This window comes from Micromys minutus (genome assembly GCF_963924665.1).
Source record: "Micromys minutus genome assembly, chromosome: 21".
Lineage (NCBI taxonomy): Eukaryota > Metazoa > Chordata > Mammalia > Rodentia > Muridae > Micromys > Micromys minutus.
The window spans coordinates 51,362,284-51,649,356 of NC_137956.1; the positions used below are offsets into that span (position 1 = coordinate 51,362,284).

General features: G+C 43.8%; 10 protein-coding genes across 16 annotated transcripts in view; 7 read left to right on the forward strand and 3 right to left on the reverse strand.

Moving 5' to 3' along the window:
• Window positions 1-9,245: 9,245 nt before the first annotated feature.
• ZNF445 (zinc finger protein 445) lies at window positions 9,246-26,764 on the reverse strand. 3 transcript variants are annotated; one of them, XM_080934201.1, is made up of 7 exons: window positions 26,315-26,764; window positions 21,647-22,234; window positions 19,045-19,192; window positions 18,674-18,732; window positions 18,290-18,416; window positions 17,223-17,333; window positions 9,246-16,483 (listed from the first exon to the last, which is right to left on the reverse strand). In XM_080934201.1, the coding sequence occupies exons 2-7, from the start codon at window positions 22,043-22,045 to the stop codon at window positions 14,400-14,402; spliced, it is 2,928 nt and encodes a 975-aa protein (XP_080790327.1). In that variant the 5' UTR covers window positions 22,046-22,234; window positions 26,315-26,764; the 3' UTR covers window positions 9,246-14,399. The 3 variants fall into 3 exon arrangements, with proteins under 3 accessions (XP_080790327.1, XP_080790325.1, XP_080790326.1); XM_080934199.1 differs by having other exon boundaries at window positions 18,638-18,732; XM_080934200.1 differs by lacking the exon at window positions 26,315-26,764 and adding an exon at window positions 22,612-22,650 and having other exon boundaries at window positions 18,638-18,732.
• A 14,644-nt stretch (window positions 26,765-41,408) lies between these two features.
• On the forward strand, window positions 41,409-49,165 carry LOC308434001 (zinc finger protein with KRAB and SCAN domains 7-like). The gene is made up of 5 exons (XM_080934168.1): window positions 41,409-41,569; window positions 42,778-43,289; window positions 45,338-45,476; window positions 46,977-47,050; window positions 47,332-49,165. Exons 2-5 carry the CDS (start codon window positions 42,882-42,884, stop codon window positions 47,569-47,571), a joined length of 861 nt encoding a protein of 286 aa, XP_080790294.1. The 5' UTR covers window positions 41,409-41,569; window positions 42,778-42,881; the 3' UTR covers window positions 47,572-49,165.
• A 27,796-nt stretch (window positions 49,166-76,961) lies between these two features.
• On the forward strand, window positions 76,962-84,108 carry ZNF35 (zinc finger protein 35). The gene is made up of 4 exons (XM_080934119.1): window positions 76,962-77,068; window positions 79,172-79,418; window positions 80,373-80,517; window positions 82,713-84,108. The coding sequence occupies exons 2-4, from the start codon at window positions 79,224-79,226 to the stop codon at window positions 83,957-83,959; spliced, it is 1,587 nt and encodes a 528-aa protein (XP_080790245.1). The 5' UTR covers window positions 76,962-77,068; window positions 79,172-79,223; the 3' UTR covers window positions 83,960-84,108.
• Window positions 84,109-93,056: 8,948 nt separating this feature from the next.
• On the reverse strand, window positions 93,057-96,213 carry KIAA1143. The gene is made up of 3 exons (XM_080934755.1): window positions 96,079-96,213; window positions 94,221-94,365; window positions 93,057-93,561 (listed from the first exon to the last, which is right to left on the reverse strand). The coding sequence occupies exons 1-3, from the start codon at window positions 96,184-96,186 to the stop codon at window positions 93,350-93,352; spliced, it is 465 nt and encodes a 154-aa protein (XP_080790881.1). The 5' UTR covers window positions 96,187-96,213; the 3' UTR covers window positions 93,057-93,349.
• Window positions 96,214-96,396: 183 nt separating this feature from the next.
• KIF15 (kinesin family member 15) lies at window positions 96,397-156,995 on the forward strand (the record flags this gene model as incomplete). The annotated part of the gene is made up of 35 exons (XM_080934068.1): window positions 96,397-96,415; window positions 102,041-102,083; window positions 102,854-103,037; window positions 105,782-105,858; window positions 108,641-108,678; window positions 112,604-112,701; window positions 115,913-116,092; window positions 119,152-119,361; window positions 120,537-120,662; window positions 120,774-120,896; window positions 125,685-125,808; window positions 126,865-126,941; window positions 127,158-127,367; window positions 129,227-129,404; window positions 132,519-132,660; window positions 133,265-133,406; window positions 135,113-135,310; window positions 136,564-136,671; window positions 137,148-137,253; window positions 138,579-138,744; window positions 139,933-140,083; window positions 140,301-140,386; window positions 141,577-141,646; window positions 142,006-142,092; window positions 143,296-143,400; window positions 144,238-144,360; window positions 146,670-146,816; window positions 148,630-148,731; window positions 149,051-149,215; window positions 150,521-150,630; window positions 152,979-153,054; window positions 153,481-153,518; window positions 156,134-156,299; window positions 156,468-156,599; window positions 156,933-156,995. 35 exons carry the CDS (start codon window positions 96,397-96,399, stop codon window positions 156,993-156,995), a joined length of 4,170 nt encoding a protein of 1,389 aa, XP_080790194.1.
• Window positions 156,996-181,508: 24,513 nt separating this feature from the next.
• On the forward strand, window positions 181,509-184,258 carry LOC308434436 (odorant-binding protein-like; the record flags this gene model as incomplete). Its single annotated transcript, XM_080934703.1, has 3 exons — window positions 181,509-181,579; window positions 182,481-182,551; window positions 184,119-184,258. The coding sequence occupies 3 exons, from the start codon at window positions 181,509-181,511 to the stop codon at window positions 184,256-184,258; spliced, it is 282 nt and encodes a 93-aa protein (XP_080790829.1).
• A 4,487-nt stretch (window positions 184,259-188,745) lies between these two features.
• On the forward strand, window positions 188,746-190,674 carry TMEM42 (transmembrane protein 42). Its single transcript, XM_080934245.1, has 3 exons — window positions 188,746-188,933; window positions 189,433-189,579; window positions 190,098-190,674. Exons 1-3 carry the CDS (start codon window positions 188,763-188,765, stop codon window positions 190,230-190,232), a joined length of 453 nt encoding a protein of 150 aa, XP_080790371.1. The 5' UTR covers window positions 188,746-188,762; the 3' UTR covers window positions 190,233-190,674.
• Window positions 190,675-200,465: 9,791 nt separating this feature from the next.
• TGM4 (transglutaminase 4) lies at window positions 200,466-233,594 on the forward strand (the record flags this gene model as incomplete). Its single annotated transcript, XM_080934704.1, has 14 exons — window positions 200,466-200,481; window positions 210,277-210,450; window positions 211,050-211,159; window positions 214,178-214,289; window positions 215,647-215,765; window positions 217,891-217,995; window positions 221,337-221,511; window positions 221,583-221,721; window positions 222,608-222,711; window positions 226,218-226,469; window positions 229,509-229,784; window positions 230,285-230,454; window positions 232,205-232,341; window positions 233,453-233,594. The coding sequence occupies 14 exons, from the start codon at window positions 200,466-200,468 to the stop codon at window positions 233,592-233,594; spliced, it is 2,031 nt and encodes a 676-aa protein (XP_080790830.1).
• A 2,054-nt stretch (window positions 233,595-235,648) lies between these two features.
• ZDHHC3 (zDHHC palmitoyltransferase 3) lies at window positions 235,649-280,926 on the reverse strand. 4 transcript variants are annotated; one of them, XM_080934466.1, is made up of 7 exons: window positions 263,955-264,167; window positions 262,744-262,795; window positions 254,993-255,117; window positions 250,776-250,872; window positions 250,144-250,225; window positions 246,334-246,464; window positions 235,649-237,019 (listed from the first exon to the last, which is right to left on the reverse strand). In XM_080934466.1, the coding sequence occupies exons 1-7, from the start codon at window positions 264,023-264,025 to the stop codon at window positions 236,762-236,764; spliced, it is 816 nt and encodes a 271-aa protein (XP_080790592.1). In that variant the 5' UTR covers window positions 264,026-264,167; the 3' UTR covers window positions 235,649-236,761. The 4 variants fall into 4 exon arrangements, with proteins under 4 accessions (XP_080790592.1, XP_080790590.1, XP_080790591.1 ...); XM_080934464.1 differs by lacking the exon at window positions 262,744-262,795 and adding an exon at window positions 280,734-280,926 and having other exon boundaries at window positions 235,650-237,019; window positions 263,955-264,284; XM_080934465.1 differs by lacking the exons at window positions 235,649-237,019; window positions 262,744-262,795 and adding exons at window positions 243,977-244,346; window positions 280,734-280,926 and having other exon boundaries at window positions 263,955-264,284.
• A 57-nt stretch (window positions 280,927-280,983) lies between these two features.
• The window catches only part of EXOSC7 (exosome component 7), a 19,571-nt gene continuing 13,481 nt past the window's right edge, over window positions 280,984-287,073 (forward strand). Inside the window, exons 1-3 of one of the 2 annotated variants that reach the window (XM_080934914.1) lie at window positions 280,990-281,060; window positions 285,987-286,088; window positions 286,338-286,432. In XM_080934914.1, the coding sequence (XP_080791040.1) occupies window positions 281,004-281,060; window positions 285,987-286,088; window positions 286,338-286,432 (254 nt within the window). In that variant the 5' untranslated portion in view covers window positions 280,990-281,003. Of the gene's footprint in view, window positions 281,061-285,986; window positions 286,089-286,337; window positions 286,433-287,073 lie in introns of both variants that reach the window. The other variant, XM_080934915.1, reaches the window with a different exon arrangement.

Consider the following 287,073-nt stretch of genomic DNA (forward strand, 5'->3'; position numbering starts at 1 on the left):
CACCTAACTCCCCCACCCCCACCCCCACCCCCCCACCCCCCGTGGTAAGTGAAAGGAAATTAAATTCAAGGTCTAAAAAACTCACGTAAGTTGGGGGGGGAGGGTAGTTTGTAAACTTAAAGGCCTAGGACTGAGAACTTTGTAAAACAAGTCCAGGCATGTCCAGCTAAGCCCATTGTTAAAACATCCCTGAGGCTCCCTTAACTGACCTTTAAAAGGATAGGAATGCAGAAGCTGGCCCAGGCTGTCTTTTACAACTGAGTCCTCACTCAAACGAGCCCCTCCTGAGTCTATTCAAAAGTAAATTAGATGTTAACCACAAGTATCCAGACTTAAGATTCCACACCGCTATTCTCCAGACCTCCTAACTCCACCTAAGGTATGGGTGTTGGGTAAACTTTGTACTAATTCTTCCCAGCCCCTGACCCTCTCTCCCAACCCCCTCCCTATAAAAACCTCCAGCTTTCAAGTCTCCTGCGTGAGATACATATCTGCCCGGAGCTCCGCCATTAAACTACCTCGTGCTTTTGCAGCTGAAGAGTAAAAAGTTGTCAAAGGACACTGATTCCTTGCCCTAGGGCCCTCTCCTCTGCAGGTAATCGCACGGGACTTTCTGGAGAAGAACAGTTCCCAGAATAACCACAGAAGGTCCCCATGACCTCTGTGGAATGTTTCAACGCCCTACGTGTGCCCCAGGCGTATGATTCATGTGACACATGGTTTAACTGATAATGTATGACTCTTCCCGTTTGAATTTCCTCATTCTCCCCATGTCCTCCCCCTCTTTTGTGGTTTTTGCCTTTATAAGCCCATCACAAGTTCAGGCCGAGGTCGAACTCCTCTACCCCTGTGTGGTGTATGAGTCTCGACCCCAGCATGCTGGCCTGAGATCTCGCTCCGTTTCACTTTCAATAAAACTCCTCGTGCGATTGCAGCAAGTCTGGTCTCAGTGCTTCGCTGGGTGTGTGCCTCTCCTGAGATTTGAGTGAGGGTCTCCCTTCGGGGGTCTTTCACAGCAAGGTCTCCCCGAAAGAGGGTACTACATTGAGCAAGTTGGCTGCGATAGAACACAGCCTTGCAACATTGCTGTCTCTGGGATTCCAACACAACAGAAACAGTTACCAATAAAAGGAAAGGGAGATCCAGACACGGTGACACGGTTTTGTCTCAGCACTTCCGAAGGGAGGCAGGAGGATCGGGAGTTCAAGGCCTATAATAACAATAAATCAGTCAGCAGTTGTGCTAGCAGCAACGGGAAGCTCAGGGAGTATGTGAATGCTACCCTGGGGCAGGTGCCAACAGGGCTGTAAGTCTGGGAGATGCTTTCCAGAGATCATGGCAATGACTTGGCTTTCTTTTGAATGGACACAGCAGCTACTGCCTTAAGTAACTTCAAGGTGCTCTACGTAATGTACCACCCAGGCCAACCAGCAGGATCGTGATTCTGCATTCTCTGTAAGCCTCTTCGTGCACAGGCAAAGGAGCCTCCCTTCCTTCCATACACTCCACTCCACTCTCTCAGGTCCACGGGGCTGACCTGCAGGAATATTGGAAGGTTACTGGGTGGTGAGTCTGTGCAGACAGCTACACAGAGCAGGGATAGTATTAGATGCTGGGTGTTCCTAGCAACCTGGTCTTTGTTATGTAAAGCATTCCATCCTGGCCAGGTCCAGTTCCTTCTGGGGAGCACACACCACTTCTCTGGGCCTGGCGGTGAGCCAAGCATTGTCTTTGCTTCCCATAGTTTCTGCTTTATGGCAGTCTATGACATGGCTTCTCTTCTAGAACATGAATGTGTAACCAAGCAGGAATATTGCAGGTTAATATACATTCAACACAGATCCACTCACCACACCTCTTCATGTCCTTGTTTTCATCAGAACAAGACCCTGTCTGCAAGAACAAGATGTCTTGTTCCCATCTGTCTAGACTCTACCTGAGCCTAGATGCGCTGTTATGCCTAGTTGGAGGGAACCCCAGGAGACAGCCAGGAACTGTGACTCTGTTGCAAGAACTAAGGGAGTCTAACCTGGGTCACAAGCCTTTCTGGCTCTGCAGGTTAAGAATGTGATGGAGTCCAGGGGCTTGAGATACATGAGTATGCAAAAGCTGGGATTCTCGAACTTTGGCAGCTTTGGTGGTACATGATTGGGAGGAAGTAAGGGAGTGCTGTCCTTCAAACCTGATAACATTTGTTCAGACAGGGGGGCAGACTCGCACAGCTAAAAAGGGGAGTAGTAACTACTCCTGACCTAGGGAGTAGTAAATCTTTACATAATCAGAAGCTAGTGTATTTTACAAACTGGTCCAAAGCTGTCTGGGAACATTTAATTGCCTCTTTCCCATAGTCCAAGAGTGGACTTTTATCACTTCAAGTGTATTGGCTCCTGCTTCCTTCAAAGGCAAGACATCTGCACCAGGGAAATGCTGCTTGTTAACCAGGGGATCCATTTGTACTGGTTTCATTTGTACTGAGTAGACTGTCTTAAGTCTGTTCCCAAGGCCAGCTTCTGCCCCAGTGGGGTGTCCAGAGAAGAGAAAGGGAGTGCTGTCCCTAAAGAGGGAGCCAGACTGGGCTCCCTTTTGTCTGCCCTCTTCAAAGGCCTGAGGCATCTATGCTGGAGGAAAGGGGAGGAAGGGACAAGTTTAACCAAGAGCGAGAATTCTCTGCTTCTCCCTGTGTGTTCCATCTCTCTCCTGTCTGTAATCTGTTGTAAAGTCTGCTTGAATGCTGTCTTGTGAATCTGTCTGTCCTTCATGTATGTTTGTAAGGGCTTTGCTCTTTTTTATTGGTCAGCTCACACAATATCACGTAGAGAAAAAGTGAGATAGTTTACAATTTTGCACAGGGTTAAACATCACTGACTTCAGGTGACCCAGAACACTAAGAAAAGCAAGCATTCACTGTATGCTGTTCCTAGTATTATGGCAGGCATTTATTGTACAAGGTTGCTTTCAACCTATTAGTATTTAGTACCAGAACACACAAACAAATATACATATGCATATATCTCCGGGTCAGAGGGAAAACACATAATTTAAAATTAAACCTACTGTGAGGCCCTAAGAGACAAAAGATATACAATGAATCAGAATTTCCAGAGGGACAGAAGACCTGAAATAACCATAAGAAATGAGAAAGCAGAGCCAGATTCTGATGTGTCTGAGGACTCCCAAAATGCCAGAAATTTCCTGCCATAAAGTATAGCCAAAGCCCCCAAAGTGGGTGTTAACCAGGTAACAGCTGCGGATTGCTAGTGGTATCACTCCATCAGGGGCCTCCAATGATGTAAAAGGTCAACACTAACCACCAATGGAAAGTAACCAACTCATGTTATTACCTAAGTCTGCTTCACAAAAAAATGTATAAAAAGTGTGTGTTTTGGGGATTCAGAGTCACCTCTGTCGCATTTACAAGATGGCCCCAGTGAACTGGAATTACTAAACCTCTTACTTATTGCATCGGTCTCAGTCTCTGTGTCTCTGTGGGAGTGGACGTCCCGAACATTGGGCATAACACTATATATTAGCTTAGGTTGTAAAAGATGATTACTAAGGCAAATAAAGTTGTTAGATTGTTATCTAACTTAAAGGTTGGTTAAACGTAGCTGGGTTGTGTTAGCCCATGCCTTTAATCACAGCACCGAGGAGGCAGGTTATACAGATTTAGCACACAGTAGGAAATTAGTCTAAGTGACCTCAGAGTATTTTATTTGTTTGGCCATGAGATCCAACAGAAGTTCCAGTTTCTTAGAATGTAAGGGACATTCTCATAGTATGTTACCTCAGCCTTTAATTGGACCGAATGCAACAGCACCATGAAGCAGTACAAGGGATTATCTCACAGCTGAATAGTATTGATTATATAGCAAGGGAATGTGTGAGCAGACTGCAAATGAAGGACTGTACATGTACTAATTACATCACAGCCCTTGTTAAGCTACAGGACATTCTCCCACAGCTTCAAGGTCATCTAAATTTCAAGTCTGAGATGCAACCTTTATCTAGAGAGGCTGGGCTGAGGGCAAGACCTCCTAAGATCTGTGGCTTTCCAGATATTTATGGTCCTTGCAGCTAGAATGTTCTTAGGAGTTGTTGAGCACAGTCAACCTGGTTGACAAGAAATGCTTGGCTGCCTGACAACTCTCAGCTCTAGGCTGCCAGACTTGATGAAATCTATTCACGGCTATTGAAAAGCCTGAACTGCTGCTTTCTGGCAATTTCATTCATATGGGGGGTGGGGTGTCTAGGATAACCCATAATAAAGATTTAAAAGCTTAACACAAACTAATATTCACATCAGCATTGAACAGTTTTCAATGTGCAACACTGCCTAAATCCTTCCCAGTGCTGACAAAAGTTGAGTCCCTCTAGTCTTACTTCAGCCATATCCTTACAGTACACTCCTAAAATGTTCCCTGGATTTGTCAGTAAAAATTAACAAGATGATGCCAATAGGTGAGTATATTGTACCTGTTCGGCCACACTTTGGTGTCTTAGTCAGGATTTCTGTTCATGCACAAAACATCATGACCAAAAAGCAAGTTGGGGAGGAAACCACAAGCAGAGAAACCAAATGCAAACTCTTTACAATCATGAGGATGCAAAGGAATAATACAAAAACAAATACGAAAAAACAATCTTTTAAATCTATTTAAGTTTTTTTTTTTTTTGGAATGGCAGCTGAAGGGAAAAGCCAGGCTGTAATGCTCTCCTACGTTCTACAGCCTCATCAACTTTTTGAAAAGCTGCAACAATCTCCACCTGCTTGATTTTTTTTTTAATTTTTTTAATTACAAATACGTGAGTTAAAATCTTGAGCCTGTGATCAAACTACAAACTGCAGTCAATAAAACACCAATTTTATTATAATTTTAAAAAAATTTTAATATTAAAGCATAACCACACTTTTAGAAAAGCAAAAGCAATTTTTCAACAGTGCAAATGATTTTTTAAAAAAAAAAATCAATACCAAGTTTATTATATTTATGCCACAAAGTTTGGCTGCAAGTTTTTATATATAGGAATGCATGATGACGCAGCTTAATATCTTTATTATTTTAAGTTATATCTTTTAAGTCTGTTTTCTAGAAGAATTACAAAGTATTATTCCAAATTTGGGGTATCCATAGAAAACTATTTCCCACATATGGAAAACACGTGGCATGAGCCACGTGTTGTTGTCTAGGATGACTCCGACCAAGTTACTAGTTTTAAACAAACTTTGGTTACCAATGTTACAAATTTGTAATCATACCCAGTTGCTTATAAGCCAATAATCTAAGACCAGGACATACAGAGCATATTTATACCTTTTAAAACCAGTCAAAAGCAAACATGAAGTGACCACATGTAGGGAGCCGTTTGTGCTGCACCCAAACATGGCGCCGGATTCCCGCCGAGAACTCAGCAAACAGAGCTGTTGCCCAGCCAAGAGACTTAATGCGCATGTGCCACATACGTCATAGCCCGCTCTCGGGGGCATACTATTGAGTTACTGGAGGGCGCACCAATCAGGTAGCGACACGAGTCTCCTAGGCATATATAGCAGTGCATTTCTCCCCCACGTGAGAAGAAGAGGAAGACAGTGGAGAGATTGCGGGAGACCCCACGTGGAGGGATGGCAGAGAGATACCACGTGGAGAGAGACCCGATAGGAGAGATTGCGAGAGGTCCCACATGGAGAGAGAGTGGACAGAGAGATCGCACGTGGGAGACTGCACGTGAGAGGTCGCCTATACAGTAGAACCTGGTAGGGAGTCCCCGGCTCAGAGAGAAGTTTCCTGCTCAAGAAGTCCCCTGCTCAAAGTGCTGTACAATAAAGGTTATCCGCAGAAGAATCTGTTTGTTTGTTGCACGCCTGTTCCTATCGGTGGGAAGTGTGGGCGCATGACAACCACACATCTTATAAACTACATAAAAATTTTACCTTTTTTAGCTGTAATTTGAAGAAATGAGCACCCTATCGCCAGCTGAGCTCAGTAAACGGTCAGAGATTTTTCTAGGAGAAACAGCCATCAACTCTAAGAGCAGCCGGGCACCTGTACAAGCAGCCTGGCCAGACACTCGGCTCCCAGCAGGCCTCTAGCTGAGCTAACTTCCGGTGTAGGGCTCCAAAGGCCTGCTCTTATTTTATCTTTTATTATTACCCTTTTAGGCATGAGTTAAAAGTAAATCAAGAGGTAAGCAAACAAAGAACTCAACATTATATCTATTTTGAAACAATATAAGTAATTAAGATAATTATAAATCCTCACTAGCGGGCATCTGACTAGCTATGTGGTCTTAGCCGGATAACCGCTGCCCGCCCATGCCCCAGCTGTTGACCACACGGCCAATATCGCAACAGCTGAGCAGGGTGGGGGGGAAGCAATGTCCCTACTCGCGGCCAGCCACCTTCCCTGTGCGCATCCACACAGCCTGCAGGGAAGCACAGTGCCTTCCTCCCCACTTCCCTGCAGCCCTGGGCTGCCCACCAGGGGCTTGCTCCCGCAAAGGCCTGGACAGGTGGAAAAGATTTTTACTTCCTGTAAAAATATAACTGTAGACAAAGACACACGAGATAAAAATGGATGAAATAGAAACCAATAGATCCAGACACTCGCAGTCCACGTCCTCCACAAGCAGGTAAAAGAATCAGACGGTCGCAAAGAGCTTCTCACCTCAACAACAGTTTGGTCCTCCGACTGACAGCAGGAGACCATCAGGCATCCCTGGGTCTCCTCACCCCCTGGAGCGTCCTCCAAGGCAACAGCTTGTGATTGTTCCAGCAAGTCTGCCTATCAGTCCTTCAGCCATCACAGACTGAGAGAACAGCTGAAAACTGAAAGTGCACATCTCAGAAATCAGACAGCTTCCCCAACAAACACTCAGAACAACTCGCCAGACTGGCACACACACACACACTCCAGAGGGAATTCCCATACCTCCAAGTCAGTTCTCGGGCGTGAGGGGTGGTCACGTTTTCCGGGTCAGGGAACCAATTTGAAAGGGCAGACTCCCAGGTCAGGGATCCTCCGACCTCAAAGAGCCGGTTCTCTGCACTTCCCAGGAAAGGCGACACCCCAAATCACTCACGAGAAAGGGTCTTGATGCAAACTGCAAGAGGAGTTTTATTCCAGGTGCACTTGGGGCCCACAACCTGTACGCCATGTTGGAGTAGAGAGCTGCGGACCACGAGGGCAGAATTGGGACAGGTTTTATGTGGCTCACAACAAAGCCCGCCAATCATGGCAAAGCCCTCGAATCACAAACCAATTATTTCATAGCAAAAGCCTGTGAATTACAACCAATCATTGCAAAACCTGTGAATCACAAACCAATCATTTCCCTATAGTCTCAGAGGTCTGTATTTGCATGGTCTCCTGGTTGGGGGTGGCAATGGTGGTCAGAAGTCACTAGGGCAGGGGGTTAAGGCTCCTTTAGCTTGGGGTCCTTGGAGGGGTTAGGCTGTATTTTTTATTCTTTCACCAGCATCACATGAAACCTTCTGGGAAGTGTTTTCTGAGAGCACAAAGAGTCTGTGTTCCAGAGATAGCCAATGTAGCCTGCTGTGGTTTGACTTGGTAATGAAAGACCCCCAGAGGGTATCTTCCGTCTGAAGAGACCCCTCCCAAGGAGCAGCGAGGCCACTCACTTCGGATGCAAGTAGCAAGAGGTTTATTTACACAGGTACCTGTGGGCACACAGTCTCTCAGAGGACTTGTGCGCCGGACAAAGGGGCAGTCCCCTTTTTATAGGGCTTGGGGGGCAGAAGCAAGGTACAGAAGCAGAAGCATAGCAACAGGGTTTTAATTGGTTAGTTTAAATGAAACCAGGGTGAACTGGGGACAAGCCTCAAGTTCTTCGGAAAGGGTGGCCTTGGCCCCTCCTCTGGGACAGGGTGCTGTTTTTCGTCCTTGCCTCAGCATGTATGGCAAAATATTGTGTCTTTACCCAGGTCCAGGTGGTCAACTACAGACATCTTGTTTGGCAGGGACTGTGGCAGAAATATGGCTCCAAGGACACAACTCTTGGTACTAGTCGGGGGCTGCAGCTTATCTGAAAGCTGGGCTTGTCTGAGTGTCTCCCTTTCTTTGTCTATTGCAAGCTGGCCGCCTACCGGTATCTTGCTTGGCCACCTGGGACCCTGAGCTAGCCTGTCCCGTGTGTGCACAGCCTTACAGACATGGCATTTACTGTTACTAAGCGGGGGTCTTTCAGTAATGTGTGAGAGTCACCCAGGTGGCACTGGTTTTGAAGGCATGAAGGGGTCATGAAGAAAAGCTGGGGCTTGGCAACGTGAGAAGCCATGAATAGCCATCTTCGAAGGTGCAGCCTCAGTTGCAATTGATGGCCCAGGACTGAAAGAGTCGTGCAAAGGAGTTGAGGCTTGGCACCATGAAGAGAGCCTATGAAAGGCTACTGGTGAAGCCTTGTTGCAGCCTTAGACAGCAGTGATTTAGCAATACCAGTAAAGACCATGAGAAGACCACCAAGAACAGCAGCGGCAGTAGAAAACAGACAACTGGAGCCTAGAAGACAAGGTGTGCGCTACAAAGGGCAGAGCTGGAGAAGTGACCCAAGCCCTTGGAGGAGCCCAGTTCTTGAGTGGATCCAGACATTGGATGGTTAGAGTTTGATTTTCATTGTAACTGTGCCCTGATATTTCTCCTTCTTGAAGGAAGACATGGAGACCACAGTTTAGAGACTTTGAATTGAAAGACCCTCATCTAGAGGACCTTTATCTGAGGAGACCCCAAGACCCAAGAACCAGCCGAGACCACTGGCTGCAATCAGCATGAGGGTTTATTTGATCAAAGTACACAGGTACCTGCGGGAACACAGTCTCTCAGAGGACTTGTGCGCCGGACAAAGGGGCAGTCCCCTTTTTATAGGGCTTGGGGGGCAGAATCCAGGTACAGAAGCAGAAGCATAGTTACAGGGTTCTAAATGGTTAGTTTAAATGTGGCCAGGGAGTGAGCCCAAGGACATGGCTCCAAGGACACGGCTCCGGGGCTGCGGGGGTTTTTTTTTGTTTTTGTTTTTGAGAATAGCTGCTTTGGGTTCTTCTGAGAGCAGCTGCCTTATAGGGCTTATCTGAGAGCAGCTGCCTTGGTCTTATTTGGGTGCTTTCTGTTCTCTGTCTGTTGCAAGCTGGCCGCCCACCGACTTGTTTGGCCACCTGGGTCCCTGACCTGGCCCGCCCTGTGTGTGCACAGCCTTGCAGAAATGGCGTTATTGCTGCTAAGCGGGGGTCTTTCAGAATTAAAAGAAAAAAAAGAAAACCCTCTGATTTTTCAAAAGAGATTAAATATTGTCTTAGTCAGGGTTTCTATTCCTACACAAACACCATGACCAAGAAGCAAGTTGGGGAAGAAAGGGTTTATTCAGCTTACACTTCCACATTGCTGTTCATCACCAGAGGAAGTCAGGACTGGAACTCAAGCAGGACAGGAAGCAGGAGCTGATGCAGAGGCAATGGAGGGATGTCACTTACTGGCTTACTCCCCCTGGCTTACTCAGCCTGCTTTCTTATAGAATTCAGGTTTACTGCAGGAGGCGACATGGGGCCTCCATTTGTGCTGCCTGCACCACTAACCGCTACTCGCAACCGGGTTAAGGCCTAAGGTTTGAAAGAAAGACAGAAAGAAAGACAGAAGTCCATTATTCGTATTACCAGAATGTTTACTCCAACTTGAACTGCAGCCTCTCAGGACTGCCTGCAGTCACACACACACAAACTTAGGTCCCAGTATTATACACTCAGGTAATTACAAGGGAGATATGCAAATTCCCTAGCTGCAGGGCAGAGAAACCACCTCCTAGGGTAAAATCTATAAACTGAAGCAGCTGGAAATAAGAAGGCTAGGTATGAAAGTAGGCTTGTGACTAGGCCAATTAGCATAGCAAAAGGGGGGCTTGTATCTCAGAACTGGGGCACAGCAAGCAGGCAATGTAGCTAACCCTAACCTGATGGAGAGGTTGGTGTGGATATTCCAACAGTCTACCAGCCCAGGGATGGCTCCACCCACAATGGGCTGGGCCCTCCCCCCTTGATTACTAGTTGAGAAAATGCCTTACAGCTGGATCTCATTGAGGCATTTCCTCAACCGAGGCTCCTTTCTCTGTGATAACTCCAGCTTGTTGTCCAGTTGACACACAAAACCAGCCAGGACAGATATTTTAAAGGGATTGTAATGTTAATATGTGAAAATTGTAAAGACTATGGGACATTTAAGGTTATTTATATCTTGGGGATGAATAAAAACGTGAGGGTTGAGGCTTAATGGTATTGTTTGTGTGCCAAGTTGGCAAGGGGTCAACTGTACTAGTTGGTTTTATGTCAACTAGTGGTGGGGGAAGTGACATAAATATCAGGGCACAGTCACAATAAAAATCAAACTCTAACCATCCAATGTCTGGGATCCACTCAAGAACTTCTGGGCTCCTCCAAGGGCTTGGGTTGTAGATTTTCCTGAAGCTGTTTGTATTTTAATGTTAATTCCACTTCTCCAAGAAGGGCTGCCTAGTCACATGACTGCAACTGAACCTTACCATTTTAATTAGTAAAATAAAGGAAAGCCAGTGACTGGGCAGGGTGAAGGTGGTGGAGATGGCTGAAAGGTCTGAGGTCAGAGGATGGAGGGTAAAGGTCCTGGCAACATGAAGGTTCCCAAGGACCAGCTAGACCCAGGTGATATTAATTGGTGTTAAATAGCTATGAACATTAAGGATTTTTATAGACCTAGTATCTCATTTAGAAGGGCAGTTTGTATCTTTGTTTATTTGATGTAATCTTGTTGTGTAAAGATTTGTGGATTGAGATTTGAATATATAAACCTGAATGAAAACTATTGGGCTGTAGAGTTGTATTTATGTGGGATTTTGGGGTAGAGAAACACCCCAAGACAGAGAACAGGCAGTAGAAAACCGCCAGGGAAGGGAGTTTTGTGGACAAGTTGGGCTGCAGTTTCTACTCAGAGGTACGCAAGTCTCCATATCAGTGTCAGGCCTGAGGAGTGAGACCTCAGGGCCGGTGAAGAGATAAACCAGATTTAATATTTTTTAATATTTACTGTGACACTGGGTCAGTACTCCAGCTCTGCCCTTTGTAGCACACTCCTTGTTTTCTAGGTTCCAGCTGCCTGTTCTCCACTGCTGCTGCTGCTGCTGTTCTTGGTGGTCATCTCCTGGTACTAGTATCTCCAAATCACTGCTGTCTAATGCTACAATGAGGCTTCACCAGTAGAAAAAATGATTACATTTTCTAGTGATCGGGGGTGGGGGTGTGGGGGGAGTCCCTTTTGGGTGGTGCCATCCCTGGGCTGGTAGACCTGGGTTCTATAAGAAAGCAGGCTGAGCAAGCCAGATGAAGCCAGCCAGTAAGTGACATTCCTCCATGACCTTTGCATCATATTCTGCCCCCTGACCTGCCTGAGTTCCAGTCCCGACCTCCTCTGGTGATGAACAGCCATATGGAAGTGTAAGCTGAATAAACCCTTTCCTCCCCAGCTTGGTTCTTGGTCATGATGTTTTGAGCAGGAACAGAATTGGCTGCTCATTTAAGATTGTTTTACTGTATGTATATGAACACGTACACACCATTGAGCACAGATACCCACAGAGGCCATAATAGGGCAGTGATATTCCGAAGCTAGTAGCAAGTTCTGTGAATCGCATGACTTGGGTACCAGGATCCTAAGTCGGGTTCTCTGCAAGCAATCTCTGGTTCTCTGGATGCTGGTTTAAAGCCGAAAGACAATATTGGGGGTAGACTGAGAATACATACCTTTATGTAATTATGTGTTTTTCAGGCACAGTGAGACCAATAACTGAAGTTCAGTCTCACTGTGAATTATCTCCTTCCACAAGATCATAGGTCTGAAGACCCCACAGGGCCTCTCTGGCAGTCTATGGTGGTTACAGAGGGAATGAAGGTCCAGGTGCAGTAACAAAAACCAGGGTTTACATGGGTTGAGCTTCCCTCCTCTAGCATCTTGCCCAGATGAGAGAAAAGGTCTTGGTCAGCTCCCTCACCTTAAATATGGGGATACTACCACAGCTCTCCTGTCCTAGAATGGTCTCTGCCTTAGTACACCCTGGCATTTCTTCTGTCTTTACTTCAACATACAGTCAATAGTTCCAAGCTGTTTAAGTAACTGGTATGGTTTTTGGCTTTTCAATAGATGCCGGCTGACACAACTTTGCCATTTATAGCACCATCAATATTAACTTAAAAGATGTGGCACTTGGCACATTAAGTACTCATTTTTTTCTCATTTGCCAGGAAAGTGGGATGGCTAACAAGGATCACTGTCCCAAATTCTACGCCATCACTGGAATCATCGATCTTTTCTAGTTTCACTTTTCTTTGGAGGGGGTAAGAGGCATTAAAAATAGCTCACAATTTCATCACTTGGAGATAAGGCTAGGGAGACACAGAAACCGCTTTTCTTCAAACTGATACATCTGTCACACTGCAGCTAATTAACAGTCTCTTCACCAACAGCCGTTTTGTGTTACTTCAGATTTGGCCGGATAATGCTGAGAATTTAAGAGATAGAGTCCAGGTGTGGTGGAGCACACCTTTAATCCATCACTCTGTAGGAAGACAGAGGATCTCTGAGTTTGAAGCCAGCCTGTACTACAGAGCGAATTCCAAGACAGAGAGAGGCAGAGGGAGAAGAGGCAGCAGCGTTGGTGAGTAGCAGAGGTGGGTCTTCTGTATAATTACATAGATATCAGAGGCCATGACTCAGTTTTGTTTATTGAAAGAAGTCCCCATATAATCCTGTTCAATCATAACTTTAGGCTGTCCCTGCATCAATAATTAGAAATTCTGATTTCACTTGCATCTCATGCCCAGAGAGTATGGAGCAGCACAGCATAGATCATCCCATTTCAGAAGTTTACACTCCAATGCTATGTCTTTTGAACCCACAGAAAATTGTACAAAACATCAACTCTACTATACACCAGGAATGCTTATATGATAGACACTAGTCTCAACGTCACGCATGCATTTCATTACTGTCCCTACCACCACCCTATGAGGTTAGAATTCTATTCCTCATACAGAATTTAAAAAACCCAAACCAGTGAAAGTGATATAAACTGAATTATATACAGGTACTGCAACTCTTAGTGCAGTTTTCTGAGCTGGAGAGCGAGTCTTCCACACTCACTGCAATTGTCTTTTCTTGTGGCAGTAGCTTGAGCAGGATCTAATTATTCTTTATCTCCAGTAGCTTTGAACTTTTGGTCCCCTTGCTTCATCATCCCACATTAGGATCACCGTGTGTGCCACCACACTAAGCTTTATATTCTTTCTCAAGTACCAAACATCTGCACTGTCTGTTCTGCAATGACAAACAGGACTCTGCTGGACCCACTATCTAAACACTGTGGTATTAAGCTGACTCGTTCATCATTCTTCATTGGTCCAGGAAGGAACCCACTGGATGGAACACACAATTTTATGACTTTCCAAGCTGCCTGGTGGATCGATCTTTATTTCCACTTACAAGGGGGTCTGAATCCCACTTGTTCCATACATTTCATACTTAAGCTTTCAAAAAGTAACTTCTCTAAGAGATTACTAAAAAAGGCCACGTTTCTTCTCTGCACACTGTGGTTTGACATCCTTCAGTAACTGACCACACTAACAAGTGGTCTGTAAGAGGCCATCTGATATCCATTACTCCATAATGGTCTGAGCCTATCTGTCTATCCCCATCCAACTTCAGTTCCCCAGGCAGTGGAGAGAAAGGCCATGCTCAAAGAAGTGCTTTCCAGGCCAAGTTCAAGTATAAAATTAGACATGGTTGCCAAGACAACCCGCACTCTACTATTCAAAACCATCAATAATTGGGCTCATACCTAGCAGCTGAGTACAACTTTCATTTAATGCTTGACTCGAGGCCTGTTTTATAAAGTACCCCCCCAACCTGTCTGATCAAGATCCACTTAAAATAAAGATCTACTCCTGTCCTGGTGGAGCTAGATTCTTTCAGAGGCAATTTTAAATACAGATGTATACATACATACAAACAGAAGCCGACCCTAAAGAACTAGGGATCTAAATGGCCCCTTCCCAACAGACACAGCTTACTAGGCTACAAACATGCTTTCCAATCACAAACAGCAAGAATTATCTAACAAGACTTGGCTATCAGAGTCCTGGGCTAAACCTAGAGGCCAGGACCTCCATAAGACCCCAGAGAACATTCTGGTATTTTTCTAACATCACTTTCCAGCAGGAGTCCCTGACTTCTGAAATCATCAAGGTTCTACACCAAGAACATCCAGGCCAGAAAGGACTGGGCCTTACAAAGGTTTTCCGCATGCCTACCACTAAAGTTCTTTAGAGATGTAACCAGGAACTATTCCCCACCCCCACTGTCATCACAGATCCCAGGCTAATCTCTAAAATGGCCTTTCATGTGCCTAGTCATATTAGAAGACCACCTGAAGGCCTTCTCACAAACTATGCATTTAAAGGGCCTCTCTTGTGTGTGACATCGTTTGTGGCTAACGAGGTGTGAATGCTTCTTAAATGTTTTCCCACAAGTATTGCACCTGTGGCAGGCTTTCTTCTTGGTGGGCACATTCTGGAGGGCAATGGACTTGGAGCTCTCATCAGGAGGGTGACCATCCTGTTCACGGAGCTTTCCACTTAGTCCTACCCCCTGAATGCGTAACCTTACATCCTGACGGTAACGTAAGTGAGGCTTATCAGACTGTAGGCCATATTCAGACTGCAGTGTTCTGCTGTGTTTTTTCTGGTCAACAGAATGTGCATTTATCCCAACAAAATCTTTATCACACAACTGAGCTTGAGAAGGTTGCTCTTTAGCGTGGATCTTCTGGTGATTAACAAGACGATAGTTTCTATCAAAAGATTTCTCACAAAAGTTGCACTTGAAGCGTTTCTCTCCACTGTGTATTCCCTTATGATCTAAAAGGCTTCTTTTACGTGTAAAGGTTTTCCCACATTCTTGACACCGAAAGGGCTTCGCATCAATGAGAATTTTTGTCTGTCGTTTTGGAGTCTCTTTACTTTCGTGATACTCAAACCGCTTGTGCAAGAAGTGGTTTCTCTCATGTCGATAGAGATTGGAACGCCATCGAAAGGCTTTTTTACACTCCCTGCACTTATAGGGCTTCTCTCTAGTGTGAATTCTCTCATGCATGAGAAGGAATGAGCGTTTATGGAAGTCTCTGCCACAGTATTTACACTTATTAGGCTCCTTTGTACTATGAGTTCTCTGAAGAATAGGAAACACTGTACCCTTACTAAAAGCTAGGTGGCCACTTTCAGGTTCTATTTTAATAGCATGTCGTTTTCGCTTCATATGAATAATGTAAGATGACTTATAGGTAAATGTTTTCCCACACCCGCTACACTGGTAAGGTTTCTCCCCTGTGTGAGTCCTCTGGTGCTCAATGAATGACTTCTTTTGAGTAAAAGTTTTCCCATAATTCTGACACAGAAAAGGTTTCTCTTCAGTAGAGAAAACCTGACTAGAATTCTGTTTGAAGTCTTTTCGACATCCCTCTTGTTTACAGATCTCTTTGTGATGTAATTTCATATGATGAGTAAAGTTTGACTTCTGCCAATACGTTTTCCTACATCTGGTACATTTATAAGGCTTCTGCTGTGTGTGAGTCCTTTGGTGTTCAAAAGCATAGGACTTACAAGAGAAGTTTTTCCCAAACTGGCTACGCTGTAAGTATTTCTCCTTGTTCTGGTCTGTCAAATGATGACTGACATCCAAGCTGCAGGGGAGAGCACTTCTGTACCCCCTGGATTCATGTTTCTGTGTAGCATGGGTTTTCTGGTGCAGACGGTAGGCTGACAAGCGTTGGAAAGCTTTCTCACACAAACTGCATTTGTAAGGTTTCACATCCGTGTGAATTTTCTCATGTCGTATACAGTTTGAACGCCAATTAAAGGCTTTCTCACACACTCTGCATTTAAACATGTTCCCTTGACTATAATATCTCTGATGGTATTCAAGGTGGGAACGGGAGCTCTTCCTTAAGGTCTCCTCACACCTGTCCTTTCCACAATCTTTCATCCCAGTGTTCTGATACACACCAAACCCCTCAACTGTGTCTCTGAGCCCTTCTCCATATTTATTATTATAATGGTGTGAACTTTTTCTCAACTTTCTATCACAGCCATGTTTAAAGAATACTTTTTTCCTAGAAACTCTCACACACTTAACACGTTTTAACTCAAGAATGCCATCGTTTCTCAATACTTCAGATGCTCTTCTTGTCCTTTGACTAATGTCTGTTCCTTCCTTCATCTCTTTCATTTGCATTGAGTCTCCACAGGACTTACGCAGCCTGCTATTCTGTTCAAAAGATTCTTTGAGTCTTGTTCCCTCAGAAACACTTGTCGCAGGACACCCTGATGGCTTTACACAGGTTTCTGTGTATTCTGAAGGTTCCTGTTTCAAGATGAACTTGCTTGACTCAACTTGAAGCCTACCACCTGGGGGGAGAGGGAGAAAAGAAACAAAAACACATATATACACTCGAACCCACACAACAAAAGACAGTGTATTTTTCTTCCATATTTGGAACTAGAAAAGGCAACAAGGAACTATAAATAAGATTCTTGGTAGCAAGCATTTTGCCTGTCATTACCTTTACACAAAACAGTCAAGGATAAGGCAAAAAGATTATCTCCAATGACAGGAAAGGACGGAGGAAGGGCCAGATACAGCAGATAGAAGGAGGGACACAAATCAAATCTAGCAGTGCAATAAAACAGGCCTAAGAAGAATATTAATAGCAAGACAATAGAGAAAAATCATGGCACGGGAACACCACATAGAAAGCCAAGACCTGGGACTCCAAGTAGGACCTTTGCTGAAAAACCTCCATCTCAAGCTCATCATAGAAGGAAGAATCACTCAAGGAAGAAGAGCCAGAATGGGATGGATGAACACAGGTAATTCAGAGTTACTGCAGGCACAGAAATGAGCAACATTAGAACCCAGTGAAAAGAGAACAGGGAAGCCCCTGTGATGAACAAGAACTGATACTGAGAGTCTAGGGAAGGGTAAAGGCTGGAAAGAAATGGCCTATTATAAGCCAAGCAGGAAGAGGCCCAGGGTCATAGCACCCCTAGCAAATAATGGAATAAGTCCCTAGTATTCTATTTAACCATATGAAAGAAAAGAGCAAATGTACGAGGTGCACCATGTGGTCGGTTTGACAGAGCTCACCTTCAGAAGCAGCATCAGGATCTCTCCTAAACTGAACTGTGCAGATACTCATGCCCCATGGCTTCCTTGCTTCCAGCCAGGAGATCAGAGCAGGTTTGGGAGAGGAGCCCACTGCAGAAAAGAAATGGAATATGAGATAAGACAGACCACACAGAACTACTAAGACTTACAGTCCTGGCAGAGAGGAAAGAAGGCCAGAAAGATAAATGCAAGAACCTAGGACAGAATGCCTGGCTAGCCATTTGTGGTAGCCCTAAGACAGTAGTTCTCAACCTTCCTAACACTGAAACTCTTTAAAACAGTTCCTCATGTTGTGCTGACCCCAACTATAAAATTACCTTCACTACTACTTCATAACTGTAATTTTGTTACTGTTAGGAATCATAATGTAAATGTTTTTGAAGATACACATTTGCCAAAAGGGTTTTGACCCACACATTGAGAACTGCTGCCCTAAGCAGAGATGAGAGGCTGAGAAAAGTCACAGGCAAAGGGGCTTCAAGAATTCTCCAGAGTAGAACTGGAGATGTCTCATCAGGTACAGAGCACTGGCTGCTCTTCCAAAGGATCTGGTTAAACTCCCAGCATCCACAAGGTGGCTCACAACCATCTGTAACTCAAGTTCCAAGGGATCTGATGCCCTCTTCTGACCTCATGAGCATTATATACAGGTGGTGCAGAGACACATGCAGACAAAATATCCACACATATAAAATAAGGTATCTAACAACGATGAGAATATTCTCCAGAGGCGAGAGGCATACAACTAACTACTCAACTGGCTACATCAGCAATGTCTGACTGTCTAAATGGAAGAGGAACTTGGGACAGAAACAGTCTTCTCAGTAATCTCACATGACAGATATTAGCTAGAACTTGACTCATAGGGTCCACATGGGAGAAAGGACAGAAACTATGCTCACTAGCTATTTTCCGACTGTGTGAGCCACGGCAGGCAAGCATCTACATTCATACAAGTCCATGCACATAAATGAATATTGTTTTTTAAGATTAAAAACGGAAAAGCAAAACAAAAGTGAAGGTAACTAGGGATACTAAAGACTTACCCACAGAAACTACATTCCCATAATTCTCCAGGATAACATCCCGATAAAGATTTCGCTGAGCTGAGTTCAAACATCTCCACTCTTCTTGAGAAAAGGTTACCTCCACATCCTGGAAAGTCAAAGCTTTCTGAAATAATAAAGATATGATTTAGAGCTGATTCACAGCTCTGCTGTCAAGAGGGTCATGGGCCTGACAGAGAGTTAACATTGGATAAATTTGGCAAAGGTGAAAGGCTGAACGCTCTAGACTCTATGAAGTTAAATGACAACCCAGGATGAAGAACGCTGCACTACCCACAGGGCGGCCAGGCACATGACACCAGGAAGTCCCAAAGCCCTGGGGCTCACCTGCAGCTTGATCACCAAAGGCTTGCTGGCCGTTACCTGGTACTCTATGCTCTCTTCTATCTGGAAATAGTCAGGCACCGAGACAGCAGGAGACTCTGAAGGAGAAAAGAGTCATGAGACAGTTGTCCAGCTCTGGACACCCAAGAAGCCCACTCCCCTCACTGCTCGGGGGCTCCTGGACCTGCAAGCAAGCAAACTGCTATACAGATGCGCAGACATATCCTCGGTGTCTGTTGGGGACCAGGAAAGGGAGAGTGGGATGGAAGAAGCCAACCAAACATGAATATCAGAAGCATTCAAGAGAACCCAGAGACAAAAGATTCTTGAGAGAGTATGGATGATAACAAGACAACAGTATAGAAAACACAAGAGGTAGGATATTAAGTTAGGGTCTAGGCAGTGAGTACCAGCTTGTCCTATTCCATGTGGAGTCTCTAAGTAGTCCTCTAGAGGAGAACTGTTCCCGAGATGTGACGCAGGGGACCATATCTGTGCAGGCTGCAGAGCTCCAGTGCCTATCCAACACACATCTGGGTTCTGAGTAAGGCATGGGTCCTGCCAAGAAGAAAATGTTATGAGAACATTACTACAGGAACCAGAAGCAAATTCAGAGAAAACTCCCATGGGCCAAACTGTAAAGGTTTAGGCAGCTAGGCCCTTTAATCACTTCCTGGCAGAAGGGACCCCTTGGACCCCCTGCATCAGGGAGAGTCCAACAGGTTCCCACATAACATAAGGATGCACTGGGCAAGTCAGTAACAGCGATCCTCACATGCCGCAATGAGACCCCTCCATCAGCCCTGACTTGACTCTGGGCCTAAAGATGAGAAACGGAGAAAAGCAAGCACTGGTTCCCAGCAGAAACCCAGGCAGATCTGAAATGTCCAGTGCCTCAGAGAACCTCACAAAATAAGTGTCCCCACTAGAGAGACAATATCAGGTTAAAGGTCAACCAGGAATCAAACCACAAAGAAAACCTCTCCATGCTTATTCACGTAGAGAACAGAAAGGAAGGTTTTGCCAACTGGACTTCAAACAGCTCTGTCTCTGAGACTTTAAAGTAGAAACGAGTGCAGAAGCTCCAGTTAATGAACTGAGGTGTCTTCCTGGTACAGTGGCTGACACTTTTTCTAAATTGATGTGAACAAGCCTTAAACTGAGGCCACTAAACATATGACAGAGACCAAAAAACCTATATCTAGACCTAAATGAACTAGTCATAACTAAGCCACACTCTATGTTCTATCTTACATCATTTCATAAATAACTACCACATCCCTGGCACATCTGTTTTGGCAAGAATGATAAATGTACTTTTAGATTTTTAAAAAGGCATATTTTATTTAAAATAAGCATTACTTATATTGACGTATTACCATTTAACAATGACCAAATGTTATTTAATGTAATTTTTGTAATAAAATTGAGAAACAATTACTAATTATTAGTAATTTTCAATGCATGAATCATGCATATAGGCTCATGTTTTTATATACATTAAATTTTAAAACCTAATAAACCCAACAAATGCTTTTTAAAAGAATTCAAAAGGTGCCAGATACATAAACCTCTAATCCCAACACTCAGGAGACATATGGATCTTTTTTGGTTCAAGGCCAGGGCATATAGAGAACCCTGTTTCAAAACAAAAACCTCAAAAGGTAAAGGACCAGAATGCAGGAAGTAGCTGGCACCACTATACTGACAGGCTGGTGCACACGTCTGCTTCTCTACACTAGGAGTTAGAACCAGGCACACGATAAGTCATTCAAATGGTTACTTAACATATCCTCATAAGTATATCATGTCTGCATTTCTTTCTCAATAAACTGAAGTCCTGAAAGGCAACTCTATTTTGTGACCTCAGATAAAATTTCTCAGATAAAATTTTTGTGAGCAAAGTGCCAGTAACTAAAAAAACAATTCCAGGGAGACTCACAGGGAGTGGCACTGTTTGACTAGGTAAATGGATTGATTAGGTGAGGCCTTGTTGGAAGAAGGTGTTTATATAGGGGTGGGCTTTGAGGTTTCAAAAGCCCACATCAGGCCCAGCTTCTCTCTGCCTGTGGGGCAGGATATAACTCTCACCTATTGCTCCAGCACCTGCCTGCAGGCTACCATGTTCCCCACTGTGATGGATTATATTTGCTAGGCCCAGGGAGTGGCACTGCTAGAAGGTGTGGCCTTGTTGGACTAGGTGTGTCATTGTGGGTGTGGGCTTTAAGATCCTCACCCAAGCTGCCTGGAAGTCAGTATTCTGCTGGCAGCCTTGAAATGAAAATGTAGAACTCTCAGCTCCTCCAGCACCAAGCCTGCCAGGATGTTGCCGCGTTCCAGCCTTGATGACCCTAAGGGCTTTTTCAGTCCCACACCCTCCTTATAGCTTCCCCTTCCTAGTAAGGGTCTTACAGCTCCCCTCTCCCACTAAGGTTTTTGTAGTCCCTGCACCCTTCAGGAAGGAGTGCTTCAATCTTATTTATCCACAGTTCCGGGAATGTCTCCAGGGTGCCAAGTAGTCCTTCCTCCCAGGGAGAAATGTTTCGTCTTTATCTGGTGGTAGCCCCTGGAATGTAGGGCAAGGGCCCTGAAATGCAACCCACTTTGGCAGCAGCCAATCAGCCAATCGACTTAAAAGTCAACTAACCCCAATCATGCCCAATCACCATCTCTGTAGCCCACCTGTTACAAAGTGTATAAAAACTATACTAATGGATAGCTTGGGCTTGCCTCTCCTCTGGATGTAGGCCAACCTCAGTGCATTAGACTAATAAACCTCTTGCTTTTGCATTGATCCAGATCTCTCATCTCATCCAAGGGATTCTCCAAGTAGCTAAGGCTCATCTGGAGTCTTACAGAAGGAGCACCTTGCTAAAGAGTCCACGATCCAGTCCAGTTTTCATAGCTCAGGTATCAAGAGAATTAACAAGGGGAGGATCCTTCTCAAGCTCACAGTTCAGAGGACCATCTCATTTACAAAAAAGCAGGCAGTACTTACTGTGTACCACCTACCTTCAGTGGTGTTCCATCAAGATCTCTCTGCAGCTCTTCTAGCAGGGCCACAACCTCTGCACCGTTCTCAGGGCAATGGAGTTGTACCCACGTCCGGAGCTCTCCAGGAAGGATGCTCAGGAATTGCTCCAACACCAACAACTCTAACATCTGTGCTTTGGAAAGAACATCAGGCCTCATCCACCAGCGGCAGAGCTCCTGAAGCCGGTTCAGAGTTTCTAGGGGCCCAGAAGATTCATGGTAGCGAAGCTGTCTAAAGAGCTGACGGAATAGCTCCTGGCCAGGGCGGTTAAGTGTCTGTGGCCTGGCAGTCTTGGAAATATAGTCATCCTCCTCCTCTTCCTTCTTTACCCTTGAAACCTGTGCTGAGCGGGCAGCATGGCACCTGCCTGGAGGCATCACTCCTATCCAGAGTCTGGCAGATGAACACAAAACAAATCTGTTGCTTTCACTGAATCACTGCTGTATCCTTGCGGCGAGTATCTTCACAGCACTGCCGTGTGTGGTGTTATTTGCTAGGTCTTCAGAAGTCACTGGTAAGAGACTGAAATAACCAACACTGATGTTCACATGTGATGGAGCTTGGTCCTAGAACAGAGAAGAAAATGATGTCCACACACGTGATGGAGCTAGGTTCTCAAAGTGGGGATCACTTATGTGTGAGAAGACACATGTGCATGAGCAACTGTGGACTGAGGCCGACGGCAGTACACTAATGATGAAGTCTGAGGCCGACGGCAGTACACTAATGACGTCTGAGGCCGACGGCAGTGCACTAATGACGTCTGAGGCCGACGGCAGTGCACTAATGACGTCTGAGGCCGACGGTAGTGCACTAATGACGTGTCCATGAACAGAGTGAAGACACTCATATGTAGAAAACACAGTGGCTGACAAAAAGGTCCAAGAGCATCTAAACAAGCAGACAAGCACACCACACTACAATCACATACTAGAAAGCTTACCAGGTAATGTTTCAGGAAGATGGGAGGGAGGCTGGGAAAGCAGTTTAGTGGTGGAACATTTGCCCAGCACACACAAGTCCTTTGAATGAATCCCCAGGACCACAGAGGAAAGGAGAAAAGATGCTTGGCAGAAGGAGAGCTATGTAAAGATGATTCTATAGTTCATAATAAAAGGCAAAGAGGATTAACTAATTACTTTGAAAACTAAAGTGGAATAGATATGCCTGAATTCATTAAATTTTTATGTTGTGTGTCTGAGTCACAGCATGCATGCTGAGGTGTTCAGAGGTCAACATACAGGAGACATTCTCTGGGTTTCAAGGACCAAGCTCAGGTGCCTTTACACACTTAACCACCTTATGACTTATGGCCACACAGATGGCTTCAGAAATCAAGCCAATGTGGTGTTGGTGGAGAACAAACACATAGGTTAAGGAAAAGAATATCTGGAAGGCAGACTCTGGAGGAGGCAGAGCCTCTGTTTTAGTTACATGACGAAATGTAGCAATTAAGCAGGAAGACTACTGGACTGCAGAAATGCCCCAGTGGCTAAAAGCACTTGCTGTGCAATTACGAGAACTGAAGTCCTGATTCCAGCACCTACATAAAAGGCCAAGTGTCTAAGGGATCTCCAGCTCTAAGGGATCACTGTTCTTCTGAACTCTGTGTATATATAAGCATATAACCACACATACATGTTTGCATACACTCACTCAGATACACATAAATAACTCTAGAACAAGATGATGATGGATGATGATGAGGATACCTAGAATGCCCAGAACTTGGTTTCTAAATACCATTCTCCAATAAAAGAATCAGGGCTCTGTGAAGAAGTGGTTGATGCCATGCCGGACAGAGAAAATACAAGTGTGTTGCAATATCAGAAAACCAGTGAAAGGCAAAAATTATATGCTTAAACAGGAGTAGGTATCTCATCAGGTAAAAGCACTTACTTCACCAGCAGCCTGAGTCTCATCCCCAGCCCAGAACCACATAAAAGTGGAAAGGACTCCATGTACACACATAGTAATAGTAAATAAAATTTAAAAACAAACAAAAAAAAATTCAAGCAAATCAAGCATGGCATCTATTATATCCCAGCACTTGGAAAGTGGAGGCAGAAAGATAAGGAATTCAAGGCCAGCCAGGGCTGGCTACATAAGGCTCTGCCTCAAAACAAAGCAGTGGGGTCAGAAGTTCACACTGATGTCAACTGATTAGATTTTAAGAAGCTCTGACAGCCAAGTCAGCTATATTGTGACTTTCATTCCATTCCTTAGAAGACAGAGGAGTGCAGACTTTTGTGACTTGGAGGTAAACCAAGTTCCAGCCAGGGCTATGTGAGACTGTCTCAAACATAAACAACTAAGTAAGGAGAGGAAATCTTTCTCAAAACACCTCCTAGTAAAAAATGCCAAACACCAAGTTCATTGCTACAGACAAGATGCTAATCAGGAAGAGAAAGTTAAGGAGAAACTGAATACTTGAAAACAAGAGTTCAAAACTCTTTCCCCTTAAACAGTACAAATTACAAAATTAAACAGAGATTTTAAAGTGGTAAAATGTCACAAGTGCCAATAACAAGAACCCATCAACCTAGTCTGAGCACAATAAAACATCAAATATAAGAACACTCTAAAATTCAAATAGCAAAATATTTCAAAAAAGATCTTAGGGAATGGAGATGTGGGTTGTTGATTTAAGAGCACTGGTCACTGCTTCCAGAGGAACCTAGCTTATCCTAGTTCAATTCCCTGCCCACCTGCAAGCTTCCAACAGTTCTATAACCCCAGTCTTAGAGATCTGACAATCTTTTCTGGCTTCCATAGGCACCAGGTACACACATGATGTACACACACACAGATGAGACATTTACACACTAAAATAACTTCTTAAAAAATTCTGTCAAGGTCTTAAGTATGGCTATGCTTGGTAGTGACCAGTACAACACAAAAAAATTAGTGAAGTTATCTAGTGTCAACACTGCAGCTCAGTTGACCACGAGTCCAGTCACAAGAGCCAACACAGCAGCAAGAGAGAGCCCACAAGCTGTCTTCTGATCCTCACATGTAGTACACTGCCATACGAATTACACACACACTCACACAAAAATAAGTTGTAGGGCCAAGCATGGTGGCACACACCTTTAATGCCAGGACTCAGGAAGTAAAAATAGGTCCATTTCTGAGTTCTATGCCAGTCTGGTCCACATGTTTGATGTGCGAGTGACAGGTTAGGGCTTATAAAGCTAAAACTCACATTTGCATTGTACCAGGGGCAGAACCAGTGACAGAAATTTCAATGTTTCCATAACACGGGTTTCCAATGCTTAGATTAGAACAATGGACGTTCTGGAGCTGTTTATGTATGGTCAAGAATGAAGCTCTAACTTCCGACCACGGCAACCAAACCATCTTCCAGTTAATTCACCAAAATGACAAACACAAAGGAAAAGAGGAGATGCACTCGGTATATGATCTTTAGGCCCTTTAGGAAACATGGAGTTGCTCCTTCGGCCACATACATGCTAACCTACAAGGAGGTGATATTGTAGACATCAGGGGAATAGGCACAGCTCAGAAAGGAATGCGGCGTAAGTGTTACCACGGGAAAACCGGAAGTCTACAGTGTCACCCAGCATGCCGTGGGCATCATTGTAAACAAGCAAGTTAAGGGCAGATTCTGGCCAAGAGGATCAGTGCGCAGACTGAGCACAGCAAGCACTGGAAGGGCAGAGACAGCTTCCTGAAGCGGTGAAGAAAGACCAGAAGAAAAAGGAAGCCAAGGAGAAGGCACATGGGTTCGGCTGAAGCGCCAGCCCGCGCCACCTCTGTGAGGACTAACAAAGTGAGAAGCTTACTTTGTGAGGACTAAAGGTTAAGAGCCTGAGCTGCTGGAGCCCATGCCATATGAATTCATGACCTAATGTACAAAAAGGAATAAAGGACCCGGACTGCAGAGTGTTTTCTTTAGGCTGAAGTGTGGTGACTTCTCTCCTGGGCTAGGGAGCCGGAAAGTGAGGCTCACAAAATGGAGTCACCTAAAGCTAAATGGGGTCCCCATCAGTTCCTTTTTATCATTTTACTCTCAAGCAACTCGGACGTCCCAAAATACTTCCTGGACACCAAAAGCCACCAAAAAAAAAAAAAAAAAGAAAGAAAAGAAAGAAAGAAAGAAAGAAAGAAACTAAAAGGAAGAGGTTCGAACTGTGAGTACTTTTCAGCTTTCAAGTGCGTTATCAAAGCTTAATCTCAAACGCTCCCTTTCAGCTTATAAAACATTTCTACCTTTATTACTTTAAAATTTGGGAGAAGGGCTCACTAAACTGCCCACGTTCCTGGTCTTTTTGCTTCAGCTTCCTTAGTAGCGGGGATTACAGGCCGACGCCATCACACCAAGCTGTTCCATGCTTTTTTTTTTTTTTTTATCTCAAACATTTTATACCACAACCGTAGGGATTTTTTCTTTCTTTAAAGGCAATAACATAACTGACCCACACAGTTAAACGTGGACCGACGTATGGAGTTTCTGTCAAGTTTAGAATGCCGCGAGTCATAATGGCGGACACCGGACTGCAAGGCAGCACCGCCCCAACCGCCCCCGCTCCCCAGAGAACCCCCCGATTGTGAAACCGCCGGGCGCTGATCACCATAACTGTACCCCGCCATCCGCTCCTGCATCAGTCCTCCCAGCCGCTCACCAGCTCACGCCGGAGCACTCAGCGTTCCTCCGGATGATTGTTAGCTTGCTGGGCCCACTTCCTCCGCGGGCCTCTCTAGGAGAGCGGAAGTACACTTCTGAGGACGCTCTAGGAAACCCGGAGGAATGCCATCTCAGCTGCTCTCCGCCCCAATGCCTCCCAGGCGCCCATTGAAAGACCCCCTGAGGGTATCTTCCGCCTGAGGAGACCCCTACCAAGGAACAGCGAGACCACTCAGTTCGGATGCAAGCAGCCAGAGGTTTATTTTAGATACACAGGTACCTGGGGCGACAAAGTCTTTCGGAGGACTTGCACACCGAAGTTAAGAAGTTGGCTCTTTTTATAGGGGTGGCAGAGCAGAAGCGCAGGTACAGAAGCGAGAAGCATGGTTACAGGGATGTGATTGGTTGATTTAAATGAAGCCAGGGTGAACTGGGGGACAAGCCCCAAGTTCCCGGGAAAAGGGTGGCCTTGGCCCCTCCTCTGGGACAGGGTGTTGTTTTTCATCCTTGCTTCAGCATGTTTGGCAGGATATTGTGTCTCCACCTTGGTCCAGATGGTCAAGCGCAGATATCCTGTTTGGCAAGGACTGTGCTATCTCTTGGCTGACTCTCATCTCAGTATTTTTCCATCCCTGTCTAGTTTAAGCCTTGCACAAAATGGCGTTACTGCAGCTAAGGCAGACGAGGGGTCTTTCACCATGATGTCTTAGCTCTGGAGAAAGACCCTTGTCTAGAGGACCTTTATCTGAGGAGACCCCAGGACCCAAGAACCAGCCGAGACCACTGGATGCAAGTTACAAGAGGGTTTATTGCTCACACATGGGCGTCCATGGGCGACAGCAAACTGGGAGGACTGGCGTGCCAGACAAAGGGGCAGTCCCCTTTTTATAGGGCTGGGGGGGGCAGAAGAGAGGTACAGCAGCAGAAACATAGTTACAGGGTTCTAATTGGTTGGTTTAAATGTGGCCAGGGGGTGAATCCAAGGACATGGCTCCTGGCATCAGCCGGGGCTGCGTTTTTTCCGGTTTTAAAACCGAGAGCAGTTGCCTTGGGCTTATCTGGGTGTGGGTGCTTTCTGTTCTCTGTCTATTGCAAGATGGCTGCCTACCAGTATCTTGTTTGGCCACCTGGGTCCCTGACCTGGCCCGCCCTGTGTGTGCATGAAAGACCCCCGAAGGGAGACCCTCACTCAAATCTCAGGAGAGGCGCGCACCGAGACCAGACTTGCTGCAATTGCACGAGGAAGTTTATTGAAAGTGAAACAGAGTGAGATCTCAGGCCAGCATGCTGGGGTCGAGACTCATACACCACATAGGGGTAGAGGAGTTCGACCCCGGCCTGAACTTGTAATGGGCTTATAAAGGCAAAAACCACAAAAGAGGGGGAGGACAGGGGGAATGAGGAAATTCAAAAGGGGACAATGAAGAAATTCAAAGGGGAAGAATCATACATTTTTTATCAGTTAAACCATGTGTCACATGAATCATACACCTGGGGCACATCTAGGGCATTGAAACATTCCACAGAGGTCATTGGGACCTTCTGTGGTTATTCTGGGAACTCAAATCTCAAGAAAGTTCCGGGAGCGATTACCTGCAGAGGAGAGGGCCCTAGGGCAAGGAATCAGTGTCCTTTGACAACTTTTTACTCTTCATGCACAGTCTTGCAGAAATGGCGTTACTGCTGCTAAGTGGGGATCTTTCATTCCCCCATTTTCTTTTCTGCATTAAGGGAAATCTTTCACTTATTTTGCATCAGGGTACCTCTGTATCCTGCTGTTGTAATCTTTGGTAATGCTGTTCAACCAGGGCCAGTGCCTGGACAACAGGAATTCTTTCCCTGACAAATTGCAGGAGTATGTTGATGATGCAGGGCCCAAACGTCAGAATCATGAGTAAGATCTCTATGAGTCCCATCAGGGAGGAGAGCAGGGTGGTCAACCAGGGGGACTTAGAAAACCAACTTTCAAACCACCCTTGATTGCTCTCAAACAGTTTCTGCCTCTGGGCTAGTCGTTCCCTGAGTTTGGCCATGCTATCTCGGACCAATCCTGTCTTGTCTGCATAGAAACAATATTCTTCCTTTAGAGCGGCACACAAACCTCCCTCTTTGAGGAACAAAATATCTAGTCTTCTTCTATTCTACAAGACTACTTCTGACAAGGAAGTAAGACTCTGCTCTAGTGCTGTCACTGATTCTTCTAGAGCTTTAATATCATTGTGCATGGCTGCCTGTAGTTGCCCTATGTGATTTAGATTGATTAGGGCAGTGGTTCCTGTGCCTACCCTGGCAGCAATGCCTCCCATGGTTATCCCTCCAAGAAGTAGGGCTAGAGTTAAAGAAACTGGTTCCCTCTTGAACCTTCCTATAGTATATCTATTTTCATAAAAAAGAGTACACATATTCAGGATGATGATAAGTTACCTTGGGCCACAGTTCAACAAGGATGCAAAATTCAGATGTGTGATTGAAGGCAGTGGAGGATATACAAAGGGTGAGACCAGTATTACACGCCCAATAAGTGTTTGGGGGGGGCGACTAAATATTTCCCCGACTGGTTGGTAACGTTATGGGTCTGATTACAGAGAGCCTGATGAGACGCTGGAACTAGCCCTAAACATAGTCCTCGGCCTGACACCTCCGAGAGGGTCAGGCGGTGCCGGGGAGTGTTGGTGCAATTGGCCGGAACACTACTCAGAGTGGAATGGTTGCCTGGTACTGCCACTCCCTCGTCGTAGGGTGGGGAGGAATCTAGGCATAACCAGCACTCGGCAGCCTTGTCAGGGGCAGAGGAATTGAGGACTGAATAATCTCCGTGGATTAAGTAAGCCAAGGAGCCTGTCACCTGTTCCCAGTGGAGCGTGGGATGTGGTCTCTTGCTGGAGTGTGGTAGGGGTCTGAGTGGCCTCAGTCCTATTGCCTACCGCACCTTGGGTAGGCTTCGGAGCCGCAGGTACCACTGGTGGCCGAACAGGTGCTGGGAGAGAGGGAAGTTTTTGGGCAGGCAATACAGGGTTGGGGCCCACCGGTTGGGTGACCGGAGCTACAGTTCGTCTAGCAATGGAGAAAAGAGTCACTGGGTCTGACCCACCACTTCTGTACAGTCGTAGTCCCCAAGATAGGGAGGCGTCCCAGGGGGCTCCTTTTCCTTGTTCTGTAAATTTGATGACCAGGGGGTTGCACCGCCCTCTGACTATGGCACCCGGAACATTTTTGGTACTTTGTAAGTCATAGCAAGGACCACAAACCATGGGAGTATTGGCTGTGCATCCTGACCGGAGACTCACAGGGGCCTTACTAAGAGTTATATAGTCCCAAGAGGAGGAGGGTTTCCAATAGGCATCCCTAGTGGTCTCACAACCCCAGATACTGCAATATCCGTCAGCAGGTCCCCCGCACCGGCTGGTCGGCTTATGCCCGGGACACACGTAAATATCATGGTCTCTATTTTTTCATTTTGCTGAGGGAGATTTACACCCATAACTGGGGTTTATGGGATTAGCACTAGAGGGATCCCAATCGGTTCCCACCAGGTCACAAAGGTCTATGTACAGGGTGGGAAAAGCGTCTCCCAGGGCCCCCGGACAGTGGTGGAGTTAGCTACTCGGCCAGTCATTAGGTTGGAGACTGTCCAAGTGACATCAAAGACTCAATGGGGGCTATCTTTAGGATCTACAGCAGTCATCTGCCTCAAGCACAGGATAAGGATCAGTCCCGGGAGAGTTTGAGTTTCAGGGGATTGGAAGTCCGGTGTAGTCGCCATGGCCGATCAGGAGTGTCTTTTTTACCAGGAGTCACCTTTTTCACGTGGGAAGCATGAATCCAAGCGGCGATTCCGTCGACCTTGAGGGCTGTGGGCGTGGTGAGCAGTACGGTGTAGGGTCCCTTCCAGCGGGGTTCGAGGTTCTTGGTCTGATGCCGTCATACCCACATGGAGTCTCCAATCTCGAAAAGGTGTGGAGCTCCTACTTTATGCTGGGTTTGGTAGGCAGCAGCCAGGGGCTTCCAGATTTCCTTCTGCACAATCTGGAGGGCCTGTAAGTGAGCTTCCAGAGAAGGGGGGTTAGCACCCGAGGGCAGTTTACACCCCAGCAAGTCAGTCAAGGGAGTAGGTGCCCCAAAGACAATCTCAAAAGGGGTCAGCCCATGGGGCCTCGGGGTGTTTCGGGCTCTGTATAGAGCCAAGGGTAGGAGGAGAACCCAGTTCTTAGAGCCAGTTGCAAGCGATAATTTGGTTATGGTCTCCTTGATAGTTCTATTCATCCGTTCTACCTGTCCTGAACTCTGGGGTCTATAAGCACAATGAAGTTTTCAATTAATCCCCAGTATCCTAGCCACCGCCTGACTTACCTGGGAGATGAAAGCAGGCCCGTTATCAGAACCCAATACCTGTGGTTCCCCAAACTGGGACAGGATTTCTTCTAGCAGTTTTTTGGCCACTGTCTTGGCAGTTTCAGTCTTTGTCGGGAAGGCCTCTACCCATCCTGAAATGGTGTCTACAGAAACTAACAGATACCTGTATCCATACGTTCCAGGTTTAACTTCTGTAAAGTCCAGTTCCCAGTGAGCACCAGGTCGGTGCCCCCGGGGCCTTATTCCAGGTCCTATTTTTGCTTTTCCAGGGTTGACTTGAGCACATGCCTGACATTCTTCAGCCACTCGTTGGAGGGCTCCTCTCTTGTTTAAGAGGTAGGGACCCCCTTCTTCCCGGTCTAACAGTTCTCACATCTTTTTGGGACTTAGATGGGTCAGTTTGTGTAAATGAGAAATGAGTTCAAAAGTTAAGCTTTCAGGCATTACAGGCTTCCCCCTATAGACCCAACGTTGTAGTGACGGGTCATAAGAGGCCCCCATTTTTTTTAGCATGTGGTTATCCTCTTGGCAATATTTCCGTGGGTAGGCCTGGGGTCGTCAGGGCCCGCTCTTCCTTGGAGGGCCAGGACGACTGTTTCCATGGCTGCCTCCCGAGCTGTGGCGTCTGCCAGGTGATTTCCCTTTGCTACTGGATCATTGCCTTTTTGATGGCCGGGGCAGTGCATAATGCTCAGTCTTTTTGGCAGAAAGAGGGCCTCTAGGAGGTCTAGGATCTCAGTCTTATTTTTAATCTCTCTGCCTTCTGACGTGAGCAGCCCCCTTCTCCGGTATATTTCTCCATGTATATGGGCCGTAACAAAGGCATAGCGGCTGTTGGTGTAGACATTGAGTTTCTTACCTTCTGCCATCCGGAGTGTCTGGGTCAAGGCTATCAGTTCGGCGCGTTGTGCAGAAGTCCCCGCGGGAAGCAGGGAGGGCGCTTGACCATACTACCTGGTCTGAGGTGGTGATGGCGGCTCCAGCCTTCCGTTCTCCGTTGACAAGGTAACTGCTGCCGTCCGTGTACCAGGTGAAGTCGGCACTCATCATTGGTTGGTCCGTGAGGTCTGGTCTGGTTCCATGCACTTCTGCCAGGATCTGTTGGCAGTCATGGGGCTCTGCTCCTCCCAGGAGACCCGCCATGAGCAACTGGCGATAAAGACATAGGCTTTCCCTACCTGCAGCATGCAGTAGTCCCAGTCTGGTCGGGTCAGGGAAAAAGCCGCATCGATCTCATTAGGTAGCTGCCATCTTCTCCTGGAACATTTTTGCGGGCCTCTGAGAAGACCCTTTGCCTCTCATCAGAGGTGAGGAGTGCCTGCAGCAGCTGTTGGCAATCGTCCCAGGTGGGCTGGTGGGTGACTAGAATAGACTCAATCAAGTTAGTAAGGGCTACAGGACTGCTGGAGAAAGCGGGGTTGGGCTGCTTCCAGTTGTAGAGGTCCGAGGCAGAAAAGGGCCAGTACTGGGTCTGACCATTTGGTTTTTCCCTCAAGGGCAACAGGTGGGAGGGGGGTTCTGCCGGGGGCTCACGCCTCCCTCTGAGTCTCCCAGCCACCAGGGAGGGGGCCAGAGACTCCTTAGGCTGGTCCCCCTGCCCACCGGTCCCTGCCCCTTATGGGGCTGGGGAGGTGTAGGGAGGGGGTTCTTCAAAAAGGAGGTTGATAAGGCGGGTATTGGGGTCTGGGGGGATCACCTCTATGGAGGGGGTGAGAGGTTTAGGGAGTTTAGTGAGGGCAGGGTAGAGGGAAGAGGAAGAGGGAGAGGTCAGGATAGGGGCGGTCGGCATAGTTGGCGTTACTGGTGAGGGTCTACTGGGGTGTACAAAGGGAGCCACCCAAGGTGGGGGTTCCAGGGCTAGGTTTTCCCAGGTAGCGATGTATGGCACCTGGTCGGGGTGGCCATGCGGTTCCTTGTCAAAGACTCACTCCTTGACCTGGGAGGATACCTGCCAAGTTAAAGGTATCCTCCTTAGGCCACCCAACACCCATTAAATTCCATTCCCCCATGCACAGCGTTTGCCACTTTCGCTTCTTCACATCTACCGACATGTTGTGTGCACGGTCACACACTTCAGACCAGTAAGACTCAAGGGGGTGGTTACTGTCTGACCCATAGTTTCTTCGAAGAAAACCAACAGAGACAATACAAACACAAACAGTAACAACGAAACCAAGACAAAACTGTGCCGCGCGGCTTCGGCGTAAAACCGAAAGCAGAATTTCAGACAGAGACCTCGAGGGACTGGCTCCCTCGTCTCCTACCAGGACCACGTATCCTTCCAATACGGGTTGGGCTCCGAAAAATCGGCCCCAGGTGCCACCCTTGGAACGTCTTCCAGGGCTGCAGGGGAGAAGTCCGAGCTTGTCAGCTCCTTCTCTGGCCCGCCAAATACAGAGCAACTCAGATCTGAGAAGTACACTGATTTCAAGAAACACTGAACAGAAAGACAGAAGACAGGAGCGCTCCACAAAACGGAAATGCCAGCCGGCTTACCTCCCAGTGGTGGTTCGGGGGTTCCGGGTCAGGGGCCTCGATCTCGGTGGAACCTCCAAATGAAAGACCCACCTCGGGTCAAGGCTAGGCCAAATTCCATTCTCTACCCACAATTCTCAGAACGAGCAGGAACATTCTTGAAAAACAGAAGAATGTATTGACTGATAGTCACCTGACCCTCCAGAAAGTCCCAGACAGAGTTCAATCGTGTGCCGTGATCCGCCCATGATTGCTAGCCAATAGATTTAAAGGTCAATATGCTTAGCCATACGTTTAAACTGTAACCTTGCTGATGTAACCTGCACCCCTAAAAAGTATAAAAACCCCTTGTAATAGGCATTTGGGTCGCCTTCTAGGCCCTTGCCCTCAGGGACTGATTGAAGGTCTATCCCAATGCCGGAAAATTAACCTCTTGCTTTTGCCTCGATCTACGTCTCAGTGTCTCACTCAGGGGTATCTCGAAGTATTAAATACCACTGGCCAAGGGTCGGGGTCTTACTGTTGAGGAGGAGCCTCTTTATCTCTGTGTATTGAATAAAGGGTAAACTATCTGAGATTGATGCAGGAACCGCGGGGCACCAACAGGCCCAAGCATAACAACCGCGGCACTAGCATGTCTTGCCCTCCTCCTTCCCTCTCCCTACCTAAGCCATTGGATTTCCTTCTTTAGGCACGTTCATCTTTCTAAAGTTAGCCCCCTAAATTTATTATTTAAATGGCCACTTCTTAATGTTGTCACTTTCTTATTCCTAAGGTGGATTGCCGACATTCAGCAAGCGTTAAAAAAAATAATAATAATCCCGATTCAGTTCACTCTGGTTAACATGTACAGTCAGAACTTAGAACTCAGCTTAGTGATGTGGGCTCCCGAGAAAATCAAACACCCAAGACTTACTGTTATGGTTTGTATTGTAAAGACAGAAAATTTTGTTGGTCCTTCTCTACTTGGGGCCTGAGAACCTGAATTTACGAACTCTGAGGGAGTGCCCTCAGGACGAAAACTTCCAAGTCATTCCTGAGAAGTGCAGCTGTGTGTGTCAGATAAAGGACATAAATCCAGTTACTTACGGACCATATCCTGACCATCTGGAAACAAACAGCCCATGAGAAGTGCTCCCGCCCAGAAAGTCCCTACTCCCCCTGCCCTCCCAGGTTCTGTGGTTTTTACCTTTGTAAGCTTGTGTGACGTTAGGCTCTTCTCCTCTCCTGCTTGAGGTGCGAGTTGAGCCCCAGCTAGCAGGTTCCAGAATAAAGCCTCTTGCAGTGTTGGATCAAGCTCCGACTTCAGTAGTTTGTGGGGTGGATGTCAATTCTTAGGACTCGAGTGAGGGTCTCCCTCTTCAGGGGACTTACAGTATATGCTTGTTGGAGTCAGCATGTCATGGTAGGCTTTAATACCCTTGTTCCTTCCATCAGCAGCCTTCAGATGAAGATGAAAAACTCTCAGCTCCTCCTGCACCGTGCCTGCCTGGATGCTGCCATGTTCCTGCCTTGATTGATAATGGACTGAACCTCTAAAACTGTAAGCCAGCCCCTATTAAATGTCCTTATAAGAGTTGCCTTGGGGTAGCTGGAAAGATGGCTCAGTGGTTAAGAGCACTGACTGCTCTTACAGAGGTCCTGAAAGGTTAACCCCTCCAAGGACCCCAAGCTACCTCACTCTAAAGGAAGCTAGCTCACTCTACAGGAGCCTTTCCCCCCACCCCCTTAGAGGCACTAAATACCTCAAATTCCAGACCCAGTCTCTGCTAGTAAGTATGTATAAAGTCACACTCCTTGCTGTTCCAGAGCCTGCTTTCTGTATGAAACTGGGTGAAAGGGTGTAGGGCAGGCCCCTGGATACCAGAGCCGGGCCTAGTAAGCTAATAACTGACTGCTTATCTGGCCTCTGCAAACTGCTCGCACAATAGAAATCCCCCACCCTAGTGACATATCTTGACCACCATTGCCACCATTGCCACCCCCACCCAGGAGATTGCACAAATACTCTGAGACAATAGGGAAATGATTGGTTTGTGATTCGCGGGCTTTACAATGATTGGTTGTAATTCACCAGCTTTTGCTATGAAATGATTGGTTTGTGATTCATATTTAGCAGGCTTTGTTGTGAACCAAATAAAATCTGTTCCGATTCTGCCTTCGTGGTCCGCAGCCCTCTGTGGGTCCCAGTGCACTTGGAATAAAAATCCTCTTGCAGTTTGCATCAAGACTGTTTCTCGTGGGTGATTTGGGGTGTCGCCTTTCCCGGGAGGTGCAGAGAACCCACACTTTGAGGGTCGGAGGATCCCCGACCGGAGAGTCTGTCCTTTCAGTCCTGAGTTCAAATCTCAGCAACCACATGGTGGCTTACAACCATCTGTAATGAGATCTAATTCCTCTTCTGGTGTGTCTGAAGACAGTGACTGTGTCCTCACTTACAATAAATAAATAAATAAATCTTAAAAAAACAACAAAACAAACAAACAAACAAACAAGAGTTGCCTTGGTCATGCCTTCATCACCAGTAAAGAAGTTGGTACCAGGGAGTATTGCTGTGACAGGCCTGACCATGCTTTTGTTTAGAAGAATGTGGATTTGAGGACTTTGAATCTGGAAAGCCATGGAATGTTTTAAGTGGGTCTTAATGAGCTATCTTTGGAGGAATATGGAAGACTGTTGCTGTGAGTGATTTGAACTGTGCAGACCTAGCCCAAGAGGTTTCAGTGGAGAAGAATTTCAGTGTGTGGCCTAGAGGCTGTTTTTGTGGTATGATGGTGAAGAATGTGGCTGCTTTTTGCCCTTGTCCGAAGAGTCTTCCTGAGACTAAGGTGAAGAGACTGAGATTAATGGTATTGACAGAGCAAGTCTCAGAAACGCCCACAATAGTTTTTGTTCTCTGGTTAAGTCTCATGAAGAATGTTTTGAATAAGCATATCAAACTTAGAAAGGAATATATATATTATAGGAAAATATAAAATATATGGTTCAAGTATTAAAGGGGCACCAAGAAGTGAAATGGAGCTAAATCCTGAGTTCAGGGATATTAAATTGAACAGAGGAGGGGTGCAGGGGGCGGGGATGATGAGATGGCTCAGCAGCTAAGAGCACTGACTGTTCTTCCAGAGGTCCTGAGTTCATTTCCCAGCAACCATATGGTGACTCAATAACCATCTGTAATGAGATCAGATGCCCTCTTCTGGTGTGTCTGAAGACAGCTACAGTACACAGCCGCATGCACACATTTTTTTCCTAAAAAAAGAATTAAGGGAGTGGTGACCTTGGTGCAGGATCCCACCCAGCTGAACTGTAGGTAGGTTCAGGCTTGGTAGTGCATGACTTTAATCCCGGGAAGCAAAGGCAGCAGACCTTTTGAGTTCAAGGCCAGCCCCGGACAGAGCAAGTTCAAGGTGAAGAAAAGCTTAAATTCACAAATGGTGGTACATTCCTTTAATCCCAGGAGGCAGTGCCATGCAGATCTCTGAGTTCCAGGCCAGACTACAGAGCAAGTTCCAGGACAGCTGAGCTAGTCAGTGAAGGAGTTTGAAAACAGGAAGCTAGTGATAATGTAAAAGAATAACGGGGACCAAGTTCTAGCCCCAGCAAGCAGCAAAACTTTGACAGCTTTTGTCCTGTGTCTCTGGCTTCACAGTCAAGAGGAGGAGACTACTGATCAGAGGGTCCCCCGCTGCTTAACTACCCTGAAATTCTCTTTGACTAGCTCATTCATTATCCTGCTCCCTTAGTAGACTAGTTGGCTTTGTCAAAGACCGAATTAATGCTCTACAACTCTTGGTCCTTAAGTCTCAATATTACCCATTAGAACCTGAGACCACAGATACTGAGGTCTTGTAAGACTCAAAGTGAGTCTTAACTACCTGAAGAAGACTCAAGTGAGACATGAGAGCTCCGATGTGAACGCAAGCATGTCAGTGTCAAGTCTCTTGTGGCTAGTGACTGGAAGGTGACCCTTAGCTATTGTTTGTACAGTTTTTTTTTTCATTCTAGTCAAGATAAGAAAATTGCCTTTATTACAAATTTCTGCAAACTAGAAAATCGAAAAATCTATTCCAACTACCTTTTACACCAAACGACTTCAAATTCTATTTACATTATTCTCAGCCCTGGGTTTGAGGCTTCTAAAGTCCACAGGACGCTTTGACTCAGTTTCCATTTTGGGGGTAAATTTAAGTCATTTACATGAATCCAAACATCACACATCCTAAAATTTAAAAGCTAATTAGCAAGTTAGAAGATTCCCCAACACCAGGAAAAGTTTAATCTTAAACAAAAAGCAGTTTCACATCTGCTGTGTGGCATCACTAACAGGAATGACAGTTTTAATTCTTACCGAGTTTAGCATTCTCTGAAGGATCCCATCTCTGACAATGGTAGGAAGTGCAGAGACATCTGAATGGTTCACTGTTCCCTTCCAACTCATTTCCTCCAAGCCTTTTTTTGTCTCTGCTCAATCCGAACAAGTCTTCTCATCCTAGCTCTGGAATCCTTCAGCACCGACAGCAATGTTCAGACCTTTCTCTTGGGAAAGGTGCTTTGAACGTCCCTCAAGATTGTTTCACTTCTGTTCTCCACAGGTCTGCTTTCAATCCAGCGATGGAGGCTGTGGCGATGTGCTGGCCGCTTGGCGCTGGGGTTTAGGGTTAGCTTTTTCATAACCTTTACTAGCGCCTCTGGTTGTAGGGTTTCTGAATCATCGGATGAATCCTCTTCGTTTTTTGGCTGAGGAGTTTCTGGGTCCACAACTAGGTTAACTTTCTTTGAGGGCTCCTCCATGGTGATGGGCAGAAGCCTCAAAGACTAGCTCCAGAACAGAATTGCTTAGTGATTGAAGAGACTGAGAACCAAAACCTAACAAGCAGAGACGAAGTGAGCACACACCCGTTAGTACAGTTTTTATACATTTCGTAAAGGGTGGCCTATAGCGATGGTGATTGGGAATGCAAGCATTGATGGGTTCAGTTGACATTTAAGGTAATTGGCTGCCTGTCACGCCCCCTACGTCTCGACAGCAAGAACGACGCGTGACAACAGGATTCTTCTTCGAACAACCTTTATTGTACAGTACTCTTGAGCAGGGGACCCCGAGGAAGGAAAGTGCACTGCTTATAAATGCCCAGGAGACTTGTGTTGCTACCTGATTGTTGCGCCCTCCAGTATCTCATTAGCATGTCCTGAGAGCGGGCTGTGACAAGTGTGGTGCATGCGCACTGCATCCCTCGGACTGGACAACAGCTCTGTTTGCTGAATCATCGGTGGGAAGCCGGCGCCATCTTTGGGTGCAGCACAAACAGCTTCCAACACTTCCCCAACATTGTGTCCATTCAGCAATGTTTTAGTCCCTCCCAGAAGGAAAATAAGGATGAAGCCCAAACTCTTTATTCCCATCGATGACTATAACAAGGAAAGCCCCGAAGACTGCCCTATGTCAGGCCTCGCTGTCCTTGAATGAGCCATTGAATACATTAGACAGAAAATAGCCCCTGACCCCCACATATACACACTCCTCTTTATCCCCCACTGCTGCCTTATGGCCGGCCCCTCTGCCTCATCCAGCAAGGATAGTCAAAAACTCTTAAAGGCTCCATCCCTTCTACCCCTCTACAAACTACCACAATTATGTGAGATTAGAGACTCTTTCAAACTTGGCTAACATGGAAATAACACCTTGACTTTCCCTGTTAATGTTCAACACACTCACTCTCAGCCCCAAGACTGCTATCCCTACAAGGCCAATGAATTAAAAGATCTTAGACAACCAGTATGAGAAGATGGTATTCTTGCCCCTTGGACCAAATCTATTCTCGTGAGCCTTCATGCTGCCCTTAATAGACCACGATATCTTTTCGTCCTCCTTGTGTCTCCTGTTACTTCAAAGGTAGGCTTTCTATAGGAATATATGCCTGCAGCAGATCAGGAAACAAATCAAAATCAAAACCAACAAAATATCCCTTGGGGCTTCCATGGGCTTTTGGGCTAAGGTCATTTGTCCACAGTAGCACGGCAGGCTATTCAGCCTCCAGGCTACGTTGATCAAGCATGCCTTTGTGCCCTTCAAGCCTGGGATTACATAACCCCAACTCCCTTCTGAATCCCAAGACAGGGATTTCTTGATTCTCTTCATCTATCAGAAACCTGAGGAGGGGTTCTCTCTGATGTTGTTCTTATGTTTTGCTAGAGCAGATGCTTGAGAGAATCCATGATGTTTGGAAAAGATATACATATAAATTAACAGACAGTGGACTGAACTGTATGGTATTTGTTTGCCTTGCCACTCTTTTCTGGTCTTTGTTTGTCATGGCTTCATAGAGAGAAATGTGCCACAGAACTTCTGGCAGTGTTCCAGTGGCTTCCTGCCTCTTCCAAAGACTTGGGACAATTGGCAGAGCCTTGCAGTTTCTGGATTGAACTTCCACTGCTGATTTGTGACTGGTGTTTGGGAGTGGATTAAGCCACCAATGTTGATTCACGTGAACGTGAACTGATCCACTGATACCCTGACAATACAGATTGGATTCATCCCAAAGAACTATTTCTAAACAGGTCCACATCCTCCTTTGCCAATATTAACCTTTCCTTTCCATAACCTCTGGTGGCTGTTGGGCTAGAAGAGAGGTTAAAACATTAAAATACACTTACTAAAGTAGGTTTTGAAAAATATAAGCCTATTCTCCTTGAGTGGTCAAGAAGCCTCAATGGGAGTTTTTATACTCACCATTGAACAAGTGCAGAATTTTTACTCACACAGAATTACAATCCTGATTTTCCCATATTCCATCCAGTCAACTAAACTAGAACATAAAATCTTGCAATTCATGTGACTCACAAATTACCACCACTGCAATATAACGAATGGGAGTCAACCTCTGGGGCCTCAAGGCCAATGCCCTCTGGTAGATTGATATCACCTATGTACCCCAATTTGAATGGGGAGAGATATTCTTGAACAGGAAACAGAACTGAGAAGAAATGACCAATCCTGGCTACAACATGTCCAATGCACTCCATGTCAATGCCAAAGTCAACGACAACCAAGTTCTGGGACAATATTGAGCTATTCCCATAGACTACGCTGACACGTAGTCCACCTGAAAAATGCAAACTTAGAACTTACACATCTGTGAGCAATACCCATTAACACAGACACTACCAAGCTAAAGGCCTGGTGCGTTATATCATTTGTCTTTACCAGCCCGTGAGAAGCAGTGATCATCACACCCTACACACAAAGAAGCAGACCTACACGTTGTGCTATTTGTGCTCATAAATGTAGACCTGATAAATCCAAGAATAAAAGTATTTACCAAACTATAATAGTTAAAGAGGTTTCAATAAAGAATATCTGCAGTGGGACAGACAGAATCTTAACAATTTGAATTCTCATAGAACTGTCCTCTGAGAGGAACGAACCCTTTTATAGTAGATGAAGTCTGCTATCTTGTTAATCAGCAAACCTTATAAAACAATTTGTTCTCCCTGAGACTGTCACTTTAAGGTGAGATGACAGATACATTTAGGGTGAAAGGGCCCAGGAAAGAACACCCCGACCCACACTTGACTCCCAGACCAGCGCCAAGAAACAGTTCCACCAGTCCCTAGCTTGCCCCACTCTCCCACAGACCCCAGACCACCCTGGAAGCTCCATCGCTCAACGAACCCTATATAAGGCCTGCCTGCTCCTCAGGTCCCTGTTCCTTGCCCGAGCAGAGGCAGCCACTCTTCTGGGTTTTTCCTTCCAATACATCCATGTGAGGTTTGTTGCGTGGTGTGACTTTTGTGGTATTCCTTGGCTACCTGAGGAGAGCTGTAAGCACTTGCATAGGGGAAACCTTCCCCTGCAGGAGCAAAGCTATACAGTTGGGGGAACCTTCCCTTTATTAGAGCAGAGCTGTAACGCAGTTAGAAACTGGGTTCTAATTGTATAGCGCATCGTCAGGACAGGCTGATAGCTGTCAGTCTGGTTGTTGGAAAGTATGGATTTTGCTTTTTGGTCGTTCTGTGTCAATGGTGAGGTTGCTGGAATCTGAATGGCTCAAAGCTCAGCATGACACCAGCTTGTGCCTCATGAGCACCCTGGGCAAAATCCTAGCGTCCAAGAGCCTATCGCTCACCTTGGCAACCAAGACTTCCGGATTCCAAGATATACCGGAAGTGACGTTATCTTGCTTCCCGTCCCGCCATTGTTGCCATTTCTTACTGTTCTGGATGTGTGTGGGGCGGGTGAGCCATCACGCATGCCGGTGGTGACGCGGTGGGACGTGCGGCCTGCACTCGGGACGCTACACCGGCCTTGCCAGGGTGCTTGCCCCAGGCGGAGCTGCCACATCCTTGTGCTCGGGTCGCTTGGCTTGGGGTCTGCTCGGGTTGTTAGCGCCTGTGCGTCAGCGCTGCACGGGTCAGACACGGCCAGGTGAGCGGCCACCGAGGCAGGACGGTGACTGGAGTGAGCCCCACAGGAGCTCGCACTACAGACGTGCGGCGAGATCTGCCGCTTGGCACTCGGGACAGTAAGGACAGCAGGAAAATGTCCTGTGCTCTTGTGTGCCGTGGCTAGTTGCCCCAAGGGAGCTGGTTTTCAAATGGCATGCATACGCGGAAAAGTTTTTCCCAAATTTTGTCCGCTATACTAACCACATTCGTTTAACATATCTCTGTCCCTGTGTGACACATGCACGCATGCACGACTGGGAAGCCAGTCCTGCCTTTTGAGTCTTCCCAGGAAACGGAGCCCACATCTTTATAAACCGCAAACAATTGCATTAAGAGAAGTGACTCAGCGGAGGTACGGGTGGAGAGTAGTCCGTGGGATTATTGAAGCTATAAGTACTGGTATGCCCGAAGAGACCAGAAAGGCTCCAAGTTAAGCAAAAAAGGCTTCCAAAAGTTTTTATACTAGTTCCTCCCTTTGAGTGGCCCTCCTGAAGTTTAGAGGCCATGACTGGTGAATTCTGCATAGAATAGTTGAAGTACACTGTTACATAGTATGAGGTACAGCAAGGGAAATGAGTCCTTGTTTTATATCTGGGGCAAGCAGGAAAATATTCTTCAAGAGAAGTTGCTCGGTCTTAACACTTGAGTAAGAGTTTGACAGGAATGAAGAAAAGGAACAGGGAAGGTACAGACAGTTAAAAATGTCCCTCTCCCCATTTGTAGAGTGTTAGTCCCAAACTTCTGTACATCTTTACTAGTTGAAGAGTTTTGAGCCTCCGCTTCCAGCACACGTTTATTAAAAAATTAAAGATGAATCCTATTTGAACTTCAGTGCTTAATACAAGACATATTAAATAGGAGTTAAATCATTTAATATTTTCTTTAACACCCCTTCTTCCAAACATGCCCTACTTTGGAGGCCACTGCTGTCCTTTTAATTTGGGTACCTGGGGAGAAATAGGTGGAGATGTCTGTGAAAGCTAAGACTAGACATTAAGTTAGCTTTTATCCTACAGGTGACCAGAGCCACTAAAAGTTTGAGAAGGGAAGTAAGTCACTTGGAGTGTTTGTACTTCCCCTCCCCAGCCCCCCTTCCCCCCTCAAAGTTTTGCTTTTAGCTGCAGAATCTGTCACAAACTAAGAGTTAGTTGCTCCAGGACTCTGATTGTTCTCTTTGTGTTTCTGTAGGTGACAGTCTCCTCACTTCATTTCTTGACTCTCTGCAGTTTGCAGCAGAGACCTGTTTTCAGTGTGCCTACTGTATCAGGGACCGGCTTCCCTTGGGGATCACAATGACCATGGAAGGCAGGGGGACATTAGATGCCATCCCCAGGACTGCCGAGTATCAGAAGCATGAGGGGAGCTTGACTGTGAAGCAGGAACCAGGAAGCCAGACCAGGGGACGGAAGAACTACCCTCCTGTCTGTGAAATATTCCGGCTGCACTTTAGACAACTGTGCTACCATGAGATGTCTGGCCCTCAGCAGGCCCTGAGCCGCCTCAGGGAGCTCTGCCACTGGTGGTTGATGCCAGAGGTCCACACCAAGGAGCAGATCCTGGAGCTGCTGGTGCTAGAGCAGTTCCTGAGCATCCTGCCCAGGGAGCTTCAGACCTGGGTACAGCTCCATCACCCCGAGACTGGCGAGGAGGCTGTGGCCGTGGCGGAGGATTTCCAGAGACGCCTTAGTGAATCAGGAGAGGTAAGCAAGTCAGTCTATAGGAACATCTAGAACTACTCTCTAGACTTGGGCTAGCCTGAGAATAAGTATTCTCCACCCCCCACACTTTAGGCAGGTTTGCCTTTAAGATTCATGAACTTAGTCCAATGATAGATGGAAACTAGTTTTCTGCTGAAAGCCGTAAGCAAAAATACAAATCCCAGCTTTCTTAGTCATTGTTTTTATTGCTGCAAAGAGACACTGTGACCAAAGCAACTCATAAAAAAACATTTAATTGTGGACTTTCTTCCAGTTTTAGACATTAGTCCCTCATCAAGGTAGAGAACTCGATGGCACACAGGTTACATGGTGCTGGAGAAGTAACTGTGAGCTTCATCTTCTTGTAGAGACAGAGACTGAAACTTCAAAGCGCATCTCAGAGGCACTTTATCCAACAAGGCCGCACCATCTAATCCTTTTAAATAGTGCCTCTGCCTGGTGACTAAACATTCAGATCTGTGAGTCTGTGGGGGCCATTCTTACTCAAACCACCACATAAGCCAAGCTCTAATCAGGTATATTTATGTGGAGGGAAGGTGCATGTACAGGTCGTGTGCGTGTGCGTGTGCGTGCGTGTGTGTGTGTGTGTGTGTGTGTGTGTGTGCTTGAGCTAGAGAACAACCTCAGCTGTTGTTCCTCTGGTGCAGAAAAGATCTCCCTGACCCGAATCAATGGTTAGCAGGTTCTTGGCCTCTGAGCCCTGGGAGTCTGACTGCTATGCCTCTTCAGGGCTGGAATTACAAACGTGCTATCACACCTGACTTTTTTACACTAGGTTATCATGACTGCATGTAAAGCACTGTATTGACTGAACCAACTCTCCAGTCCTGGTTGGTTCTTAGAAATAAGTTCAGATAAAAGCTCTTTAGGGCAGTAGCGGCAGATATAGGCAAAAGATAGAATTTAGTACATTATAGTAACCTAATCTATGATCCACTGGCGGTTAAATCCTGCTAAAGTTGTAGTATTTTACCCAGGGCTCGGGCATGTGGGCTTCCTTCCCTTAAACCACCACATGAACCACTCACAGGCAGTAAGCTCATTAGGCACACACATCTCTGACTGTTTCTGCTCTCCTGCTTGCACACGAATATGCATAGCTATGTTGTGAATCAGTGGTTAGGCTAGTTTTCTGGCCTAAGAGCCCCATGTGATCTGACATAGGCCTAAGTAAGGCTAAGTAGGCCACTTAGCCCTGTGGTTCTTAGAAGGCAGCCTTTTCAGAGTGTCATGATTCTTACACATGGGCACAGATACAAAGTGGCTGGTGCCTAAGCAAGAGCGACAGCTGAAGTTGTCCTCCAGCTCCTACACATGTGTGCATGTGCACCTGCATGTGCATACCCACATTTATACACACAAGGAACCATTCGGTAAGTAACTTGGGAACTAAGTTCCTTGTGATTAGCAGTATTTACCATCTGTTATGGTTTGAATATGCTTGGCTCAGTGAGTGACACTATTAGGAGGTGTGGCCTTGTTGGAGTAGGTGTGTCACTGTGTGTGTGGGCTATAAAACCCTCACAGTATCTGCCTAGAAGTCAGTCTTCCACTAGCAGCTTTCATGTGAAGATGTAGAACTCTCAGCTCTTCCTGCACCATACCTGCCTGGATGCTGCCATATTCTTGCCTTGATTATAATGGACTGAACCTCTGAACTTGTAAGCCAGCCCCAATTAAATGTTGTGCTTGTAAGAGTTGCCACTGTCATGGTGTCTGTTCACAGCAGTTAAACCCTAACTAACATACCATCTGAGCTATCTTAATAGCTTCTTATGGTTTTTAAGCTAATGTGCCCCCAAAGACCTGACACCTTGGAGCTGGCTCTCAAATCTTTTCTTCTGGCTCCTACAGGGAGAGTTAAGGGATGGATAGCAGGGAAGATTGCAAGCTTTGAGGTTAGTGGAAAGATATCCTGGTTCTTCATTTCCCTGGCCTTTTTTCTGTGTAGGATGTCTTTGAGGTCTGGATTCTCTGCCTTCAGAAATGCACTTTGAACCCAGTTTTGTTTCCTCGTTTCTAATCTCTAGGTCTCGTCTCCAGTACAAGAACAAGATGTGAATTTAAAGATGGTAGCTCAGAGTGCAACAGAGCAGTCACCTACCTCAGCCTCCAGTCAGGGCTCAGCCTGTCACCCAGGAGCACACCACTTCCCCACCGGACACTTGGGTACTCATCTCCTCAGTTCCGCCCCCTAGAGTCCCTTTCTTTCATCAGCCCAGTTTGCACATCACTGAAATCCCACGTGGTCCTTACAGGCAGCCTCCATTTCTCAGTGACCCTTTTGTCTATTCTCTAGTTGGGCGTGTACTTACCAAGTTTTCCTTAAGCCAGAGAAGTCTCCTACCTCAAGTATGTGCCACTGGGGACCCGAGACATGCTGTATACTGTGTTTGTCTTTAAGAGTTCTTATGTAGATGGCAGGGCGTCAGTCATATACATAAAAAGAAGAACCTCTTAGGATACATTTGGGTGAAGCTGGGCATGGTGAATCATACCTGTTATTCCAGTACTTCTAAAGCTAAGGCAAGAGGGTTCTGAGAGCTGAAGGCAAGCCTGGACCACTTTGTAAGTTTTAGGTTAGTCTGTGCTTCAGATTATTATCCTGTATCAAACAAAACACACACACAAAAGCAGCTACCACAAAAGATACATCTGGATGGTATCTGTCCCTAGACATGCTGGCATTGTAAAAGGGGATAATTAGATAGAGCACATCATGAGGCAGAGTAGATATGATGTACTTGAGGAACGAGCAAGAGATTTAACTGCTAGAAAGTGGAGTATGGAGGCCAAATACAGTGCACTGTGCTTTTAATCCTAGCACTCAGGAGGCAGGAGCAGACAGATCTCTGTGAATCTGAGGCCAGCCTGATTGATATAACAAGCTCCAGGTCAGTCAGAGATACATAGTGAGAACCAGCTTTTAAAAGCAACAGAGAGATGTTGTGGTGCCGGTGCTAGCAGGAGATGGTCGTTTCTTACATTTATTAATATTTGCTACAACAGAGAGAGAGGGAGAGAGAATGAATTTGCTGTGTTCGGGATGCAGGTCTGTGGCAGGTCTGAGAGCGGTGAGGACTGGGATGTCTGACTAAAGCCATGAAGATCAGAAGGGTCACTGATGGAGGGAGACAGAGCAGTCACCAACAGCGTAATGGATGGCAGCAGGCTGGGTGAAGAGATGGCTGAGGAGTTAAGGGCACTGGCTGCTCTTCCAGGCTCAGTTTCCACACCTACCATCTAGAAGTCCAGGTCCATGGAATCCAACACCACCTTCTGGTCTCTGTACCAGACACACAGATGATACACAGACAGTACAGACCAAATACTCACACCTGTTACAATAAATAAGATTTGTTTAAAGGAAGGAGTGTTAATCAGTCTTGGAAGTGGTAAGAAAATTAAGGTAGAGAGAATATAGCCAGAAGTAGAGCTTCAGACAGGTTGGAGAGGGTCCTGGAAGGAACCCCCAGTTCTTAGTTTGAAAATATTACCTGTTGTGCCCTCTGAAGAGCATTCTCAACACACTTAGGATGAGGTCTCTAGGAAGAAGCTAAGAGTCAGTGTTTGTAGTTTCCTGGACGCCTGTGGATCTCACCCTAGGCACATGGATCTTAGGGAGCTGAGAGCAGGGCTTGACCCACTGAGTTCACCTTTCACCCCCAGATCCTGCTTTTCCCAAAGTGGGGAACTCCAGAGCCCAGGCAGTGTCTAGTGTGCTTAGGATGGTCAGGCCTCAGGTGAGTGTGGCTCTGTTTTTCTTGAGTCCGTGTCTGGGTGTGTGGCTGGGGTGTGAGGGGGATGGCTGGGACTCACCTGCAGACACTGTCTACCTGCGGTAGCTCCTTTGGCTCTCCTGCCTAGTTCTTCCCTTGGAGCTAGGCCCCTGCCCTGAGTCTTAACGGGTTTCACTTAGCCTAGTTGTGTCCACTATCATTTCGTTCTGTGCGACTTCTGTATGTCGAGAACTCTGCTCCTCTGGCTGGGGTTGTTTCTGAACAATAGAAGCTTGTCATTTCAGGAGACTGCAGTTGACAAGGACTGTACACAGAAAAGGTGGAGTGTCCTGTGTGAGACGGAGGTGGTGAGAGATGAGCGTGGCCTTGCCTATCTGGGTAATGACTCCTGGTCACTAAGTCTGCTCTCTACATCACATCCCCTACTTTCCTGTTTTCATTTGTTTGAACTTTTTGTTATACATATTTGCAAGCATGAAGTAGATGTGCATAACGAACCTCCCTGTGCCCATCCCCCGGTTTAAACATTCTCCTAGTGTTCCTTACTGAGTGACTGATCTAACTTGGGTTTCCTCAGCCATAGGAAAGAGGCCCTTGGGTTCTGGAAGTAAAGATCTTTGTGTTTGAGGGATTACACAAATGGGGACCCAAACCGTCACCTTGGGCACTGGGACACAGCAGTCCAAGCATGTGAATTTTACACCAGGACAAATATGGCTGGACTGACCACATGACTAATGCAGCTGCACTCAGTGTTTGTTCCTGCCTTTCCTTCCACCGACATTCTTTTGAATTCTAAAACTTTGTCCCTGTCACAGCTTCTTCTCAGTTCTGTTTGTCTCTTGGTTTTACTGCTCACCGTGGTTTTGCCTGTCTCCATCTTACTTGCAATCATGCCCAGTTTGGGGGCCAAGATCTCTTAGGAAGAACTCTGACCAAGACAGTGATCAGTCTCTTCTGTGGTCACTGGTCCAGGCCACAAGAGATGCTGATGACAAGCTGCAGTTAAGTTAGACTTGAGTCTTTCTGGTACCTGGCTCAGGTCGAATCTCCAGCCACCCCTTGAGGTCCGTACAGGTGTGTGAGATTCCCCTTATGAGGCCTGAGACCCATCCTGTGATTGGTAAACTCAGGACAGTAGACAACTTAGCAGAGGGTGAATAAGAAAGTTACTAACCTAAGTATAGTTTTATTTGTTAAAGATGAGCTGGCCTCATCCTCACTGCAACACAGCTTAAAGGAACCAACATTTTGGTATTTGTTGATAACCATGAATAATTACTGCATAATTTCCCAGATTTTGCATTTGAATCTCCAAAACTACAGATCCAGTGTTTAACTATTTCATTTCTTTATTAAATTACTATTTAAGAGACAAGCTCACAAGGGCCTGCTTTAACTTGTATTTCAAATCACTGATGCTTCCTTTAATTTTTATGGGTGTATAGAACCACCTTTGCCTCGTTCAGCATTCTAACTCTGCTGTCCCTTCAACACTTCTGAACCAGCGTACACGTACCCATTGCCACAGAACACAGGTCGCTCTGTGCTCACCTCACACGTGTCACACAGATCTCTGTGCTCACCTCACACGTGTCACACAGATCTCTGTGCTCACCTCACACGTGTCACACAGATCTCTGTGCTCACCTCACACGTGTCACACAGATCAGTCTGTGCTCCCCTCGCACCATCACAGTGGAAAGTCTCACCAGCTCACTTCCATTTTGCTTCCTTTCCTTCTTACCATCCTTTCCTCCTCTCCACTGACTTCCTCTACTCTCTTCATAGTTCTTACTGTGTAGCTCTGTCTGGCCTGGAACTCTGTGTAGACAAGGCTGGCCTTGAACTCACAGAGATCTACCTGCCTCTCCTCTCACTGTGGCTCTGGACAATGATATGAAACTGTGACCCAGTTTAGCTCTGACTTTCCAGTCTGTCTCCTCCGTAGGCTGCATTAGCTCAGGTTTCCTCTGTCCTCACCTTTCCTCCCCACACCCCTCTATGGACCATTGTCCCTCTGTGTTTAAGATCCCTGAAGATAAAGGGGAACTATTTTTTCTCTGTTTCTCAAATGTTGTCTTATTCCTTAGCTATATAATATGAATTTTTTATCTACAAAGCAATAAATAAATAGTAAAAAAAAAAATTTTCCTTATTTCTTTGGCAACAGATAAGAACAGGATGGGAAGTTCTGAGTACAGTCCAAAGCAGGACATTTCTAAAGGATCACAGCCACTTGACACATCCTCAGGGGAACTCTTTGGAGTGGCCCTGGTAGACCCAGAGTCTGGAGATACTTGTGAAGATCCTTTAGCACAGGAAGAAGGGCATCCCTCAGGTGAAAAAGGTAGTGAACTAGAAAGTGATTTCTTGGAAAAGAATGATGAGAAAAATTCTACAGAAGACAGAAATAAGGAATATAAAGATGTAGGGAAACGTCCAGATATGCCCTCCAGTCCTGTTGAGTATCAGGGAGAAGCAAAGAAGCAGAAGTCCTATCAATGTGATGAATGTGGCAAAGTTTTTAACTGGAGCTCACACCTCCTTGGACATCAGAGAATCCATACTGGACAGAGCCCCTTTGAATGTAATGAGTGTGGGAAGGCCTTCCAACAGACATCCCAGCTCATTGTTCACCTCAGAACACACACTCAGGAAATACCTTTTGAAAGCCGTGAGTCTGGGAAGACTTGTCACAGTTCCCATCTTATTCTACACCAGAGACTCCAAAACAAGGAGAAACCTTATGAAGGTAATGGATGTTTAAAACCTATTCAGAGTTCCCAGCTCATGGACCACAAGAGCGCTCACACTGGAGAGAAACCTAATGAGTTCGGGGAGCCATTTATTTGGAGTAGAAGTCTCCAACAACAGGTCCTTCACACTAGTAAGAAGCACTATGAGTGTCACGAGTGTGGGAAAGCCTTCTGTTCCAACAGAAATCTTACTGACCACCATAGAATCCACACTGGGGAGAAGCCTTATGAATGTATTGAGTGTGGCAAGGCCTTTAGTCGGAGTAAGTGTCTTACTAGACATCAGAGTCTCCACACTGGGGAAAGACCATACAGATGTAGTGAATGTGGGAAAGCCTTCAATCAGAACTCCCAGCTCATCGACCATGAAAGAATTCATACTGGTGAAAAGCCTTTTGAATGTAGTGAGTGTGGTAAGAAATTCAGTTTAAGTAAATGTCTTATTCGGCACCAGAGACTTCACACTGGAGAAAAGCCCTATAAATGCAGTGAGTGTGGAAAATCCTTCAATCAAAACTCTCACCTAATTATACACCAGAGAGTTCACACTGGTGAAAAACCGTATGGATGTAATGAGTGTGGGAAGGTCTTCAGTTATAGTTCTAGCCTTATGGTTCATCAGAGAACCCATACTGGGGAAAAGCCCTATAAATGTAAAGATTGCATGAAAGCCTTTGGTGACAGTTCACAGCTCATTGTTCACCAAAGAGTTCACACCGGCAAAAAGCCTTATGAATGCATTGAATGTGGGAAAGCCTTTAGTCAGCGTTCCACCTTTAACCACCATCAGCGAATTCACAATGTGGAGAAGCCCTCAAGTCTGCTTCAGACAGTATCCTAAGGTTTCCTGAGTCAGAGAATAAAGAATTCTGAGTTGGTTTGTTTAGAAGAAGGAAGCCAGACAGTGGAGGTGTATGTCTTTCATCCCAGCACTTGAGAAGCAGAGGCAGGTGGATCTTTTGAGTTTGAGGCCAGCTTGGTCTACAGAGCGAGTTCTGTGGCAGCCAACGGTACACAGAGAAACCTTGTCTTGGAAAGCTCCCCACCCCCCAAAAAATTGTTTATCTTATTCTTTTCCAAAATAGTGCTTTCTGTTCGGTCACTAAGGCAGGAGAATAATAATAACCTAGTAAAGTCTTTCCTTCCTTACTATTGGAAAAATAATCACATTAAAAAATTATTTATTTTATGTATGTGAGTACACTGTCACTGTCTTCAGACACACCTGAAGAGGGCATCGGATCCCATTACAGATGGTTGAGTCACCATGTGGTTGCTGGGAATTGAACTCATGACCTCTGGAAGAACAGTGTTCTTAACCACTGAGCTATCTCTCCAGCCTGAACCATGTATTTTTATTTACTTCTAACTTTTCCTTTTTAAAAACTAGCTTAAAACATACCTAATTTTAAAATTTTGCTTTCCACAGTTTGTGATTTTCTTTTTTGTATATTTCTCTTTTTTCCTTTTTTAAAAAATTGGATATTCTCTGCATTTACATTTCAGATGTTATCCCTTTCCCCCAATATCATCTCCCCTCCCCCTCCCATTGCCTCCATGAAGATGCTCCCTCTTTCAACCACCCTCTCTTCCCTCAGCACCTTGGCATTCCCCTACACTGGGAAAGCAAGCCTTCGCTGGACTAAAGACCTCTCCTCTCACTGATGTCAGAAAATGCTCTCCTCTGCTGTATATGCACCTGGGGCCATGTGTTTCTCCATGTGAACTCATTGTTTGGTGTTTTAGTCCCTGGGAGCTGTGGTGGGTTTGGTTGGTTGATAATTTTGTTCTTCTCATGGGGTTGCACACCCTTTTAGCTCCTTAAGTCCTTTCTCTAACTCCTTCATTGGGGTCCTTGTGTTCAGTCTGATGGTTAGCTGCAAGCATCTGCCTCTGTATCAGTATGGCTCTGGCAGATCCTCTGAGGAGGAACCATATTAGGTTCTTGCCAGTAAGTACTACTTGGCATCAGCAATAGTGCTTGGGTTTAGTGGCTGCATATGGGGTGGATCCTCAGGAGAGGCAGACTCTGGATTATCTTTTCTCCAATCCCTGCTCCTCTATTTTCAGAATTGAGAGTTCATCTTGATAGATTTTTTTTCTTTGATAAGTAAAAAGTGTCTTATCTTTTTTGATGACTTTTGGGTTGAAAATCTATTTTATTTGATAGTAGGATGGCTACTCCAGCTTGTTTCTTGGAACTATGCTTGGAATGTTTTTTCCCAACCTTTTACTGTCAGGTAGTACCTGACTTTGTTGCTGAGATGAGTTTCCTGTATACAGCAAAATGCTGGATCCTGTTTACATATCCAGTCTGATAGTCTATGTCTTTTTATTGGGGAATTGAGTCCATTGATGTTAAGAGATATTAAGGAATAGTGATTGTTGTTTCCTGCTATTTTTGTTGTTAGAGGTAGAATTATGTTTGTGTGCTTTTCTTCTTTGGGGTTTGTTGCAAGATTAATCTCTTACTAGGGTGAAGTTTCCCTCCTTGTGGTGGAGTTTTCCACCTATTATCCTTTGTAGTGCTGGATTTGTAGACAGATAGTGTGTAAATTTGCTTTTGTTATGGAATATCTTGGTTTCTCCATCTATGATAATTGAGGGTTTTGCTGGCTATAGTAACCTTGGCTGGCATTTGTGTTCTCTTAGGGTCTGTATGATGTCTGTCCAGGATCTTCTAGCTTTCATAGTCTCTACTGAAAAGTTTAGTGTAATTCTGATCAGTCTGCCTTTATATGTTTGTTACCTGTCCATTTCCCCTTATTTGCCTTTCTTTCTTTGTTTTGAACATTTGTTGTTTTGACTATTACATGTCTGGAAGAATTTCTTTTCTGGTCCAGTCTATTTGGGGTTCTGTAGGCTTCTTGAATGTTCGTGGTCATCTCTTTCTTTAGGTTAGGGAAGTTTTCTTCTATAATTTTGTTGAAGATATTTACTGTGCCTTTTAGTTGGGAGTCTTCGCCCTCTTCTACACCTATTATCCTTAGGTTTGGTCTTCTCATTGTGTCCCGGATCTCCTGTATGTTTTGGGCTAAGATCTTTTTTATTTTTGCATTTTCTCTTACTGTTGTGTCAATGATTTCTATTGTATCTTCTGCTCCTGAGATTCTCTCATCTCTTGTATTCTGTTGGTGATACTTGCATCTATGACTTCTGATGTCTTTCCTAGGTTTTCCAACTTCAGGGTTGTCTCCTTTTGTGATTTCTTCATTGTTTATATTTCTGTTTTCAATTTCTTCATCCTTTTGTTTGTGTTTTCCTGTAGCTCTTTAAGTGATTTTTGTATCTTTTGTGTTTCTTCTTTAATGGCATCAACTTGTTTGTGTGTGTTCTCCTGGCTTTCCTGTACTTTTTAAAATTTGTTATGTATGCACTTCTCAAGGATCTCCATCATCATGAAGTATGATTTTAAGTCTAAATCTTGTTTTTCTTGTGAGTTGGGATATCCACTATTTGCTGTGGTGGGAGAACTGAGTTCTGATGTTGCCAGGTTGTCTTGGTTTTTGTTTTTCAGATTCTTGCACTTGCCTCTTACCATCTTGTTATCGGTTATGCTAGGTGATCTTGTCTCTGACTAGAGCTTGTCTCTCCTGTGGGTCTGTAGGCCCGTGGTCTCCGAAGGGAGATTGCTCCTGGGTGTTTGGCTTTCTGTGTAGGCTGTGAGTTCCAATGGCAGTGCCCAGTCCTGATGCAACTAGGCCAGCTCTGACCTTTCCCAGGCAGCACCAATACCTGCACCCTGGGAGTTCCGGGCAGCCTCTCCAGGGATAGTCAGTGGAGAGGGAGTGTGACTCACCCCTGCACTCAGGAGCGAGAGTCCCCCTTTGGCTTTTCCAGGCACCCAGCAACCTGCGGGCAGGCTGCCAGTCCTGATGAAACTGGGTCAGGTCTCAAGTTTGTGATTTTCAAGCGCAGAGATGATGCCTTCTCTGCTTCATTCTAACCTCTACATCTCATCACTTACTACTGTGAGACTCGTCACTCTTGCTTCTTGCCTGCAGCTCTCTGCATTTACTTGGCCCCCTCATACTTTCTGTGTGGATGGGTGTTCTGCCTCATGTATGGATGAATACCACCTAAGTGCCTGGTTCTACAGAAGAGGTCATCAGACCCCCGGAACTGGACTTACAGACAACTGTCAGCTACCTTGTGACAGTGGGAATCAACCTGAGTCCTCTGGCAGAATAGCCACTGTGCTGAACTGCTGAGCCATCTTTCCAGGCTTCACATTTGTTTTTTAAAGTTAGTCTGATATACAGCTTATCACTTAAGTCTTCTCCCCAGGAAAAAAAAAAAAAATCCCTTTGTCAGTGTTTCTTCATAACCTTGAAGATCAGTCCAGCTTATGGACTTTTAACATTTTGTTTATTTTTAAATAGAGTATTTTGTGTATGTCTGTACCTGTGAGTGTACTGGTTCTAGAGAACAGGAGAGGGCATTGGATCCTCTAGAGCTGTGGATTGTGAAGCACCTGACAATGGGTGCTGGGAATTGAACTTGGGTTCTCTGTAATAACAGCACATATTCTTAACCACTGAGCCATCTCTCCAGCCCCAAGACTTTTTTGTTTGACAGGCTTTTATTTTAAACCTCTGTTAATCTAATTTCAGTGCTTCTGCTTCGAGTTTGTTGGTGCTATATGGTCCAACTGCTAAATTCCCTTGTTAATATTTATGCACTTTAACACCAGCATGTAGGCTCATTATGGGTATATGTTTTTCATATATAGATAAATTATATTGATTGCTAAATAAATTTTAAATCTTCACCCAAGTAATCCTTAAATTAGGGACATAGTCCCCTCTCCCCCAAGCTTTTAAAGTTAGAGGTGCATCTGCAGTGTCACATACTCTAAACCTATTACTGTCATCTATACCTATTATTTTATTGTCCTTAAAATGCTAATTTGTGTGTGTGAAGCAAAGAGCACATTTTTGTCTATTCGGTTGTGCAGTCATGCCCCTCTTAGATGTACATTGTGTTGTACACTGACTTGCTAAATGCATCCTGGCTCTTCAGTGAGCAGACTGAGACCACAGTCAGAATTTACTGCAAAGGCTTGTTGACATCATGGCTACACTGGGGTTATGGAAATACACCCCATGAATTTCTGTGTGTATTCTGGAGATGTGCATTCAGGTCCTTGTGCCAGATGGCAAATACTCTGCCTACTGAGCCACCTCTCCAGGCCCAGTGTATGCACATTTTCTGTGGGGAAACTTTCTATTCCCACATACAAACATTGGCCCCTCAAAGTATCCATGATGTAGAAAAGTGGTCTTCATCTGGGTATGGTGACACATGCCTGTAATCCTAGAATTTGAGAAGCAAAGACAGATCTTTGGAAGTTCAAGGTCAACTTGGACTACATAGCAAGTTGAATTGCTGTCTTCAAAGGAAGTGGGAATGTAGGTATGACTTTTCTTAAGTATTTTGTAAAGTTACATTTTATATATATACATGCACATACCCGTGGAGATTACAGTACAGCTTGTGGGAATTGGTTCTCTCAACCAAGTAGATCCCTTAGATCAAAGTCTGGAGTTGGGTTATTGGGCTTGGCAACAAGTGCCTTCACCTGCTGAGCCATTTCACCTGTCCTCTGTTTAATTTTTAAAATCTACCCACTCACACAGGGACATACTATGGGACATACTGTGACATACTACAGCTTCCACGATGAGATGTTTTCTATGCTTTGTTTTTTACTTCTGGTGGGTGGAGGTTGCAAGGGTGAAGGGTGGATATGGGGGCGGAAATGAATGGGACTGGAGTGCATGACGTGGAACTCACAACGAATCAATAAAAAGTATTTTAAAATCTACCCTCCTGTGTGTGTGTGTGATGTATGTGGAGACCCGAAAACGACTTTGAGGTGTTGGTTCTCTCCTTCCACCTTTATGGGAGTTCCAGAGATTGGACTCAGGTCACCAGGCTTGCTCAGAAAGCATCCACTGAGCCATCTTGATAGCTCCTTTTCTGTTGGCTGTGATAAAATACCATAACTAGAAGCAACTGAGAGGAGAAAATGGTTTATTTTGGTTTACAGTTGAGAAGAGATACAATCTTTCATAATGGGGAAGACATGAGTAGAGACAGGCAGGTAGCCAGGCAGCGGTGGTGCATGGTTTTAACCCCAGCACTCAGGAGGGAGAGGAAGGTGGATCTCTGAGTTCAATGCTAGCCAGGTTTACAGAAGTCTAGTTCCAGGATAGCCAGCGCTATACAAACCCTGTGTCAAAAGTAAAAGGGAAAAGACACTTTGGCTGCAGCTAGGAGCTAGGTTGCCACATCTTATAATCACACACCAGAGAGAAAACGCGAAATGAGGTGTCTTAAAACAAGGCTTCACCTCCTAAGGAGTCCACAGCTTTCTCAAACAGTAACAACTGAGGATAAAGTATTCACATACACAAGCCTAAGGACATTTCATCTACCATAATCTCCAACTTACTTTAAAAGACAAGTCATTTAAAAAGATGAATGATAAGCAGATAGAGATAGGGAAATAACACCAGGCGTGTTCGTAAAGGCAACAGGAAACATGTTTATGCATACACACACATAAAATTGGGGTGCATAATACCTTATGTGCTGATAAAATTCCCGACAAGAGCCAAAACCTAACAAAAACCTCAGTGCCAGACAGGGGAATCATCCCTTCGAGCTGTTGGTTATGGGGGTCCAATAAATCCCTACACAGTATGGCTATAACCATTGTCCTTAGTTGCTACCCAGAACTTTGAAGTTAAGACCCTATTACTGAAGACCACACATGGAACGTAAAATGTGGAGAAAATTAAGTTGGAACTGACCAGAAGCCTCCTCCTTTGAGAGCTTGGTTCTCAAAGGATCTGAAGGTGTCGTGCAAGCTGCCAAGGGAGACAAGCACTTAATAGTCCAGTCTAGCTGTAAAGCCTACAATCCACACCAATGTGAGTTCTAACAAAGTATCGCAAAGGAGCAATAAACTGCTGTCTAATTGGCCTTTAGAGCTTCTCAATATGAGTAAATTCATGTCATACTGTCAAACAACCTGACTACTCGAGGCTGGAAAGGTTATAGACCTTAGAGGAGGTCCAACTTATTTTAAATCAGAATTCAAACATGGAAAATAGTTCTGATGGCCAAACATGACGGTAAAGGGGCAAGGAAGTCTGCACTGAACCATTTGCTTCAAACAGGAAATAGTTCTGTTGATCAAACGTGATGATGAAGGGGCTAAGAGGTATACATTGAACCGTTTGCCTCTGACACATGAAATCAACATATATCACAACTATATTCTGCAACCAGTAAGGAAAGTTGTGCAGTTATAACTTATTCGTATGAATGTTTTGCCTACATGTATGTCTGTGCACGACATGTGTGTTTGGTACCTGAAAGCCAGAAGAGGACACCATATTTCTTGGAACAGAAGAGATGGTTATGAGACACCATGTGGGTGCTTGGGATTAAACCCAAATCTTCTAGAAGACCTGCCAATGCTCTAAACTGCTAAGCCACCTTTTAGTCCCAGGTATTACGTTTTTGTTGGAAGCAGTACTCAGCTCATAAAGAGGCGTTGTCCATTCTTCGCTGGACCAAACCAGCCCTCCCACTAACAGATGCACTGAACTGTACAGGATACCCTGGGAATGAGGGACAGATTATCTTTGAAGGCATGCAAATGTTTTGCTCCAAAACACAGTGGAAGACAAATGTACGATGGTCCTGAGAAACTGCCTGACTGGAATTGCTAGTTGACAAAAACTACACTGTTTCCCTCGTTAACCAATTCCACACACTTAAAAAACCTTTGTAGGAATGAGTGTAAAGCTGGCATCGTAAGATGACAGCCAATAAAGCTCTGCCCTGGTTTCAATGTCTTCTGTATAGATTTACATATGTTAGATGTTCAGCTTCCCAACATGTACCATAAGGATAATGGATTCCATTTTCCAAGGACCAGCAGTCACTCAAAGATTGGGTAAAAAGCAGGTAAACAGACAAAGTAACAGCAGGAAAAAAATGTATTTATCCTAGGCTGAGTAAAGGGTGGTGACCGTAGCTGAAGGGTGTGCATTTGGACAGTGGGACACATTTCTATATGTCCAGCCACAGGACTGGATGTACTGATCCCACCTCCACTTTTAGAGATGGGACAATGCTGTATTTATTCCTCCAGGGTGTACCTGCTGCCCCCTAGAGCAGAGGATGCCAGAACAGTTGCTGTAATAGCATACCTGTGGCAGCCCTAGCAAAATTCAGAGCATACCATGATGTCATTGAGAAGCCACAGTGAAACTTTTCCAGTCACCATTAGGTTGACTCAATAATGAACAAAAACAAAACAAAAATCCCAAACAAACAAAACAAAAAACAGTGTTGCCGAGTTTCTTATGAGGGAGGCATACAATGGGAGTCCTCAAGTTGTATAGCTACTTCCTCTGAATTGATACATTTCCACCTATAGGAAGTAGAAAAGCTACTAGCAACTGAAGTAAAATTCATAAGGCTCAGGAAGTAAACAAAATTTACAAGGCATTGTTGGAGAGATAATTTACAGTTACAAGCCCTTGCAGGGGAGTTCAGTTAGGTTCCTAGCACCCATGTTGAGAGGTTCACAACCATCTGTAACTAATTCCAGAGATCTGATGATCTCTTTGGGCCTCTTTGGGCACCAAGATGTATGCATACATGTGCTGCGCATGTACACACACACACACACACACACACACATAAACACACAATTTTTTTTCATCTTACAAGGCTCAGGAAGCTCCTAAAACTTAGAAAATTTATAAGGCTCCTTCCCAAATTTATAAAAGTAGCAAGAATATAAGTCGGGTAGTGGTGGTGCTTGTGTGTAATCCTAGCATTTGGAAGGCAGGGTCAGGTAGATCTTTGAGTTCGAGGCCAGCCTCATCTACAGAGTGAGTTCCAGGACAGCCAGGACTACACACACACACAAAACAAAACAAAGAAACCTGTGTCTTAAAAAACAAAAAACAAAAAACCAGGAGAAAAGAGACTCTGACCAGTTAAGATGTAAATTGTGCAGAACTCTACTATAGCAATATTTAGATAATTGGGAATACCCCCCTCCCCCGTGCTAGAGTGTGGTTTCCAGTGATTCGGCTGTCCTGACTCATCCGTGTTCGTATATAAGGAATCTCTCATGTATGTTCCTGTAGTTCTTTGGTCTGTTGATGATGTCCCTTCTGGAGGAAATAGAAATTGTTTCTATATCCCCTGGAAAAATTACACAACACAGCGGATTCAAGAACAAGAATTCAACGAAACGAAGATGTAATAAGTTTCTCACACAGGAGCCTCTGAGAGACATTCCAGATTTGAACAGTAGTGACCAACATATAATCCATTGTAAATCACTCTGGTCACCCCCTTCAAAACACGTGTAGTCCCCATTTTTGCCAGCTACTTTGTTTCTAGTCAAAGGCATCATTTCCCACTGCACAAAATGCAATACCTTCTTAATAAATTTGTGTTTGTTCTTTCTGTCTCTCAGCCTGTTCTCCAAAGGGCACTGCTTACTTTAAAAGGCTAAGACTTTCACACAAGGTCATTTTAGAATACCTCCAAACACAGAGCAGAGACTTCACTGAATTTACAGGAATAGGTTTCTTGGCTCATTTCACATGTCATAGGCAACAAGTATTGGAATGTGGGACAAAAACCCAACACTGATAACAATAAAAGAAAGTTCGTGCCTCTCCTTGGTTCCACATTCCTAACAGCTTCCCTCCTGCAGCATGCAGAGCAATCCGAAGCATCAGAAACACACTTTTCCCAGATGCCTACATGCTTCCATAATTTCCTGAATATGCTTCGCTTATGCAAACAGTCCACCACGTCTCCTGCTCTTTTGATTCGATACCTAGTAGCCACTACCAAGTTTTTTTTTTTTTTTTTTTTTTTTGTTTGCTTGTTTGTTTTTTTCACCTCCCTTTATGTAATGCCTCCTACAAGGCAGGGAGCCTCATTTTCTTTACCACTGCGTGTGCAGTTCTTAGAACAGTGACACTGAACCCACCATTACTTATTTTAACCCACCAATTTTCACCTGCTGCAATAAATAGCCGATTCTGACGGTGAGGCTGGGGTTGTGTCTGAGAGCCTCAGTATCAAGAAGAGACCTGGCTGATCAGGTAATTGGTTTCTATTCCCGTGCTACCTGAGGCCTTGGCTGAACTCTCCACGTTTGTGCACCCATCTAATAATAGTGATGTCTGGAGGTCAAGGTTTGCAGATAGAGATCTTCAGAGCTTCTAAGGAACCTGAACCGGTCAGCTCTGGGGCACAGAGATGCCGAGACCTCCGGCTGCCTAGAAGGGCCTGAGGGCCTGAGGGGCGGGTCGGCTGGACGACTCAGGCCGGGGTACAGAGATGCGCAGACCTCCCGGTGCCTAGAAGGGCCGCAGGCACGGAAAGCGTGCAAGGCTCTGCTGACACTCCGAGGCTTTGTTCTGAGGACCGCGAGTGGTTCGGAGAGAGGTACGCAGCAGCGCTCTGAGCATCCCGCGGGTAGGCTTCCCCAGGAATAGTTACTCATTTATGTCCTCAGCCAACACCATTGCTAAAGAAGATAGGAAAAGAGCTTCTAGGCCGACCCTGCTCATCTAAGGGGGAATCAGTTTATTCCGAGGCGAAACAATTTTAAAAATCAGTAATCAGGAAAACATACAGGCCTTATGTTTGATAATTATTGTTCTTGTTACTGTTGCTATTACTATTGTAACTTGAGATAGGATCTCACTAGGTAACTCTGGCTGACTTGAAACTTGCTCTGTAGACCAGGTTGGCCTTGAACTCAGAGATCTGCCTGCCTCTGTTTCTGGAGTGCTGGGATTAAAAGCATATTCGGCCACTATACCCTGCTAATAGTCTTTTTGAAGAAATTTATAATTTGTGTGTGTGTGTGTGTGTGTGTGTGTGTGTGTGTGTGTGGTGTATGTAAAAGAAGTTAGGGAACAACTTTGTGAAGTATTTCAGGCTTGCTTGGCAAGCACTTTTTCACACTGAGCCATCTTGCCAAACCCTCTATTCTCTCTCTCTCTCTCTCTCTCTCTCTCTCTCTCTCTCTCTCTCTCTCTCTCTCTCTCTCTCTCTCTCTCTCTCTCTCTCCTTCCCTCCCTCCCTCCCTTCCTCCCTTCCTTCCTCCCTCCCTCCCCAAGATATATTTATGTGTGCATATGATGTGAGAGTAACATATACATGTAAATTAGAAGCAGGCACTAGAAGAGGGTTGGAGTTTACCTGACATGGTTGTGACCCATCTGACATGTTGTGCTGGGAACTGAACTTGAATCTTCTGGAAGAACAGTATAAACTTTTTTTTTAAATTGGATACTTTATTTATTTATTTACATTTCAAATGTTATCCCTGTTCCCATTTTTCTCCTCTGGAATTCCCCTATCCCATCCACTGCCTCTATGAGAGTGTCCCCACCACCACCCCCTCCCTCCCACCTCCCCGCCCTGCACTCCCCTACACTGGGGCATCAAGCCTTCACAGGACCAAGGGCCTCTCCTCTTGTAGATGTTTGATAAGGTCATCCTCTGCTACACATGCAGCTGGAGCCATGAGTCCCTCCTTGTGTGCTCTTTAGTTGGTGGTTTAGTCCCTGGGAGCTCTGGGGGGTCTGGCTAGTTGGTATTGTTGTTCTTCCTGTAGAGTTGCAAACCCTTACAGCTCCTTTAGTCTTTTCTCTAACTCCTCCATTTGGGACCCAGTTCTTAGTCCAGTGGTTGGTTGGTTGAGAGCATCTGCTTCTGTATCTGTTAGGCTCTGGCAGAGCCTCTCAGGAGACAGTTATATCAGGCTCCTGTCAGCATGCGCTCCTTGGCATCCACAGTAGCGTCTGGGTTTGGTGACTGTATATGGGATGGATCACTGGGTAGGGCAGTCTCTGCATGGTCTTTCCTTCAGTCTCTGCATTTCCTCCTGTGACTATTTTGTTCCCCCTTTTAAGAAGGACTGAAGTATCCTCTTTTTGGTCTGGGCAGATCCTTTGGAGCAGAGCATTTACCATTTACGGTGCCTGAGAATGAGGGTGAATTGTTCTCTCTCCTGAGTGACAGCTGGTATGCCTGTGAAGTTAGCCTGGAGGCGGGAATCTTGCCCATTAAAGGAAATTGGGATCAGGATAGAAAGGGATCCTTTCCTTTCTCCTCCCTGCAGTTCCCCCCCCCCTTGTTCTCTCTCTCTCTCTCTCTCTATATATATATATATTTTTTTTTTCTCCCCCACCCCACCCCCCACCTTGAGATAAGGCCTCAGTATCCTAGGCCACCCTCAAAACTGCTATGTCAAAAGGCTGGCCTTGAACTCCTGATTCTCCTGTCCCCACTCTCTAAGATTATATGCTTATGCCACAATGTCTGGCAGAAAGGGGGAATTTCTTGAGGATATTATCAGGTAATAGAAAACACAGAGATGAGAGGGGGGAACCTCTGGACCATGAGGAGAGAGGTTGGGGTGATGGGAAAGAATTACATGAGGGAAACTCAGTGTCATGAGACTTAACTTTGAATCCCGTAAGGTCTAGTCTCTCCAGCTGTCCGTTGGATGTAAGATCTGAAGCTGGGTCATCACATGAAATACGGGGGCAGTTTCCAGCACTCAAGAGTTCCAGGTCGGCCTGGGCTACCTAATGAGACCTTGTCTGATCTTCTGACAGTCTCAGAAGAGTATGACTTAGTTTCCTAGACAATGTAGACTCTTGGGTGGTTTCTACTGAGATATAGTTGCTAGGACTACAAATACATTGTCATATTTATTTAGAATATGGAGTCTTTTTTAAAAAATTATTGCAGCCTGGCATGGTGGTACCTGCCTTTACTACTAGCACTTGGGAGGCAGAGGCAGGCAGATCTCTATGAGTTCAAAGCCAGCCCTGTCTACTTAACAGAAAGCCAGAGCTGCGCTGTGTGTGTGTGTGTGTGTGTGTGTGTGTGTGTGTGTGTGTGTATAAAATGTCTATGAGTGTTTTGCCTCCATGTGCACCTCTGTATCATGTGCCTGCCTGGTCCCCGTGAAGGTCAAAAGAGCATGTCTGAGTCCATAGAACTAGAGTTATAGATGGTTGCGATCTGCCATGTGGGTGCTGTGAATTGAACCCAGGTCCCCTGTAAGAACAGCAGGGAGAGAGCGCTGAGCCTTCTCCCCAGAATAGCTCTTCTGGTCTGGTCTGGTCTGATGCCCGTCTTCGTCCTTGCGCTCTGCAGAAACACTGTGAGCCTCATCACAATGACTTATTAAGTGTTACCGAGAAGTCACTGAGAGGATAGCAAATTTCGCTTTGACAGAAGAATAACTTCAGGAAGCTTATTGGTCATGGTTAAGCAGCCTGTTGTATACTTAAATTCCTCTCCCTACATACACACAATTAAGTGGTGACACCAGCTTCACCTATCAGAGGATACACCGTGAATACACAGAATTTTTATGTTTTGTTTGTTTGTTTGTTTTGTTTTTTTTGAGGCAGACTCGTGCAGTACAATATTTATAGAATCAAGGTAAGGATGTAGGGTGAAGGATTATGTCTTCTGGACGTTAACTATTCGACAAGATGTTCATATTCTGAAGGGAGCTCATGAAGGAGGACATGTGTGCATTAGTGTGATTTAGTCATCTGTCTGTCGGCGAGCTTTTACACTTCAGTACCTCCAGATGGCAGGGCTGCACAGGTGGCGCACACAGGTTGCACACACAAATTGCATACACAGGTTGCACACACAGGTTACACATACAGGTTGCATACACCTGCAGAGGTTTGTATCCAGTGGGTCTGGAAATCTCTGTTCATTCCTGATACATGTTTTTCTGTCTGAGCCCCTCTTGTGGAGCTGACCCCTACTCTCTCTGCCCACATTCTTATTATACCGTGCATGGTCCTGGCAGAGGTCCTTGGTTACTCTTAAACCCTGTTCCTCAACTTGACCCTCCAAGTGCAAAATGGACACCTAAAGTTAGCACAGAAAGCTGGCTCTAGCCTCAGATGAGTCCTGCAAGCTCTGCTGTGCCGGACTCACATCAGTATTAGGAGGATGGTGTGAACGGACACCAGGCAGCTTACACGAAGAGTTGTGGGCTGGGGCCTGGTGCCCAGACCTGGAGGAAAACAAAACCTTAGCTGTACCCTGGAACAGTCTTAGCTGCTCTTCTGTGGTTCTGTTTGCTCCGTGCTGTTTGCTGCATCACCATTGCTTAAGGAAATAGTCTAGCAAGAAGTTAGAGCCAGACCAGCCTGGTACCTGAACCAAGGATCACCGTGCATACTTTTTCTCGGTACAAGAGTATACCTGACCCTGCCTTTCAGTTATCTTGCTCCCATTTTAGAGGGTTGAACAGGAAGAGAACTGTTCATTGCTTGTTCTGAGATTGGACATGGTGGGTTCTTCTCTTTGTCTTTAACTTTTACTGCCTTTTATCTAACCCGCTTCTCTTGTTATTTTGAACAGTTTTCTGCTTTTGAACACTCACCCTCCTACAGGAGACTCTGTGACCTACTCCGTCTTGTCTTCCTTGAATAATTCTCACCCTATTACAGAGAAAGTGGGGCGTACTTGTGTTTTCTTTCTCCTGCTAGGTGGTGAGATAGACTGAGGCATCATTTCTGAAAATCCGAATCAGTTTTTACTCCCAGGAGAATTCCACGTAAGAGTCGAAGAGGAAGTAAAAGAGTTAAAGGAAAAGATAAGACAGAAGGGCACTGGGATGCCCCCAGCCTGAGAAGATGCGGAGAAAGACGGGAAAGGTCAAACATAAGACACTGGAAGATAGCAAGTCACCCACCGCAGGGAGTGACCAAGAGCGTGAAAACAGCGGTCATCAGTTCCGTACCTCAAACACAGAGAAGAGAGCTCGCGGTGAAAGGAGACAGTTTGTGTGTCCTGAGTGTGGGAAAGCCTTCAGTCAGAGTGCCAACCTCACCGTGCACGAGCGAATCCACACAGGAGAGAAGCCCTACAAGTGTAAGGAATGTGGGAAGGCCTTTAGTCACAGCTCCAACCTTGTGGTTCATCGAAGAATCCACACCGGACTTAAGCCGTACACGTGTAGTGACTGCGGGAAGTCATTCAGCGGGAAGTCACACCTCATCCGGCACCAGGAAGTCCACAGTGGGGAGAAAACATATGAATGTAAAGAGTGTGGAAAAGCCTTCAGCCGGAGCTCAGGACTTATTGCTCATCACAGAGTTCATACTGGTGAGAAGCCGTACACTTGCGCTGAGTGCGGGAAAGCATTTAGCAGGAGTTCAAACCTCACACAACATCAGAGGATGCACAGAGGGAAAAAGCTTTACAAATGTAAAGAGTGTGGGAAAACATGTGGCTCTAACACAAAGATTGTGGAGCATCAGAGAGTTCACACTGGGGAGAAGCCCTACGAGTGTGACATGTGTGGGAAAGCCTTCATCTTCAGGAAGGCTCTTAATGAACACCAGAGACTCCACCGCAGAGAGAAGCCTTACAAATGTAACCAGTGTGGGAAAGCTTTTACTTCTAACCGAAACCTCACAGATCATCAGAGAGTGCACACCGGAGAGAAGCCTTACAAATGTAACGAATGTGGGAAAACCTTCAGGCAGACGTCTCAGGTTCTTCTACATCTGAGAACTCATACTAAAGAGAAGCCCTATAAGTGCAGCGAGTGTGGGAAAGGTTATCGCTACAGCTCGCAGCTCACTCAACATCAGAGAAAGCATCATGAAGAGAAGGAAGGTTTTCTGTTTACCAGCCAGGTGTGATGGCACACGCCGTTGTTTCCGGCGTTAAGGAGACAGTGACAGGAGATCTCAGTGACTTTTAGTCCAGCCTGGTTTATGTAGTGAGTTCTAGACTAGCCAAGGTCACAAAGTGAGACTCTGTCTCAGAAAAAAAAATTGGCAATAATGTTAATTGCTACTTTTCTGAAAATTAGATTTTTAGGAACATTAAACTTGATTCTGCTTCTGTGAATCCATACATGGAAAATAATATGTAGCTAAAGTCTAACAAAAGAGATATTTATGTCAGCATTATATGTAACTGAAAGGGAAAACAAAATACCAAGCCAACCAACCAACCAACCAGAGACCACCGACATTGTAGATTATTATGTGTGCAGCGTGAAAGGAATCGTATTACACTTCTGAAACCATGGTTTCCTAAAAGAATTTTTAATGTATGCCATGGGAGAGATTTCTGGATAGGGTGGAAAGGGATGGAATTAAATATTTTCGCCTAGAAAAAAAATGGGAAAGAGGATAAAATATTTTCGCCTAGGAAAAATGGGGAAAGAGGAGGACCAAACCTAAATTTTAACAATGGTTATCTCTAGGTGATAGGTTGTTGGTGATTTCTATTTTCTTCTGTCTACTTTTCTATGCTTTCTAGATTTCCTACAATGAGAGGGTTACTTTTATATTTACAAAAAAGTATGATCTATTTTAAATGCGAGTACATGCTTGTTTTTATTTAGTAGGAAAAGTACCCATTGTGTAGTCTTTAAAATCTGGGAATTCCCCCTAATCCTGGCACTGGCAGAAGTGGAATTAGGAGCAAATCCATTTTTTTAGAATCCGCTTCCTGCTACTGAAACTGTTCTGCCTCTTGTCCTCTGCAGGGTCGGACTCTGATCACCAACGCTGCCTTTAATCTACCTCTGCAGTGTTAGAATCTGTTCTGTGTTCACCTGGCTCTGCCTTTGTTCTCTGCCTGGGTGAGAGCACAGTGGGGCCTTAGTGCACCTTCTTTCCTGTGCTCTGAAAGTCTTTACCAAACCGACAATAGCTACTCATTTTGACTTTTCTAGCCCAACAGAAATGAAAGCTTTATCTCCAACTAGTGATTGTGAACATTGTCTTGTAACAGTTGCTCTGGTGTCAGGATCCTCCTCTTAGATGGCAAGTTTTGGACGTTGGGGCTTGGAGTCCTTGGATTCATAGTTTGCTCAAGTCTGAGCCTTCAGCTTCTGAGTCTACTTTTGACAGATGTGTCACAAACCTTTTGTGAGAAGCAAGAAAAATGTGGGATTTGTCTTTGTGTGCAAAGTATGAAACTCAAGGGGGCAGGTCAGATGGCCCAGTGTGTAATGGCACTCGCCTGACCAGCCTGAGTTTCATCCCAGAGCTCACTGACTCCACAAAGTCATCTTCTGACCTCCATACATGTGCCGTGGCATGTGAGTGCCTGCACACTCTCTCACACACAGACACATATATGGCACACACATAAAATAACAGTAATTTTTTTTATAGTATGGAACTTATCAGTTGTAGAAAATTAAGGGCTGCACAGAGAAACACTGCCTCCAAAAACACAACAAACAAAATTCCTTTCCATCTCTCATAGATGGGTTACCGAGAACGCCACATGTCTTATTTGTCTTATTCATATTACCTCTTTATTTAGAATATAATTATTGATTAGCCTTAAAAAAAAAAAAAACTGAGCTGGCCTTCCTGATATCTGATCCTTCCCACTCCATCTCTTTGTGTATCTGTTCCTTATCAACTGTAAACTTCTATCATGTTCAGAGTCTGAAAGCTTTCTAGTCAATACTCTGGATACAGAAGCCATGGAGGAAAAGGTCTATTACATGCCACCAACCAGGATAACCACAAATTCATAACCAACTGGGGTTGGCCATTACAATGCACGCCTCCCTCCAAGCTCTCAGGAAGTGGATCTCTGTGAGTAGGAGGCTGGTCTGGTCTACTTAGCCAGTTCCGGACCCTGTCTCAAAGAAACAAACTGGGGAAAACGTGCAGCCTCAGTTGTCAGAGTTGAGTTTGGGGTGGAAGCCGGTAGTTTATTGTATGTAGGGGGAAGAACTTTTGACAAAATAGATAGGCCAAAGCCATTTCTGTCCTGCAGGGCAGGGGACTTTTGTCAAAGGAGGTGCTCTAGAACCTTACATCCCAGGAGATGCTACTCATGGAGCCCTCTAGAAGTCGTGGCTTTTGCTCCAGGGTAACTGTCATAGGTTTTAATCTATAGTCTTGAAGTCTTGAGTCAGTTGGGAAAAGGGACCTCAACTGAAGAATTACCTAATCAGAATGGCTTATGGAGAGGTCGAATCTTGGTTGATAATTATGTGGGAGGGCTCAAAACCAATCCCTAGGCAGGTGTGTCTGGGCCTGAGTAAGCAAACAAGCAAGCAGCATCCTTCCACGGTTTCCATATGAGTTCTGGCCTGGACTCCCCCTGACGGACTATGACGGAAAATATAAGCCAAGTAAACCCTTTCCTCCCCTAAGCTGCCTTTGGGTGCGGTGTTGATCGCAGCATCAGAAAACGAACGGGGGTGCAAATTTAATGCTTGCTTGAGGTCTTCCAGGTAGCATTGTCTGTGTTCTAAGGGAGATTCAAGCCCAAACTAAGTTGAGTGGAAAGGGGGGATTCTTGAAAGACAATGACAACAAGAGAAAAATTGATCCCACAGTGCTCTGGGAAAAGGGAGTCTTGTGAAAGGGAAGGATGATTTCTGACAACAGGGACCAGCTTCTGGGGAAGTAGCTCCTCTATGTGGGGAGCCTCCCACCTGCGTCTTGGACAGTTAACGTTACTGTGAGAGACGTCCGAGCTCTGCCACTTGTTGTGACCTGAAGTACACCCCAAGTCTAGAGCCGCTAGTGCTGGAGCAGTTCCTGAGCATCCTGCCTTGCAAGCTCCAGGCTTGGGTGCAGCTCCTCTACCTCTGCCCCACCCCTGGGAAGGACAAGAAGGCTATGGTTCTGGTAAAGGAGTAGCAGAAAGATCTCGATGGACCGGAACCCAAAAATGAGTGAGGCTAGTCCAATGTGTAGTGTGGGAAGGGAAGAATTAAGGCTAGGCTGGCTGGTGATCCTGTGATTTTATATAGTCATCATACACTAGCGGCCTAACGCTGGTTAAAGCAGGTTTGTGAGCTATTCAGAACACAGTGTATCCACAGAGATGAAGGTGGATGGCTAAGGTCATTGAGCCCGGATGAGAATCTACACAGAAGCATTGATTCCACCTGGTCCCTCAGGATGAGGCTGGTTGTGTTTCCCTAAGCCAGCGGTTCTCAAGCTGTGGGTGGAGATGCCCGTGTGTGTGTGTGTGTGTGTGTGTGTGAGAGAGAGAGAGAGAGAGAGAGAGAGAGAGAGATCCCGCTTGTGGTTTTTTTTTTTCCTTTATAAACGCTCTCGCTTAGACCTGAGATGCATTCTCCTTCCTGCCCAAGCTCGAGCCTGAATAAAGACCCTCACGTGATTACATCGGGTTGTGATTCGTGGTGTTCTCTTTGGGGTTTTTACAATCTGGGCACAACAGAGCCACAACCACCTGACAGGGAGTGAATGGAAGGAAGTAGGAAGGGACACTGGGCCGAGGAAACTAAAGACATCATGTAGAAGGAGAAGCAGAAAGAGCTTCCTTCTGGGGTGTCAGTGGAGTAGGAAGGCCAGTGGGGTACTTTCTCTGCCTCTCTGAACTGGTGGACTTTCACCACAGCTGCTGGCTCCTGGGTCTTCATTATACAATTGGACGACAGAGTTTTGTTTTTAAAACACTTCCCAAGACAAGCGTGGTGGCTCATGAAGATAAGCCTGGTACAGTCAAGGTACTTAGGATGCCAAGATAGGAAGTTCCCTACAAGTTTTGGGTCAGCCTGGGATACATAGGGGGCTCATGTCCCACCCTCACCTGAGTGTGACCGGAAACTTGGGCTGAGGTTAGTGCTCCTAGTTACCAGTCCCTTCTCATGTGCTTTCTTTTCCTTTTAAAGATTTATCTATAATCTATAATTACACTGTAGCTATCTTCAGACACACCAGAAGAGGGCATCAGATATCATTGCAGATGGTTGAGAGCCACCATGTGGTTGCTGGGATTTGAACTCTTGTAGACAGGGCTACACAGAGAAACCCTGTTTCAAAAAACAAACAGAAAGAGGAGGGGGGAATACCTGTAGATCAAACTAATATTTATTGCATCTTTTCTATGTCCACCCTTCTCATAAGCATAATGCAATATATAATGAAATATAATTACACTTGAAGCCAAACTTCCAAAACATTTCATAAAAATTAATTTCACATTGAGAATGTAGGCTACAAAGATACTTAGTAGCCAAATGCTTGCGGTACAAACACAAGAGCCTGGGTTGGAGTCCACAGCGCCATGTACAACACTGGGCAGATTTCTGTGCAATCCTAATGTTAGCAGGATAGAAATGGGACGATAACTGGGCTTGCTGGCTATACAATCAGCGAACCCCGGGTACAGTGAGATACCCTGTCTCAGGAAACAGTGTGTAGAATGATTGAAGGAGATTCTTGATGTTGACCTCTGGCTCATCCTGTCTGAGTAGCATTCAGCTCTGTACCTCTTTTTATGAATGTTTCTCCTTTTTACATATTTATATATGTATATCCTTGAGAGGCTCATGAGATGGCTCAGCGGTTAAGAATACTAACTACTCTTCCAGAGAACCAGGCTTTGATTCCAAGCACCCACATGGTGGCAAACAGCAGTCTGTAACTCCTGCTGGATCAGATACATGTGTCCTTTTAAACACAGCCTGGGTTCTTATACACACAGCATGTGTTCTTATACACACAGCATGTGTCCTTATACACAGCATGTGTCCTTACTCACAGCATGTGTCCTTACTCACAGCATGTGTCCTTACTCACAGTATGTCCTTATACACACAGCATGTGTTCTTACACACAGCATGTGTTCTTACACACAGCATGTATCCTTATACACAGCATGTGTTCTTATACACACAGCATGTGTCCTTATACACACAACATGTGTCCTTATGAACACAGCATGTGTCCTTACTCACAGCATGTGTCCTTACTCACAGTATGTCCTTATACACACAGCATGTGTTCTTACACACAGCATGTGTCCTTACACACAGCATGTATCCTTATACACAGCATGTGTTCTTATACACACAGCATGTGTTCTTACACACAGCATGTGTCCTTATACACAGCATGTGTCCTTACTCACAGTATGTCCTTATACACACAGCATGTATCCTTACATACACCATGTATCTTTCTACACACAGCACATGTCCTTATATTTTAAGCCATTTAATAATTTTTGTTCTCAAACTAGGTGCCATATCACACAGCTGAAATGGGAGAGCTGTGAGTTCAGCACCATGCTGGGCCACATAACAAGATGACAGAAAGAGATAGACAAACTGTCATGGTGGTGCTTCCCTGCAATTCCAGCACTTAGGAGGCAAAACAGGGCATTCATGGGTTTGAGGATATCCTGATCTACACAGTAAGTTCAAGACCATTTAAGTTACATGAGAGAGCCTTTCTCAAAAGAAACATTGGCTGAGGGTGTGCCTCAGTGATAGAATACTTGCCTCACAAAAAGCCCTAGGCTCCATCTCTGGCATCATTAAAAAAAAAAAAAAAAAGAAAAGAAAAGAAAAGAAAAAAGAAAAAAAACCCCAACAACAACAACAATAAAGTCTTTTCAAAAATATAATAATTTGATAGCTTCGCATTTAATTCCATTTACCAGAATGGGTGACCATTAAGGAAAATGAGGAGGTGACATAAAAACTGAGTATTTTCCAAAGAGCAGACTATCAAAAAGGAACCTCAAAAAGATTACAAGTTCCTCGCTTTTGAAGAAGAGTGTCAAGTCAGTTGGAAAAGGGAAAGGGAAAAAGTAATTGCAGAGAAAGTTTCCCTTTGTGAACAAGAGAAGAAAAGGACTGCACCAGAAAAATGAGACCAGAAGTGGGGGAAATTTGAAGAAAAACTGCCCTTAGACTCAGATACTTGTAAAAGTTTAATAGGTGTTGAGGAAAAAAAAGCTTTGTAAGCCTAACATATGTTGTAAACACTTTTAATAAAATCTCCTGTCTATGAACCATCAGAGAATCTACACTGGTGAGAAACCTCCTGTGGAAAGGGCTTTATTCAGCCCTCAAGCCTTCTAATGCACTTGGGAGCCATTCTGTGGACAGACTTCCAAATGCAATGAATGTGGGAAACTATTCTTCCAAAGTGCTCATCTTCTGAGCCACCAGAGACCCACAGGAGGAACCTTATAGATGTAAGGAATATGAAAAGGGATTCTCGGGCCTTATACATTGACAACAGCATTCAGATGAGAGAGAATATAGTGTAATGTATATACAGTATAACGTAAGGAATGTTTTCTCCAAATGTTTACCTTATTGACCACCAGAGGCTCCACAACAAGGAAGAACCTCATAAAAGCAACAAATCTCACAATGCTTTCATTCTGAAAAAGAGCCTTATCCTGCACCAGAGAATCTACTCTGAGGAAGTTGTTGGGGTTCAGGAGTCTCCCCACAAACCACACGAACACCAATATCAGTCAGACAGGGATAGTTTATTGGACACACAACCCAAGACTGATCAATCAGGGATGCAGCTTCAGACTCGGGAGCTGTGAGCTGCAACCTCGAAGAGAGGTTGCTTACAGAGGCTAAAATCAGAAAACCCACATTGGGCTCTGTAATGGCTGGTTTTGTGTCAACTTGACACAAGCTGGAGTTATCACAGAGAAAGGAGCCTCAGTTGGGGAAATGCCTCCATGAAATCCAGCTGTAAGGCATTTTCTCAACTAGTAATCAAGGGGGGAGAGCCCAGCCCATTGTGGGTGGTGCCATCCCTGGGCTGGTAGACCTGGGTTCTATAAGAAAGCAAGTTGAGCAAGCCAGGGGGAGCAAGCCAGTAAGTGACATCCCTCCATGGCCTCTGTATCAGCTCCTGCTTCCTGACCTTCTTGGGTTCCAGTCCTGACTTCCTCTGGTGATGAACAGCGATATGGAAGTGTAAGTTGAATAAACCCTTTCCTCCCCAACTTGCTTCTTGGTCATGATGTTTTGTGCAAGAAGATACCTTGACTAAGACAAGCTCATACACAGATGCAGGAAGGACTGCCCAGTGATTGTCCCTGACTCAAACTACTTTTAGACATAACTGTTCACACTGACCTTTGATTTGATGGGTCCTAATGAAGCTTATAGTTGTGGAATTTCTTAAGATTAACAAACCTCATGACATACAGAACATAACAGGGTATGTGGTCACCATGACCCTGCTCTGAGTCAAGTTATTTCTGTGCCTCAGTGACTGGCAGGCACATTACAGCAACAATATGAAATAACTGGTGGGCATGGAACAGAATGGCTACAGCTATGCTAAGGAGGGAAGTTTCAGCACCTATAAATGTGCTGAATGTGAGAAAACGTTTGCTCAGATCACCGACCCTGCTGACAATCAGCGACTTCACAGTGCAGAGACCCTTACAAGTGTAAGGAACGTAGACAGGTTTTCATCCTGAGTAAACGCCTCCTCTTACACCAGTGAGATCAGACTGAGAAGAAAAACTGGTTGTAAGGAGTAGGAAGATTTATTCCAAGTCAAACCTCGCTGACCACAAAAGGATGTGCAGCAGAGAGAAGTCTTGCAAATGCACTGAATGTGGTGGAGCTTTAGCCAGAGGGCTTATCAGAGACTCCACACGGAGAAAAGCCCTGTGGACTGTGGGAGAGTTTTCATTCTGAAGAAGAGCCTCATTTTCCAACCAAGCTTCCACACTGGAGAGAGACTCCGTGTGTCCAGACTGTGGATTCAACAGAAACTCTTTTTGACCATGAGAGACGCCATAACGGGGAGAAGCCATATAAATGTGGAGAGTGTGGGAAAGCCTTTATTATGACCCAAAGTTCCATGGTCCATACTCAGGAGAAAGTATTCAAGTGTGATGAGTGTGGGAAGGTGTTTAGTTGTCATTCAAGTCTGCTTGCACTGTAGAATCCACACTGGAGAAAAGCCCTTTGACTGTGGTCACTGTGGGGCAGCTTTAGTTCAAACCGGAACCTTGTTGAGAATGAAATCATCGGGAGTGGTCAGAATGTAGTGAGTGTGGAATGTGCTTCATTCTGGGGAAGGGGGAGCCTCATTGGGCATCAGAGGGTTTACACAAGGGGAAATCCTTGAAGTGCAATCAATGACTGCGGGGCGTGGGGGGGAAGTCCAGTTACCATTTAAACCTGATAGCCCACCAGAGAATCCTCGCTGGTGAGAAGCCCTATGAGTGTAGTGAACCTGGAAAGGCTTTACCTGTCATCTGTGCCCTGGACAGCTCTCCACTTGACCCTACCTGCCTTTGGGGGTTGGGGGATGAGTTGACTCCACACAGACTCTGGGAGCAGGTGAGAAACACCACAGCAAGCTCATCTTACCACTGCTGTAAACTCCCTTAATGCCCTTCACCTGCGCCTCCATTGGTCCCAAGAAAGAATCCATTCTAAACAGCAGCTGCTTAGAAAAACTGGCTGGAATATTTGCACCAGCAGTCCATGGCCTCTCAACTAGGTTTTCCTGCAGGCAATGCTTTTGTGGCTGCACAGCCCCCAGTGTTTACATAGAGGCAATCCCGCTGTTTCTGCTACATCTATCCACAACAAAACCTTATGGAACATCAAAAAACTCGCAGTGGAGAAAAATATTATGTCATATATGCAGAAAAATCCTTACCTCTAGTAGAAATCTTATGGTCCATCAAAGAATACACACTGGATAAAAAAAAACTTATAAAAGTGGAGACTGGAAACGATTTTAGTCAGAATAAAACTTGGTGGTACATCAGAGAATACACACTGGGGAAAAACCTTATGAGTGTGAGAAATGCAGGGAATCTTTTGCCTCTAAGAGAAATTTAACTGGCCACCAGAGAATCCATACAGGGGAGAAATCTTATGGGTGTAATGATTGCAATAAAGTTTTTAAGAAAAATAAATAAATTAAAACCACCATGAGTGTGTGGGGTCCACAAAGGAATTCTTACAAACTTCAAGACTTCAGCAATAACAAAAAGTTCATACTGTGGGAGAATTATTTGGGCTGCAAATACGAGTCCAGTGGATCTCAAAGAGAAATCCAGAAAATCTAGGTAGAGCTGGCCTTATGTGTTACTATAGGAGTTCTTAGCAGCATACACAAGATCCTGGTGTATACTGTGATGCTTTGTATATGCTCGGCACTATTAGAAGCTGTGGCCTCGTTGGAGTAGGTGTGTCACTGTGGGTGTGGACTTTAAGACCCTCATCCTAGCTGCCTGGAAGTCAGTCTTCTAGCAGCCTTTGGATGAAGATGTAAAAACTCTCAGCCCCTCCTGCACCATGCCTGCCTGGATGCTGCCATGTTCCCACTTTGATGATAATGGACTGAACCTCTGACCCTGTAAGCCAGCCCCAATTAAATGTTGTCCTATAAGAGTTGCCTGGCCATGTTGTCTGTTCACAGCAGTGAAACCCTGACTAAGACACTGAGTTTGAACCCAGGACAGTAAAAAAAAAAAAAAAAAAAAAACAAAACAAAAACAAAAACAGATGTATGTGATATGACACGAAATCATAGTGAAGTAACTGTTGAACACACTATGATCCTTCAGTCTTAATGGGGAAAACTCATGACCGCTCTTACAGACAAGTGAAGAAACTTCCCCTAGATTTCCAAAGTTTAGAAAAACAATCTCAATTCTAATTAAAAAATTGCTTGTACCAAATAATTTATTGTGACTCTGTAAAGAGGTTTTGGAGCACTTTAAGACTGAAGAAATTGAATTTGTCTCATTAAAAGGTAATGGTGAGGTTGTAAATGATAGCAAAATAAGTTTGTTTTTTTTTTAATTTAAAAACTGGGCATCATTTCTACACATGCACATCAAACATTTTAAGATGGTGTAGGTGCTACAGAAAACCTATATAAAAGTGTAATCCAGAATCGTGAGGTACAGAAGTGGGTAGAAAGAGTCTGCTGCGTAAGAACAACCTAGGGAGAATACTATATTTAGAATCAGATGACATGGGTTTGGAGTCTGGATTTCCCCTATACTATGTGATGTCATTGATGGCCTCAAACTTGTGGTGGTGACCCAGCCATAGCCTCTCAAGCGCTGGAATCACAGATGTGGCCACCAGTCCTTGGCTTGATGCTGTGTAATGATTTAAGATCTACTCACTGAGGATCTGAATGAAGGGTGATGTTGAAGAGTAAAAGGTTGTCAAAGGACACTGATTCCTTGCCCTAGGGATTTCCTCTGCAGGAAATCGCTCCCAGGAAATCCCACCCAGGAAATCCTACTTTCTTGAGATTTGAGTTCCCAAAATACCACAGAAGGTCCAGATGACCTCTGTGGAATGTTTCAACGCCCTAGGTGTGCCTGGGGGTGTACTGATAAAAAGTGTATGATTCTTCCCCTTTGAATTTCCTCATTCCCCCTGTCCTCCCCCTCCTTTTGTGATTTTTGCCTTTATAAGCCGTTACAAGTTCAGGCCGGGGTCGAACTCCTCTACCCCTGCGTGGTGTATGAGTCTCGACCCCAGCATGCTGGCCTGAGATCTCACTCTTTCACTTTCAATAAACTTCCCCATGCGATTGCAGCAAGTCTGGTCTCGGTGCCTTGCTGGGTGCGCGCCTCTCCTGAGATTTGAGTGAGGGTCTCCCTTCGGAGGTCTTTCAATGTCTTCCTCTGGGTTTATCATTTCCAAGACACAAGACTAGAGTCATAACTAAAGAGCTGTGGAACTCATGGGGTGGGGTGAGGCAGAGAGCAATATTGAAATGTTTGTGAGTTTTGTTATTGTTAGATCCGATTTTTGCGTTTGGGATCCTGTTTCTCTATGCAGCCCCTGCTAAGCTGGAACTCACTGTAGATCAGGCTAACCTCCTGTGCACAGAGATTCACCAGATTCTGCCTCCTGTGTACTTAGTGTGCACCACCACTCCTAACGGCTTTTAAATCTTTTAAGGCAGTTGGAATAAAGCGTTTTAATGTTTACAATTTCCAAAATTGACCTTAGTTATATATATATATATGAGAATTAAGGCAAACATTGTCCAGACGAAGGACAGGGGTATCCTCTGTTCCATTATGTCAATTTTTCTGTACCATCTGAAGATAAAAATGGTGTTGGAATTTTCTACAGTCGTCAGCTAGGTTAGGTGCTCGACTTGGGAGAATGCTGCTCCTTGGCGGCTAGTGCCCTGCTCGCCCTGGGCACCAAGGCGGACGACCCCCGGTCGATTCCTAGAGAGGCCGGCCCGCATGGGGAGCCGGAAGCTCGGCGCGAGGCACTTCCTGTCCGGTCATTGTTCTCAACCCGGTTGCACCGAGAGGCTCTGGGGTCTCAGTCCGCGAAGCTAGCGCCGGCTGGACCGCTGTGGCGAGCGGCGACAGGCGCGGCACTGTCCTCCTCCGACCATCGCGGGGCCCGGAGGTAGTTCGGGGTGTCCGGGCCGGGCGGCGAGCCTGCTGGCGGGGATGGAGGAGGGCGGCCTGTGCAGATGGCTCCGGCCTGTTGGAATGAGGGGCCCGCGGGGGTCTGCCTGGCCAGCGGACTCAAGCACACGGTGGAGCGAGTCTCAGAGGCTCTCCTGCCGGGAGACTTCGCCCCATCACAATGACTGTTTGACGCCGTGGTGAAAAGCGTGCCATTACTTAAGAATTTCAGTCTGTATAGTAAACTTGATGGAGGAAAATGAGTAGAATTTCCCCTGAATCAGCAGCAGAATAAGGCGATTTGGTAAACATTACCACCAGTTTCTAGGAAAAGAACCAAAGAGGAGTAGTAGCAAAGATTTCGAACTTACATACGGCTAAAATAGATTGTTTGGCTTTATTTAAAATAAAGCAACCCCTCTGCCGGCTTATCTGAGATAAAGAGGTCCTGTTAATTAGTAGTTGTGTGCCTGGCTTTAGGTGCTGTTTTAGAAAGCGGTTTGACAATAAATATAAACCCTTAAGCAAGTGACCTCACCTCAGCCATTCCTTCTAAAGGGGTAATGCAGCAGGTCAACGGAATCTTTGTACAGGAAGCTGTTGCCAAAATAAGCAGCAAAGCCCACGTTTACTAATGAGAAGGTTGTAAACAGGGTATGGTTAATTAAATTTAAAATGTTCTGCCAGAATGAGATGTATGTGCTCGTGCTCGTACTTTGTGTGTGTGTGTTCTGTGTATTGAAAGACGATTAAGACTGTTGTGAAACACTGAGCCAAAAATGGTTGTGGCTGAGGGTATACCTCAGTGGTAGAGCATGTCTAGAATACATTAGGCCTTTGTATGGACTCCCAGAAACAAGGAGCAAAACCACCAGTCCAGAGTGGTGAACCTTGTGCAAGTGCAGTCTGAAGGTGCACACATGGGACTAGGGTAGTACCTAATCTGTGTATGTATATGTTTATGCAAGAGTATGTATAGATTAGTTTAATGTGTTTGTTTAACATCTTCAGTGAGGCTGACAAAGATTATTGTGTAAACATTTAAAAATAAGGATAAACAAGGTCAACGTGAATAATTGTTTTACCACCAACATTTAGTCTTATACATTTGGAAGATGTGGGAGCTCTAAAAACCCAACAGACAAGAAGAATCTCAGAAATACTTTTAATTATACTTTCTGAGATAATTATTCTTTTCTCCTTGGTAATGAGTCTTTGTAATATCCCCTTTTTAAAAAAACTAGTCTAGCTGGGCACACCACAGCCCTTGGGAGGCAGAGGCAGGCAGATCTCTTGAGTTCGAGACCAGAGTGAGCTCCAGGAAAGCCAGGGCTACACAGAGAAACCCTGTCTTGAGGGAAACAACAAAACAAAACAAAATCAGTCTAATTCTGAAAATAGGTGTTCCCATAGTAAAATATATATATATATATATATATATATATATATATATATATATATATATATGTAAATAATAACACTTGATGGGGTTTTCCCTAATCTTCTTCTATATAAAAGTTTTACAGTTAAAATGTTAGTTCTTCCTTCTTTCCTTTCTTTCTTGCTTTCTTTCTTGCTTGCTTTCTCTTTCTTGCTTGCTTTCTTTCTTGCTTGCTTTCTCTTTCTTGCTTTCTTGCTTTCTTTCTTTCTTGCTTCTTGCTTGCTTTCTCTTTCTTTCTTTCTTTCTTTCTTTCTTTCTTTCTTTCTTTCTTGCTTTCTCTTTCTTGCTTGCTTTCTCTTTCTTGCTTGCTTTCTCTCTTGCTTGCTTGCTTTCTTTCTTTCTTTCTTTCTTGCTTGCTTGCTTGCTTGCTTGCTTGCTTTCTTGCTTGCTTTCTCTCAATATGCGGCTCTGGATGGCCTATGTAGGCTTCCTAAGTGCTGGGATTAAAGGTGTATACTACCAGGCAAAATATTTTGTTTCAGAAATGAAAAGTGGTCTGTACATCTATTTTTGTTATGTATTTAGTCAGCCACTATCATTTGAAGGAGACCAGAGCGTCACTGTTGTACTGTGACCTCTGGCCCGAGACTGGTGACATTGACCTGCACTAAGTGTTACTCGTGCTGTATGTGTTGTTAACTCTGCTTTCTGCTTATGCAGGGACTAGCTTGTCTTGGCTTCCAAGACTTGAAGACTAGATGGAGCTCAGCCGATGCCGGGTGTCTGTCAGCTTTCAAAGATTCGGTGCTGGGCCGAGAAGATGGCTGCAGAATTGAAAGAGACCATGGGTAGAGCCTCTTGGGGCCCAGCGAAGGTGAAAAAGGAAGAAGACGAGGAAAGTGTTATAAGTCAGGCATCCGGGGAGGGTCCTTATGGAAGCATCGGGGCGTCAGAAGAGGAGGAAAAGGTAAATGACGATCTCAGTTTCACAGGCACCCTACCGTCAAACCCAGACTCCCTCTTCCCGATTAGAGCTCTGACCTTTATTCCTTTGGAACGTGGTGAGAATTTTCCTTCTCTGAATGATATGCTGGTGTGTTCGGAAATCTGCAGCTTCCAACCATTGCTACACAGAACTAGAGCGTTACGGTATCTGGTTGCCCACATTATACTCTATTCTAATCAAACCAGACTCTGGGAATAAGACCCAGGTTTCTGTGTTTTTACAGCTACATGAGGTGACTCCATCCAGTTCCTCCTCATGGTTGATGTCTGCCACCTGGGGTGGTGTTAAAGTATAATGTGGATTTGGGAGGTCTGGGATATTGACATATATGCTGCCCATCCATAGACAAGTAACTTAGCTCAACCTGGCTTCAACTCCTGAGTCTCCTGCCCTGCCTTCTCTACCCACGTGCTGGGATTAAGCGCATGCATTGCCGCCCTTAATGGTTTCAAGCACACCTCAGGTTCATCCAAAGGTCTTCCCAGAGCGCTTTCTGAGAGATCATCTTTGGGCACCAGAAAATCCTGCTGAAAAAAAGTCCCAGGGCTGCCCTCAGACTCTGTTAACCAGGAGTGACCTTAGCTCTGAGCCACCTGCAGCCACTCCCTGTGTGCTGGGCTCAGATCTGTGCCAGCACAACTGATTTCTGAAGTGTGAGCTGAGCGCTGTGGCATCTGAGCTTCTTAAAGCCATGCTCCTGCTGGTCCAACGGGACAACAGAATAGGCTGTGTGTCATGGAGCTGAGTGAGTTACAGTCACAGTGGTAGTTTGCTTTTCTACCCAGGTCTCCTGGGGAGTTGGGGAAGGCTCCTCCCCAGTGTCTGTGATCTCCAGCAGTGTAATTTTACCTCAAAGCTGAAACCTCAGTGCTCGGGTCTTCAGTCCCCTCATAAACTGTACTCACTTGTTTGTAGGGTCGGAAAATGTTCTGGGACATGGCAGTGGTACTAAAAGCAACACAGGCAGCTGCTGCTGCCTCACCCCTGGGGAGCCACTCACTGACGGGGACTTTGGCCAAGAGTGGAATCCTGGAGCCTCATGGGAACCCAACCCCATCAGGTAAAGTTCAGCTCCTGATCTCAGTCACGTTCAAACGAGCGGGTGGGTGTCTGGTTCCTTTTTATGAATCACACAGTGTGAAGGTGTTGACAGTAAGTGGCGTTTTTCATACAGTCCGAAGACCACACAGGTAAATGTTGAGCTCACCTTTTCGTCATGCTTATTTTTCATGCCCACACACATGTAATCCATGTGTTCATGTGTTTTATGGTTATTCATAAGTTGCAAGCAAAGGGTGAAGCTCTATATGTTTATATTCTTTTTTTTTAAAACTTTATTTTAAAAAACAAAGATAAAAGAAAAAAATTTTAAACATTTTTGCATAAATGTATACAAATACATTTTTGTCAGTGCTTGGCTTTTTTTTTTTTCTTTTTTTTAAGGTTTGATACTCTGCATTAAGGTCTTACTAGTTACAGTGAGCAAAAAGTACATGTAAAGCAGGATGTAACCCGGAATTAGTCAACGTTTTCTTGGTGTGTAAGGATTGAGCATAATGTTCTTTTGTTTTGTTTGTTTTCTTTTCTTTTTTTCTTGGATATTCTCTAGATGCAGCCATTTTCTTAAGAATTTGGTTAAGTCATTGTTTCTGATAGCTGAGTAGTATTCCATTGTGTAAATGTACCACAATTTTTGTATCCATTCATCTACTGAAGGACATCTGGGTTCTTTCCAGTTTCTGTCTATTATAAATAGAGCTGCAATGAACATTGTGGTGCATGTGTATGTTTGTTTTCATTTTCTTTTCTGAGATGGTCCCACAGCCCAGACTAGCCTAAAGTTCACTAAATAGACAAGACTGACCTTGAATGTTGGACTCCTGTCTTTACTCCCAAGAGTCACTGTGTGTGCTGAGTTTAAACCCAAGGCTTCATACCGATCAAGTTACACACTCAGTCTTTTTTTTTTTTTTTTTTTTTTTAAGATTTATTTATTTAGTTTATGTACATAGGTACACTACTGTCGCTGTCTTCAGACACACCATAAGAGGGCATCAGATCCCATTACAGATGGTTGTGAGTCACCATGTGGTTTCTGGGAATTGAACTCAGGATTCCTGGAAGAACAGTCAGTGCCCTTAACCTCTGAGCCATCTCTCCAGCCCAGCCCTTCCACTTTTAAATGTCACCAGAGTCGGGTAGCAAGAACCAGCTAAGCATTATACAGAGTCCATGTCTTTTTGAAAGTGCAAGGCATCAGTTTATACTTCAAAGTGCAGAACACATATTACATATTTGCTTCCTTTTCCTCAATCCTCTGCACTGGGGGGAAACTAAAAGGAAGAAAGTCAGATACTGATGAGAACTTACTGATACTCTGGCCTTGGTTTGGTGATAGGATATTTGTATAACATTGTAAGTCCCAGACTTGATGGGTTTTCAGTTTTTTTTTTGTTTTGTTTTGTTTTTGTTTTGTTTTGTTTTGATTTTTGAGACAAATTCTGTTTAATCTTGGCTGTCCTGGAAATTGCTTTAGACTAGGCTGTCCTCAGACCTTGATTCTCATTTTTCGGCTACCCATGTGCTGGGATTACACGTGTGTCACCATGTCCAGATTTTTTCCCTCTTTTATCCTTTCTTCTATTATTCTCACACACAAAAGCCAAAGTTGGGAGGTGTTTTGTTTATGGATAGGGGTTTTTTATAATTAACTGATGAGTTCTATGCTTAACCATACAAGCAGCTCAAGAAAAAAGGCAAGTTAAGGAAGGGCTGGTAACCTTCATAACTGGTCACAGTTGTGAGACTTGTCTTCAGGTAACCAGAGTGTTGTGTAGCGCTTTGGCCTGTTGCTCTGGTTAATGTCTGGTATTGCCAACAGAAATAAGGAGGGAAATTTCTCTTTTAGGTTATAGGAACATTGGTTTTAGTTCAGAGTAGTTTGTACAGAAAATGATAGCAGGCTTATTTTGGAAGATGAAACTGTTCACCTCAGGAACAATAAAGCCAGGACCTCAAGTTTCCAGAACTTCCCCCAAAACACTACCCGCTAGAGGCAAACACTCAGCACCTAGCCTTATATGTGACGCTCACACCAGAGCCATAATAGACTCTGCTGAGGGCAAGTGTGCAGCAGAGCACACACCTTCTGTGGTTCCCCACTTTGATGAAGCTTTTATTTTACTGACCTTGATGAGCCTTTCTTTTTATAGGGAGGAGGAAACTAACATTTATATTTTCTGTTTCTTGGTATAGGTACCAAAACCAAGAACCTAGAGTTATTGATTCCTAAAACAGAGGCATGTGATGACTTGGAGAAGCCCCCAGTGATTTTAGGAAGAATCCAGAAAGGTGACCTTCAAAAACCTAAGCTAGGAGAATCTTGTGAAAAGGGAACTATGTTAAAAAGTCTGAGAATAAGGAGAGAAAAAGAAGATTTGAGAAAAGCAGCAGTGAAAGACTGTCCATTGTCTGAAAGCTTCCAAGACAAGGAAGAAGAGAAATCTAAGAAGACTAGGGGGAAATACAGCCTTAGTTCTGCTCCTGGTAAAAACCAAAACATACAGCCTGGGCAAAAACCGTTTACGTGTAGTGAGTGTGGGAAAGGCTTTAGTCAGAGTGCAAATCTTGTTGTGCATCAACGAATCCACACTGGGGAGAAGCCCTTTGAGTGTCACGAGTGTGGGAAGGCCTTCATTCAGAGTGCAAACCTTGTTGTGCATCAGAGGATCCACACCGGACAGAAACCCTATGTTTGTGGAAAATGTGGGAAGGCTTTCACTCAGAGTTCAAATCTGACTGTCCATCAGAAAATCCACTCCTTAGAAAAAAACTTCAAGTGTGGTGAATGTGAGAAAGCCTTCAGTTACAGCTCACAACTTGCTCGGCACCAGAAAGTCCATATAACTGAGAAATGCTATGAATGCAATGAGTGTGGAAAGACATTCACTCGGAGCTCCAACCTCATCGTCCATCAGAGGATCCACACTGGGGAGAAGCCTTTCGCTTGCAATGACTGTGGCAAAGCCTTTACCCAAAGTGCAAATCTTATCGTGCACCAGCGAAGCCACACTGGTGAGAAGCCGTATGAGTGTAAAGACTGTGGGAAAGCCTTCAGCTGCTTTTCTCATCTTATTGTGCACCAGAGAATTCACACTGCAGAGAAACCTTACGACTGCAGTGAATGTGGAAAAGCCTTCAGTCAGCTGTCTTGCCTTATAGTCCACCAGAGAATTCATAGTGGAGATCTCCCTTATGTGTGTAATGAGTGTGGGAAGGCCTTCACTTGTAGCTCCTACCTACTCATTCATCAAAGAATCCATAACGGAGAAAAACCTTATTCATGTAACGAATGTGGGAAGGCCTTCAGACAGAGGTCAAGCCTCACTGTCCACCAGCGAACCCACACAGGAGAGAAGCCCTATGAATGTGCAAAGTGTGGTGCAGCTTTTATTTCTAACTCACACCTTATGCGACATCACAGAACCCATCTTGTCGAATAGCAAGGAAGAGGACATTTCCCTGCTCTTGGTCATAACCTACTGCTCCTAATAGTAGGCACCTCTGTTCTTTATTCTTCCTTTGCCAAAATGAGGCCTATACCCTTTAAAGTTATTTTTCTGGAAGGTAATGTAAACACACATTTCTTTATTATGGCTAATTTAAAGAAAATAAAACCTAAACACTTAAAAGCCAAGAACTTTGTTTTAACTGTATGTATCCTAAGCAGTCATGTTTTCTAAACGGAATGTGGGTTTTTTTTTCCTCCCATGCATGTATGCACTGGTCTTTATTCTGCTAAGATTAGATGAAATCAGTCATGCGTCGTGGGAGGTGTGGGAGCAGGTATAATTCATTCATTATAGGAATGAATCCTACACATTTATTTATTTATTTGTATGCATGTATGTATTGAGCTTATTTGGAGAAAGTTTTGTGCTCAGTATTTATTTCTTTAAAATTATGAGTTAATTGGCCTTTTATCCTGACCAAATCACATGAGTCAGTGAATTTCTATACTGATACATCTGTTCATTACCCAGCTCATAACAGCTCCTCCCAATTCAGTTATAACCCTCATATATAGTGTTTCTAGTAGGGGAGGAGGGGCTGCCCTTGTCAAAGCTGTCATAGGCATTGCTGCTGCATTGGGCCATCCCCCTCTTGTTAGGCTGGTCCTGCAAAGGCTGGTTGAACATGCCAAAGCCCCACTTCCACAGTTGCTGGGATGTGAAAGAACCTTTTGCCAGGCCTGTTTAATAAGCATCAAGAGTAAAGCCAAGAGGCTACAGAGGTGGTTCGGTTGGTAAGAGCTATATGTGCAAGCCTGCAGACCTTAGCCTTGTAGACATGTGAGACTGGAGAGGTGGTTCGGTTGTTAAGAGCACAGGGTATTGCGGAGGAACCAGGTTCAGCTCCCAACACCCACTTTTGGCTCAACCACTTCTAACTCCAGTTTCAGCAGATCTGACATCCTCTTCTTGCTTCCTCAGGCTCTGGCACAGACATGGTACTCATTCATACTTGCAGACCAAACAGAAATGTGGAAATCTTAAAACAAAAAGGGAAACATGGTGGTAACACATCTGTAACCCCAACACAGAGGTAGGAGGGAATGGAGAATGTAGTGGGAGAGACAGGTGGATCCTTGAAGATCATTAGCCAGAAAGACTAGTTTAGTCCATTAGCAGTTTCGGTACAGAACAATCAGTGGAATCTCTCAAAGTTGACCTCTTGTCCGAAACACACTCAAGTGTACAAAGAGAACCAGAAAATTCGTCCCACTCTCAAGTGAGGATAATAGTTGTGGGGGGGGGAAACACCATGCAAACATGATGTCGTACACACAGATATTTTGGCAGCACAACATTTTACCCCCAAGTTAATTCCTTCTGGTTTGGGAAGAGGTGTCCTTGGACATTTGTTTCCTCCTTGGTGATTTGTTCATCCCACATTTGTCATTTCTCCTCCACCCCCTAGTTCCTCCTTTCCCTAAGTGTCCTGTGATTGTAACTCCTTTGTAACTCAGACACGTTAGGAAAGTTCTAAAGACTGCACGTTGCAGCAAAGTCTGCTCATTGGTGGGTCATACTAGCTATCTGATGTTTCTTAAGGCCACCATGTAGTGCTGGGAATTGAACTCTGGTCCCCTGGAAAAGCAGCTTGTACTCATGAGAGTTTGTTTGTTTTTTAATGTTTTTTATAGTCTCTCAGGAGTTTGACCTTTTGATCTTGCTTCTTTTGATTGCCTTCCTCACCAAATGGTGCCATTTTATCTACTACTAAGATGTTTGGTTAGTCCTCCCCAGTTCTGATTCCAAAAATGGTGTAAGAATATTCCTATTACTTGGAAAAAACAAACAACAACAACAAAACCAAACCCCTAGTTCTCAAGACAGACAATTGCTCTCATGAGGTAAACAATCTTTTTAGGATCTACTATTTGTAAAATCTAAAGACTGGAACAATCTGTTTTCAGCATTCCCTAAGTCTTTAATATAAACATTTTAATCAAAGTATTTATAGTTTCTGCTAATACTGTCAGACTTCTGATTAAGAAACCTGAGTTAGCTGAATGTGCTGACACACACCATTAATCTCAGCAGAGGCAGGTGGATTGAGGCCAACTTGGTCTACATAGTGAGTCCCAAGACAACCAGAGCTACATATTAAGACCCTGTCTTGATAAACAAGAATGAAACAAGAAATCTGATTTAAAGTTTACTTAAAAATCTGTGTCAAGCTTTATCCAAGTGCTATACAGCAGTTACATTTTAATGCAGTTTGTTGTTCAGTACAGTTAAAACTGACCTGGTGTTAGTTTGATAACCATACCTGGAAGTCTATGCTGATACAGACAAATGGTCAGAAAAATCAGTATTTCCCACTATCCCTAGTCAGCTCAGTCCCGGGGACTCTGGACACTCTTAAAAGTCCCTACAGCTTTGATCAGTTATCCTCTTGGTCAGAGAAGCCATTAGAACCCAGTGTCAGAGGTTGGAGTCTAAGCAGTGAACATACTGCAAAGGAGAAAGACAAAACAGAAGGAAATGCCCTCAGCTCTTCCAAGACCACAGCCCAGCAGACGGCACAGCTGGTAAAATGCTCAAGGAACCCAGTGTCTTCTCATCTCCAGGAATCAGAAGACTGCATTTGAAACTGGCCTTAATAACAACAAATGGTCAATTTTGAGCACCCACATGGCCTTAAACACCTAGCAAGAAAGAACTAATTGAAAACCAGCTACAAACCCTAACCTTTAAAAGGGGTATGCTATTAGTCCAGCTTCACAGGCCTTTGCATGATTTACTGACACACTAGGTAAGTATTCACAGACTCAACAGTCGTAATCAGATTAAAAAACTGCCCAGTGCCCCTCCTAATTGTAAGCAAAATGTTTGTATACTCTAATTCTAACTTCTCCTTTGCTTTACAAGATCTAAAACACAGACTAAGGCCCCTGCCAAATATGACCATTGGAAAAGTGTGACTTTTCCAGTTTGTATTTTTTTTTAAAGGTTTATTTATGTGCATTGTGCTTGGCTTGTTTGTATGTCTGTGAAGGTGTCAGAAACTGGAGCTACAGAGAGTTGTGAGCTGCTTTATGAGTGCTGGAAATTGAACGCAGGGCTTCTGGAAGAGCAACCGGTACTCTTAACTGCTAAGCCATCCTCCAACTCCTCTCCCCTCCCTCTCTCTCCCTCCCTTCCTTACAGAGACTTAGCTCTGACCTTGAACTCACTGAGTTCTTCCTGCCTCTGCTTTCTCAGTGTTGGGTTTAAAAGTGTCCACCACCATGCCAGGCTTCCTTTTTTTTCTTTTTATCTATTTTCCTTTCAGATGTTGGACATGCCTTGAGCACGTGCTGCCTGTGGGATGGACTTTTTCAGTTTCCCAGAAATGCCAGTTTTGTTTTGTGGTGTGGCTTCCTGTAGTCCTCCATTCCAAACAGCATGGTGTTCTCTCTTCCTCTTGTTCATTTACTTTCTCCAGGCAGCTGCTAAGATTTCTAGCTTACTGGTTCATTGTTTTTGTTTTCTCTTATGCTCTCACAACATTATTCTCAAGTTTCCTTCTGAGTCTGTCTCCAAATTCTTTTATTATTGTGACTAAATCCCCCAAGAGGGAACCCCAGTTTCCCCGGTAACAGCTCTCCCACAAAATAAATAAATGTAATTTAAAACTAATATTAAGATTCCTTGAGAGGACAAATCCTCTCTGGTTACCGACTACACCTTAGGCTCCTTTCCTGAAAAGAATAAATATTACCTGAGTAAACAGGAAATGCCAAGAAAGCAGCTTCCAAAACTGCAGAGATGTCAGAACCTGCTGGCCCCCTGGATAGTCTTCCATGATTTTAGAATATCCGACAGGTTATCTGTGAAGCAGGAATACTGAAGCAGGTGCCCACCTTGTCTTGGCAAAGTTCATCATTTGCTTCCTTCATGTCATGATTGTCCATGGTTTGTACAGCATGCTATCAGCAGTTGAGACAAGGGCATCTTTTTTGCCCAGTGGCTAGCTTTACACATTTCAATCAGACTCCATATGATGTTCTTCGGTGCCCGTCATCATCTTTGAGGTTGGGTAGGGATGCTTTCCGGAGCTGATGTGTCTCACAGTCACACAAAACCTTTTATTATTAAAACATCTTAAATGCCATATACTGTAGATCTCTGAAGTACTTAAAGACTATCTAAGGTATATATGAATAGGCAAATGTCGCTTGTTTCTAGCTACTTACTATCTGATTAAAACTGAAAATGTCTATAGAAAGCTAAATAAAGCTTATTTTTGTAATAAATTAAACTACTACCTACCAAGACTACAAGTTTGGTTAACCACTAATTTGCATTTCCAAATTATCTTAAACAGTTTGTAATAGCTTTCAAGAACTAGAACTTTATGTTAGGTTTCTAAATGAGTTAAGACATATATACAGTATTGAAAGACCCTTGTTGAGAGGACCTTTAGCTGAGGAGACCCCAGGACCCAAGAATCAGCTGAGACCACTGGATGCAAGTCGCAAGAGGGTTTTATTGGTCACAGACGTCCGTGGGCGACAGCCTATTCAGAGGACTGGCGCGCCGGACCAAGGGACAGTTTTTTTTATAGGGTTTGGGGGGCAGAAGTGAGGTACAGAAGCAGAAGCATAGTAACAGGATTTTAATTGGCTAGCTTAAATGTGGCCAGGGAGTGAGCCCAAAAATATGGCTCTAAGGACACGGCTGCTGGTACCAGCCGGGGCTGCGGCTCCCGAGAATAGTTGCCTTGGGCTTATCTAAGTGTGGGAACTGTGGCAGAAATATGGCTCCAAGGACACAACTCCTGGTACCAGCCGGGGTTGCAGCTTTTGAGGATAGTTGCTTTGGGCTTATCCGAGTGTCTTCCTTTCTTTGTCTATTGTAAGCTGGCCGCCCACTGGTATCTTGCTTGGCCACCTGGGACCCTGACCTAGCCTGCCCCGTGTGTGCACAGCCTTACAGACATGGCATTTACTGTTGCTAAGCGGGGGTCTTTCAGTATCTTGTAGCAAAATATCTTAAATTTCTATCAATATACAGTAATCTATATCAAAATGAAATATTTGGCTTGATGCTACTCTTTAGTTTAAAAGTAGATTCAATAATCTACCCTTTTAACCTATTACTCCTATAACCCTCTCTTTTTCATTTCATCTCCTCTCCCCCTTGACCCCCTAATACTAGTTAGAAAAGGATACAAGAAAGAGAGAGATCCCTGAATATAAATTCATTTATTTTGTTTTCCTGACCAAGACCATTACCAACTTGTGATCAAACCCCCTAAAATCTATCACCCATTGAATGACCAAAAATTACCCATCCCAGTTCTTGGAAGTCATGAGGCAGAAACATTCTCTTAGAACTGCTTTCTGAGGGCAATGGCATCTTAGGGTCCCTAAGAAAATTCTGATTATGGCCAAGTTCTGGGAGATCTACCTGTATCATTTGTTGTTCAGTCTCTGTGTGATGGGAAAGTGTAGAGCTTAAAGTTAAAAAAAAGTACTATATGGGGCTGGAGAGATGACTCAGTGGTTAAGAGCACTGACTGCTCCTCCAGAGGTCCTGAGTTCAATTCCCAGCAACCTCATGGTGGCTCACAACCATCTGTAATGGGATCTGATGCCCTCTTCTGCTGTGTCTGAAGACAGCTACAGTGTACTCACATACATAAAATAAATAAATAAATATTTCTTTTAGATCTTTCTATACCTGCTTGTCCTGTAGGATTGTGTGGTATACTTGTAGCACGATTTATGATGTAACATGCAAAAAACTGCTTTGTTGTTTTGTTTTGTTTTTTTAAAATAACAATCACAAGTGTTCGACTTACAAAATGAAGACTTGGGAATCAGATGCTGTGGTGAAAGTCTGTTTAGCTCAGAGAGGCTGAGATTGCACCTACCTGACCTTCCTCAACCCATGTCCCAGAAGAAAACAAAACAAACAAACTCCCTTTTCCCTGTCTTAAAATGCCTCAAACTCAATGTTTCTCATTTCTACTTCCTGTGCATCTCTTTATCCGTCCTCCTGACTTCCTCTCGTTCTCTTTGGTATTTTCCTATGATCACTCCCTGTCAACTAGTTGTTTGCTCTGCCTCTTGGCCTATGGTTGATTTTATTCTATCTAATTTACAATCAACAGAAATCCCTTGGATTAAAGGTGTGTGCTAGGACTCAGCCACACCACAACTAGAGACAGCCTTTTCCAGTTTACAATCTTGGACTTCACATTGTGATCAAATATCCCGCAACACTGATCCCCACAGAATATTTTCTGACTCTCCCGTTATCTGCCACCAGTTGAACTCAAAGCTAAGTCTGCTGCATGAGTGTTTATAAGATCATATAGCAGATCCCTTTTTAGGTCTTGTGAGAAAGGCTCTGTAGGACCTTGGTAGATTTTCTGTAATCTTAAAACCTCAGTGAGACACAGCTCTTGCTTGAGAGGTATGTAGGATCAATTTGACCACGCACTGTGGCAGGCTCATCACGATCTTCAGGCAACAAAGCACTTAGGTTTGGTAAATTACCTTTGTCTCATCTTTCCCTCACAATAGTCTTGCAGTGTCTGCTTTTTACTTTATGGTCACCCAGATACATTTTGATGAGTATTTTGATCAGTATTATATACAAAAATATTTTGCATTAGGTTTTCAGTTTTTCGTAAGTCAACAGTTGGATAAAGGCACTTGCGTTTGCCCACTGGTACCCTCATAATGGTGGACGGAGAGGATCAGCACCTGGTAGTTGTCCTTTGACTTTCGTATATGCTGTGGTATTGATGTATATGCACATGATGATGATGATACAACAGTTATTTAATTCTATTTAGTATATATTTATTTTGTTTTTGTGAAACAGGGCTTCTTATGTAGCCCTGGCCATCCTGGAACTTGCTCTGAAGACCAGGTTGGCTTCAAACTCAAGAGAGTCACCTGTTTCTGCCTCCCAAGTGGGGATTAAAGACAGGTGCCACCACCCCTCGGAGAGAGCAACAGTTTAAACATTATTTCACTGGTTTTTAATTTTAAACAGCAGCCTATGTTGTGTTAAGACAGGCCTATAGAAAAACTAAGATAACACTGAATTCGTACTGTGTCAAGTGGAATTCCCTAGTCACTGCCAGGATCCTTGGTAGACTGTGAATGTGGGTGAATAAGGAAGTGCACTAACTTTCCAATGAGACTGTTGTCTTTCAAGAGTTTTGATTATATTAACTGACAGCTTTGAACATTATTGCATGATGTACACTCACTGATTTTAACATTGCAGTTCCCTTAATCTTTATCTGAACGAAGCGAAAAATACTGCTCTGACTTGCACCTTCAAATATTTGTATGACTGTTGAACATAATATTTATCTGACTTGACTACTTTTATAGATAACTGAAAAATGTAACTTCTGAACTTAGAGGGCAGCATACTAACCCCGCTTTTCAGTGTCGCCTTGAGAGGCATTGAAAGTCTTGTTCTATGGCTCCCACAGGGCATAGTGCTTATTTCTTTTTCTGATTCTATTTTCCACCTTTTCTCTCTTATCAGCAGGGCTCTCTAGTTTCCAAACCTGATGCATTTTTCTAATTGAGAGAGAGAGAGAGAGAGAGAGAGAGAGAGAGAGAGAGAGAGAGAGAGAGAGATTTGTGATGCTGCAGATGCAAGAAACAAAAATGGAAGAGAATCTTGTCCAGGTGAGTGAAGAGTATGAAAACATAGAAATAGCTAACAAGAAGGCTATGGGAACTAGAAGGCTTTTAAAGGAACTCGGTGAAGCTTGGGGAGTAACTGCAGTCTTTTAGGAATATCGGATTCAGGGCTGGTCGAGTATCTGTGGCTACCCTCACCTCAAGCTCATTCCCCCCCCATCTGTGGAATTTTTCATTCCATTTTTTAAAACTATCCATTCAAACCACCCACAAGACCCACTTTACATCAATTTTCGCTTGTGAGGTAGTTTTTCGTTTACCTCCATTAACTGTGATTCTTGTACTTCTGGGAGCCCACTGCTGCCCATTCTGTGGAGGTTGCTCACTTATAAATAGTAAGCCTCCTCCCAGTCTGGTCCCTGTGTTGGTGACCTCAAGCTTCATCCCTTGGCCTTGAGGAAAGCAGAGGGAGACATTAAAAAAAAGGCTTCAGCTTCTCTGAGGTTAGCTACATTCAATAACCCCTCCCACACACATATAATTTAAAATAGAATACATCTTTTAAAAGATGTGGTATTGAATTTTTTCCATGTTTTTCTCAACTGTTTAAGAATAAATTAAAACTGCCACAGCAAATGTGCTTTCAAAATGCTAAATTGTGAAGCAATCACTGACCCACTGTTTCTGAATACATTTAAGTAGCAGGAGTTGCAGTTTGTAGGCTTTCTTGTGTGACTATGGAAGACTGAATTTGTATGCTCGTGTTGCACAGGGGCCATACAAACTCTTACATCATTAAAATGTTAGTGTATATGCTGCTCAAGTAAGCACTGGTTTTGTTTTTTGAGACAGCATCTCAATTTGTAACCCTGGCTTGTCTAGAACTCATTACATAGAGCAGGTGGGCCTTGATCGTCCTTTTGCCTTTATCTTTGTTTCCCATGTGCAAGGGTTACAGGTTACTACACCTGGCTTGGAAAGGTATTTTTAACCAGGCCATGCCTTCATCCAATGTAGGGTTTTATTAATGAGGAAGATACAGCAGAGGCTCACAAAGTGGAATTGCTTGAAAGGATTACAAGGATTAGGAGATGTGGCTTTATTGGAGGAAGTGTGTTATTAGGGGTGAGCTTTGATATTTCAGAAGCCCAGTCAGTCTCTCTCTCCCCCTCTCCAATGCCCTTGCCCTTCCTAACCTTCCTGCCCTGCTGGTGGACCGGGATATAGCTCTGAGGTGTATCCCTCTCCAGCACCAGGCCAGTCTTGCTGCCATGTTTCCAGCCCCGATGACAATGGACCACGCTGAAACTGTGAGCAAGCCCCCAATGAAATGCCTTCTTTTATAAGAGCTGCTGTGTCATGGTATCTCTTCTCAGCAACAGAACAGTGACTAAGAGAGATCTATTTATGAAGTCCTCTGTAAGTCTTTAATATTAGATTTTGAAATAAAAAACATCAGAAAATTCTACAAATGTAATTTTAAGTAAGAAGCAGGACAAAGAACATATATAACAATCTCAGTTTTGTTTAAAAATGCAATATACATATATACATACCCATAGGTGATAGATAATGAAATGTTAACAGTACTGGGGCATTGATGGATGGGTTTATTTCATGAAACTGTTTCCTGTATTTCTAAATTTTTCTGTATCGGTAGCATTAGTGCAAAGTGTCACCTGAAGACAGAGGACGACCTCTCATTGCCAGGCCCACAGGATTACATTTACTCATTTTCGTCTTCACTGTCAAAAGAAAGCAGACTGCTATTTTTTATCTGTTTCCGTGAGTCCTTTTGAACTGGACTTTGCTTATTTGCATCATCTTCCTTTGTCTTCTTCTTGGAGCTTGCTGTTAACCCTGAGCACTTCTCATCTGAGGGACGCTTAACTGGTTTTCGATACATGATTCTTCCATCAGCTGGAGGTGATTCTTCATCTGTGACAAAACAGATATATCAAAGCATTTCTTTTCTCATTATTTTGCTATTAACAAAGAATCAAATGGCAAGGAAATCTTATTCTGTACTTAAGGATGTCCTTGAATCAATTCGGCCTGGTCTTCTCTATTGCTTTGAGTTATACCCACCCAGCACATGCAGTCACTCAATAAAAACTCAGTAAATAATTTTCCATAATATTGTTAGTCCCCATCTGATTACAGTGAAGATGGAGAGGCCTGAATTTCGGCCACATGTATGCTGTGAGGGTGCTCTACTACTGAGCTGTATTCCCAGCTCATCAGGTTGTATTTCTGAATTATGTTTGGAACCACAGTATTTCTCCATGAAACAATATAATACATGTTCAGAAATAATACACGTGCAATACGTAACGAAGTATACATCAGGCACTAATTCATTAACCACACAGTCTTTGTTGACTGGTTGGCCTAGTTTAGTGATAGGATACTTTAAGCAGTGCACTAAGGTCAGTCTACTTATTTTCTATTTCACTGAAGGGACACTTGAGGCCCAGAGGTGAAATCACTTGCTCAAGGTTACACATCTGGTACAAAAGCAAATGCTTGAACCAAAGGCTTTCTTTAAACCATTCTACTCAATTAAAAAAAAAAAATCAGATTATTTCAGGACATACCTGCTTTGGCAGCTTTTATTTCGGCTTTAATTTTCATGACTTCTTCGGCTGTTAGGTCTCCCTTTTTTAAAACCACTACTTGAGGCTGTTCATCTTCTTTGTCACTGTGATTGTCATCTTCGTCTGGGAGCTGAGGCTGGATTTTCTACAGAAAATGTAAACGTAATGTTTAGGTTGATCATCTTTAACCAAACACTGCTACTGTGAGTGATGAGGAGAGATGGGCTAAGCAGTGGAGGTGTCCGCCTTTAATCCCAACACTCTGGAGGCAGAGGCAGACATCTCTGTATGAGGCCAGCCTGGTCTACAGAGGATGACCAAGAGTACAAAGAGAAACCCTGTCTTGAAAACAAAACAAGAACAAAAGCAAAATGGGTAACCATCCTTGAAATAAATAGAAAATAAAATTTTGATTAACTCCAAAGAGCTCATTTTCAACACACCAGAAAACAGATCTACCTGCCAATAACCCTGGAAAACTTCTCCAGTGGGACTCATTTCTATTTAGCCTATTCAGGGCCATGCCACACCATCTTGCTTTTTTGTTTCTAGTCAATATTTTTCATTCCTGCCTTGTCTGTATTTGATAAAAACAAACAAAAAACCAAAACACCAAACAACCCCACATCACCATCCAAGCCATCAAAGTATACAAGATAACAGGTTAAGTTTTATTTTCCCACCTCTGGTCATTTAATATACTAACAGCTTCAGTTTGTAGATATCTTTGTTTTTTCAAGACATGGCTTCTCTGATTAGCCTTGACTGTCCTGCAACTCCATCTGTAGACCAGGCTGGTCAGGAAGTCAGAGATCTGCCTGAGTTCTAGGATCCAAAGGCATGTCACCACTGCCCAGCAGATACCTTTCAAGGACACACAAATAGTTATGTAAAAGGTTTTGGACATACACAATGTTGTACATAATTGTTTAACTTTTGAAATTTATCAAACAGAAACCCTGTACTTACTTTACACGTTAGCTAAATCAGATATTTCAAAAGCTAGGCACCATAAAATTTCTACTTTTTAACTAAAAAGGTTTTGCATAAATACTTTGAGCTAAATACAACATTGCCTCATTTTCCAAGCTACTGTCTAATATTTAATTTTGGCAGTCATCTTACGTGTAATACCGTGAATGACTTGGCCTTTTTGCCCACCACTGTATCTTTTCCTATATTACTTTCACACCGTCTAATGTCCAGACTCAGTTACTAAGTCTGAGTACTTAACAGTCACTATGACCGTATCCATATTTGCCTTCTTCGACTCTCAAACTGTGGCTAGGAAGCCCCAGGCCATTTCTTACTAACATTGCTAGCCCTCAAAACTAACGAGTCCCTAGACTTGCTTTTGAAGATAATTTCATGCCCTCTTGTGTGACACGGGAGCTTCTCGGCAGCAAGAACCACATTGTGTTTTCAATGTTATCTTTATTAGACAAACTCCTTTGAGAAGTACTGTGTCATTTCCCTATCTTGAGACACACAGCCTGGAGAACAGCAGGGATTCTACTAGTCCAGGATGACCCCCCACAAGACTCCAGATTCGAGTCATTTAATCAAGTGGCTTCAGTCTTCTTGTCTGAAAAAGGGGGACGAGGCTGTCAATCACCTTGCTCAGGTAAAATGAGGTCCGCAAATGAGAAAAAAAGGACAGGAATGCCGTCTTTACTCGCTACTAAGGCCTAGATGTTTCCAAGAGCAGCACTCTCTGAGAAAGAACTCCCTGAGCGCCAGAGGCCAGGCCTGGGCCAGCTGGTCGCGAGCGAGGGACCTGTCAGTTACAGCCGCGCCGAGGAGCCGGAAGTGGCGTGCAGACCGAGGGTCTGACACCGGGCGACTCCCGCGGGCTCACCTTGGTCTCTACGGTGGGCCCTTCCCTGTAGCCAACTCGTTCTTTGAAGCGGGACAGGAAGGCGGGCTCTGCAGGCCGCACATACGACACCTGGTTCCGCTTGCTCATGGTGGCTCGGCCCAACAAAAGCACCCGCCACACTTGTCAGGGTACAAAGCGTCGGTCGCCCGCGCCGACTTCTGACGCGTTCTGTCCGTGACGTCACATGACCACGCCCAGGAGGCGTGACACGTGGGCGGCGCCAAATTCAAATCTGCGGCCATCTTGGCGGGAGGATTCTGGCGGTCCCGGCGTAAGCGAATCTCGGCCGAGGTCGTCATGGCTCCCGGCTGCAAATGTAAGTTGCGAGCCTGCTCGGTGAGCTCATCGCCGCTGGCAGATGCCGGTTTCTTGCGGGCGTCACCCCTTAGGGTGCCCCGCGAAGGCGATGGTGCCGCGCGTGGTGGGAACCTGAGTTCCTTACGGAGCGTGGGCGCCCCGCCCCGCCCCGGCCACCCTACACCCGTGCGCTCTTCCCTGCAGTGGACCCTGTTGTTTCCCTGAGGGCGGTCCTTGTGCTCTTTACCTGCTGCTTGATTATACACTTCTGACTTTCATGAAGGGAAGGGATTTGCGTTCCCTTCGGTGACCTACCCTCAGAGGAGGGAACTTTAAAGCGAATTGCAGCGATCTCTTTACCATAGTTCCCATTCTTCATCTAAGACTTCGTGAATTCCTGAAACCAGAATTGTATCTTAGCACAGAACTTATAGATAACTGTGTTCTGTAAATTAAGTATACTAAGTTTAGCTAATACTTAAATACGGCAGTTCTAGTAATATGCAGTAATAGTTATTTGGCAGTGTGGTCTTTGACACGGTATCTTGTTGCACTCGTCTTTACGTTTATCCTATAAGTTGCTACGGTGTCTACCTGTTGAGAGAAATGCTGTAGACAGTGTGACAGAGTATCCAAAAGTCACTTGAATTCAAGCGTGGTATAGCCACTCGATCTGATAACAAAGGGCTGAGACTGTACCGAGAGTAGTGTTTATAGTGTGTATAAGGACCTGGCTAAAGAGAGTTGTGTAGAATGAGGTTTCACCATGCTACCGAGAATAACAGAAGGCTTTAAGTTGAGACCTTGTTTCCAAAAATAGGTAAATAAGTAAAGGCTTAGAAATTGTTTCATTCTGAATTTTCCATTTTACTTGTTTTAGACTGTGGTTGATGGCCGAGGAAAAAACATAGAAAAAAGAAGTGCAGATTATGAGTAGACTAGTATATATATATTCTTAATCTGTTTTCATCCCAACGAGACTGATTTAATCCCCACACCTCCACTGTATATGAGTGCCAACTCTTATATTGCCTAATACTGTAAATTATCTTAAATTATTTTTAATTTTTGGTGTGTGCAGGTGTGAGCGTTGCTTGTATGTAGGTGTGCGAACATGGGTGAAGATGTCCTTGGAGTGAGTGGTTGTATGCTCTAGAGCTGGCGTTATGGGTGATTGTTAGCTTCTGAATATGGGTGCTGGCATCTGTTCTTGTTTGCTTGTTTTTAGGCTGATTATAAGATTTGAGAATAAAATGAGGAACTTGAGAAAGTTGTGACATCACACATTTGAGTTTTACAATAGAATTCCTGTTTGCATCCTTTGTCAGTTGTAATTGTTTCCTGATGAGTTGTTTATTAACCCTTTAAGCCTTTTCCACCATTATCCGAACAACTCTGTGTGATCTTTTTCCTCTACCACTTCAGGAGTAAGCTAGTGCATTATGGAGCTTAAATTCTTTTTAAAAATAGGGTCTCACATTATCCAGGCTGGTCTTAAGATTTCTTTGTTCCCGATTTTCACCTCCCAAATGCTAGGGACAGCAGTGGTCCTGTAGTCAGTGACTCCTTCAGCTTCAGCCTGTACTCTGATTTCTGTGATTACCGATGAGTTGTATCTATTCTTGAAGCTCATGTGCATGGTACATATATTCTTGTTCTTGCTGTAGAGACTGTCGTGAAACTTGGTGGCATCCATGATAGGCAGCAGTACAGGTCATTGCTGTTTAGTGTTGTACTAGGTAAGCATGTTACAATTTGTTCTCTTTTTGATTGACATTTTAGTTCTCTCTCTCATTGAACTTGGGCTTCTAAGTTGAATTATCATGAATAAAACGTCTTGTAAATAGTGATTAACATGTTTTTAGGCAGACAGAAAAATGACCTCAAAGTTGAAAAATAATTTACAGTGAATGTATACAGAGGGTTTCCTTGTAAAGTCGAAGTTTTTTGATAGGCATATAATAAGACTTTATACTTTAACCTTGGGTCAACAAGTAGTATAATCAGATGGCCGATGGTAGGAAATATGAACCCAGAATAGAATGTCTGCATTCGAGTCCTAGCATTTTTCAATATATCTTTTCAGGCTTCACTTAGGAATTGTACCAGAACTTCCTACTTCTCTGAAATGTGTTTGCTTTGTTTGTTTGTTTGTTTGTTTGTTGAGATAAGATCTCTCTGTAGTCCTCAATGTCCTAGTACTTGGTTTATAAACCAGGCTGGCCTCTAACTCTGAGATCCTCCTGCCTTTGCCTCTGAAGTGATGGATTTTAAGGCACCACAGTTGTCCTCCCTGAAATTCTTCACTGTTGGGGTGGAGGGTTAAACATTTTCTTTTGTAACTCTTTGTAACTCAACAGAAACATGTACATGTATGCCTATTTGTTGGAGTATCATTTTTGTATACTGTGAAGGCTTGTCCTGCCTCTCCTTTACTGCCTAACTGTGGACGTCAGCTGTTTATTAAAGCTAATCTGAGAATGCCTTAGGCAAGTGAGGAAGGACAGAGACACCTTTACACAACATACAGAAAGATTAATGTCTGATCACTCAAGGAGATCTCTGGAGATCCAGAGCTTGTTTTCTTCCTGCACTTCTCCGGTTTTTGCCCCACCGTTCTTGCTGCATTTACTTTCCCAAACTCTGAACCATTTCTCCTCAGCTCAGCCAGATAACCAAGCTCTCTGCAGACTCTCCCTCCTTCTCTGTGGCTTGTTATCCAAGGGTTCACTGCCTTTGTTTCCTTCTCTTAGAATCACTTTACTTTGTTGTCTGTTTTCCAGTATTGAGAACTTGTTGTATAATTTTGGTCCAGTTTCTTAGTTACTTAAGACAAGTAAGTAAATCCAGCCCTTGCTACTCCATCATGGTTGACTGATGACTGATTGAAATCAATTTGAAATTGAAATCAAATAGAAACCAAATTGAAATTGATTGAACTCTTGTTCATAAGGACAAGCAAAGTCATGATCTCAGATTTCAGCTTTCATAACACAAAACTGTCATACATACAGCATATATGTATATATAAAACTGTTTATTACCAACATTTGTGAGAACTGTGAAAGGTGCTGTAGGGCTGTGGGGTGGGTGGTTTGGTAGGCTTGTGTGTTTTTTTAGGTGTTGGCTTTAGGTATAGGTGGAAGTGTAATCTCCAGACATCAAGTTCTGTGATGACATTTTGCTTTTAAATTTTGTGTGAGAACAGGAACCTTATTATTGTGCTAGTTTTGATCATCAGAGATATTGTGTGCTCACTATGGAGCAGGCACCACTCCTTTAGGTATGCCTTATAAAGTGGAAGAGTAATACTTATGATAGTAACAGTAATAGATTCTTCAGAGATGAGCAGAGCCAAGAAAAGGCACTGAGAAATACAGTGCATGAGCTGGGGTAGCAAAGAGACTGGCGGTTTGTGTCTGTGGGCTTCACATCTGCTCATCTGTACACAGAGCATGTTCCAGACAAAATACATCCATCTGTATAGAATATGCACAGAACTGTTTTCTTGCCATTCTCTAAGTAATACAACTGCTTACTTGATAACAGTTATACCATATTAGGCATTATAAGTCATCTGGAGATCTTTTAACATATACAAGAGGATGCATATGGAATGACAGCCATTTTATATAAGGGAGTTAAACATCAACAGATTTGTTTGGTATCTGGAGTCCTGAAGTAAATTTCCTGTTGCTAACTGTATTAGTTAGGGTTTTATTGCTGTGAACAGACACCATGACCAAGGCAAGTCTTATAAATAACAACATTTAATTGGGGCTGGTTTACAGGTTCAGAGGTGCAGTCCATTATTATCAACATGGCAGCATCTAGACAGGCATGGTGCAGGAGATGCTGAGAGTTTTACATCTTCATCCAAAGGAAGCCAGGAACAGACTGAACATCCTCAGGCAGCTAGGAGGAGTGTCTCTAAACCCATCCCCAGAGTGACACACTTCCTCCAACAAGACCACACCTTCTACTAGTGCCACTCCCTGGGCCAAGCATATACAAACCATCACACTAACAAAGGATTATACATGCTGTGTATAGTGTGGTTGTGGAATGCCTTATTTAGAAGATAATATTTTAGGGCTGGAAAGATGGGTTTATTTGGTTAAGACACTTGCCACCAAGTCTGATTACCTTGAGTTCTATGCCCAGGACCCACATGGTAGAAGGAAAGAACAGATTCCTGTAACTTGTCCTATGACCCTATATATACACACAAAATAAATGAATATAGATAAATAGATAAAATTAGAGAAAATTTTGATAGATTCCATTTTAAAAATTATGTTTTACCTTCATATATGTATGTGTATGTCTGTGTTGAAATGACTTGCTCACTTTTCTGACTGAATTTTCAGTTTTCTTCAGTAGATGTTTCTTTGCTCTTTGCCTTCAGAAGCATTTTTTTTAAAAAAAAGATTTATTTATTTTATGTGAGTACACTGTAGCTGTTCTCAGACACACCAGAAGGGGGCATCTGATCCCATTACAATGGTTGTGAGCCACCACATGGTTACTGGGAATTGAACTCAGGACCTTTGCTCTTAACCCCAGAGCCGTCTCTCCAGCCCCATCAGAAGCATTTTCAGAGGCGTTACTCCCCAATGCCTGATTCTTCAGCTTCCAGGCTGTCACTCTTTCTTTTGCCCCTCTTTCTGCCTATTAGGTTAACATGACAATTGATGGGGCTATGGCAGTAAAGAAGGAGGGAAGCTTGTAATAGCTCACATAAAAAACAGGTTTTTATTCTGTGCTGGTGGCAGTGGATTTTGAACCTAGAATCAAGTATTTACTGAAAGATTGTATATGAAGAGTGAGGAAGAATGGAGTTGTGGCAGCAGCCAGCCCTGGTGGGTCTTTTTTCTTGTTTGGTCCTTCTTGAGGGGGAAGAGCATTGGTAGAGATAAGACTTGGTCTTACAAGATATTTAGGGTTGCTGTATAATAATAAAACCTTTTTCTATCTTAAATCTAAATCATTTAGCTGCAGTACCTAACCTGCCTGTTCTGACAGTTTAATGTTGCAGTAAATATTAAAAAATAATAATTGATTTATCTCTTTATTGGCCCTAAGGTCTCACTCTTCAGGCCCGACCCTGATACAGAGCCACGCGCACCTCTGACGCCCGGTCCAAGCCACCACCACGGCCCAACTTGTCACTCATATAATGGGTTGAGATAGAATGGGGAGGAGAACTGAGGCCAAGGTGTAGATGTGGGTGTCAGGGATCTGAGAATATTGAGAGGCAGTGTGAGCAACTAAAGAAATGGTTTCCATGATGAAGCTTTTGCTTCCTTTGTTGGTCACCCAGCCTAGGACCAGAAGTTTTATAGTAGTTGAGGGGGAAGTGATTTTAGTCTGTGCCATTTGTATAGGGTCCATATTGGAAGAGGGGAGCCAGCATCTCACTATCTTATTAACTAGTAAGTCTTACAATATAAATCATCTTTATTAGCATTGGCCATTTGTTCTGGTACATTGCTAGTCATGAACTGGTTCCAGATGTCTATGTAAGATATAGTAAATTACTGAGGTCAGGCTCCAAAGACTTGTGGCCTGGTCGCTGTGGTGAGGGTTTTTGCATTTATTTTTGTCCTTTTATCCTAACGGATCTCTTGTCTGTTTTTTCTAGCTGAGTTACGGAATGTGACAAATTCTCATTCTAACCAGCCAAGGTAAGAAAAAGTCTTGCTAACGAGCATGGACAAATTATGATATAGTCATGCATTCATGCATCCACCCATTCATTCATTCAGTCTGTCTCTCTCTTTAGTCTGTCTGTCTCTTTCTCTTTCATTCCTTTCTTCCTTTCTCTTTTCCTTCCTTCCTTCCTTCCTTCCTTCCTTCCTTCCTTCCTTCCTTCCTTCGAAACACCAGAAGAGGACATCAGTTTCCATTACAAATGGTTGTGAGCCACCATGTTGTTGTTGGGAATTGAACTCAGAACCTCTGGAAGAGCAGTCAGTGGTCTTAGCTGCTGAGCCATCTCTCTAGCTCCCAATATAGTATTTCTAAGATAACTGTTTAGTGTGGTCAGAGATGCTTATTTAAACATTTTTGCTTGTATTCAACCATTTGGAAGTAGAGGAAAATTGCATACTTCCCCATACTTCCCAGTTCTCAGTGAAAGCATGGAGTGGCATGGTGATTCCTTGCAAAGACTTACCAGTATTAGGAAGAAGGAAAGGACAAAAAGCAGTGCGTCGAGCTCCTTGAAATAACTGCCTTTGATTTTTATTTACAGTAAAGGTTTGTGATGATATCTCCTGGGAAATAAATCTGTAAAGGTTGTGAGCTTTGTCAAGATTTAAAAGGCCTAAGTTTCAATAGAGTAGGTCTAGTACTTGGACTCATTATAGAAATGTTACAGGCAATTTGAGATTCTGGTTGTTTTACAGTGTCTTTCCCCAGGAAACTTACCCGTGACTTTTGTTTTGGTCCTCAGTAATGAAGGTGATGCCATCAAAGTTTTTGTGCGAATTCGTCCTGCTGAAGAGGGCACTAGATCAGCAGACGGAGAGCAGAACTTTTGCTTGTCTGTGCTCTCCCAGACCACTCTCCGGCTACACTCCAACCCAGACCCAAAGACCTTTGTATTTGATTATGTTGCCGGCATGGACACCACTCAGGTACTGGTCACTGGAAACTTGCCCTTTCATTCGAAATATAGAATGTAGGGGTTCAATTTGCTACTTTTTAGTTTGGCAGATTTCAGATAAGTAAGCTAAAACATTCCATAAATATTTATTAGCAGTTGTCTGTGTTCTTCAGACTTTGACACAGAATCACATAGGCCTGCTTTTTGTTTCTTTGTTTTTGTACACACCAATGAAGATAAATGAAGACTTCAGAAGCATTTAAACAGTCAGTAGTAGAGCTGACTCTAGTTTAAGGACTTAAGAAAACTATGACTCTCAGTGGGTGAAGTCACTTGCTGCATAGGTCTCACTAGCTGAGTTCAAACCTCAGAACTCACAGAAAGGTTGGGGGAGAAACTTACTCCCTAAAGTTGTCTTCTGACCTCTGCATCTGTGCCTGCCCCCATACATACACAGTTTTTAAAAAGATTGCTGGGCTGGAGAGATGGCTCAGTGGTTAAGAGCACTACTGACTGCTCTTTCAGACGTCTCGAGTTTAATTCCCAGCAACTACGTGGTGTTTCACAACCATCTGTAACGGGATCTGATGCCCTCTTCTGGTGTGTCTGAAGACAGTTACAGTGAACTCATATACATAAAATAAAATTTTAAAAAAGATTACTATTATGTAAATAACTGCTTTCTAATTAAGACTAGTTTAATTAAGATCTAATACCACTGTCTAACAGAACTCTCTAAATTGATGGAAATACTTAGTATTTGACCTGCTTAAGTAACCTCTGACCACTCAGTAATTTAAATTTAAACTAAGACTAAGTTAAATTTAAATTTTGGTTCCTTGGATGCATTAGCTATACATGGCACTTTTAGCACTTGTCATATGGCTAATATGTTGAATGGACAATGTTAAAGAGTCACATGTTGTTGATGGTTACTGGACCAATCGTCATAGGTTTTTATTTTTTTTCTTTGAAATAGGGAATCTAGTAAGAATCTAGTAAGCTGTCCCTTCCTTCCACTCTGTTCCGTGAAGACCTCAGCCATATTCAAGGTGGGCTGTCCCCATTCAATTGCATACACAAATCCTATTCATTTCTGAAAGACCGGCAAGGTAGTCTGTGTCTCTAAGGCGTAAGGATTGAGGACAGACAGCCTCAGTCAGCTACATAACCAATTCCAGGAATACAAGATACCTTATCGCAAAACCTAAAATATCTTAATAGACACAGTGGGGAGAAAAAAAACCAGTAAAAATGAATTATGGTCATATATATTATTTAACTCAGTGTGTCCAAAATACCACTTTAATATGTAATTAATGTAAACTATTATTAATATCTTTTCCATTCTTGTTGATTCAGTCTTCCAAATCTTCTATATAATTTATACTTACACAATATCTTCTTTTGGACTAGTAATCTACATTAGGCTCTCAATAGCCATATGTAGCTTATGGATAGTGTAGGTTTAAGAATTCTTTTGTTGTTGATAAACTGTGTCTACCTATAAGTGAAAATGAAATTACTTTCAGTATAAACTAGTGACAAAATAAGTGAAGGAAATACAGAGCTGTGGAGTTTATGCTAACACACTGAATAATATTTGTGTATAATCTATAAAGTTCTGTCTGAAATGTAGATGAATGCATCTAAAGTTTATCTTTTAGGTTCCCCCCCTTGAGACAGGGTTTCCATGTGTAGCCTTGGCTATCCAAGAACTCTCTTTGTAGACCAGGCTGGCCTCCCAAGTGCTGGGATTAAAGGTGTGTACCATCACACCTGGCTACATTTATTTTATATGTATTGAGTGTTTTGTCTGCATGCGTGTTTGTATGTGCCATGTGCATGCCTGGTGTCCTTGGAAGTCAGAAGACTGTGTCAGATCCCTTAGAACTAGAGTTACAAACAGTTATGAGTCTGCTATATGGTTCTGAGATTCGAACTAGGGTCCTCTGGAAGAACAGCCACTAGTGCTCCTAACCACTGAGCTATGTCTTCAGTCATCTGCCTGCATTTTCCCCCTGAGACGTCTTACTATGTACCGCTATCCAGGAATTTACTGTGTAGTGCAGGCTGGCCTTGAACTTTGCCTGCCTCAGCTTTTCAAGTGCTGAGGTTAAAGGCATTTATCCCTACTATGCCCTGCTTTCTTTTCTTTTTCTTTCTTTTCTTTTTAAAAGAATTTTTTTTTTTACTAAAAAATTAAAATGAGTGGGAGACAGTGTAGTCACTGAGGTATTAAGGACCCTCTCTCAACCCCTAGGTAAATCTACACTGGATAGCGTCTGAGGAACAATAGCCAAGGTGTTATTTGCATATATATATATATATATATATATATATATATATATATATATATATATATATATATATATATATATATATATATATATATATATAAATCTCCAAAGAATTGAAATACATTTGTAAACAGTATCAACACTTTAAAAATAGTAAAACTATTATAGAAATTGATAAGGTTAAAACAATAAAGTTGACACTATTATTAGATGTCTCAGATGCTGTCAAGTGGTCAGGTTTGTGACCTTTCCCTGGTCGTGTTGCTCCAAAGCAATAGAGACGTGCTTTAAATCTCATTGTATTGGATCCAATAGACCTAATGATATTTGTAATTTTACCTTTTATCATCTTACATGGTTTAGCTATTTTCCTAAATTAGATGCAACCTTTAAGTAATCATAGTCTTAAAGTCTCACTCAGCACTTAGTTTTTATTATATAAGATATTTAACATCTTTGGTGCTTGTATTTGTAGGAGTCTATATTCTCCATGGTGGCTAAAAGCATTGTGGAATCTTGCATGAGCGGTTATAATGGGACCATCTTTGCATAGTAAGTTGTTAACTATCTCTATAAAAGTATGATAGTACTTGTATTAGTTCCTATTTGTTGCTGGTTTAATAAATCACCCAAATTTAGTGGCATAAACACCAGATTTATTTTACAGTTCTCTAAAGCAGGTTCAGCGTGAGTCTCACTGGGCTAAGATGCTGTTACTGGAGCTCCATTCTTTCTGGGAGCCATTTAGGAAATTATTTCCTTCCTTTCCTAGCTTCTAGAGACTATTCGTCTTCCTTGGCTCAGCCCTTTTCTGTTTTCAAGCTAACAGTGCAATAATCCAATGCTGTATTGTTCCTACCTTGTTCTGTCTTTGATCTTTGAGGTCTCTCTGCTACTTTGACATACTCTGTCTGTGTTTTGAGCATTTCCGTGCCTCACCAGGCTACGTGATATGCCAAGCTCTTAACTTTTGTCTATCCTAGTTCAAGAATCGTCAAAACCCTGTTTTCTTTTGTTGGAAGATTTTGTTGAGCAGCCAAAGTCTGGGTGCGTAGATGTATTTCTTACCATTGGAGAGTGACTGTTTTGAGATTTTATAGCAGGAAATGTGTATCTGTATCCTTGCTGTATATACACACCCTTGTGTCTGTTGAGAGATATGTATATATTATGATAACCCTGCATTTATACTGATGTCTAGCATGAATCCAATAACCACAGGGCTTATTTTAGATTTTCTTTCTTGTTTAGTTATCTTTGCTGTTGGCAATAAACCTTTTACTTTTACTGTCTTGTTATCCACTTACTAACTTGGTCTACCCCAGTGTAAGTGTAAAGCAGTTTCAGAATTAAAATGTATCACTGTGAGAAAAATATTAACTGGTAAGTATTTATATACAATTTCTTTTTTATGTGCCTTTTAAGTATCATGGAAATTAGTCTTCAGGAATAAAGCTTTCAGACCATTCCAGCTCAGAGGGTGTCTGGACCCTGTTCTGAAGTGCATGGAGCCCTCAGCATGGTACCTACCTCTAGGGGCATTCAAGGGCAACAGCAGTGAGATGTATATTTTGGGAGTCTCTTGGACAGCACTGGCCAACAACTCAAAAGAGGGATTCACTTGTCTGTTATGGGGATTTTGGTTGGGTGGTCTTTTGCCCAGATGGGAAGTTTATTAAAATCTTATAGGTACATGTGTGCCGTGTGCGTGTGTGCGTGTGTGTGTGTGTGTGTGTGTGTGTGTGTGTGTGTGTGTGCCTGTGCCATAAAATCTTATAGGTACATGTGTGCCGTGTGCGTGTGCGTGTGCGTGTGCGTGTGTGTGTGTGTGTGTGTGTGTGCGTGCCTGTGCCATACACATACATACATATGGCATCACGTGCCTTTTAAAAACAATTACTGGTATGATTCCTTATGACTTTTTCAGACATCATTGTTGTTATTTTACTTGGTTTTCTCCTATATTTACCTCCATCTCTCTCCCCAAAGAGCCCACCCTTTCCCCATTTTCTTGATTAGACCACTTTACTCTTCCCTCTCTCTGACTTCCTAATTCTCCTATCCTGGCAATGGGCCTGTTTTATTTTCTGGTTTCTGTAGAGTATGTACTCACGTATAAGGGTTTGGAGCTAGGACCCTTTAACAGTTTTTTCAATGGGATGAGATGGAAAACTATTATATCATGAGTTCCCAAAGCAGAAAGAATTTTTTTCATAGATTATTTTGAATAGTGGAATTCAAATTGCCACAGATTATCTGCATATCTTTAGAACTGTTTTCTTTGGAAACTCTGTAGACTGGCTTGCTTGCTTACTTATTTATTTGTTTATCTGCTTTCTTGTTCATTGATTGATTGATTGATTGATCAGAAGCATCTCACTGTGCATCTCTGGCTCTCCTGGAACTTGTCATATAGACCATGATAAACTCACACAGCTATGCTGGATTCTGCCACCTGAGTGCTGAGATTAAAGACATGCACCACTATGTTCAGCTTTGTAGGAATATATTTTTCTTAAGATTTATTTATTTATTATATGTAAGTACACTGTAGGTTGTAGCTGTCTTCAGACACACCAGAAGAGGGCATCAGATCTTATTACAGATGGTTGTGAGCCACCATGTGGTTGCTGGGACTTGAACTCAGGACCTCTGGAAGAGCAGTCAGTGCTCTAACCACTGAGCCATCTCTCCAGCCTGGGAATATTTAATCTAAGGTGCATTCTTTAATATATTAAATCAGATTCCTTTTTATGTTTGTGCGTAGAACTTGGAGATCAACGAATGATCTATTAGTTGGCTATACAGATCTCAGAGATCCGCCTGCTTCTGCCTTATGTTGGGATTAAAGGTATTTTCCACCATGTGAAGCCCTTAAACTTACTTTAAAACAAAGACATTTTAATGTCTTTTTCAAGGCAGAAAATTTCAAAAGTACTACATTATTTAGCAAATATTAGAAACAGAAGTCTAATTGATTCTAGTTGAATAAATTATGTTCTAAGATTCTGTATTCATAAAATACTGTTGTAGGTTTTTATAAGAACTGAGGCAACACACACCTTTACCCAGCACTCAGGTGGGAGAGGGAGGTAGATAGTCCTCAAAAATGAATTCCAGGACAGCCAGGAACCTGTCTCTAAATAAAAACAACCAAAATCAAAAAGGCAGGCACCTGCTTACTGACTGACTGGTATCTGAGGTGCAGTTAAGGGAGAAGAAGGTTGCAGAACAGTCTGGAGAGGATCCTCCCATCACATTCTAGCAGACTATTAACTTACAAGAGTAGTCTCAGTTTTATGTGTGAAAATAACACAAAATTTTCTTTTTTCAGTGGGCAGACTGGCTCTGGGAAGACATTTACTATGATGGGTGAGTAAAGACCAGTGTTTGCTGTCTAAGTGCACTTTCTGTGGTGACCACTTGGAACATGTTTTAGGGAAAGGCATTATTTCTTTTTGTGATGGATGTTGCCTTTGTTTTTACCGCGTGTGAGTTCCTAGACGGTCTACTTGCTAACCCTTGTTATCTCTGTATTCCTCAGCTCAATGCTTGGCACAGATTCCTGGATTACGACTCCTACCCTGTCCTCCAAAAAATAATGTATCTAAAGTTATTTTCCTAACTGCTCTGTCTGCTCCCTTCCTTCTTTACTTTTTTTGGAGGTGGACTGGGAGTGTGGGGAGAGGCAGTATCTCACTGTGCAGCCCAGCTGTCCTGGAACTTGCTATATAGACAGGTCTACCTTGAAGTCACAGTTACCCCTCTCTACCTGCTCTGGAGTGCTGAGATTAATGGTGTACAGCACTTTGTCTAGATCCTCCTTTCTTTCCTTTCTGTGTGATGCCCTTTCCAAAGACAGTCCCACATCCCTTTTCATGATCTCATGTAGCCCAGGATGATGTCAAACTTTCCTTGTAGCTAAGGGTGAGGTTAAGCTTCATCTTTCTGTCTCCAGCTCCCAAGTTCAAGGTATTCTTTTGTTTTTGTTTTTGTTTTTTTGAGACAGGGCTTCTCTGTGTATCTCTGGCTATCCTAGAACTCCCTCTGTTGACTAGGCTGGCTTTGAACTAAGAGATTCACCTGTCTCTGCCTCCTGAGTGCTGGGATTTGAGGCTTGTGCTACTACAGCCTGGCTTAACTTTTATCCTTAAAGTACAGTTTACAAGAATATTCACAAACTTATAAGTGCAGTGGCACAAGGCCTTTACAGGATGACTAAGGTTTTCATTGCTTCCCTGTACTTTTCTTGTGCAGGTCAGTCTTCTGTTCTCTTGTTCTCTGGGTCATCATACTGAACTAATGTTTCTATACCCTCTGTATCATTTTGTTGGTTCATGTGAGAGTGGGTTGCAGTGTACCCCAGGCTGACCTTGAACTTGCAGCAATCCTTTTGCCTTTGTTGCTTGTGTCCAGGAATTACCAGTGCACATCACCCCTCTCAGCTACACCTTATCTTTTCCTCTTTGTAACGGTCTCATTATGTTGTCCTAGCTGGCCTCAAACTTGCAGTGATCCATCTGCCTGTGTCTGCTGAGTACTGGGATTAAAGGTGTTTGCTACCACACCACCTTCCACCTTTCTCAAAAAACACAGCAAAATGAAAATCAAGACAATCAAAAGACCAAAAAATCCAAAAATAAATAAGTAAATAAAAGGCAAGTCCAAACAAAAGAAGTTCACAAAAAAAAAAAAAAAAAAAACCCATGAAATTCATTTTATGTTATATATCCAGTGACATCCATTGGAGAAAACTGATTTTCTCGTCAGTATCAGTTGCAAATTCTTGGTTAGGGATGGAACTTCATGTCCACTTCTCTCTTCTCATTGCTGGGACCCTGTTCGGCTTGAACCTGCCTAGACCTTTTCTAAGTATAAATACTGCCATAGTTGTGCGTAGGGAACAGGTCACTGTTTACTCAGAAATTATAGGTAGGCAGGGAGCTTTTCAGAGGCTAGGAATGGAGACAGAATGTCTGCTGGTGTGCCTTCTCCCCATTTCCCTGGGCCCAGCCTAGAGGATCATCTGCCAACATCCAGGGCCCTTTCTTTTATTTGTTAATTATCCCTGGCAGTGTCCTTGAAGACAAACCTAAAGTGTGTTTGCTTTACTAGCCTCCTAGGTCTTTTCTTTATCTAAGCTGCCATAACTGTCACACAGCCAGATGACGAGATAATAGTGGCAGGGTTGCTGGAGTCTAGAAGAAAGGAGCTTCTGTCTCTCTAGGTACGATCTGTCACCCTCTTAGGACATGTGTTCTTGTTGACATCATGGAAACACCCCTGAGTTGTATTCAGCTATCCACAAGTTCTCATTGCCCAGGCTTTTTACATTTATTTGTGTGCATGTGTGTGTGTTTGTGCGCATGTGTGTAGGTGCTTACAGGTGCCAGAGGAGGGCCCTGGATCCCCCTGGAGCTGAGGTTACAGGCTGTTGTGGGTCATCTGATATGGGTGCTAGAAGCTCTGATCCTCAGGAAAAATAATATCTAAGTTAGGGTTACTACTGCTAATATAACCAAAAGCATGTTGGGGGAGGAAAGGGTTTATTTTACTTATATTCCCACATTACTGTTCATTATCAGAGAAGTCAAGACTGTAACTCACACAGAGCAGGAATCTGGAGACAGGGGCTGATGCAGAAGCCATGGAGGAGTGCTGCTTACTGGCTTGCTCAAAGGGCTTTCCTATAGAACAGTGGACCACTCACTTAGGGGTGGTTCTACCCACAGTGGGCTGAACCTTCCCAAATTAATCACTAAGAAAATGCCTTACAGGCTTGACTGGTCTTTAGGTGGCATTTTCTCAATTGAGGATCTCACTTTTAGGTGACCCTAGCTTTTGTCAAGTGATATAAAATCTGGCTAGCACAAAGAGCAGGTGCTCTTAACTGCTGACCCTGCTTTTCTTTTCTTTTTTTTTTGGGTTGCGGTGTGTGTGGGTGTTAAGCTTTCTTGGGCAGTAAATGCAGAGCAGGCTGTTGGTGATCAACTTCACCTTCAGAGTCTTTTCTGTCCTCGAGGTTGGGACGTGAGATCCTTAAGCGAGTGTCTAATTCTACTGGCACCCCATTCTGTCATTGCTTAAGGGCTTTCTAATCCTTAGCATCGTGCAGTTTTGAATAGGCTTGTTGTAAATAGTCTTTCTCCTTTTGTGCTCTGAACTATTCTGGAGCTGCTTTAGAAATCAGGCACAGGCAGAAATTCTTGAGGGAAGGATGTTCTTATCACTATTCACTTAGAAATAACAGGATACAGAACTTGTGAGCTAGGAACTGTGCCGACACACCAGTGTGTAAATACCGTACCGCAAACTTGAAGTCGTCTTCCTAGCAATTCTTACAGCTCCTTTCCTACGAGTAACAACAGAGAGACCACTCTGCACTGCTCTGTCTGCTAGGATTCCATGATGTCATTACTCTGTGCTTCTTAATACTACGGCTTTTACTGTCTAGTGAAAAAGTAGTAGCAAATTCCAATTTTTAGTACTTCATGTATGTTTGATGTACAATTATAAGTGCTTTATTTGCAGACTTTTAATTCTTCCCAACAACTCTCTAGTTACTGATTTTATTATTCCCACTTTGTAGTTGAAAATTCTGAAGCCTACGACACACAGTGTGGGTCTGTGGCTTAGAGAAAACATCAGTTTCTGTCTTATTTCTCTTGTGAAGAGATATGACCAAGGTAATTTATAAAATAAAGAGCTGTCAGGGCTTACGGCTTTAGAGGGCTAGCCCTTGCCAGTCATGGCAGGGGGCATGAGAACAGGCAGACAGGTATGGTGCTAGAACTGTAGATGAGAGCTTAACCTGCAAGCAGGACGCCCAGAGTGAGCTAATGGAATGGTGGGGGTTTTTGAAACCTCAAAACCCGTCCTCACTACCTTGCCTCCTCTGACAAGGCCACATGTAATCTTTCCAAAAGACGAAGCATTCAGACACGTGAGCCTGTGAGGGATCAGTCGATGAAAACAGAAGCACAGGAGCAGAGCGCACTGATGTCAGTACCTGGCAGGAGGGAAATGTAAAGTTTAGCATGGGGATAGACTTCTTTCTCAGGTCACAGCTGTTTTTAGAATTGGGTTGGTGGCTACCGTGGGCTTTCCCTTCAGTCTCACTGACAGACAGCTTTATTATTGTGTCTTTCACAGGCATAAATGTAGCTTGAAACAGAACTAGGAAGTTGATTATGCTGTATATTATTTTATTCCTGTATAAACTGCCTTTTAATATTGCCATTTTGAAGGATTCTCAGAATAAAAGTTTTTTATTTTATTCTTTTCTTTTTTTCCTCAGGACCATCAGATTCCGATAATTTTTCTCATAATCTGAGAGGAGTAATTCCACGAAGTTTTGAATATTTGTTTTCCCTAATTGAGCGTGAAAAAGAAAAGGTAAAGTGTACTGTAAAAACAAAATGTTGGGGGTGGGGAGGCTGGAGAGATTGCCAAGCTGTAAAGAGCATTGGCTGCTCCTCCAGAGGACCTGCCCTCAATTCCCAGCACTCATGGCTAAAGCAGCTCACAACTGTAACCCCGTCCCAGGGTATCTGACATCCTCTTCTGACCTCTCTGGGCACCAGACATGGTACATACGTGTACATGCAGGAAAAACATCCACACAGTTAAATTTAAAATTAAAACATCAATAGGCCTGGGGTTTGAATCCCCAGCACTGCAAAAACTGAGTGTGCTGGTACACACCTGTAATTCTGTTATGATGGAGGTAGGGTATTCAAGGTCATCAGAAGTGCAAAGTCATCCTAATCTATTAGAGAGTTCAAGGCTAGCCTCATTGGTAGCCTAAATAAGAGAGTGGAAGCTTCTGGGGCACTCCAAGATTTCTATGAGAGAAAGTGTATAGAAAAATCTCAACTGAGGAAAATAGAGTGTGGTGATTTAAATGAGAAGTGTACCCCATAGTCTTGGCATTTACATTTATGGTCCCCACTTGGTTGCACTTTTTAGGAAGGCTTTGGAGGTATGGCCTTGTGGGAAGGAGTATGTCTTTGGAGGTGAACTTTGTAGAAAGTCTAAACATCATTCCAAGTTTACTCTCTCTTCTTCCTGCTATGTTTTGAGATTTGAACCCTCAGTGTCTGGTCGTAACATCCCGTTTCTTTTCCTTAGCAGCTGTTCCCTTTCTGCCATCATGGCCTCTAACCCTGTGCACTTATAAGCCCAAATAAATTCATTCTTCTGTAAGTTGTCTTGGCCGTGCGTTTTATCAGAGCAACAGTAAAGTAACTAATCACAGATACACTGAAAGTCCCGTCCTCTAGCTGTGCCCACGCTTAAAGGTGTCCACACATCAGTGTCATCTTATCCATGTGGGTTATGACTCCATGTACGGATACCATCTTCTCCCTCTCATTGGTTGCTAGGTTGGGCCATTCTCAGGATTGTACTTATTTAGGTTGGCAGATTCTAGAGTTAAGAACCTGTACCTTTAATTTTTTCAAACCTTATTTTTAATGATGGTTCTTAAATGCTTTAACCTCCCTTGTATCCCACCACCCACCAGAGGTAGTAGGAAAGAAATGATATGGGGAGTGGGCCTGTTTAGAAAGGTTCTTTGGAACAACTCTCATTTGTGTTGTCTGGAAATCGGCAGTTCAATTCACAGGTCAGCAGCAGCTCGATCCACTCGCAAACACTTCACGGATATCAGCAGTCTAGTTTGATAGAGTTGGGATAGCAAACAGGAATCAGCAGCAGGGGCAGTACCTAGCAGAGACAGCCAGGCCTCAGCCTCGAGGGACCAGGACTAACAGGAGGCCAAGAGAAGTTCTGGGCTGTGCCTCTCTCAGCAAAGCAAAAATCTTCGAGGACTCAAGACCAACAACCACTGCACAGCTAACTTTATAGCAGGCCTAGCTCAGCCTCCATCACTGTCTGTCTGTCTGTCAAGTCCTATTTATACCTCCAAATATCACATCTCCTCCACGGGTCTTGCCTCAGAACGTGCATCTGTCTCAGCTGACATCACTCTGCCAATCAGCCAGAGTCCAGCTGGCAAGAAACTGCAGCACATCACCAGAAGTGTTTTGGTGCATATCTCTTTATGGAGTCCTGAGAAATTGAGCTTAACTATGCAGTATAAGGCAGGTCAGTACATTCGTGTTGTTAGCAAAAAAATGCTTCATCACGTGTCTTTTCAAGTGCTTGCTTTAGCAGAACATCCTGTGTCTGCTTCAGCTAAACATTCCTTCACCTTTCACCTGTGTCCACCTCAGGAAAACACTCCTTCATGTGTTTGCTCCAGCAAAACACCATCCAGCACAACTGACTCTCCAAAGAACCTAAAGTTTCCACTTCCAGAACCCTTGTTCTTATGTGTATCAAGGAAGTTGGGATCCAGCATCAGCTTACTGTTTGCTCCTTTGTAGAAACGTACAGAGCATTGCAGTTAGACTTAGTGTGTGACAGGAAAATAACTACGCTTAGCACTATGTATTGCTATGGCTACATTTTTTTTAGAGTGGGATGGTGATGGTGATTGCCTTTAATCCCATGTGGAAGGCAGAGGTAGGAGGAACTCTAAGTTCAAGACCAGCCTGGTCCACAGAGAGAGAGAGAGAGAGAGAGAGAGAGTGTTCCAGTATAGCAGGGACTACACAACAAAACCCTATCTTGAAGAAAACAGTTTTTTATGAATATTAGGTTTTTTGTCAGCATGTATGTATGTGTACCATGGGCATATCTGGTACCCCAAGGAGGTCAGAAGAGCTTTTGAGATCCCGTGGGACTGGAGATGTTTATGATCCTCTGTGTGTCCTGAGACTAATGAGTACCCTCTGAAAAAGCAGTCTAATGTTCTTATTACTAAGCTGTCTCTAGCCCTTGAGGTGGGCTTAAAAAAAAAGTAAGGTTTTCTTTATTTTAAATGTATGAGTGTTTTACCTGTACATACATGCGTCATATATGTGCAGTGTGTGTGGATGCCAGAGGAGGGTGATGGACCTACCTAGTGTCATCAGTTCCTGTGTGGGGGTTGAAAAGCAAGCCCAAAACTTTAAAGAGCTGCAAGTGCTTAGCCTCTGAGCTTCTATCCAGCCCCAAACTTATGGGTTTTTAGGATGAATTGCTCATTGTCAGTCTTTTGAAGAACATGAATCTTACTTCAAGTAAAACTATTTGAACCAATGATATGGTTCAGTCTATAAGGATGGTTGCTATCGAGCCTGACGACCAGATTTCGATCCCTGCAACCCAGATGGCAGAAAGTGATAACCGACTCCCAGAAGTTGTCCTCGGCACTACACACATATTCCATGTATGAGTATATCTGTACACAAAACGCAGTAAATAAATGTTAAAAACCAAAACATTATAAGGAAGTACAATATGGAGAATGGTGGAAACTTAATCGAATTGCTCTGCACCCATTGCTGTGAGCAGGCTCTTTGGTACATCTCCAAACTGGACTCCTGGGGCTGCAGCGATGATACTTAAAGTTAAATGATGCTTTGGAATTAGTTTTCCAAATTGTTTTCAGTGGCTTTTCAATGCTTTATATTATATTAAAGGACCGTAGGAAAGCATGCCTGAAATAGCTCATGGAAGACGAGAGACTGAACATTCTAACTGTGCTTTTCTTTTGCAGGCTGGAGATGGGAAGAGTTTCCTTTGTAAATGCTCCTTTATTGAGGTCTACAATGAGCAGATATATGACCTGCTGGACTCAGCATCAGTTGGACTGTATTTAAGAGAGCACATAAAGAAGGGAGTCTTCGTGGTTGGTGCAGTGGAGCAGGCGGTGACCTCAGCTGCTGAAGCCTATCAGGTACCCTGCCTCGAGATACATTTGATGCTTAGGCAATAAGCACGCCATGGAAGTGTCCTCATCTCAAAGAGTCAAGACTGACATGCTAAAAGGTTTCAGAAAGACATAGCACAGACTTCTTGAGAACTAAAGAAAAAAGAACGTGGCAATATTTTCTAGATTTCTCCATAGTTAAACTCCAATTTTGGGCCAGATTGGAGGTTACATACCTGTGTTCCCAGCACTTGGAAGGGTGAGGCAGGAAGAATTGTGAGTTTGAGGTTAGCCTTGGCTACACATTAAAAGTCTATCTCACAAAAAGATGGGGGACGACTCTGGGCTGCTTGATTTTGCAATGTTTTGGTTGTAGCATGTAGTTTTGTCTACAGCTCTGTGTTCCTGGCTGTTCACACATGCACCCACCAAGAAGCTATTTCAGATCCACAGATAAAAGCTTCATTTTTAAACAGCTTATTGGCTCTGGCTGGGTTCTTCTAATCCTTCCAAGTCTAGCGTGTGGATGCCAGCCTCTGCCTCTGCCTCTGCCTCCCAAGGGCTGTGTTTAAAGGCATGTACCACTACGTCTAGCTTCTTACAACGTTCTTTTTTTTTTTTTTTTTTTTAAATAAAAAAACTAAGCTTGGGTCTTTTTTTTTAAGATTTTTTTCTGTATATGAGTACACTGTAGCTGTCTTCAGACACACCAGAAGAGGGCATCAGATTTCATTACAGATGGTTGTGAGCCACCATGTGGTTTCTGGGAACTGAACTCTGAAGAGCAGTCGGTACTCTTAACCACTGAACCCTCTCTCCAGCCCTCACAAAGTTCTTAAAGGTTAAGAGTCAACTGTAATTTCAATTTGTCTTGTTCTTGTCCTGTTGATGTGTTTCTGCAAATGTGTGAGAATGAAATTTACTTAGACATTAGGTAGAACTCATTCCTCTGATCCCTTTGTACTTGGTTATAGTTTGGAAGAAGATTTATGTGCATGTGCTAGGAATAAAACCCAGGACCTCATTTGTAGTCAGCAACATTCCAACATGAGCCACTCCCTCTCCCCAAGACTGAACCATAAGATTCTTTAATAAAGCTATACAAGCATTTTATTTCTTATTCAATTTTGATAAATTATATATTCCTAGCAATTTTTCATTTTTCTTTCATTTTTCAAGTATTTTAGCATGTAGTTATTCTTAAATGTCTGATTTTTAAAGTTAGCATATAAATTATTAGGTATCATAATGCTTTTTAAGAGTTAAGTATTTAAATGTTAATTAATTGTTCAAAATAAATGTTAGTTAAATGTTCAAAAAGTTAAATAAGCAAATGTTGCCTATTGCTTTTGGAATTTGTCCTGTGTTTGAGAGACATTTTTTTAAGCTATGTAATTACATAATGACCTCATTGAACATTTATTTTAATAGTGTGGAAAGGAAGTATAAATTACTATTGAACTATAATTCAAGTAATATCAGTTTTAGGGGAATTACGGTCAGGGGTAGAGAGGTGGTCTGGTAGTCAAAGGCCCTCTGTTCAGTCTACAACACTGACAAGTAACTTCAGTTCTCTGCTGTTTCAGTAATAGTGGTTTCATATTCAGCATTGTAGTCTTTGAAGTAAGGCTTGACTTTACTGGGCTCTCCATGTTACTGTACACTTATTGTGAGTGTGTTCTGCAAACTGTATTCTTAGGTCATCAGCATCACCTACAGACAGGCCTGTACAGAATCCTAGCTGAGGCTAAGGGTGGCAGTGCACTCCTTTAGTACCCGCCCTGTGCGGAAGGGCCAGACTTGTCTAAATAGTTGCCAGCTAGTAAGGGCTACATAGAGAGTCCTTGTCACAAGCCACCACTACCCCACCCCCTCAAGAAACCTTACAACTTTGCCTAAGACTTGACTTTCCCAGTATCTGCCCAAAGTAATGCCTCATTTCAATCCTCACTTGATGCTGAACCTCCATATACATTTAAGTAACATCCCAAGGTAGAATATATGTATATATGTATATATGTATATTCTGTATATATTAAATACATATATTAAATTTGGATATTTTTACCCTGTAAGGTCAGTGCCCACATGCTCTTTTATGCTGTTTTATTTTCAAGACAGGGTTTTTCTGTAGCTCTGGATATCCTAGAACTTACTTTGTAGATCAGGCCTTGCACTCACAGAGATTTGCTTGCTTTTGCCTCTGCCTTCCTGTGCTGGGATTGAAGGCTTGTACTACTATGCCTTGCTCCCACATGCTATCTGTCTATCTATCTATCTATCTATCTATCTATCTATCTATCTATCTACCTACCTACCTACCTACCTACCTACCTACCTACCTACCTATCTATCTATCTAGACTCACCAAAAGAGGGCACCGGATCCCATTACAGATGGTTGTGAGCCACCATGTGGTTGCTGGGAATTAAACTCTGGACCTCTAGAAGAGCAGTCAGTGCTTTTAACTGCTGAGCATCTCTCCAGCTGCATCACATGCTCATTTTTAAATACAGAAGCAGAAATTTTTTACAGTCATACCTTGTAAATAATAGAGTCAGAGTTTGAACTCTAGCTTGTCTAATTGAGAGAGCCTGTGGTCTAAACATTTTCTTGTCTGAATGGAAAGAAAAAAATCTTTGCAGGGAGAAAGCTGTCAAAACATTAGACTAAGGATGAGTTGAGATTTCTTTTTGGTTTAGGATTTTATTATCTAAGCTAAAGAATGTGATTCCCGTCTATAATCACTGTACTTGCAGTTGGAAGCAGTAGGGTCACAGCCAGCTTGACTTCTGTAGTGAGTTTCCTGCCAGCCTGGCATGCTCTGTCTCTTTCTGTGACATGAAGAGGAAAAGGAGAGAATTCTTTGATAATTCTTCTTTATAGATCTACCAATTTTGGTGTCTAAATATATACTTCTTAGAATTTGTGATTACATAAATTCTCAAAAGCTAGGTAACAGTGGAAATTTCTCTGTTGTGAAGGTGGATAATTACCTATGTGCTATTATTTTGTATTATTTTATGTTTTGAATTTGCCTTGGGTGCACCTATTATGGCTTCCTGTAACAGTTTCCTTTTCTCAAGGTCTTATCTAGAGGCTGGAGGAACAGGCGTGTAGCATCAACATCTATGAACAGAGAATCCTCTAGGTCTCATGCAGTCTTTACAATCACAATAGAATCAATGGAGAAGAGCAGTGAGATTGTGAACATTCGAACCTCCTTACTCAACCTGGTGGACTTAGCAGGATCGGAGAGGCAAAAAGACACCCATGCAGAAGGGATGAGATTGAAGGTAGGAATGAAATGATGGCCTTCTTTACTGAAAAGTCAGGGCCACATCATGTACATTGAAGACCTTAGAAGAAATAAGAATTGTTCCTACTAAGAAGGAACAAAGATTTCATGAGATTATGGCAGTAAACATAAATGGGATATGAATCTGTCCCTGTCATGAGCAAGAGTGGTTACTTTCGGCCATGAGGGAACAAAGAAAGAATGGTGTGGAGTGGACTGTTGGGAGGGTGTCTTTAGTAGTAGTTGTCTCATAGAAACCAGGGTTTGGTTCTGCAGAGGGGAACAGAGAACACTTGCCCTACATTGTGGTATCTCAAGGTTTGTTGGGCCTTGCCGAGCAACTATGCCTTGAATATTTTAGTGTGTATCAGTAGATTGATCAGTTACAGAGCAAGAACGCCCAGGTCAATCAGGACCAGGAGTGCCAGGCCACGTTTGTACACAGCTTTCTATACCCTGGAAAATATTTAAAAGCTTGGACAGAGGGGAGAAGCTAACAGTAAAGGAGAGCAGTCGTATGTAATCCTTGAAGTGTGTGTGTGGGGCACAGAACCTGAGCTATTAGAAGTGGGAAAGAAACTCACTGTGATGTGTATTGTCAGTATGAATCTAAGTGTGGATATTAAAATATATACAGGTTATGTAGCTGAGGAATGTGACCTGAGAGAAGAATCAGAAGTGGAAGAGAGATTTGAGCCTGCTGAGCTCACAGTCAGCAAAAGGCTCGAGTTTCTATCAAGAAAGGAATGTGCTCACATAGGCTCTCCTTACACAGGATTTCCTTGGCTTCTAGTGGTGTCACCGCCAAAGAGATCTGGTTAAGCTGAAATATCCTAAATCAGAAGTGCATTCAATGTATCTAAGCTGCTCATCATTCCAGTCAGCAATGTCCCATGCTTTCTGGAGCTCCAGCTTGCTGCTGCTGACCAGCAGTGAGAGAGCATGTAGACAACATTTGTGTGATGGAAGAAGTAAAATTCAGAACCCAAGTGTAGTTTGTACTATGCACATGAGTAAGAAGTGGGATACTTGAGCATGTTCCAGCCTAGATGTTGTCTTTCACTTTGCCTCTCCTTTGCTTTTCTATCCCAGGTTGTCGCCTTGCTACTTAAACTTAAGCTCAGAACACCAGAGTGACATTGCACCTATTTTTGCTTTCCCCAAATTCCTTAGGAGGCAGGTAACATAAACCGATCACTGAGCTGCCTGGGCCAAGTCATCACTGCCCTTGTTGATGTGGGCAACGGAAAACAGAGGCATGTCTGCTACAGAGACTCCAAACTTACCTTCTTGCTTCGGGTAAAGCTGATCATTGGTTCCTCTACCTTTGCATTGTAGTTTCTGGGATAGGGGAAGAGTTTCTGAGTCTATTACCATCTAAAAACATGCACTATTGATGTCATTAAACAGGACTCCCTTGGTGGCAATGCCAAAACAGCCATAATTGCCAATGTTCATCCAGGATCCAAGTGTTTTGGGGAAACCCTGTCAACACTTAATTTTGCTCAAAGAGCCAAGCTGATTAAAAACAAGGTAAAATACACCTCTAGCATTGTATATTACATTTGTTCATTTCTTTGCTTTCTTGCTTGCTTATTTATTTATTATTTATGTATGTATGTATGTTGGGGCTATGTAGCACAGGGTAATCAGAAGGTTGGCAAACATCCTGCCTCAGACTCCTGAGTACTGGGACCAAAGGCACCACCACACCCTGTTCATTTTTTGCAGCTTTATGCATGTAATTTGAAGCTCTAGGTCTTGTGGTTGTTATGGTTTTGCTATTGGTTTGTTTTTAAGGCAGTTTTCCTTTTATTGTTGGATGGGAGAGTAATAAGCCTAAGCTATACAGAGTTGGCGTGTTTTTTGTGCCTGTACATCAGTTTGCATACATGTGCCTGCCCTGAACCCATGTGTTGTATATATGGTAGCAAAGAATAATGTCATGAAAGTCATTTGATGATAATGAATTTGCCTTTTCAGTTGTGCACATCTCTGTATCGTCCTCATTTTATATACAAATTGTCTCTTTAGTAGTCGTGTCCACCTCAAGTCAGGAGGTTTTCTTGTAAAGTACCAGTTGATAAACTATTTAATGCTTCTTGTACCATGTGGCTCATTTCAACTACTCAGGTCTGCCTTGGCAGTAAGAAAGCCGTCATAGACAGTGTGTAAAGAATAGCATCTGCTCTGCCCACTGTTAGCATCTTGTCTAAGCTCTGCCCCACAGTTACCTGGCAACAGCTAGGTATGCCTTACTCACTATAACAGGGGCGGCTTGTCCTGCTCTGCTCTCTCTTGCCTTCTTGTTTTCACTCTGTCTTCTCATCCTTTCCACTCTCTCTCCATTCCCCTCCCCTCCTTTCTCCATGTGCTCATGGCCACCCTCCACTTCTCTCTCTCTCTCTCTCTCTCTCTCTCTCTCTCTCTCTCTCTCTCTCTCTCTCTCTCTCTCTCTCTTTCTCTCTGCCTTAGTCTATCTCTACTACCCTCTCAACTCCCTTCCTCATGCCCCGAACAAACTTTATTTCATACTATACCATTCTGTGGCTGGTCCCTCAGGGAGAAGGGCTACTTCAGCATGGGCCCGCGGAGGCACTGTCTTCCCCCACACCTGACTGCACATCCACCAAACATATTCCTTCTCTATTTTTATAGAACACAACACTCACTGTAGCAAAGAAGCTAAGGTTTATATTTTGCCTGTGCACAGTACTTTACCAACACCTAGTACATACTGTCAAAAGACTAACAACTGTGCCATGAGTTGGTAGATGAATTAAAGGGGAAAACTGGGCATCTTAACCCAGTTCATCTAGCAGAATGACCATGTTGTTCCTCCCACTGGATAAGTGAGAAGAACACAGGTCTTTCTTTTCCTTTTTTTTTTTTTTCTGGGTACTATCCACTGCTCACATGAATGTTAGCAATATGAAGAAGAAACATCGAGACCTTCCTGACTTTGTCTAGGCTTACCAGAAGGCTTTCAAGGGTAGAACCATGCTAATGATTGCACTTATGATGTCACTGATAGAATAGTGATGTCAGAATGCCTCATAATGAGCCTGGCCATTTGAACCAGAGCAATTGGAAAGTACTTCCAAATATATGAACAACAAAACCAACATCTTTGTACTAGCTGCTCCCAATGGTAAGTCCTCTTCAGCCTGTCAACCTGTCAACAGGAAAGTGCTATGGTCTCTGGGATTTGTTTAAAGATGAACAGTTAATCTTTCCAGGTGGACAGGCTGAACCTAAGACAAGAACACAGAGGACTTGGGTTGTCACATGAGGCTTTTTCTGCTGACATAGTTGGGTATTTCATAGCTGGGCCTCTGGTCTGTCTGGTTCTTGACTGTTGTCATTTGTCAGCCCTTCACTTAATTTAAGTCTTTTTTAAACTATCTAATTAGGGTTTTTTTTTTTTTTTTTTTTTTTTTTAAAGACAGATTTCTGTGTGTAGCCTTGGCTATCCTTAAGCTTTCTAGGTAAACCAGGCTGGCCACAAACTCACAGAGATCCACCTGTCTCTGCCTCCACCACCACTGCCCAACAATAAACTACTTTTAAAGCAGCTTTAGATTTATAGCAAAATTGAACAAAAAGTACGAATGATTCCATATTGTCCCTGTTTCCATTGTGCCATGTCTACTCAACATCCCACGCCACAGTGATGCATTTGGTGGTTTGTTTGTTTGTTTGTTTGTTTTTTCAAAGCTTTTTGGAGGTTGTTTTAAACGGGGCATCTTTAAGAAATAGAAGATACCATTTAGTCACCTAGTCACCATGGTGACATTTGTTTGAGACCATTTAAATAATAGCATATGTTAAGAAAGTAAAGATAGCATTTATTTGGAACAGAAATGGACTCTGAAATCAATCCCTGCTTATAGGCCAGCTACAGACACATAAAGAGCCACTGAAGAGCGTGGTTGTCAGAAGCTATCTAGGAGAGGCTCTGGCAAGCAAGTGAAGTTTTTCAGATGGCCTACCATTTGCATGGCTGTGTTGGGTGCTCTCTGAGGTACAAGGTCCCAGGGCAGCTTCTTGCTGCTGTCACTTACATAGCCTTTCCTGTCACGATTACATAGGCTAATATTCCTGGGCATTAGCCCCCCTATTGGACAAATTTCCTGCAGATCAACATGAAGATGAACTTTTGTGAATTAATGAATTAATTAAAGAATTCTTGATTTGATTTAGATAATTTTAAGAAGAAAGTTTAAGGATATGTTCTTAGATGTTTTTCCAGAATGATGTAATAAAGAATCAAGAATAGAATGTGCTCCTTCCTCACAGAATAGTAATTAAAGCTGCATAATAAGGTACACAGTGAGTTTTCATAATTGCACTAGAAGAACAATAGGCTTGGGACAGATTTGTGATCAAAGGAAAAACATTCATTCTAGATCAGGTCCAAGGATGAGGCCACAGGTGTGCACTATGATAAAGCAAGGCCACATGAAACTGTTGTTTTGAACTTATAATGAGCTTACACTGCTTTGAACTTACTATTAACATCCTTCTGTGACTCCCATTTTGTGTAACATTTCATCTATGAGGCAATTTTCTAAAGAACTTTTGTCTAAGAATGCATAAAAATGCCAGAGTGAAGAAGTAAACTGGCTTTTGAGGCTTTGCAATGTCCACCAAATGTATAAATGTATGTATATACGTATATACATTGTATGTATGTAGTTATATGTGTATGTATAAAAGTGTGCATGAACATTTGTGGAATTGATGAAATATGTTGGGCCTGGCCAAAGTGTGTGTGTGTGTGTGTGTGTGTGTGTGTGTGTGTCTGTCTGTTTGTCTGTCTGTCTATGTCTGTGTGTATGCTTGACTTTTTTTCTCTGGCTTGCAAAGAGTTAACAAACTTTTAGCCTCTCACCTGGCCATCAAGGTGCCCTTGAGTTAGAGAGAAAAGAGCTCAGATAACTAAGCTTTGCCAAAAGCCAGCAGCTTTGGCCACAGAATAGCAGAGTTAAAGAAGGTAGAAATGGCCAAGGTAAAGCAGCTTTGGCCACAGAATAGCAGAGTTAAAGAAGGTAGAAATGGCCAAGGTAAAGCAGCTTTGGCCACAGCACCAAGTCCATTCCTCCCGTCAGCTTCGCTCCTCAGTTCCTGGATGCTGAGATTGGCCCCTGGCAGGTGGTTTCTGCTCAGGCTAGTCATGCTGGGGGCTGCGGGGCAAGCGCCCTGTGGCACCAGGCAGAAGAACTGGCAAGGCTGAAGTAGGTTCAACAGCCTCGGGAATCTCAGGATTGAGAATGGTCGGCATGGATCCAGCTCCCTGCTAAGCTCTACCTGTCTTGGAACATGTAACCATGGTACCTCACTGAGAAGACCATGACAGTTGGTCAGGTAGCATAAAAACATGGAGTTCTCCCTGCTAATGAGGTATCTAGATAGGACCCAAGTGTGTAGCCAATGAACTTCCCTTCTTGGGCATTCTTTCCTTCAAAGGTATTTAATCCCTGGTTCACCCTTAATAAGACTTATAAAATAACATCCCCACAAAATAAAACACTTTGGACAAGCAAGGAAGGGCTGTCTCCTTCATCAAGGATTAGCAAATAGGGAAGGTTTCATCCTAAAAAGCCATGCCTAAATCTCCCAGAGATGTCGTCTCCTTTCAGCCCCTCTGTGCTTTGCACTCAGAGCCAAACCAGATTCTGACCTGTTCAGGACTCAGCCATCCCCTTCCTGCCCGGCATGTAGGGCAAGCACAGAGCTCTGCCCCCTTTGTCAACTCCCCAAGGTCCCCGGTGGTGTCTGGGCACACAGGAGATTGGGAATCATGGCATCTGTCCCAGATCTTGCTATTTCTTGTCCAGAAGAACATAGGCTGGAAACCCTTATCATGGCCTGTGTTCTGCCAGTAGTCCTCGGGCACCCAGCAACGAGGCAGGTACAGAGTGTTTCACCAAAGGTTGATGGACAGAGGGGAAAGCCTTGCTGAGTGGGAGCTGGTGATAGACCTAAGGTAGGACTGATGGAGTGGACAGGATGAGTGGGAGCCGGTGATAGACCTAAGGTAGGACTGATGGAGTGGACAGGATGAGTGGGAGCCGGTGAGGGGGGGATGGCAGGGGGAAGAGAACGCAGCTGTGCTGCTCGGCCTCTGACTGTTGTTGGATAGGCACAGGAAGAAGGAGCTCACCGCCCATTTTAGCGCACCGCTTTAGTGCTGTTGGTGAGACTGATGGATAGTTTTATAATATGGCTTTCCACATCCCCACTTATACCACACAAATAAAAAACAGGATGGTACAACTTGAAAAATGGCCTTTGAGTGCTTTATTAATTCTTGTCTAGGCTGTGGTAAATGAAGACTCCCAAGGCAATGTCAGCCAACTGCAAGCTGAAGTGAAGAGACTCAAAGAACAGCTGTCTCAGTTTATTTCTGGGCAGATAGCACCGGAAAGCTTCATGGTCAGAGGTAGGTTGAGCTCATTGCCCTCCTTTCTTGAAAAGACTTCATGGGAATGTTATGTCAGGAACTATTAGAGAGATAGATGGTCAACCTACAGTGAGGCTTTCCCAAATTTCTCACACCACTGTCCTTACTTCGCCTGTGGAGGAGGACAGGGCTTTGAGTCACATGGTATGTGAGGTGCAGTGGGAAGGAAGTCACAATGATTTTGAGTACTTTCTCCCCTAAGTGCTAAGAAGAAACATAAATTTCATTGTCATACTCAACATTCTGCCTTAGCATATAATCAATATGTTTGTGAGATAGAACAGGAAATATTTCTTCAAAAATAGCTTGTAGGATTAATTTGAGAGCCATAAAACTTAAAAACCATGAAAAACAAACAAACAAAAACAAAACTGGGGCTGGGAACTAGTCTTGGCACTAGACACATTGCCTGGCCTATGTGAGGCCCTAGATGTGATTTCCAGTCATGTACAAAACCAAACTAACAAGCAACAAAAGCAGCATGCATAGTCTGTATACTGAACCCCAGAAGGTGACATAAGACGGTGGCACTGAGACTCTGTCGATAAGCACACTTTGATTGGACCTCCAGAGGCGCAGGTGGGCTCCGTGGTCCTTACAGACTCATTGCTAGCTCTTCTGTCTGTGCTTGTTGGCGAGGGTTGGGGAAGGATTGTCATGAATTTGAGGCCAACCTAGGCAACAAGTTTTTAAATGATTTATATTTTTATATACGTTGATGCTTTTACTGCTTATATGTCAGTGTGATGGTGTTGGATCCCCTGGAACAGGAGTTATAGACACCTGCCGTGTCGGCGCAGCTGGTGCTCTAACCACTGCTCCATCTCTCCAGCCCCAGCCACAGTTTTTAAAAACACCATTTGTTTCTTTCATCAAATATATCTGTGCCAAGTCAATACAGAGTCTTGTTCTTTTCATAGAACAGTCAGTTCGCTGATTAAGTCAGTGTAAAGCTGCTCATCAGTTATGAAATTCTGCTCCTTAGGCTAGTCGGCAGCGACACACACTGATCATATTTCCCCCTCTCCTCCTTAGATAAAGAGAAGACGAATTACATGGAATATTTCCTGGAAGCAATGTTATTCTTTAAGAAATCTGAACAGGAAAGGAAGGTAGGAAATTGAATTAGGAAAAGGGATTCAGAACATCTTGTACTTTAATGCTATGGTTGATCTTCATTACTTCACTGAGTGGAACAGTAACAGATGTATAAGGAAAAGGCTTCAAAAGTCTTGCCTTTGAGTCCAGAGTTAGTTCTCTGCTGGGTTTATGAGAATTTCGGGAAGCTGAATCATTTTCATGTTTAACTGAATCCTGAATTTCTTAAGTCTCTCGTAGAAAAAATTACCCAACTAGAAGACCTCTCCCTCAAAAAGGAAAAATTTATTCAGTCTAATAAAATGATTGTGAAGTTCCGAGAGGACCAAATCATGCGTCTAGAGAGGCTCCAGAAGGAGGGTCGAGGAAACTTCCTGCCGGAGGAGCAGGATCGCCTGCTGTCAGAGCTAAGGGATGAGATCCAGACACTTCGAGAGCAAGTGAGTGCAGCGTATCTCTGTTTCTAGGAGGGAGCTTTAAAGTGTGACTAGTGTCCACCATCTAAAGTGTGCAGAGTGTGATTAGTGTTCACCGTCTAAAGTGTGCAGAGTGTGATTAGTGTTCACTGTCTAAAGTGTTTGCAGAGTGAGTAGTGTTCATCATCTAAAGTGTGTGCAGTGTGACTAGTGTCCACCATCTAAAGTGTGTGCAGTGTGACTAGTGTCCACCATCTAAATTGTGTGCAGTGTGACTAGTGTCCACCATCTAAAGTGTGTGCAGTGTGACTAGCGTTCACCGTCTAAAGTGTGTGCAGTGTGACTAGTGTCCACCATCTAAAGTGTGCAGTGTGACTAGTGTCCACTGTCTAAAGTGTGTGCAGTGTGACTAGTGTCCACCGTCTAAAGTGTGTGCAGTGTGACTAGTGTCCACCATCTAAAGTGTGTGCAGTGTGACTAGTGTTCACCATCTAAAGTGTGTGCAGTGCGTGACTAGTGTCCACCATCTAAAGTGTGTGCAGTGTGACTAGTGTTCACCATCTAAAGTGTGCAGAGTGTGACTAGTGTTCACCATCTAAAGTGTGTGCAGTGTGACTAGTGTCCACCATCTAAAGTATGTGCAGAGTGTGACTAGTGTTCACCGTCTAAAGTGTGTGCAGTATGACTAGTGTTCACCATCTAAAGTGTGTGCAGTGTGACTAGTGTTCACTGTCTAAAGTGTGTGCAGTGTGACTAGTGTCCACCGTCTAAAGTGTGTGCAGTGTGACTAGTGTCCACCGTCTAAAGTGTGTGCAGTGTGACTAGTGTCCACCATCTAAAGTGTGTGCAGTGTGACTAGTGTTCACCATCTAAAGTGTGTGCAGTGCGTGACTAGTGTCCACCATCTAAAGTGTGTGCAGTGTGACTAGTGTTCACCATCTAAAGTGTGCAGAGTGTGACTAGTGTTCACCGTCTAAAGTGTGTGCAGTATGACTAGTGTTCACCATCTAAAGTGTGTGCAGTGTGACTAGTGTTCACTGTCTAAAGTGTGTGCAGTGTGACTAGTGTCCACCATCTAAAGTATGTGCAGAGTGTGACTAGTGTTCACCACCTAAAGTGTGTGCAGGGTGTGACTAGTGTCCACAATCTAAAGTGTGTGCAGTGTGACTAGTGTTCACCATCTAAAGTGTGCAGTATGTATAATACATGTGCAGTCATTAGGATAAGTATCTTTACTTCTGTTCATATTGTAGACTTTTCTGCATTTTGCTAGTTAATGTATTTTAGAGGGCAATTCAGTCTTAGTCGTCAGAGGTGTTTCTGTTCTCCCCCCCCCTTTTTAAAGATTTATTAATTTGTATTTAATGTGTGTAAGTGTTTTGCATGTATGTATGTTTGTGCATGCCTGGTGCCCAAGGAAGTCAGTTGAGAGTGTTGGATCTCCTGGAATTGGAGTTACAGCTTTGTGGGTGCTGGAAGTTAAACCCAGGTTCTCTGAAAATGCAATCAGTGTTCTTAGCTGCTGAGCCATCTCTCCATTTCATCTGTCTGTCTGTCCATCCACCCACCCATCCTTTTTCATGCTAGGTTCTTGCTGTGTCTCTGAGTTACATCCTCAAGTATGTTAATGTAGATATTTCCTTGTGTGACGAATAACACACTTCTGGCTGGGCTTCAGTCCTATGTGGCTTGGGTGGAAGTTGCAAGCAAGGTAACATAAACATATTTGATATACCCACCTCTACCAAGTCTCTTTATGGGGACTGTAGTAGAGTACAACCAGGGACTGCTGTCTTCTAGAATTTCTGGATGGCTTTTTGAGAGACCAAGTCACTTAGAGAAAGTTATAAATACATGAAGTATGTAATTTCTCAATGTCATAGGTGGAGCACCATCCCAGAGTTGCAAAGTATGCTATGGAAAATCATTCCCTCAGGGAAGAAAATAGAAGACTGAAATTATTAGCACCTGTGAAAAGAGCCCATGAAATTGATGCCCAATCTATTGCAAGACTGGAAAAGGCTTTCTCTGAAGTGTCCAGCACAGAGACAAATGACAAAGGTGAGAGATGACTGTGGTGAGGAGGAGCTGGAGCAATGGGTCATGGGTAAAAGCCTGGCTGCTCTTCCATGGGACCCAGGTTCAGTTCCCAGGACCCATGTCAGGCCTCATATTGATGAGAGATCGGATGCTCTTTTCTGGCTTCCATGGGAATGGCATACATGTGGTACACAGACATACATGCAGAAAAAATACCCACGCACACAGGACAAAAATAAATCTAAGGAAAGAATTAATCTATAGGATGGGAAAGATACTGTCAGTAAGGTGCTTGCTTATATAAACATGATGCCCTGAGTTTCTAGAACTCTCATTAAAAAGGTGGACTTGGACTTGTAATCCCAGCACTGGGGAACTAGGGAAGCTTTGCCAGGTTGATCCTGGGATTCTCTGGCTGATCAGCCTAGTCTGTTAGGAAAACTCTTTAGCAATCAGGTGGCTCTAAGGAAAACCCAGTGAGGCTGCTTTCTGGCCTGCCCATGACTCATGTCCACACACAAATACACAGAGAAAGAAGGAAGAACATTTGTATCGGGTGTATATGCGCAGCACACCTGAAAGCCAAGCACTTAGGAGGCCGAGGGATAGTCATTTTGGGGCTAACCTGGGCTATGAAATGAGACCCACTCCTACCTCAGAAAACAAACCAAAAAGAAAAAAAAAAAGAATTCAAAGCAGGGCTAGCCAGGTGGTTAGGTGCAGCATGCTGTTCTTTCAGAGGACTTGCGTCTGGCTCCTCACACAAGGTAGGTGGGCAGCACACACCTCTTCTAACTCCAGCTTCAGGGGATCCAACACTGCTGGCCTTTTTGGGCACCTGCACTCACATGCACACACTTATACACAGGCATACACACATACATATAATTTTTAAAAATTAAAAAAAAATGTTTTTAAGAATTAGAGCTGCCAAAACAAAAAACAAAACAAGAAAAAAAAACTTATCCCAAAGGGGGAAAAAACATTTGAAGTATCTTGTGGTTAGGCTTTTCAACCTGGTGGGCTAATTTATTTTAATTGTATGTAGTTTTTATTAATGAAAGAAGTTACTTTTATTTATTGTATTTTATTTATATGAGTGCACTGTAGCTATCTTCAGACACACCAGAAGAGGGCATCAGAGCCCATTACAGATGGTTGTGAGCCACCATGTGGGTGCTGGGAATTGAACTCAGGACCTCTGGAAGAGCATCCAGTGCTCTAACCACTGAGCCATCTCTCCAGCCCTTTAGTATTTCTTTTTATTTTAAAAATAATTTTAAAAGTTTTTTTCCATATCACAAGATAAATTGTTTAGCTAATTGCTATATCAAGGAAAGGCATGTTATTAATACATCATTTTTTCTTTTAGTGATATCCTTTTTTGATAAAATATTTATTCAGATATTTTTATATATGATTTTAGTCAAAAACCTGAAAGTTATAGATATAAGTTTTCATCCTGCATGTAAGCTTTATTGCTGTGACAGAGTGTCTGAAGAAGACATCAGCTCACAGAGCGCTGTGTTTGGTTTGTGTTTTCAGAGGCCACACTTGGCCAGCTCCATACAGTCATGTCCGTGGTCAGCACTTTATGTCAGAGCTGCTCAGCTCACGGATGGGACAGTAGGGAGAACAGTAGGGTGTGACACACTTTCAGAACACACTCCCATGACTTGCTTTTTCTACCTCCGCACAGCCCATGGCCTATAAAATCATCAGGGTTAAGCATAGGTCAGAGTCCTATGGTCTAGTAACCACCCATGAGAACAGTTCTACTGCACTGAAGCCTGTAGGGACATTTTAAATCCAAATCATAATGGAAGTTTCATGCTTAAAGTATAGGACATTGTAAGTTTTTAACTATGTAAACATAAATAAATAGTTTAAATGTTTGTCTGTGCGATGTGAGAGCTGTCCATGGGGCAGACTCAGGTCTCACCAGTGTTTGTTTCTGGTATTGTGGCTATACTGTACATACTCTGTAGTGATACAGCATTTCCATAAGTATTAGTGCAAAGTGCCTTAGTTGGAACGCAGTCTAACTTTGGGGATAGTGTAGCAGTCACTGCTGTGAATTCACTGTGAAGATTTGGTAACATACTCTATTTGCCCCCTTCTCAAAGGCAGTATTGAATGCCCCTTTATCACACTCAACCTCTACCTTTGTTCCTTTTCTTTTTCTTTTCTGAAGTTATACAAGATAGAGTCTCTGTGTGCCTTTGGGTGTCCTAGAACTCACAGAAATCTGCCTGCCTCTAAGGCATGCAGTACCACTGTCTGGCTCTTTGTTTCTTTTTAAGTTATTCTGATGTTTATTCTGTATTGTTTGCCTCTTTGCTTTTGATTTTATTTATTTTTGTGGTACTGGGGATCAAACTCAAGGTTGGGTCTCAGATGCTAAGCATCTAGTCTGCCACTGAGCTCTCCCTCAGTCCCTTCTCTTTCCTTTTATTCTGTCTGTCTGTCCATCCCATCCATCTGTCCTTCCATGCTTTTTTTTTTTTTTTTTTGAAGACAGGGTTTCTCTGTGTATCCCTGGCTGCCCTGGAAGTCACTCAGTAGACCAGGCTGGCCTTGAATCAAGAGATCTGCCTGCCTCTGCCTCTAAGTGCTGCTTTGCTTTGATGCTGTTTGTTTTTTTGTCTTACCTTTTACATTTTCCTTTTCTAAGCCTTTAATTATTCATTTGTGAAGTAGTAAAAAAAAAACATTCACAATAATTGGATGTGGAGAAACTTAAGATTTTATATGCAAAGTTAGGGTTATACTTGATAATCAACTTTTTCTTCAGAACTTGTTCACAGTGGCTACTAGCAGCAGTTTTCACAAGTGCAGACGTGCTAGAGTTCTCCCTCTAGCACAAGCATGTTGCTCATTAGTCCCTGTTAGCTCTTCTTCCTAGGGAACAGCGTGCTTCCTTAACTACAGCTTTCCATCCTGTGGTCTTTGCTCTTTGAACACAGCTCTCTACAGTCCTGTCTGTCCTGTGAATCTGTGTCCTCACATTTCTAGACTCACCCTCCAGTCCATTTCTCACTTACCCTCGGGCCTCAGGTTGTACCTGGAGGAGAGCTTGGAAAACGGTCTTGTCATTATTCCTTTCAAAGCCTGGAGTGGTCTCCTTCTTACCAGGTCTGCAAGGATTTTCTCCCAAAGCACTAAAAGAGTCAAGTTTCTTCATGAACACAGAGAAGTTAAAAGCACAACTCCTGCAAATCCAGACAGAGCTGAATAATTCAAAGCAAGAATATGAAGAGTTCAAAGAATTAACTCGGTAAAGTACAAATATACGTGCTCACCTGTTTTCTTAATATTTTAATGTTAATAATTGATAATTTGGAATGTTACTTTAATATAAACCTTCCTGGCAACCAGCTTGTTGTGTTCTGTGGAAACACTTTTCTTGTATGTCTGCACTGTATATATCTAGCAGTAGACCATGCAGATGTTACATCCTCTGCTCACTTGTTGCGTGTCAGTTGAATTTGCTGTTGAAGTTCATCTCATTACCAGTTTAAATCACAGTTACAGACTAATTGAAGATTTTAGTTTTAGAAATTAAAGATTGTTTGGTTCTGTTATGTGATGCTCCTTGTATAAAAGCATAAAGTGTATTGATAGTGTAACCAAGGCTAATCCTGAACTGACAGCTAATCCTGAACTGATTTGATTTTGAGCTTAACAGTTTACTGATTGAATACCTTTAGTAATCATCAACCTGTGAACCCTGATTTACATGTCTGCAAATGAAGGTCATGATTTGGGAAGTATTTCTGACTCAAAAGCCAAGTTACATGACAGCATAAACTGTAATGTACTAACAAATGTTTAATATTACTTACTATTTGAAGGTACTAAGTTTTAACAATATCTATTAGGAAAAAGCAGCTAGAATTAGAATCAGAGCTTCAGTCTTTGCAAAAAGCAAACCTCAATCTTGAAAACCTTTTGGAGGCAACAAAAGTCTGCAAACGTCAGGAAGTTTCTCAGCTGAATAAAATACATGCTGAAACGCTCAAGGTAGGTATCTGGAGCTTTCATTTAAATTCGAGCAGTTTCTTATTGTTGTGAGCAGTCTCACTCCTCAGGCCCGATTTTAGTTTGGAACCTCGAGCTTCTCTGACGCCTGGTTTGAGCCGCCATCACGGCCCAACTTGTCTACGTAACTCCCTTCCCTGGTGGTTTTCTACCGCCTATTCTCTGCTTCTGTCCCAGGGCGTTTCTCTACCCCAAAATTCCACATAAATCCACAAACCCTCTACACAATAAGATTACATCAAACAGACAATGATACAAACTGCCCTTCTATATGAGATATTAGACCTGTAAAATCCTTAATGTTCATAACTTTTTAATGCCAAGAAATCCCACCTGGGTCCAGCTGGTCCTTGGGAAGCTCCATGTTGCCAAGACCTCTAACTCAGTACTCTCCTCCTCCCTCGCCCCGTCCAGCTTTCCTTTATTTTACTAATTAGAATGGGAAGGTTCAGTTGGAATCTCTAGCCCAGCCCTTCTTGGGGAAGTGGAATTAACATTAAAATACAAACAGCTTCTGGACAATCTGATAGTCTCCAGTGTCTTGGTCCAGAAAGAGTAATAAACATTTGGGATGGAATTCTCTTTTGTTATTAACTTTAAACAGTGCTTCCTAGCATCTGAACCTTTTCCTTTTTCCTCTCCCCTCATCTCTCTCTCTCTCTCTTTCCTTCTTTAGGACAGGGTCTCATGATAGCCAAAGCTCACTCTGTAGCCTAGGCTGGCCTTGAACTCTTGATTCTCTTGTTTCCACCCCTGTGAATCCACCGTGTGTGTCTCTATGTAGCTTTTCAGTATGCTTTTGTAACATTCAAAGATGGGTCTTAAGCCAAGGATGGTGGCAGTCTTTTAGTCAGACAGATGTATCTGAGTTTGAGGCCAGCCTGATCTACAAAGCAAATTCCAGGACAGCCAGGGCTACACAGAGAAACCTGTTCACAAAACCAAAACAAAACAAAACTCAAAACTCATCCCCTCACACACACAAAGCCAAAGGTTGTTCCTAGGTCTTTGTATATTAACCGGTGTTGAAGTGTTTCTTACTGTAAACCTTGTCTCCCTGCTTCCTTTGAGCAATCCTCCTCGCTTGGAATGCACTGAACTACATCCTCAACCTGGCTTTTATGCTTTGGATGACCTGGTCCTTTAATGGTTTCCAGGTTCCTACTGCCTATGAGCAGGTCTGTTGGAGACACACTTGTTCAGGTGCTTGTGTTAGAGCAGCAGCACTTTCTCTACTAATGCCACCTGGAACTCCTCACAAGTGTCTTTTTAGTTTTTGTTTAAATTTGATTTTTTGTTTTTGTATGTGTAAGTATTTTGTGTGCATGTATGTCCCACATGCATGCAGAGCCCATGGAGTATAGAAGAGGGCCTAGGAATGCATGGGACTGGAGTTATAGGTGATGTGAGTTACCGTGTGGGGGTTGGAAGAACAAGTCCCTTAACTGCTGAGCTGTCTCTGCAGCCCCACCCTGGACTCACCCATATGATGAGTGGAAATGGGATCTTGTTAAGGCCCCACCACCCACCGGGCTTCAAGTTCATTTCTTTAAACCACATTACAACTTTGCATGATACGGTTATTTGGTCCTATGCTTGAAGAATACATCTTGATAAGGTGATGAATAAAATTTTAATTTATTTTTCCCTTTGTACTAACATTTCTTTCCACAATGATTGTTCTGCAGATAATTACCACTCCAACCAAGGCTTATCAACTTTGTTCTAGACTAATACCAAAGTCAAGCCCTGAGGTGGGGAGCTTTGGCTTCCTGAGCACACAGAGCTCTAGCAGGTTAGATGACGACATATTAAATGAGCCAGTGCCTCCTGAGATGAGTGAACAGGCTTTGGAGGCCGTTTCTGAGGAGCTTCGGACTGTGCGGGTGAGGCTTAAATTGTAGGGAAAAAATAATTGAACGCTCATTTGAATAAAATTTGTGTACTAATTTAACTCCCTATAATTTTTAAGTTTACGTATATAAGGGTTTCTGACTTGTCTGTTTTTTAGTAATTTTTTTTTCCTTGAGCAAATCATTCTTCATTTTCTGTGCTGTTTCACTCTGTGTAAAATGACCAGTTTTCTATGAGTTTACCACCTGTAGAACTGATTTAGGTGGCATAGCATTGTCCTGGCTCATGAAAGTAGGGTTTTGTTATATAGATGAAAGTTTAGGGAGGCTTTAATGTGTTTGAAGTAATTTGAGATTTGATTATATTGGGAACCTACTAGTTTATTAATTAAATGTTACCACGTTGTCCAGTTAAACTTGGAATGGATATTACAAATCTCAATTATGTTTCTATTCCATGCTAGAGAGGCCGTTGTGATAAAATAACCCCATGCATGCTGAGGAAGCTTCTTAAAGGTCTCTAGAGGGCTCAGTGTTTAAATATAACATTTAAAAAAAGTTTCTAAAGGGCTCTAATTTTTTATGTATGTGAAATAAAAATTCACACATATAACGTATAGTCTTACCACCAGACTATACATTTCTCTAGCTTCAGTGTCAGTCTCTCTTATTTTAGTTTTTATTTACTTTTGGTTTTGTTTTTTTTTTTTTTTTTTTTCAAGACAGGGTTTCCCTATAAGACCAAGCTGGGTTAGAACTCAGAGATCTACCTGCCTCTGCCTCCCTAGTGCTGTTATCAAATGTATGTACCAGCAAGAGCTGCTCAGTCTCTAATTCAGGGTTGAATTTTAACCACTTCTTGCTTTGCTTTTGAACTTACCCGTTTCGATCATGTAATTTTGAAATATAGGAATGATCAATATAACCTTTTGATGATTTCTGGCTCCAGCAGTTCTTTGTTATGTTTATTTCTATAAGGGTTTGAGTTTGTTTTACTTTCTTGTCTCTTTACTGAAAAAGAAATAGGGCAGGAGATCTAGGAAATCTCAGCAGTTCGTCTGCCTTTCTAGGGGCCTAAGTTCAATTTCCAGTGCCCACCTGGTGGCAGACAACTTTCTGTAATTCCAGTTGCAGGCGATCTGACACCCTCTTCTGGCTCCTGTGGGTACCAGGCATGCAGTTGGTCCATGGACATATATTCAAACAGAATACCCATACATAAAACAAAACTAACATTTTTTTAAAATGTAAAGGCCGTTTTGATGAGTGCAATGTGTTTAATGCAGGAACAACTGAGTGTTCTTCAAGTTAAGCTGGATGAAGAAGAATGTAAAAACCTGAAGCTTCAACAGAATATTGACAAACTAGAACACCATTCCACACACATGCAGGAGGTGAGGGGCAGAGCACAGCCTCAGAACGGTGTTGAAACCCTCAGCGTAAAGGCACTGTGAGATGAGGATATTTCTCCCTTAGAAGCCTTCCCACTCTTGAAGTTCTTTTTGTTTTCCTTAATAAATCTATGTCCACTTTGAGCTCCACCCCCACCGAAAAAAAATCATTGCCAGATGAAAATCCCTTGCTAAGCCCTACTGAGCTCTTTGCACTTCTCTGATAGTGACTCAGACCAGACATTCATTGTCTGAGTTCTGGACCACTTAGTAAGTGTGCAAGTGGACTGTTCTGAAGAAATCAAAACGGTCTGTCCACACTCTCGTACTGATCACAGATTGTCATTGTCATTATAGTTTATAAACAACCAAGTTTTGTCTTGTCATTAACCTTAGAACTAGACATTAAATACAAAAACAAATTATTGAGCTGCATTGTGTCTTTGCACACTTTTTCAGTATATTCACTTTTCCCAAAGCTCTTCTCATCAGAAAGAAGCGATTGGAGCAAACAGCAGCAGGAGCATCTCACACAGCTCAGTGACCTCGGAAAGCAGCTCCAGGAGGCTGAGACTCAGAATGACTGTAAGTCTGGACAACTGGGACACTGTGGCTCAGTATCATTTTGATCATATAAATCATTGGGGTTTGTTTGTTTGTTTGATTTTATGGGCTTGCTTTTTTTTGTTGTTAGATAATTGGTCTTCAATTTTCATGGTAAATGTGTAATAAGTCTTGAAATATTTACTGAAAGTTTATTTAAAAGCTGGGAAGATGATTCTATTGCCTTACAAGTTTGAGAATCTGAATTCAGAACCTAGAGCCCACATAAAAAGCTGGGCATGGTGTGACACACATCTGTTATCCCAGTGACATCAAGATGGAAGACAATAGATCCCAGTTGACTGATATATAGCTTACTTAGTAAAGCACTCGGCCAGTGAAAGACCTTGTCTCAACCAAAAGTGGAATGCACATGAGCAATTAGTTACATCCAAGTTTCTGCTCTGACCTGCACACACATACATGAGCAAGCATACCTAGATACACACACACACACACACACACACACACACACACACACACACGTTTAAAGTCCTTTTAAAATGCTGAGTTGTATTAATAGTGACAAAGTAAAGCCTAAATTATTTATATACACTTCTGCGTATGGGCTATCTTTCCTACTTTTATTCTAGTATATTCTTGTCTTAAAGCATCTTAAATAAACCAGGCAATGCAGCAGTTAATAGGCGAAGTCAGGAGGTTCAGCAGTTCAAGGTCCTCCTTGGCTACACATCAACTTGGCTCCTCTGCCTGGCTCCAGAATGTTTTCAGTAGTTTGTAGAAAACTGTGTCACTTAATCTACTGGTTAGTTGGAGTTTTCTTTGGAAGCTGCAAGTGTGTTTAGCCTATTGTTGGAAAATTCTGGTATATACTAAAGCGTTTCAACAGCTAAGAGCACACCCCTTCAAATATGTTAACCTCTCCAGTTTTTCTTATACTAATAGTTTTGTTGCATATTCCACAGGGAAAAATATCTTAAAACATCAAGTGACCTAAAAACTAGAAACAAATGTTAACTCTTCTGTTTCTGCAGAAATGTTGGAACAGCTGGGTGTGGCTGCATATGCTCATAATCCCAGAACGTAGGAAGGTGAGGAGGTCAGGGTTATCCTTGCTGCATGGGAAGAATAGGGCCAGGCTACGGCAAAGGAAATGTAGGTGCAGCCGTGACCTGAGGGAGGAAAGAGTAAATTTAGTGTTACTGCTCAGTTGTTGGTGTTTGTCCTCACAGGGTAAGGCTGGTCTCTGCCTGCTTTATAAACGGTACTGTCTCACTTATTTGCTTCCTTTATACAAAGAACCTGTAAAGGGACCTGTTGAGATCTTGGTTTCTTTTATTTTCTAGTTTTGAAATGTGAGGTACATGACCTTCGGATTGTTCTTAGTTCTGCTGACAAAGAACTTTCTTTGGTGAAACTGGAGTATAGCACATTCAGAGAGAGTCAAGAGAAAGAAGTGAGCCAGCTTTCTGAAAGATACCTGCAGGTGCAGCTTCAGCTGGACAATGCCAGGTAGAGTTCTGTTGGTTCAAGGTGCCTGCTACGTTGTTCTTAATACTCTTTGAAGTATTTTAACTCCAGCTCACATTGCATAAGCCACCTGTGTTTTTTTTAATACCAGTTGGCTTCACTATAAGTGGTGTGTGTGTGTGTGTGTGTGTGTGTGTAGATTTGCTTTTGTTTGCTTGGTTTTATTTTTGTTTTTCTGAGACACGTCCCCCGTGTAGCTTTGGCTGGCCTGGAACCTATTCTGCTTCCTGAGGTCTGGTATCTAGGACATGTGCCGCTACACCTCATCAAATCTCATTGCATTTTAATTTTCCTTATTTGTCTGTGAGACTAGAATCAGATCAAAATTATAAAGAATACACTGAGCCATGTGTTTTAAGGCTAGGCAATGATTGTCCTAGCCTTAAAATACATTGGTCAAATCATCACTTTTTACATATGCTACTTAGTGGGTTTCGTTTCTCTGACACTCAGTTGTTGTTGATGCTTCTGAATGATGAGCGTAGCACTGCCCTTTCTTTCTTACTGGGTTGTGCCTTCTTGTCTACACTCTACACCATGGCCACATCTCATCTCTTAGCAGTGGTTTTGCTCACTCTGTGATCTGCTGCTTCTGCCCTCCCTCAGTCTGCACAGCATGTGGTTCTGCATCAGGTAGCTGTGCGTATGCCACAGTCCAGAGATGGGGCTGTTGGCGGAGTCTTTGGGTGACTGCTGGGTACTGCACATGACAGTACTGTGCTGGGGAGAGGAGCACAAAGTGGAACTCAACAGGCAACTCGTAGTTTTTGCTGAGATTAAATTCTCTCTTGGTTAGAAAGAAGCCATGTTTTCTGTCCTAAAAATATTTTCTAGAGCTAGACTTTGTTGTTAACAAAGTCCTTAACCAGCTGGGTTTGAACCACTTACAATACTTGGAAATTACTAGAAACTCAAATGAGCTTCACCACCAGTTGTCAGTTAGCTGTTAATTAACTCCCAGGCAAGGGTGTGGAAGAGAGACTTGCAGCTAACACTTCCTTTTGTTTCTTCTGCTTTAGTGGTTCTCACCGGGATATCAAGGGCATTCCACACAAGGCCATGACAGCTCTCTGACAAATGTTTATGCTTTGTGATAGAAAAACTTGAACTTAAGGAAATCTGACTCAATAAAGTTTATACTTTACATTTCAAAATTTCTTCCTGGTAAAGATTAGAAAATGAAAAACTTCTTGAGAGCCAAGCCTGTCTACAGGATTCCTATGATAACTTACAAGAAGTAATGAAATTTGAAATTGACCAACTTTCAAAAAACCTCCAAAACTGCAAACAAGAAAATGAAACTTTGAAGTCTGATCTGCATGTAAGTGATGATTGGTGTTGTAGCTGGTGAGTGTATCCTGGGTCTCAGCTTCCTGTTCTGTTCTCTAATTTCCTGTACCAATCATAGTGGACAGTGTTGTGGCTGGTGAGTGTATCCTGGGTCTTTGATTTCCTGTACCAACTACAGCTCTTGATATGTTTTAACCGCCTGATACTCATAACTGTCCCATCAAACCTAATATATGGTTCTCTTTTAGAATCTGGTGGAGCTTTTAGAGGCAGAAAAAGAACGCAACAACAAATTGTCGTTACAATTTGAAGAAGATAAAGAAAATAGCTCTAAGTGAGTGTGCTGTTGATTGTTCCCTTAGAGTACTGTTCACTCTTCGTTCTTCATCTTGCTTTGGGGATGTTAGGGTCTTACTGTCTAGCATAGTCTGTCCTTAAACCGGCCTTCCTCCTGTTTGAGTCTCCCACGTGCTAGAACTATAGGCATGCTCTTCTGTGCACAATTTTAATTTGTGCTTTTATTAATACCCTAGTTATTTTCAATTTGGAGAGTTATTTTCATTTAGGGGTATAACTCAGGGATATAGCACTTTCCAATTAGACTTGAGACTCTGACTTAAATCCTAGCACCACACATTTTTTAAAAAATTCCTTTCCTTTATAGTATTCTAATGTGAACAGCAAATTTTGTAAAAGTGACTGTGAAGAAGAAAATGTCAGTTAAGAACATAACTAATTATTCTTTGTTTTCGTTGGTTTGGAGGGGTGGTTGGTTGGTTGGTTGGTTGGTGGTTTGATTTTGGTATAGTTTGGTTTTATCTTGTTTTGTCTAGAGACAGTCTTACTCTGTGATCCTGGCTGACCTTGAACTCACAAGTAGAGAGTCTGCCTGCCTCTGCCTCCTGAGTGCTAGGATGAGTGTGTACCTCTACACAGGCTACTGACTATCCTTTTATTATTGGGGTTACTATTTCTGTCTTCTATTAATCCTTTTCTATTTCTTTTCCCCCAGACTCTCACTGTCTTATCCCCGTCTCTCTCAGTGAGTCTCTGTCAGTGATCTCATGATCACAGTAGGGAGAATAATTGGGTTTTGGTCACTATTTACAGCATTCTTTTGTGATTGTTCTTGGTCCTGGTACACAGTGTTGAAGATAGAGCGTGCCAGCACTTGAGATATAGAGAGTTAACATTCAGTCTGTTCAGTGGACCGGGGTCTGTGCTGGGTACTGGAATACAGAGGGAGGCAATGGACTACATTCCTGTAGTCAGTTTACCCTCCATCTCAGACGGATGCTGTGTGCTATGTGCTAGGTTATCAAATACCAAACCCTGGAGGAAAATAAAAGAGTTGTGGTACAAAAATAATTCCTCATTAAATACTTGTGAACAAATACATTCAGGTTTTTGATCTCCATGGGAATATGCTAACCCAGGGTTTGCCTAATAGACCTCACTTAAATGACATTTAATTTCTTTGAGTCTGCATGTTTGTTTCATAATTTATGAATTCTTCTTTTCCAGAGAAATCTTACAGGTTCTTGAGGCTGTACGTCAGGAGAAACAGAAAGAGATGGCCAAATGTGAAAAGCAGGTCAGTTTCCTGTTTTGAATATTTTTATTGTTTCTCTCTCCCTCTCCCTTCTTCCCTCCCTTTCCCTCTCTCCCTCCCTCCTTTCTTTTTCTCCCCTTCTCTCCTTTCCACTCTCCTCCCCTCTGTGAACATGTGTGCGTGCGTGTGCGTGTGTGTGTGTGTGTGTGTGTGTGTGTTCTAGTTCTATTATTTTGATTATTTTCTAACTCCCAGGTGGCTGTAATGGTACCCACTGGTGCTCAGTTGTTCAAGACATCAGAACCCACTGTCCTTCGGGCATTTTTAGTATCAACTAATGTGCAGTGCAGTTATCAGCTTGTTTTTTGTTGTTTGTAATGTGACTTTACTTTTCATCATAGATGGCAAAGGTACAGAAACTAGAAGAAAGCTTGCTTGCTACTGAAAATGTTATCAGCTCTCTGGAAAAGTCTAGAGAGTCTGATAAGGTAGGTAGAGTTTTCAGTGTTATTTTTCTGTATTTTGTTTCTTGATTTTGCTGTGGTGTCTAGTTAATACTAGACCAATGGTTTCTCTCTGTGGCCTGAGTTGGCTTTGGAATCACAATCCTTTACACAGGTGTATGTCATTGTACCTGCTTCACGCCTTCTTTATAATGCTACTTAGGCATTCCTGTCTTCTGCACCACCTCTCTCCTGCAGGATAACTTACAGACTGTCCTGTCAATGTAAATTTAGGTTCTTTAAGGATAGTGGAGAATGGGAAATCCATTCAGGTAAATTGTTTCATAACCTCAACCACAAACTGCTCTTGTCTGTTTTTTATCTGCGTGTTTGAGACGTGTTCTGTAGTACTGAACGGCTTGGAATGTCCTCTGTAGACCACGCTGGCCTCACTCAGAACACCTGTCCTTGCCCCTAGCACTGAGCTGAGAGGCAAGTGTTGCCACACCCACCTTTCTCTGTTCCTCTAGTCGGTTCATATAACACGTCTTGGTTTTCAACTAGACTGCTGTCACTCTGACCCTAATTTACTGACTGTGAGTTCATGATGTACAGTCTCAAATCCTTACTGTTGTCTTTGCAAAGATAATAAGCGTGACTTGTCTGTCCAAATATAAAAATAATCTAACCCTGTCATACAAGCACTTAGGATACTGAGGCAGGAATCCCAGTCATTAAGAAGCCAACCTGGTCTACATAGAGATATGAAAGCTACCCTGAGCTACATAGTGAGATCCTCTCTCCAAGGGAAAAAATTGTAAAAGGTAGAATGTCACATTACATTTTGCTAAAGTAAATTGACATTCTTTGTTACATTAGGAAACAGAAGTAGTTTGTTTCAAATACTCAGAAAAACGTTTATAGTAGGAAAGGTTTATTCTGACTCATGAGAGGCAAGGCAAGGCTCCATGTTGATAAGGAACGATAGCTGTTTATTGCATAGCACCAAATAGGAAGCACAGAGAGCTTGTGTAGCATTGGACGTGCCTGTAACCATGGCACCTACTTCCTCCAACTATGCCTCACCTCCCAAGTGGTCCACGAGTCCCCAAACATCAGCTTCTGCTGGGAGTCAAGTTCAAATGCAAGAGAATAAGGAAATTTTTATTTAAAATGCAACAATTCATCTTTTTAAATGATCTCCATAATGTCACTGGTTTTGCAGATAAATGTTTTTGTCCCTGTCAGGAACTTGTCGCCAACCTAATGAACCAAATCCAGGAGTTAAGAACATCAGCTGGTGAAAAATCAGAAACCATAGACACCCTGAAACAAGAACTACAAGACATAAATGTAAGTTCTGTCACAGGATGCTGAGCTTAAGCAGGGCATGATTCACAGGCTCTTTGGGGGGTCTGTTGACCATCCCAACAGGTAAGATTATATGTTAGAGTAGATTTGGCTGTAGAAGTTGATACCCAGAGGACTTCTGACATGGGCAGTGTGCACATTTCTATGCCAGGTCTTTTTGACCTGGAATAATGCTCTCTGCACGATTCTGCAACCACTGATTAGAAATAAACTAACAGTTAAGGCTAAGAGGGCTCCTTATTTGCCTCAAGAAAAAAAGATGTATGTTTTAGTAAATTTGCAGATATTTGTTACATGGGATGTGTCCCTGGTCTGAGGGACAATATCATTTTCTGACGTAGCTGTTGTTGAATATTGATGCTTTGCCCTTTGCTTGGGCCAAGGTAAAGGTTTTATCTGCGTTAGTTCTGCTCCAAAGGGGCTTGCTTCAATCCATATTTATCTTCACAGGCAGACTGATGAGATGACGGAGCTAGGTGGTTCCCTCTCACCCTGTGGGACTGCCCTGTTCTTCACCATGTGCACTGCCTCTCATCCTGGCAAGGGTTTGACGGGCTGCAGAGGTAGCTTAGTGGTTAGAGCAATTGCTTCTCTTCCAAGGACACTGCACGTCTCATATCCATGTGTCACTCCAGCTGTACACACATGTATGTGTGCACATGTGTGCATGCGTGAGCACACACACACACACACACACAAACTCAGAAACAAGCAAACCAACAGCCATGACCATGAGGTGTTACTGAACTAGCTTGTTAATAGGGTGCTCACCTTGGAACTCCAGCAGAAGCTCTCAAGCCATGACTTTATCTTCTATAGTGCAAGTACAATGCTGCTGTGACTGACAAGGAAGAGAGCAAGGAGTTGATCAAGAAACAGGAAGTGGATATTCTGGAGCTGAAAGAAACTCTTAGACTGAGAATTCTCTCAGAGGACATCGAGGTAGGTATTAGCATGGCACTTTCTTTTTCTTTATTTCTCATTTCATTCTCTCTCTCTTCCCCCATTTCCCCCCTGCATCAACCAGGCTGATCTTGGACTCTCAGAATTCATCTGCCTCTGGCTTTTTTAAAAAGGAATAATTGATAATATGAGACTGACAAGATTACTCAGAGGTAGTTACTTCCCTCTGAAGCTCACCATCCCATTTGAACCCTCAAAACCCACATAGTAGAATGAAGGACTGTTTTATTGTTGAAAAATCAACAGTAAAAATTGCTAAGTCCTATTCACAAAAATAAAATGTGTCAGAATCTTAAGGAGAAAATTTATTTACATCATTCCAATTCATATCCCAATTTTTAAAAATTGATGAAAGCTGGGCATGGAGGCACTTGGCTTTAACCCCACTATTTGGGAAGCCAAAGCAAGTCTACACAGGAAGTTTCATGTCAGCCAGACTTAACTAGTAAGACCTTGTCTTAAAAGATAGGAACAAAGAGAGAGGAGAATCCAGGTATAAATATAAAGTACATACTGCAAAAAACAAAACAAACAATCAAAAACTACCAGTCAGCCGTGTGTGTGTGTGTGGGGTGCATGTGGAGTCCAGAGGTTAAGGTTTCAGTTTTCAGGCACCATCAAAATCCTGTTCTTTGAGATGAATTCTTCCTGTGACTTGGAACTCACCGATTAGGCTAGACTGTTCAGCCTGTGATCCGCAGGCAACTTCCTTTCTCTGCCTCCCTAGTTCTGTGTTCAGAACTGAGCTCCAGTCTCCATGGCTGCACTGGCTTCCTTTCCATTGCTGTGACAAAACGCCGACTGAAGACAACTTGGAGAGGGAAGTGTCTCTTGCTTACACTTGCAGATCACACTCCATCATCAAGAGAAGTCAGGGCAGAGTGTGAAGCAGAACCATAGAGGACACCGCATGATTGCTCAGTCCCCGGCCAACTCACAGGCTCATGATTAACTCTGTTAAGCCAAGCAAATCTAGGCAGTTCTTCAGTTGAGGCTTTCCTCTTAGGTGACTCTATGTTGTATCAATTTAACAAGATAACTAGGACACATGGCAGGACCTTATTGACTGAGCTATCCTTCTAGCCCCTCAGGCCTTCCTTCCTTCCTTCCTTCCTTCCTTCCTTCCTTCCTTCCTTCCTTCCTTCCTTCCTTCCTTCCTTCCTTCCTTCCTTCCTTCCGGGATTCTTTTGCTATTTATATTTGTGTGGGGTGGAGTGTATGCAGTATTCTCAGATGCCACAAGAGGGCTTTGGATCTTCTGGAGCTGTAGTTAATGGATGCCTATTGTGGATGCTAAGAACCAAACTTCAGTCCTCTGCAACAGTACTTTATTAACAGCTGATTATATCTCCAGCCCTTGGGTCGTCTTTTTAAAATGGTGTGCACATGTCCATATGGGAAGGGAGGTTGATCAGATTCAACTCTGGTGTGGTCACCAGAGTATTCCTATGCTGTGTAAGTAGCAAGTGCATATGCAGCCGTTAGGAATTCTCTACCACTGTACACCACCTTATTCTCTGAAGTTTCAGTAGCCAGTTACATGGAGAGCTGTGACAGCTCTTCCCTGAGTACCTAGGCCGGAGACATCTTTATCAGCTATTTACCTTCTGGGTTATGAACGCAGAGTCAGACTAAGGATATAATTCTGCTTGTTGCCTAAGCATGACAATCCACATTTGCATCCTCAGCCACTGTAGAAGCTGGGCTCAGCAGCTGAAGTCCAAAACCATATAGCTCTAGAGGTGCTTGTGGCCAGCCAGCCTAACAAAATGGTTTACTCCAGGTTCAGTAAAAGATCTTGTCTCACTAAAAATAAGGTGAATCCTAATAAAGATTCCTGACATGACCTCTGATGTCTGTACATGTCACACATGCATGTACACACACACACACACACACACACACACACACACACACACGTGCGCATATGTGTGTGAAATATAATCATATAAGCCCATGAAACTCAACTATTGAGACTTTAATTAAGGTCTGCTTCTTGACTGTTCTCCATGAAAAGATCAGTTCTAAAATCCTGACTGAGAAGAGCGTACTACCTAACCTCAAATAGGAAACTGAATCTACTAAAATCACACCTAGGCCCATTTACACACATGTCATCTGGGAGGGGTGTCTTGGAATGGTTTACCACATAAGCCAGAGGAAAAAACTTTTAAAATATTTAAATAGTTCTTTTTCTAACTTTAAAAATTTATAGTAATGTAGTAATGATTTGCGAACTGAATGGCATAGTTAAGAAATACTTCCTTCGGGACATTGTTTCCTAACAGAGGGATATGCTTTGTGAAGATCTGGCCCATGCCACTGAGCAGCTGAACATGCTCACAGAGGCCTCAAAGAAACATTCTGGACTGCTGCAGTCTGCCCAAGAAGAGCTGGCCAAGAAGGAGGCACTGATCCAGGAGCTTCAGCACAAGGTGAGCGGCACACGCAGCCACCAGCAAAGCATAGCATGGTACTGAATTTCCTGCCTTGACAAAGTTCTCTGTTAGAGAAAATGAACAAATAGATCAATTAGAGAGAGACTTTGGCAATCAACTATAGACTGTGAAATTGGGTTTCCACATGTGAATTTCACTTAGCCACTGCTCTTCCCATCCTGACATATGTGTCCCTGACACATGACAGCACTGTCTGCAGTGAGGTTATGGCTGAAAACAAAATATTAGGTCAAAACTATAGCGTGCTTCAAAGTAATGCATTGTGTACACACACATAGAACACTTAACCGTTGTTTCTGTTGTTTTAGACAGGGTCTCACTGTTTACTGTAGGCTGGCTTTGACCTCAGGGTTCTCTTGTTCCCACCTCCGAGTACTGAGGTGCAGGTGCATGTCTCTGTACCCAGAATAGACACTTTCCCATTGACAGATGGTTGGATACACTTATGAGGTACATGCTGATAGGTTTTGCTGGAATGGGTGGAAACAATCTTGTTATGTAGCCCTTATTCCTGGCTTGCCTGGTACCCTAGAATTCAGGCTGTCCTTAAACTGCTGATAACCCTCCTACTTGAGCCTCCTGAATTCTGGGATTACAGTCATGGGGCTTTTCACTTGCCATAGTGTGTTGCTACAGTATGTGTGTATCTGTATAAATACGTATGTGTGTATATATCAAATGATTAAACCAAGTTGGTTAGTATATCCATGATCTGCCATATAATTTTATGATACAGTTTTATATCTATTGTCGTCATTTTGAACTATGCTTTAGATATTATTTTTGCACATGGTCAAAATATATTGCAGTAGATCTCAAAAACATGGTTTCATTTGAGCCCCTGCTCTTCTGTCAAAACACTTGTTCTGACATCTCCCATCCAGGCTCTTCAACTCCCCAGTCTCTGGCAACCACTATTCTATGTAACACCTGAGCCAGGCTATTGCGGATTCCACACAGAAGCGACACCCTTCTCTTTCTTTCTTCACTTGGGTTCTATCAGTTACATGACGTCTTCTAGGCTCATTCATTTTGTTGCAGATGACAGAGTTTGCTTGTATCTCAGCCTGGCCAGTGTTCTTTTGTACCTTGGCATTACTGGTTTTTGCATTTGCTGGTGGATACTTAGGGTTACTATGTTTTTGGCTATTGTGAACCAAGCTGGGGTTAAAGTAGGAATATGGCCTCTCCTCAAGTGTCATGTTACAATGGGGGAGATGCTCCAGGAGATAAAGCAGTTGCCAGGCAAGTGATTTTGAGTTGCAGAACTCGCATAATAGCTAGTAATCCTATTGTAATCCTAGCATGTAGGAATCAGAAACAGTGACTCTCTTGAGCAAAACAACTAGCTGAAGAAGCCATGAACTGAGAAACTGCCTCTCCAGCAGTTGGCTTCCACAGATCAAATACATACATGTACACTCAGTCCCACACATAAGTGACCCTACATACATGTGAACACTCATATATGCATGGGCACACACGTAGTTTCATTTCCTTCAAATATAGACCAGAACTGAAATTTCTGGCCATATGGGGAGTTCTAGTCTGTTTTAGGAATGGCCTTCCCCATTTTCCATGAGTTTGCAGTGACTGGTATACCAGGAACCGTGTAGTCTCTGCTTGTCCTCATTAGAACATCTCTTTCATCTCGATGGGGACATTGTACTGTAATTTTGATTTGCTTTTCTCTGATGGTTGACAGTGGTGAAGCTTGTCTTTTCTAATTGGACTGTGTGTTCTGGGTTATTTTCTAAAGTATAACCTGTTATCTGTGGAATGTGCCCAGTTAAACCAGGAGCAGGAGGAAGTGGCGCAGAAGAGGACTGAATACAACTTGAAGATGAGGCAGCTGGAGCGAGTGATGGGCTCGGCCACGGAGTTCCCACAGGTGCGCTCCTGAAACTGTCCAGCACAGCAGCTTCACTTGTCAAGAATGGGGTTGTTTGTTATTGTCGTTCTCTTGTTATTTCAAAGGAAAGCTCTTCATTAATGAGACTCTTGTCTGCTTTCTACTTAGTTAAGTCTTGTTTTATTTGGATAAGAATTAAAATGATAAGCTAAATGACCTTAATCAATATGCACTGTACTCAAGGGGCTTGGCATATACATGAAAATGTATATTTTATCTGTTAAGTGTATAGACTAAAAATGAGATCTTTATAGCATCATGTAATCAAGCCTTTGGATAAAGTATGGTTTTATTTTAGAGTCCCAAAACACCACCCCATTTTCAAGCTCATCTGGCAAAACTCTTGGAAACACAAGAACAAGAGATAGAAGATGGAAGAGCCTCTAAGACTTCTTTGCAGCACCTTGTAACAAAGCTAAATGAAGACAGAGAAGTAAAAAACGCCGAGATTCTCAGGATGAAGGTGCATGACTCTTTCAGTGAACTTTATTGTAAACGGCAACAGCTTTCTCCTCACTGCTGCCGGTTCAAATTCAAATGGCCAGACTATATCGTAGCTAGAGAAGTCTTCCTCCTACCCTGACTCCTTGCAGTCTAGTTTGTTGTCCCTCGGAGTCCATTTCCTTTCCTTCCGTTTTAAAGCTTTTCAGTGTATGCTAATATACTTTAAACCCTTTCTCTACCTTATGGGTGAGGTTTCCACAAACCACAAGTCATGGGCAATGAGGAAGTGGCCTGATTCCTTCATTTTCACCTCAGTGCTGTCCAGTATCTGAGTCTTTGCCAGCTTAATAGCTACCGTGTCTTATCTCAGCAGGGTTTTGGTGTGTGCGTGTGTTAAGTGAATGCACATGTATTTGCTTGTGGAGGCCAGAGGTCAACACATGACTAAACACTTTCCACCTTACATTTGAGGGAGGATCTCAGAGCAGGCACGGAGTGTGTGTCTGCTCAGGCACTTGTTCTTTCTTCTGCCCTTTCCCTGGTCTTTTGTGATGTGTGAGAGTCTGTATATGATCCAAAAACTTGCAGGGCTGCTATTCCCACCACCACTGTAAAGAGAACAGGAAGTATCCCATGTTCCCCGGGTGGACGTGGATTCAAGGGATTCAGGCTTAGGTCCTCACACTTCGTAGGCAAGTGTTTTACCCACAAGCATCTCCCTAGCTGTCTTTTGCCTGCTGAGACCAGACCGGCTCTGAACTCGTGGTCCCTCCTTCCTTGGCTCCTGAGTGCTGGGTTGACATGGATTTACCACCGTACTTGGCTCTAAAGTGAGGCTCTAATTCTCATGTGTGTTTTGGCATCCGTTTTAATGTTTAGCTCAATTGCCATTTATTAAATAGAATCAAATAATTGAAAGCGGTTACCAGAGATTTCCTATCAACTTTTTCTCCTAGAGGAACTTTGCTGAGTTATATACATCAATAAATTGTTTAAGACACTGAACATGTTTGTGAGGCACAAACTGTTTCATACAGTAACACCTGTTGCTTAAAGGGGATATAAAAAGGAACACCTGTGCTGATCACAGCTTTTTTTTAGGTGAGTGGGGAGGTGATGAAGTGTCTCAATTCATAGCCCCAGCTATCCTGGAACTCCCTATGTAGTCCAGGGTAGTCTCAAACTCAGTTTTGCTTGCCTCTGTCTCCTACGAATGGAATCAAAGGTGTGTGCCACTACACCCAGCCTCAGTCATGACCTTGAGAAGCAAAGTAACACCTAGTCTAACCTGTCTTCTGAAAACAGTTATTTGGTATATTCTCAGGATCAATTGTATGAAATGGAAAACCTGCGCCTGGAGTCTCAGCAATTAAGAGAGAAAAACTGGCTCCTGCAAAGTCAGCTGGACGATGTGAAGAGGCAGAAGGAAAGTGGGTGAGTAGGAGCTGAGGGCTTGAGTGAGTGAGGCTCAAGTGGACATCCCCGTGACTGAGAAGTGCCTGGTTGCTTTTGAGTTGCATCTCATGAGGATGTGGCTTTTGTTCAGCATTGCAGGATAAGACACTTACCACCTATCAGCTCAGTGAACTAAGCATTTAGAATATATTCAGAAGGTGTGACATATTTAAACCAAACTACTTGCATTTTAAAGTTTTTTGATTTGCTTGTTTATTTGTTTGCTTTTGAGACAGTACCTCACTGTGTAGCTTTAGTGTTCTAGAACACACTTTGTAGACCAGGCTGGCCTTGAACTCACGGAGATCCTCCTGCCTCTGCCTCCCAAGTGCTGGGATCAGTGGTATGTGCCACCAGTGCTCAGCTACTTTTGATTTTTGGATCCCATTACAGATGGTTGTGAGCCACCATGTGGTTGCTGGGATTTGAACTCAGGACCTCTGAAAGAGCAGTCAGTGCTCTTAACCACTGAGTCGTCTCTCCAGCCCCTACTTTTGTTTTTTAAGTAGTAAATAAGATTCAAGAAGACCTGAAGAAAAAGGGAGAGTCTCCTACCAATCAGCTCTTCTTAATATGACTCAGGGAAAGCAACCTAGGCAGGCTCCTCAGCATTTTGCTTAAGCATATCTAAGGCCCCGGGCTCCATATCCAGTACAACTAACAAAGTGAAACAAAAAGTAGAAAGTACAGGGAGCTATTGTGTGTATCTTTGATTAACTATTTAAGTATACAGTGTAGAGTTTTGATGTTACTAACTTTTTACAACAGGATTAACAACAGAAAGGACCACGTATAAACTTGGTTTGATGATATACACCTGCCTGCATCCCTACTCAAGATGTGAAGGAAGATCAGTAGTTCAAAGTCATCTTTGTCTGCGTATCAAATTGAAGCCTAGCCTAGGCTATGTAAGACTCCAACAACAAAGCAGGCAGGCATATTGGATCAGAAAGAATTCTCTGGGATAGGACTCTTAATTAATTTCACCACCCCCAGATTGGATACTTGCTTTTAAAGATAATCTTAGAAGTCTAGAAATTGTCTAGATGTATTCAGAAGCTGTCTTGAGACTAAAATATATGGAATGACAAAGACTTGAGAGTGCTAAAGGCAGCTCTGCTGACAGCATAAATGTTTCTGTCACATCTGTGTCAAGCCATAGAACTGACTTAGTGGGACTGGAATAAGTCATTTACAATAAGCAGCTCCTGCTAGGTCAGTGGTTCTCAACCTGTGGGTTGTGACCCCTTTGGGGGTTGCATATCAGAAATCTTAAATATCAAATATTTACGTTGTGATTTGTAACAGCAGAATTACAGTTATATTGTAGAAATGAAATAATTGTATGGTTAAGAATCACCACTCAAGGAACGGTGTTAAAGGGTCACAGCATTAGGAAGGTTGAGAAGCATTGCTCTAGGTGATTCTGATATCTGCAAGTCTACCCACCTAGTTCCCGTGAGCTCCACACTTTGCCAGTCTTATCACGAGTTACATAACCTTCCCAAGTCATTTATTAAACCACAATTTAAAATACTTTATTTCACTTCTTTTCAGTGCAGACTGGAACCCAATCTAGTTCACAGGCCATTCTTAAATAACAATCTGCTGGTGCATAGTTACCTTCCATTTTTATTTTGTTTTGTTTTGTTGTTTTCTTTTGAGACTATCTTACTATGTAGCCTCAGCTGGCCTAAAACTAGTTATGTAGACCAAGCTGGCGTCAAACTCAGAGATACTCGTGCCTCTTTATCCCGAGTCCTGGCATCAACATTGTGTGCTACCAAGCCTGGCTTGCTTCCTTTCAGTCACCATGCTGAATGGTGTGGCTACCGAGCTCTACGGGTCTTATCTATGTAGGTGTTTTGTCCATATGCATATCTGTAACAGGGTGTGCCGGGTGCTTGGGGCAGTGGTTGTAGATGTTTGTAATCTACACCTAGTCCTCTGGAAGAATGGCCAGTACTTTGGACATCTTGGACAGTAGGAAAGGATCAGGTCCCAAGAGGCCAGACTAGCAGGCTATCCTCTTGGGGCAGCTGGCAGTCTTCCTGCTTTATCTACAGTGGCCGCCACTCGTAGCTGAGTCTCTCCACTAACTTTTCTGCCCTGCATTGCTTAGACTTCTGCTCTCTGCTCTTCCTGCTTTCACAGTGGTAAGAGTTAGTCTGAGTTCTGGGTGGACCCTGTTTATCCCATGTGTGGGAACACTGATCATCTGCACTAGTCACCAGTGTTAGCTGTGCTGTAGCTATGTATAATAAATGGTAAATTAATTCATGAGTGTCCTTGATGGTGTTTTCCTGTCTGCTCACAAATCTATGCAGCAATCAGAGTCATCCCGACAGTCAGCAGCTGAAGAGTGAACATGAAGAGGAGATTACCAAAGAAAGACTTGCTAAAGTATGACTTTTTTTACACAAATTTCTTCTGTGAGAATTGCTTTTATAAATAACATTCGTGGTTATTTATTATAGAAACTATATATTAATTATAAATGAGAAGTAAAGGTGTATGTGTCTGTAATTCTAGTACTTGGGAGACTAGCACAGACCACCATGGTCTGGCTCTAAGCACTGGCAGAAGGAAGAATGTGTCTGTCTCTGCTTCCATAGGAAGCTGTTTCCCACATGCAGCTTAGATTCGGGTCAGTGTCTTCTGTGCACCATGTTGGAATGCTTGTGAGCCAGCAGCCTTTGTATACGCATATGGACTATGTAAATGGACACTGATTTGATTTCATTTGCACAAAGGAAAATGGACTTGTTCTTCTTATCTCTTTTTTACAGTAAAGCATTAAAGAATCTAATCATCCTTTTTTTTTAATAGAATAAACTTATTGAAGAAATGCTGAAAATGAAAACAGAGTAAGTGTGCAATTTTATAGTTCAAATACTTTAAAAAATATTTCTAAACTTTATTTTGGGGGGAGTGTCTGCATGCCATACCAAGTGTGTGGAGGTCTGAGGACAGATGTGAGAGCCGATTCTCTTCTCCCTCCGTGGGATCAGGTTCATTTATTTTACCTACAGAGCTAACTTGCCAGACTTTTTGGTTCTTCTCTTTTCTTTTTTAACTTCATGTGTACCAAGTGTTTTGCTTTGCCTATATATATGTTTGTGCACCATATATGTGCATGGTACCTACAAAGGCCAGAAGTCATCAGATCCTCCTGGAACTGGAGTTACAGAGTTATGACCTCTTAGAGGGTGTAATTCTCTAAAGGGAAAATACATCCATCCGTAAGATAACTTTCTTCCGTCTGTGGTCGATGTGAGTATAATTGATGTTTATCAAAGTCTTTAAGATTTTAAATTTGTATTTATGTGCATGTGTCTGTGTATGGGTATGCCGAATGCGTGCAGGTGTCTGCAGAGGCACAAAAGAGGATATTGGAGCCCCTCCAGCTAGTCAGGCAGTTGTGACCTGCCTGCTCTTTATGGACTACTCAGCGTCTGTCTAGTACCAAAATTGTTTTCCTTGATGCCACTTTCTCAACAGGGGTTTCAAGTAAAGCTATGTTAACACCAGCAAACAGAAGCACATGTGCAGTCTTCAGTTTTACTCACTTGCTGTGGGGTTTTCTCCTGTGACAGTAAGAGCAGTTTAATTCTTCCAGCGTGGTGGTTGAACTGACATGGAGGAGGCTGAACTGTGCAGTTAGTTTGCAGAACAGCAGCAAACTTCTATACATCCTCTGGGACCTTGTAGCTCTCTGTGTGGCAGAAGTCCTCAGGGAAATGTGGCCCTTGGTGCAGGAGGAACTCATATTGCACTGTGGGCACACAGACGACACGTTTCTCTTAAATGCAGTAGGGAACTAGGTATCAAACTACAGTAAAGAAAATACTGATTTCACATGATGGGGACTTGGTGATACCATCAGGAACTGAGACATTCTCCAGGATTCTGATTTTTGGCTACATCATGCCCACCACACTTCCAACATCATGTCTCTCTAGGATGATGACAGCAGTAGCTGCTGCTGCTTTTTTTTCTTTTCTTTTTTATCCCCCAAGGTCTTGTTTGGAATCCTGGCTGGCCTAAAATGATTATGTAGACAGGACATCCTCAGGGCTTAGAAAACCAGTATCCAGCAAGGAAAAGGTAGAAGTCACCATGCTCATGATCTCTATGACAGACGTCAGCTCCTGCTGGGAAGTAGATGAGCTCGTGTTATTTTCTGCTACATCAGACTGAGTTTCATAAACAAGCCAAGTCCCCTCATTTCTTTCTCACTGCTTCAGTACAATACTGACCCCCCCCCCAAAAAAAAAAAAAAAACCAACAAAGTTTCACTTTGATTTACAGTTCCAGTTGATATATAGCCAATCATGGTGGGGAATGGCATGGTTCAAGAGTAGGAAGCGAAGTCTTGTTGCATTTGTAGTCAGGGATCAGGGAGAAAACAGAAGTACGACTGGGCAATAAAGATTGCACACCTTTAATCCCAGTGCTCAGAAGGCAGAGGCAGGTGAATCTCTTGAGTTCAAGGCTATCCTGGTCTACATAGTCTACATAAGTTCCAGGATAGCCAGGGCTACACAGAGAAAACCCTGTCTCAAACAGACCATTTATCCTCAAGGTGTGAGTGCCAGAGTTAGATACCTCCACCAGAATGTTTCTACTTCCTAAAGGTTCCACGACCTTCTAAAACAGTGCCAGTCAGCTAGGAACCACGTGAGACACATGAACCCAAAGGGACTTTTCATATTCCCCCACAACGCCTAACCCACAGTAGGTGGGCAGAGGCAGCACTGGACTTTTATCCCACCAAAGCCAGACATACAGCACTTTCCTACATTATCTGAGCATCTCCCACAGAGTTGGCCTGAGAGAGGGAGAGAGGTTACGATCCCGAGGACCACCTCATTTTAGCAGTCAGTGTTGCATTCTGTATGCATTGTTACAGCATTTCCAATGGAAACCTTACACAACTGAAACGGTTTTATACAGTGGGTGAAATCCTACATTTTTCTTTTCATTGAGTTACAGAAAATGGATACAGTGCACATCCTTGACGAAAGGACTAATGTTCCATTGTCTGAGGACTAGGTTTTTAAAGAAGAAATGATTATTCTGAGATCTGACACAATAAAGCCTACAAACTGTAATGATACATTACTTCTATCTTCCCTTGGACAAGCTAAGTTTTCTACTAAACACAAGAGCCTAACTCCAAATAAATAAATAAAATAGTTCGATGAGTTTCTCTCTGGATGACAGTCTTGGCCTAAGAAAGCAATCATATCTGGTATTCAACACACTCTCTTCCATGCTGATCATGGAGTTCAAGGCCGCGGCCATGTCAGGAAAGTGTTCTAGCTCCCAGTCCACCCCAGCTCTAGCTTGTAGTCTTTTGCCAGCCACACGGGAGACCTGAAGATCAGTGATACTTCTGTACTTCGAAGAAAAAACCGAGTCTGAGTCCTATATAATTCTATTTTGTTGAAATACCATAAGCTGGTGTTTATTCTTCCAGTCTAGAAGAAGTCCAGAATGCACTTCACAACAAGGAGAAGGTTTGCCACAGGATGAGTGAGGAAGTTGAGCGAACCAGGATGTTGGAGTCTAGAGCATTTCAGGAAAAGGAACAACTGCGTTCAAAGTTGGAAGAAATGTATGAAGAGAGAGAGAGAACTTGCCAGGTGTGTTGGGTCTTCCATGCCACATAGAAAACACTTGAGTAAGTAGGACAGGCACAAACCTCATCTGGTTCATTTCTCTAGTGTGCAGAGATACAAGGCCACCTCCTGATTGGTGCTCTTGAAGAGAGATGCATACATAACGTGATCTTCCTATGCTTGGATTGACAGGAAATGGAAATGCTGAGAAAACAACTAGAGTTTCTTGCGGAGGAAAATGGAAAATTGGTAGGTCATCAAAACCTGCATCAGAAGATTCAGTACGTAGTGCGACTGAAGAAGGAAAATATCAGGCTTGCTGAGGTAAAACTGAAACTATCCTAAGTGGTGATTGTAAAGACATTATTTAGTAGAGAAAACTGGTCACTGCTATTTCACTTTGAGTTCTCTGAGACTGGGTCACACTGAAATCCAGTCTAAACAAACTCTCACAGGATTCCTCTTGTCTCCACCTGCCCAGTGGGTGGGATTGTGTGTGTGAGCCGCCCAGTAATACTGTCAAGACGACGTGCTTGTAGATGCCAGATACTTATTTAATATTAAGTTATAAATTAAACATTGTAGCTTTAATCAAGAAAATAGCTTCTTCTATAGCAATTAGATACTTAATTTCCTTGTTTTTTTTTCAAATTACAGGAAACAGAAAAGTTGCGTGCTGAAAATGCAGTTTTGAAAGAAAGAAAAAAGAACGAATCCTAAGGATCCCAGCTATCTTCCTACACAGCACTGTGTTTAGGTTGCTTCTTTCAAAGTGAGATTCTATCGCTCACATGGTGGAACTAAACTAAAAGGCCTTAGTTATCATTGTGCGCAGTAATCCTGAGTATTCTGATGGCTGTTCTGCAAACACCGCAAACTGTTAAGTGGGCAACTGCATTCCACATTCTGTGTAAATTCTGGAAGACCCTTAAAATAAAAGTCTATAGCTGACGTCTCAGGTGAACTCTGGTCAGGTCCTTTTCTCCTTCCATTTACCCTTGATATAAATTCACTGTGAATCCGATGGCAACTTTGTATTGAACTTGTTCATATGTGTTTGTTCGTTTGTTTGTTTTTAACTGTTCTCATGGCCATTTTCTACATGTCCAGTTTTTCAAATAAAATCTTTTAAAAAACAGTGTGCATAAGTATTTGCCTTTGTGTATGTAAATGTGTGACACGCCTCCCGAGGTGCACCAGCTGGCACACCCGGCCCACTTTATACACCTGTATCCCTTATACACACTCCTGTTTTTTAGGGACATTCAACCCCAACACATATCCATACACACCGCCATTGATTAAATTCAGGATTTTTCATGTATTACAGAAGCACTGAGCTATAACCCCAACTCTCCTTTATTAAAAAAAAGAATCTTTTTGAGATAGTCTCAAAAAGTCCTTGGCTAGCCTCATACCTGCTATGTTGGACAGGGTAGCCTCAAACTACCATTTTCTGTTCTTGTTTTTACTTATTGATATTTTAAAGGGTGCAACTCAGAAGGGATTTTTTTTAGCATATTCACAAGATTTCTTAGCTATTATTATGATTCCAGAACATTTCTCACTACTCAAAGAGCATCATACACATCAGCAGCTACTGTCTGCCCCACCCCCACTCTAGTCCCTGAGACCACAAATGCTTCTGTTTTATGAATTTGCTTACTCTAGATATTTAATTTTTTAAAAGATATATTTAGTTGGTTTTTTATGTATATGAGTACACTGTAGCTTTATTCAGACACACCAGAAGAGGGCATCAGATCCCATTACAGATGGTTGTAAGCCATTTTAAATAACAGAAATGAAAATGGAGCAATAGAGTCATCGAAATTCATCACGCTTTAAAGGGTCTTGTATTTTTGCAGTTTTTGCTATTTTTGTAAATTTAGTGTTGGAATCAAGAATATATGAACTGTTCTGGTCTCAGCTTATTTCATATACATGCTGTTACCTATTTTTATAGACTTTATAGTAAGTTTATGGGAGCTTTGCATTTATCGTTCAACTTCACACAATCTTTACATTTCTTCAGTGGGATTTGTTTCACTCACTGCCTTCGATGAAGAATTGGAAGAAATGCCATTTGAAACTCGGCATACAGAATCTGTTGTTCAGTTGGCTGACACTTTGTAAAAACCAACTGTCTCTTCCAAATCCCCCTGTCAAAATAATGATAACTCCCAGAAAAGACTCCTGCAGACCAGGCGAGACTGTGTGGCTTAGAGTTCACAGTGTGAACAATGCGACATGAGCTAGTTTTTCAGTTCAGATACTACTGAAGACACTTAAAGACAACTTTTCATTGCCACATTTTCATGGTCAAAGCTGTGTCTAAAGCCTATTAAAGATTTGGTTTGTATCTGTTTGTTTTAGGAAGTATTTCTTCCAATTCTACCTCTTGCTGAGTTGTACCCTCCACTCAGCGCAAAAATCAATATTGGAAGTACATTTTGTCTGAATGGCTCGACTAGCACATGATGTCACCCGAGTTTCCTTAAAGCAACCAAATAGAGATCCACAATCCTTCCCTTCTTGTTTGTCAGAATGGATTTCTATTGTGTTACATCTAAGATACTGACTTAATATGTAGTTTTTTAAATAACTGATGAGCTTGTGGAGTTAGAGAAAAGGGTAAATGTTTAGGGAAATAAGATAGATGTGTTGTCCAGATAATTTTGATGGCATGTTGGGTGTGTGTTTGAGATTATTCCTGATGCCTCATGCTTGTGCATTTAATTCAGGTCCAGTGTCATATCTGTTATCTTGTGTGGAAATGCCTAAGAACTGCAGCGGTATGTCCTCCATGGTGGAGGTGTGTATGCCTTGAAAACCAAAGTCCTTTATTCATCACAATGTTTGTAAACACAAGAGTGAATATCTCTGCACCATGAGATGCGTGTGAAATATGATGAACATAGTCTTTTCATATCAGACAAGGAGAAAGAAAAAGATTTTACATGGTTAGATAACTATGAATTTTAGTATTTGAGTTTTCTTACTTACTTTTTATTCATTCACTTTATGCCCCATTTACAGCCTCCCCTTCTCCCAGTCATACCTTCACAAACCACTCTGGGCCCAAGTCAGTTGGCTTTGTGTGTATTATTGAGGTGTCTTTGACCCCTCTGGGTCACTCAGTCCTATGCCCCCCTCTTCCACAAGACTCCCCAGGCTCTGTCTAATGTTTGGCTGTGTCTCTGCATCTGTTTCCATCCGCTTCTGGATGAAGCCTCTCGGGAGACAGTTGTGCTGGGTTCTTGTCTGCAAGCATAGCAGAGTCTCACTAGTAACGCCAGGGGTCGCCTCTATCCCATGGGATGGGTCTCATGTGTCAGTCATTGGTTGGCTGTTGTCCCTGAACAATTTGGGGTAGGTTTTTTTGGGTAGTTTGTTGTCCCACTTCCTCCAATAGAAGCTCCACTTGGCTACAGGAGGTAGTCCAGTCTCTATACCCTGGCTCCTAGAGGTCTCAGCTAAGGTCATTCCAACAGACTCCTAGGAGCCTCCCCTGTCCCAGGTCTCCAGCTCATCCCAGAGATGTTCCCTTCTACTGATTTTCTTTCTTTCACATCACACCCTCCTTCCTCCACCTGCTCTCCCCATAACAGATCCCACCCCTTCCCCAACCCCTTTCCCACAGGGGCCGCAGGGAGGAGGTTTGGGATGTGGAACAGTCAAGGGTGGAGTGGGAGGGGAATAAAATATGGGCTGTAAAGGTAGATAAACAAATATTTAAATAAATAAATGAAAGGTTTGTAATTTTAAGTTAGTGTATCACACATGGCACTATATGTTTGTTTTGAGTGCTGTGAGATCCAGGTTTTTTTTTTTTTTAATTTTTCTCACTTTCCCTTGTTTTCATTTTATAATACTGTTATAGTGGAAATGCAGCAAGGGATTATTTTTACCTTGTATTCAGATTCAGCCGAGAGTACTAACTATAAATTCAGTGTTCACTGGAGCAAAAACACCCAGGATACTGAGCCATGATATCCTCATCTAAGATGCCATCTAAGATGTCAGTGCGTCGTAGTGTTTTCTCACTAAAATGGGTCCCCTTATACAAATAGTAAGATTTCAATGCATACTATCAAAACTTAAAAAAAAAAGTACTGACAAAATATATTTATATATTTTTATGCTAAAATGCTTTTAATAATCTGTACATGTATCTCTGTTTTTTAAAAAGTAAACTTGAAAGAAAAAAAAAAAAGAAAGAACTGGCTGAAAGGAGAAAGCCCGAGGCTTGGGAACATCTCTGAAGTGGCAATGGAAAGATTAAACAAGGGGTGATACTAAAAACCAGAATAACAGAACTTTGCTTATAAAATTTGTCTCCTGGAAATGGATAAATAAATTAAGAGATCAGAAAAATGGCAGTTAACATGCAAGGGGAAATTTTTGTAGAGTTCTGCCCCTTAAAACGTCCACTAAAATCTAACAAGTGCCAGGAGAAGGAAATTTAACCTTTAGGGAAGGGCGGCATTCTAATTGGTTGTTCAATGCAGAAGTGTCAACCCTAAAACCATATATACACAAAGAGAAAAGTGTAATTCATCTGGTTGTGTGTACGTATGTGGTAGCAGTGGGGTAAACTGAGGAAGCAGGCAAATGCTGATGTGCACTGTTTACTACTGAAAACATGCAAATGTCTTAAACAGCTCCTGCTATATATGGAGCAGGCTTAGGTAAAATTCTGAATTCTGAGTGGGAATTTTCTTTCTAGTACTGCAGAGCGGAGATACAGACGATCTGTTGTTTTTTCCATGGGCCCAGATGCTGTTTGCCGTGATTCTTTCGATATGCAATAAAACTTAATATTTTTATAAATGAGTTGTGTGTGCTCTTTCCACTTATCTTTAGTTATAAATATACGATTTAGGACATGGGCAATAATAATCACGATATAGCAACATTACAGTAGGAAATTCACTTACAAATTCCAAGACCGGTAACCTTGTGCACTTGACAGGGTTTCCAGGTCCAGGACCGATTGCCCTCCCGCGAGCGGTTCGTGAATCCTGTCACGGAGTTGCGAGCATCACTGCTGTACCGTTTGCTCTCTGTGCCTGCTTCTCGGTGCCGCCTGTTCTCAGTTGTTGCTTCGCGGCAGAACTGTTTGCTGCTCTCCTTGGCATCTTACAGAGTATTTCTGGAACCCGGAAAACACCCTGACAGGACAGAATTTTTAGCATCACAGATCCAGTTAGAATTATCTGAACTCTAACAGTGCAGGGTCCACAACCACTACGGTTCACCCAAGCTCAAAATGGTTTGTGTCACTGTGGCATTGCTGGTTGGTGGGAGTGGGGGTCTTCGTGGAGGGGAGGGGAGAGGAGTGGGTGAACGGGAGATGGGGGAAAGGGGATAACATTCGAAGTGTAAATACAAATTGTTCCCAGGGAGTTTTCTTATTCCAAATACGGCCTATTCATTAGTCTTTCATTCCTGTGGGTACTTTATGAGCCCAAGTCGCTAAATATTGTTTAACATATAAATGATTATATACATGTGTTTGCATGTATACACATACGTATATATGTTTAAGTAGTTTGAATAAACTTAGGTGAATATAGACTATGAATACAAAATAAAAATGTAATTAAGATGGGTAAATATACAATATAGCTCCATGAGTTTTGATCAAGTTACTTTGTTGTTGTACCTCTCCTTCAACCCCCCCCCCATTATGTTAAATTATCTACCATTCCCACTTTAACCTTCTTCCCTTTTCCTCCTTAGAGGGCGGTTATCCTGCCATTAGCCTCAGCTCCACCCTACCTAAGGTCTCTTTTAACTTTCTTGATACCTTTTTCACTTGCTCTTGCATATTTGTTTCTGTGCATTTGCATCTAAGAACTCCAGTTAAGAAAGAAAATATATTTGGGTTTCTTGGTATGGGCTACATAACTTAGTATGATATTTTCTTATTTTATCCATTTGCCTACAAAATCTATAATTCCATTTATATTTACAGAATTATAAGAATGCCAAGTCCTTTGGCCATATGACAAAGTGTGGTATGTTTGTTTCATATGGTTGCTTTATATTCAGTCTCTTGAAAATAATACACACTGGTTTTCAGAGCTGTGCACTTGTGCAACCCAACATGAGTTTTTCCTTTTTCCTACATCATCTTCAAGTTTTCTTGGTGTTTAACTTTTATCTTCTGCCTGATAAAAATTAATCTTACCAATGCTGTGATTTGCATTCCCCGAATGCTTAGTGCAGAGGTATATATTTTGGGATGTTTTGAGTCATTTTCTTCTTCTCACTATATATTTTTAAAATACTTTCTTAGGATGCAAGGCCCGTTTTCTGACTCTGTTTTTGGAGTTCTTTATACTTTCTGGATATTAATTCTATATCAGGTGTAGAGCTGGCAAAGATTCCTTCCCTTTCTGGGTGCTTCCCGTCCATCCTATTCATTACTTCCTTAGCTATACTTTATGTGAAGTCCTACTTGGAACTTTTGGGCCTTAGTGAATACTTTGCATTTTTTTTCTGCACTGAGCCCTTAAAAGACATTGCCCATATGTTGAAAGTTATGCATGATGAGCTATCTAATTTATTTTTAGCTATCCCTTCTGAGCTATGGGCCATTGAATTATGTTTCCTTAAGGAGATACATTGCCTTCACTCTTGTACCGAGTGGTGTAGCCCCTAGATTCCCAATGTCACTTCCAAATTATCTTTAATCCACTGATAAGTTGAATTTACTGAGTTACACAAAAACACTTTTAAAGAATAGATTTAGAAAAGAGTCCTGTGCTTTAGGAAGAGTTGGTGAGCCCGTCTTGAAGATGTGAGAAATGCAAAACGAGTTAACATGGTACCTCATATATGTGATATGTGGGTGAAACTGTCCACAGTTTCATTTAATTGATACATGTTATTGAGATGTATGTGACAAACCACGAATTTTAGCAAATAAAAATATTGTGGACTCCTGGATGAAGTATGCAACAGTGAGACACCATATGCTTTCAGCTGAATGGATCTGGCTCATGGCTCTGGTAGAGTCCAGGAAATCACTCTACCCTGTGTGAAGAACACATAAGGTTTGTGACACTCTTCCTAGCTCTGTGCTCTCTAAACTTCTAGAATTCATTGAAGTGGGGGATTAACGTTAGTAGTCAATCATGTGGTCATGTAGCACAGTTTTATGCATTTTGGCTCTGGTGATTTTAAAAGGTTAGTTTCCACCTCCCAGTGAGTAATGATTAGGGACTAAAATGCTATGTTACAATCCAAGTAAAATTAATAGATGTACTTTTATAGTTGTTGACCTTTTCAAAGTACAGGAAAGATTCAATCACTATTGTTCTCGTGAAGTGTACTGATGTATTTCTTGGCTTAATATGCAAGCTTAGTAGAGTCAGAAGAAGACAGCCTTAAAATTCCGCATAGTGTGAGAATAACTTTGCCTTCACCGTTTTTTCAAATTGTAGCTATTTCACACAGGTCGTTTTAATGACTGTGTAATGTTATGTAATTTGAATTTTGCATTACAATTTCATCATGAAACAGGGGACTTTATATATATATATGTATATAGTTTCATTTTATATGCATCTGAATGAATCATTTACTCATTAAGTTTAAATATATCATTTTTATTCAAATTGGGAATGTCATCATGTATTCTGAATACATGTCTTATTGTATACAAAGTTATTAGATATCTCCTAAAAATGTATGAATTTTCTATTTCTGCCTCTTTAATATCTCTCAACATCCTAAATAAATAATTTTTGATAAAGTTTACTTCTCCATCTCTGCCTCTCTGCTGCCTTCATTGGAGGATGCACTAATTCACTGGTATTTTCTTCTAAAATTTGTATTCTCTCCACTCTCAAAATTCTCAAAGTCTCACTAGATTATCGTCACTGAAGCTTCTCCAGCTAAACTTCTTAAATAGTCAGTCGATTGACACCCTTGATGTATCTCTACCATATTTTGAGAAATTCCTTAGAAGAATTTTTATATCATCAATGTATGAGAAACTAAAACAACACAAGAAAACTGGCTCTTATTCTAAAGAGTAAGATTTTCATGTTCATGCTTAGGAAAAACCTGCTTCAGAGGTTTAACAACACGCCTCTTCAGATTTTCATTACAACAAAATATTTTACTACTGGTTTTCAAAACTCAGGATGAAACAGTTACAACAGAAATCACCTATGATGAGATAAGAGAATACGCACTCTTTAATCTTATTTTAGTGATACGTGACCTCAGAATCCACGACTCCAACCAGTGTTGGCTTTGTCTTCTTGTACAGCATAAGGCAAAGCCTCTCATCCATTCTAGTTAAAGTCAAACCAGAATAGGTGTGTGGTTATCATTTCCTTCTTCCTCCTCCTTGCTCTGCTGTACGGCAGGAATTATTTAATCTTCTGGATGACACAGACATCCTGTGTGTCTGTGTTGCAGTAACTGTGTGTAAATACATATATAACGTATATATAAATGCACAAAGCCTAAGATTTCATTTTCTCTGGAACCAAGCTCTTCATTCGTTAGGGTTTTTTTTTTTTTTTTTTTTTTTTTTTTTTTTTTTTGATATTTCACACAAAAAAAAAAAAAAAAAAATTACAGCATTTCACCAAATGCCCACAAATTCTAAATTAAAATATATTCTGCATTATATTTCTGCATATGTTTATTTGGAAAATGAAAATTCAACTTACTCCAATTTTTCAAATTCCCTCTTATATTTTTATTTCATTGTATACTAATCTTACCAGCAAGGAGGTTTAAGGGCTTATTTTCATCTTGTTTTGAGGGTTCAGTTAACCATATAGCTATAAATTCCAAGTTTACTGAGTAGAAATGTCCAGAGGATTGACATCCAAGATTCTTGTCTGAGGACATATTTCATTTTCTGAGCCTCCTTTCACTCTGATGGCTGATCTTAGGCTGAGCCTTGTCTTGATGAAGAAAACCTTGTGCACTACCTTCCAAGGGAAATATGACTTTATATACCTCAAGAAACAAAGCTGGTGCCCTTCTATTGCGTGCTTTGCTATTAGAATTTATACTTGCCTCTAGTTTCTTAAAAAGTACTTCTCCATCTCTACCTATCTCTGCTGCTCTCTGTATTTTACTTTTGTCAGAACAGCTCCCGGGAAACCCTATGCCCAAGGTACAGGAAATGTGCAGCTGGTAGGAAAATGTTGGATTAAAGCTGTGAATTAAAATTACTGAATGGAACTATGAAAATACACAATCAACATAAAGAATAAACTCAATACAAGGAAAGTAAAACAATGGGTAAAGAGAAAAATGAATATGAATCCTCACAAGACAACACATTGGAGGTAAAATGATTTGTGTCTAATGCTCCGTTAGTTAGAAAGAGTATTACAACTGAAAAGTTAATCGTTGAATTATGGCCCTTACATATCAAATACTACTTTAATATAATTTTATGTTTGTAATTGAAATAGAAGTATATCATTCTCTTCCCCCATCCCATCCAAGCCAGATTTCCGCTCACGTACTCACCCACTATGAAGTTCCTGATTGCTTTTTTTTTGGTTGTTATTTTCACATACACATCCCAACTATGTGTATATGTTTTTCAAATAGACATATATGAGCACACACATAGGACATGAGTGTACTTTTGTTGTTGATGTGTATATAGATTCCGGGCTGATATTTTTGTATTGGACAACTGGATACTGAGCTTATCCTTGGGAGAGGTTAATTCTCCTTCTAGCTGTCTTTAGTTTACATCTAAGGATGAGAAGCTGCAACTTTTACCCTTTGCCATTTTAACAGGTGACTTTATTATGCAGCCATTTCTATGAAACATTATTTCACAGTAGACTTACTCACTTTTCTGGCTCTAGCAATCTCTCTGAATCATTGTACTGTTTTACTTCCTGAGCCATTGGCACAGGAGCTGTGATATGGTAATATCCACTGGTACTACACTAAGACTGGCAAGGTATTGTCAATGATGCCACAGTAGCAATTTTTACAGGTGTTACCTAACAGCTGTCTACTGGATTTAAATGTCCCAACTGTAGATAGAAAACCATTCCTGGCGGTTTAAATGTAGCCAGCCATCAATGGCTTGAAAGGTGACAGTAATGAAAACCCTATTTCTGCACTTTCCTTACCCTGGTAAAATTTTAACCACATTCTGAATGGTGATTTCTTAATAAACACTTCTAGGGGAGGTTTAAATGGCATGGAAATTTGGGAGTATTTTCATGTGTACTTATGTACCTAACGTGTTTCAATAAAGAAATTTATGAATATGTTTCTGTCTGCAAAAACGTAACAAGTGAAATTTTTTCAAATACAGTGAGTTTGTTTTTGTCAAAGAAAATTAATTTGCCGTGTTTGTCTACTCTGTTTCCCAGGACCCACATGGCTTTTAGTCATCGTCAATACTGTGCTTAAGTGGTAAGCGTTTGGTTTACAAAAACTCCTTGTCCCGTGCTGATTCTCTGTTTTTCCAGCCCTTTCCTTCACTGTACCGAAGCTTCTCAAATATCTTCAGTTCACACTTTACCTAGGCCAAGGGACCCTCCTGTTCCCATTCCCGGCAAAGCAATGACAAGTCCTTATCTAACGGATTATATAGAAGAGGGCCGTGGCCTCAGATCAGTTACTCTGAAAACTCATTATTGAGTGAGGTATCTCTCACGAACCTAAAAAGATAACAGATTTCAGATGATATGTCCATATGTCTCAGAGTTTTATGGGGGCCTCTGCAATGACCAGAGTCCAAATGGTCCACAGGAAGCTAGAAGGTTGTTTCCACACAACTAAATAGGTTTTTTTTTTCCCATCTTTTCAATCTTTGGGAATCTGGCCCCAAGTAGTTTACTTTTTACTTTAGGCATAGTCAACCATCACACAATTTGGCAAAAAAAAAAAAAAAAAAAAAAAAAAAAAAAAAAGATTCCTGGTGTTAATGAACTCAGTACCATGTGCACAACAAACCACAATGTAAGCTAAATGAAAGACCAGACAGGAGTACGTCCAAAGTCTTTGCAAAGTAATGTAGCTTTCAGAAAGATGGTTTCTGTAGATTCATTATTTGTGGGCCTTACATAAAGACCGGTACCATGGGGTGATGGAGCATAAACAAGCTCACAATTGGGGTCTGGGTGAGGCTCTGTTGTGCTCTCTACTACAACAGTTTACCCTGTTGTCCCAGGCCTTCTGGGCTGATGGCAGGTTATGCATTGCTGCCTTTGAAGATACAACCCTCTTTGCTTAACATTCAGGGTCCCTAGCACTTAGTTTTGAGCACAAGGGCTTCAGTTCCTCCTATACTTTTGACCTTGAAATCGTAATTTCCCTGTTCATCTTCCGATGTTTTAGGATTAGAGAATTTAATCACACCAGAGAGGTTTGGATATGATTGATATGATTAATATGTAGATCTCATTTAAAACTACTAGATATAACAAAATCTTTTAATCTCCAGTTTTACTTTCTATAATGCTTAGATTCTTAATATGTTAAAATACTGCAAATAATGTCAAAATCAAAATATACACTTTTTATAACAATTTAAACTATTGCATAAAACACAAAGGAAGCATGATGTTCACAGGGGAAAATCTTAAACGCAGTTACAGTTTCTGTTTAAGATACTGAGCCATCACTCAATTCCAAATTCATGCTTTACTTCAAACTTAGGGAAACCTAATTAATGTGACTTATGTAAGAACAGTTATGTGTGAATTGAAGATTATAGAAAGATTTTAGTCTTTGTGTAGTTTTATTTTATTATTATATATATATTTTTAAATAGGATTTATTTTCATGTATGAGTACACTGTCGCTGTCTTCAGACACACCAGAAGAGGGCATCCGATCCCATTACAGATGGTTGTGAGCCACCATGTGGTTGCTGGGAATTGAACTCAGGACCTCTGGAAGAGCAGTCAGTGCTCTTAACCGCTGAGCCATCTCTCCAGCCCCCATTATTATTATATTATATATTATTATATTATTATTGTATTAAAGTAAGTGATGGATAATCCTTTATATTCCAATTTCAAGTATGTTTTTTCCATTCCCACTCTTTCTGGGAGTTTCATTTTGAAAGTATGCTGTTTTTATCAGAGGGTTTCTCTTCATCTATTGAGTTGATCCTGTATATTTGTGTCTCTGCCTGTATCTCTGGAATAAAGTCATCTTCATTGAGTGGATATTCCTCTTAAAATGTATATGTGTTCATTTTCTAGTATTTTATCATGGATTTTTAACTCTATGTTCATCATTATAGTGTTCTCTCTCTCTCTCTCTCTCTCTCTCTCTCTCTCTCTCTCTCTCTCTCTCTCTCTCTTCTCTCTCTCTCTCTCTCTGTGTGTGTGTGTGTGTGTGTGTGTGTTCCTTAGGATTTACATTAATACTAGCTATATAGAACAAGTTTGGAAGTGATTCTTCTCTTTATATGTTTAAAACCAGAAGTTAATTTGAAAATCTTTGTTAAGAGCAGCATAGGTCTGGAGAGATGGACGGTGGAGAGCACTGGCTGCTTTTCCAAAGGACATGGTTTCAATTCACAGAACCCAGGTGTGCCGGGAGCCAGCCCCGGCGTGGGGGTTCTTTCTTCTTGAGACAGCGGAGGAGGAAGAGCGTCGGCAGAGGATAAGAGTTGGTCTTATGAGATTCAGGGGTAAGACCAAAAGTCTTATGAGATAATTACAGTTTCTGTATAATGGAAGTTTAGTATCTAAGTCTAAGTTACTGTGCTACTGTAGCTGAGCTGCCTTCTGTGATCCTCTGAGGCCAGAGACTGCAGTCTCTGTCACTTAGCACCTCTTCCTAAGACAGCAGGGAATTTAGTAAATAGCCTTTTGTGTATCTCAGCTGAAACTGCCCAGCTCTAACTTTTAGTCTGCTAGTAGGAAGTCACAGGAAGAGAAAAGGACACTTAGAGAAGTGATTATAATGTTTATTACTAAACAGTAAAAGTGTCCTATGAAAGCTATCTAAAGGGAGAGAGATAGAGAGAGAGAGAGAGAGAGTTTGAGAGCGAGAATGAATGAATGAATAACTTCTCTCTTTGTCTTCAGTACTTATACATCTTTCAGAACACATGATCACGTTATAAAGTTCATCACAAGTTCACACCAAAAGTTGAATCATAAATTGAAATAGAAGTTTACAGCAGAGAATGTTTACATGCAGATCCATTAGGAGTGATTATCTGGCTAAACATCCATCACCTGTCTCAGCTCCACAGGTTCACTGAAAGTTTAAAACCATAACTACATTATTAGTGAAGTTTTGTATAGATAAACCCAGTCAATATTTTATTCTCTGTCCTAGAACCTATAATAAATTGTTGGTTCCCTTTTTATGACCTTTTATTAATTGTTTTACAACCTCTTGGAATGTGCTCTGAGTAGGAGAAAGTCTGATTACTATTTAACTATATTAACTGGTGTCACTTGGGAGACTAGCAAAGTTCTTATTGCAGTTTTGGCTATCAGAAATGACCTAATGGCAGTCTCACTATAAAAGAGCTTAATAATCAGTTGTAAGTTTAGGAATTCTTATAGGATCATCCTCAAGACTTAAGTTATTTTATATGTCTATATAGCATCACTACAAGACAGTACACCTTTATAGATATGCAGAGATCTGCTCTACAGGGGTGTGCTATTACTTAATGATTGTTCTATATGTTTAATAATAACAAGAAAAGCATATTAATAGCAAGGATCTTTCCTAAAATGAATCCCTTACAGCCTTGCTGAATAAGGGTGAACCAGTTGCAGACTATATAATAATCCGAGGCGGCCATCTCAGGATGATCACCTGCTGGTTATTAGCTTGTTCCGTTATGGCTCCCGACACAGGTAGCAGCTCACAACCTTCTGTGACTCCAGTTCCAGAGCATGTGAAGCCTTCTGGCCTCTGCAGCCACCATTGATGCAGGTAGTGCGGAGACATACATGCAAGGAAAGCCTTCATACACACGAAAATAAGGAAATCTTCCCTTTAAAAAGACCAACGCAGTCTTTTTTGGGGGAAACTACCCACTGATTTTTACAGTGATGTCCCCAACAGTGATCAGGAATAGCCCTTTCCCTGCATGTCTACCAGGGTGGGTCATAAACTCTTTTATTGTTCTTGGTTATTTTGACTTTAATAATACAAAAATCTTCAAGTGGTTTTAATTGTATTCTCCAGGTGGCTAAGACTTTTGAATACTTTTAAGTGACCCTCAGCAATTTGTTTCAGTTTCTGAGAGCACTCTCTTTACTTCTAGAGCCCACTTTCTAGTGTAGCTCTTTGTTTTCTTGTTCATTTTGCTGAGGCACCAGAGAAAGGAAGATCCCTGGGCATTGTTACCTTGTAAAACTAGGACTTCTGGGAACTTTGGAACTTTTATGAAGGCTTTCTGAATAAACAAGCAACAATAAAAAAACACATTCTGCAACTTAATGCAGGAAGATTATCCCTGGCCAAGCTACACTTGTGCTACATGTGTGCAGGAAGCCTAGGTCCAGCCCATGTATGCTCTTTGGTTAGTGATTCAGTCTCTGGGAGCCCCCAAGGGTACAGATTAGTTGACACTGTTGTTTATCTGTGGAGTCCCTATTCCCTCTGGGTCTCTCTGTCCTTCCACCAAGTCTTCCACAAGACTCTCCATGCTACAGCTTGTATGTGGCCCTGAGTCTCTGGATCTGTTTTGGTCAGCTGCTGGGTGAAGCCTCTCAAAGGACAATTATGTTAAGCCTCGTCTGCAAGCATCCCAGAGTGTAATTACTAGGACTCCCTGTTTCACAGCTCTGCTGGCATTCCTAGAGGCCTGCTGCCACCTGGGACAAGTTAATAAGATCCCCACAGCACAATCCCCTGTCCACCAGGTCCACAGGCAAGCCTGTAGCCGCCAGGGACCACCAATTCCACATGCATCCCTGGACGCCTGCTGTTACACAGAACAACCAGTGACCTGTCGCCTCCTGGGACAACCAGCTCTATTTGCAAAGTAAAAGGCCTGGACTTAAAAAGGCAGTGGCTTGTTGCCACCAGGAACTGCCAGGCCTGCCAACACAAATAAACATCCAGGTGGCTAAAGGCAAGTGTAAGAGGACAATCAACAAAAGCCAGGGCAAGATGTCATCACCGGAACCCAGCTCTACTGCTGTAGCAAGCCCCGGATACTGTAACACAACTGAAATGAAAGAAAATGACCTTAAATCTAATCTTGTGAAGATGACAGAGGTGTTTAAATATTAAGCGAATAAATCCCTTACTTTAGAAAATTAAGGAAAATACAGACAAACAGGCAGAGGTCCTTATAGGGGAATAAGTATAAAGAGATACAAGAAAGTGCAGTCAAACAGGAGAAAGAGATGTTATTCAAATTACAATACAATGTACACTTGGGAGAATGTGCAGAAAGAGATGTTACTAGTGAGACCCATGAAGAAAACTTGTACCTTTTTATATATCAATGAACATATATAAGTATGGAATATTTAGAGATAACTAGACATTCACAGTGTGTGAGGGTATGTGAAAGAGGGGGCGTGGGGAAGAGACAGAGATTGTATGGGTAGCATTTCTTCTGATTGTATGATACAAGTTAGTCACAAGAAATGGAAAGAACTTTAGAGTTTGGTTTCTTTCATTAACATGACTTTTTTTTTTTTTTACTTATAAAAATCTTTATTTATCATGATCATTACCAGCATTCAACTACAGTGGCTTTATTATTATTTCTTTAAATTATTATTATTTAATTTAAAAAATTTTTTACACTCCAGATTTTATTTATCCTACCCCGGTCTACCCTCGACTGTTCCACATCCCATACCTCCTCCCCGATTCCCTGTCTCGATGAAAATGCCCCCCCCCCACCCATCCCACCAGATCTCCAAACTCCCTGGGGCCTCCAGTCTCTTGAGGGTTAGATGCAACTTCTCTGACTGAACCCAGACTTGAGAGTCCTCTGCTGTATATGTGTTGGGGAACTCATATCAGCTGGTGTGTGCTGCCTGGTGGGTGATCCAGTGTCTGAGAGATTTCGTGGGTCCAGGGTAGTTGAGACTGCTGGTCCTCCTACAGGATGGCCCTCCCCCTCAGCTTCTAAAATTAACATTTGAAGGACCACTAGTTTTCATTCTTTCTTCATATGCATTTGTTCTCTATTACCTGTCAGTAAGATGTGTGCACAATCCACTTTATAATCCAATTGCAAATTGATAATGTGTGTCTCCATTTGTTGACCTTTTCAAAGAAAATGAATGACTCATTTAACTTCTGTTTTTAAAGAAGTCAGCTGCTGTGTTTCTTGGCTTGGTGCTCGGGATCAATATGAACAGAGGAAAAAACCTGTATGATGTCACAATTCTCAAATACTTGTGTGAGAGTTTAATTGAATCCACTGTTTTGTCTATATTCAGCAATTTTCGTAGAAACATTGTAACCTGTTTCTTCTGTCTTTTTTTTTTTTACATTTTCAGAAACAATGAAGCGACTTTATTTTCTCTAATTATTCTGTATAGTCCTTTGTACAAATTATTACTCATTAATATTTGATGTGTTTATTTTTTTCTTGAAGCTATTAGGGACTTCATAATACATTTCAAATATATGTGCCGCTACAAACAATGTCTATCTCAAAGTCCCAAGCATCTATATTTTGTAGTTTACATTTCCTATTTGCCTCTCTGTCCTATGTAGTACAAGACATTAATTCTTTTGTGTTTCCCCTAAAATTTTTTCCTATTTCGAGTGACCAATTTTTTAAAACTCCATGAGTTAATACGCATACATTTTCTTCAGTTTCTTTTTTAATATTTTTTTATTTTTACACTCAAGATTTTATTCCCCTCCAGGTCCACCATCCTACTGTTCCACATCTCATACCTCTTCCCCCTCCTGGTCTCCACAAGGATGTCCCCCCGACCCCACCAGACCACTAAACTCCCCGGGGCCTCCAGTCTCTTGAGGGTTAGGTGCATCTTCTCTGACTGAACACAGACCCAGCAGTCCTTTGATGTATATGTGTTGGGAGCCACATATCAGCTGGTATGTGCTGGTCCAGTGTCTGAGAGTTCAGAGGTCCAGGTTAATTGAGACTGCTGGTCCTCCTACAGGGTCGCCCTCCTCCTCTCCTTCCAGCTTTTCCCTGATTCAGCCACAGGATCAGCAGCTTCTGTCCACTGGTTGGGTGCAAATATCTGCATCTGACTCTCTCAGCTGCTTGTTGACCTTTGTGAGTTCAGTGAACTGTATTGTGAGCATTCTGTATTTTTTTTTCTTTTTTGGGTCAACACCCACTTATTAGTGAGTACATACCATGGCATATACAAAATGTTTTTAATTACTTAATTTTACAATGTTATATTATAATAAAATCATTTGATTCTTGCCTTTCTTCTCTGTATCATCTCATATACCCCTTCTTTCTTGGTCATAATTCAAGACATTCCTTTAAACTCATTCTTGTCATATTCAAAATTGTGAACTTATGATGAATCAATATGACTGTTTGCGATTATGGATAAGACCATGGGAATTAGAACCAATGACTTTATTTAGTTTTCCATAAGGGTATTTAGAAAAGAAAATCATTAGCAAAGTTCATGCTTATTCTTATATTCAAGCTTGCGTATACTCAAGAGACATGGAATTTCATGGAGCACGAGAAGAAAAGGTGAAAAGATTTAAACATTTAAAGAGCTTTGCTGATTCGACCTCAACCACAACTTAAGGCAAATTGCTTAAGACTGTACTTGAAGACAAAGCCAGCCATCGGGGCAGTTGAGGTTGGGGACTCTGAAGCAATTTGTCACTCAGCTGAAAATAAAGCCTATTTTCTTTTGTGCCTATGAACTTGCTGTTATTTCAGCCACAGCCTTTTCAAAGATTCCATTATCTCTCATAATGTTATGGAGTGAAAATATGAATACAAAGTAAGTAATAACTAAAGTGCACTGTACAATGGAAAATGCAAAGGAGACAGATGTCAGTGGCTTCAAAGGATCATGACAAGCATCCAAGAAAAGCCTTGTCAGCCATAAACAAATATGCGGAGGGAAACGAATATCTGCAGTAGAAACGTTCAGAATCTTTCCCCCCAGATACACTAGAGCTGTGTCCAGATGAAATATTGATTTCTATATTTAAGGTGCAAAGCTGAAGAAACTTTAGAACTGATTATGTTAAAGTGTACTACTGGACATTGGACATAGGCTCATTCCTTTAGGAAAAACACCAGTGAGTGAATGCCTTATTCTAGGATTTAAAATGAGGAAGCGGAGAGGAAAGCTTAGTTAACATGTAGGCATTTTGGATTCTGAACTAGTGTGGCATTAGCCAATGCAAAATGCACATGGAGTGTCCAGGGCATATTTTCCTGTCATACAACAAAAGAAGAGACTTGATGTAAGCAGAAAATAATAAAGTACATCTATTCTGGTTTGACATCAACTTGAATGGTTGATCAAAATTTAATTGGATGGTATAGAAATCCCAAGCCAAAGTACTGCTGGAGGTTGAGGCTGCTGAGGTGACTTGTCGCTCAACCCACACTAAAGAGTATTGGTTTTCAGAATCATCATGGTTGAGTCATCCTGATGCTGTGTAATTTATAGCTTGTATTTAATAGATACGTTATCTATTTCAGAATAACAGTATTCAGATTTTGTTATTAATTTGGGAATAGTGAAAATAAAATGTTTTATTGAGAATGTCAGGAAGAATACTGATGTTAGGTGATCTATACAGAAGGAATTGGATAAATACTTGAATTTAAAATTGACTTCTTACAATGTATTTATTTTTCAGGAAAACACATGAATCTCTGTAACCAGAAACTTCTGTATTATTCCCACCATACATAGATCCATAGCCTGGAAAATCAGTGAACCATACATTTAAGAGGCAAAGCTGGATAAGATTTAGAAGAACTGAACACTTGAATCTTTAACATCTTGGATATAAGAGAGAAGAAAATTAATTTTGAGTAACAATTATTAAATGTCTAAATTGTCCAATAAAATAGTCATAGAGGCAGAGACAGGAAGGCAGAGTAACTTTTATACATATGTAGATATTTGGAAGTTGGCGTTAGAGTGAAAACAATGTAACAAAACATATATATTTGATAAGATATTTAAGTATATTTTTAAAAGAGCACATGTATTGTATTCAGAATGTATAAACACCTTAAAAGCATTAATAAAACGAACACAGTAAAGATAAATGAGTAATGATCTGAAGAGAGGATTATAGAAAACAATGAAATGGACCAATCATGTAGCGTGTCATTTTATTCTTTCTGAAAATATAAAATGAAATTCCAGCTTGAAGTCATAAAACATCTGTTACAAGTTTCTGTGTACAGTGTATGAACATTGGCAAGATGGCGGAGGCAATTCAATGCTGACAGGTGTCTGGGAACTGTGAAAACACACAGGTGCCTTCCCTGGTCATACTGATCCCGAGCATCAGGTCAAGAAATAACAGCAGCCTGCGTCTTAAGAAACAGAATTCAGCAAACCATCCATTTGGTTGGAAAGGCCAACAGAGAAGCATATTATTGATCTGTAATTGGATTATAGCATGGATTAACTTCTCCTTCTTACTGGCAGGCAACAGAAGGTAATTGCACAGGGAGCATGCGTGATTTCTCAGGAATATCTCCAGTAATGTACTTTTATATTGAAATTTCATTTGTTGACAGTTTCAATAGAAAAACATTGTTTTAATTCTCTCTCATTTTAACAATCTCCATCTCAAGCTTGTCAGGTCTCCCAATTCTACAGGTTCCTTTCATAGTATCGTTTTATTTTTAGTTTTAAAACTATCCCTATTAGTATCTAGGTGTGTCATTTTGGCTTTGTAACTAACTCTTGGTCCCTAATGTCCTCACAAGGGAGCAATGGGAAATGACAGTGTCCTTCCTATCCTGAAACCTATCAGTGGTCTTGAGTTCAGAAAGCAAGTGTACAGTCCCGTGATCCAGGTTCTCATTGTAGCAGACAGGCAAAATCTACTATAGTCCCTGCAGGCAAACATGCTAGCTGTGAGCCAATGTCCAGAACACATAAAACATTTAAAACACAGAAAGCCTGAGGTAGGCTTCTTGTGAGACTCTAACACAAAGATAAATGTGTAAGAGGAAGAGGGTTCAAAAACAACTTTCGGAGGGATTTCAGCACTGTAGTGCTACTCTGGAAAACAGTGTGGAGAGCTCTCAAGTGGGTAAAAGTAAACACACTGTGTGGCTCTGTCAAGTAACTTCTTGGATTATTCCCGAATCACTTGACATCCTTTTTCTCAGATACTTACTCATATATGTTCATATCAGCTAGGAAAGGAAAATAACCCATATCTCCTGAAACTGTCTTATGGCTAATAAAATTGGTACATATATACTATGGAATACCATTCAATGATGAGGGAAAACAGAATCATGAAGTTTACAGATAAAGGACAGGCACCATAATAGATTGTGTTGAGATAGATAACCAAGACCTAGGAAGACAAATCTGGCACGTTTTGTCTCTTGTGTTCTTCCTAGCTCCAAATCTTCAGATCAAGGTTTAGGAATCGCTTGAGACCTTGTAGCAGTCATGCCTAAAGTCAATATCTTCATCAAATACTTCCCATTAGGGTACAGGAAACCCTGTGGAAGTGAAGTGGAAAGACTATTATAGGCATGGGTGATGGAGAACGCCATGCCAGAGGCCTTCTAAATCGGTATAATGTGGTACCACATGGAGACCTGGAGCTAAGAGATGTGGACCCATGCCTCCTTCCCCATCCAGAAGCACCCTCCATCTGATACTCACTTTTTCCTTCAGGGGACTCTCACTGGGTAATCAAACTAAACCAAAGCAGCCCTGCAAGGCCTTCCGGAGATGGCCAGCGGAAATCAGAAGCAACAGCGTCCTTGGAGGTTTTATTTTCTCACAATATTTTCTTTTTTGACAAAAAGGTTATCTATTGTTAAAATTTTATATATTTTATTTTTCATTTTTTCAAAGAATTATTTATTACTTAATAATTTTATTTATTCACATTCCAAGTGTTGCCCCACAATGTCCTCCTCAGAGGGTTCTCCCCGGGCCAGTCCCCTTCCCATTAACCTCTTCTCTTCCTCCTTTTAAATACTATATGTCATTCACATATATATTATGACTTAAAAGTTAGTGATTTTATGGGATTCCAGTGTGTGAAAGTACAGGTATGTGTTTCCTCTGCCTTCTCTTGGGCTCTTTTTGTTTGTTTCTGATATAATAGAATATTCACATGAAAAATAATCCTGACAAAATAAGATGACGTAGAAAATATTTCTCAAAAAAAAAAAAGAAAACGTATGTATAAAAACTTTGAAAAAATTTGAATATTTAAATAGAAAATATTTCTGACAAAATTGAAGAAAAATATAACATCTGATAACACTGAAGATTCACATGAAAAATAATTCTGATAAAATAGAGAAAAAAGAAAATATTTCTTACCAAATTGAAAACTTGTGTAGAAAAAGCTGAATATTTACATTGAAAATAATTTTTAAGAGAAAATTGAAGAAATATATAGAGAGAATTATGAAAAAATAAAAGATTACCATGGAAAAATTCATGATAATATAGAAGACCAAGAAAAATTTTTCAAAAAATTGAAGACACATTTAGAAATATTTTTGAAAGAATTGAATAAGTATTTATAAAAATCATGATAAAAATAGAAAATTTTCTTGATAATAAAGCTGTTAAAATAGAAGAAAAATATTTCTCAAAAAATGAAGATGTGTGTAGAGAAATATATTGAAAAATTGAATATGTGTGCTGAAAACATTTCATAGAGAATTGAAGGAATATGTAGAAAAATTATGATAAAATTGAAGATGCACATGAAAATAAGTCATGGTAAAATAAAAGAGGAAAAGTATTTCTCAGAAAATTGAAGGCGCCTGTAAAATTTTTTTTGAAAAAATAGAATATTAACATAGAAAATATTTCTGAGAAAATTGAAGAAATATATAGAAAAGTATGAGAAAAATAAAGACTCACATGGAAAATGACCCTGAAAAAATGGACACAAAATATTTCTCAAAAAATTTTAGATGCATTTAGAAACATTTTTGAGGAAATTTAATATTTACATCAAAAATATTTTTAAGACACATGTAAAAAAATTTTGAAAATATAATAAATAGAAAATGTTTCTGAAAAAATTGTAGAAATATATAAAGATATAATTATGATAAGAATAAAATTTACATTGTAAAAATTCAGATAAAAAGATATAATATTTTTAAAACAATTGATGATGCACATAGAAAAATGTTTTGATAAAATTCCATATTTACATAGAACATATTTCAGAGAAAACTGAAAAACTATATAAAGAGAATTTTAATAAAATTGAAGTTTCCCATGGGAAAAAATTATGATAATGTAGGAGACATAGAAAATTGAAAATCTTACTCACAAAATGAAAGAGGTATATAGAGAAATATTTTGGAAAGAAATTGAAAAATAATATAAAAATGTTTCTTAGAAAATTGCACATATAGAAATTTTTTGATAAAATTTAAGATTCACACAGAAAATAATCCTGATAAAACAGAACACAGCAATTAATTTTCATAAATATGAAGAGCCATGTATAATTTTGTTTGATAATATTTTAAATTTACTTTAAACTTTAATAATTAAAATTTAATTTAATCTGTAAGGGATAGAGAGAGAGTTGGAAGGGAGAGAGGAAGAGAGAAGCCACAGCCAAACAAAATGACAGTCTGAGTAAACAGAAGTTCAATTGGGAGAACAATGGAAAAACCTACCTTCAGATTAAAAATTCCATGAAGCAACAATTATATATGAAGAACTGCAGTTAATGAAGAAAGTTGAGAGTAGGAAGAGAAGAACAGTTGGTTATTCTACATCTAATGGTCAGCCCTGCCTGAAAACATATGTACAAGTAAAATTATGTATTTTGAGCAATAGTGTTACAGAATATCTATATATATACACATATATATGTATATGCATATATGTCAATCTGTGTGTGATATATACATATACATATATATTTGTCTTTCTGTGTGTGTTTGTGTATGTGTGTATATATATATATGTACATATATACACATCTATACACATATATATCTATCTGTGTGTGTATGTGTGTATATATGTGTACATATACACACCTATATGTACACATATATACATCTATATGTATATATATGTCTCTGTGTGAATGTGTTTGTGTATGTGTGTGTATATATGTATATGTACATATATACATATATGTATATATATGTCTATTTGTGTGTGTATATATGTACATATATACACATCTCTCTATATATATGTCTATCTGTGTGTGAATGTGTTCGTGTATGTGTGTGTATATATTTATATGTACATATATATAAATACATGTATATATATGTCTACCTGTGTGTGAATGTGTGTGTGTGTGTTAACAATATGTGAAGAAAGCAGTCACAAAATGGAGATGATGAGGATGCATGTGGCAGGGTTGAGCTGGAGGAAAGGGAAGTGAAAAATTATGTAACCTCAATAAATAAATGGAGATAAAAGTAGAATGTAATTTAAAGAAAATGTCATAAGGAACACACCTTCAATGGTTTACAGTTAAGTATCTGTAAACCACGGGGTTCCAAACAGAAGCAGCAGAGAGCTAACTGTAGCTTATCCCACATGTCAGACAGGAGAGCCCCGGAGGATAATCAATACTCTAGAATTTTGATAACTAGGTCTTGTTTCTAATGACAGCAGAGATATATGTTACTGGGCAGAAAAACAATTCCTTAGGATATATATGAATGTGTGTGTGTGTGTGTGTGTGTGTGTGTATACACACACACACACACACACATATATATATACACCATATATGATATATGTAATTTTTAGCTTGAATACAGCCCATGTGCACATGTTATAGTCTTTCAGAATTTTACTGTTTTATAAGCTTTTGCACTTACTTTGGTTTCTTTTCATTGCTAATATTTATATTTATAAGCAGTGAACATCTGACCTAATTCTCCTCTGTATTTATATAGTTGTTTTCAATGATCTCTCTCATAGCTATGTACATGTGACAGTGGATGCTAGTGCAAAGGGAGGATAAAGATGTCAACATATGGAAAGGTTAAAATGTGGGAGGAGATGTATGCCTTATAGGAAACTGTCCATACTCTTTAATATCTTGTCTTTCAAGCATGTGGTAATTCTGGTCTCTATGGCCCAGGACACAGTTTTATATTTCTTTAACTGCATAGTATTTGGCTGAGATTCAGAATGGATCTTCAAATGCATGTCACATTGTTGAAATGAATAATACAAGATATATTGATATGCATCATGACCTTTACCCAAAACTACAGTTCTGGTGCCAAAATCATAACTTACAAGTGCCATCATACAGACACCCCTTTCAGTCTAGCAGATGCCCAATTAATCATCACAACATATCCTGACCTGAAGGATAATCTTATTAGTTTAAGGATATGAACTCACACATCATCCATCTGAGCCCAGCAGGAAACACTGGACAGAACTAAGCTGTTATGACAGGAAATCATGAGTTGTCTCCAAGTCCTTCCCTCTCACTAACTGTATAAAAACTGCTGTCAGTCCACAACCTTCACAGCTTCTTCCCTTCTTTGAGCTTCTGCAGAAGAGCAAAGTCAGGTGCCATGATGCTGAAATTCCTGCTGTTGGCTTTGGCGTGTGGACTGTCTCAGGCTTCGGTAAACGCACGGGGGCTCTGTGTTTGTATGTGAGCTTGCTCAGTAGCATCATTCTGTGGATGTGGTATGTCCCTCGGTTCATCCTTGCACATCCCTGAATTTCACTCAGGGACACTTTTCCAACCAGATTTTCTCTAGGATGGAAGTAGTGTGATAAGGGTTTGGGTTTGCAGAGTATAAGAGGACAGAAGATACACAGTCTTGGGTCCAAGATTCTATGCACAACAAGTCACCATATTGCTCTGAAAAATTATTGAGGAATATTTCTAGTCATCTTAAATATATCTATGATTGAGAGTAGAGACGTGAACACCCACTCATATCATAAATGTTTGTATGACTTTTGAGAGAAGAGATGTGAATACCAACTCCTGTTCTAATGGTGTGTCTGGTTTTCTTTGTTGTTTTCATGGTTTTGATAGCTTGAGGGGAAATGGAAAAGTGTTGCGATCGCTGCCGATAACATAAACAAGATATTGCCAAGTGGACCGATGAGGCTCTATTGCCGCGAGATTACTTGTGAGGATGACTGCAAGAGATTGAAAGTCACATTTTATGTCAAGTAAGCAAAGTTTTCCAGAGTGTAAGCTGGGCCAAATGCTTTCATTTCTTACCCTTAATGCTGTGTCATTTACAGGACAATGAAACCAAAGACCCCATGTAATATTCTGTGATGGGGCGCATCTGGACACCACATGCAGTGATAATCAGTGTCTCTAAATTCATGAGTAAATCCTGAGGGATCATTTTGGTTAGAGGTCTGCCACTGAATTTTGTCACCTGTGTGACAAACAGTACCCTGTAAAGAAGTCATCTGTAGTTAGGTGAAGGGTTTGATCTCATAGGTCAGAGCCACAGAACTTATATTATTCCATCAGTGATTTCACAAACATCTGCCACAATAGGTCAGATAAATCTAGAATGTTTTATTTTTCCTGAAGCTTGGTATTCCAAGGTTCTCTCTGACACTTGGATAACCGTTTCCATTGCAGGCATGCATAGCTTAGTAAGAACTGAAAATGCTTAGAACCAGTTTTATCTTACAGCCACAACTTTAATTTTCAGGTTATGTATAACACCACTTCAAATACATACATATAAACCCCTGTATGTACTATGGCTGGAATAGAACAAGAGAAGTTCATACAGAAAAACCTTACTCTTGAAATATGCATAAGGATATCAGCACAGTCTTCATACCATGGGGCAAAAAAAAAAAAAAAAAAAAAGTACAAATAAAGAAAGACAACTAAGTATATGAATGCAAACAGTGTGGCATTTTCTAAACAAGGATTAGGAAAACTTGAGGTGAACATAGGTCTTTAGGTCCTATCTCTGTACAGTGATAACTGTGCTGCTTACAATTCTCTCTCTAGTACAGGATAACGCTTGAACATCTTTAATATGAATTCCATGGTGGCCAAGTACAAACCATAGCTTCCCTCTTTGATTTTATTTTTTAGTCAAAATGGACAGTGCTCAATGACGACAGTCACTGGGTATATACAAGATGACCAGACCTACAAAACCCAGTGTGAGTACAGGCTCTGTGTGTGCCCTCTGTGACTAAAGCATGGTGGGCGGGTTTATGCTGATACTTCGCTGCCCAAATGGCTGTTTGTAAATTTATTAATCTCTCCAACAACCTTGAATATGCTACTAAGTCTAAATAAATACTCTGAGGAGACCATTGTCACACAAATATGTGAATAATTCTAACAATATTTTTTCAAAGTAGTTTTTCCGCTGATGAATTAATTCTAAATAATTTTTACTCTGTTTTTTTTTTCTTTCACAAATTACATCACCTTTTTATTTAACAACCCTGCTACTCCTTAGAAGGCCTCAGTATCATCAAACATCTGTGCAAACTTCATGACTCTGGCTTCTCCTGTGCTTATAATACAAACATGATCTGTCATTCTTGGGTGCTGGAAATTTTAGTTTACACTCTTATTTTAAACATTTATTTTCTCATGTTTTATAGAAATTATAATATTATAATACTGAATTATAATACTGAAAAACTTCAATTTTGAAAAACAGTTATGGAAATGTCTCTTTAAGGGTTTCAGAGTGATTCCTTCATAATTATAAGAATTGCTAAAATAATAGAAACATTGTACAGCTGAACTATACACAATTTGGTGTTAGGCTTGATAGTAAAACAACAAATCAAACAGAGAAAGAAGCAAATACCAAAGTGCACATTTCATTGGTAAGAAAATGCTTTACCTAACTTTACATGGTTATTTTTAAAAAGTCTTGTTAACGGAAGGGACCAGACTCTAAAGTTCTTTTAATTTCTTGTGACTAACTTGGATTATACAATAAGTGAAAATATTTCTCTCTCTCCCTCCCTCTCTCTCTCTCTTTCTCTCTCACTATCCTGCTCCCCTCACATACACACTGTGAATGTCTAGTTATCTCTAAATATTCCATACTTATATTTTTTCATTAATATATAATAAAGTACAATGTTTTCTCATGGACCTCACTAGTAACTATCTCTTTCTGCACATTTCCCCACCAAGTGTTGCTATGTTTAAAAATCAGAGTTTTCATTTCTCACAAAATTCACAAGGAGCCTTGGATATCTGGTTTAAAATGCCTGAAATACCTAATTAATAGTTCTACGAGTCTTGACACAAGATACTCAGAGGAATGGAAATTATCTCTACTTAGTATTTTTAATCGGTTTTAAAGCATAGAAATAGATCTTCCAGGCTGGAGAGATGGCTCAGCAGATTAGAGCACTGACTGCTCTTCCGGAGGTCCTGAGTTCAATTCCCTGCAACCACATGGTGGCTCACAACCATCTGTAATGGTATTTGATGCCTTCTTCTGATGTGTCTGAGAACAGCTACAGCATTCTCACATACATAAAATAAATAGATAAATATTAAAAAAAGAAATAGATCGTCCTCATATTAGAATGTAGTGTGCAAAATGAATGCCTACTGTATGCATGGATTGTATATTAGTGAATCAGATGATTGCTACTGTTAAGGTCAACATTAATATTCCATAAATAGGTGAAATCAAATAGAGTAGGAAACTGAGTGTCACTGACTTTTGAAATATTTCCATTATCATTACAGTTGAAGGGGATAATCATTTTGCACCTGTGAAGGCGACACCAGACAACATAGTCTTTTATAGCGAGAATCTTGACAGAGCTGGCCAGAAAACAAAACTCGTATTCGTTGTTGGTAAGAACAGCAGTGGATCTCGGAAATAGCAACAGAAGTGCTGCTCCGCAAGTAATGACTAAGTCAGATTCACCCCCCTCCCCACATACAGTGTCATAGGATTTCCAATGTCCTTTCTACTGACTGATACCAGACTGGGTATGGATCCAACTATACATTATGTTGTAATTTGAAGAGCATGGACAGTGAAGATTGTGGGCAATGGAGGAAGTGATTGGAAGTGTTTGCTCCCTGGTAAAATATTGGAGCATATGTGATTTCTCCAAAGTTCAGACCATTTTCAGTGTCCTTTCACTAAATGTGTAGAAAATTAAAATGTAGAGTATAGCCCAAGAGGAATATGAAGTTAACATTGACAGGAGCTCTTGACTCTTTTATTTTTAAGAGTAGATGGGATGGATATGTGTGATTTCCACAGACAAATAGTTTCTATGTTTTTGTTCATCACGAAATACTGGAAAGTGATCTCATACCACAATTTTTCACCTTATTGTGTCTGTTACCCTTAATTTAATTTTAAATTTTTTATTATCCATTACCCTTGGGTCAATTTTTATCATTATTATTGACTCATCCAGGGTGGATGAATTTGGAGAAAGTGGGACTTTTCCTTAAATATCATGGTGGGGCACAAAGGAAGCAATGTACATAATCCAGTGTTGTCATGAACAAATCTCTGACATCCTTATTCATGGAATGCAGGCCATGCACCTTTAACTCCTGATCAAAGAATGAAACTTTCTCAGTATGTTGAAGAGAAGGGAATTCCATCCTCAAACATTCAAGATGTTCTGATGACAGGTAACCTTAACATATGATACCTATAATATATATTCATTTAGATTGTTTATAGACTCAGTTCATTTATATCTTTAATTTATGATTGCCAGGAATGACCAGTGGGTTACCATTCTTTTTTGTCTTTCATTTAAAAATTATTTATATGTGTTATTATTATTATTACTACTACTACTATTATTATTTACAATCCAACCCCTGTCCCTCCCACAGTTCTATTTATTATTATTATTATTATTATTATTATTATTATTATTCACTGAGGCCAGACCATCCACCCCACTCTTCTGTGTGTGTTAGGGGCCTCAAACCCGCTAGTTTCATGCTACTTGGTTGGTGGCTCAGTGACTAAGAGATCTCTGATGTCTTTCTGGGATGGTTGAGACTGCTCCTCTTCCAATGGGGTCGCCCTCCTCCTCAGCTTCTAGAGATTGATTCCCAGCTTGGTGACAGGAAGTGATGTCATGGGGACAAGAAGTGAAAAGGTTAAGACAGAAAGTAATGTTGGAGGGACAGGAAGTGGAGTCCTGGTGACAGTGAGGGATGTCAGGGAGGGTGGAAGTGAGAAGAAGTGGATAAACGGCCAATCTTATATTCTTATGATAAAATATGCCACTCCTTACTGTTCTTACTTTCTTTCACAGATGTCTGTCCTCAGTAAAGGACTTCTGCATGTGAGTAGAAACTTGGCCATGCCTGTGCATGTTCATATCTTACTTGGTTTTGGCTTCTTGTGTTTAAAATTTTAAATAAACACATGAGTGACAAAGTTGGCCTTCTATGACTCAGAAGCAAGGTAGTCTTTTAATGGCTTGTCTTTTAGAGTTGAAAGTCTTATTGTGACAAGAATGGAATGTAGAATAACTTTAAGATGATAATCTTAAGGAGAGTTATCTCATTTAGAATTGGTATTTTTTTATATCAATAAATACTCCATCAAGGAAATGTGTCTTATCATTTGAAAATCTTAACTTTACATGAGATTTGTGGAATATCATTTGCCACAAATATGACATAAATCTGCAGATAACTCTCAATCTAAATTTTTAGGTAATGTCCCATGATGTCATCATTTCCTGTAGAAACTGCTCCTGTTGTATATATTGTCCGAGGTACAGGTGCTTCCTAGGAAAGAAACTGTTTTTGTACAATCCCTGCTCTATAAACTACATTGCTAGATTTAATTTTGTTCCCGTGTCATCTCAAAGATGAGTTCTCTTCTGTCAGCTCATCCATGTGTTGATCATTTCTGTCTTTCAGGTTGTCACAGAAAACCACAGGATGGGGATAATGGAGTCTATTGTCTTGACCTTGGAATCAGTATCACCTATAATTTACCTTTTCTTTCAAAACAAACTTCCCCCTCTCCTGTGAAGTAAGGATATTACATACCAAATTTTTGACATGCCTATCCTTCCCCTTCTGTGATCTATGTGCTGTTCCTCCTTCTTTGAATGATTAAATAAAGTGATTTAAGAAGCAATTATGTATGTGTGCAGAGGGTTTCTTTTGGCAGGCACTTAAATAGTCACTAAGCTAAGTTTTAAGTCATCATGATGGTTTAACTAATGGTAGATTGATTACTAAGTCTATTGTAGTCATTGTAAATGGCACAGTGATGGAGACTCATTGGCAAGGATACTACAGCAGTGAAGTTTCTGTTGTACCTCATATTCATTTGTAAGTTGTATGTGGTCGGATGGTCTGAACACAGTAAAATACTACACAAACTCATGGGGTCTCCATGCATGCCTACATGATTTCAAAGGATGAAGCCTGGCTTCTACAGTCCATGTAAGGAGATTATCTTTTTCTTTATAGTTTCAATAAGAAAGCAAACGTATCAGGACATTTAAAAGATACTATACACACTTTGCACGGTATACCTAATCTCCTGATTTTTCTTTCTTTTTTTCTCGAAACTTTTTAGCTTAGCATTTTATTTAACAGACATATCAATTTCTTCTATCATATCTTCTACGCCTGAGATTCTCTCTTCCATATCTTGTATTCTGTTGGTGATGCTTGTATCTATGACTCCTGATGCTTGTATCTTTCCTAGGTTTTCTATCTCCAGGGTTGTCTATTTTTGTGTCTTCTTTATTGTTTCTATTTCTGTTTTCAAGACTCAAACTGTTTTATTCAACTCTCTCTCCTGTTTGACTGCATTTTCTTGTATTTCTTTATATTTATTCATTTCCCTTTAAGGGCCTCTATGTGTTTGTCTGTATTTTCCTTAATTTTCTTAAGTAAGAGATTTATTCATTTAATATTTAATCACTCACATGGTGGAACTAAACTAAAAGGCCTTAATTATCATTGTGCGCAGTAATCCTGAGTATTCTGATGGCTGTTCTGCAAACACAGCAAACTGTTAAGTGGGCAACTGCATTCCACATTCTGTGTAAATTCTGGAAGACCCTTAAAATAAAAGTCTATAGCTGACGTCTCAGGTGAACTCTGGTCAGGTCCTTTTCTCCTTCCATTTACCCTTGATATAAATTCACTGTGAATCCGATGGCAAATTTGTATTGAACTTGTTCATATGTGTTTGTTCGTTTGTTTTTGTTTTTAACTGTTTTCATGGCCATTTTCTACATGTCCAGTTTTTCAAATAAAATCTTTTAAAAAACAGTGTGCATAAGTATTTGCCTTTGTGTATGTAAATGTGTGACACGCCTCCCGAGGTGCACCAGCTGGCACACCCGGCCCACTTTATACACCTGTACCCCTTCTACACACTCCTGTTTTTTAAGGACATTCATCCCCAACTCTCCTCTATAAAAACAAAAACCAAAAAAAACCCAAACAAACAATAAAGCAAACAAACAAACAAACAAAGAAACAAAAAACGCCACATCTTTTTGAGATAGTCTCAAAAAGTCCTTGGCTAGCCTAGTACCTGCTATGTTGGACAGGCTGGCCTCAAACTCAGAAGTGCTAGGATTCAGGTGTGTGCCTGGCTGCCCATCCCTCTCCTTAACTGAGGCAGTGTCTCCCTACATTGCTTTGGATGACCATGAACTTGCACTGCCTGAGCATCCTCAGTATCTGGGATTGCCGACAGTAGATGACACGGTTTTGCTTTTTAGGTTTGTTGTTGTTGTTGTTTTCGATTACTCATGGACTTTAGACATGACTGTGGTTCTGAAGGTCCAGGCAGAGTGATTAACAAATGACATTATTCTCTTAGCAGTTTTCCCAACCCACGTTGTCTTGAGCGGCCCGTCTCCAGATGCATCATCCCCTGCATTCACGAGGGAGCAGAGGTGCCTTGAACGTGCAGATTGGCTTCAGGATCTGCATTTTAGGCGGGCATTCATGGAAAGTGGCACATGTGGAGCTACAGACCACCCCGCCTTCTCAGCAGTAGGCTTTCCTTGACCGCAGGATCCTTTTCAGGAACAGGGTTACTTCTTTGGCAGGTTCGCCTCTGAGTTACACGCCTCCCCCCTGCTCCCCAAGTTCAGCAGCAGCAGATTCCTCTCACAGTAGCTGCACGTTTCCTTCGGTGGCGCCTGGTCCTCGTTACCAGATTCCCATCCCCCAGGCTCGTCGGAGCCGCAGGCTCTCCTCCGTCGCTGGGTCTCGGCTCCAGGTCCCCTTCCTTTGCAGGCTCGTCGGGGCTCCGGATTCCCCACAGCGGCAGATTCGCCTCACCGGCCTGGCCCCGCCCTCGCCGAGCTCCGGCGGCGGCGCGCTCGGCAGTCGGCCGCGGCGGGCGCAGCGAGCCTCATGGTGGCCCGGGTGTCTGCGGCCGCTTACCCGGACTCACCGGTGGAGTTACCCGCTCGCCTACAGAAAGGCGCGATGCGGCGCCGCTTCTGGGGCGTGCTCAACTGCCTGTGCGCCGGTGCGTTCGGGGCCCTGGCCGCCGCCTCCGCCAAGCTGGCCTTCGGGAGCCAGGTGCGGCCCGGGGGAGCCACGTGGGGGCGGGGACAGGGCGGCGGAAGCTCGGTTCCCGCCGGCGCCCAGGCAGGACCTCCAAGCCCACCTCTTAGCTTAAGCCCCCTAGCCCTAGCCCTTTTCAGCACGCGACACCCAAGGTGAGGTAACCGGTTGCCCATCTCTTCCTGTCCTGACTGCGTGCCTGCGGAGGTTTGCCCGTGGTCAAGCCAACTTCTGCAGCGGAGAATTCGATCCTGACCTGGACAGGGGCATGCTTGATTATTTATATTTCTGGCGATGTAGTCATCCCTTTCCAGAAAACCAGTCAGCCACAAGAACTTTGAGGTCTTCATGGAAGATAACCCTCTCCCCGTCCGCAGGCAAATTCCTCATTCTGTCAATCGGGGTCAGCATATACTTTGTAGGAGACTTCTAAAGCCCCCCCCCCCCCCATCCCCGTCTTTCAAGGTTGTTGCTCATGGTGGTTTCAGCTGTAGCTAAACACTTTCTCCTGCAGGTGAATATTGGCCTATGTGTCTTGGGCACTATTGCCATGGCAAGCACCAATTCTCTGATGTGGACCTTCTTTAGCCGGGGGCTCAGCTTCTCCATGTCTTCAGCCATCGCGTCTGTCACAGTAACTTTCTCGAACATACTTTGCTCGGTGAGTAGCCTGGTGACATTGTTCTTAGGGTTCTGGGTGAGCTGTTCTTGGGAAACCCCAGCTTTTCCAGGCCCTAGAAGGGACAGGAAGTAAAGGTTGGATTGGCTCCAGGCAAGGAACAGTTAAATATGAAAAAAGTGAAACCTTTGTCACACTGGGTTAACACCAGCTATCTGAAGCCCTTTGGCCAGATACTCTTAACAGTAGCTATGGGGCTTAGGGGGCCTGAATCAAGACAGGGGAACCCAGTCTTGAGTTGGAAGATAGCCTAGCTTGGGTTTATGATTACGGGGTACTAGCTATGTGCTGGCCCTACCTGCTGGCCCGATGAGCCCCAGTGCTCAACTGGGGTAACCTCTGACTTCCAAGGAGACAGAAATACATGGATCAATCGAGAAGGTGGTAGCGGAATGTGAAGCACCAGACTTTGTACTCTACCCCCCTTAGGAAGAAGTCAGCCAAGGAATGGTGGACCCTACCAGGGTAGGCCAGGCCCCTTACAGCTGTCTCTCCCACAGGCCATCCTAGGCTACGTGCTGTATGGAGAATGCCAGGAGATCTTGTGGTGGGGAGGGGTGTTCCTCATCCTCTGTGGGCTCATGCTGATCCACAGGACACTTCCACCCGCCCAGAAGGCTAGCAAACAGCAGTGATGGCGGTTGATTGGACAGACCCACTGTAAAAGATAACCATGATACCCAGCCATGGGTTGGCAAGCGAGACAGCTTCGGGGGCAGCCTGGAAGTGCAGCCCTTGACTGTCAGCCACGGGGAGACGCCGGACCTGCCACTGGCCTCTGACCACCTCACCGCCTGGAAGGTTAAAGCATTAGTTCCTCTAAGGAGTACGTAACCACCACAGCATGAAACCCAAGTTCTTCAGTGTCAGTACAGTGCCTTGGCTCTTGTGCACCAGAGTCCTGGAAGACTTGGGTTGCACAGCAACATGGCAGGTACCTGAAAAGCAAAAACCCATGTGATTAGAACCCTGCTACCTGACCAGGGCCCTTCATGTACCCCAGCATTGACAGCTGGCAGGGCTTCCTGAACAAAAAAAACAGACTCAAGTTTGCCCTGCCTCAGGCAGTCTGGCATGCCTATGAGTCCACAGCAAAAGAAAGGGAGCTTGGGTTAATAAACACCGACTTGTAAGTTAAAGCTACTGGATATGAAATTTGAATTCTTTCCCACTTGGTGGTAAGGGTCTGCAGCCAGTTAGCCGAGTTCTCAGAATTGGGGCAATGGAGTAATGTGCACACGTGGAGACCCCGTGCCTCCTCCAAGATCATCACCTTTTCTCCACACTCACCAGTCCAGGCGACAGGAAGAACTTACTGATACAGGTCCACTGCTTCTGCTAGCTGCTGCCCAACCTCTCACATTCCCACGGTAGTTTCTCTCCTCACATTTCTTCTGTTCCTGTGTACCAGAGTCAACACCAGGCAGCCAGTATGGGAAGGTTTGCAGCTCCACCAGGTCCGATTCTGCTGTGTGCTTCTGTGTTTGTTTTCTCTTCTGCCCTAGACTGCTTTTACCTACCCTGCTCCTAGCAACAACCTCTGCTCCTAGTTCTAAAGTCCTTTAACTCTCATGGGAGCAAGGACAAAACTGTGATTCACAGAATACCGGTTGCTTAGCCCACTTTGACAAATTGAAGTGTCCTGACCACTCTATGAGGAAGATGTTCTTAGGTGAAATCAAGTCTCAGAGGCCGGTGGAGTAACACACAGCTAACGACGGTGGGCAAGACATCATGCAGATCAGAAGTCCGTCTTGACCCAGGCACTGTCCTCAGGGGCCCCTGCCTTCACCTGGACCTGTGGGGTGCATAGAAATGCTTGATATTAACTCTACGGACATAAAACCACAGGGTCAAAACGTTTTTCTACGAAGGGTGCGTTTTCTGGAAAGCAGCAAGGTGTGCCTCAGCAGTCACCTGAGAAGACCGGGAGAGTCCCTGCCTTGGTTGCAGTGAGTGCTTCTTTTGCAAAAAGGATAGGCTACAAGACAGTATTTGGCTTTCTGGTGTGCATTCCAAATGACTGCGAGTGTTACTGTGTTTGCTTCAGAGCCAGAGATTGAACATCGGGTTCCATGGTCTGTGGCCTTCATCGGGCAGCTACCATTTTCTGTTCTTGCTTCTTATTTATTGATATTTTAAAGGGTGCAGCTCAGAAGGTTTTTTTTTTTTTTTAGCATATTCACAAGATTTTCAGCTATTATTATAATTCCAGAACATTTCTCACTACTCAAAGAGCATCATACACATCAGCAGCTACTGTCTGCCCCACCCCCACTCTAGTCCCTGAGACCACAAATGCTTCTGTTTTATGAATTTGCTTACTCTAGATATTTAATTTTTTAAAGATATATTTATTTTATGTGTATTGGTATACTGTAGCTTTCTTCTGACACACCAGAAGAGAACATTGGATTCTATTACAGATGGTTGTGAGCCACCATGTGGTTGCTGGAATTTGAACTCAGGACCTCTGGAAGAGCGGTCAGTGCTCTTAACCACTGAGCCATCTCTCCAGCCCTCTAGATATTTTATATAGTGGGGTTTTTTTCCACTTAAAATCCTGCTTCTAAAACTTTTTTCTAATGTAGCCCATTTTAGTACCTCATTCCCCTCCGTGGCTCAGTCCTGTTCTATCTTGCAGGTCAACCATTCTGTCTGTGGATTGATATCACATGTAGAAACAGGTGCCCCCTGCGCCCTTGCTTTGGGGCTATTTAATATGGGTGGGAATACCAGTATTCTATTTCAACTCTACTGATCATATTTCTAGAAACGGAATCACCAGGACACACATTAATTCATTTTAACTAGGTCTCTTTGTTTTCTTATTCTTAAGACAGTTTCCATATGGTGTCCTCGCCATCTTGGAACTTGCTCTGTAGACCTGAGTGAGCTGCACACTACTCACAGAGATCTGCCTGCACCCACCTCCTGAGTGCTAGAGTTCCTGTGTAACTCTTCGAGGAACAACTGTACTGTGGTACAGCGGCTGCACCATGTGTCCCGCCACCCACATCCGAGGGTACCAATCACTCCACTTGGCAGACTACCATTATCCTTCTTTCTCTGTTCATGGGTCAGTTGTGCACTAATTATGACATTAACATACGAACAAAATACTTTGATCATGGCCAGCCCCTCCACCTTTGTCCATCTCTTTATTATAACCAAATACTCTGACAAAATCCACAGTTGAAGGGTTCGACCTGTCCGTCATGCAGGAGTGGAAGCAGTTGGCCACGTTGCACCCGCAGCTAGAGAGACTGATGAATGCTTGCTGCTGCTCAGCGTTTGCAGAGGCGTCCCCAGCGTGCATTTGCAGAGGCCTATCTCGCTGCAGACTCAAGAAGCTGTGGGGAAAATTATTGACCCTGTCACAACCATCCTAGCGGTGTCTTGTGTGCCTCTAATTTACATTTCTGTGGTGAGAAACCATGTCAAGCATCTTTTCTAGCTTATCAGTCCCTTATGTATCTTCCGTGGGGAAATGTCTTCTTTTGTATCTTTGGATATTTTTAAAAATTAGGCTTGGGGAAATCCTGGTTCTGTTTTTATGATGGTCTCATTACAGAACTCAGCTAGTCTTCGTGCCTTGGCCCTCCAAAGACTGTAATCATCGAAACAAGAGCTGCGTCCGGCTGGGTTTGAGGATCTGTACCGAATGGTGCTTTCGTGTTGACTCTACAAGGGACAGGGACGATTCCTACTCATGCTTTGTCTTCCTAGATGCTGACTTAGAAGAAGAGCTGGCAGCTTGGAAAGCTAGGCAGCCTGAAGTAGGGTAAGGTTAGTAGAGAGCAGCAGAACTGAGATTCTCAAACACAGCACGCTACAGTTTCTGCCCAAGGGCAGGGGCTCAGGCTCTCCTGTCCAGAGCATCACACCCCTGGATCTATCTGTGACCTCTCCTTGTACAGTACCACATTACCACCGCCCAGTCCACACTTAGCTCCATCCTGTACTGGCTAGTTTATGTCAACTTGACACAAGCTAGCATCAACTTAAGAGTGTCTCCATGTGAACAGGCTGTAAATCCTGGCGATGATGTAAAATCTTTAGTCCCAGCACTCAGGAGGAAGAGGCAGGTGGATCTCTGTGAGTTCCGGGACAACCTGGTGGATATAATGAAGTCAGGACTGCCAAAGCTTCAGCAATGATAACCCGAACTAAAGACGAAGCCTTTAGTCCTGGATGCAAAAAAGAGTGAGGCCATCTGGACGCAGGTCCTGCCTGAGTACCTTCTATGGAGAGACTGGTCCCTAGAGAGTGAGGGAAGATGACCTCAATGTATACCTCAGTATACCAACTTCTCTTTACCAGCCCCTACCCCTGCCACTCCCACACGCTGTATCTAAGCAGCCAAATGCTGAGAGACAGAGAGAGAGGGAGAGAGAGATGATGATGTGTGTGTCTGATGCTTGTATAGACCAAAAGAGCACTTAGGACCCCCTGTAACTAGATTTACAGACACTCATAAAGGCACTATGTGGGTGCTGGGATCCAAATTCTGGGTCCTCTTGCAAGAGAAGTCGATGCTTTTAGCTGCTGGGCCATTTCTCCTGCCTTTTTATTTTTAATTTTAAATGTGTGTGTGTTTGTGTGCGTGTGCACTCTTCTCCTGCTTGGCTTCCTGACTACTCTGGTGATAGCAGTTACCCTGCTGCTCCCTCAAAGGACCAAAACTGAACTGAAGCTCCTCTCTGGTCAGGCTTTCTGCCACGGCACTGAGGGAGCTTGTTACCACTGAGCTGTGTTCCCACAAAATTAATGCTGAAATCTCCAACCACCGCGTTGACTGTATTTAGAGACAGGATCTGTGGAGGTCAAGTTAGCAAGTGTTGTGCCCCTGGAAGGTGTTTGGAGTCTCCTTACAGCTTTTATTTGCATTTTCCGTATTGATGGTTGATGTGAGCTCTTCTATTTTCTTCTGGGAACCGGTGAGGTTCCCTGTTTCTTTTCCAGTTTGATTTTTAATTGTATTTGGGGGGGGGTGCATGTTAGCGTCAGATGCCCCTGGAGATGGAGTTAAAGGTGGCTGTTGAACTGCCTCTCGGGTTCCAGGAATTAAACCTGGATCCTCAGCAAGAACAGTACACACTATAAAAGCCGAGCCATCTCTCCAACCCTTTATTGATGTTTTAAATATTTTGTCTCGTTCTTATGAGTTCACATAACAGAAACAGGTCAGAATTTCTTGGGGCAGAGAATCATGACTTCTGCAGCTGATGGGTCTGTTCTGTTTTTTGGTTTTGTTTTACCAATGCCAGGACTGAAGTCCTCCACTTGAGGTAGGTAGGATCGATTGGCTGTAAGATGCAGCTTTAACAGAAGCAGGGACGGGCTCCATAAGAAGCTGTCTCACACAAGATTGGCAGAGTCAAATCTCTACACTGTCAAACGAGGTCAGAGGCGCGGAACACTGGACAGTGGGGTGATCTTTGGAAGCATTTTTATTTATCTACTTTGAATATGAGTACGCCATGTGCACACGCACCTCGAGAAGAACAGCCAATGTTCTTAAACGCTGAGCCACCTCTCCAGCCCAGGGACATTTTGTTTTGAGACAGCATTTGACTAGCTAGTCTAGGCTGGCTTTGAACTTATTCTTCCTGTCTTGTTTGCCCGAGTGTTAGAAGTACAGGCAAGCATCAACATGCTTGAGTAAAGAGAAATTCTGTAATGCATTGTGTTACCCAAAGTTGTTCTCTGGACACACACACATACATTATACACACACTACAATGTGGAGTGAATACATTGAGGACACTCAGTATAAATACCTTTTACAAAACATAAAAGACACAAGCAATGTGCTATTTATTTTAAAATACTCATGTGAATGTTGTTTTTAAATAAGTAAAGGAAGTATAAACAATATAGTTCACCAATAGAACACTGACGAGCTGGCCCAAGGCTGTGCGTTTAATCTCTAGTTCTTAGATAGATAGAAAGGTAGATGACATAGACAGACAGACAGACAGACAGACAGACAGACAGACAGACAGACACACACACACACACACACACACACACACACGATAGGTAGGCAGGCAGGCAAAGGAAGCCCTAAACTCAGAATAGTGTTATGTTTTGGTAAAGTGGGAGAGGAGGAAGGGGACAAAGGCGGGGGCTTCAGTGTAGTCATAAAGTTTTAATTCCTGACCTTGTGAAGGACATAAGAATTTTTACTCACTCTCTCTCTCTCTCTCTCTCTCTCTCTCTCTCTCTCTCTCTCTCTCTCTCTCTCTCTGTGTGTGTGTGTGTGTGTGTGTTAGTGTATGTTATGAGCCTTTAAAGGCAATAGCTTGTTGATAAATTGGAATGATGATTTTTAATCTTATGAAGCATGAAATTATCATTGATTTGGTGGTTCAGTTAGGAAACATAGTTTTGCCAGCCCAGCTGGGCTCTACCACAACCAAGAAGTACGGCAAATGAGACAGGTTTTGGTGATACATATTTGCCCAATGGGTTCCAGTGGGCTCGGCTTTAGAACTGAGCTACACAGAATGGTTCATCAGAGTTCTCTCCTTATGTTAGTGACTTTGAAAGACAAGACCTCGTGTAGCCCAGACTGGCCTCACTATATAGCTGAGTGTGACCCCTGATCTTGCTGCCCTACTTCCTAATTGCTGGGGTTATAGGTGTGCTACTGTAGTCAGGCAGATCCCACATCCTAAGAAAACGGGCTCAGAGGCTCACCTTTCCTAACATCCATCACCTGGCCATAGAAGGGAGAGAACTGTCCAGCTGTCCTCCCTTGCTCCCTAGCTGGCCTCCAACAGCATCCTGAAAGGTCTTGATACTCGAGACCCATGACCATCAGTCCAGATCTCCCCGCTGTAGTCTGTCCCAGGTGACAGATCTTAATCAAGTCAAGCATCAGACCCACAGAAAGTACAGCAGGAGAAACTCCAAAGCAGAGTAGCTCATCAGTGCATGGCTGTGACCCCAGCATGGCTGATGGTGGAGAAATACCCAGGCATGGGAGCAGGGGTATTTCTGAGATTGGCACGTCCCAGGCAGCTCGGCCACAGTCAATTTGTCAGCTGGAAAGGATTGCTGAGAAGAGATTCTGTGGATTATTAGAATCTTTTGTTTTCTCTTGTAAAGTTGTTTCTGTACATATATATTGAATAGAGATAAGCAGCGGTTCAGATATAAGAAAAGATGTTGTTCTCGGAGGTCTCTCGGTCTCTCGCAACTGTTTACCAACTCCTCCCTGTCTCCACAGACATGGAGGTCAGAAGCCCATCTTTATGATCCAGGACCAGTATGTGGCGCCAGGGTAGCTCCTGTGGCACTGGGATGGTTGCCAGGCCCGTGGCTGTTCCTTCTCAGAACTGGGAGGTGGGCGCAGAGAACAGGGGTGTGGGTCCCCAAAAGAGCCCTTTCCAGGATTTCCTTCTAGGAGGAGAGAAACTTGTGTTTCGTAGCTCTAAGGGGAAAACCTGGCTTATAAACTCTTACTCAGGTGTCTTCAGGTTCCTGCCACTGTATCCTTCCTGGGGGCCAGCTGATCTCTATACCCAGCCCTGGCAGGGCATACACTTGCGAGGGTCCTGTAATCCTCTAACATCATCTTAGTTAACTCAGTCCCTTCACATACTCAGCCCTGAGCAAGAAGTCTGAACATGAGCCCAGCAGTGGGGTAGAGGCAGAAGGTGACCCAAGTCCAGTCCTGAATGGTAGTCTCAAGTCAAAGTACATGTTTTCCATCTCCCACTGCTCAACTGCAAGTTTTCAGACCTTTTCTGCCAGCCCCTCCTTCTCTCCTCCAAGACCCTAGGAAGCAGCATTCAGAACCGTCTGTCCCTGGTGGGACCAATGCCCCGTCACTTCTCTGAGCAGAACAAAGGGTATGAAGATGGGCTGTTATCCCACGCCTTACCCCCAGGCCCCTGGTACAGTGGGAATGGTAGTTCTGGAAGGTGGGAACCTCTGTGACCTGTAACCAGTGACCAGGTAATGGTGAGATACCACACAGACCGAGTCAGAGACGGCTCAGTGAGGCAGACGGAGGGATGCTGGTTGGATTCCTCAGTTAACTCCACACTGTAGGTCTGACCCCACATTAGTTCTCTGTGGATACATCTGCTCTCACCCTGGTACCCTGGGTTTCTGGCCCCAAAGATACTGGAGAATGTTTATGCTGTTCAGGTCCCTCTCTTGTGAAAGGAGCTGCTTAGGCCATGAGAAGTGGCTAGAGTCCGGACCTATGGTCCCTGGGTCAGGGCCCTTTCATTTCTGTAACTCATGCACATGGTCCTACATTCCACTGATACCCAAAGAAATAGAAAAGTAATGCTTCCTTGTAGTAGAATAAGAATCATATAAATTCCAAAAGACTTTAGCAGGTTTTCTTTTCCTAGTCATTGTTTTTTTGTTTGTTTGTTTATTTTTTTTTAACCAGTTCGAAAGAGTCCTTAAAGCATGTCAGGTGAAAAGCAATAAGGATTAAAAGTTTCCATATAATTTCCTTTAAACCAACAAGTCTTTCATCACACACTTTCTACTTACTAGTCTTTTATATTTTCTTTGTTCTGGCAAACTCCCCTTTCCTTTTATCTCTTCCATCTGCCAGAAAGTTCTCACATCATTTAGTTAAAATACTGAGATACTAGTAAATTACTCGACTTTTTCACGATGACTTCAGAGGGGTCATCACTAGGTACTTTGTCCTTTTTGTCCTCTGGTTCACCCATCTCTTGGTTTGGATGTAGCAATAACGTTTTCTGGCTGCTGAGAGCTCTTAATCCTAGTCATTATCTCCTGAGAACTTTAAAAGAAAAAAAATGTAAAGCCTGTTCTAAGTTCATCTTAGTGAAATTTATTCCAAACAATACAAAAGTCAAGATTTGGTTTTATTTTTGCCCTTAAGTTGTCTAATATTAAGGTTGGATGAATATAGCATGCGCAGCTACAGGCTTTTTACATCTGGGATTGCTATTAAAAATGCTGTTTGTCCCATTACCCTCTCCTTAGTCCATATTTGTTTCTCTTACAGCAGATTTTCCTCACCTATTATACAAAGAAATTGCCATATATATTTTCATGTAATTTGATTTTGGAATTTTGTCACCTTATGTAGTGAGTTCTTCAAAAATATAATTTTTCCAATAAAAAAGAAAAGTAAGTCTCCTGCTAATATCCTTGGCCTGAAATCAGGGTGTAAAACCTGCAGAGAGAACCTGCCCAGGCTGTTCGTTCTGTCAGTGCGAGAACAGTTAGGGATGAGTCTCCATTGTTCAGATCTGCAGATGCAGCTTTTCAGCCTGCCGGTGGCAGAAAGCTCTCTGATACCCTAGGACACAAGGGCCAGTGAAGACAGTTGCTGGTCTGTGGATTCTGCAACCCAGAAGGGGACTCAGTCCCTCAGATAATTTTCTAAGGACACAACAGCTGGTACTAAATGCTGGAGCTCGGGAGGTCTTAAGTCTTGCTCTTGCCCTGGTGCTTTTGCTGCTGTACCAAAACAGCTTTTCACTAGAATTAACATCATTTAAAAAGTTAACAAGTCTGGGGCCAGGGAGATAGAACAGTGGGGAAAACGCACAGCAAACATGAGGACCTAAGTTCAGATCTCAAAAAACCATAGAAAGCTGGGCGTGGTGGTGCATGCCTGTATCCTCAATGTTGGAGACCATGGAGACACTAAACTCCCCCAGAATTTGGTGGCCAGCAAGTCTCAGTAAATGGTGGGCCCCAAGTTCAGTGAGAAACCTTGTTCCCAAATAATAATGTGGTCAGGCTGGAGAGATGTTTAGCAGTTGATAACACGTGCCCTTTGTTCTTGAAGGCATTCTGATTCTGGTTCCTACCACCCACACTTGGAGGCTCACAACCACCTATTACTCTAGTTCCAGGGAATCCAACACCCTTTTCTGGCCTCCATGGCCATCTACGAATGCACGGGCATAGATACACATACATGCATACATACATACAATAATAATAATAATAAATGTAAGAGGTAGGTGATTTTAGAAAGCAACACCTGACGTTCTAGCCTTGGGCATATGTGCACAAGCAAGTATAACATACATACACATGTGCACATAAATACACACCAAACAAAAGACCTTACAGGCCTCCCTAAGGAAAGCAAAAAATGGAAGTCCATGAGACAGATGCATGCTTGGGTCACATTTCCACAAGAAGGCCGTGGTTCTTCTTGGAGACACACGGGAAGGATGAGTTGCCTGTGTGAGAACCTTTCCCTGCAGACTGAAAGCGGGGGCTGAAGCTCAACTGTGGGAAGAATGGCTGACTGCCTCTCGAGGACAGCGAAGTCTCCAGCACCTAGACCCTCACTGATGTAGAACACACTGGTATGGGCTGTCAGTGTAACACTTGCACACATTCTCACTGGACACAGCGCATCTGCCAACGTCTAAAGAGTGGTAATCAGTAGCTGAGGACACTGAAAAGATCCTGAGTCATGGGTATATTATATGTTCAAAATATAAATAAAAATTAAAACATTCCCTTATTTTAAAAAATAATAAAACCACGAAATCAGTAAACATCTTCCCAGTTTCTCTGGGGGGAGGAGAGAATCACAGGAGCCTGGCTTTTGGTGACTTGCTCCTGGGGTCACAGAAAATGCACGGCGCCATCCTCTGTGCTCCTTCCTTTGAAGTAGGCTCATCTTGTCTTCAGCATTTCCTCCTAGGGATGATATGAAAGATGATTAAGGTTTTGTTTCTGATCGATATGGTCCCCAAGCCCTGCCCCCTTGGCAGCCACTTCAAGGATACCTCTAACCCAGGAGCATATAAAAAGGGCCACATCCTGCTCTGAGAACGACTCTGCAGTGCTATTGGCCTCAGACTGGAGTCTTGACAGGGCTGCAGAGAAGGACCATGGACTCCAAGAATGGTGAGTGAGCAGAACCCTCACAGTGCATCTCGGCCTTCTGGGCACCCTCTGATGTCCAGCCCTCTGATCCAGCCACTTGCCTCAAGGCATGGTGCCTGGGCCATTTTCCTCCTACCTAACCCATGGCTTGCTGTCTTATTCACTGGAGGAAACCAAACTTTCAGAGACACAGGAGTTCTGAAATTCCCACAGACACTTGTGAGAATCAGAGGAATGCCTGCCCACTTTTCACTTTGCACTCCCTCACACTGATCACATTTAGTTTCCAAGTGGGCCAGTAGGTGTGAACTCTGGCCAGAGTTTGAATTAAGGTTACTCAGTGGGGTCTGAGATTAAAGCTCAACAACTTGGTGGGATGTGTGAATCCCAGCCGCTCATTGGCAAGCTGAGCTGGCCAGTGACAAACTCTGATGTAGGGAACTGGAAACTGCCAGAGAAACAGCTCTCCTAGTGAAACCAGGTCTCTTAGAACAAAGAAACTCAGGCGGAGGAATGATTTCTGCACATGCCTTTACTTTTGCATTCAGCCTCTGTTTAAGTACAGTTTTTGAAATGGTTCAGGGTCTGAAAACCAGCTTCTTATTGGTTTGGCCTCAGGGACTGGGGAGACCTTGTTTACATACTTTTAGCTGTCCTGCTTCTGCCCAGGGCTTAGGTGCAGTCAAGTCTATGTGCAGGGGAGGGACTTGAGGAGTGGCTGATCTGGCTGGAGTCTCCTTCACATCCACCTGTGGAGGTAAGACTTGGAGCATGTCTGAGGCCTAGTGGGGCAGTGCCACTGTGGCAGTGTGAAGGCAGAGTGGTCTCTAAATCCCGAGAGTTCTGAAAGCAACTTCTGTTTCGTATTTACTTTTGGGGCTTCAACCAACCTCCATTTACCCGATTAGAGCTCCAGACACAGGCTATTTGTCCCACAATGGGTCAGGTAAGGAATGACTGCTTTGGCAAAGCGGTATAGTCTGAGTGACACTGAATGAAAAACATGGGTCTTCATAGCTTCCAGGCTGCAGACACTCTTCAGATGGCTGAATGCTTGTCCACATTCAAAGGAGGAGTACAGCAGGGTCAGGGGCCTGGTGAAGGCTGTGCTTGCTGGGAGAGTTTGCTGGTCAGAGACCGTTCAGGTTGAAGTTTACATACATAGCAGTGTGTCTTTGGGGTTTCTCAGCCACAATAAAAAGACAAGTCTATGAAAGTGCTTTGGAAGTGACTAAGGGCAACTGTGCTGGCTTGTTTTGTGTCAACTCAACACAGGTTGGATTCATCTGAAAGGAGGAAACCAATGAGAAAGTGTCCCCATTAGATCAGGCTGTAGGCAAGCCTGTAGGGCCTTTTCTTAATTAGTGATTGATGGTAAGAACCCAGCCCATTGTGGGTGGGGCTATCCATGATCAGGCAGTCCTGAGGTCTATAAGAAATCAGGCTAAGCAAGCCATGAGGGGCAAGCCAGCAACTAGCACTCCTCCACAGGCTCTGCATCAGCTCCTGCCTCCAGGTTCCTGCCGGGTTTGAGTTCCTACCTTGCCTTTCCTCAATAAACTATGACTGGGGATGTGTAAGCCAAAGAAACCCTTTCCTTCAAAAGCTGCTTTGGTCATGGTGTTTCAACACAGCAACAGAAACCCTAACTAGGGGGCAGGAGAGATGGCTCAGTGGTTAAGAGCACTGACTGCTCTTCTAGAGGACCCCAGCACCCACATGGCAGCTCACCACTGCCTGTAACTCTAGCTCCAGGGGGTCAGACGACCCTCACAGATATATGTACAGGCAAAACACCAATGCCCATGAAATAAAAATGTGTGAATAATAAAAAAGAAACCTTAACTAAGACAACTTGAAAAAAGATGGGGTTTCCGGGTCCAGCCAGCATGTTGAGGGGAGAACTATCAGGGAAATGGCAAAAGACTCCCAGCTCAGGGTCACCAATGATGGAGCATTGTGAGGAAGCTTAACACACTCGGCAAGTCCTCTCTTGATGACTGAGGACTTTCAGAGTGGTGAGAAAATGAGTCATTTCCTTAGGAACAACAACTAAATCACTAACAATAACAAGTAATAACTGGCCACTATAAAAGTTAGCCCTCTCCCACCGGTGGCTCCAACCCCTTCTCCAGAGGCAGGCAGTACAAAGTGTCTCCACAGTTGCATCTGCCATCGACAAATGCTTGTTACAGGAACAGGAAGTTTCTCCTCCAGTATTTTCAATCCTCTTCCTCGAACTTTCCTGACACTTCCTTCCTCGGCAACCCGGTAGACCTTGTCTTCTAGGGCTGTGTTTGTGGACGGTGTGTGCTTGCAGCCACTGCGTGTCTTCCAGAGCTCCGCTCTTCCTGAGTGCTGGTCCCTTCCACCCACCCTCTGACTCACTTCCATGTTGACTTCCGTTTCTGGAGACTGAGTTACGTTTCCTGGATGACCACTCTCTTTCATCTCGTTTGCTGGGTTTTTAAGAGACAGATGGGGGGGGGGCAGGGAAGGGAGAGGGGAGAGAACTATTACACATGTGTAAGTCAGAGGTAACTTACAGGAGTCCGTTCTCTTTCCACCATGTGAACTTCAGGTCATCAGCCTTGGCAGCAAGCCCCTCTACCCACTGAATCATCTTGCCAGCCCTTCACTGTTTATTCATTTACTTACTTACTTATTAATTTAATCTTCGTGTGCCTGGTACCCATTGAAGAAGAGGGCATTGGATCCCCTGGAACTGGAGTTATAGACAGTTGTGAGTTACTGTGTGGGTGTCAGGAACTTATCCTCTGTCTACAAGAGCAGCCACAGCTTTTCACTGCTGACCCATCTCCTCTGCTCTCTTCACTGCATATTTAATTTCAAGAACTTACTTTCAAATACGTCTGATAAATATTTTTAAAGTTTTTTTTCTTTTTAAAACCTTTTATTTTATATGTATGGGTGTTTCCCCTAAATGTAAGTCGTTGCATGACTTGTGTGCCTGGTACCCGAGGAAGTCAGAAGAGGGTATCTGATCCCCTAGGACTGGAATTACAGATGGTTGTGAACTACCATGTGGGTGTTGAGAATCAAACCTGAGTCCTTGGAAGAGCAGGAAATGTTCTGTACAACAGAGCCATGTCTGGGTTCCCCCTCCCAAAGCCTTTTTGAATTCTTTACATTCCTACCGGTTTTTAACTTAGATATGTCATAGTCCAAAGTCTCTAATGTACTTTCTTTTGGGCTGGATGTGGGATGAGACAATTTGAGAATCAGTAGCCATGGTCTCCAACTCACTTTGGCAGCCTAGGCTGACCTCAGACTTCCACCCTCCTGGTGTGGGGATTACTGGATGAGCTGCTGTCTGCTCTAATCTTTGATTTTTTGGGAGAGGCAATACTGTGGCCATTTCTGTGGAAATCCTGTAAAACCCTGTCTGAAGTGAGTTTCTTTGACGAAGATTTGACATTTTTGCTCTAAATCAGTGATATCTTTGACCTATGTACCTAGGACAATAGTTTACGCTCCCAGTTTGAAGACATCCCAACCCTCTCTCCGAAAAAAGAGGTAAGATTTGGAGAGCTTAAAAATGTCTGTGTTCAGTGGAACTCCTGTGCCCACAGCAGCTTTATACAGACTCTAGGAAAGCCCAGTGGCAAGAGCTGACCGAGGCCTCAGAGGGGCCTGAGCACAGTGTCTTAGGACTTCTGTCTCTGTGATAAAATACTGTGACTGAAAGCAACTTAGGAAGAAATGTGTTTATTTCAGCCTACAGCTTTCAGGACATACTCCTGTCATTCCGAGAAGTCAGTGCAGGATCCCAGAGACAAGAGCTGATGCAGAGGCCATGGAGGAGTGCTACTTACTAGCTTGTTCCTTGTGGCTTGCCCCTACCACCTTCTAATAGCACCTAAGACCAGAAGCTCAGGGGTATTACTGCCCCACCATTGAAGGCACCATATGTGGGACTCACTCATGACGCTCTGAGCTTCAACAGGCAAATCTACTTCTCTGCCTACCATCCATAGCATGTGTGGTTTGTTCTAGGCCCAGGCCAGCTCTGCTCCACAGCTGCTGCTGTTTTGGATGGCTCTCCCATGTACTGACATCTCCGACATGCTCTGATGTCCAGTGCAACTGAGCTCAACTTTCACTAATAGTTTCTCTTGGGCTTCTCTCCATGGCCTCGTCAATTCTGAGGTTTTTCACTGCTACTGAGACTACACCTTCACCAATGGCCCAGCCTGGCCTTCTGCAGTGGCATGCCTCAGCCAAGCTTCACTGACTCTGTAAGACCCAAATTGAGTCTTATCTACCTAGAGGCTCCTGTGAATGAGACGAGAGATTGGAGATCCATGTAAAAGCAAGAGGTTTATTAGTCCAGTGCACTGGGGTGGCCTACATTCCAGAGGAGAGGCAACCCTGAACTTCTCGTTAGTACAGTTTTTATACATTTTGTAAAGGGTAGGCTATAGCGGTGGTGATTAGGCATGCAAGCATTGGTGGGGTCATTTGACTTTTAAGGCGATTGGCTGCTGCCGGCTTGAACCAAGTTGGGGGTTCTCGGCCCACACTCCATGGGCTAAGCTGTGCTGGGATTTCCAGACCTTCACTCCAGGGTCTATGCCAGAATAGGGGTGGGTGTCTAGATAAGGTTGGAACATTTCTTCCTAGGAGGAAGGGCTGCTTGCTGCTCTGGAGACATTCCAGGGACTGAAGTTAGATAAGATTGAAGAAGCATTTGTTCTTGGGGAGAGGGGTTACTCCATGCCTTGAGGCTGGTGAAAAATTATTAGCCTTTTTTATTCAACCCTTTTATGCCTTCAAAACCAGTACTAGCTGGGAGAATCTTAAGCTGTCAGACTCAACTGCCAGCATGAGATGCAGCTTTCACCCCATCTAGAGCACAGGTTCTGTGTACTTACCCTGAGGAAAATTCCCAGGTTTGTGGTCCTCAGTAATGCTGGTCTCTTCTTCTTTTGTTAATTGGATATTTTTTAATGTACATTTCAAATGTTCTCCCCTTTCCTGGTTTCCCCTCTGGATTTCTCCTATACTAGTCCCCCTCCCCCTACTTCTATGAGGGTGCTCTCCCTCCCACCACCCACTCCCTCCTGCCTCCCCACCTTGCCATTCCCCTACACTGGGACATTGGGACTTCACAGGACCAAGGGCCTTTCCTCCTGTTGATACTTGATAAGGCCATCCTCTGCTACATATGCAGCTGGAGCCACGGGTCCCTCCGTGTGTGCTCTTTGGTTGGTGGTTTAGTCTCTGGGAGCTCTGGGGGGTCTGATTGGTTGATATTGTTGTTCTTCCTATAGGGTTGCAAACCTTTCATCTCCTTCAGTCCTTTCTCTAACTCCTCCATTGGGGACCCTATTCTCAGTGCAATGGTTAGCTGTGAGCATCTGCCTCTGTATTTGTCAGGCTCTGGCAGAGCCTCTTTTTAATTGCTACAACTCTCTTGGCTCCAGCTAGCCAGTATCGATTATCCCAGTAAAACAACAGTTTTAATCCAGTGTTTCTGATCTCTTGTTAATCTTCAGCCCCAGGTGACCAAAACCACAGACTCTTAATTCTGAATATCAAATGGCCTCAACAGAGTCTTCACACCCTTCTAAAATTTTACAAGCCAGGCCTCCATCATCTGCATTTCTCTGAGCTTTATCCTACAAGTTCTCAAACAGCTCATCAAGTGGTTTGGACACTCAACTCCTTCTCTACCCCAAACTTCCAATGTCCTCCCACAATGATTCCAGAAACATGCTAATCTCTCACAGTGATACCAAACTCCTGGTATCTATTTTTGTCTTTGTTAGGGTTGCTGTGATAAAACACCATGACCACAAACAGTGTGTGGGGAGGAGGCTGATCATTTCAGCTTACAACCCTCGGGTCACAGCCCCATCACACAGGGAAGTCAGGGCAGGATGTGATGCAGAGGCCATGAAGGGGTGCTATTTGACCTGCTTCCCACAGCATGCTCAGCCTTCCTTCTTATAAAACCCAGGACCACCAATCCAGGGATGTCACTATTCCCAGTGAGCTGGAACCTTCCACATCAATAATCAAAGAAAATCCAGGTTTCCCCATAAGCCAACCTAAACCTAGGGGGAACGTTTCTCAATTAAAGTTCAATCTTCCAAAATGACTCTAATGTGTGTCAACGAGACATAGAACTAACAGCACACACAGGATGTCAAATAGTTATAATAATGTCTGTTATTTCTTGTGGCACAAGCTACAATAAACAACCATCAAATGGAGAAAGGGTGTGTGGTAATACCAGAAGTTTGGTCAGTGGGGCCATACAGTCTATGTCCCATTACTCCCATGACAAGTGACCACCGTTATCTGTTAGAAAGCTCATTAGGGACCCAACGTCTTGATCAGCCAAGTAGCCTCCACAGAGCACTTGCCTAGATCTTAGTTTTCTAGAAAGAGATCATATATGTTTGTGCAAACTAAGGGTACTGTGCACCCTGGGGTTCTCCAGAGGAACAGAACCAAGATAATGAATGGCCTTTTAAATAATTTTAAAAGGATACTTATTATTTTGGCTTACATAGTTAACAACCCAATAGCTGCTCAGTCTGGGAGACTAGATGCCTCACCATTCCAGGCTAGCATTTGAGGTCTGGAGAGCTCCTAGACAGTTGCTGGTTCTGTTGCCAGTTTAGAATGGTGGCAGCTTGAAAGTGTCAACAGCATAGCTCAGTTGTCAGGAACTGGGGCTGAAAGTAAGCAGTTTTTCCTGGGACCTGCTTCTGTCTGACTGCCATTGGAAGGTATCATCTACATTTAGGGGTTTCTCACCTCAAATAATACAATTTAAAAAATCTTACATATTTGTAACATTATGATCTCTTAGTCGACTCCAGATCCAATCAAGTTGACAATTAAGATTAACCTCATGACATTCAAGTTCCCAGATGCCAACCTTGCATGCAGGTCTTACCAAGGAGCAAAACTTCAGCCTGCTGTAGTGACTCTTCTTTATAGTCCACCTCCTGTGATCTAGGCCACAAATTCTACATAGCAAAGTTGTCCTCAGGAGGGTCCTCACCTGGACTACATACAGTGTTCTCTGCTGTGCCTGCAGAGAGTCCCAAGTTCAGTAAACAACCTCATCAGCCATAGCAGTCTATCGTAAAATGCCTCTCTCAGCTTACACAGGAACTCAAGGGATCAAAACCATCACAGCTCAACTCTGGCCAGTGAATGGAAACCTACCTGGGAGCCACCTGACCCATGCTGACAGGGAGAAGGTGCATGCTGAAGACAGCCTAGGGCCAAGTTCCTCTCTGGGCGCAGAAACTGGGCAGCTCAAGGGTGTAAGGTTTGGTTTAGCATGTGGTTCTAGAGAGAGATGCTCACAGAATAGCCAGTCACAAACTTCTTTTTTTTTAAAATTGGATATTTTCTTTGTTTACATTTCAAATGTTATCCCCTTTCCTTGTTTTCTCTCTGGAACCCCCCTATTCCATCCCCCTCCCCTGTCTCTATGAGGGTGCTCCCCCATCCACCCACTCTCTTCCTGCTCTGGAATTTCCCTACAATGGGGCATCAAGCCTTCACAGGACCAAGGGCCTTTTCTTCCATTGATCCTGATAAGGCCATCCTCTGCTACATATGCAGCTGGAGCCATGCGTTGCTCCATGTGTACTCTTTGGTTGGTGGTTTGGTTCCTGGAAAATCTGGGGGAAGGGTCTCGTTAGTTGATAAGTCACAAACTTCTGCATTATCGACCTCAATGCAGAGAACAGTGAGGTCCAATAAGATACCAATTAGACCTGGGCAATGTGGAGAGAGTCTGTAACCCCTTCCCACAGAGCCGTGTCTCTAGGTAGCTTCTGCAAAAGCTATAGAGGAAATGGTAAGCCCTTTCTGGGTGTAGCCTCACCCTCAGAAGGGTGACCCCAGGCATCAGCCCAGGCAGAACCACGTGTGCATGAAGGGTTTCTGCCAGGTGAGCCTGCCCATCCTGGGAAATATGCCATTGAAGACCGAATAGCCAGCTCTGTCTTATCTGTCTTCAAAGGCATCCTTGCAAGACCCCATTTTTCTAGCAGATGGAACAGTCAGCTGTGAGGGTCACAGCCTTTTGCAATGGAGGAAATTCAGGTTCCGGCTGTACATCCGGACTCTGCAGAACATTCATCCTGAATGCTTCCCCTTGGGTCATTTCACCTCATCAGGCAACTGCAGTGTAAGCCTGTGCTTCCCAAGGGGTTCTAGATCCACAGACACATTGATTCTAGAAAGGCCACTTCGACGTTGCTGTCTTCCTTTAATAGTCACTGGGAGACAGCCATTCTCCAGCTTAACTTCAGGACCATGTGAACCACCTTCTTCCCTCACATCAATGTAGAAGTTCATCCCGACAGGTTTGATAACTCACCCAGGTGCTTCCAATACATTGAAACTGAGAACTAAGCTTCCATCCAGTCCCAGCTGATACACGACAGTGCAGCTCCCACACCTAGGGCTCAGGGATCATGGAGGAAGAGGGATTGTTAAGATTCTAAGAGCCAGAGGAGCAAAAGTTAACTGTGAGGCTGGGTTTCCTTGAAATATCAGAAGCTAGACCCATGAAGTCTCAGCAATGTGACTGCCTAAACATGACTTAAACAAGAATAACATGAAGAGCCATGTCCATTTGGATAGAGAGATGCTCACAAGGCCTCAATGACATATGAAGAAGTACAACTTAGAAAAGCTGGAGAGCAGGAGAAATGGTCTTCCCCAGGGAAGAGCACACCAATTATACCAACTGTCAGCCCTGAAAACATGCACACACAAACACATACACGTGCTCATGTACATACACATGCAAACACACAGGCACATCTACACACACATGCAAACACACACACACACACACACACACACACACACACACACACACGAGAGAGAGAGAGAGAGAGAGAGAGAGAGAGAGAGAGAGAGAGAGAGAAAGGGTTTGTCGTTTTCTTCATTGGTTGAGCTCCTTCACAGAAGCAAACTAGAGAAGGGACTCAGCGCTACCCTGGTCCTCTTCATGGGACCATGGTAGCTCTCGGAGCTGTTTGGATAAAAAGGCTGAGTCTGGCAACTTTGTAGTCCAACATTCTCTTTGGGATGTGAACCCCCACCTCATGGTGTTGTCCACTTGCAGCGGGCCAATAACTGGGCTGAGGAGATAGAGGGTAGTCAAAGGACCTCCACTCCCTGGTAGCATTCAGGAACCAGTTCTCAGACCTTTGAGGGTGAGCAGTAGAGACACCACCTAACAGGTACTGGTAGAAGTGCTTGGCAGGGCTATGACTTCCATCTGTCAGCTCGGTCCTTCATCCTGTGAGGAGTATGCGCACAATCGACTTAAAGAGAGGAGACTGTCTTGGTTAGAGTTTCTCTTGCTGTGAAGAGACATTATGACCAGGCAATTCTTATAAGTGAAAACATTTCACTGGGGCTGGCTTACAGTCTCAGAGGTCTAGTTCATTATTGTAGTAGCTGCATGTGGGCAGACATGGTGCTGGAGATGAAGCTGAGAGTTCCACATCTTCATCCACAGGCAGCAGAAGTGACCGTGTGCAACACTGGGCATAACTTGAGCATATGAGACATCACAGCCCACTGACAAAGTGACATACTTCCTCCAACAAGACCACACCTCCCAATAGTGTCACTCCCTATAGGCCAACCATTCAAACGTAATAATCCATTCCTATTCAAACCACCACAAACAGCAAATCTCAGATTATCATGGCCCCCAGGGATAGGGCAAGGATACCCCTCTTCCGCTCCCTGAACTGTGAGAGTTAGGAGTCAACCTCGTTTCTTTCCACTGTGTGCTAACAGAGCTTGTCATTTACTCTGTGAACTTGGAGAAAAAGCTGAATGCTGCTGCCCACCACACGTTTGAGTACTGTACTGAGAAGCTGGTGCTCAGGCGTGGACAGATATTTACCCTGAAGGTGATACTAAACAGACCTCTCCAGCCGAAGGATGAACTGAAGCTGGCATTCTCTACCGGTGAGCTCCCAGCCCCAGCTGCAAGATGGAAGGTGGGACCAAAGGCTTATAAGTGTGCAATGGCCAAGAGTGACTTTGATCCCCAAGCCTTAGCTTCTCCTTGCTGAGAATAGTCTGAGAACTGCATTAATCACTGATGCTGCAGTTGGTAAAAATCTTTGGCCAAGCAGTGGAGGTAGCCAGGGAAAAGTCAGAGCAGACAGGCCAGTCAGTGAGGCAGCCATCCTTGGGGATGTGGAATATGTTAGAGATGAACTGCAGGACTGGCTGTTTGCTGACACTAGTTCTGTGGGCTTGAGGTAAAACCATAATAGTGATCACAACCTGAGTCAGCAATGTGCCTGTCACACGAGCGTAAGAACCTGAGTTTGGGCCCTCAGCACCCATGTGGAAAACAAGAAGTACAGTGCGTATTTTGTCTAATTTGAGCAAACGGTGCAACACAGATAGCCAAGATGGAGGAAGACCATGAGCCCTGTCAAGGCAGAGGGACCAACTGTCAGTTGAGGGTTGCACACCAGGAACTAGGAAGGAGTGGTAGGCAAAAGTGGCCGAACTGGGGTTGGTGTCAAGACTCACTTTCCTATTGGTGTTTCCAGGAAAGAAAATGTACCAGGATTGCTATAGCTATGTGGTGGCGCTTGATCCAATGACATCCTACCGTTCTAAGGGCTGGCACTTGAAAATTGCCAAACAGTGTGGCATAGAGGTGAGGACCATAGTGTGGGGGTATTATCTGGTGGTTTTCTGAATAGTTTTCTGGCTCATCTGAGAATTTCCTATTTATCCCTTCTCACTCATTCAGTTGGGTAATGCTTCTTCCTACCCATAGCCATGGTTCTGGGTACCTCAGATCCTTCTTGTTTACCCGTAAGCACACAGTAACTCTGATTAGCCAGTTGGTTTGCATAGCTGTTGTTTTCATTTATATTTACTGGAGGAACTAAACGGAGGAACATGAATAAAAATAATCCACCAGAGCCAGTGTGATGCAAGCCTTTATTTCCTGCACTCTCTGGAGACAGAGGCAGGTAGATCTCTGTGCGTTCCTGATCAGCCTGGTTGGTCTGCAGTGAGTCCCAGGATGGCAGGGCTATAGAGAGAAACCCAGATTAGAGAGAGAGGGTAGAGGGAGGGAAGAGGCAGGGACAGAGTCAGAGAAATAGACACAGGACAGAGGGAAGGAGATGGAAGGGAGGAGGGAGGAAGGGCAAGAGGGAGAGGAGAAGGAAAGAAAAAAATAATAATATGTTTTCCTATAAGCACAGCTGTCCATAATTTCGCCGAGGCTTTCTGCTGCATTTAAATGCAAATGCAGATGAAGACTAGAGGCTTCTCATTCCCCCCACCCCCTTCTCTTAACAAAGTTTGATAACTTTACCAATGTTCCTTTGTTTAGTGGTTGCTCAAGTGCATGGACTTGTGATGGTTTCTTTGACATTCTTTGTAAAGCTGTCTCTGTCTGTCTGTCTTTGCAGTGTTGGAGAGCTACTTCCAACTATGGCCACCTCCTAGTTAGATCTCTGAACCAGTCTGTGGCCACTTCCTTTAGGACAAAGCCTACAGATCCCATTGCTAGGTTAACTCCAAGATCTAAAAACAGCAATGGTCTTCTATTTTTCCAAAATCAGAATTTGTAGTTGACAAATGAGTGAGTGGACCTGATCCTTAGCCTCTCAGTTCCCCCACAGCCCTGCACCCCTGGTCCTTAGCCTCTCAGTTCCCCCACAGCCCTGCACCCCTGGTCCTCACCCCCTCAGCCCCCCCACAGCCCTGCACCCCTGGTCCTCACCCCCTCAGCCCCCCCACAGCCCTGCACCCCTAGTCCTCACCCTCTTAGTTCCCCCACATCCCTGCACCCCTGGTCCTCAGCCCCTTATTTTCCCCTACATCCCTCCACCCCTGGTCCTCACCCCTTTCAGTTTCCCCCACACCTCTGGTCCTAGACCCTCAGTTTCCCCCACACCCCTGAACCTCTTTTCCTTCCTTCTGGCCAGAACAGGGACTCTTATTTTGGTTTTGTAGCCAGATTTTGTGTTTTTCAGGACATTTTGTGTTTTTCATGACATCTCTCTAGGAGAAGGTCTTAGCCTCAATCTCCTTCTCTAAGAACCGCTTTTGATTGTGGAGCTGGTGGCATCTGCAGAGGTGAAACTTGGGTAGGGAAGGGGCTAATTTCTTCACACAAAAGGCACCGTTTAATCTTTTTTTAAAAAAATATGCCTTTTAAGTGTTTTTAAGACTTATTTTTATTTATATGAGTAAATTGTAGCTGAGTATATTGTAGCTGTCTTTAGACACAGCAGAAGAGGGCATTGGGTTCCATTATAGATAGTGTACACATGGTGAGCCACCATGTGGTTGCTGGGAACTGAACTCAGGACCTCTGGAAGAGCAGTCAGTGCTCTTAACCACTGAACTATCTCTCCAGTCCTTAACTTTTTAAAAATTGCTTATTTTTTACAGCACCCATGAAGAAATCTTAAATTCCCATGGAAAGGAAGGATATATATATATATCCCATGCTATGCATGTGTGAGCCCAGTGCTCAAGATACTGGGTCCCCTAGAGCTGGTGTTACAGGCAGCTGTGAGCAGCCTTACTTGGGTGCTAGGAGTTGAACTCAGGTCCTCTACAAGAGCAGTTTGGGTCTTTAACCAATGAGCCATCCTCCAGTCTGATGCTTTAAAACAAAAAAAACAAATATGTGAACACCTATGTAGGGCCGGGAGCCTGACATTACCTATGCCATGGGAAGCTGAACCTCCTGTGCTGGTAAGAAATGATGGCACACAGGAAAGCTCTTACTAGCCCAGAGTTCTGCCCTCTGACGACTGGAGAGTGTGTGTCAACTGTCCTTTGGTGCTCAGAAACATTTTCTCATGGGACAGACCCTAATCAAGACAGCCATATGTCACAATGGGCTGGGGGTGGAGACATTAACGTTCCAGGAGACTTTGTCTCCTTCTTACTGACTGGAGTATTTGTTGCTCATTTAATTCACACAACCACCTCAGGGAGATGGGAACGGAGTCAGCAAGTTTTTCAGTGCGGAAACCCGATGCACATGGGGAATGAGGAAAGTAGCAACGCCACTCAGCTGGTAGAAGACAGCTAGCGTTGGAGCTGGCAGCCATTGCTCCTGAGAGACATCTAATAACAAGTATCCTGTAGATTTGGAAGGCCCTGGGCTGTGTGGCAATGGTGGGAAACAGAAATCTTAGTGCCACTGTAGCACTGTGTATGACTTAGTTTTCTCTCCAGACATTACTTGACCTAAAGCACTGGACGGCAGTCTGGTGCCTTTGAAGATGCTTGCTGCACTGCAGGACTGAAGTAGATCTAGGGCTTCCAGCATGTAGGCAAGTGCTCTACTGTGAGCAGTGCACTGGCCCTGTGGAGAACAGGGCTGAGATAGGCTCTTTTCATCACAGCCAGAGGATCTGCCCTATGATCTGGGAGGGTGCATGTGCAGGCGTGAAGAGAAGAAAGCTTGGGATAAACACCACCTTTGAGCCATAAATCCAAGTTTATCTGTCACTTTGGGGGACCTGCTAGACCTTCCTGCCTTGTGGCTTGTATCTGTTCACATTGGGGTAGTCCTGGTTGCTGGGCTGATCCTAGAGAGGACGATTTGTTGGGACTGATGATTCTTCTGGGAGGCTTCAAAGGACTGAGAGTTGAGTCGGGAAAGAAGGGGTCGACCGTGTCTTGCGCTTTCATGCAGGTTGTATTGAATGTCATCAGTGCTTCCGACGCCCCAGTGGGACATTACATACTGAAGGTAAACAACTATGACGCTGGAGCATTCTTCCTCCTCTTCAATCCGTGGTGTTCAGGTAACTCGGAATCCACTTCTGTTGTGGAATGTGCACCCTTCACGTGGTCTTGTGTGACTCTGAAAGGCGTGCCCGTCTATGCTCACACCCAGTTTGTAGTGCTGAGTCCTCCGAGCCATTCTTTGCTCTCTCGATCCTCTCCAACTAGCTGAAGGACGTGACCAGGCACAGTTAGCGCATGCCTAGAAGATCCTCTCGTGGCCACGCCCACGAATCCATGTCTCTCAGGCCTTTTCAGCTTATCCCCACTGCCTTGCCAAACCCAGCCAGTTTCTGCTTCCAGCACTTTTCAGTGTCTTCTGGGAGACACCGTGACTCCTTACTTCATAACTCCAGGGTGGGACCTGAATTTCAACAGTGTGGTTCCTGTCATCTGCAAATGTGGCTCCTCTGCCCATCTTATTCCTCCCTGTTACCACCCTTGAGGCTTTATACAAAGTTCACTCAAGAGTACCTTTTTATTTCAATTTTTATTTTTTAATTTAAAATCAATTTTTCGAAGTTTCTGTTACCTCTGAGGGCTTTGTACAATCTGGTTTGATGCTATTAATCTTCCTCTCCCAACTTCATCCAGATCCACATGCACACTTCCTTCCCTACCCACCCAAATATGTCCTTCCTTTTTTAAAAAAACACAGCAGCCTTGCTCCATGAGCCCTTCAGCAGAGACATACTAAACAGGTTCTACTCTGATGGTTCCTCACACTTGCCCAGAAGCCTTGTTTAATTTTTAACACTTAAATTAGTGTGTGTGCATATATGCGCGTATGTGCACACATGAGTGCAAGTACACATGTACATGTGTGAGTGTGTGAAATTGGAGTTACTAGTGGTTGTAAGCCACTCTATGAATGCTGGGACTGGAACTTGGGACCTCTGCAAGAACTAGTGCTCTTAACTGTGGAGCCATCTCTTCAGCCCCGGGAGTCTTTCTTTTATTAATGGCTTATAATTTATACTTAACGATACATTTTCTCATGTTCACACCCCCCACATTCTTCCAGTGAACAAGCCTTACACCTGGCTCAAGATGCACCTCAGAAGTTTTTCATTTGTGTTTATTTTTGCTTTTGAGACAGAGTCATTCTGTATAACCCTGGCTGTCCTAGAACTCTCAGTGTGAACTAGGCTGGCCTCAGAGTTCTAGATAACCACCTGCCTCTGCCTCCCAAGTGCTGGGGTCAAGGCATAACCCACTTCATCTGGGTCTTTGTATTTTCCATGTATGATGTGTTGCTGTGACCCTTCCTACTTCTTGTATCCATGCCCCCTACATGTGTTGCCCCAACCCTATGGTATACCTGCCTCTGTCTCAGGGGTGGCCAGTAACCCACATGTGTGTGTGGTCTTGCCCCAGACGACAGTGTCTTCATGGCTAAGGAGGAAGACCGAGCAGAATACATCCTTAATGATACCGGCTACATATACATGGGTTTCGCCAAACAAATTAAAGAGAAGCCCTGGACCTTTGGTCAGGTAATATAGACTGTCTTCTTGTGGCTGCACTAGGCACACTTGATAGACCACTTTTTTTTCTTAGAGGCTATCAAACAAAGGCTGTGGAGGAAAGTGGGTTCACCTCAGCAAAAATACTAGCCTTACAAGTGTGAAACTGGCCCAAATGGTCTCAGCTCCACAGACCCTCCTTCCCACTTAGAAAGCACACAGGCCAGGTTTGTTGGTGCATACCTGTAACATGAGAGGCTGAATCTAAAGCCAGTGTAGGTTAAGTAGTAACAACTGGTTTCAACTCGCCTACATGAGCCAGGTGCATTTAATTCTAGCACCGGCAGGCAGGTCTCTATGAGAATGAGGCCATCCTGTTCTACATAGCAAGTTCCAAGATATCCGAGGCTACATAGACCCTGTTTCAATTAAGCAACAACCCCCAAAAGACCTAAAACAAACAAATACTAAATGGAGAGGGTGAAGGAACAAAAAAGGAACCACAGAACATAAACTGAGGTGTCAGGTTCCCTTAGTGACAACTCTGTGGTTTAGAATATTTTGTTTCACGCTATTGTGTGTGGGTGTGCTGTGTTACAGCTCCGAGGGAAAAGACTTTCCCCAGTGGAAGTGTCAGAGCTCTGAAGGGTAAGGTATTCTGGCAGTCTGCAGCCAAGGAATACCACAAAGTCACACCGCACAACAAACCTCACACAGGAGAGTTACTTACTGGGAGAGACACAAGAGGGTTGCTGCCTCTGCTCCAGTAAGAAGCAACAGGGAACTAACCAGGATGCAGGCTTTCTTGGGGGCAGAGGTTTTTCCTGGTTGGATATTTCCAGAGTAGAGATTGGTGGGAATTCAAGCAGAGCCCAGGGATTGGTGGGTTTTCAAACTCAGGGATTGGTGGTTTTGGTAGGTTTCAAATCCTGCACTGGCCTCAGACCTTCTAACCTACACGCACACATGCCACCGTATGTATGTGGAGGTCAGGACCACTTTCAAGAGTCAATTTCCTCCTTCCATGGGGCAGAGCCTAAGGATCAAATTTGGGCATCTTTGCCACTAAACTAACTTGCCTTCACTATTTATTGCCTTATGTGTATTAATGTTTTATGTGTATTTTTTCCCTGTGTATGTATTTGTGCACTATTGGGAGGTTTGAATTGAACCTCTTCTGGGACCCCTTGAAAGAGACTCACAGAGGCGGTGATCGATGCAAAAGCAAGAGGAGTTTAGTTTAATCATTCTGACTTGTTGGGGCCATCCATCTCAAAGGGGAGACAACCTGGAGCAGATTCTAACAGAGAATTTTATACCTTGCAAACAATTGGGGCAGAACTTGAACAGTGGTAGCTAGGCAGGTACTATGCATGTTTGGTGGAGCAAAACAACTTCCAAACTGACTCAGTGTACCATACAGAATTTTCCCAAGGCAGGTTGGTTGGGAGTTACAGGTGGTTTTGTCTGACAGTTTAGCTTGTATCTGTTCCAGGAACTAAACTAGGTTTGTTCTTCCTGGAAGGGAGGGATCTTCATTCTCAGGGGTTTGTGGTGGAATTTTCCCACTGGCCTTAGACTGACCCCAACTCTGGCCCTTTCACTTGCCTGGTCCCTGTGGAGGCCAGAAGAGGGCATCGGATCTCCTGGAACTGGTTGTGAGCCACTATGTGGGTCCTGGGAGTTGAACCCAGGTCCTCTGCCAGAGCAACAAGTGCTCTTAACCACTGAGCTATCTCTCCAGCACCCCTCCCCATTCATTTTTTTTTTAAAAAATTACTAATACTAACCTAGTTGAGATAATACTTCCTGTACACAGCTTGACAGCTTGTTTCATTTACCTAACTTGATTTCCAAGCAGTTTCTCCCATGGTTTTAAAACCTCTTTGAATATTTAGTGCATTTCACCAGCGAGCCATTTCCCTAGGTCCCCCGTGTTTGTCTTCTCAGTGTTTGTGCTCTGTGAGCCATTAGATGTCCTTAACTGTTGTCCTGTGTCTAGTTGTTTAAATGGTTTCTACTGTGGATCTCTGGGAGACTGTGGGCAAGTTCCCTTGCATGGTAGATGAGATACCCCTGAAGGCAATGCAGATCAGCTTGGGTGGCTTCTTGTCGGATGCAGCAGATTCCTGATGCCTCTTTCTCTCTGTGACAGTTTGAGAAGCACATCCTGGCCTGCATCTTCTGTAAGATGTTGAACCACTTGGACCCCCAGGAAATGCAGAACCCAGTGCTTGTGTCCAGGGCCATCTGTACTATGGTATGTGGAGAGGCCGGGCTCTACATCCAGACTCCTGGAAGCCTATGCAGTAAATGCTAGTGTGGTCCACCAACAGCGACTCAGCTGGTTTGGCTTTCCCTGCAAACAGTAAGGCAGTTTTTCCATGAAGCAGCTAGTCAAAACAATCAAGGAATGTGTGTCTGTTGTAGTAAATATTAAAAAGGTTAAATATCTTATCTCTTTATTGACCCTGCAGCCTCACTCCGAGGGCATGCATGGACTCTGCCACCACCATGGTCTCACTCTGTCCGCCTGACTCTCTTCCTTGGTGGCTTTACCCCACCTGACCTACTGCCTCCATCCCGAGGTGTTTCTTTACCCCAAGTCCCAACACAAACACAACTCTAAGGCCTAATAGCTTCTCATACATGTTCATATATTTAATTCTCAAGTCACAAACCCTCTATACAATAAGATTACATCAAATAGACAAAGATACAAACTGCCCTTCTATAAAGGATATAAGACCTATAAAATCCTTAAATGTTCATAGCTATTAACACCAATAAAGCCCACCTGGATTTAATTCATGCTTCTGGACCTCCATCTTGGAACTTCTCTCTCGGTCCTCTGACCTCTGACCCTCTCTCTCCACCTCCTTCACCCTGCCCAATCACTGGCTCCCGCCTTTATTTTACTAATTAAAATGGAAAGGTTTTGATGAAGTCCTGAGTATGCGACTAGGCAGCACTTCTTGGGGAAGTGGAATTAGCATTAAAACATGAACAGCTCTAGGACAATCTACATGCCATCATCCTTCTGGGTACAGTTTTTCAAACTTGAGCTCAGAAGGCCAACTTCAGCACTTGTAAGTTGACCTTAGGAAAATGGCTTTTTTCAGTCTACGAGATGGTGTAAATATTCAAGGTCTTCTCCCACCTTGCAAGCCTGGCCACAGCTGGGATGGACACTACTATGAATGCACTGTGATAGAGACACACAAGATGTGTCTGTCTTTCCACAGTGCCAGAATTTATTGAGTAATAAACTCTTAAGCGATGTCACCTACCTTAGCCCAACATATCAAGTCGTCCTGATTTGCTGTCAAGGGAAACATAAGTTCCTTTATTTCAGTCTTACTATTATTATCTCTTGGACTATATACATCACACAGGCAACGTATCTGCACGTATGCATGTGTGGATGGATGAAGGTATGTATGCATGGATGATTATAAGGTAAACACAAAAGGTCAAGGGACAGTCTGCTGCAGCAGAATCCAAGGAGTTTGAAGAAACCTGGGAGACAAAGAAAGCTAACCTTGATATAGTGAGATTTCAGGTTTTATCCAAGCCTTAGGGTTAAGTCAGTTTGCAGAAATGAATTGTGGAACACGGGATGCCACTGATGAAGTGCAGGATAGGGTCCAGAGTGACAGCAATTTAATTAGGTTGTATGACAGTGGGAATAGGGCGGAGCAAAGGCCCTTGTAGATACAGCCAGTTCCCTCGTAGATACAAGCACAAGTGACAGGTCACCATTGCAATGTCAGCGGTCCACTTCAGAGTCCAGAGGAAGAAGTGTGTCTCCCCTGAGCTCTCGTGGTTCTAAGTTGCTATCATCCATTTATAAACTGGTTCTTTTTTATTTAGATATTTCCTGTATCAGTCTGTGTTAACACGCAGAGTCTGTGCCTGCCTCTGCATTTGAACCCGCAGTCAAGTGCTGCTTGTAAAATGGAAGTACCCCAGGGCAAGGCACAGTCTGTAAAGCCACCATTTCACAAATATGGAACAGCTTAGGCAGGGCTTCCTGAGTTCCATAACCATATCCCAGGAATTTTGCTGCTGCTGGTCAGCCATTATCTACTGTATCCAAAGCAACAGTTCTCAAACTCTGTGGTCTCAGGACATCACGACACTGTTAAAAGGTACCATGGACCCCAAGTAGCTCATATTTATGTGGCTTGTGTCTACAAATGCATAGAAGTTATACTTTATGATTATACTTATAATTGAATATTTTTATTACAGGTATATAAATATTATATTTAGAAAGTATATTATTTTTAAGTATACACACACACACACACACACACACACACACACACACACACACTAGTAGCTGGTAGTAGTAATCCAGCTACTTAGGAGACTTAGGCAGGACTTCAGGTGTAATGGTAACATAGCAAGGACTTCAGCCTAGGTAACATAGCAAGATTATTTCTCAAAATAAAAACTAACCAACCAACCAACCAACCAACCAACCAACCAACCAACCAACCAACCAACCAACAAATGGAACTAGGGATGCCGGGCTCTGTGTTCAATACCCAACAGTAAAAAGAAGGAAAGGGAAAAATCTCAGAAATCTAAACATATTTATTTTAGCTGGGTATGGTAGCTTATGCCTGTAATCTCAGCATTCAGGATATTGATGCAGGAGAAGTGCTGAGAGTTTCAGGTAAGCCTGGGTTACATATTGAGATCCTAACTCAAAAAAGAAATTTTTTGGGGGGGAGTTGGATAGATGGCGCAGCAGTTAGGAGCACTTTTTGTTCTTGCAGAGGACCCAAGTTTGGTTACCAGAATCCACACGAGATGGTTTATAATTTCCTAGAACTGCAGCCTCATGAAGATCCAGTAGCCTCTTCTGGTCTTTGCAGGCATGCACACACACTCACACACACATACACAGAGATATTTTTTTAATAGAATAGAGTTTATTTAGGGAAGGGGAGTTGAAAGGGTAGTAGAGACAGAGAAAGGCAGAGGGAGAGGGGGAGAGAGAGAGAGGGAGGGAGGGAGGGAGGGAGAGAGAGATATTGTGTGTGTGTGTGTGTGTGTGTGTAAAGGTTGGCCATGAGCCCATGGAGAGAGAGTGGGGAGGGATATGGGGAGAGGGGGAAGGGACGAGAGGACAGAGCAAGAAGCAAGAGCAAGAAGGCAAGAGGCAGAATGGTTTTTGTTTGTTTGTTTGTATTTAAGTTCTGAACTGTAAAAAGCAGTGAAGAGTGTAATGTGGTTTGCAGTTTTGCAAATCTCTCTAGAGCCTGCCTTAATAGATATCTGTTGCAGTTTGCATCCATAGAGGGACCTTGTTACATCATTTTGGTTAACACACGTGAAGACAGTCTGTCTCACATGTGTGTATTGGCTCGGCCTTTCCAGATTATGGCAGATGCTCTTCTATGATATATTACTCTCACTCAGTGAGCAATGGTTCCTTTGGGGTGGTACAGGAGGAGAGACTGAGTTTCACTACGTAGCCGAGCCTAGTCTTAAACTTGCTCCTTGGTCCTTCTGGGTATTCTACCTGTCCTGGATAAACTCTAGGTTTGGGAAGGGCATGAATGTTAACAGTGCTCTCTCCTGTGTCAGATGTGTGCTGCAAACCAAGGGGGAGTGCTGGTGGGAAACTGGTCAGGAAATTACTCCGGTGGCACTGCCCCATATGTGTGGACCAGCAGTGTACCTATCCTGCTGCAGTATTTCTTCACCGAGGGCCCCGTGTGCTTCGGCCAGTGCTGGGTTTTCTCTGGAATCCTGACCACAGGTAGGCTGCCATTGGGGCCGGGGCTACTCCGTTCCCACAGAAGCTAACCATCCTGCCTGGGCTCATTTCAGCACTGAGAGCAGTAGGCATCCCAGCTCGCAGCGTGACTAACTTTGAGTCAGCGCATGATACAGAAAAGAACCTCACAGTAGACATCTACCTGGATGAAGAGGGCAAGACACTTTCAGATATGACCAAAGACTCTGTCTGGTAGGCTCCCTCCAGCTTGTCTCTTCTGTCCTTCTGTTTTCCTGTGGGCCTTGCAGCTTCTCTGTGGATTGGTTCCAGTTGTGAGCAATATCAACTCCAGAAACCCACTTTGCATAGTCAGCCTCATAGTGTGACCCAGAAGTCCTGAGGGGGCTTATTAAACATATATGTCCCTGGAGGCAAAGGCCAAGAATTGGTATTTATTTCTGGCCTCAGCCCCTGGAGACTGAGACGGGTTGCTGTGTATCACCCTCTGAGGTAACTGGCATCCTTAATCAGCACAAGGCACCATTGTGCTCTCTGACCCAGCGCATAAGTGTGTATGTGTGTGTGGGGGGGGAGGCTGGAGCTTGAGGTGGGTCATATCTTCTACCACTGTTCTTCAAACACTGTTGTAAAGGTCCAGTTCACATGCCAAGACTTTTATGTTGGCATTAGATGTGGAAGACAGCAAAGTCTGTTAACCAATATGGTAAATTGTTTTTTTTAAAAAAACAGCAAAAATAGCTGGGAGATAGCATATGTCTTTAATCTCAACACTTCGGAGGCAGAGGCAGGAGGAACTCTGTGAGCTTGAGGACAGCTTGGCCTACAAAGTGAGTTTTAGGACAGCCAGGACCACACAGAGGATCCCTGTCTTGAAAAACCAGACAAAATAAAAACAAGCAAACAAAAGCAAGAATATGGAATGTTGTCCAGTTACAAAATTATTCATCAATTAAGTCAGAATCCTGCTGAGTGGGAAAAAGAATTTACAGTTGTTTGCTCATTCATTCATTCATTCATTCATGCATTCATCTGGCAGAGGTGGGGTTAAGTGTCCTTAGAGATGGCAGATTCTCTAACTACATGGCTGGCTCTGGTGGGGCTGTTTTCCCTGACACAGGAACTTCCACGTGTGGACAGATGCCTGGATGAAAAGGCAAGACCTACCCCAGGGCCATGATGGTTGGCAGGTCCTGGATTCTACACCACAGGAAATCAGTGAAGGTGAGTTTGTATGGGGCACAGGAGGAGCAGGGGACAGAGGCCATGTCTGGGCTGCTCTCCTGACTAGTCTGTGCAGGGTCAAGTTGGTCTCGGATGGTTACCCTGACACTGAGCGCGGCCTGTGGACACAGGTGACAGGGAGCACTTTCACTTTTAAACTTTCAAAAGTTTAAAAATCACTTATTTATTAGTTTGTGTGTACACACATGTATCATGGTGTGTAGGTGGGGGCCAGAGGACACCTTGTGAGAGTCTGGTCTCTCCTGTCACATGGGTGCCAGGGAGTAAATTAAGGCTTCTAGGCTTAGCAGACATCACTTGCCACTTAGCTGTTTTGATAGAGCACAGCTAATCTTTCATAGCCGGGTTTGTCATTACCTGTGTTTTGCAAATCAAGGCTCAGGGAGGTGATGTGATTGGGGTGAGCAGAGGCAGGTACCTGGGGCAGCTGAGTCCAAATTGGATGGAGTGGGGAGTATTCCACCTCACTGTGTAACCTATTATCTAGTCCTGGGTTGGTTGAAAGGAGCTGCAAAGAGCTTGGGGAGTTCCTGTGTAGATGAGGTGTGGTCGGAGGCTACCTGAAAAAGAAAAAACAAAACAAAACAAACAAACAAAAAAACCCAACAACAACAACCGTGGAATTGTTATAGAGTTAATATGCCTTACCAGTGAGAAACCACCCTCCATGAATAAAAGATTAACAAAGGGAAAAGCTCTTTAAGAATGTGTGACAGTTCCTGGCTGTTGGTGGCACATACTTTTAATCACAGCACTCTAGAGGTAGGGGTAGGCAGATCTACAGAATGAATTCTAGGAGAGCCAGGACTACACGGAGAAAATCTGAACCAAAGAACAAAACAATATAGCAAACAGTGTCCGATAAGGCATAAGAGGGAATTGGCCTTAAGCTTATTCATCGTAAGTAGTCTTGCTTTAAATATCTTTCTGGTCCTTGCCTCAGGTTACAGTTTGAACAACTGAACCTGAGACAGGAGGTTTCAAGCCTGGCTACTTGGGCCAAAGGGAGATTTGCACAGCTTAGAGACTGCCAGATTTCCTTCTTCCCTGCACCAGTGTCCTTTTGAATAGTTGTTATCCAAGTTTATCTTGTCCACCTTCGAGAATTAGGATCGTGCTGATAAGAGACTGAAGGCAGGCCTAGACAAGGATGGCTATGACCCTGCCCTGCCCCCTACAAATTAGAGGATCGTTTCTTTATATGAGGGTCGGTTTTAAGTTAGGGTTGTTTCCTTTTGATCTCAGAAATGAGCCTAGTCTGAGGTCAATGTTTATGAACAAACGTTAGCAGAAACCTTCTCAGTAACCCTAAACTTCAATTTTGGTACGGAATTTCGGTTCCTCTGGTTTCTAACAAGCCTGGCTATCACATTGGAGGCTGCATTCCTTCAGCTAAATTCTACTTTGTGCAACTTACTATGTCTTAATCAGCTTTACTAGTAAATCCTTCATAGCAGCGACTCTCTTTCCTTTTTCTTTTTTTAAGAATTATTTATTTATTGTATATGAGTACACCATAGCTGTCTTCAAACACACCAGAAGAGGGCATCAGATCTAATTACAGATGGTTGTGAGCCACCATGTGGTTGCTGGGAATTGAACTCAGGACCTTTGGAAGAACAGTCAGTGCTCTTAACTGCTGAGCCATCTCTCCAGCCCAGCATCAAGTTTCTCCTACATCAGAATCAAGTCACCTTATTAATTTATATTATTTATTTAAGATTTTTCAAACAATCAATGAAAATGAGACCATGAGTTTGAGAGAGAGAGCAAGGAGGGGGATATAGGAGAGTTTGGGGGAGAAGGGAGAAATGTAATTTTAGTATAATCTCAAACTCATTTTTAAAAGATTTGTATTTTAGAGATAGTCTTGCTGTGTAACTCAGAATGACCTGGAGCTCCCATTTGTCATCTCTGTACTCTCAGTACTGGAGTCACAGGTTTGTCCTGCCAGGCTCAACCAAGTTAGTCTGAATATTAAAAAACAAGTTACCTCGTTGTGGTGGCGTATGTCTATAAACCCATCACTCAAGAGGAGAAAAAGGATCAGGAGTTCAAAGCCATTTTCAGCTAAATAGTGAGTTTGTCTCGAAAGCAAAACAAAATAAAACAAAACAATCCAAAAATATAAACTCAAACAAACAAATTGCCCAGTGAAGGCTTGAGATGGCATCAAGTATTCAACTGTTTTGTGAACCTATATTTCATAAAAGAACTTCTCTTACCAGACTGCCCCATGTTCCCTACAACTCGGCTCCTCCACTCTTGCTTCCCTATGGGACCTTGGCTTGGGCAGGACATAGGCATCCTTACAGTGACCTCTATCAACCTTTCAAGGAGCAAAATCATCATCTGGACCATCAGCTCCCAGATGATGGAAGGGAACCACGTGGATTGAGGAGAGGTACTCAGATGCAGGAGGCACAGGTCTCCAAAGACATTCAAATTACAACTTAAAATATTTTGGTGCCTGTATTCTTCCAGTCAGTATGTTCCAGAGGCTCCCCAAGGCAAAAATCACAGCATTCACAAATTTCCATTGGAGCCAGCCAGGAACCTCCAGAGATCTCCTGTTCCTTATTCCCCCCACGAGGAGGAGAGCTTGCCACACCTTTTTGCTGACAGATGCTCAGCAATAGGGTTCACAGTCTTTCCGGAGTCTCAGTAGCATTTGCCAAGGTGGAGACAGTAACCTTGGTAACTGGGTTACACACAGCCTGGGGTTACCATCTACCAAAGAGGAAGAAGCCCTATGCCTGGGTGGAAAGGGCTTTAGAAGCTCACCACCAATTCACTTTGTAGCCAAGGTGACAGCAGAGAGTGGGAAGCCCTCTGCCACGTTAGAAACAGTTTAGATTAGAAGCCCTGTTGTACATCTTATCCCCCTACACTGAGTCACAGGGCTGGCTGCAGTGAAGAGGCCAGGGTCTACTGAAGGTTAAATAAGACAAAGGCTGTGGCAAGGCAGAGTCCAAGAATATGCAGAAATCAAAGGAATCTGTACAATAGAGAGCTGAGGGATTAATACTAAGTTGTTAATGACAGCCACGGAGACCTCTCTACTCCTGTGTCAGAGCTTTAGGACGCAGCAGTACCAGTTTAGATAAATCTCAGTGGCTAGTTATGGTTACCAGACAATTACGGTGCTAAGTATTGTTGTGTACCATGTTTGGTGCTCACTGGATGCTTGATGACCAATGAGGTCAGTACTGCCTTTGTCTCCAATATCCAGGGAGCAGAGGTATAGGCCATACAGAAAGTAGGCAGTGTGCTGGGATGAACATCTCATTTAGTACTGGACATCTCAGTTCTAAGCTGGGATGTTTCCTTAATGTTCGAAAAGCAGTTCAGGCTGCCTGGGAAGTACCTGTTGCCTCCCTGCTTGGGTGGGATTTCTTACTGTTACTGTGATGAATTTAGGGGTTGGGAGGCAGGGTGGACAAGGAGACCCTGGCAGCCATCCTCTCTCTTACCTCCCCCCTCAGGATGCTTCCGAACTGGACCTTCACCGGTGTCTGCTATCCGCCAGGGATTGGTCCATACCAAGTATGACACTACGTTTGTGTTCACGGAAGTGAACGGTGACAAGTTTATCTGGCTGGTAAAGAAGAACCAGGAAAAGGAAAAGAGTACTCTCATCGCTGTGGAGACTGCTAGCATCGGCAAGAACATCAGCACCAAGATGGTGGGCGAGAACAGGCGTGAAGATATTACCTTGCAATACAAGTTCCCAGAAGGTAGCTGTGCCATTTCAGGCCAGTTCCAAGACCAGGACATTATCCTGAACCAGGACGTCCTTGGTGGATGGCAGATCTGAGACCCAAAGGAGCTGATGGCAGGAATCTAGAGCATCATCAGCCAGAGGTCCCTGTCACAACAACTCAACCACATGGTCTTTAGCAAGAATGTGAGAGTATCTTAAGGCAGTGTGAGATGAGGGTGACCATGTCCCGTGGGATGAGGGTGACCATGTCCCGTGGGATGAGGGTGATTGTGTCCTGTATGATGACTCACAGCGTGTCCACTCCAGGGCAAGATGAGGTAGCCAGACGTGGTGGCACACACCTGGAGGTTAGGACAAGAGCACTGTGGTAAGTTTGGAGCCTGCCTTGTCTACACTGTGATGCCCTATTTGAAACAAAAGCTGATCACAGGTTGCCTCAGCAATCAACGCACACGGGGCTGCAGACACACAGCACCTTAGCTCCTGTGGCCCTGCAGAGAGAGTCCTGCCACGCTCCAGACTATAGGCAGCAGACACAGAGCTCAGAGGTGTTCTTACTGGATTAGTGCCACCCAGCTTAGAAGTGGTTGAGTTAGAAAGTTTTGTTTTTGTTTCTGTGGTTTTTTTGGGTTTTTTTTTTTTTTTTTTTTTTTTTTTTTGAGACAAATCTCACTAAATAGTTCTGGTTGGCCTGAAACCTACTATATAAACCAAACTGGTCTGGACTTAATAGAGAGCTGACTGCCTCTGCCTCCTGAGTGCTTGGATCAAAGGTATGCACCATGTACCTGGCCTAGGGTTTGTTTTGTTTTTTTAATTTTCATTTACAGTACTAGAGCAGGGTTTTATGAGTGCTAGGCCAGCAGTGGGCCAGTGCCGGAGGGAGGGAGGAAAGGACTCAGTGTGCTGTTGCTTTTTCCTTGTACTTCCTCTTCTGTCTTGAAGACTAAGTAATTTCAGTTAACCTATGTAAAAGTCAGCTCTGGTTCTTCTTCCCAGCCCCATGCTCCCAGAAATCAGACTCAGACTCAAAATAGATGTACAAATTCCTCTTCTCTGACTAGCTCACATTGCCATGAGGCTGACAGCCTGTGCTCAGGTACCACACATCTGTCTCGGTTGCTATGCCTTCTCAAACAAATCTCCTACCTGACACTATCCTGGAGGCTTTCTGCCTCTCAGATGTGCCACCTCCTGTTTCTTGCCTAAGCTGTAGGCCATCACGTTTATTATGGACAAGTGACACTTCTGTACCAACACAAGGCTTCTTTCTCTCTACAAACCTAACCTCAAATTTTCTGATGGCTCCTTGTGCAGGCTCTAAGCTATTGCTGACTTTAAAATTGTTGCAAGTTCAATATCCATAGTATCTGCTTGGTGAGCTACTGTTTCTATTCTTTCAGTTCATTGAATATATTTACAGTGTTTTTTTTTAACACTTATTTAATCTCCTGCATGTACATATGTGCGGGTGAGCACATCACAGTGTACATATGGAGGTCAGAGGGCAACTTATGGGAGTCAGTCCTTTCCTTCCACCATTTGGGCCCTGGGGATTTAACTCAGATCATCAAACTTACAGTAAGTGCCTTGATCGGCTGAGACATCTCAATAGTCTCTCTGATTATACTTAAAATAGGTAAAAGTTTTTCTCTAGTAAGTCCCAAATCAGGCTTCCACAGGGGCTGATTTTTCCTTGAAAGCTATAAACTTGCTGGGTGCCCTGTGACAGTCTGGAGACCAGACGGTGCTGGTGTCTCTGCTGTGTGCTCGTGCATTGAGTCCCTGCTGCCCCTCTGTGCAGCCTGTGTTCAGGACCTCATGGTCAGCAGGGGGCTGTCTGGCATAATAAGTGAGCGCGCCTTGGCCCAGGAGCCGTGTCCAGACGGAGGCTGTTCGGTGTTCCCCATTTGTGTTGAGCCTCAAGATGACAGCTCCTAACTTGCTTTGTCTTTGTTCTTCCTTGGCTTCCTCTTCGGGGTTTTAAAACTGTTTTTTTCTGACTACACAAGGAAAGAGGCTATATGTTGTAAACTGAGTCTGCTCAAGCAAAGGGGACATTTCCAGAGAGCTGTCATCAAAGTCAAAGGACAATAAAGCCCTTGTGGTGAGGTTGTGGGTCTGCTCCAAACCCACATACCACCCAATGGGCAGGCTTCTGACTTCACTGTGACTAGTCCTTCCTGTTTTCAGGGTGACTGGGAGGAGGGGAGAGAATGGAACTACCTCATGCCTTCTGAGTTCCTCCTGCCTCTCTTCCTGTTTTTTGAGATAAGGTCTCACTTTGTAGATGGCCTGAAACTCACTATGTAGTCCAGGCTGGCTTAGAAGTCATGGTAATCCTCCTGACTCAGGTTTCCAAGTGCTGGGATTAGAGGTTGAAAGTCTCCATGCCTGGCTCAGTGGGCTATTGTGTTAAAGGATCCTTTGGTTGATTTCAATAGTCCTGGGCACTCTTTCTAGGATTCCCATAGCTTTTAGGGAGGAATAAGGGTGTTCTGTTTTTGTTTTTTTTCTGCTGTCATTTCCATTAATGATAGGTTCCAGCATGGGGCCTTGGGTGTCTCAGTTTTGTTTTTATTGTTGTGATAAAGACCATGTGAAAAGTAATTTGGAAAGGGAAGAGCTAATTTGGCTTTCATGTTCTGGGGTCACAGTCCACTGAAGGAAGCCAAGGCAGGAACTGAAGCAGAAGCCATGGAGGAACACTGCTGACCAGCTTGCTCTTCGTGCCTTACTCAGCTTTTCTTATACAACACAGGTCTATCTTCCCATGGTGTGGTAGACCTTCAGTGGAATAGGCCTTTCTAAATCAGTCATTAATTAAGAAAATGCCTCACATACTTGTCTTTGGCCAATCAAATGGCAGCATTTTAGCATTTTCTGAATCAAAGTCCCTTCTTCCCAAACGGGGGGAGGGGGGAGAAAGAAAGAAAGAAAGAAAGAAAGAAAGAAAGAAAGAAAGAAAGAAAGAAAGAAAGAAATCTAACCAGAACAATGGGAAAGCTCTCAGACCCCAAGGGTGTCTTCAGAAAACATTCTGTCTCTGCAGGCAGCCGAGAGGAGAGGAAGTCTATGGAGAGAGCCTCTGGTAAATGTCCCGATGACAAGCTGAACTCTCGGACACTGAACAACTCTCTTCACATATCTGTCCTCCAGAACTCTGTGGAACTAGGATATCCTATCAATTTGACCTTAATTTTAAAAAGGAAAACAGCCACCCCGCAGAAGGTCAAAATTTCATGCTCCCTTGACCTACAGACATACACAGGAAGCGGAAAGATAAACCTGGGAGTCATCCGGGAGGTTGCACAGCTTCAAGGCCAAGGTACCAGAAGCAGGGGTAATGAGGTCTCAAGCCCAGAGAGACCAGGATTCCCACCATATGATGTCTCTTTCTTGTCTGTAGATTATTCACATGATTTAACTCTTTGCGTGAGAATGGACATAGCATTTATTAAGCACTAACATTTTGGAGGTAACAAGGAATACAGGCACGGAAGAAAAACAGGCCAGGAGTCTGGGCTCTGGCACACAGTAACAAGAGAAGGTGTTAATGGTGTCATGAAATGCCTCTGCGACAGCAGAGATCTGTTTGGTGCGCCCCTGCTCATCAGTGGGCTGTGGCTGCTGTCATTATGAGCAGGCCACACTGAGACTGAGAGCCCAGAATGGGCCTGGAGATCTCAGTTAATGACTAAATCCATTTGGTCCCTGAGTGTAGGCTCTCTGAAGAGAGGACAGGACTCCTCTATGGCCAAGCAGCTTTATCCCCAGAGCTAATCTTAGCTAAGAACTCACCTCTCCTTTCTTCAAATTCTTTCACAGAATCAGAGGTGTTTCTCAGCATGGATGCTAACTGCTACATCACTAATCTGGGCAAAATTGATGATGAGGTGGTCATCAAAGGGTTCATCATTGCAGAGATTGTAGAATCTGGTGAGCGAGTGGCCACTGATCTGATCCTGTGTTTCCTGTACTCTGCTTTCTCTGTCGAGGTAAGCTGCCAACTTTCCAGAAAGGGATCCTATCTGAAACTTGGCCTTGGAGAGGGGCAGGACTTTTGTGGTCTCCTGGTTGACTGATCTTTGGGCCAATTGCATTCCTAAGGGAAATGGCACATCATTTTTTTTTTCATACAGGCATTTCTGAGCAGTGATGTGTCAAACAGTTTTTCTTTTCTCAACCTTTGGCTAAATGGATTTAAACGTTTTAAAATCAGGGAGTACCTGTGCACAGTATGAAATTATAAAGATGCAATTGGCAAGTGAACGGCCTCTTCCCATCCTCCTCCTCAGATGCTCAGTTTCTCTTGCCAAAAGAGATCCATGGCGTCAGCTTCTTGTGTATCGAAGAGTTTGGGGTACACACCAGTGAAGTTCAAGGCTTGCCATGGGCCTACCCCATGTGGGGTGAGATGAAGCTGGTGCCACATTTGCTTGGGCTCTCTGATCAGTTTTCTCCTGGGCATTCGAGAGTCAAAGGCAGCTTGCATAAGAGACTTTCATTATGTTTCTGATGATCTGTCAAACACAATCATCCCAGAGCCCTTTCTTGGTGAGGCCTGGCCTATTGTAAGGTTTGTCAAAGATGTCTATGTCTCAGCAAGCATACCTTCCATAGCAATGTCTCAGGCTGAGGACATGGCCTCCTTTGGAGACCATGTTCTGACATTTCTGCAGCACTGTGGTTGAGCACACAAAACACTGACTTATGCTTAGACATGGATCGGTGCCTGACCCCCAACTGAAGCAGAGTGTGCATACCTCACAGGACTCACTCTATTTGGAAGCAGTTCCAGGGCACCCACCATGGTTTGATCATCAAGAATTTGTTTTGAGGTGCTGGAGGTTAAGAGTACTTCTTACAGAGGAACCAGGTTCAGTTCCTGGCACCCACATCCTGATTCACAGCCACTTGTGACTCCAGTTTGAGGGGATCTGAGGCCTTCTTTTGACTTTGGTGGTCACTAGGCATGCATGCGGTGCATATACATACATGCAACCAAACACGCATGCAAATAAAATAACATCTGAAAAAATAAGTTAAAAAGCTTCTTCTTAGGGGGGCAGGGTGTCCCCTCCCACACACTCCAGCTTTCCTCAGGACACACATGGTTGACTGTGCTTCATACCCTAGTTTCCTTGAAGAGAATTACAGGGGGAGACAAAAGCCTGAAACATGCAGGCTAAGACATGAGCCCTGTGCAGGGAAGGTGGGGGTCTGGGGAAAAGGGTATATCCAGGGCAGGGCAGGGCAGGGTGGGGCGGGGCAGAACATGTAGGAGTTCAAGTGTCTGAAACACAGTTTGTTTTTGGATGTGTTTCTCTTGGTTGTCCTGTGAGGACACACTTGATATTTTGGGTCATTGGTGAGGTGGGACCAGTGTCCTTAGTATAGCTTAGGGGGCTCTAACTACTTATCCCTCGAGCTTTGGAAAAGGGGGAGTCCTGACTCTTTAGATAAGATCAGGATGTAGTTCACCCAAGGACTTCTGGCTACCATGAGACTACATACCTTGAGTTCCTTAAAAATTTGTCTGGCAAAACTAGAGAGGTAAGCATGTGCAAAGACGCGAGATCTAAGAGAGAGGCATATGTAGGTCAGATTCTCCACTACAGCCTCCCACGTGAACAGACCTACTGACACTCTGGGCTTAGAGAAAGGACCAAGAATTAATTACCTTTCTTGCTGGAGCTTGTCCTTTGACCTGTCATCTTAAGTCAGACCCACCTTTCACTCTAACAGATGCCGAGCACAGGCAAAGTCAACCAGCCTCTTGTCATCACCTGCACCTTCAAGAACACCCTGTCCATCCCTCTGACTGAAATGAAGTTCTCCGTGGAAAGCCTGGGTCTCCACGCCATAAAGTGCTGGGAGAGACAGTGAGTCTTCCCAACTTGTACTAATGACTTTTGTACATGGGTCTCAGGCACCTGGGCCCATACTTTTGAGATGTAAACTCCTATGATGTTGTAGTAAAAATGTAGACACACATTGCTGGTGCCAAGTTGCAAAAAAGATTACACTAATTAGTGCTTTATCAACAATAGTCCTTTTGCTTCTTGTCAGTCTGGTTGGTTGTTCTTCAGACATGCCAAGGCGTCCCTGCCTTAATTTGTGTTTCTATTTACAGCTCAAGTTCTCTGAACTTTAGTTCTGGGTGGAATAGTGCAGATCCCCAACTTGGTCAAATAACATATCGTTTACCTAGTATTCTGAAACATCGTCTATAATACAGGTAATCCCCAAATGTACCCCAGTCTCTGGACTATTGGTACACCAACATATCCAGTATATTTCTTACCAGGTGTCTAGATCTTCCGAGTGAATCCTAGCAGACTCCTGTTATTTTGGGACTAGTTTCTTAAACTCCCACAGATAGGCTGATTCTCCATGACCACTGTTAAGGAACAGAATCTGGCAAGGTGGTGGTGGTACATACTTTTAATCCCAGCACTTTGGAGGCAGAGGCAAAGGGAATGTAAGTTTGAGGCCTGACTGGTCTACAGAGTGACTTCTAGGACAACCAGGGCTACCCAGAAAGACCCTGTCTCAAACCTCACCCCTCCAAAAAAAAAAAAAAAAAAAAAAAAAAAAACCCAAACCAAGTCAAGCAAACCCCCAAACAAATAAATAACAACAGAGCAACAGAACTACATTCAGTTCAGTAGTACTGGGGCAGGGCCTCAAGTCTAACAGACCCCATGTATTGCCGTCTTGAATACCTAGGGCTAGACAACACTTTCTTGTATATTCATCATGAAACTTTCTCCTGAGGGCTCTCAGGAGGGTTTGTGACTGGCATAGCTGGAAAGCAGCCATTTTAGCCAGCCATCTTGTCTTACAGCTATCAAGTGGTTACACTCTGGCTCTGCAGCACCGGAATTTCCCCAGAGCTGCACTGGAACCAGATGGCTGCCTGGTTCCTCATACGGCAGCATGGCATTTTCTCTGTGGCACCTTTGGCTGACTGTGTGCCTTTGAATTTTCTAGGTCAGTATCCCCTGGGAAGACCATCAATTTCAAAATGGAATGCATTCCAGTGAAACCTGGACCAAGGAAATTCATTGTCAAGTTAATTTCCAAGGAAGTGAAAGAGCTTCATGCAGAGAAGGTCGTTCTCATCACCAAGTAGTCACCTTTGATGGCATTGAGATGGAGGCAGGGGTCCTGATTGGCTCTGAGCCTTGGCTAAACATGTCAGCATTTCCTAAACTGCATTTAGCTTTCAGGGCAGGGATGATTACATTTGATTACTTGTGTGAAGGCAGATTCAAGAGCCAGCCCAGCAAAAGACGGAGCTCAAAGGCCAATGTAGCCACAGGGAGCCAGGGTAGCTGGGGACATGTGATAGGCAGACATCTCAAATACATATTTAGGAATCGTGGCCTCAGAAGACAGTGCCACTGCCATCTGGATTCAGAACTATGTGCAGAACCCAGATAAAGAAGTGCTGGAGACATATTCCATCCAAACCATGGATTCAATCAAGTCCAGGGGTGTCTGGAAGCTGTGCTGGAAGTCCTGCAGAAAGCATCCTGGAGCTGGCCCTGAACTAGGCACCGCATGCTCTCATCACAAGGCTCTGTCCTCTCTGGAGTAGGCCCCACGCTGGCGTGAGGCCCTCTATGGCCGATGACAACATCTGAGGAAGCAACGTATCCTGCCCCATTCCCTGGAGTCTGCGCTTTACTCTGCTATTAGACGATCTGCTCACATGTCACTGTGCTTTGAATTAAACTCTGGCAACTTTAAGATGGCTAAGTGGTCCCGAGTTAACTTTTCTTTTCCGACAGCATGCTGCTTAATTTAACCTGGGAAGACTCACTGTCCCTGAATTTCGTGGATACAGGGGCTCTCTCCACTGGGTTGGCCTCCTTGGTCTGGGCCTTCTTCATGATGGCCAGCCTTTCTCAAGGGCTGTAATTCTAAGTGTACGTGTATTCCAGAGATACTGAGTGCAGATTGAATAAGGGGTATTTTGTGTATTTGAAGGCCATTATTGACTTAGGGTTTTCTTGCTGTGATAAAACACTATGCCCAAAAGCAATCTTGGGGAGAAAGGGTTAAATGCATCTAACTTACAGTCCTCTGAGGGAAGTTAGGGCACGACCCTGGAGGCATGTTACAGAGGAGTGCCACTTACTGGCTTGTTTCTCATAGCTTGCCGATCACATTTTCCTACACTATCCAGAACCACCAGACCAGGGGTGGCACAACTCACAAAGGACCTGGCCCTCCTACATCAATCAAGAAAATGCTACACATTTGTGTAAAGGCCAACCTCACAGAAGTATTTTCTCAACGGAGATTCCCTCTTCCCAAACACCCTTAGCCCGTGTCATCTCTCCCTCATTCACCCAGAACCAGATAACCTCAAGTCCTGACTCCTTTTGCCCAGATGCTCTCCTCTGGGGCATGCAGATGTCTGGTACATGCTTGTGGGATGACCTCTATCTATGCTGTGGCCAAGAAGGATCAGCTGGTAACCCCATGAAACCACTGTCAGTGTGTGTGACACCTGTTTTACACACTAGATCTGAGGAAGGATGCTGTCCAGTGCTTTGGGCCAGGATCTCCTGCTAAAAGAATAGGTGCCTCTCACCACAGAGGTAGACCAAAGAAATTTTATTTACAGTAAGGGGCAGGTGTGAAACCAGCCTCTGGGCCTCCTCTTATCAGCAGCAGTGCTGAGCAGAATCTCAGGAGTCAATATGGAGAGAAAGCCATTGTGTTCTGGTGTGAAGGCACAAGGCCCAGGGCTGAACAGACTACTTCCTGGCTGTCCAGTACCTCCTGGACATGGGAGCAATTTGGCTGAGGCCTGACATGGTAAAGGGTTTGCTGAGGAGTGTGGAAGACCTAAGCCTGTAAGAGCAAAATGCATACTTCCTAGAAGCATTCTGGAAACAAACAGCTGCAGGATGGGGGTCAATCTGTCCCCAGGGAAGACTAGTTTCAGCCTTAGTGTGCAAGGACATCCAGTTAACAAATCCTGAGTCCAAAGCTGCTTCCTTCTTTTAACTGCTGCTTTTGAGGACCCAGCCCTCTCCACATAGTGCCAAGATGGCTTTCTCATGTTATTGCTAATACATGTTAAAGCAGACCTGTTTGGAGGAAATGCACTTGCAGTGGGGGGGAGGCCACATCTGCAAATGCTGAAGGCCATGGACTACCTAGGATGCTGCCCAAGAATCAGACCACCACTCGGCTCCCCACGGCTTTTCTTTATTAGGGTCCTGAGACAGTACCTATATTGACTGGTTCCACTGGCCCAGGACTCAAGTCCTTTCACATAGAGCGAGAAGAGATGTGATACAATCCTCCGCCGGGAACACTGGGGAATGGTTCAAGGCGTGAGCTGAGGAGTTGTGGTGTTTCTTGAGACTATCTAACTGGTTAGACTGTAGAAGCTGCTGCTGCGGCAACCGGGCTCCAGTGAGCAGACTAGGTCCAAGCTCATCCTGGGTCTTCCTGGTTTAGCAGTCTACATGTCCTGGCCACCATGCACTTCTTTTTTGTTTTGAAGACAGAGTTTCATTATATAGTCAGAACCATGTGGACCAGGTTTGCCAGGCTGCCTGCATGTGTCACCAGGTCTAACAATGCAGTTTTCTGTGAGGTGCCGACTCGGGAGCTGCTGTAAAATGCAAAGGTGGCCATTTCTGGTTGCACCTGTGCCCATGTCTTAGTAGACTTTTTCCAGGAATTCAATGTGTCTTCACCTAGCTCTTCTGGGAATGCATGCTGTGGCCACAGAAAGGCTGGCTGCATTGTTGTCATAACTCAGGCTTGTTTCCACTTGGGTAGGCTCTGCATATGTGCATGCATGTGGGCATGTGGGCGTGTGGGCGTGTGGGATGCTTTTTCAGCCAAGCCCAAGCCCCAAAGGCAGGCTCAGTAGCCCTTCTTCCGTTCTGATTCCCAGTTGGCCAGCCAAGAATACCTTTCCAGGAAATGGCTGGAGTCTCTCTAGCCTTCCAGGTTGGGCTTCCTTGAAGTTAGTATCCTTTCCCCCAAGATCCTCAGCCTCCCCAAGAGAGCCCCCAAGAAGCAGAAGTGGATCCCCAACATCCTGGTCACCATTTCCCTTGCTAGACAGAGAACAGGTACCCTTCCGGGCCCGGACAATTGTTAATGACCATCTCCTTTGGCACATCCTGCTAAGAGGAACTCAGAGAAAGTCCCTACTCTCCTGTACCCTCTATTGCCCCCCCCAACCCTAATGGAAAAAAGGGTGGGGTGACAGTTGGTACCACTCATCAGGAGCAGCCACTGTTGGTGTCTTATTTTCCGTGACCTCTATTCATCCAGCACTTCCACAGAGTCCCTGTCCTTTGTCTCTTCCAACTGGCTCTCGGCTGTTTCCATGTTGTCTGTGTCTGACAGAGATGACACTTGCCGTACCAATCCCTTGTCAATCGGTATCTCTGGCTGACAAGGTCTGGTGAAAGGGTTGAACCAGTTCAGGGAAAAGTCCCCACCAAAAGCTTCCTGGACTGACTTCCAGCTGCCCGAGTGCTCCCTGGGCTGTTTCGTTCGTTGGAGGCGTTCAATGCCCTGAAGGAGAACGGGGCAGAAGGTCAGTCAGTGTGTTACGTGTTGGCATAATAGGGGATGGGAAGTCCAGTAGGGACAGTACCGCTTGCTGTGGCCCAGGCCACTCTGGAAGACCCTTAGGGCTACAGGGCAGAGGAGAAACTGTCAAGCAGGAAAGCAGGACTAGCACTGGACTTGCCTGTCACCCACCCTTCCTACAAAGGCAGTGGTTTGCTACTGGGTGGGGACCGGATACCCAAAGACCGAGGATATCTTCGCTTCTGTAGGCGTGAGCTAGACTATCACCTGTGAAACCACTAAGGCCAGCAAGCTTGGCATGGGGAAGGCTGAGATGTGAGGACACAGCACAGGACACAAACATGCGAGGGGAAGCATCAGATGTCACATGCAGTGGCCACCAGGACAGGCCACCGTGGGCTGTGAGGTTTGCTGTTAGATCTGTTCATGCAGTGGGCATTCCCAGGGCCTCTCCCGAGCTGATCACTCACCTGCTGAGGGTGCTGGCTTTGATGTGGCCCCCAGGCCACAGAAAGAGGGTTGATGGGTAAGAAAAAGCCCCAAATGGTTATAGATACAGACAGATCAGATCTCCAGATTCATATCATCCTTACAAAGGCTCTGAGCCTAGTGTGACCTCTGTTTTCTCCACCTCCTCTGGAAGCCTAGGGAACTTTCTGAGTTTCCCAGACAGATACTAATGCACTCAATCATGACTCAAGACCCTCTTCTCCCAAGAAAGACTTCTGTGGTCCTAATTCTTCTCTCCCATGTACTTTTCTTCTGTAACCGGAATATGGCACATCCTTTTTGTATGTAATGCAGAGGCAGACAGACACACAGACTGATCTGACCATATCCTAACCAATACTCCAGCACTCTCCCCATGACATCTCAGGGACTTAAGTTTCTTGACACCTTAGCCGAGCATGGAGGCAGAGTCAGGTGGATCTCTGTGCATTCCAGAACAGCCAGGGAAAGAGATCCTGTCTTAAAACAAACAAAACCAAAAAACAAAAACAAACAAACAAAAAAAAACCCAAAAAACCCTGACCTCATGTTCTCTCCTTATGTGAGACAACCATAACTTAGGGGCCGGTGGTCACTTACAGCAGGAATGGACTTAACACAGCAAGGTCAGAACTGCCAAGACCCAAGTGGATCAGCAGCAAGTGTTTCCAGTTATGGCAAACCACAAATCTGACACACCAGTGCCCCTCCTGCCCCAAACCACAGCCTAACCCAATACAAGAGCAGCTGACAGAGTAACCGACCTACAGTTTTTCACCAGGTAGAACTATTTTGGAACCATACAGAAGTGGTTTATTCTGAATTAGATAAGTGTCTTAGAACCAACTATACACTTAAATGATTTGTATTACATTATGTGAATTTATCCTCAATTTAAAAAAATCTAGGTCAGGACAAATTTAAGACTGAGGAACTGAGAGAAATAGGGTAAAGAGTCAAGTAGTAGAATGTGGAATCCCTGCAGACAAAAGGCAAGCAATGGAACCTCTCCTGAGGTAAAGGACAGTAAGTTTCAAGAGTTTTGTTCTTAGGGATAAAATGGGTTTCAGTCTGCTGCACAGTTCAAGCTGGCCTGGAACTCCGAGGCTCACATAATCTTCACACCCTAGTTTCTTGAACAGCAAGGACTACAAGTGTGTGCCACCACGCAGACTGCAAGCTCCCCCACCCCGTCTTTTTTCTTTTCAAATCACTTTCTTAAAAGAGAAAGGAATCTGTTGTTGTTGTAAGATATTTATCTTCAGTAACACTGAATGTCATACAGAAGATATACAATTTTGCTGGTTTTTATAAGTCTAAAATTACTTCACAATGAGAAGTTCAAACATCAAAAGAACCCAAGACAGAACTGACCCTGAGTTATCAGGAGTTCAGAAGCAGCAATACAGACTAAGTAACTAGTTCTATAAATCACAACAGTGTGGCACTGACCCTGAGCCATCCTGTGACCTGTGTCCTACCATAGGGAGAAGAATTTTGCACAGGACACCGCCATGGAGCTGTTACCATTGCAGACGGTGTGTATTTCTGTGGACTTGTCTACACTTCATGTTTTCACCATGGAGCAAGCATTAGTTTTTTAATAAGAACAAGAATCAGGTAAGACCCGAGTTTTACTAGCCCCTACAAGTCATGCAGACAGGCATATGCTGCCTCAGCAGCCCCTGGCCATCCCTTGCAGCAGCAATGACAACAGAGGCAACTAACTTGCAGGGACCCTGCATCATCTCCTGCCTGGTTATCACCTGCAGTCAGTCAACAAGGGCCAGGGCAATATAGTGGGACAGACTGGGTATACCACACTAACTTGGAATCCTCCAAAGCCAGGAACACAGATCCTGACACTGACACACACACACACACACACACCTTGTGAAGGTGTCAGTACTGAGGTCCTGAGGGCATGAGACAGCAGCCCAAGTTTGGTTGGAAAGTTATGCAGAAATTGGACAAGTGCTTTTCTCTCCACTAGGCGTTTTCCTTATTCTCTAACAAAGCTTCACTCTGTGGGTCTCAAAGTCGAGTGCAGAGGCTGAGCAAGCCCAGGTTTCCCCTGTAAAGTAGTGGGATCAACTGGTCTGTGTGTTGACATTCCTTAGCAGCTACATACATAGACAGCAGGAGTGTCAGCTTTGAGCATAGAAAGAAAATACTCAGGCTGGAGAGACAACTCAGTGGTTAAGAGCACTGACTGCTCTTCTAGAGGTCCTGAGTTCAATTCCCAGTAACTACATGGTGGCTCACAACCATCTGTAATGGGATCTGATGCCCTCTTCTGGTGTGTCTGAAGACAGCTACAGTGTACTCATGTACATTACATAAATCTTTAAATAAAGAAAAAAGAAAAAACTCCAAGTAAATTGGTGCATAAACAAATCCAAGGGCTTCTTTTTCTAAAAGTTGTAGAGTTAATGTTGTCTGGAAGGCAAAATTCTGCAGCTCAAGGCTCACAGGTGTGAGCCATGTCAGGGTCAAGGGAACACAGTGAGTAGGTAAGCAGAACTTGGCCTCAGCTGAACGCCCTGTGGAAGCTGACCTGTGAACATTCACCAACACCCCAGCACGGAGGTGTGATGCCTAAGACTCGAGAGGGCGGCAGAGACCCCAAACATGAGTTCAGGGCTCATAAGACCCTTGGAACAGGACTCCAGTGCCAGCAGATGAGATGCTAGCATCCCTATAGCAAGCTCTGTAGAGCTGACCAGACGATACCAGCTCAATTCATCAGCAGCTTCACACCCTTCTACTGAAGCCCATAGCATGATACATCTTCCTGTTGCAACCCGGAACATATACACAACCAAAATACTTCCAAGTATTCAGCAGGTAATGTATTTTTAAAAGTTTTTTTTTTTTTTTTTTTTTTTTTTGGGCTGGGCATGGTGGCACATTTTAATCCTAGCACTCAAGAGTCGGGGCAGTGGGGGGAGTGGAGAGGGAGGAGGAGAGAGGGTGGGCAGGACAGAGGCACTGGTTACATAGACTGGATAATTCCAGCTCCCGTATGACTGTTACACACATAGAAACTAAAGCCTACACCACTCTACCTTCTCTTTTTATCCAGTGTTTACAGAAACCAGACGAGTGGGTGATTATGTTTTACAGACACCAAGTAAGGCTTAGGGAGCCTGTCCAAGGTTATACTCTGGCAGTTAAATGGTCAAGCAAGGGTTGGAACTCACACTGAAGTTGGACAAGTGTTGCCACTAAACTCCCATCACCCCAGTTGAAATTTCCAGGCATCCTTTATTCCACAGGAGAGCTGGTGGCACCTTTCCTCCAGAGGGTCTCTAGCAAGTCACCTTTAAAGTGTGGCTTCACGCTCCCAGTCATTGCTCCTTTCTCTCTCTTTTTTTTCTTTTTCTTTTTTTTTTTTTGACCATGGGAAAGTAGGGGAAGGAGAAAGCAGGCGAAGGCCTAGGTTTGAAAGAACATGCTTAGCAGTGTCTTCTTTCCTTTTCTCACTTTGAAACAGGCTTTCACTGTGTGGGTCTTGAACTCCTGAACTCAAGCCATATTCCGGTCCTAACTTCCTGAGTGTTGGGACTACAGACACACATCCCTGGCTCTTAATGACGTCTTTGTCTTTTGAGATAGGGTCGCATGTACCACGGGTTAATCCTGAGCTCTCGGTATGGCAAAAGATGACTTTGAACTGACCCGACCCTCTTGCTTCAACTTCCAAACTTGCTGGGTTTGCACATGTGCACCTCCATGCTTGGCTTCAGATAAAGAGCCAGCCCTGTGAACGAAACTACAGTGGAAAATGAAGACCAGAACACTGTAGTTGGGTTGCTCAAACACTGTGGGTCTGGAGAAGTCACTGGACACTCCTCATTGGAAGGTTGGTTCCTTGGTTCTACCCTTGTCTTGCTGGCTCTTCATTAAAGGTGCCATTGGTCAAGACAAACTCAAAGGACATGTTTAAAAATCATTAGAGGCTGTTTTATACATTCACAGACAACAGTGGAAGGGATCAATGGTTCATCCGTGGGAACATGATGGCCTCAGATACTGTATCCCAGGAACTGGGCTGCTGCACCTACCACCTGTGGCAGGGCTAACCTGAAACCCCACCCCTGTAAATTCTGAGGTCCTGAGTCTGATCCTCAGCACCACACAGAAAAGCACTGGCCCTCCTTTTTTGCTGGAACTACTTGTGTCCCTTGGCTAGTTCACTCTTTGGAACTAGTGCACTTTATTTTGAAAGAAGAGAAATTGAGAACTTTAGTCTGATATGGAGAGTCCCAGCCCATCCTCCTGGAGTGGGGTGTCTGTGGTGCCAGTCTTACATGGGCAGTCCTTAATGAGCACTTGGTAGTTTGTCTTATCTGGAAGATTTCTCTCATCAGGATACAGAGTGGCTGAGCCAGAATGAGCAAATGCTAGCTACCCTTTAACCCTGTAAATCTGTCTTGTAAGGTCCAAGTGTTTACCATTCTGGAAGATGGGCTACAAAGTAAGGGCCTTCACAGTAAGGGCCAACGAGAAAGACCTTTTACTCCATCTGAATGGATCAGAAGACTCAGGCCACCCTGAGTTAGTCCCATCTTGAGTCCCTTTTGATGTGGTTTGAGCATTAAGGACATTCACTTTATGGCCTCTGGCTTGTAATAATGCAGAGAGAGACTCATGTGGAACCTGGGTAGCAAGCTGGGCGCATGCCTGTGTGTGGGCTTTAATCTCAGGACTCAAATTCCTACAGTGCCATCTGTTTACTACGTTCCTCAGAAATTCCACCAGGAAAACTATGAGCCATTCATAAAATGCCCTTAAAGGCCATTTCCTGAGTTCCGGTCTTGAGGGGAAAAGTGTGTGTGAGAGAGAATGGTGACAAGAGAACCATGGTTGCAGTGTAGCTACCCGTTGCCACAGCAGGTCTATCCTGAGTACCTGAGCAAGGCTAGACCCTTCTAGCCTGCTGAACCTGGAGCAGGCCACACCTCTTTCATATATACCAAGAGAGCTATAAAGTTTTAAAGGCACCTGAAGAACAAATGCTACGATCTTGATTTAAAATAACTTACATATATCAATGCATAAAGTTATGTGTAAAATCATACACACGCACTTAGGATCTCAGTCTAACCAGCACGCAGAGGCAAGTCAAAGCCTACTGAGGTAGGGTGGTGACCAATTCCTCAGGGTTGCCACATCTGTCATCCCTATACACCATCAAGAACTGCCAGAGTAGCACCTAGCACTGTGGGTAGACGTTAGGCACTTTCTGTTGGCAGAGCTTTGGTTCTCTGCTCGGCAGGCTCTGGGCCTAGACTCCAGAAAGACTGACCTGGAGACACAGAGCATCCTGCCTGCAAAAAGTCCATTCATGGCCTTTAAGAACAAAGGTAAACTCGCTCACCCTGCAGCCTGACACTATCTGCCCCTCTGCATAGGTCATGGGGAGAAAGCGGAGCAGAAGCAGGTTTGGAAAAGGTTTATTGCATTGTTTCCATGTGGAAGCACTGACAGAGTTGGGAAGAGGCAGAGTGTCCCACCAAGTTCTGAAAAATCACAGGGCTATATTAACTTTCTTCCTACCCACAACTAGAGTGAAAAACCTTATCCCCACCCCCACCCCAAGCAAAAGCTAAAAAGGGAGTTTTGTGGTGATTGCTTTAAAATCCACTGATGTGGGGGACTTCATAGTGCTCAGGTTCCACGTGGCTGTAGGGTTCAAGAGTGGAATTCTCTCGGCACATCCTACATCCTCCGATCCAGCTCTTCCCTGTGTGACTCAGCAGTACCTACCAATGGGAAAGCTTGTCTGTGCGGGAGGCTGAGGAGCAGGTGAGTAGAGGCTACCTGGCAACTCTAAGATGTTACCAAACAGCCACAACCACTCCCTAGGCTACACACGCAAGACACATGTCTGTGACAACTGGAGAACTTAGCTCCAGAAAGTGTGTACCCATGACACAGTGAAAAATGAGATGATCCCGACTGACTGACATCTTGCTGGGAAAGGGTGGGGACTGGGGTAGGAAGTGGTTTTTTCTTCTTGTGATTGTATAAGGCATTTTGAACTGGGAAACATCTTCCATAGTCTTCCCAAAAGCCAGAGTGCCACAATTACTGACTCAGAACAGAGGCCCCTTTACCTCTCCCCACCTCCCCCCAGTCGTTCCATATACCCATGCCCACCAAGTACAAGGCTAACAATCGATTTCTGTCCACTGTACCAAGGACCCTTATGACAGCTCCAGCCCCAACCTTTCCATCCTTAGGTCTCAAGAGGTTAGCATCATCTTCGACGAGGTTCTGAGTCCTGTGGGCGCCAGTGCTGCCCTGTGGGCAGGAAGAGGTCAGGGCCAGTTCATCCACACACAGCATCAGGGGGCATTCAATTAGTAGAAGGAGCAGGGCCTGGGCAGCACCCTCGACATTAGTCATGCTGACAGACAGCAGAGAGGAAACAGAGGCCAGAAGTGATTTTAAAGGGAAAAAGAGCAGCTTCAGTCATCAAAAATTGAAAGGATGATTTTTTTTTAAAAAATAAAACATGAGGACTTTTTTTTTCTCTGCAATGCTCAGCCATTTTTCTGAAGACATAAAAAAAGTTTTAAGAGTTTTGGCCTAAACATTCACGAGCGGACGGGAGGTGCCATGATGTCTGAGTGGCAGTGCTGGTCAGGGTCCGTCAGACCACATACTGGTACGGGTCTGCCTTCCCTTGGTCTGGTGTGGCAAAGGGGCTGGCCCAGCCTAGAGAGAAAGGGTGGCCAAAAACGGCTTTCATGTTCATCCACTTTGTTTTTTTAGCCCATCTTCTCTCTTCCTTTTTCAACTGTTCTATTCCCTGGAAACAAGAACAATCCACTTTCAGTCAAGCTGTTAACCTCTGCAGTTTTGAAAACAGTAACAGTCAACTTTACGTCACGCAGTCCACCTCTGTGGTGTGGGGAGGGATGTCCACAGGCCACAGGCGGCCAGAGTGAACACTTCTTTTTCAAAGCAGTAAAGCCATCCATACAATGAAGCTTTCTTCTGTCTCTCATGAGAAGTGTCACTAAAAGTGATTTCTGGTGGGCATGCATCTACAAGGCCCTGAGGAAGACGGGACAGTGAGCTCTTAGCAGTCTCCTGGGCCACTGGTGCCAACAAAATCGACAGTGTCTAGTTCTGAGTCCTTGCTGGGTCAGGAAGTGCTCTGAGGCACCTGTGTATGCAAAGGCTTTGATGTATGAGATTGAAATTCTGACAGCAAATGGTGGCTGTTGGTGTGGTAAAGATGCATAGGGGAGCTGAAGCTACAATGACCACTTTGCAGACAAAAAAAAAAAAAAAAAAAAAAAGCAAAAAAACAAAAAAACAAAACAAAAACCCAACAACAAAAGAACACACAGATGAAGTGACTGCTCTGATACTGTATCATCAGCCCAGAGGGTCAAGGAGCAGCTGCTGGACAGGCTGAGGAGACACAAAGGGGGAGGGTAAGACAGCAAAAGGCAGTTGATAAGAAGAGAAACCACAAGAGGAAGATGGAACGAGTACAGGTTAGAGGGAGGACGACTTGCAACCACAGTCACAGTGAGGAGGTGAGGAGGGTCGTCCCAGAGGAGCTTGAAGGACAAGGCAGTTCTCCCAGCTTGTACCACTTTCCTCGTCAAGTCTCAGGAAAAACAAAAATAAAAATGGGCCTAGGAGAAGGTGTGTTTTCTTGCCTCCTTCAAATATCGCCATCTGGCTGCCAGAAGCAGAGAGCAGGGGCTGTCTGTCTGTCCTGAGTTTTGGCCAAGAATGGGGTGGGGGCAGCCATGCTTTTCTCACAGCCTAGGGACCCAGGAGGACATCAGTTAAGGATGAGCCACATGAGCCACAGGCAACACAATTCTGTTTAGGGACAATCTTGATAAGGAAAAAGAACTAGAACCAGACTGTCACTTTATCTATTGCCCCTAGAACATGCTCCGGGGGACCTAGAAGTACTTCCCAAATGGTCAGGGCCTGACAGTCACATTTGACTTCCTGTAGGTCTTCTGTGGAGCAGCTAGTCCCACTTACCAATTAGATATATGGCTGGATATACACCAAACCAATTGCAAGGATATGAATTCTTTTAAATGAAACAGAATGGCTAAAAGCACTGGGCACCACCTCTAACTCACAGTGGCACTCTCTCTGGCCACGGGCAGCATAGCCCCCTCTCTGCTTCTAGGCCCACAGAGCTGGAGCACTTGAAGAAGCTGTCCTCCATCTAAAAGCTCTCATCTGGGAAGGTGGTGGGCAGCACTCATAAAGCCAAGAGCAAGCAAGAGTTTGAATCCGAGTCCCCATGACTTCCTTTGTTCACATTCAAAGCAGTGTCCTGCCCACCCCATCTTCTAGAACCCAAAGCACAAAAGTCAAGAAATGTCATATCACAACCACTTCAAGTCTTCTGGGTACCTTTGGAAGACCAGAAACTGGATGTAGGACATGAGGTGGGTGGGCGAGAAGACAGGAGGATGGGATGGGCAGGGCCCAGACTGTACTGTCCTGTAGATTCAACAAAGCAGATCTGTCTCCTGGATCCAGTCGTGACATCAGTTCTAGAAGCTGATGTCTAGAAGCCTTGCTGGGAAGGACAAGAGCCTGGCAGAATGCCTGACAGGGTACAGTGTGTAGTAAGAGAGACTCGTGCTAAAGGCAACCTCTGCTTAAGGCTGCAGGCAGGGCCATTCCCATGCAACCAGCTGAACCTGAATAAACATGACCAGGCACTGTGCCCTGCACCCTGGGCCCTCAGGACGGACAGGTGACTGGGTCCCGCAGCTGGGGTCAGAGGAGGTGGGCGCCCTGCTTACCGTCTCATCTGTGCAGATGGAGTGCACTTGGGTCCCAAACATCACTGATGTGAAAATGAGGAAGAGCAGGGCCTCAAAGCACAGCAGGATGAGCAGGATGACGGTGGTGGGTGGTGAGAAGGAGCTGCACTCTGCAAGGAAAGCATTATGGGGGTTGAACTAGCTGTGGGGCTCCCCACCTCACCCCACCTCACCCCACCTCACCCCACCAAGCTTCCACTTGCCTCCCGCTTACTCCCTCAACAAGTGCCCAACAGACTGGGCTGTTGGAGTCCTCTTCCCTAACTAGTGTACCTCAGCTCATCATGCTTAGGCCACACAATGGCCAGCTTGGAAGAAGTCTATTAGGCCTCATGACGCCTCCTTACCCTGGAGAACATAGGATGCAGGTTCAGAAGCCCAAAGTCCTGGCCCAGCCAGATCTTTCCTAGAGAGGTATTCCCCCATCCCCAGACTGCCCCTAGCTCACCCACCTCATGCTTACTTTGGGTCCCAGGTGAGAGACAAGGGTAGGTCCAGAGGAGTGCCTGGTAGTTTGGGGACTTAAAAGGGGACTCTTTGCCAAGGAGTGGCCTGACCAATGAATGGAAATGCCCCTTCTTGCCAGAGACATGTACGTGTCTGAGACTGTCAGCCTCTCACTGGAGCCTTTACTGTTCTGCTCATGGTTGTGCTGGCTCTAGGCACTGGCTCACCCTTCCGCTGTAGAGCAATGTGTAACTACAAGTGTGATTTCTGAGCAGTGAACAAAGCCTAACTCAAACACACAGCACCCTAAGGCTCTGAGGGAGATAGTGTTTGAACGGGGACTGGCGATGTGGTACAGGCAGCTGTTTGGTCCCTTCCTCTGCTGGAGAGGCGGCATGTGGGAAAGAACAGGAGTGAAACCACTCACGGCGTGTTAGGGAGGCTGGCAGGGAGCACCTCATCTGATGTCTCTCCTGGAACTGCGTATGGAGTGGTAGATACTCCATGTGAGTATCTACCACTCGTGAAACTGATGCCTGTCATATCCACTGGAACTGACAAATTCTCCTGGTGCCTCATTGGGCAGAACTTGGTCTTAGCGGCCCACCAACCAGGAGCTTGGCTGGTTGATTACAGGCGAGGTCCCCTGGCTGGCCCTGGGTGAAGGGTGCTGGGAAGAAGCAGGGCTCTATCCAGACAGACATAAGTAAGCACAAGCTCCAACTACGATCGTCCTAACATTCTGCCCTGCCTGCCCGTCCCATCTCTTCCATGTGGAACTGGGATTACCCTCTCTTTCCTTACCTGACACCTGTCTCTCCCACTAAACCTACTTTAGGTTCCAGGCTGCATCTCTCTGGGCAAGAGGCTTGGGCATCCTGAGACTTACTTTCTCTTCAGTACAGGGATATGGGTAAGAAATGATAACAGCACTTATATACCTTGAGTCAGCTGTGTTTCGAGATGTGCAATGTGCGTGCACGTGTTCACTCACGAGAGAGGGCATATCATTATCAGCTGCCCTGTTACTAGGGGCAAAGGCAGAGAGTGCCTCCACTCCCTCCCTTCTTTCGCCAGGCCTTAAGAATTTCCAATAGGAATGGATCAAGGTCCAAGGAATGTCGAGCTCCCCCACTCTTCTTTGAATGTCAACTCCAAGCACCCATTCTGGGGCACAGATCCTTGAGCCTTTTGTACAAAATCTATTCTGGAATGGGTGCCTGGACTCCACTCCCTCCATCAGGAATCTGGCCGGTAGGACCCTAGTATTGGAGGCAGCAAAGTTTAAATGCCTGCTTGACACCATGGCTTGAACCTCAGGCTCTCTTTTACCAGGTTTTCAGGTAAGAACTTGGAATTATGTTCATACTCTGACCCCAGATTTTTATATACGAGTACACTGTCAGATCCCATTACAGATGGCTGTGAGCCACCATGTGGTTGCTGGGAATTGAACTCAGGACCTCTGGAAGAGCAGTCAGTGCTCTTAACCACTGAGCCATCTCTCCAGCCCTGACCCCAGATTTTTATCTATAAATAAGGAACACTCTCCTATTCTGGGGCTTGTAGGGTCTGCATTGCTCAAAATACACTCTGCATATTTCCTAGCTCCTAGTGAGCTCTAACAGCCCTGTCAGCCCGACCACAAAGCAAAGACAGCCAGTCACTCCTGTGACAGTCTGGGTAATGCTATCATTGCCCAGTTAACCTGACATAGGAAGGAGGTTTGTGATGCTTTGACCTCATTGGACATCCTATATCAAGTTGCCAAGGCCACACCAGAATTGATGTGTCTTGTTAGGGCCTAGCCAAATACATGTACTTTCAGAATGCTCACCAAATGAGCAAGGACTGTTGGACTCACTTCTACACATGGTATCCTGCTTGTCCCTGCCCTCCTCTCAGAACTGGAAAGGGGTTCCCTGCTCAGGACATCCACCTCACAGACTCTGAGTGTCAGAGTTCTAGCCCCTCCCCCCATGTGGCTGCTTATTATTTCTTGCTTTCCTATCCCTGATTCTCCCTGTCTTAAATCTTCACATTTAAATGAATTTAAATACTTGTGAAGCAGGGAGACAAGGTCTAAGATCTTAATCTAAGTTAGTATTATTAAGATAAGCAATTTGAAAAAACCTATTACACCCCCTCAAAACAAACCCACCACCCCTCTATGCTCTAGACAAAAAGTTAAAAATGGATCTCTGGGAGACTGGGTTGATGACCTTGATTACAGTGCCCTGTTTAGAGCTAGGGTGTTGCCTGGAGGAGGAGAGGCTAGTGTAGCGCTGGGCTCCACCTCCAGCGGTGAAGGAGTAAAACAAGAGCCTTGCAGACCGAGACTCGATGCTTCTGCTCCCTCCGCAGGATCCCGGCCTCTGCTGACCTGAGGCCCATTTTCTCTTGGGATATGCTCAGTTTGATTCTGTCCAACTTAGTAAGTTGCCTGTCTAAACTGGAGGGTCTATTTTTTGTCATTAATTAAAAAAAAAAAAAAAAGGATTGTATATCTTAGGGCCTGATCAATCTATAGGGTTTAAGAAGTAAAATGAGGCTGGGACTATATCCAGAGGTTAAGTAAGGCCCCGGGGTTGGGGGATGGGGCCACCCACCCTTCTCAAGATTTTAACCCAAAATTGCTCCTGTCTAAAGGAAATACAGAGACAAAGTGTGGAGCAGAGCCTGAAGAGAAGGCCATCCAGAGACTGCCTCACCTGGGGAATCCATCCCATAATCAGCCACCAAACCCAGTCACTATTGTTGATGCCAAGAAGTGCTTGCTGACAGGAGCCTGATGTGGCTGTTTCCTGAGAGGCTCTGCCAGAGCCTTATGATAAAGATGAAGAATCTTGCAGCTAACCATTGCACTGAGCATAGGGTTCCCGATGAAGGAGTTAGAGAAAGGACTGAAGGAGATGAAGGGATTTGCATCCCCATAGGAACAACAATAAAACCTACCAACCAGACCTCCCAGAGCTCCCAGGGGCTAAACCACCAACCAAAAAGTACACATGGAGGGACCCATGGCTCCATCCGCATATGTAGCAGAGGATGGCCTTATTGGGTATCAATGGGAGGAGAGGCCCTTGGTCCTGTGAAGGCTCGATTCCCTAGTGTAGGGGAATGCCAGGGCAGTGAGGTGGGAGTAGGTGGGTGAGAGAGCACCCTCACAAAAGCAGGGGGGAACCAGGAAAGGGGATAACATTTGAAATGTAAATACATATAATATCCAATAAAAAAGAAAAAAAATGAGGCTGGGCCTTGTACTGCAAAGGGAACAACCCCCAGGCCACTCGGATCCTATACCTTCTCTACAGTAGCAAGAGAAACCCTGGCAATACTTACTTGTCCAGTCTTCTTCAAAGCAATGCAGGAAGTGGAATCCCACCATGATGAGGGCGTGCAAGGAAATGAGAGCTATGTACATCTGAAACAGGAAAGCAGTGCTGAGCCATTGCTGGGAGAATCTCCTAACTACGTAGTCCCCTCGAGCAGTTACTCAGAACATGTGCTACATGATACCCTACTAGGTGGAGGCCAAAAAGGTACTGGTGACTCCTCCAGCCCACAGAACCCCCATTTCTTGTTTTGAGGAGGATGTCATTAGCTGTTCTCTGGGACACATGAAACCAGAACAGATGCACAGCCTAAACACAGGCACGACTCAGGCTGTATGGGGCACATAAAACCTGCTGCTCCATCTACCTGTAGCTCAGAGTTTGAGGCCACCTCTTTAGCTATGTGGGCTTAGTGCTTACGTGGTACCCAGAACATAGCACTTGCCTCCAGCTAGTCACACTAAGTCAGCTTTCTACATGCACAGAAAGTGAAGGACAGAGATCTTGAGTGAGAAGGCAGACAGCCACACGGTAGGCAGTGTTCTCAACAGCAACAAAGACTGCTGAGGGTGCTGATATCTTCCAAAAAACTAATGAGTCCCCCTGCCTCAAGGAGGCAGAGTTCAGATGCCAACTTACTGTGAACAGGACAAAGTACTTCTGGTTGTTCTCGCCAACACAGTTGTTGACCCAAGGACAGTGGTGGTCCATCTTGCGAATGCACCGCTTACAAACACTGAAATGACCCATAATTCAGACTGTCAGCAGGGGTAAGGATCATACAGTTGGAAAAAAACAACTACACAAGTAACAAAGCAACAGGTTCTGGGGTAACCCAGACGAGGCCCTGGAATCATGGTTTCAGCTCGACACCTCTGGGCACTGGCTGTGGCTACACTGAGTTTATGCTGCAAGAAGAAGACTGGAACGCAGAGTCAGGACTTTCAGGGTCAAGTCATTCCCCACGAGGAGTCAGACTTGCTTCCAAGGCATCTGCACACATTAATAGGCCAGAACTGGCCCAGATAAGAGGCTTTTCTGAAGCCTCAGGAAACTTAGAAATTGGGTTTCCTGAGGAGGTCAAGTGAGAGGAGTTTGGGAAATGTTACTGTAGGACAGGATACAGGGAAAGAGCTGGCACTAGTTCCAGAATTCCTACCAAACACTAGCAGAACTGGAATATACTTTTTCAAGCTGTTGCAACTGTAGTAGCTTGGCAGACTTGGGTCTGCTGGGCTACCTTACTCAAGCTGGTGGGTTCCTGTCAGTTTGACTCAGACAAGCAGAGGCTTCATACTGCTGTGAACCCTTTCTCTCCCCATCACTCCCACAGGCCTCATCTCATGACACAGGCATGCTGCCAACAGGCACTGCCCAGAAATGCTAGCTTGGTTCCATGCTCTTCAGGAGCAGGAAGGCAAGGCAAGAAAAAGGTCCAACAGGGATGCAGGAGACAGTCAGGTTCAGCAATTGTACATCATTGGTCTGTCTGCTTTCTCTTCTGTTACCAGCTCTAAAAATATACATGAAGATAAATGTGAATATATGTACATGATAAATTGGTTAAAACTTTGTTTTTCTTCTCCAAGATTTATTTTACTTATATGAGTACACTATAGCTGTCTTCAGACACACCAGAAGAGGGCATCGAACTGCATTATAGATGGTTGTGAGCCACCATGTGGGTACTGGGAATTGAACTCAGGACCTCTGGAAGAGGAGTGAGTACTCTTAACCACTGAGCCATCTCTCCAGTTTTGTTTGTCTTTCAAAAAAAAAATTTCTTTGTAAGGTTCCTGGTTGTCTTGGAACTTGCTCTGTGGACTAGGCTGACCTAGAACTAGAGATCCACCTGCCTTTGTCTCATAAGTGCTGAGACTGAAGGTGTGTGTCACCATGCCTGACCTTCCCACACACAATTTAAAAGCAGGTAAGTAGTGTAGAGTGGTCTGCTTGCTGTGTACTAGGTCTCTGCTCTCCATGGATAAAATCACCACATCCTATTTATCTTATGGCCATGCAACTCAATGCAGTGAGCTCTAGGGTCCTTCATCCCTACTCATTTGAGGAACAAACTTCTGAGAGTAGCCACTCCTCGTCTAGGCTCCTTGCAGGTCCTCTTCTACCCCTACTTATTTCTAGGGTGGCTTTCAAGTACATGCTCAAGTCAGTGAGGGGTCCATTGTAGAGGAGCACCAAGTAGCCTCTGGCTCTGTATGCGATAGAGATTTTAAACAAGTTCTCATAGCAAAGCCATCCTTCACACTCTGAAGAAACCAGGTGTGGAAGAGCAGGAAGCTGGGTTTCACAAGAAGCTAAGGTGTGCTGGGCAACCAGACTAGACAAACACATGCTTGAGGAAGAAGGAAGTGGCTATAGCTCGAGGGTGGCATAGGTAGGTGTTTTCCTGTTTTCAAGGACATGAAGTGCCAAAGCGGTACTTCTCTTCTTGGGCCAGACAGCTTCATGCAGGGCAGGCAGGGCTCTGGGGCCCAAGGCTGTGTCGACTGAGGGTGAAGCAACAGTCACTGAACACTGCGGATGCGCTACACAGAGGTCTTACTCGCCACATTTCAGCCCCCGGATCTCAGGAGACACTGACAAGCTCTTTGGCTTATGTACATGAACAGGTCCGTCCACTCTTGGGTTGTGTTCCAACTCCAGGAGACACAATCTCTGGTGTGTAGCCTTTAAGCAGCTAGCAAAAGTTCTCTTAACCATCCTGGGTGCTGGGCCAGCATTAGACACATAACCCATGTATCACGGAACATTTACCACACTGTCATGCTGCACAAATATACCTGTCCTGACCTAGTGGAGGGACTCTGGGCTTAGCCTGGCGAGAGCTCACACAGATAAGAAGCAGGCAAAGAGAATGGGTGGAACCCCAAGAGAGCAGGGGAGAAACGGGGGAATCATGCTTTCACACACAGGGTTTCATTACACACCGCTCTGACAACAAGGTAACAGCAGCCCATACTCTAGCTTTAAAAAGCTCTGAAGAGACAGTGTAGCCACAGAAAGAACAGAGCAGGGATCCAAGGGCAGATCTCCATTTTGTGTCTCGACGAAGAAACAGGCCCTCCAAATTAGCCTAGAACATCATCCTGTTCCTCAGGTGAGCGCCAGGTGACATGTATCTGGTGAAGTTGAGGACTGGAAAACTAAGCAACTGGAGTCTGTCAGGGTTCTAGGAAGCTGATGAGGGCTCAGCCTCAGAGAGAGAGAGAGAGAGAGAGACAGAGAGAGAGACTGTCTTGTCTGTCATAGTCTCATTTTCAGATAGAGGTCCACACCTGTGCCTCTCTCTGTATTCCCCTGCTTCTGGTAGAGTCTGTAGAGGTTGATTTTGTTTCCATTTCCAGAGCTCTCATGGGGATTATTGCCAAACACAAAACATTCCACGTAGAGCAGTGGTTCTCAACTTTGGTAATGCTGTGACTCTTTAATACACACAGACCCCCAGACACCCGCACACACCTACTCACCAGAACCACATAGTAGCCTCTGAGCTCTTCCTCTACGTATCATGTCCTGAACAGCCTGGGCCACCGTACACTACAGAACAGCAGCCGTCAGCACACGTGTTCTAGTGCACACACAGGCGGTTCAGCACCTCACAAGGTTGTTCTGAACCAGCAGCTCTTGCCTTGCTCAAACTGTTTACTGGCACTTAGACACCCACTTTGGACCCCTTTGGGGAGGAGGTAAAGAGCTGGTGCTAACTGTAGGAAAGAGAACACCAGGCACCGGGCCACAGCAAAGAGAAGAGGGAAGCACCACTGTGGAGGTGAGAAAGCCATCTCCGGCAAAGTTAGATCTCTGGCTCCTGGCCTGGCCTGTGTATCTCTCACCACCTTCGCATGGTTTCAGCCACTTACTGCTGGTCACTCACAGATATTTATATCCAGGCCTCACAACGAGGAAGGGGCTTGGCCTGAGAACTGCACTGGATTTTAAAACACTAACCTCTCCAGCTTCAAGGTCAGGCCTCCAGGGTGGCAGATGGGTATTAAATGCCATCTCAGCCTCAACACACCTCAAAGGCAAGTTTAACTCAAGAGAGAGCTCCTCAGGAAAAGCGGAGCTTATCCATCAAACACAGCTGCCACTGTGTAAATCACCTTTAAACTGGAGGCCCTAGAGCCAGAATGAGCAGGATCTAGACCTGACTCAAGTAACCACCTGCTATGTGACTTTAAAGCAGTCACTGGACACCATGAGGCTAGCTCCCCTATCCAGGGCATCACCCATCCACAGTCTCTTATGTCCAAGAGTGGCCATGAAGATAGAAATGAGAATGGTGAAGAGGAGAGAAGGCAGACTGAGGAGCTGTCTCACAGGACGGTGACAGAGACAGATCCTTTCACTGAGACTGCACAGGAAAGACCTCCAGTCACTCAGCGACCTCTCACTGACTCAATCTCTCTGCAATGTTTCAGGCAAAGCAATTTCCTCCAAACCCTTCTCACTCCAACCATACAGCATGGTGTGAAGATAACCAAATGATGCTCTAGGTCTCTGGAATTCGCCATTTATAGATCCCTTCTAATGAGGAAATGCAATTTTTAGCTCCATGTCTTCCCATCAAGAAGACCCAAAGAACTTTGATGATACAAAGGGAACTCCCAGAACAGCTTCTGCTTGAGATCTGTGCCTGTCATAAGTTCTGCAAGTGTTGCTTCACGGAAGGTCTGAGTGGTGCCTTTGTCTCAAGTACTGGCCATTCACAGATTTGCCAAAGCTTAGAGATATCAGGAAATTGAAAAAGAGGTTTCATCAGGCATCCCTTGCCCTCTCGAATGCTTTCACCTAGTGGTCACTGCTGGCCTGGTGCTATGGGAAGCCCACGGTACCTGCAGTGGTGTGCCCGGTCGGGCTTGATGCTGCAGCACTTGGGACACTTGTATACCACCTGCCCAGGCTTCAGCTGAAGGCTCTCGATGAACTCTTTAGTGGCATTTCCTTTGGGCACTGCCCCCTAAGAGAATAGGAAAGGCATCAGGGTCAGTTGTCACTCTACAGTGGAGGCAATTATGTCAAAGCCCCCACACACATGGGCTCTGTGTTCCAGATCACATTAGGTCATACTGATCTTGGGATTAAGTTTTGCTTTCATTTGTCAGCACTGTTTTTGTGGATCTATTCTCCCCCCTGGGAACATCATGGTAGTGGTTGGGCTCACTGGCTTTTCAGAGTACTCACTGCCTTTGGGAAGGACCATTGCTGAGTGGCATATCCACAGCTCACCTCTTCCATGCCAAAACATGCTGTCTGATATTCAGTGGGTTCTGCTTTGTTTTACTTTTCACCGGAAGGATGGGCCTCTGTGTTCAGTAGTAGGCGCCTTTGGTACCTGACATGTTATTCCACACTGGCAATATATTAACACTTGGTACTCTGCACACATGTGAACAGAAGGACACAGACAGAACACCAACTTGTGCAGGGTCTCAATAGCCAGTGCCACCAAGTACCCACCTGAAGCTAAGCTCACTAGTCACTATGGACTCAGTCTCCAGGATTTGTGCTGGTTTCCTCCCCTGTGTCCACCCTGCCTCCTCCCTAGGTGCTGGGGTATGTGTACTGTGGAGATCACCGTATTAAAGAGATCAGAAGAGGTAGCAGCCAATAATCAATAACCAGGGGACAGAAGTTTTTAGACTCTGGTGTCAAGGGCCGCTGAGAAGTGAAAGGGCGTGCTCCAGGCAGAGCTGTGGGGCTCTCTCTGGGTGGCCTAGTGTCATTAGTGTAACAGGCAGCTTAGGCCCCTGTGCTTTGTGAGCCGGGTAGAAGATGGGCAGAGTGATTACTGGTGGTTCACTAAGGGCATTCAGAGGCAGAAGGGACACTCAGGTACCAGACACGGCCTGGGTGAGGTGGTGAAAGGAGAGAAGCACCAACAGGGAATGAACAGGGAGCTGCTGGTAAACTTGTCAGCCATGAGAGTAGAGCAAAGAGACAGCTGACCCAGGAAAGGTGCCCAGCAAGATGGCTTGAAACATGGGCCAGGGCAAAAGCAGCACAGGGATACTAACTAGGACTGCATTACGTCTAAGCCCCACACTTGACGGTGGCATGGCCACAACAGGTGCCTTTGTTTCCTAGTAAGTGACCCATTTATCCGAGGTCTGGGATGGTGCTTTCCACATTGGAGTGCTCAGGGTATAGGAGTCCACAGTGCACCAACCACTGAAGCTATGAAGCTCTCCAATACACCCAGACTCCAAGCAGCACTGCTGTGCATAGTCAGCAGAGGGCAAAGCCTGTCACTTGTGCTGCACAACAAATCTAATAGGATCCGGAGGGAGTGTGTGGGGGTTGGAGGCTTCACACAGAGCACCACTTCCCCTACTCCCAGACAAATTGGAACAGGCCAGCAAGGCAGAAGGAACAAGAGCTGGCTGTTAGGATCTATGCTATGGAAGAATTTTAGGAAGGGAAGAACTTAAGAAATGCAAAGATGCATGCAAGTTCTGATTTGCTTTTGCAACTGAGGAGATGCCTTGCAGGGAACAGACTCCAGCTGAAGTGACTACAGACACCAGCCAAATCACACTTCTGTACTGGGGAGAGGATGGGAGCTGTGACGTGCACAGACATAGATACAGTGAGGTAGGCCAGGAAAGTACTGAAGGTACCAGTCCCCAGAGTTTCCTGTAAACCAGAGAGAGCCAGAGGAAGCTCCTTTGTAAAGGTAACCAGAGCCTCATGTAATATTCTCACTATTGTTTATTAGCCAGCTGCTGATTAGAGCCTTTCTGACAGTGTGCCTCCAACTGCACAAACCTCCCTGAAGACTCGTTCCTATCAGACCACCTGAGTCTGTGATGAAAGTGCCTAGAGCAGGGTCCCCTCCTCATCCCTGACAGCCCAAAATTGGCTCTTCTACATTTGTCTGCTTTAATCTTAGGACTGTGGAAATTGTTACTACCTCGTGAAGAGGAATTCTGGCTTTTTGTGGAGTGTGGTCCTCCACTAGTGCAGGGCACGGGAAGGAAGCCTGCTGAGATACTCTGCCCTCTGTTCTTTATCCACGTCGTGGAATGTCCTGAAGCTTGCAGACTGCCGAAGCTGACATAGCCAAACACACTGAGTTTTCCTCTCAGTTACAAACTGATAAATACTTGTCTGTAGTTTTTTTAAAAACCTGACTTAATCACCCAAGGGAAGTATTACCTATATTGTGAAGCACTTTACAAGTCTTTTCTCTTGATATACAGTGGGCTGTAAACACTTAAAACCACATCAGACTCATCCCAAATAAGATCAAACATGGCTAACTCAGTCCACACAAGCATGGAGAAGCTGCTGGAGGTTTCCTGTGCTGGGTGTGGCATAGCCCTCCACCCTCCTGTTCAGTGATATCTCGGCTGCCACATGTTATCCAGGCTAGAAATCTGGTGGCAGTCTTCAGGTCTTCTCAGTCTGCTACACCCTTCATCTATTTCTACCTAAAATTGCTCCCAGTCCCACCGCCTTCTCCACACCACTATCACAGGCGTTCCTGGCCTACCACCCACTGATTATTTCCAGGGAAAACATTCTAAATTGTGAATGCCCAAGATTTTTGTCATAAAGCCCTCACTAGCTCCCTGGTGACTATTACAGGATCAGAAGTTGAGCTCCTGGGCCAGGTGCACAAGCCACCTACACTCTGGCCCCAATCTAGTGCTGGGTTCCTCCTGACACCATGCTGTCCTGTGTGTGTGCATGTGTGTATATACATATATATGCCGGGGCTTTTGAAAAGGCACCACACGTCTCAAGCTCTTCTGTCCCCAGGACAACATGTTAGCACCATCTAAAGTTCTCTATGAGGTTTGGCAGGAAGCATTCAAAGTCCTCTGTACCCATTTCAAAACCACTGGCTTCTTCCTAAGAGCCTAAACGTAGGAAACTGCCTACATCAGGACCCTACAAGCAACTCTGACCACCACAGTCTAAGCTGGCATTCTCAGCCACACTGTAAAATTACACTCTGCATCTCCAGCATGACTGTAAATTCCCAAGAGGACACAGACAATGTGTTTCAACCTATAACCTAGCAAGTTGCTCAGGGCCTGGCATTAGGCCTGCAGTCAATACACCCGAGCCAAATAATAACGCTACAGTAGACATTTGTTGAGTGCTTATAAAGTACAGGCACAGTTCCAAATGTTTTGTGACTGAAAGCATTTGTCAGTTAATTCTGACAATAAATCTGAGTGGGCAGAGACGATGTGATCCCTCATTTATAACAGAAGTGAGAAGAGTGCAGTCAGACGGCTCCCAGGACAATGTGACTAAAGGGCAGCAGATTGAGAATCTAGGCACCAGACAAGGCTCAAACATGTTGTCAGGCAGTTTTTCTAAGAGACTTAGACTGGGAAAAGCCTTTTTTCCTCATTGTTTTGATGCTGTCTACCACACTCTACTGCCAATGACTGTAAAAATGAGGCTTGTTTCAATCATGCCTAGAATACAGTGTACGAAGGAAAGCAGTGGAGACAAGAAATTCCCAACAAGAGACTGGATTTAAAAGAAGAAAAGCAGCAGCACCAGAAGGAAGAGGAAGAAGAGGAAGAGGAGGAGGAGGGTGTGATGGTACATAGAAACAGGTGGCTCTCTGAATTTAAAGGCAGCCCGATCTACACAGTCTGTTTCAGGCCTGCCAGGGCTACATGTCAAGACCATATTACAAGAAAGAAAAAAAAAAAAAAAAAAGGAGCTGGAAGGATGGTTCAGTGGTTAAAAATACTTGCTGCTTTTGTAGAGACTGAGTTCAGTACCCACATGAGCTGGCTCACATACTGAGCTCCAGGGGATCCAACAGCTCTGGCCTCCACAGGCACCAGCACAAATGTGCACATACCCACTCCACTTACACATACACATAACTGAAAACAATAAACACATCATCACGATATGCATCCCTGGGTTCTTTCAAATGATATCAAGGACTTGGCACTGCTGTTCACTTGCAGCACGAGCATGAGGGGTATGGTTATCTCAAGGCTTCTGTCAACACTGCAGACATGTTGGTTTGGGCAAGGACGTCCCTCTCACAGCTAGCACCCCCAGGAGGTGGGTGGCCACTATGTATACAAAGGCTGAAGGTAGGTGACCCAGATAGGATTCTTTTCCCTCTCTGGAGCAAGGAGGGCTTTCTTCTGGCTTTGTAGGTTGTTCAGAGACAGGTGTGAAGAGCTCCTTGACATAAAGAGACTTTGAACCCTACACTGACACTGGATGACCCTAACCAGCCAAGGGAACACAACAGGATAAAGTCTCCATAAAGAAATATCAGATAAAATAAATTGAGCCCCAGTGTTTCCACTGATGATGTGCACAGCGAAGACTACAGTGTTCTCAGACAGTCACAGAAATTGGTGTTCTGTAGAGGACTTGAAGTGGGGAACTTAGCATTTGTGGTCAAACTGAACAGATTTATACTATACCTTTTTTCAATTCTTAGATTTGAAATAATTTATGGGGTTAATAAATGGCGAAGTCCAAGGAAAGGAGACTGACCACACAGTCACATGATTGTGGCAACTGTGCAATGTGTGGCTTTAAACTTCCTGGCAGCAGGGACTGTGCCTCAGTTTTCAGTGTCTTCTGGGAAAGACACTGCCAAAGAATGCAGAACCAGAATGTATCTGTAGTGGGAAAGGAAGAGATGAAGAAAGCAAAGGGGTGAGGGGTGAGCAGTAGGAAGGGCTCCAAGACAGGACAAGTTTCCAAGTCCAGAATATCTTCAAGGGTGCTTCCTTTAGAAACCAGAGGCATTTGGGCAACTTCTTCATGTAACTTGCTTGTGTCCCAAGACCTGCTTAGGCCTGCTCACATATATACCACTTCCATTTGATAACGGACTGCTGCTGTGCACATCCTACTTTATGACTTGGTGGTCAGATAATACCCAACTTATCATCACCACCTCAGGCTGCATGGTAACTTGATGGCCCATTGTCAAATGTTTAGTTTCCATTAAGGCTCAATGGCAGGCCAAGAGCTGATTCTCAAAGGGAAAATAAGTTGTCTGTATATGATGGTAGGGCCTTGCTCCCAAAATCTCAAAGATTTCCTGTGATTCACCTATAGGAGCCTGCCAAAGGCTCCAAACAGCATCCCTGTCTACCAGTGCCAGTTCAACTACACCATCAGGTCTGCTGGAGCATATGGCCCAAGTGGTAGAGCAACCTGTACAGCAGTCTGGATCAGTTGAAGAGCCTTTTACTATTCCAGGCTCCACTCAAAGCTAGCAGCTTTCCAAGTCACTTGGAATGGGCCCAAGTAAAACACCCAAGTATGCTGTCTCCAGAATCAAATAGACCCACTAAATGTTGTGTGTCTTTCTTGTTGGTGGGAGGAACCAGGTGCGATAAATTATCCTTTACCCTAGGATGAATATCTCTATGTGCCCCAACCACTGGACTCCTAAAAATTTCACTAAGGTCCCTGAAATTTGGTTGGATTTATTTCCTATCCTCTGATGTTCATACGTGTGGTGCTACCCCTCCTCACACGGTCTCATCAGCATGCCATCAATACTGTGGACCAGTGGACTGTATCCGGTAGAAGAAAGCTGCCCAAGCTCCCTGTGAGCTAAGTTACAGACATGGAAAATTACACCTGGAAGGGTAGGCTGCCAACTGAAAGCAAACTGCTTCTGGTGGTCCCTTCAGACAGTACTGAGAGAGAAGGTATGTGCTAAATCAGAGCTGCAGACCAACACAGGACGCAAGCAACACTGGAGCCGCAGCACTGGAGTCAGTGCTTCAGTTCATGACCGTCACTGTCCATAGTTTGTGTTGTCCACAGAGGCCAAATGGAGTTAAGGGAGAACTGGCTTCTACTGCTCACCTAACACCTCTGCTTGCACCAAATATACAGTAGTTTGACCACAGAGAAACTTGGCTCGACCTCCTAAATCTACTCCTTACTATTCTTTCTCATGCAACAAGTGGCACCAGTATCCACAGTTGTTCCTGGTCAGACTGAAGTGTTTTTTTTTTTTTTAAGATTTATTTATTTATTATATATAAGTACATCATAGCTATCTTCAGACACACCAGAAGAGGGCATCAGATCCCATTACAGATGGTTGTGAGCCACATGTGGTTGCTGAGATTTGAACTCAGGGCCACTGGAAGAGCAGTCAGTGCTCTAACCGCTGAGCCATCTCTCCAGCCCCCAACTGAAGGTTTTCTTTGTGATCAATCTATACTTGCCAGTTTTTCTCAGACCTGGTTGAATCTGAGGGCTCCAGGAGCATTTTCAAGTGTGTGAATACCTAGAGCTCTGTCCCTCCAACGACTACAATAGAGCCTCTAAAGGCAGTGGGCAGGCACCTCCAAGGATTATTTTTACTATATAGCCAGATTTAAGAATCAGTAGCTTAGCCAGGTGTGGTGGTGAATACCTTTAATCCCAGCACTCAGAGGCAGAGACAGGCAGATCTCTATGAGGCCTACAAAGAGTTCCAGGACGTACACAGAGAAACCCTGTCAGTCCTGTCTTGAAACAACAACGACAAAACCAGTGGCTTAAAATAAGCTCCAAATTCATCAGCTGCTGTTCTCTTAGCTTGATCCAAGCTAGGCCAAGTCTTCTCTAGACGACTGCCCATGCCTTTAGTCTCATTCTTCTGTAAGTCCCACCTAAACCTCACTCACTGACAGCATGATGTCCTTATACTTGTCTCCCCAAGGTTCCGAGGAGCCTACTACAAGGTCTGGTTCCATCTTGCCTCAGTGACCCGTTTCACCATGTTTTAGTCTCTTGCTCCAAGCTCAGGCCTTTGAACCTTCTTTCTCTTCTGCCTGAATCTGTCTGGAAATCTACCCATGCCCTGGCCTGTAATTTCAGGCCATTCAGGTCAGCTCCAATGGCATGACTCTGGAGAGGCCTTCTTGGATTACCCTGAGCCAGTGTGGTGACTTTGAAGCCCGTCACACCTTCCCATTGCTCTTACAGCACTTATTAGTTCTATCATCATCATTAATCACCAGAACGTGAGGTTCCAGAGGGCAGAGGTTCCATCTGCCTCAGTCTCAGCGTTACCTGCTGTTCGGGGGGGAAAAACCCGTTGCAAGGCTGACATCTGTCAACACAACTGTTCGTCCACCCAGCAGTGCCCGGCAGGGACTTGCACTGTTGCTATGACATCCTGTCCAGAGGGCCTCTGGTCTCCTCACTCTTCAGTTAAAAAACTCTTACAGCCACACTTAGTGGCTCACACCTTTAGTCCCAGTGCTTTTAGGAGGCAGAGGCAAGCCGATCTCTGAGTATGAGACCAACCTGTTCTACACTGAGTTCCAGAGCTACAAACTGAGACCCTGTCTCAAAAAATAAATAAACAAACAAATAAATAAATAATTGGGGCTCTAGACTTTCTTCTCCTATGTTTGTTCTTCTTAGCCACAGGGACTCCAAAGGTGAGTTCATATCCCCTGGTCTTCCCACCCCAACAACGAGCTGTGGAGAGGAGCCACTGCCTGTTTTCTGTGTGTGGGAATTGCCCCTGCCCTCAGCTCTTCACCTCTCATCACCAACCTTGGGCTGACACCCCTCCCTGCTTATCCACAGGAAACTACACTTCCTCTGCCAGAGCTGTCCTCACCTGTCTTTCCAACAGAGGCATCTTGATGGGAGAGCCGGCACTGAACTGTGAGCTGAAGAGAAGAATATCATGTCCTTCACTGTCTCCAACAGCAAGGGCATCACACAAATGTCTGAATAAATCTTTAGCTTTAACTCTTTTATATCCTCGTGTATGGGGCACTTGCAAGAATATACAAGCTCTTCACTTCCTTAGCTGTTGATTGCTCACTCGCTAGGTCACATCAACACTGGTTACACACAGGTTCAGGCAATTCTGTCTGGACGAGTCACACAGGTGACAGAGCCAGGAAGCTGCCTTACCTTGGAAGATATTAACAATCCATCATCAAGAAGGGAACTGACTCAGCCCTGTGCCTGTGCTGTACTTTCCTGAGGCTTACAGAAACTGTGGTGGCCATTAGCAGAACTTTCCCAATTCAATGGCTATCACCCCCACATCAAAACAGTTAATCCACAGGGAGGGCTTCACCAAGTTACCTGATGGGTATTCTTCGTACAATACAATGAAAAGTCAGGAGGGCTTCATATCAGGATATAAGAAATAGTGGCCTTTGCCTCAGTAGATATATTTATCTAAGTCATTCACTGAATAGAACAATGGTTTTACCCACAGATACTCAGAGGTCTATTGTAGTGCTGAAGAAGCCTGGCCAGCTTTTCAGGAAAAGAGAAATCTTTTCCCCCTGATAACAAGGTGTCTCATTATGTAGCCCTGGCTGGCATCTACCTGCCTCTGCCTCCCTGGGGCAAGAGGTGTGTGCCACACCCACCCTTAAAAATGGGTTCTTGGGTAGGCTAAGTGAAGACTAAGCCCATGTATGTCCTGAAACTGGAAGTGGCATGCCGTAGCATCAGACCAGCCCAGGTCTTCACTATCCTCCAGCTGGCTCTCTGCTCTCAACATCTGGCCCAGTTTCTAAGGCTATCTGATTATACCTTCCAAACAGAGGCTGGGTTTCCCCTTGACACAGCAGGCTTATCAAGCACATACGGCAGCGGGTAGACAGTGCCATTCAACCTGCCCCATTAGCTGATGTTGGTACTGCCTTCGTCCCTAAAGCTCTAATGAGAAGCAGCTTACTTTTCCACCCAGCCTGGGGCATCCTTTCTTCATATTCCCAAGATCCACGGGGAGCAGGCGGGTTATGGCCATTCTAGGGCCCGAGGGAGAGAATGTGGGCTGGTCAAAATGAGCCCAGACATACTCACGGGGTCCGTAAGCATGGCCCGGCAGTGGGAGGCCAGGGCCAAGAAGGCCAGCAAGTTGAACACAATCCCATTGATGATGCTGTATGCGTAGTCTCGGGATGGAATCAGCATGACAAAGAGGACTACAAACTCCGCATAGAGGACCAGAAACCAGGTGACAATGGCGCAGGCGATGCCACAGCCATCGCGGATAAACCACATGGTTCCCGCGGGACCAGGGAAGGGAGGTGGGACACACTTCTCCGGATGGAGGTATTCTGGTTTCCGCTCAATATCTCGGAAGTGATGGGTGGGGATAAGCATCATAAGCTATTCTGTCCATACTGGCATCTGAAAGGAAAGGGAGCAGAAACACAGTGTTATCTCAGCAGTCAGGACATCTGACAAGTGAGCCCTCCCGAGGTGGGCCAAGCGCATATGTGCATTCTCATTGCACAGACACTGCCTCAGCACCTCTTCACTTAAGGGATATCCTCTCTGTCCTCACCCTTGTAAAGCAAGAATGCTTCCCTGAATCTTCATATGAAGGTGAGACTGAAGAGACCAGACAGGGCAATGCCTTGCCCAAGAGCAGGCAAGTCAGACAGCAGTATAGCAACTGGAGGTGGGGCTGGAGCCTAAGTCTCCCTGACTGTGAGACCACTGGGCAAATAGCCCATTAAATTAAATCTGGGAGCACTTGGCTTTCTAGGGCAAGAGGCTCTGAGTTCTGCTCTCTTTGTGAGTGATGGGGCAAAGTGTAGAGATACTGGAAAGTATGTTCAAAGGGATTTCCCACTACAAGCCACTATGTTCTTACCTGTGAAGCACGGCCTCTGCCAGAGTTGTTGGTACCAGAGATAGAGGGTTTAGGGGAGGGGCTCATGCTGACCATCCTGCATAGCTCACTGGCCGTGCACAGTATTTTCTTGGAAAGATACTCCTTCCCGTGGAAAAGTGATAGGTGTAGACTGTCCTAAAGCAGTTTGTATTTAATTAATTCCACTTCCCCAAGAAAGGCTGCCTAGTTACAACTGAACCTTCCCATTTTAATTAGTAAAATAAAGGAAAGCCAGTGACTGGGCGGGGCAAGGGAGGGAGAGGGCTGAGAGGTCTGAGGAGGTCAGAGGACAGAGGGGGAAGGTCATGGCAACATGGAGCTTCCCAAGGACCAGCTAGACCCAGGTGATAATTGATTAGTGTTAAAAAGCTATGAACATTAAGGATTTTACAGGTCTAATATCTCATATAGAAGAGCAGTTTGTATCTTTGTCTATTTGATGCAATCTTGTTGTGTAGAGGGTTTGTGGATTGAGAGTTGAATATATAAATCTGTATGAAAAGCAATCAGGCTATAGAGTTGTGTTTGTGGGATTTTGGGGTACAGAAATACCCCAGGACAGAGGTGGAGAACAGGCGGTACTAAACCGCCAAGGGAAGGGAGTTGCGCAGACAAGCTGGGCCATGGTGGCAGCTCAGATCAGGTGCCAGAGATGTGTGCGGCTCCATATCAGGGTCAGATCTGATGAGTGAGACCTCAGAGCCAGTAAAGAGATAAACTGTTTTTGTTTTTTAATATTTACTGCAACAGATAGGTAGCCAACTTTTTTCCTAACAGTGACAACTCCGACCTTGGAGATACAATGACTAAGAACGGGAATGACAGAAACGAAGCACGGTGAGACAAGCGTGAAAATGCCTCAAGGACATCATTACTGTGTTTGCTTGCTAACGGTAATAGTAATGAGTAATAATCACTACTGGGTTTGAGACAAGGTTTCTCTGTGTAGCCCTGACTGTCTTGGAACTAGCTTTGTAGACCGGGCCGTCCTTAAATTCACAGAGTTCCACTTGTCTCTGTCTCCAGGGTACTGGGATTGAAGGCATGAAACTATCATGCTTGATTAAATAAAAATAAAATAAAAATAAATAAAAAGCTTTAAACCAACCAACAAACAAAAGAGAAGTAACTAAGAATCAGCATTGCATTTCTATCCATGATGCTAAAGGACAGAGAACAGACCTCCTCTGTTCATCCCAGCTACTGACTTGTTGCAACACCAACCTGAATTCTCACTGAGAATTTGATGGCTCAGCTCATTCCCAGATACAGAAACCATGAAAAGGCACATGTAGCACAGTGTCTTTGGAGAGCAAGTCATTCTACAGTTGAAGAAATGACCATGTGCAGCCCCAGCCCATGGTCTTTGAAAGCGCTGGGTTTTCAACAGCTTTGTTAGACTAACGTAAACTCTAATCCTCCTTCCCCACCAGAAAGAACAGAGCACATGAAAGTGGGAAAGCTAAACAGAGTGAAATGTTGCTCAGGCTGATCATGCACAGTGCAAACCAGTGTAAGAGTCAAGACAGACAGGTACCTAAGTGTGTGTCACATGCCTATCTAAAGGAACAGAGGAACACATTAGAGCACTGTCCTACAGCAGGTACACAGTGCTAGGGAACAAAGTTGTAACATACACAGAGTAAGGAACTTCCTCTGTTGTGACCCAATGGTTCTTGGTCATCAACCAAAACTTTCTAGCTGAGCAATACCATGCTTGCTCTCCAGAGGAAAGTGAGAGCTCTATGCTGCCTGAACAACATAAAGGCATTAAAAGATGTAGGTTCACTTTCTGAAGCACTAAGCAGGAAAGTGGGGAAATTGAAGACCAAGAATGTCTGGAAACTGACCTGTGCCTAGCAAATCCTAGAACCTTAAATTCTATTCAACTTCAAACCAAACTCAATAAATAGCTAATATCCCACAACAGAAGAGCAGTACATCCAGGGGCAGGCTTCTTCCACTGAGTGGGTTTGCATGTTTATCATCTGTGCTCCAGCAGTTACCCTGAAGCTCACCCCTACAGATGGCTTCTGCTGGTTGGTTCTGCCTGGTGAAAGAGTTGCCCAGTTAAGGTGAGGGCTGATTCAACTTGCAAGTCTCAAGCATCTACTCTGAATGTTACAGAAAAATTGCTGAACCCAATCGCCACCCACTAAGAAACATCATCATGACTCAGCTTCCTCTGTGATGCAGAAGGTCAGTAACAAACACGCCATTGCCCTGACAGCACATCCCCGTCATCTCCACGCTAGTGCTCCCGTAATGAGGGCTGTGGTTTTCACAAACAGAGACCACTAGAAATAAACGCCCAGAGACACAGGTATAACTTCAATTGGCCCTCAGCAGCTCTTTATTCTCAGTTCTTTATGTAGCAATGTTGTCAAGGACAGTAACATAATTGCTCACTGTTCTAAGGTATAAGCCCTTCTACACAAACAAGAGTTTCCCAGGCAACTGGGACTTCTTTTTCCCCCTGTCCCTTTTTTGGAGAGCAGGTTGGGATATTGAGACACAGTCTTGCTATGTAACCTTGGCTAGCCTGAAACTCATAGAGATCCAACTGCCTCTGGATAAAAAGCATGTACCACCATGCCTAGTTAACTGAGACTTGTTTCAAAGCAGAAACATCTACCTGCCAATCATTTGGATGGTTAGATGGAAATGACAAAATAAAATTTAAGCAAAAAGAAACAAAGATTGAGTGCGCACTAGATGGACTCCTGCCCCAGCCCAGAGACCATTAATTTCTTCCGGAACTACTCAGTGAACCCGGGAACGTCAATGCCTTGGATGCATCCTTAGGGCTGCACAGTTGCCACCAACCTGTGCAGGCCATCATAACTCCAGCATCTCCTCTGTGCAGCTGTGTCCTCTTCTGTGACTAAGCACTGTCACTTCTGGGTCTACACAGTGCCTTCTGTGCACTTCAGCAAGCTGGCAAGGATAGTAAAGATCTTACTAGAGGCCTCTTGTAAGGGGAGGGTACTCATTTGGCGTATTAGGTTTCTTCAGAGAACATGTAGCCCTGTCTCTCACTTGAACCAAACAGCCCTCAATACATGTGCTCATTAGTCAAATGAGCTTTGTAATCCCAGGGCTACTTCTGGGAGGCCTAGTCTGCTTCTTTTCAGGTGAGAAAGCTTAGACCAAGTAGGATCACGAAGTAGGTGGACTAATATTCAGTCAAGAAACCATAATATTCTATCTGGGACTGAACAGTGTACAGAGGAGCTATTTCCCAGCCCTTTGCTGGGAACAAGAGCTTGATGTGGAAGATCAGGAAAAGACCCACCCGGCAAAACCAGAAGCCAGTGCCATGCTGACGGTGGCTTTCCTACCCATATCCAAGTTTCACGATTATCCCAAGAGTGCAAGCAAGGTCCCCTGTGCCTGGCCTTTTCAGAGTGACGGAAGTAGCTCTAATAATGACTCTCCCTCAAACCAGCAAACTGAACTGTGGCAATCCTCCTACTTCTGCCTCAGAGGGACCCTGTAGGCTGCTCTTAGCTACTCTGTGGGTTCCTTTCCCCACTTTTTATCCCTCTCCTCCGGTTTTACCCTGTCACTAGCTAAGGAGAGAAAGAAGGATAGAGGGGAGAGAGATACAGATCTCTGAATCTAATTTCTTGCTTCTTCTTTGAGTGCAACTTCTAACTGAATCCAACCTAACAACCAACAACTGCTAACCTGTCTCTCCCAGGGCCCTAGCATTTATATACCCTCTAAGAAGTTCCCAGAGTTCCAAATGCCACACAATCACAGAAAGTATCTGCAGCCAGCAAAACCACACCTCTGTATGAGCATGAGGCAAATCATAGTCAGCTGCTGCAGTTCAAAGCAGCCCCATACCCCCACACCTAGGAATTAAAAGGAAAACATAACATTTCTGTGTTTTTAAAGAAACCAGAATTCTCACTAAAGGCTCCAATGTGAAAAAAAGGTATCTATATTCCCTTCAGACTTCCTCCAACAACAAAGGCAGATGAAGACCTTTCTTTCTTATTGGAACTAACCTTACAGCTCAACTGTAACTCTGCCAAACTCCACCTCCCCTCACTTGTCCTTGCTTCCAAAGAGTCTGGTAGAGCTGGATGCTCAAGCCAGGGGAGGCCGAGGATTATCCCTTCCCAACACCACTCCTTACAGGCCAGCCATACCTTCAGGAGTCATCTCCTCTAGGGTCCCCTCCTAGCTCTTTACCTTCTCTTTGTCTGAAGTCACTCTTTATTCAACTCATGACCTTGAAGGAGCAGATACTGTGTGCAAAGAACCCTGCCAACTGCCTTGGGATGAGGGCAGGAATGTGGGTACCTCCCTGCTCAGTTCCCCCTTCCCCCATCAGGGAAGACTGGGCTCATTTGTTTTCTTATGTTGATTTACAAGCCCCATTTTGGTGAGCTCTGCAGCCTAAGCCTAAAGTTTTTGAGTGAAGGAAGGTGTCAAACAGCTGACTAACAAATAGTGTCACACAGGATAAGCAGGATGAAAACAGCAACAAAGCAAAATCACAAAACCACATGAGCACAGAGCAAGATGAGCAGACTTGTCCATCCCAGGGTAAAGACTCTTCACTGAAGGACTGAGAAAAATGATTTTTTTTCTAATCTTAATTATAGAAACCTATACTGTAAAATTATGTTTTATAGCATCAAAAGGAGCTCTTCCACCATGTGTTAGGAATCACTAGTTGAAACTAATAATTCTCACCTGATAGAAGAATATTCAAGGCCCAGAGAGGCACAGGAACAAGGCCTTTGGCAAGAAGACATAGGGGATTTAAAGTAAAGGAAGGCATTTGGGAATGCTGGGGCTGCCAGTATTTAACTGTTACGTATATGAGTCTGTGTGTGGGTATGTTCATGGGCATGCCCGAAGAGACCAGATGAAAGCATCAGATCTCCTGAAGTTAGAGTTACAGGAGACTGAGAGACTACTGAAATGGATGGTGGGAAACAAAGTCAGGATCTCTGGAAGAGCAGCAAGCACTCTTAATGCTCCAAGATGCAAGCTTGAGTGGTACTGAAGAGTAAAAGGTTGTCAAAGGACACTGATTCCTTGCCCTAGGGATTTCCTCTGCAGGAAATCGCTCCCAGGAAATCCCACTTTCTTGAGATCTGAGTTCCTAAGATAACCGCAGAAGGTCCGGATGACCTCTGTGGAATGTTTCTACGCCCTAGGTGTGCCCGGGTGTACGGCTAAAAAATGTATGATTCTTCCCCTTTGAATTTCCTCATTCCCCCTGTCCTCCCCCTTTTGTGGTTTTTGCCTTTATAAGCCCGTTACAAGTTCAGGCCTTTGTCGAACTCCTCTACCCCTGTGTGGTGTATGAGTCTCGACCCCAGCATGCTGGCTTGAGATCTCACTCTGTTTCACCTTCAATAAACTTCCTCGTGCGATTGCAGCAAGCCTGGTCTCGGTGCCTCACTGGGTACGCGCCTGAGAGGGTCTGAGATTTGAGTGAGGGTCTCCCTTCGGAGGTCTTTCATTTGGGGGCTCGTCCTGGATTTGCGCGACCACCCAGGGGCCCTAGACCTACTTGGAGGTAAGGATTTTCTTTCCTTTCTTTCCTTGTTGTCCTGTTGTGACTCTGTGTTTGTGGATTGTCCAGATTGTGATTCTGTGTTTGTGGATTGTTCAGAGGTCTGGTGCGATCGCAGTTCTGCATTCGCAAACGCTCTAACCGAGTCTGCTCTTCCAAGGGAGGAGCGGAGTGGACGGGGATAGACGTGTCCGGGTGTCCGCCATTTGCTCGCCCTGGGAGACGTCCCAGGAGGACAGGGGGAGGACCAGGGACGTCTAGTGGACCCCTGCGGGAAAAGTCAGGAGATCAGTTTTTCTCCTTGACGATCTGTGTCAGAGGGCCAATTCTGGGCCTTCTGGCTCTTTTCAGGATTTCGGGTCGACTCGAGGTCGGCGAATGACTTTGTCTCTCTGTTTTGTAGTATCTGTGAGTGTTTTTTTTGTGTGTGTCAGAACTAGAAATGGGCCAGACTGTGACGACCCCACTAACACTGACTTTGGACCATTGGACGGACGTTAAGACAAGGGCCCATAATCTTTCTGTTGAAGTTAGGAAAGGACCGTGGCAGACTTTCTGCTCCTCCGAATGGCCGAGTTTTGGGGTAGGATGGCCTTCGGAGGGAACTTTTAATCTATCTCTCATCTCCGCTGTTAAGCGAATTGTTTTTCAGGCTTCAGGGGGACACCCCGATCAGGTTCCATACATCATCATGTGGGAGGACCTGGTCCAAAACCCGACATCCTGGGTGAGACCCTGGACAGCGGGGGCAGAAACGGCAACGGTGGCCGTGAACCAGATAAGCTGGCACCTGCTCCATGGGCCCCCATGCAGATCTATCCTGAAATTGATGATGGTTTTCTTCTCCTCATTATCCCGGACGAGCCCCCAAATGAAAGACCTCCGAAGGGAGACCCTCACTCAAATCTCAGACCCTCTCAGGCGCGCACCCAGTGAGGCACCGAGACCAGGCTTGCTGCAATCGCACGAGTAAGTTTATTGAAAGTGAAACAGAGTGAGATCTCAAGCCAGCATGCTGGGGTCGAGACTCATACACCACACAGGGGTAGAGGAGTTCGACAAAGGCCTGAACTTGTAACGGGCTTATAAAGGCAAAAACCACAAAAGGGGGAGGACAGGGGGAATGAGGAAATTCAAAGGGGAAGAATCATACATTTTTTAGCCGTACACCCGGGCACACCTAGGGCGTAGAAACATTCCACAGAGGTCATCCGGACCTTCTGCGGTTATCTTAGGAACTCAGATCTCAAGAAAGTGGGTATTTCCTGGGAGCGATTTCCTGCAGAGGAAATCCCTAGGGCAAGGAATCAGTGTCCTTTGACAACCTTTTACTCTTCAGTACATGTCAGAATCAACTGAGGTATGTGTGTGGCGGGGGAGATTGACTATAAGAAAATTAGGTGAAAATGTCCTTAAAGGCTCATAAGCCCAGAATATTTGAAATTGATGCTTAAGAAACTCACACTAAACCACCTTCTGGTGCAGAGCCATGTATACAGCACAGGATTCACTGTACCTCACGGCAAGCATGCCCTTCTATCACAGGCAGGCAGGCACAAAGGCACTGTGTGAAGTGAACCTGTTGCCTAGAGCTCCTAGGGCTGGACTGCTGTTGCTTGAGGTGTGTCACTAATCTGTACACAGATGTTTTGAGCTCTAGGGCTCAAAACAGCTCGTGACGGCCTTCCAACTGTGACCCACTACTCGGGCTTTGCTGGACTACCATGGTTAGGGTTGATGATCACTTGCTGGATAAGGGGAAAGTTCCTATCAGTCTACTACTTGCCCTAAGGAAAATCTGGTTTGCAGTCCTTGCATGATCATCACATAAACATACAAATTCTCAAGATATATTCTAAGTATGTATGAAATTCTCAATGTAGTAATAAAAAATTAATGTCTAAGTAAAAAGAACCAAGACCCTCATGTTACTATCTCCATCCCAGCCAGTATCCCGGCCCTTTTCTACTTCATCTGTTCTCAAGGGGCAAGATCCCCTCCTGAAGTCATGAAATACTTCAGACAGGACTGATTCCAAATCCTCAGAATGCCTTTTAAATCACTGTGTGAAGATTTTGTTTCTAAAACATTACACCCACTCTAGTCCTCCCTCCCACAAGTGCATTCCTTAATAGTCCTCCCTCCCACAAGTGCATCCTTAACAGTACGAAAGTGGATTTGAGGCTGTGTAAAGTAACAGAAGCAAGACAATGAGCCAAGCTGGTTAAGCCCACTCAAATCTTTCACAATTATTTTCCCTAGTCTTAAAGACAAGGACCATCCTAATATACATGCCTACAAGTAGAAACTATATAGATAAATGTTTCATCCGTTTATGCACACCAGCAAGCTGCAGGAATGCCTAAATAGGAGGCTCTAAGTCGGTCCCAGCAAATATAGCATCATGATGGGGGCTGTAAGGAGGAGGGGCCTGGCTGTTATTCCCTTTAAACTCATCCTAAACATTTAATTCCTGTTTAAACTAGTTTCTCTCAGAGTTAAGTGACTCTTGGTGCTCATAGTCACTTAAAATGCCATCTAAAACAGTCTGGCATCTTTTCAAAACATTCTTGAAATATACCTCGAGAATTAACATCAACCTCCACAGTTTAATGGGACAGTTTTTGGTACTGGACTCTTTTAGGCCACTTTAGAGTCAATCATCAAAAGCATTTATTCACAAGCGGACTTCATAGGCGAATGGCTCAGTTCCTAGGAGCTTTAGAAATGAATGGGGGTGGGGTGGAGGGAAGGTAAACTGGAGAGATGGCTCAGTGTTTAGGCATTTACTACTCTTGCAGAGGAGCTGGGTTCAGTTCTCAGCACCTGTATCAGGCATAAATACACACAGGTGCATAAACAAAAAATGAATAAATAACATCTTTTAAAAAATTAACCAAGCAAGCAGAAAATTCATTTATCTGAGCTACATTTACCCTAAATTTGTTTAACAATCCCAAATGACTATAAAATATATGCCCATTTTCTGATGAGGCTGCAAAAATCCAGTAATGAACAATGAATTACTATGTTTGAAACATTTCATTAAAATAACAGAATGAGTCACTACTTTTCCACAAAGGTAAGGGTGTGACCAAAGCCTGACAGGGCAAATCAGATGTGCAGACCTGGCTATCTTGCCTTCTGGGAACCCCAGAGTCAGGATTGCTTCCCCCTCTGCCTGCCATCTAAAAAAGAAAAAAAAAAAAAAAAAAAAAGGTAAATGTCAAATCTGTACCCCAAACCTTGTCTGTATTAAAGTTCACTAAAAACCAGAAAAGGGTAAGGCAAGTTTCCTGTCCTGCTTCACATTGACCATCTTCCTTTAGTTTTTGAGACAAGATCTCACTATACTTCTCTGGCTGACGTGAATTCACTATGTGAACAGACTGGCTTTGAACTCACAAGATCCACCTGCCTCTGCGTGTTAAAATTAAAGATGTGCCACACTGTAACCTGCCAAGTGTTTTTCTCATGAACTGATCATTACATTTCCACAGAAAGACAGTTCTTTATACCCAGGCCTGGGCCTCAACATCTGTCTTTACCCAACAACAAAAAGCAAAGCAGCAAAGCAAAAAATAAAGGATTCCTTCTTCTAGAGACAATTTACAAGCCCTCTAAAACACAGCCTCCTGGAACCCACTGTGAGACTAGCTTAGCCTCTTCCAAACTTGGGTCATCCTGTTCAGAGCTCAGAGATGAACCTCAAGGAGTTGTTGGGGTGTCTATGAAATGACCAGAGAGAAGGGCAATTCATTCTCTGAGTAATCTGGATTGGCTGCTAGGACCACTGCCTTGAAGTAACCCTTTGAAGGCAGTGTATAGTGCAGGAAGAAAACCTTCCTATTAACAACAATAAGTCACTGATCTAGCTACATAAGAATGGAAATAACCGCAGTCTGAAAAAGCCCTCTGTAAACAAGCGTACAATTTCGCCTGACAATGAACGTCTTCTGCCATCCAGGGTACCTTCCAGAAACCTTAATTCATGCTCCATGGGAAGCCTGATGGAAGTCCAGCCAAGCCAGGCCTCTTCCCGGTTGCTAATGTTTACTAAGTGGCAGGCACCATGCTGCCTCACCCTCAAACCTATTCCACTTTACAGTCACTAATCTCCACTCTCCTCTTTCCTTCAGAGAGGAGGAAATGGACACGATTCTGGCTCAGTTCATACCTCCAGGGAGCAGCGGGGACAGGATCCACTTCCAAAGCTTTAACTAACTGCTCACCACAACCAGTGACTAAAACAAAAACAGAGGAGTGACACTGAATATTGGCACCAAGGCCCTAGGTTACTTACAGTTTGGTCACCTTGCCCTCGAGGGGTTATGAAGAGCAGGCGCTACTGGTCCCATGTAGCTGTGTTGGAAGGGATGGGTCTGAACAAAAGCATTCTGGACTGATGAAATGCCCTGGAGGTACACCAAGCCAACACCTAGAGGACTAATCCTGCTCTAACCGAGGAGGTGGGAAGGCCATAACACTTAAGCCAGTAGTTAGCCTAAGACTGAATCCCTACAGTCTACTGGGAACTATTCCTGTGGGGCCAGTGTCTGCACGCAGCTTTTTCTGAGAAAGCCCACCATGTTTGGCAAAGCCCAACCAAGCAGGGGTTCCCACCTGAGGGTGCTGAGGATGGCACCTGGTCTCGACACTATGCCACATGCAGACATGAAGCTACTGTGACATCCCCCAAGTAAAGGCCTGACTTTTGTAAGGACTAAAACAGAAGCTAGCAAGAATCAAAAAGAATAATTTTTCAACTGCACTAGCCTTCAAGAGGAGAGTTTGGCCCTCAAGACTCCACTGTTCCCTACAGCCAGTGTTTGCTACTTTGTGGGTTCCTCTTTCTTCCACCATTCTCCACACTTTCCCACCCTTTCAACCCCTCAACACTAGATAGGAAAGAAATAGATAGAAAGGAAAGGGGACAGCCACATTATCTATCGTTAGACTACGTCCTGCTGATCAGGAGCATCAAGTTCCTTGGGGGCAAGTTTGAGCCTCACTGTCAAAATGTCTAAATTCTTTTTCTTTCTTCTTTGTGCACCACCACTTAACAAACCTGAACCAACATTAACCACCAAAAAAAAAAAAAAAAAAAAAGCAATCAACAACCTCCCGTCCCCATACACCAGGGCCCTAGCATTTGTACATCCTCTGAAAAGTTCAGTATCCCACAATCTCAGAAAATATCTGTGGCTGGCAAAACCATATGCTTGCTAGAGCAGGAGGCAAATCATAGTCAGCTGCTGTGAACAGTCTAAGCAGCTTCACATCCCAAACCTGGGATTAAAAAGAAGGCATATAACATTTCTGTGTTCTCTAAAGAAACCAAAATTCCAAAATTGACACTACAGTCCTCTTTATGCCAGACATGTGCAAGAGAACATGAGAGAAGAACATCTAGGCTGATTTCAAATTCCTGTAGTCCTCCTGCCTCAGCCTTCCCAGTGCTTGGATAACCGCCCCCCCCCCCAAAAAAAAGAAAGGAAGGAAGGAAGGAAGGAAGGAAAGGAAGGAAGGAAAGGAAGGAAGGAAGGAAGGAAGGAAGAGCAACAAAGATGAAGCTAACTACTGTAAAGGTCCTTGCAAGGTTTAGATCCTGAAATCCTCTGTTGTCAGGGCCAAATTCAACACTTTCTTCCTCCCTTCCTTCCTTTCCTTTGTAACTACAAGCTTAACTCCCCTTCGCATCCTTCACTGATAGTCAAAAGAAACCCACTAGCAAATGTCTCAGATTTTTCAAGCATTTTTAGTCTTTACAAATGTAAACAGTGTTATCAAAGTACATCAAATAGGGTTTGAGGTATAACCCAGTTGCTACTGTTTGCTCAGAGCTCACGAAGCCCTGGGTTCAATCCCTAGTACCTATAACCATATGTGGTGGCACAGGCCTGTAATCCTAGCATCTGAGAGGTACAGGCAGCAAGTTCAGAAGGTCAAGATCATCCTAGGCTACTTAGTGAGTTCTAGGACAGCCTGGGCTACATAAGACAGCCTCACATAGGTTAACAAACAACCAAAAACCCACCAAATATTACAAAATCATGAATGTAAGAAGTCTTTAGGCAGAAGCAGGAGATCTCTGTGAGTTTGAGGCCAGTCAGGTCCATAGAATTCCAGGATAGCCAGGGCTACATAGAGACTCTGGCTCAGAAAACAAACACTCCAAGTTAAACTGCATTTTAAGCCGTTGTTTTTTCAGTATATATTTATGTATTTTTGAGATAAGGTCTCCATGTACTTACCATTAATGATATGTGTAAAGGTCAGAGGACAACTTATGGGAGTCATTTTTCTCCTACATGAGTTTTGGGGCGTCAAACTCAAGTTGTCGGACTTGGTTGGCACTTTTACCCACTATCTAGACAATATTTAAATCTCTGTACTATCTAGACAATATTTAAATCTTTGTGCATCCAGAATTAGTATGAGTTTTACAAATTAGCAAGAAAGTAGTTTGGGATTAAAGTGGAGCTAAAAGGTTCTAGATAGAAAGCAAGTGAGCAGCAAAGCCCAGTGCACAGCACTAGAAGCCCAGGAGTCTGCACACTATAGATCCTTATCTTCCTAACCAACCTGTCTTTCTGGATTCTCTGCTACCGACTTGGTCTGGAAATAAGACTTTATGTGCCAAAGTTAAGACTTACTGCAACAGGACTGTGGTAGGGGTACTAACAGTTGTTAAGGTGAAAGACTGAACTCCAAAGTATTCCCAAACCCCTGACCCAGAATGGGAGACAATCAATGTCCTCCGCCATCGAAAAAAATCCAAAACCTTCAATCAAGTGTTTGTGCATCCTGAAGGCCACAGGTCCCAGGAGACTACAAAAATATGATTTCCTAACTTTCCTGCAAAGGCCTGGGATGATGAAAGCACCTATTTGCCTCTAGCTCTCTTGCCTTTACATTTCACTGCCAGGAGTCACTTGACTAAGTGACTCAGGAAATTTCCCAAGAGGAAAGCAAACGATTTTCATAAGTGTAACTAGAGGCGGCATGGTGTCAACCTCCTTTCCCTTCTAGGTCAATACTGAAATATCATCCCCAGTTTAGACCTCAGTCTTGGAGCACAGCTCTTAGGGTGGTGTATTGTATACCTGGAAATTAGAATGTGTGGCTCATTTTATCACACAGAATCTTGTGAAACTCAGACCAGCCAGCCTCTTAACATGAAACACGGAGGAGCCTTTCTCTAGTAGGAAATAAATGTGGCTCATGTATTGCTATTAAATTTTCCAACCACAAGATCTAGTACAAGACATGTTAATTTCTTAAGGCTGTTTATATCGGCATTCATAATAAGGCCCAGTCAGGACAAATGCAAAGTCTGCAAAGGGAACAGATCCTTAGGAGGCATCACGAGTTCCTAAGAGTGCATGGCACTACCTCAGGCTCTTCTTTTAAACAGCTTTTACAGCTTTAATGAACCCAGGTGGGTAGGATATATTTACTTCCACTTCATGTGTTACTGCTGTTAGCAGCAGCTCTTTTCCCTCTTGTACTTGGTGCTTAACCTGCACAATTAGCGCCTTATTACAGCCGTAATTACCAACCAGCTCAATTGAGTACTTCATTTTACTAGCTGGTTCGTGTCCTAGCTCAAGGGCCTGGACTCCTCAGCTATAGTGAATCCTAGACTTCTTTTAAGCAAGTGCCTAATTCTTCTTCTTCTTCTTCTTTTTTTTTTTTTTTTTTGGTATGATAACTTCAGGTATTCAAAGGCATTCGGACACTTCTGAATGTTTGGCTCTCTAAGCATGCACATTATACACTCAACCCTTCCCTTCATTCCAGATATACCAGATTCTGCTCAGAGGGCTCTCTTCTTGGCTATTTGGAGTTTAGCTTTATTTTGTACATAACTTTTTCCTTTATCTGAAAGCAAATTAAACAAGGACAGAACTTAATGACATTCCATGTTCTTCTAGAAAGAGGATTTAAGAGAAGTGAATTCATGCCAGAATCTCCATCCTTACTTTTGAAACTAAATCTGTGGACTAGGGATATAACTCAATGACAGAATGTTTTAGGAAGGACTCATGAGCCTCCATAACCACCATGAAAAATTGGTTAATTGAAACTGAGCAGTATTTTACAGGACAGTTACCAGCCCCATTACAAACATGGACGTTCTGCATTAAGTCCCCTGGTAGATGACGTGGAGTTTGTGAGCGGCTATAGAAGGTGACATTTGGGAGCCACAAAGCCTCCACTCAAATCCTGCCTCTGCTACATATTACTTATGCGCTGAGGTTTTGCTCAGACACTTATGCTTTCTGTGCCTCCGTTTCCCAAAATGTAAAATTGCCCTCATAAGGTTATTCTGAGAACTGAATCTTTGTAAAGTTCTTGGCATACAACAAGCACCACACAGTGTCAGAGAGATAATAGAGCACAGGGTTTTATAAAAGACACAGCAACAAAACAGCATGAAACTAACAAACAAACAAAAACCCCAACAGAAATGTTTTGAAAAGCCAACTGGTATAACACAATATAATGTGCCACCCTTGGCCATTTCATTTTCCTGGTTCTAATGTGTTCTTTGAATTGCTTCAGTAAGTAAGAACTGAGTTATGAGGTCCAAGGACAGCTAATGCACTTAATGAATATGGTGAAAATGCTCTGACACGTACGGAAAATGGCGATGGCAGCAATGTTCTCGCAGAGAACACAAACCCCACTGTTTGTTTCTTGAGGTCTTCTGAACCTAATACTAGATACTACTCATGAAATTAGTCACCAAATAAATAATGCCTGACTCCTCTTCACAAAGAACCTGTCGTCAGTGGGCAGGATATGCCTGTGTGATGCTGGTGAGGGAATCTAGGGCCTTTGCACATGCTGCTATTCTGCCACTGATATATTTCTGAAAGACTTTTTCCAAGGAAAATGACTCATGGTAGCTAAACTCAAGTCAAACCTTCCAGTATCTTTTTTGACTTTCCAATCTTCACATATATACACACTCACACACACACTCACACACACACTCACACACACCGCCACCCCACTATATACTATTTATTAAAGCAGTTTCTTTCCCAGTAATCTCCAGCACGAAATACTCTGCTAGCAGGAATCCTTTGCTATCTCAACAGTTCCTCACACAGAATCTAGTTGTCCAAACACAAAGATGGTGTCTATAGCCAAGTGTGGCATCTGTTCCTCCACAAAAGGAAGAAAACCCTCTGACTCCACCTTTCCCAGTTACCCTAGAGGGCGAAGTCCAACCTTACAGGAAGCCTTCTCAACAGCACCTGTGGTATTATATATGGACGTAGGACATTCATGTCCAGTCTATCAAGAAAAGACTTTCATTTGAGGGTTCAGCAGTTAACAGTTCAGTACCTAGGGATATAGTTAGGCACTTCCTGTTACTTTGGCAATCTCAGCATAGTCCGTAATTCACTACAACAACTCTAATCACCATGCTCAGTAGCTATGCTCACAAGAGCCTTCCCTTCTACCCTGGAAGACTCTGGTCAGAAGTTCTGTTTACTTGTTTAGTTAGCAGTGAAGCCATAAGAGAAGACAAGCCTTTTTTTCGGGGGGGGGGGGGGCGGTGTCTTTGAGGCAGGATCTCACTATGTGTCTCTGGCTGTCCTTGAATTCACTATGTAGAGCAGGCTGACCTGGAACTCAAGAGATCCACCTAGCTCGGCCTCCCAAACGCTGAAATTAAAGGCATAGGGTGGCCAGCACCTTTTATTTCTTGACGATTAAGCTGAAGGGTTACTTTTGTCAAAAATATTACACCAGGTAAGTTAAGTCTCTACCAACACTCCCCCCATCTTCCCATAGAGACCCTTTAAAACTTGGTTCACATCCTCTCTCTTCCTTAAAGGGCCCCCTCACTATGACCCCAGCTTCACCTTGCAGGCATCCTTTCTGGATAACCTAAGTCCCATATCCTCCCAGGGTCGTTTTTCTTTCTTGCAGCTGTCCATTTTCCCCGGCGATCCCTTTCATCCAGGCATCCCGAAGCGCGAGACACTCTCTCCCTACTCTCTTTGGGACAACACTCCAGCAACCGCACGGAGCAAGGGCAACTTGCAAAGCTCTGGGTCATTATTTGATGATGGGCAGCAGGGAAAGAAGGGATAAAGGGAAGACAGGACATAGAGATCGATCCCTGGAATGAAAGGAGGGGTGAGAAAATTGAGAAGCTGGCGCCCCACTTCCGACCAGTGACCTAACGAGGAATCTGTGGTCTCTTCTCTTCAGCCATCGTAGGGACCAACTAGGAGGGTGTTGAGATGGTCCCTCACGGGCAGCACGACTTCCGCCTTCCTGAGGTGTCTCATGAGCGCGCGCTCGGCTACTTTGACTCTGGCCCGAGAGCGCGGGTTGTGCGCTTCTCAGGCCCCGCGCCTCCCTCCTTCTGGGGCTTCCCCACCGCACTGACCGTCAATCTGGAGGCAGCTCGCAGTCCCGCGCCGCCAGCTGCTGCCCCGGGGCCCAGCCTCCAGCGTCCGCGATGGTTCGGGCACCCGGCGCCACGGCTCGCCGGACTCGGTCTCACACGGGGCGGCACGAAGGAGAGGCCCATGGAGCTCCAGGCGGTGGCGGCAGCCGCGGCTGCGGGAGCGGCCACCGCGCGGGCTGATGACGCGCAGGCGCGGTGGGGAGAGGCGCGGGCTGATGACACGCCAGCGCGCGCGGTGAGCTGAGCAGCATGGCGTCGGTGGCGCTTAGCGAGGCCGAGAAGGTCTACATCGTTCATGGAGTGCAGGTACCCGTGGCGGCCGTGGGTGCAGGCCATATTGCGCAGGGAGGAGGTGCGGGGCGGCCACGTGGTCGGGACGGACGCCCCTAGGCTTAGGCTGCGGCCAACGTGTGCCCAGTATGCCTAGATCTCCACAGCTCTCGGATTGGAGAAGATTCCTAGCTCATCAGGGAGCGGCAAGCGGCTCCTGAGGCTGCAGTTTAATGAAGGAACGTCCTTGTGGCCTCTGCACACACGGAGAGTGCTGTGCCTGAGATCCTACAATCAAAATCGCCGCAAGTGGATGGACTCTGGTGACTTTGCACACAGAGGCCATGTATCCGAGGGGGGAAAGGACTTCAAAATATACTAACAGCAAACATCACACGCCACACACCCCCAAAGAAGAAAGAAGGAGATGCAGCTCAGAAGTACAGTGCTTGCTTAGCATGCGCAAAGCCTTGGTGATTGGCACCTGTAATCCCAGTAGTTGGGAAGTGGAGACAAGAGAATCAGGAGTTTAAGGCCAGACTGAGCTATAAAGACCCCGTCTCAAGAAAAATTACCCTCACACATATGTTGCTTACAAATAGGGAAGAATAGGGAGTGGTTTTCTTTTGGCGGTACTGTTAATTGAGGTCTTGTGCATGCTAGGCAGGGATTCTACCTCGGAGTTGCATATCCAGCCCTTCTGTTTTGTTTGGTTTGATTTGGTTTGGTGAGGGGGTGGGGCCTAGTTTGCTATTTAAGGAGGGGAGCTTTGTGTCTGAGGCTGGTGTGTAGCTCATCACTCCTGCCTTGGCAGAAGGCTTGCCTATCACCACCTGGCTGAGAAGTTTACAAAGCAGACGGGTAGTCTATGGTATAATTGTTGCTTACCTGTTTTACTCACGCAGCGCTTAGATCTTTGGGTAGCTACAATTAGGGTGGGACATCCCTTTTAGTTTGTAATTTTTCTGTTAGAAGTGTGATTTTGTCCTGAACCTTTTATTCCATGTCCCTAGTCTTCATGGTGACTAATTTTTCCCCCCAGAAGTGTGGCTTTGTCCTGAATCACTCATCCATATCCCTAGTCTTCATGATGACACATTAAGAGGTGTTGGGCTTTAAATTCTACAGAGTCAGGCAATCTTAAAATGACCTGAAGAAAAAGTGGGTTCGCTGCAAAAAATTGGAAATCTTCCATCCAAAGCTTATAGTACCTTCTCTCATAAGAACCATAATGATTGGTGACTATCTCTGGTGATTCATCTACTTTTCTTCACCAAACCATATGCTTTCTTGGTGGTTTCTTGCTGTCTAGCTTTCAGTGCATTTTGGTGAAATCTGTCCCGTCCTCCTCCCAAACCGCATACCTTTTGCATGGCTTCTCCATCACATCATGGCCTAACAACTTTTTGGGTTTTCTGAGACAGAGATTTACCTTTAGCTGTCATAAAACTCATAGAGATCCACCTGCCTCTGCCTCCTGAGTTCTGGGAATAAAGGTGTGTGCCACCATGTTGCACTAGTCTAACAACTTTTAATTAGATCAGAGATCCAATTCCACAGAGAGAATTGGTCTGGGCTGCTTGTGGTTCATTACAAATAGGGCTGGTCACCCCCTGTGTGGCATGCTTTGGCTCACACACCTACCTCTTGCCCTGTTAAGGGTGGATAGTAACTCAGGTGTCTACTCCAGAGCTATAAACCCAGGGGACGTTAAAGCTGTAACCTCATAGCCAGACCAGACCAAGGCCATCGATTTCAAAAAGGCTTTCTTCTTGGGGTCTGTCAAAGCTTTGTTCTTGGCTATTGAGGAAGACATATCTTGGCTGCTGTTTCCTGTATTTCTGCTCTCCTTTTCTAGCCCTCCAGCCCCTTCAGCTTAGTTTTTACCTGAGTCTGGTCTTCAGTGATGAGATTGAGAAGCCAGTCTGACCAGTCAGCACTGGAACTAGTCCCCAGCACGTTTCCTGCTTGACCCTTTGTTCTTTGCATCTACAAACCCATGCCACAGAAAGCCCACACCCATGTCTGAGGCCTTACTGAGCCACATCCTTCCAAAGAGAGGCAGAGCTGCTCGGTGGAGCGTGAATTCACAATGATTCTCCAGTTTTACCTGCCAGCTCTTGTGCTTGGGCCTGCAAAGTTAGGTCAGATGACGTTATTTTCTAGTAGGAAGATACTTAAACCTGAGGTCTCCTGTATGCTGAGGTAACCAGCATGTCAGAGCCAGGTGACTGAAGGGTCACCTTCGAGAGCTATTTCTAGTCTAGTTGGTTGAAGTAGTAGCACTAATTATCATATACCATTGCTAGTAGCAGGGGTGTAATGATCACGTGGGTAAATGCTATGCAAGTCACCAGAAGCTAGCCCAGCATCCAGGAGCCCTCAGTCTGAGGTGCTCCAGTCTCTGCTGGAGGGCAGGGTCCATGCCTTCGTGATGCCAAAAATTGCTTCCTTCTTTGTTGACTTTCAAACTGGATCCTTCAGTCTTGGGCAGCAGTTGTCTTTTCTTGCCCCCCCCCCACTCCTTTGGAGAACATCCACCCCCATGTGGGAACCTGATGAAGCTCATTATTAGTTATGTGTGTTATGGTGCACCGGTGAGCACAGGTGCCAGCAGAGGCCAGAAGCATTGAATCCCTTGGAGCTGGAGTTGCTGGGAACCCAACTGAAGTTCAGTATGTGTTCTTAATCACTGGCCCATCTTGTTCATTTGTTTATTTAAGAAAGGAAGGAAGGAAAAGTGGGTCAGTGGTTACTAGTACCCGTTGCTCTTGCAGAGCTGTTTCCAGCACTGTCTTGGTGGCTCACAACCATCCATTACTCAGTTCCAGGGGGTCTGATGCCTGCTGCTGACCTCCTCTAGCATCAAGCACACACATGGTGCACAGACATGCATAAAATAAAATGAATGAGCCTGATTTTAAGAACGTGCTTTCAAGGGTATTTATGAAGAAGGGGGAAGATCTTGGTGAGATGGCTTGGCATTTGATTGTGTGCATTGTGTATCAGCTGTACATACCTAAGTGTTTGAAGAAAGACGAGTGTAAAAAGAATGTGGAAGGAGCCAGAAAGATGACAAGAGTACTTCCTGCTCTTTCAGGGAACTCAGGGTACACCCACAGCCTCTCACAACCATATGTAGCTCCACTTCCAACAATTCACTGCTGCCTTCTGACATCTTACATGTGGCACACATACTTACAGGCAGGCAGAACACTTATACATAAACTAAATATAAATCTTAAAAAAAATAACATGTAAAATGATATGCCACACTTCATATAAGTAAAGGAAATTATTACCCCCCCAAAACTAGATCATTATCACAAGAAATCTAAGTTGTTTAGTCCATAGAGGTATCCAGATGCCAGACTTAGACAAATGTGTTCTTCTTGTAATACTGTTTAATTTAAAAGGAGAGAGTGTAAGAAGTAGAGGAAATACAAGATAAGCTGTATCTCAATAAGAGACCCTTCATTGGCAGGGGTAGATGGGAAAGAAGTTAGAAGGCAAGGGTGGGTGTGTGGAAAGAATATCATTAGATAAAGGGAAGAGGTTAAGGTTGCCAGAGTTATCTGACTGGTGGGATCACAGTGACATTCCACAAACCTGGAAAAGTAAATAGGTAAGAAACTAAGAGTAACCAGGATTCAGAAACTGAAATATAAATAGTTGCAAATGAGTCTAAGTTTCAAATAAATACCGTGACTGTAGGGTGGGGAGAGAACTGAGAAAAGTGTATCTGAGTGTACTCTACTGCCATTTATTTCTCTAGGGAGAATGGTTAGCAGTCCTGAAACAATGCATTTACCGAGGAAAAAGATATATGGAATTATGGGATAGATAATGGCAGCCAGGTTTCCCCCTCCCTCCACCTCTAGAGATTTGTTACTGGGACTCAGAGAAAAAAGTTACAAATAAGAAAAAGGCTGGAAGGAACTGTGAACATGAAGTGGGAAGTGAGCTATTGGTTTGAACGCCTGGCTTCTGGATAGATGGGCAACTAAATGAAGACCTGATGTTAGTATATATTCTTTCTAGATGTGTTTGCCAAGATGGTCTAGAATTCTACAGCAAATTTAGCACCCATATCCTGGTTGTTGAGTACTGTATGCCATTAAGGGGAACCAGGGCTCCTTGGGGAAGGGCAGGGAAAACTAACCAGTGTCCAGATCATTATTTGTGTTGTCAGAAATATGAAAAGATTGAAAGGCACAAAGCCAACCTAAAGACACTAACGTGCTTGGGAGTGACAAATATTAGATTATAGCACAACATAAAATAGCTATCTGTGAGCTGTGCTGTTACAAGTAAACAATGAAAAACAAATAGATTTGCAGAAGGGACAGGCAGCATGTAGCTACCCTGGAAACTATCTCATTGTTAACACTGCTCTGTAAAGGACCGGGGGCAAACTTGTGTATTTCCCTTCAGCAAATGTGGGAAAGCAATCGTAGACCCAAGGGAGCAGGCATGGCTGTGTTACCCACTAATTACAGAAACAAGGAGCTCACCTGCATTAGTTTGTTGACTATTTTAGAAGTTAAAGATTTTAGATTGTATGTAACAGGTCTTATAGACCAGATGTGGGGTAAACAGGGCTCAGGTTGAGACAGTTGCATCTGTAGTAGCTCTAGCAAAGCATTGCCTTGCAGGTGTTGAAGAGAGGTGGCTTGGTGTGTCTGTCTGTGCCTCCATTTTGCTTGCTTTAGTGCATGTATTCTGTACATCCAAACATGCCAGGCCTTTATAGTCAGGCACATCTGACATGAAATCATAGTTTTCTCATCATTAACTATAGGATAAGTCACTTCTGAGTCTCTTGCTTATATTAGGTTGGTAGTATTGTTGGTAGTGTGAAAACAAAATTTGGGGTGAACCACTTTGAGGAAAGGAGGTTGTGTATTTCTGGAAGGGAGTCTGTGTGAGTTTGGGATCTCAATCTGAACCTTGTTCCTTTAGGAAGACCTTCGGGTGGATGGCCGTGGCTGTGAGGACTACCGATGTGTTGAAGTGGAGACTGATGTGGTGTCTAACACCAGTGGGTCTGCCAGAGTCAAGCTGGTAAGTTCTGTAGTCACTGTTCATACCCAGGTGGAGAAATGGGTCAGTTACAGGCCCTGCTGTCTTGGGGGAGGGGGTGCACATTGGTCCCGAGGAGACCAAAACTCTTAAGCCATAATGAGAGAATACATCTCTCCAGACCCAAAGCACTCATCGTCTTAGAATACCGTATCCCAAGCCAAAACACCACTGCTGTCTTGAAGAGGAAAGTGGTTGTTCCTGAGCAAGGACTCTTGGATGTGTCTACAGGGTCAAACAGACATCTTGGTGGGAGTGAAAGCAGAAATGGGGACACCGAAGCTGGAGAAACCAAACGAAGGCTACCTGGAGTTCTTTGTTGACTGGTCAGTACTATGCAGGTTGTTTAAAGGAAAAGGATCCTTGGGATGTCACTCAGGGGTAGAGTGTTTGCATAGTATATAAGAGGCATTGGATCCAATTGCTGCTTCCCCCCACACACCTAAAAAGATCGAAAGATAAAGTGAGCCCTGTCATATTTATTTAGTCATACATTTATGCAGGAGGTATTGACTCACTTGCAAAATACCTGGCAGTAGGAGGACCTAACCTTGCTTTAATCACTTGATCCTTGCCAAGCTTTTCTTTCTCTGTATGAGAAAGGCCTAAAAACGAGGCGGGCTAAAGTCTCACGTGATAGCTAACTTTACTCAGGGCATCAATTTATACCCAGAGGGCTAAGAAAGGTCGTCTGAGTAAAGTTCTTGACTTGAAGCTGTATGTAATCATAAGGACAAGCTGCATGTGGCAAAATGTGCCCCCCCCCCCATAAGAGGCATGTATTCGGATAACAACAGCCAGTTGTGAAGAATAGTCTGAAGTAAACTCATTCTTATCTGCTGTACCTGGGAGGCATGAAAGCACACTGAAGAACAATTCCATGTCTCTGAAGAAACTGAGGTCACAAGACTCTCGGCTTGTGTTCCTGGAGTTTTCTCCCCAGCACTCAGAGTTCCCTTCATTTTTA

What these genes read in the sequence shown, in the direction of transcription:
- ZNF445 (XM_080934199.1), bottom strand. Translation starts at nt 22,045, where the DNA reads ATGCCTCCAGGCAGGTGCCATGCTGCCCGCTCAGCACAGGTTTCAAGG. An exon ending in TTGATGGAACACCACTGAAG is followed by an intron (nt 19,193 to 21,646) that starts GTAGGTGGTACA and finishes TCTTCTTGGCAG; the next exon opens with GACCCATGCCTTACTCAGAA. An exon ending in TGGGAATGTAGTTTCTGTGG is followed by an intron (nt 17,334 to 18,289) that starts GTAAGTCTTTAG and finishes TCTTTTCTGCAG; the next exon opens with TGGGCTCCTCTCCCAAACCT.
- LOC308434001 (XM_080934168.1), top strand. Translation starts at nt 42,882, where the DNA reads ATGACCATGGAAGGCAGGGGGACATTAGATGCCATCCCCAGGACTGCC. An exon ending in GCCTTAGTGAATCAGGAGAG is followed by an intron (nt 43,290 to 45,337) that starts GTAAGCAAGTCA and finishes TCTAATCTCTAG; the next exon opens with GTCTCGTCTCCAGTACAAGA. An exon ending in CTTCCCCACCGGACACTTGG is followed by an intron (nt 45,477 to 46,976) that starts GTACTCATCTCC and finishes TTTCACCCCCAG; the next exon opens with ATCCTGCTTTTCCCAAAGTG.
- ZNF35 (XM_080934119.1), top strand. Translation starts at nt 79,224, where the DNA reads ATGCCGGGTGTCTGTCAGCTTTCAAAGATTCGGTGCTGGGCCGAGAAG. An exon ending in CGTCAGAAGAGGAGGAAAAG is followed by an intron (nt 79,419 to 80,372) that starts GTAAATGACGAT and finishes ACTTGTTTGTAG; the next exon opens with GGTCGGAAAATGTTCTGGGA. An exon ending in TGGGAACCCAACCCCATCAG is followed by an intron (nt 80,518 to 82,712) that starts GTAAAGTTCAGC and finishes TTCTTGGTATAG; the next exon opens with GTACCAAAACCAAGAACCTA.
- KIAA1143 (XM_080934755.1), bottom strand. Translation starts at nt 96,186, where the DNA reads ATGAGCAAGCGGAACCAGGTGTCGTATGTGCGGCCTGCAGAGCCCGCC. An exon ending in GGCCCACCGTAGAGACCAAG is followed by an intron (nt 94,366 to 96,078) that starts GTGAGCCCGCGG and finishes CATTTTCTGTAG; the next exon opens with AAAATCCAGCCTCAGCTCCC. An exon ending in AATAAAAGCTGCCAAAGCAG is followed by an intron (nt 93,562 to 94,220) that starts GTATGTCCTGAA and finishes GTTTTGTCACAG; the next exon opens with ATGAAGAATCACCTCCAGCT.
- TMEM42 (XM_080934245.1), top strand. Translation starts at nt 188,763, where the DNA reads ATGGTGGCCCGGGTGTCTGCGGCCGCTTACCCGGACTCACCGGTGGAG. An exon ending in AGCTGGCCTTCGGGAGCCAG is followed by an intron (nt 188,934 to 189,432) that starts GTGCGGCCCGGG and finishes TTTCTCCTGCAG; the next exon opens with GTGAATATTGGCCTATGTGT. An exon ending in TCTCGAACATACTTTGCTCG is followed by an intron (nt 189,580 to 190,097) that starts GTGAGTAGCCTG and finishes TCTCTCCCACAG; the next exon opens with GCCATCCTAGGCTACGTGCT.
- ZDHHC3 (XM_080934464.1), bottom strand. Translation starts at nt 264,260, where the DNA reads ATGATGCTTATCCCCACCCATCACTTCCGAGATATTGAGCGGAAACCA. An exon ending in AGTACTTTGTCCTGTTCACA is followed by an intron (nt 250,226 to 250,775) that starts GTAAGTTGGCAT and finishes TTCCTGTTTCAG; the next exon opens with ATGTACATAGCTCTCATTTC. An exon ending in CCATCTGCACAGATGAGACG is followed by an intron (nt 237,020 to 246,333) that starts GTAAGCAGGGCG and finishes GTTCTCCTTCAG; the next exon opens with GGCATTGAACGCCTCCAACG.